Source organism: Panicum virgatum, chromosome 9K, assembly GCF_016808335.1.
Source record: "Panicum virgatum strain AP13 chromosome 9K, P.virgatum_v5, whole genome shotgun sequence".
NCBI lineage: Eukaryota > Viridiplantae > Streptophyta > Magnoliopsida > Poales > Poaceae > Panicum > Panicum virgatum.
This window is the reverse complement of record NC_053144.1, coordinates 66,965,813-67,233,323: the sequence shown is the minus strand read 5'-3', so window position 1 is coordinate 67,233,323 and position 267,511 is coordinate 66,965,813. Positions and strand designations below refer to the sequence as shown.

At 46.3% G+C, this 267,511-nt stretch overlaps 40 protein-coding genes, 3 long non-coding RNA genes and 1 other non-coding gene across 68 annotated transcripts; 22 read left to right on the top strand and 22 right to left on the bottom strand.

The window, feature by feature from the left end:
* Positions 1–1,206: 1,206 nt before the first annotated feature.
* On the bottom strand, positions 1,207–3,219 carry LOC120647287 (inorganic phosphate transporter 1-2). The gene is made up of 2 exons (XM_039924021.1): positions 3,191–3,219; positions 1,207–3,060 (listed from the first exon to the last, which is right to left on the bottom strand). Exon 2 carries the CDS (start codon positions 2,995–2,997, stop codon positions 1,414–1,416), a length of 1,584 nt encoding a protein of 527 aa, XP_039779955.1. The 5' UTR covers positions 2,998–3,060; positions 3,191–3,219; the 3' UTR covers positions 1,207–1,413.
* A 1,148-nt stretch (positions 3,220–4,367) lies between these two features.
* LOC120647284 (protein GDAP2 homolog) lies at positions 4,368–9,522 on the bottom strand. Of its 2 annotated transcripts, none has more exons than XR_005664733.1 (14): positions 8,997–9,522; positions 8,841–8,918; positions 8,689–8,744; positions 7,725–7,844; positions 7,514–7,584; positions 7,276–7,369; positions 6,984–7,196; positions 6,619–6,870; positions 6,364–6,472; positions 5,349–5,416; positions 5,189–5,258; positions 5,032–5,078; positions 4,851–4,942; positions 4,368–4,763 (listed from the first exon to the last, which is right to left on the bottom strand). XR_005664733.1 is itself a non-coding variant. In XM_039924019.1 (14 exons), exons 1-14 carry the CDS (start codon positions 9,351–9,353, stop codon positions 4,682–4,684), a joined length of 1,737 nt encoding a protein of 578 aa, XP_039779953.1. In that variant the 5' UTR covers positions 9,354–9,522; the 3' UTR covers positions 4,368–4,681. The 2 variants fall into 2 exon arrangements, 1 of the variants encoding a protein (XP_039779953.1); XM_039924019.1 differs by having other exon boundaries at positions 5,032–5,106.
* Positions 9,523–10,799: 1,277 nt separating this feature from the next.
* On the top strand, positions 10,800–20,302 carry LOC120647282 (lysine-specific demethylase SE14-like). Of its 2 annotated transcripts, none has more exons than XM_039924018.1 (7): positions 10,800–11,844; positions 11,931–12,009; positions 12,105–12,172; positions 12,889–13,039; positions 14,375–14,994; positions 15,572–16,012; positions 17,760–20,302. In XM_039924018.1, the coding sequence occupies exons 1-7, from the start codon at positions 10,944–10,946 to the stop codon at positions 19,970–19,972; spliced, it is 4,473 nt and encodes a 1,490-aa protein (XP_039779952.1). In that variant the 5' UTR covers positions 10,800–10,943; the 3' UTR covers positions 19,973–20,302. The 2 variants fall into 2 exon arrangements, with proteins under 2 accessions (XP_039779952.1, XP_039779951.1); XM_039924017.1 differs by having other exon boundaries at positions 10,806–11,844; positions 15,530–16,012.
* A 2,140-nt stretch (positions 20,303–22,442) lies between these two features.
* LOC120647281 (probable acetyltransferase NATA1-like) lies at positions 22,443–23,462 on the bottom strand. The gene has a single exon (XM_039924016.1). The coding sequence runs from the start codon at positions 23,366–23,368 to the stop codon at positions 22,685–22,687; it is 684 nt and encodes a 227-aa protein (XP_039779950.1). The 5' UTR covers positions 23,369–23,462; the 3' UTR covers positions 22,443–22,684.
* Positions 23,463–24,666: 1,204 nt separating this feature from the next.
* LOC120647280 (WD repeat-containing protein 3-like) lies at positions 24,667–30,284 on the top strand. Its single transcript, XM_039924015.1, has 12 exons — positions 24,667–24,974; positions 25,080–25,295; positions 25,376–26,464; positions 26,653–26,775; positions 27,320–27,501; positions 27,598–27,829; positions 27,979–28,191; positions 28,271–28,399; positions 28,799–28,867; positions 29,428–29,550; positions 29,627–29,677; positions 29,760–30,284. The coding sequence occupies exons 1-12, from the start codon at positions 24,735–24,737 to the stop codon at positions 29,907–29,909; spliced, it is 2,817 nt and encodes a 938-aa protein (XP_039779949.1). The 5' UTR covers positions 24,667–24,734; the 3' UTR covers positions 29,910–30,284.
* Positions 30,285–31,306: 1,022 nt separating this feature from the next.
* Positions 31,307–35,769, bottom strand: LOC120647279 (cell division control protein 48 homolog E-like). Its single transcript, XM_039924014.1, has 9 exons — positions 35,603–35,769; positions 35,310–35,472; positions 34,313–34,541; positions 33,163–33,929; positions 32,841–33,062; positions 32,687–32,758; positions 32,295–32,576; positions 31,850–32,209; positions 31,307–31,769 (listed from the first exon to the last, which is right to left on the bottom strand). Exons 1-9 carry the CDS (start codon positions 35,635–35,637, stop codon positions 31,476–31,478), a joined length of 2,424 nt encoding a protein of 807 aa, XP_039779948.1. The 5' UTR covers positions 35,638–35,769; the 3' UTR covers positions 31,307–31,475.
* A 1,519-nt stretch (positions 35,770–37,288) lies between these two features.
* LOC120647278 (ras-related protein RABF1-like) lies at positions 37,289–41,186 on the bottom strand. Its single transcript, XM_039924013.1, has 8 exons — positions 40,933–41,186; positions 40,422–40,498; positions 39,416–39,499; positions 39,221–39,315; positions 38,932–39,037; positions 38,548–38,637; positions 38,377–38,463; positions 37,289–37,660 (listed from the first exon to the last, which is right to left on the bottom strand). The coding sequence occupies exons 1-8, from the start codon at positions 40,955–40,957 to the stop codon at positions 37,622–37,624; spliced, it is 603 nt and encodes a 200-aa protein (XP_039779947.1). The 5' UTR covers positions 40,958–41,186; the 3' UTR covers positions 37,289–37,621.
* Positions 41,187–46,047: 4,861 nt separating this feature from the next.
* Positions 46,048–47,800, bottom strand: LOC120647277 (heavy metal-associated isoprenylated plant protein 6-like). The gene is made up of 4 exons (XM_039924012.1): positions 47,516–47,800; positions 47,123–47,385; positions 46,930–47,008; positions 46,048–46,818 (listed from the first exon to the last, which is right to left on the bottom strand). Exons 1-4 carry the CDS (start codon positions 47,646–47,648, stop codon positions 46,229–46,231), a joined length of 1,065 nt encoding a protein of 354 aa, XP_039779946.1. The 5' UTR covers positions 47,649–47,800; the 3' UTR covers positions 46,048–46,228.
* A 1,634-nt stretch (positions 47,801–49,434) lies between these two features.
* On the top strand, positions 49,435–54,131 carry LOC120647276 (transcription factor-like protein DPB). Its single transcript, XM_039924011.1, has 9 exons — positions 49,435–49,973; positions 50,812–50,888; positions 51,111–51,154; positions 51,548–51,625; positions 51,703–51,849; positions 51,933–52,001; positions 52,682–52,780; positions 52,908–52,978; positions 53,591–54,131. The coding sequence occupies exons 1-9, from the start codon at positions 49,648–49,650 to the stop codon at positions 53,826–53,828; spliced, it is 1,149 nt and encodes a 382-aa protein (XP_039779945.1). The 5' UTR covers positions 49,435–49,647; the 3' UTR covers positions 53,829–54,131.
* Positions 54,132–54,940: 809 nt separating this feature from the next.
* LOC120648898 (peroxidase 44-like) lies at positions 54,941–56,897 on the top strand. The gene is made up of 2 exons (XM_039925531.1): positions 54,941–55,230; positions 55,339–56,897. Exons 1-2 carry the CDS (start codon positions 55,018–55,020, stop codon positions 56,512–56,514), a joined length of 1,389 nt encoding a protein of 462 aa, XP_039781465.1. The 5' UTR covers positions 54,941–55,017; the 3' UTR covers positions 56,515–56,897.
* A 2,498-nt stretch (positions 56,898–59,395) lies between these two features.
* On the bottom strand, positions 59,396–68,963 carry LOC120647275 (4-coumarate--CoA ligase-like 1). Its single transcript, XM_039924009.1, has 6 exons — positions 67,837–68,963; positions 61,092–61,284; positions 60,719–60,861; positions 60,167–60,234; positions 59,958–60,060; positions 59,396–59,775 (listed from the first exon to the last, which is right to left on the bottom strand). The coding sequence occupies exons 1-6, from the start codon at positions 68,878–68,880 to the stop codon at positions 59,659–59,661; spliced, it is 1,668 nt and encodes a 555-aa protein (XP_039779943.1). The 5' UTR covers positions 68,881–68,963; the 3' UTR covers positions 59,396–59,658.
* Positions 68,964–71,197: 2,234 nt separating this feature from the next.
* LOC120647273 lies at positions 71,198–72,857 on the bottom strand. The gene is made up of 3 exons (XR_005664732.1): positions 72,249–72,857; positions 72,045–72,147; positions 71,198–71,684 (listed from the first exon to the last, which is right to left on the bottom strand). It is a non-coding gene; the product is annotated as an uncharacterized LOC120647273 (long non-coding RNA).
* A 21,123-nt stretch (positions 72,858–93,980) lies between these two features.
* Positions 93,981–95,910, bottom strand: LOC120648265 (4-coumarate--CoA ligase-like 1). Its single transcript, XM_039924992.1, has 3 exons — positions 94,873–95,910; positions 94,607–94,799; positions 93,981–94,124 (listed from the first exon to the last, which is right to left on the bottom strand). The coding sequence occupies exons 1-3, from the start codon at positions 95,908–95,910 to the stop codon at positions 94,054–94,056; spliced, it is 1,302 nt and encodes a 433-aa protein (XP_039780926.1). The 3' UTR covers positions 93,981–94,053.
* Positions 95,911–98,265: 2,355 nt separating this feature from the next.
* Positions 98,266–99,574, bottom strand: LOC120647272. Its single transcript, XR_005664731.1, has 2 exons — positions 99,276–99,574; positions 98,266–99,185 (listed from the first exon to the last, which is right to left on the bottom strand). It is a non-coding gene; the product is annotated as an uncharacterized LOC120647272 (long non-coding RNA).
* Positions 99,575–100,710: 1,136 nt separating this feature from the next.
* LOC120647271 lies at positions 100,711–103,223 on the bottom strand. Of its 2 annotated transcripts, none has more exons than XM_039924008.1 (5): positions 102,757–103,223; positions 102,367–102,467; positions 101,433–101,546; positions 101,259–101,360; positions 100,711–101,035 (listed from the first exon to the last, which is right to left on the bottom strand). In XM_039924008.1, the coding sequence occupies exons 1-5, from the start codon at positions 102,983–102,985 to the stop codon at positions 100,865–100,867; spliced, it is 717 nt and encodes a 238-aa protein (XP_039779942.1). In that variant the 5' UTR covers positions 102,986–103,223; the 3' UTR covers positions 100,711–100,864. The 2 variants fall into 2 exon arrangements, with proteins under 2 accessions (XP_039779942.1, XP_039779941.1); XM_039924007.1 differs by having other exon boundaries at positions 101,433–101,549; positions 102,757–103,212.
* A 3,474-nt stretch (positions 103,224–106,697) lies between these two features.
* Positions 106,698–112,047, top strand: LOC120647270 (putative ribosomal large subunit pseudouridine synthase SVR1, chloroplastic). Of its 2 annotated transcripts, XM_039924005.1 has the most exons (11): positions 106,700–106,766; positions 107,207–107,762; positions 108,285–108,364; positions 108,609–108,709; positions 108,836–108,905; positions 109,066–109,159; positions 109,249–109,297; positions 109,585–109,732; positions 110,552–110,608; positions 111,048–111,103; positions 111,455–112,047. In XM_039924005.1, exons 2-11 carry the CDS (start codon positions 107,243–107,245, stop codon positions 111,513–111,515), a joined length of 1,236 nt encoding a protein of 411 aa, XP_039779939.1. In that variant the 5' UTR covers positions 106,700–106,766; positions 107,207–107,242; the 3' UTR covers positions 111,516–112,047. The 2 variants fall into 2 exon arrangements, with proteins under 2 accessions (XP_039779940.1, XP_039779939.1); XM_039924006.1 differs by lacking the exon at positions 111,455–112,047 and having other exon boundaries at positions 106,698–106,766; positions 111,048–111,107.
* A 2,946-nt stretch (positions 112,048–114,993) lies between these two features.
* Positions 114,994–128,303, top strand: LOC120647269 (kinesin-like protein KIN-UA). Of its 7 annotated transcripts, none has more exons than XM_039923999.1 (20): positions 114,994–115,397; positions 115,808–115,908; positions 116,020–116,142; positions 116,604–116,789; positions 119,957–120,178; positions 120,282–120,432; positions 120,537–120,686; positions 121,460–121,548; positions 122,046–122,258; positions 122,506–122,640; positions 122,788–122,970; positions 123,480–123,593; positions 123,714–123,839; positions 123,911–124,035; positions 124,162–124,256; positions 125,383–125,508; positions 126,615–126,740; positions 127,007–127,150; positions 127,403–127,531; positions 127,651–128,303. In XM_039923999.1, exons 1-20 carry the CDS (start codon positions 115,238–115,240, stop codon positions 127,791–127,793), a joined length of 2,841 nt encoding a protein of 946 aa, XP_039779933.1. In that variant the 5' UTR covers positions 114,994–115,237; the 3' UTR covers positions 127,794–128,303. The 7 variants fall into 7 exon arrangements, with proteins under 7 accessions (XP_039779933.1, XP_039779934.1, XP_039779931.1 ...); XM_039924000.1 differs by having other exon boundaries at positions 114,998–115,397; positions 123,486–123,593; positions 123,911–124,040; positions 124,164–124,256; XM_039923997.1 differs by having other exon boundaries at positions 114,998–115,397; positions 123,911–124,040; positions 124,164–124,256.
* Positions 128,304–128,610: 307 nt separating this feature from the next.
* Positions 128,611–134,678, bottom strand: LOC120647266 (RNA-binding protein 39-like). The gene is made up of 13 exons (XM_039923991.1): positions 134,206–134,678; positions 133,784–133,856; positions 133,649–133,705; positions 133,277–133,332; positions 131,874–132,087; positions 131,698–131,784; positions 131,549–131,623; positions 131,382–131,465; positions 130,620–130,684; positions 129,649–129,871; positions 129,477–129,565; positions 128,952–129,066; positions 128,611–128,834 (listed from the first exon to the last, which is right to left on the bottom strand). Exons 1-13 carry the CDS (start codon positions 134,676–134,678, stop codon positions 128,799–128,801), a joined length of 1,647 nt encoding a protein of 548 aa, XP_039779925.1. The 3' UTR covers positions 128,611–128,798.
* A 795-nt stretch (positions 134,679–135,473) lies between these two features.
* LOC120647267 (monooxygenase 2-like) lies at positions 135,474–137,765 on the top strand. Of its 3 annotated transcripts, XM_039923994.1 has the most exons (6): positions 135,474–135,807; positions 135,935–136,081; positions 136,159–136,230; positions 136,316–136,484; positions 136,584–136,812; positions 136,976–137,765. In XM_039923994.1, exons 1-6 carry the CDS (start codon positions 135,725–135,727, stop codon positions 137,512–137,514), a joined length of 1,239 nt encoding a protein of 412 aa, XP_039779928.1. In that variant the 5' UTR covers positions 135,474–135,724; the 3' UTR covers positions 137,515–137,765. The 3 variants fall into 3 exon arrangements, with proteins under 3 accessions (XP_039779928.1, XP_039779927.1, XP_039779926.1); XM_039923993.1 differs by having other exon boundaries at positions 135,478–136,081; XM_039923992.1 differs by having other exon boundaries at positions 135,485–136,230.
* Positions 137,766–138,499: 734 nt separating this feature from the next.
* Positions 138,500–140,767, top strand: LOC120647268 (monooxygenase 2-like). The gene is made up of 6 exons (XM_039923996.1): positions 138,500–138,979; positions 139,088–139,234; positions 139,330–139,398; positions 139,510–139,675; positions 139,773–140,001; positions 140,081–140,767. Exons 1-6 carry the CDS (start codon positions 138,897–138,899, stop codon positions 140,617–140,619), a joined length of 1,233 nt encoding a protein of 410 aa, XP_039779930.1. The 5' UTR covers positions 138,500–138,896; the 3' UTR covers positions 140,620–140,767.
* A 3,428-nt stretch (positions 140,768–144,195) lies between these two features.
* Positions 144,196–147,749, bottom strand: LOC120648264. The gene is made up of 3 exons (XM_039924991.1): positions 147,612–147,749; positions 146,664–146,807; positions 144,196–145,431 (listed from the first exon to the last, which is right to left on the bottom strand). Exons 1-3 carry the CDS (start codon positions 147,747–147,749, stop codon positions 144,196–144,198), a joined length of 1,518 nt encoding a protein of 505 aa, XP_039780925.1.
* A 1,717-nt stretch (positions 147,750–149,466) lies between these two features.
* On the top strand, positions 149,467–153,965 carry LOC120647265. Of its 4 annotated transcripts, none has more exons than XM_039923988.1 (5): positions 149,467–149,820; positions 152,548–152,719; positions 152,924–153,056; positions 153,152–153,246; positions 153,775–153,965. In XM_039923988.1, the coding sequence occupies exons 2-5, from the start codon at positions 152,706–152,708 to the stop codon at positions 153,854–153,856; spliced, it is 324 nt and encodes a 107-aa protein (XP_039779922.1). In that variant the 5' UTR covers positions 149,467–149,820; positions 152,548–152,705; the 3' UTR covers positions 153,857–153,965. The 4 variants fall into 4 exon arrangements, 2 of the variants coding, with proteins under 2 accessions (XP_039779922.1, XP_039779923.1); XR_005664728.1 differs by having other exon boundaries at positions 149,472–149,820; positions 153,138–153,246; XR_005664729.1 differs by having other exon boundaries at positions 149,476–149,820; positions 153,185–153,246.
* Positions 153,966–154,126: 161 nt separating this feature from the next.
* On the top strand, positions 154,127–159,464 carry LOC120647264 (monooxygenase 2-like). 2 transcript variants are annotated; one of them, XM_039923986.1, is made up of 6 exons: positions 154,127–155,317; positions 155,476–155,622; positions 157,798–157,866; positions 157,992–158,157; positions 158,279–158,507; positions 158,601–159,464. In XM_039923986.1, the coding sequence occupies exons 1-6, from the start codon at positions 155,244–155,246 to the stop codon at positions 159,116–159,118; spliced, it is 1,203 nt and encodes a 400-aa protein (XP_039779920.1). In that variant the 5' UTR covers positions 154,127–155,243; the 3' UTR covers positions 159,119–159,464. The 2 variants fall into 2 exon arrangements, with proteins under 2 accessions (XP_039779920.1, XP_039779921.1); XM_039923987.1 differs by lacking the exons at positions 154,127–155,317; positions 155,476–155,622 and adding an exon at positions 155,639–157,098.
* A 1,935-nt stretch (positions 159,465–161,399) lies between these two features.
* Positions 161,400–162,777, top strand: LOC120647263 (expansin-A12-like). Its single transcript, XM_039923985.1, has 3 exons — positions 161,400–161,620; positions 161,730–162,048; positions 162,153–162,777. Exons 1-3 carry the CDS (start codon positions 161,479–161,481, stop codon positions 162,460–162,462), a joined length of 771 nt encoding a protein of 256 aa, XP_039779919.1. The 5' UTR covers positions 161,400–161,478; the 3' UTR covers positions 162,463–162,777.
* Positions 162,778–164,243: 1,466 nt separating this feature from the next.
* Positions 164,244–167,617, top strand: LOC120647262. The gene is made up of 3 exons (XR_005664727.1): positions 164,244–166,013; positions 166,077–166,148; positions 167,169–167,617. It is a non-coding gene; the product is annotated as an uncharacterized LOC120647262 (long non-coding RNA).
* Positions 167,618–169,106: 1,489 nt separating this feature from the next.
* LOC120648263 lies at positions 169,107–170,231 on the bottom strand. Its single transcript, XM_039924990.1, has one exon. It carries the CDS (start codon positions 170,178–170,180, stop codon positions 169,107–169,109), a length of 1,074 nt encoding a protein of 357 aa, XP_039780924.1. The 5' UTR covers positions 170,181–170,231.
* Positions 170,232–174,833: 4,602 nt separating this feature from the next.
* On the top strand, positions 174,834–176,276 carry LOC120647261 (expansin-A15-like). The gene is made up of 2 exons (XM_039923984.1): positions 174,834–175,418; positions 175,551–176,276. Exons 1-2 carry the CDS (start codon positions 174,955–174,957, stop codon positions 175,861–175,863), a joined length of 777 nt encoding a protein of 258 aa, XP_039779918.1. The 5' UTR covers positions 174,834–174,954; the 3' UTR covers positions 175,864–176,276.
* Positions 176,277–178,626: 2,350 nt separating this feature from the next.
* Positions 178,627–179,842, top strand: LOC120648897 (expansin-A25-like). Its single transcript, XM_039925530.1, has 3 exons — positions 178,627–178,842; positions 178,969–179,287; positions 179,388–179,842. The coding sequence occupies exons 1-3, from the start codon at positions 178,722–178,724 to the stop codon at positions 179,698–179,700; spliced, it is 753 nt and encodes a 250-aa protein (XP_039781464.1). The 5' UTR covers positions 178,627–178,721; the 3' UTR covers positions 179,701–179,842.
* Positions 179,843–181,429: 1,587 nt separating this feature from the next.
* Positions 181,430–183,504, bottom strand: LOC120647260 (thioredoxin-like 1-2, chloroplastic). Its single transcript, XM_039923982.1, has 4 exons — positions 183,195–183,504; positions 182,796–182,972; positions 182,533–182,697; positions 181,430–181,979 (listed from the first exon to the last, which is right to left on the bottom strand). The coding sequence occupies exons 1-4, from the start codon at positions 183,393–183,395 to the stop codon at positions 181,722–181,724; spliced, it is 801 nt and encodes a 266-aa protein (XP_039779916.1). The 5' UTR covers positions 183,396–183,504; the 3' UTR covers positions 181,430–181,721.
* Positions 183,505–188,910: 5,406 nt separating this feature from the next.
* LOC120647259 (la-related protein 1B-like) lies at positions 188,911–194,163 on the top strand. 2 transcript variants are annotated; one of them, XM_039923981.1, is made up of 6 exons: positions 188,911–189,467; positions 189,583–190,093; positions 190,181–190,331; positions 190,422–190,512; positions 192,423–192,494; positions 193,406–194,163. In XM_039923981.1, the coding sequence occupies exons 1-6, from the start codon at positions 189,210–189,212 to the stop codon at positions 193,727–193,729; spliced, it is 1,407 nt and encodes a 468-aa protein (XP_039779915.1). In that variant the 5' UTR covers positions 188,911–189,209; the 3' UTR covers positions 193,730–194,163. The 2 variants fall into 2 exon arrangements, with proteins under 2 accessions (XP_039779915.1, XP_039779914.1); XM_039923980.1 differs by having other exon boundaries at positions 188,955–189,467; positions 190,178–190,331.
* A 310-nt stretch (positions 194,164–194,473) lies between these two features.
* On the bottom strand, positions 194,474–196,392 carry LOC120647258 (heavy metal-associated isoprenylated plant protein 27-like). The gene is made up of 3 exons (XM_039923979.1): positions 195,334–196,392; positions 195,121–195,196; positions 194,474–194,996 (listed from the first exon to the last, which is right to left on the bottom strand). The coding sequence occupies exons 1-3, from the start codon at positions 195,418–195,420 to the stop codon at positions 194,686–194,688; spliced, it is 474 nt and encodes a 157-aa protein (XP_039779913.1). The 5' UTR covers positions 195,421–196,392; the 3' UTR covers positions 194,474–194,685.
* Positions 196,362–198,988, bottom strand: LOC120648262. The gene is made up of 2 exons (XM_039924989.1): positions 198,606–198,988; positions 196,362–197,012 (listed from the first exon to the last, which is right to left on the bottom strand). The coding sequence occupies exons 1-2, from the start codon at positions 198,888–198,890 to the stop codon at positions 196,362–196,364; spliced, it is 936 nt and encodes a 311-aa protein (XP_039780923.1). The 5' UTR covers positions 198,891–198,988.
* Positions 198,989–207,137: 8,149 nt separating this feature from the next.
* Positions 207,138–211,097, top strand: LOC120647254 (cell number regulator 13-like). Its single transcript, XM_039923973.1, has 8 exons — positions 207,138–207,440; positions 207,534–208,183; positions 208,730–209,151; positions 209,514–209,620; positions 209,807–209,878; positions 210,060–210,166; positions 210,428–210,521; positions 210,785–211,097. The coding sequence occupies exons 2-8, from the start codon at positions 207,776–207,778 to the stop codon at positions 210,832–210,834; spliced, it is 1,260 nt and encodes a 419-aa protein (XP_039779907.1). The 5' UTR covers positions 207,138–207,440; positions 207,534–207,775; the 3' UTR covers positions 210,835–211,097.
* Positions 211,098–211,154: 57 nt separating this feature from the next.
* On the bottom strand, positions 211,155–219,837 carry LOC120647250 (ABC transporter G family member 22-like). Of its 3 annotated transcripts, none has more exons than XM_039923968.1 (10): positions 219,377–219,837; positions 219,148–219,221; positions 217,843–218,066; positions 214,102–214,257; positions 213,844–214,027; positions 213,442–213,759; positions 213,068–213,355; positions 212,776–212,967; positions 212,079–212,186; positions 211,155–211,945 (listed from the first exon to the last, which is right to left on the bottom strand). In XM_039923968.1, exons 1-10 carry the CDS (start codon positions 219,417–219,419, stop codon positions 211,724–211,726), a joined length of 1,809 nt encoding a protein of 602 aa, XP_039779902.1. In that variant the 5' UTR covers positions 219,420–219,837; the 3' UTR covers positions 211,155–211,723. The 3 variants fall into 3 exon arrangements, 2 of the variants coding, with proteins under 2 accessions (XP_039779902.1, XP_039779903.1); XM_039923969.1 differs by having other exon boundaries at positions 211,464–211,945; positions 213,517–213,759; XR_005664726.1 differs by having other exon boundaries at positions 211,709–211,945; positions 212,495–212,967; positions 219,377–219,818.
* Positions 219,838–222,669: 2,832 nt separating this feature from the next.
* On the top strand, positions 222,670–226,638 carry LOC120647256 (FH protein interacting protein FIP2-like). Of its 2 annotated transcripts, none has more exons than XM_039923977.1 (11): positions 222,670–222,831; positions 222,917–223,026; positions 223,109–223,243; positions 223,337–223,489; positions 223,584–223,667; positions 223,893–223,936; positions 224,078–224,151; positions 224,319–224,377; positions 224,917–224,976; positions 225,894–225,974; positions 226,129–226,638. In XM_039923977.1, exons 1-11 carry the CDS (start codon positions 222,786–222,788, stop codon positions 226,180–226,182), a joined length of 900 nt encoding a protein of 299 aa, XP_039779911.1. In that variant the 5' UTR covers positions 222,670–222,785; the 3' UTR covers positions 226,183–226,638. The 2 variants fall into 2 exon arrangements, with proteins under 2 accessions (XP_039779911.1, XP_039779910.1); XM_039923976.1 differs by having other exon boundaries at positions 223,890–223,936.
* A 796-nt stretch (positions 226,639–227,434) lies between these two features.
* LOC120647257 lies at positions 227,435–228,507 on the bottom strand. The gene is made up of 2 exons (XM_039923978.1): positions 228,297–228,507; positions 227,435–228,190 (listed from the first exon to the last, which is right to left on the bottom strand). Exons 1-2 carry the CDS (start codon positions 228,400–228,402, stop codon positions 227,583–227,585), a joined length of 714 nt encoding a protein of 237 aa, XP_039779912.1. The 5' UTR covers positions 228,403–228,507; the 3' UTR covers positions 227,435–227,582.
* Positions 228,508–229,360: 853 nt separating this feature from the next.
* On the top strand, positions 229,361–232,698 carry LOC120648261. The gene is made up of 10 exons (XM_039924988.1): positions 229,361–229,506; positions 229,920–230,154; positions 230,233–230,340; positions 230,416–230,585; positions 230,677–230,810; positions 230,955–231,129; positions 231,220–231,772; positions 231,860–231,972; positions 232,081–232,324; positions 232,480–232,698. The coding sequence occupies exons 1-10, from the start codon at positions 229,361–229,363 to the stop codon at positions 232,696–232,698; spliced, it is 2,097 nt and encodes a 698-aa protein (XP_039780922.1).
* Positions 232,699–237,055: 4,357 nt separating this feature from the next.
* LOC120647248 (protein RRP6-like 1) lies at positions 237,056–242,967 on the top strand. The gene is made up of 14 exons (XM_039923963.1): positions 237,056–237,895; positions 238,213–238,368; positions 239,096–239,254; positions 239,332–239,415; positions 239,547–239,626; positions 239,713–239,763; positions 239,900–239,999; positions 240,322–240,404; positions 240,502–240,547; positions 240,883–240,970; positions 241,059–241,228; positions 241,355–241,645; positions 241,719–241,814; positions 242,188–242,967. The coding sequence occupies exons 1-14, from the start codon at positions 237,539–237,541 to the stop codon at positions 242,611–242,613; spliced, it is 2,187 nt and encodes a 728-aa protein (XP_039779897.1). The 5' UTR covers positions 237,056–237,538; the 3' UTR covers positions 242,614–242,967.
* A 201-nt stretch (positions 242,968–243,168) lies between these two features.
* Positions 243,169–245,427, top strand: LOC120647251 (phosphoserine aminotransferase 2, chloroplastic-like). The gene has a single exon (XM_039923970.1). It carries the CDS (start codon positions 243,484–243,486, stop codon positions 245,089–245,091), a length of 1,608 nt encoding a protein of 535 aa, XP_039779904.1. The 5' UTR covers positions 243,169–243,483; the 3' UTR covers positions 245,092–245,427.
* Positions 245,428–246,870: 1,443 nt separating this feature from the next.
* Positions 246,871–251,171, top strand: LOC120647252 (DEAD-box ATP-dependent RNA helicase 38-like). Of its 2 annotated transcripts, XM_039923972.1 has the most exons (9): positions 246,871–247,279; positions 247,391–247,684; positions 247,792–248,019; positions 248,721–248,786; positions 249,491–249,892; positions 249,969–250,080; positions 250,551–250,636; positions 250,708–250,808; positions 250,862–251,095. In XM_039923972.1, exons 1-8 carry the CDS (start codon positions 247,034–247,036, stop codon positions 250,768–250,770), a joined length of 1,497 nt encoding a protein of 498 aa, XP_039779906.1. In that variant the 5' UTR covers positions 246,871–247,033; the 3' UTR covers positions 250,771–250,808; positions 250,862–251,095. The 2 variants fall into 2 exon arrangements, with proteins under 2 accessions (XP_039779906.1, XP_039779905.1); XM_039923971.1 differs by having other exon boundaries at positions 250,708–251,171.
* A 186-nt stretch (positions 251,172–251,357) lies between these two features.
* LOC120647255 (photosynthetic NDH subunit of subcomplex B 2, chloroplastic) lies at positions 251,358–253,115 on the bottom strand. The gene is made up of 3 exons (XM_039923974.1): positions 252,585–253,115; positions 251,872–252,309; positions 251,358–251,730 (listed from the first exon to the last, which is right to left on the bottom strand). Exons 1-3 carry the CDS (start codon positions 253,038–253,040, stop codon positions 251,536–251,538), a joined length of 1,089 nt encoding a protein of 362 aa, XP_039779908.1. The 5' UTR covers positions 253,041–253,115; the 3' UTR covers positions 251,358–251,535.
* Positions 253,116–255,814: 2,699 nt separating this feature from the next.
* On the bottom strand, positions 255,815–257,186 carry LOC120648260 (clumping factor A-like). Its single transcript, XM_039924987.1, has 2 exons — positions 256,952–257,186; positions 255,815–256,293 (listed from the first exon to the last, which is right to left on the bottom strand). The coding sequence occupies exons 1-2, from the start codon at positions 257,184–257,186 to the stop codon at positions 255,815–255,817; spliced, it is 714 nt and encodes a 237-aa protein (XP_039780921.1).
* A 1,809-nt stretch (positions 257,187–258,995) lies between these two features.
* On the top strand, positions 258,996–259,079 carry TRNAL-CAA. The gene has a single exon. It is a non-coding gene; the product is annotated as a tRNA-Leu (tRNA).
* Positions 259,080–259,834: 755 nt separating this feature from the next.
* Positions 259,835–264,365, bottom strand: LOC120647249 (YTH domain-containing protein ECT4-like). Of its 4 annotated transcripts, none has more exons than XM_039923967.1 (9): positions 263,883–264,365; positions 263,426–263,508; positions 263,196–263,313; positions 263,029–263,102; positions 262,083–262,628; positions 261,116–261,703; positions 260,814–261,026; positions 260,590–260,736; positions 259,835–260,476 (listed from the first exon to the last, which is right to left on the bottom strand). In XM_039923967.1, exons 1-9 carry the CDS (start codon positions 263,992–263,994, stop codon positions 260,258–260,260), a joined length of 2,100 nt encoding a protein of 699 aa, XP_039779901.1. In that variant the 5' UTR covers positions 263,995–264,365; the 3' UTR covers positions 259,835–260,257. The 4 variants fall into 4 exon arrangements, with proteins under 4 accessions (XP_039779901.1, XP_039779898.1, XP_039779899.1 ...); XM_039923964.1 differs by having other exon boundaries at positions 261,116–261,706; positions 263,196–263,316; positions 263,883–264,245; XM_039923965.1 differs by having other exon boundaries at positions 263,196–263,316; positions 263,883–264,245.
* Positions 264,366–267,511: the final 3,146 nt, after the last annotated feature.

Here is a 267,511-nt window from a genome sequence, read left to right as displayed (position 1 = left end):
TCCAACTTTATGTTATTCTAAAAGCTCTAGACCATGCACAATTTCGTCTGACCCCTCTATTCGGCTTCTCTTCTTTCAGCTTATTGTCCAACAACAATTTTGTAGCAACTTTTAAAACATATAGAATGATGAAGAGTTGTAGAACGACAATTCTACAACCAATATTAGGAGTTTGAGTTTTTCTTTATTTATGTAATCTCAAATCTTTGAGGGGAACGTATAAGAGAAACCAATCTCTTCGTGCAAACTATGGTGCTCCCGCAATCCTACAACTCTTAAATATGCTTCTCCTTCTTAAATGACATATGGTGCTCCCGCAATCCTTTCAAAAAAAAAATCAATATTAGGGCCAGGACTAGGAATAAATAGCGGGAAGGGGGCCATGGTCTCCTCTCATGCTCCAAATACACTCTAACTCTTGTATTATACATATACTTTTCTATGTTAAATTGGTTTGAAGGTCACTATTATCTTTATGTTACAAAATTGTTACTAACTGACCTTCACTCTTCCTACGATGCATTGCATAATTCGTTCGTGGGGTACAATCAGTATGATATGTGTCTGCACTGTGAATCTAATTATCTAATCTGTCAGTGTCAAGTACTAGTTCTTTCATATATGTAAATATGTGTGCTTATAAAATGCAATATGACATGCAACTTGTGTAGCGCTAGGAATGGTAGACGATATGAAACAAAATGCACTTCAATTCTCTCGTAGCCCTAATTGCCGGAGTAAGAGGCTAGGTGTCGTGGAGCCAACCAAATCAGATGGTTCATCGTTTTATTTTCAGATGATCTATTGCAACTTTGCAATCGTACACGGGCAACATTTTCCACGCTAATATGCTATATATACGCCTTGTGCTGTTGTGCATAGTAAAATTGTAATGGCACGGATCTAATTAACTCTAGTAAAATTGATCACGGGTGTGGCTTATAGTTCATTGTTTTGAAAAAGAGACTAGTCCATTTTCTCCATCTATAAATGCAACGGGACACCGAGCGGCGGCCGGGCCGGGGCACTGTCGAGTCAGAGGCACTAGGAAGATTTGCATTGCAGCAGCCCACACCAAGAACATGGAGAGGCAAAGTCTGTCCAACATTCAGATGGGAATGCTGAACTCAAACACAGCCTGCTTCTCTTTATAATCAGACGAACAGCAATTACAAATTATTTATTGAGAATATTGGTCAACCAACAGACACAAACAAATGACATTCTCATTTGAGAAATTACCCTAAAAAAATAGTTTCAAATTACACTCAGATTAAACCGCAGTAAAATCGCTAGGTAATAATAGTATAATGTAAATCACACAAGGACAGAGGAAAACATATAAACAATAGGGAATACCATCCGTGTATCACGCACGACGCATTCCTGCAGAAACTGCAGGTCTGTAGGCAGCTAGACTCTGGCAGGAGCCTCGGTGGCGTCGTCGCTGACGTTCTCCTTGGCGATCTCCTCGAGCGACATGCCCTTGGACTCCGGCACGAACAGCGACATGATCATGCCCAGGAAGTTGGTGCCGGCGAGCAGGAAGAGTGTGTTGCGGATGCCGATGCCGGGCGCGTACCCGTGGTCGGGCTTCTTGGGGTCCTGCGCCGCGTACAGGAACCCGAACGCGCCGACGATGGCCCCCGCCTTGCCGGCGGCGGCGGAGATGCCGTGGCACGTGGACCGGAGCCTCGCCGGGAAGATCTCCGCCGGCACGACGAAGGTGGTGCTGTTGGGCCCGAAGTTGGCGAAGAAGAAGGTGAGCCCGTAGAGCACCACGAAGCCGGTGTGGTGCGCCGGCTGCGTCCAGTGCTCGTACGGCACCGCCAGCGCGACCATGAACACGGTCATCATGAGGAAGCCCATGAGCTGGATCCAGAACCGGCCCACGACGTCGATGAGCGCGACGGTGAACCAGTAGCCCGGGATGGTGCCGCACAGCGCGATGAGCGCCTGCGCGCGCGAGATGCGGAACAGCTCCTCGATGGCGTTCATGGTCCTCGCCGGCGGGATCCACCCGACCTTGCTGAAGATGTCCTTCTGGAACAGGTTCTGGCTGTAGAAGGCGATGTCAAGGAGGAACCACGTGCTGGTGGTGGCCAGGAGGTGGAGCCCGTGGCGCCGCACGAACTGCGGCGAGAAGAGGCCCCAGGTGTCGCCGGCGACCACCTGGCGCTGCACCTCCTCGTCCTCGTCCTGGATCTCTTTGTGCAGCACCTTGGTCATGTCGGCCGCGGCCTGCTTGGTGTTCCGGGCGATGAGCGCCGTGTAGCGCGCCGTCTCGGGCATCTTCATGCGCCAGTAGTAGGTGAGGGCGGCGGGGACGGTGCCGAATATGAGGATGATGCGCCACACGTAGTCGGCCTGCGGCACCAGGGACGCCGCGGCGTTCTCGGCGTACGACGGCGCCGGGTACGCGTTCCGGAACGCCGCCGAGACGACGATCGCCACGATGGTGCCGAAGAGGATGCCGAAGCCCTGCATGGCGAACACGGCGGCGATGAAGGCGCCGCGGGTCTTCTTGTTGGCGTACTCGGACATGATGGTGGCGCTCAGCGGGTAGTCGCCGCCGATGCCGAAGCCGAGCCAGAAGCGGAAGAAGCAGAGCGTGCCGATGACGCCCTTGGCCGTGTGCCCGAACGAGAGGGACGACGCGACGGAGCAGAGCACCATGAGGATGAGGGTGAAGCCGTAGACGCTCTTGCGGCCGAGCTTGTCGCCGAGCCACCCGAAGAAGAGCTGCCCCGCGAGCGTGCCGCAGAGCGCGACCCCGGTGACGGCGGCCGACACGCTGGGCGGGAGGGTTCCGGGGTCCTTGGAGCCGGGCTCCGTGTAGTAGATGCGCCCGAGGAGCTTGGTGACAAGCGCGATGCAGAACAAGTCGTAGGCGTCGGTGAAGAAGCCCATGCCGGCGATGACGATCGCCATGAAATGGTACCATTGCGTCTTGGCCTGGTCGAGGGTGGCCAAGACGTTGAGCTGACCTCCCGCCATTATTGTTCCAACAACAAGCTCTCGATCGCTTCTCGTCTACTCGCGATCGTCCTGGTGCTGCAGCTACAGGATTTATTAGATGCTTTCTTCAGCAGGCATAATTAAGGCAGAGGGAGAACGTGGGTGCAACTGTGCAAGGTAGATTTTTTTTTGTTTTTTTGAAAGGAAACTGTGCAAGGTAGATGTAGCTCACCTCGATCGAGCTGGGAGAGGAAGACTGGCACTTGGGTGCTTGGTTACTTTCCCGATCGGCGAGGCATATATATAGCCAAGGAGACCGACAGGGTGCAGACAACGAGCGTGTATGCCAATGTCACCCTGGACAGTTGCACGTATAAAATATCTTTGTATTGCATGGCTTCCCTCCGTACAATACCGGCCGAAATTGGATCATCTACAGGTTGACACATGTTTTGTGACTAAAAGATTGGTGTATTTCGAAAGTCAAATGTTTTGCTTGGAGAGGAACAGCTAGCTTTGTGTGCGTCTCTTTTAGAACTACTAGTTTAATTGTTGAATGTTTAGAAGGTTTGACTTTCGAAACACTACTAGACTGCTAGGACCTTTGAATAATGGAACCGGTGGCAAGCATGGCAGGTCGGCAGCAGAACGCATTGTGGATGCAGCAGTGTTGCAAGTGGTTTTTGCAAAGTGGGCGGAATGTTTTATCCTTGCAATGCTGGAAATTCGATAAATGTACTAGATGATTAATGGAAGTTATGCTGGAGATCAATTAGATCTCTTGGCGTCCCGTACGTCTCCTTCCTCTGTCTCTGTGCGCATGCTCTGTTTTCTGCCCGACGCCGGCCGCCAGGACAGCATCGCGTCCTCGCCGCCGCCGCCGGGAGCCCAGTCCCCGGCCTCCCGTCCACCACAGCTACGCCCTACGACAGCTACGCCCTACGCCGCTCACAAGGTCCATCTATGGTGCATTATTGACGATGCAAGAAGAACAACCACTGTAATATATATACTGTTAGAATCCGAAAGCATCAACAGTTCAAAAAAAAAAACCGAAAGCATCTGTCCACGGTATGAATTACTGTCACTTCGTACAAAAAAAATACTGTCACTTCGTAAATAAAAGAAAATAAAAGAACTATGGCTTCGTCAGTCTATCAGGCATCATGTTAGAAGGGGTTGACATTGTATATAAGCTGATTTTTGTGGATTAGTTGTCAACCATATTGATTCTAAATGTGTTGACATTTTTAGTTTATCAGCAGTTGACTTGTGCATTATCCGAGCTCAGAAATTTGCCTCACTACCTCATGCAGTATGCAAAATAGATCAGGCTTTATTTTTCCCCATCCAGACTTGTTCTTACTATTGCTTGCAAGGGCAAACAAATTAGTCTTCAGGCCTACCAAAACATTCAAACGTGCCGATTAATTTCTCTGAGACAGAACAAACTGCCATATTATTCTGACCTGTCAAAATTTTACAGTACCCAAAGAGCACGCCGAGCTCTACATAACTTAAGAGATAAGATACAGCCTTTATTTGTTTATACATAATATAATTAAGATACATAATTACGCCTCCCTAAAGGAAAATGAATAGCCCAGAACAAATGTCAACTCAACTAGATACAAAATGCACAGATCAAGAAGGGAAATCTTCTACAATGGACAGATGGGTTGTACAGAGCGATACGTGAAGCGCTCACTTGCAAGTTGACAGATCAACCAGATGGTCTCTGATAGACATGCTTTGTTCTTGGGTCTACGATTATGCCTTTTCCACCATTCACTTCGAGATCATGCCTGTAAGATTGATTATTTGACTATTTGAGACGAACTCTGATTTAACCAGCAGACCTCTTAAAGAGCTAATGAGTATAGATTGCTTACTGAAAGACAAAATCAGGGATCGTTAGTTGTTCACGTGGTACGTATCTGAACAGCTGCACAAGTCTGTCGACATATACAACTTTCTTCCAGACCTAATTGAAACAGAAAACAGAGTTATGGAAACAAGAAACATGCAAAATAATCGAACAGGAGATTAGCTGCACCACAATTCTGCAAGTACCTCTCCGTCAACAAAAAGCTGCATCGCCAGAATAGCTGTTCTCAATCCTAGAGTTGGGTGAAGTACATATATAGCCTGTCAAGATTGTGCTATCAAGAATTCATATACTACAAATAGGAAATTAGAACAGTACGATGAGGTCAAATAAGATACTGACATGGAGATTTTTTTGATGCTTCCGGCCTAGTATCTGCTGTAACCGCTTCATGAATCCTAAATCAGGCTGTCTGTAAATTCAATTGAAAAAGTTAGTTCCGTGTACCAAGGTTAAGACTAAGTATGTAATTTCTATCTCAGCATATTCATCCAACACTTACGGTTGTAAGGATGCTGCAGAGTGGAAATAGACAATCGAGTAAGGTTTTTGAATCAAAGGTTCAAACTCCTACAAAAATGGGGCACAATGAAGCTGTCAGAACTAACTGCTCAAATGAGATGAACTGGTGTGAAGAATTGCAGAATTCTATTCAGCAAGGAATCACAGATAGTAGATAACAGGGGTTTGATGAGAAATTAGCGGAATTATTCAAGTGCGTGATAAGGATTATGCAATATGATGCTTGAACAACTTTTGTTTCACTAGAGCCTTGGTTTGACTTTCTTTTTCTAGGCCCATCCCACTTGGTTAAATTGCAGACATGGATAAATATATTATCTTGTTGATCTTTTATAACTTACTGAAAAATATGACACCTTAAGAAACCTACCAAAGTACCAATCAAAATCAATAACGGTATTACATATCAGTTCCTGAAGATGGACGGAGTGTACAAAATATTTTTCTGCACAGCAGCCAGCATATCCTTAACCCTTAAACTACAGGCAACTCATGGACAAAGCAGTTTTAATACACGTACATCAAAAGTTCAAGTTTAACTTCTGGATATCAGAATTTTTAACAAATAAAAATCAATATATCTAGTTTACCTTATGGATATCAGCAATTTTAATACAGAAACATCAAAATTTCTTGGGCGGTGCTGTCCCGTTACAAATAATTGAGGAATGTACTATTCAACTAGAACCAACAGAGCTCAGTGATGAATTGTTTAAAATTTAAAATCTTTGCATGATTCACTATTATAAAACAAATTCTACACGTAAATTGCATAAAATCTTTTGTATGGCTCATGAAAGAACATAAATGGTTGGGCAAGCTGTACAACCCATAAATGTTGGAATACCATAATTGAGAAATGCGAAGTCAGAAAGTTGCAGACGATGACTAAGGATATTTCCCAAGTTACTTACAATGGTGGAAAGAAATACAATTGATACTCTTTTAAGGCACTTCAATTCTCAAGTGTTCAATTAGAGTTAAGAATAAATCACCTTTGCTACATATAGAACGAACCGTTCAAGATCCAAGCAGCGAAGAAGAAAGTGAGCACCAACAACCACCATAACTGCCCGACCTTCACTATCAACTCCTCCACGGTAACTATAATTGATAGAAAGGATCACAATTGAGGCAACAATGATAATAGAAACGATGATGGATAGAGATCTATTAGTGCCACAAAGGTAAAGCAATGCAAACTAAAGAGAATCCACAAAAGGACACAAAAACTGGATAAGTTTGCATACATTATTTTCATTTCCGCAATATCTGAAAGATTCATTGAATTTGCTTTAGCAAGGTATCGTGAATGAAGGGAGTATTCTTCAGCAGCAGATAATGGTGGACTGCCAAGATCACCGAACCCAAGCAAGTTAGCCAAGTTAAGTCCCTTGTGAGCCTGAGCAGATTTTTCCCACTGCTCCTTGCGCCGGAGATCAGGATCTTTAATTATAGACATAAAAGCTGGATCCAAATATGAGTCCAGCTTGAAAGAATTCCTGTCAAGATAAATAAATCAGATAAAATCAGGAAATTCCAATGAACAACCATTCTTTTAAGGTAATTTCTGTCAATCATTGGAACCAAGAAAAACATATATTTGTAACCCCACCTTCGACGTGTCAATCCAGAATCCGGGAGAGGGATATCTGCAAGTGCAGGAATTGGCGTCTTGCTATTTGCTGCCCCAGCGGGTAAGGGTTTTATTCTTATTTTCCTTTCATCTATTACTGTCTCACCATTCTCATCCCCAACATCAGCAGGAAGTTTCAATGCAGCTATCTCTTCTTCGGGCTTGTCCCGAGGGAAATATAGTGGAAGCAATCTGAGGAATGGAACATTGTCAACCAATGAAGGAAAATTGTCAAAACAAGCTACTTTTAGTGGACTTCAGGTCTGAGAACCTCTTATATATCTCTGTGTCAGGTGATGATGTTGTACAAAAGACAATAGCAGTTATTTTGTCTTTTTGCTTCTCCAGAAAACGTCTCACAGTTCCTGATCAATCTCAACATAAAAAAGATGGGAGTTAGAACAAGAAAAACTAACATGGAGCAGTTAAATCATTGTACTAAATAACTCATGTTCCCAGTTCCATCCGTCATAAAAGGAGCAAAAACAAATATCAATCAGTGAACTCACTTATTGCCACATGAGCAGCTGGTTCACGAGGATAATTCTTGGCTTCCGTGTATATGCAACCAGTTGCAATGCTAACCACATGAAAAGTTAGAATAAATTACTTTACAAAAGATGCAGAACATTCAATGTGAAATCTAGCATTAGAAAATGGAACCTAAACAAAATTCTGTAGACATTTAAACTTTACAATAGGATTTTCTTTTACAGATACCTTTCAAGGCCATTCTCTATGAGTAGTTCCAAACAAGACCTGTAGCAGTGGCTAAGCGCATTCTCTGCAGCAGTGTGATACTTTACAGCATATTTAGGGCCCACAGTGTGGATGACCTTCCTACATAACCAGATAATGAACTTGCTCAAAAAAAAACAGATAATGAACTTTTGAGCATTGCAAAAGAGCACCAAAAGTTATAAAAATATCAGGTAAGTTTTGCTCTGATATGTTTAAACTAGTCGACCATAGTAACCTGCTATAAAGGAATGCACTCGGGCATATACCACAAAGAATAGCATAGCTTTTGTGTATGCAGGTCAATAAAATTCATCTAATCGGAGTGGCTCCTATTGATTCACATCCTACCTTCCTCGAGCAATTTAATAATTACAAAAATAATAGTTACTGTTATCTCACCTAAGTTATAGCGCTAATACCGCTCATTTGACTCCTAATAATCACCAAGACACCTGATAGAATATGTGCATTTCATGTGCACGGTTTTTTCCCTGACAATGATACTGACCCAACTTGAGAAAAAAATTGATGGAAAAATTTCCCTCACTCTATCAGTGACAGGTGTGCCATTTGTGTGTCTTCAAAAAGAGTAGATATCGCCTTAGCAAATAAGATGTTTATCGTTAAGCTGTAACTCATTACATAAAAAAAAGGGCGTACCCAGTGTCGTAGGCTTCCCGCACTGTGCGGGGTCTGGGGAAGGGTTAAGCTGTAACTCATTACATGAGGGACATAATTCATACTCTTCCAAATGAGGTGCTTGTGGGAGGGGGGCTACTCCAGTAACACCTAAATGAACTTCTATTAAGCATGACAAACAACATTTCAAGAGGCTTCCTGGTCTTACTAGCAATATTCCATATTTCAATTAGTCAAGTTATTGGCGAGTGCTACTAATATTAATCTGCTGCAAATTCTTAAGCAGCAGTCCCCAATCACATACCTGGCAGGAAGATCATAAGCATTGGTCATCTTAGCCATCCCGGTGCGGCAGCCACCCTGCAGACCATTCACAAACGACAACCCACCTTACAGTCTATTTTACCTTGCAAGTTGCGAGTACAAAGCAAAAGGCATCCCAATATCTAACACTACCAAGGTGGCGCACTCCTCGGCGAGCCCTGGTCCTGCAGCAGCATGAAGCCCAGGGCTACTATGAGCTTCGTCCAAGTTCTACACAACCACTGTCAATCAGCATCCCCAATTGCAGCATTCAGAGCTAGAGAGACGAGCCGCGGAGAGAATTCCGACCTCGTTGGTGGAGTTGACGACGGCATCGACCTCTAGGTTCCACGGGTGGCCCCGCCAGAGGTAGATCTTCGAGTTGATCTCGTGATCGACGGGGAACCGCGACGCGCCGCGGCCCCCCGGCCCCGCGGCCGCGTCGTCGCCGGTGAGCGGGTCGGAGAAGGAGAGGAAGGACGAGCTCTGGGTCTCGGATCCGGCGGCGGTGGGGGACAGCGAGGAGATGCGCTGGTCGGGGTCGCTCCAGCGCGGGACCTGGTCGAGCGTGACGGCCGGCTCCACCCCGCCGACGCCCGGCGCCATGGCCGCCGCTGCCGTCGGGGAGGCGGAGGCCGACGCCGCCGACGGCGAGCGGTTCTGCATGGCGGTGGCCGGATCAGAAACGCGAGGCCATGGGGATTAGTTAGAGAGGGAGATGCGTTCGCGCGCGAAGCCGGGGGAGGCGGAGGTTTGTTGGTGGTGTTGGAGAAGCTTGGGGGAGGATCGAATCGACGAGGCGAAGCAGGAGAGAGAATGGAGATTAAGGGATTAATTAAATGTCCCAATAATTGCTGCTGCCTGTAGAAATTATGTAGACCAAGAATGTACGCAATAGAAGTAGAGAGGTGTGACCGATTTGTGGGCCTACCGTATGCCCATCGTGGAACAGGACATCAGCGTATGTATGGTATGGGAATGGGGGTACGTTTTTTTGTACATCTGATTTTTTTTCTTAAGCCTACTAGTACTCTTCTGTTTTTATTTAGATGTCATATTAGGTTTGTTATAAATTAAATTTAGCAAATTTTGATCAAAGTTTAAAAAAATAATATTTATAACAACAAATTTATTTTATGGAATCCACCGTGAAGTGTATGTTGATAGTATATACATTGGATAATATAGTTGTTGATATATTTTTTTATAAATTTGGTCAAAATTGATCACATTTGACTTAAGTTAAACCTAATATAACACGTAAATAAACCCGGTGCTAGCTACTAGAATAGGAGGGATGGTTTCTTAAAAAAAAAGATTAGGAGGGATGTTTTTTTTAGCAAAAAGACTTGGAGGGATGGGTGGGTTCTGCGGAAACCGACCTGTTACCGGCCCACTTATTTGGGGGAGCGCAGGCCCAAGCGTGCCCGTGCTCAAAGAAGCAAGCAAAGCTTCAAAAAAAATAAAGGAAACAAGCAAGCTGCAAAGCCCACTCTCTCAAACAAGCAAATGTATTGTGATGCTAATGCTATGACGGCAGCATGTCGGCATGTGACTGTGGTTCAATCCGGTGTCATGCCTGCACATGCTAAAAGGGATGGGTCTTGGATATCGCCTCTGGGGCCCTCTTCTTTACACAGTTTAGCAGATTGTCAGTCTTGTTGCGAGTTGTGACATGATAACGTGGCTCTTGAAAAGTTTTTTCCCTCCTAACGGCAGGTGGTGACAGTTTTGACTGCGTCGATTACATCAGAATCAAATTTGGCGATCCTCGTGAAACAATACTAGAGAAGCAGGCAAAATTGTTGAACCTATATAGAGAGAAAAAATGTATTTGCCTTGGAAGTTAGTACTGTGCAAGTTTACTTTAGGAGGAAATTTGGAACGGACCGGCGCGGCCTTCTCGTCGCGAGGGAATCAGAATCAGCTGTTTCTTTGTCATCCCGGCAATCAGCAACGAACCGAGCAACCGCCTCTCACTCCCAGTCGGGGGCAAAAAGGCTACAGAGCACGCGTTCGCCGCTGGGGCGCGCGCCCACGTGCCGGCGCCCGCGCCTCCGTGCCGGGTAACCGCCCACAAACTCGAGTCCACACCGCCCGCATCGTCTCGTTCCCCCACACAATTCCCACGCCCACACCCCACCGTCTCCGCAGGCCATCCCCTCCCCTTCCTCCCTCAAACCCCCACCAAATGCTCCACCCCTCCGCTCCCCGTCGCCGGCCCGCAAAACCCTAGCACCGCCCGCGCCCTCGCCGATGTCGCCGCCGGCGTGGCTCCGCGGCCTCCCGCGCGCCCCGGAATACCGCCCCACGGAGTCGGAGTTCGCCGACCCCATCGCCTTCCTCTCCCGCGTGGAGCGCGAGGCGGCCGCCTACGGCATCTGCAAGGTCATCCCGCCCTACCGGCGCCCCTCCCGCCGCTTCGTCTTCGCTCACCTCAACCGCTACCTCACCTCCTCCTTCGACGCCGCCAATCCAGCCGTCCCCGGCTCCTCCTCCAGCACTGCTCCCTCGCGGCCGGAATCCGCGGCTGTGTTCACTACCCGCCACCAGGAGCTCGGCACCCCGCGGCGTGGGCGCCCGCCGCCACAGGTGCTGAAGCAGGTGTGGCAGAGCGGCGAGCAGTACACGCTCGAACAGTTTGAAGCCAAGTCCCGCGCCTTCTCCAAGGTCCACCTCGCCGGACTTCGCGAGCCAACTCCACTGGAGGTGGAATCCCTCTTTTGGAAGGCGTCAGCGGACCGTCCTATCTACATCGAGTATGCGAATGACGTTCCAGGGTCTGGCTTTGCCGCCCCACCGCAGTCCAGGCGGAGGAAGAAGCGGAGACGAGACGGTGATCAGGTGGAAGAGGGGGAGAAAGGTTCTGGGTGGCGGCTGTCAGGGAGCCCATGGAACCTCCAAGCAATTGCACGGGCTCCTGGGTCACTCACACGATTCATGCCGGATGATGTTCCTGGGGTTACCTCACCAATGGTGTACATTGGGATGCTTTTTAGTTGGTTTGCATGGCATGTCGAAGATCATGAGTTGCACAGTCTCAACTTCCTCCACACTGGGGCACCCAAGACGTGGTATGCAGTCCCTGGCGACCGGGCCTCAGAGCTAGAGGAAGTTATTCGTGTGCATGGATATGGAGGAAACCCTGACCGCCTTGGTATGTGTTGTTTCACATGGTTGTAGTCTGTATGTTACTGTTATGTTCTAGCATGTGCCATAATTTCTGTTTGTTAATCCATGCAGCATCGCTGGCAGTGCTCGGGGAGAAAACAACATTGATGTCCCCAGATGTTCTTGTAGCTCGTGGTGTGCCGTGCTGTAGGTACAAGCTCTGAAATGACCAATTTGTTTTATCAAATTTGTATGATGTTACACCAGATTCTTATGAATTTGTGTGCTTGACATGTACTATTTCAGATTAGTACAGTATCCTGGAGAGTTTGTCGTGACCTTCCCCAGGGCCTACCACATTGGATTTAGCCATGGTTAGTTATGATATTGAACTCATCATGAATTTGTGGAGTCAATTTACTGAACTGATAACATTGTGTTATTTTCCTAACTATGTCTGTTCGAGCTTTGCTGTTATTTCACATTCATAGTACGGGAAGCATACACAAACTATTTAGAAAACACAATGCTTGTAGCTTCATTGGGTGTAGACTATTGCTGTAGTTACCATTGCGAACGCGAAGGTTGCCAGAACAGATCAGTGCTCCCCTCATAATGTACATCATAAAAACATATCAATTTGGTGATACTGGAACTTTTCTTCACTGAAATTAGGTCACGGTCTTTCAAAAAAGAAATTAGGTCATGTTTATTGGCCTGTTTTCCAGTTAACAGAATATTTCCCATGCACAATTAAGGACTCAAGCCTGTAAGGCTGCTTTAATGTTTCAATGATGATTAAGGCTGACTCTATCATTGCTACTTGATATTGCATTCATGGTTTCTCCTAATAATTTATATCCTTTCTACTTTAGGGCTTCAATCAGATATAAGATTAAACAATCTATGTAGAGAAATAATTTATTTTGGTCTACTGGATGAAAGGTGATCCATTGCCCCTTGGAAATGCTTAGAAACTGACTATCTACATGTTTGCAGCAGCATCTTCTGGTGTTCAGATATGCCTTAATTTCTTTCCTTTCTGTTTCTTATTGAATTAGGCTGTTAATATCTGGCCCATACAATGTAGGATTTAATTGTGGTGAGGCTGCGAACTTTGCAACTCCCCAATGGTTAAAATTTGCAAAAGAGGCTGCTGTTCGAAGGGCTGTAATGAATTATCTCCCAATGCTCTCTCATCAACAGCTCCTGTACTTGTTAGCAGCATCTTTTATAATCAAGTAAGTTTTATTTGAGCTCATTCTTTTTTTTTATGGCAATATTGCTTTTGTTAGTTCTACCAACAGTTTAGTATAACATAATAGTAGCTTTATTGACATGGTTACTGGTGCAGCTAGTTTCTGGGAGTATGGGATTAGATGTATTTGTTATGTCTGGCCTATATGCTTTATTTTATGCATGTCGAAGGCACAGGGTTCTTGAATGCAGCTTACAATCAGAACTTCAGAAGCCATCTAGTTCATTGCATCAAGAGCCACTAGTTGTTTTATATTATTCAGTTTAAGGTATTGATTAGTTTCAAAAAAAAAACTATGAATGTAGTGCCTTACGATGGCCTGTGTAATTGTGTATTGAACAAGATTACTTCTTATATTTGCTTTGGTTCACAAGGAATTACTGAAGATTTTATGTAGCAGGAGAAAATTTGACAATTAGGAAACAGTTAAGCAACCGAACTTGTTAGCTTCCTTGATATTTGAGCACACTCTGAAGTTAGTATTGTTAGAATCCCTAGATATCTGGCATTGATGCTTCTACATGTTTTCATAGAAATTAAAAGATTAGATTTTGATTTGAGTTATCAACTGTTGTTCCTACAAAAATTTCTGGATTCAAGTTTTGATTCTGGCAATAGTCGAAAACTCGAAATATCAGATAGCACGTTTTTAGTGCCGTTTGGAATTTTGGATAGTATTGTGCGTGAAAGTTGAAACAGTGTGGTTGAAGATCTCAGTTCTATTATGTAATGAGTAGTTCTGTAATTAAAAAATTCTTATATATATGAACAGATGATACCTTGTGATATCATCAACTACAAATGCCATGCATTTGCTTGAATTCTTATATATATATGAGCACATGATTAAGCATGAAAAGAAAAGTAACTCATGCTGCAATAGTACTATAGTAGAAAGAATCTTCAGAAAAATAGAGCCTGATAATTTTGTATCGGTATATATTCAAGGGAAAATGTCTGGAAAGCAGCTCATGGTTTCTGGATGTTTAGTTTTATTACTCTACCATTTCTTTAAATCAGAGTAGTTATTTCGGATGAAAATAGGATTGGACCACAAATGCACCTGGTCATTCAATTAGGTTTGTTGCCTTTATCCAGCATTTATGGTTGCTTTCACAACATACTTTCCATCAGAATATGTAGTACAAGTAAGAAACTCCCATTATCTGTCTGCTACAAAATCTAACTTGACAACTTGATTTTCAATCGTGAATTTAATTATGCTTACCTAAGTTTTTGGTGGTCGTATTACAACCATATGGCACCAAATGCTTACTATTTTCTGCACTTTGAATCTAGTGGTTCATTTTAATTTCAGAACGCCGAACGTATTGTCTGGAATTCGAACTTCTCGGTTGAGAGATCGAAGAAAAGAAGAAAGAGAACTGTTGGTCAAACAGGAATTCTTGCAGGACATGATTAATGAAAACAAGCTTTTGTGTTCTTTCTTGAAAAAGAAATCAATTGAAAATGTTGTGCTCTGGGAGCCTGACTTGTTACCATCTTCCACTGTTCTAAATTCCTGCTCTTTTGGCTCAAAAGCTTCTGAGAAGAAGTCAGAGGATGGTTGCAGATTTGAATCTAGCCAATGCAACCACAAAGATAATAGCCCATCTGATGGCAGTGCGCTCATGACTGGGACACAGACTAAATGCATGTCTGCGAGTAACAAATCATCTGATGCTGCATCTGCTTCTGTGGAAAAGTCTGATGCTGACACAGATGACGAGGATGACCTGCCTTTCGATTTGAGCATTGATTCTGGCTCATTAACCTGTGTTGCTTGTGGAATTCTTGGCTATCCATTCATGGCAATTCTGCAACCTTCCAGAGAAGCATTGGAAGGGATTTCCCCTGTTAATATGGAAAGATGCAAGCTGAGTTCTGAAAAAGAGAAATCTGCCAATGTACTTCCATGCTGTCCTGATAGCAATTTCGGTATGCCTTTCTTCCAAACTTTTGTAAGTTTTCTTGTTTATATAATGGAGCTATAAAGTGGAAAATCTCTTTGATGCATGTGATTTTTTTAATCATGAATCATCTACTGTAGTGGAAACCTCATTGATGCATGCAATTTCTTTTATCATATATCATAGATTTTTCTTGAGGGTTTATGTTTAATTGTGGCAAATTAGAGTTAGAGCTAGAAAAATTGTTTCGGGAGATCTGTTTATTTTTGTTAACAACCCCAATCTAGGTAGAGTGTTTCGGACTGCAATAAACGTATAAGGAAGGTTGATATTATCCGCAGGCATAGTTTGGGAACAAGAATGTCTTTTCGGTAATGGTTTGTATCCTTTATTTTCTGAAGCTCATTGACAATGGCATTTCTTGCCTTACCATATGCACTATAACCTGATAAGAATCCGAGCTTTTCTAATCTGATGATGGCATCCTGTCCAGCTGAGTTTTTTTTAATTCATAGTTTACTACTATCTTACATTTATATGTGTATTGTTTCTTGTTTATGAAGATTCTTATGGAATGGTGAAAAATGCTTCTGCATATGTATCAGGGTCGTCTTTTGTTCCAGATAGACCTTCCTGCTCTGTGGAACAACCATGCCTGGCTACTCCTGCGAAGCAAGCTAACATCAACCATCGGAATGCAAAGTCATATGAAGATGTTTGTTTACCGGAGAATGAACATGCTGGACCTGTGCAACAACACAGTGATAGTTCATATTATTGCAGAAGTGAAAATACTCTTCATTCATGCAGTAACAGGGAAAAATCTGATAATACTATACCTAAGGACAGCCTTGGCCCAAAAGTTAAACAAACAGGCAGATGTGACATTAACATACAAGCTGTAGAAAGTTGTGATGGCACTATTAACTGGAATACAAGTTCTATCTTTGCACGGCCCAGAATCTTTTGCTTGCAGCATGCCCTTGAGATTGAAGAGTTGTTTGAGGGCAAAGGTGGTGTCCATGCCCTCATTATTTGCCATTCAGGTAGGGATAACTTTTGGTTTCATACTCTGTTTGACTGCTGATGGATGCTGTTGTGATATTCATACTTTATGCGAGATCATTTGTTCTTAGTTTCTTACTCTAACATGTTGGTCTTATTTATCTGCAAATATTTTGCTTTTGGATATACAAGCCAATTCCAATTGATGTTTACTTCCTCATTGGAACCTAAGTTTTGGTACCAATAAAATTCAGGATTACATTTTAATGAAATATGACATATTCTGCATGAAAATGGAATGTTGAAACTAATGTGGCCTTTTGGCATTGTGGCTTATAACTTTTTTTAAAAAAATGAAAGCAGCAAAATCCAAACATAGGAAATTCATGAAAGATGGAACGCACATGGAATTATTGATAGGCACCATCTGATTACTGAACTCTTTAAGTTGACTCAGTGTGGCTGAAGCTAAGCAGCTGAGCACTATTGACTATATTGCATCCTTCTGCATGTAATATATAAGTGGCAGATTATCTATGTTATTGTATCTAATAATTATCTTCCACCTTACTTTTGTTGTCTCAAAAGAACTATTTTACCTGCTAGTAATAACTAAATTACACGATCATATACTCATGGAAAACTGAAGTGTGTTACCTTGTATTTTATAATTGCATGAGAGCAATAAGATAACCTCAGTTAATGACTTGTTTAGATAAATGAGCCAACGAACATGAAATGTATTTGAAGACTTGGAAACAATGTTCTTAAGGCGTCGCCTAGGCGACGCCAAGGCGTCAAGGCGCTCAGGGAGGCCAAGGCGTCGCCGACGCCCAGCTAGAAGAGAGGAAGAGCAAGGGGAAGGAGCGACCGGGAGATGAAAGGAGGAGCAAGAAGGTTACCAGAACTAGCAGGCGACGACCTCCGTCTTCCTCATCCTCGACGGCACCGGCACCGGCGAGATCTGGCCCCCAAGAAACTGGGGAGGTGCGAGGACTTGAAGGGGGAGCGGCTGCGGTGCTCCATTTGAGCAACTGGAGGGGATGCCGGGGTTCATTGCTGCACGGGTCTGCTACGGCTGCAGTCGATGTGCAGGGGAGCGCCGGTGGAAGGGAGGAGAGGCATGCGGGGCGGAAGGGAGGAGCGGCGGCACTGCTGCGAGGGAGGAAGAGAGGAGCGGCGCTGCTGCGAGGGAGAAGCGGCGGCAGTTTTGGATGTAGGGTTACAGGGAGGATGGGTAAACACAGATAAGGTGGTCATGGGCTTGTTAGTGGGCTGGGCCTTACCTTCTCCTTGCCCTTTTCTCCCTTTCCTTTTTCTTTTCTCATTTGTTTTCCCTGACTATGGCGTCGCCTAGGCGAGGTGAGGCGTCGCCTAGGCGTTGTGGCGGGGGTAGAGCGCCACAGCTCGCCTCAAAGCCTTAAGAACATTGCTTGGAAATTCCATATAATGGCACGGTTTCTTCTGCAGACATAATTTGAGAACTGCCTTTATGGACGTTGTTTTGAAGATATCATATTTCTCCTTGAGATACCCCCCCTTCCCTCCCTCTTCTCCCTGCGGTGCCATTCTGAAATGAGGTGCTCATTTGCTCTGTACATATTGCAAGCAAAATGCATCTTTTACAGATGCACATCGACAATCCCTAGTTGGGCCTACACTCCTGAAAATGGCAGTTGAACTCACTGTTCTAAATCATGATTTGAAGCAAATATACTCATCTTTCTTTGCTTTTCATATCGAGGTTTTCACTGATCAAAAGTTTTTTTTTGTCCTTCACTTCTGCAGATTATACCAAATTAAAAGCACTTGCAATATCAATAGCTGAGGAAATTGAGTTTCAGTTTGACTGTACAGACGTTCCTCTTGCAGATGCATCCAAGTCTGATTTACATCTAATCAACATTTCAATTGATGATGAGGGGCATGAGGAAGATGGAAGGGACTGGACATCGCAGATGGGTCTAAACCTGAAATATTGTGCCAAGCTTAGGAAAGAAACATCAGGGATTCAGGACCAATCTCCTTTGTCAGTTTGGGGACTGTTTTCCAACCCTTCACCTGTTTCGGTTGTTCCTAACCTCAAGTGGCTCTGCAGAAAAGCGCGGACACCGTACAGAGTTATTGGTATTATTTCCAGCTCTAGCACGTCTGCAATTGCTGGGGAGGTTAAGCCTGAAGTGAAGCAAGAAATAGGCACTACTGGAAATGTTTGTGAGGATGACAATAGCCAACATATTTTCCAACAAAATGGCCTCTTGCAACCAAGTAGGCTACACAATTCTAATGATAGAGACAACAGGCCCTCATGTTCTAAGGAGATTGACCATGACGGACATTCTCTTATTGATATCCCTATTGCTGTTGCCGAATATCCTTTGAAGCACCAAGTTTGTGAGGGTCCAATTAGTGTTAGCACGCGCAATGACACTATTTGTTCATCAGATTCCCAGGATTCATCTCCACTTGCCACATCACCAGTTGATGTTACGAGATATCAAGGATGTACACAATCAACTGAGTTGAGTAGTTCATCAACCTTTTATATTCAACAGTTCCTTAATGATGAAAGTACCTCTGTGGAAGGAAGCATGAACTGTATAAGCAATCATGAGTACTTAGAACCTCAGGATGTTACTTTGCAGTGCAGAGATGAATGTTTGCAAGTTCAACAAGATCAGGAGGAGATGGGACTTTGCAATAATCCTCATAGGACATCAGCTGATCCAGGTCTTAAGGAAGATTTGGCTATTTCAGAAGAAAAGCACGGGGGCACTGTGTCTTCAGCCCTTGAAAATGACGAGGGTTCTGTTAAGACATCTAATTGTTCTGATAAAACTAAGGAATCTGCAACAGCCAATCAATTGCAGAATCATGATGTGGGTGCTGTTCCAGTGAAACAAAAGTCAAGCTTTGATGAGATGACCTGTAGTGCTGATGTACAATGTATTACCTTCGGCTGTGTTGTCTCTGCTGATGTTCCTGTTTTGACTCAACCCCCATCGGTTCTGCATGATTTGATGAGTGATGAGCTGCAGGTTGATAGCCACCATTGTGTTGTCAAGGCCATTGAGCCTGAGAGCAATAATTCTGCTAAGCATGGATCTCTGCAGATAGATAACCTTATTTTAGAGGACACTCACGCTACTTCGACTACTGGGATCCCTGTACATGATGGAGAATCTCTCCACGCTGGATCAAATTCCTTTGATATTTTACTTGGAGCTCTGGCTGAAGAGTCCAAGGGAACAGATGCTCCTGGGAAAGATGAGGTTGGGAAAGCTTCATTGACATTAATGACACTGGCTAGCAATGACCACTTTGCAGATGAAATTGCAGAAGGAAAAATTGTAGAGGTGGTGGAAACAGACACAACTTTCAGAGCAACAAAAGATAATCAACAAGTTGATCGGCCGCATGACTTTTGTTTATCAGATCTGGTGTCTAGAAGCATCGGAAACTCAAATAGAACTGATATCATTTGCTATGTCAGACGCAAACGCAAAAGAAAGAAGGATTCTCAGTCAAATACTGATAGTTCACCAAGTCTTGGGAGTTTCGTCCGGTCCCCGTGTGAGAGCTTGAGGCGAAGGACTAAACCTTCAGTAGTTGAAACTGTGGAAGTTTCTGCTGGTAAAAAGGGCAAGAGGGCAAAAGTGGGATCATTTCAGTGTGACATTGATCTTTGTGACATGGCATTTGAGACTAGAGCTGAACTTAATGCCCACAAGCGCAATATTTGCACTGACGAGTCATGTGGCAAGCGTTTCCGTTCCCACAAGTACTTGAAGCGTCATCAGTGCGTCCACAGTGAGATAAGGCCTTTGAAGTGTCCCTGGGATGGTTGCAAAATGACTTTCAAGTGGCTGTGGGCTCAGACCGAACATGTCAGGGTGCACACAGGAGAGCGGCCATATAAGTGTTCTGCACCTAGCTGTGGGCAGACTTTTAGATATGTCTCAGATTACAGTCGCCACAGAAAGAAGTTTAATCATTATTGATGGATTCAGTTTTATTAAACTGGTCGTAGCTGGGGGCAAATCTTCAGCTGCTTGTGTTGGTCCTATGTTTGTTGTAGCACTTAACATATTTAACCACGTGACAGCTAGTAGGGCTAGTGTATGTTCCGTTGTTAACAATGTGCTAATAATTTTAGTGTAGGAGTTAGAAATTGCTGGGGGTGAAGAGACACCCCACCTGTTGATGTAGATTTGCATACGCTGATGTAGACACTGACACGTGGCCATTCATTATTTGTTCATCTGATAAGTGCTAATCCATGATAAACTTTATGAACATTGTGAAATCATATGATGGATTTCAAATGATCACGGATTGGTTACATCTATTGTGTCTGAATCTGTACATACGGCCGTCGGCAGGGGTTAAAGGATAGTATCTGTGTCGACTGTCGTCTGTAGATGGACAAGATGCTATTGCTGACTGCCTGATGTTCCTCAGCTACCTCTCCCCGGTCTTGCCTTGACATCATTGGCTGCCAGGCCAGCGATGTCTGAAGTTGTCATTCTGTTACAACAGATTACTGAAATATCCCTACATGAATCTTAGAAAAACTTGGAATTTTAAAATATCTCAATCTACATCGGTACGTTTTGCTCAGGTTCTGCGGCAGATGAACCCTGTAAGGCAATTAGGGTTTTGTGACAAAACCGTCGTGAATCATAGAAGCAATGTTATGAAATCTTCTCGTGAGGGTCCGCATGGAATCGAAGATAATCCAGTTATACCAATCCAATCAGCCAGGGTAATATGAAATGGCGGCACAAGGATCACAGCATCAGGCACATCGCACATCAGAGGGAAAAAACTCTTTAATCTTTCACGGAAAATTAAATTCTGTTCTAATAAAAAGTAAACCATGACCATTGCACGACCACGACCATCTAACTCACCTAATATGAAATTCGCAAATCTTTTGCTGCTTCTCATGGATCAAGCTAAAAACTCCTAGTGGGAGTGGGACTCCTCGTTTGCGGCGGTCGCCTTGACCAATGGCCCGAGCCTGGGCTCCCCGAACATGGTGATGCCCTGGCGGGTCCTGAGGACGGCGTACTCGCCGGCAGCGCGGGCCTTGCTCTTGATGCTCGCCCACTGCGTCCACGCCAGCGCCGTCGTCCTCCAGCCCCGCTGCTGCTCCGTGGACGCGACCGCCTCATCCATGATCAACTGCTCCATGGGCCTGACCGCCTCCTCCACGTGCATCGACGGCGCCGGAGCGACGGCCGGCGGCGCCACCACGCTCAGCTGCTTGCCCTCTATCACGATCCACGAAGGAGCGCTCCCGAGGGACGAGAAGAGATGATCAGGCTAACGAGGAAGGAGAAGATGTTGCTGTTTGCTTTGTTGCTGCTACGTTGCCGAGGAGGGGCTGGTGGACGCGTCTTAACTTATAGGGAAATCTTTTCTTGAGAAGAAAGACGCTCGAGCGACGGGCGCGGAGGGAAAGACAAGGCCATGTTTAAGCTTGGACTAGTAGGGAAGAAGAAGGAGAAGCGGAAACATTTACTTGGACCGTGGAGCAAGAAAGGAGATTGTTTGGGGAAAAAAAAAGAAATGCCGTCCGCTGCAAGAAAGGTTCGAACAATCGAGCCTGATCTGTTGGCGGCCTCTATTTCACGACGGCATTGCTCCCTGGATTTGGATCGTATCAATTCCCAACCCTGCCCACTGACACGGGTAGCCAAAAAACTGCTCGATGGAATTAAGCTTGTCACCCCTAATCCCAAGCCTGCCCGACAGTGATCAAACTGGCTCTCAACCTCAGCGTACACAAGACGAACAACACACCAACTTCAACCAGCCGTGGCACAATCATCCTGCCAGAGCCACAACCATCCTGTTAAACCTTTCATCTGTTTCTTGAAATTCAGTGTTATAGAGCTAGCTCAATGCATGTAGGAGTTTCCTGTAAAACCTTTTTTTTTGTGACAAATCCTTTGTGTGTTTCTACTTCTGCTATTTTGCCATTAAAGCCAATTTTTGGTCTTTCTACTCGTGTCATTTGATATTTCTTTACAAACTCTCTACTGAATGTGAGAGAACATGAGCTGAACAAGCCATCATACAAATAAATCTACAGCTCTTGCTGGAACACAAACAGCCCTCTGTTCTTCAGGTTTTAGATGTGGTTAGGGAGCTTTATCATTGCAGTTTAACTAACATGTATCGAACGAAATCGAATAAATGGTTGACAACTAATACCAATAACTAGATTACACATAATCTTGTGTCCTTCATGGTCTTTTTCTGGATACCACGAGTATTTTGCATATGCATAGTGAAAAACTGGCATGGGCTTATGAAATGTGCGAGCACCATGAGCAGGAACATTCCAAGTTGTTTTATCTAGTTGGGATATTCAAATAGATCATGGAATTTCCCTGGCCAAACATCATATAGTGAGGAATTCATCCCAACCAGCTCAAAGACTCCGATCACAATGAACAAACATGCTCAGCCGAAAAGTGGCTAATGATAAAGACATACTTGCATCTAATTCAAAGATAATTTTGCATAATGCATCAGAGTTTACCACAAGAACAAGTCCCAATTGCTCAGCAGACAACCTGAATCCATCGTCACTAATGAGCTGATGATCAAATACTCCGAATCACCTTACCGCGAGCTAAGCAGCAGAAGCAAATCCACCACCTTTATTATTTGGCACTCAAGAACCAATTTTTCTGGTCCTCCTATGCGGCAGCTTTCCCGTCAGCGGCCTCCTCCTGGTTGCCCTTGTACTTATCCAGCGCCGCGCCGGTGAGCCGGCAGATGCGCCACTGCGGGAGCACATCGGCGCCCATCCCCTCGTAGAAGTCGATGGCGTTCTTGTTCCAGTCTAGGACGCACCACTCCACCCGCCCCATCCCGATCTCCGCCGCCCTGCCGGCGACGGCGGAGAGCATCATTCGGCCGAGCCCGCGGCGCCGCCAGGGGGCGCGCACGAAGATGTCCTCCACGTACAGCCCGGGTTTGGAGAGGAAGGTGGAGTAGTTGGGGAAGCAGATCACGAACCCCGCCGTGACGCGACCGCCGCCGCGCGGCGAGGCGAAGGCGGCCGCCTCCGGGTCCGCGAGCGGGGACGCGGAGAGGTCGAAGCGGCGAGAGGCGATAGTGGAAGTCGAGTCCGGGACTACGGGGGACGGAGAGAGATCGAGGATGAGGGCCGTGAAGGAGGTGAAGGGAGGCGGCGTCGGCGAGGGGAAGAGTGTGGAGGTGAGGAGCTCCTCGGTGGCGGCGAAAAGGTCGGTGAGGAGCTCGAACTCGGCCATCTGGTGGATGAGGCTGTGGATGTGGGGCACGTCGCGGGCGTCCGCCAGGCGGAGCTCCGCCCACACGTCGCCGGGGAAGGTGGTGGAGTTGGCCGGCGCCGCCATCTTGGTCAGGAAGTGGGGTTCGCGGAGAAACGGGGAGCCGGGGAGATAGGAATGACTGGCGGATTGTGGGTGTTGTTGGGTCTGTCCTCTTCTTTTCTGATGGGCCACCTGTGACACTTCTATTTTTGAAAGTATATTTTGTAATGAAATTTACCCATTTAAATATGCCGCAAGTACAAAATCTGAATATACAGGCAAAACCCATGGAACCAATTAACATTAACTAAACATACTTTTAGCTCTCTTTTTATTAAAATTTTCGGTTCTCGTATAAAAAAACTTCAACTCGGTAATCATCACGAGCTCATCATCTCGACTTACAGCTCACACTCTGTTCGTCTGGCTATGACTGGTGGCTGCTGGGGACACCACCTTCGGTCTGGAGGTCGAAAGTACGCGAAGACCAAGCGGCACGTGCGTTGAAGTAAAGGAGAGCGAAGAATATGATGGTCCTCGGTTGACCCTCGGATTGGACGCTGAAGGTACGCGAAGGCCAAGCGGCACGTGCATTGAAGCGAAGGACGAGCGAAAAATATGATGATCTTCGGTCGTTTGGCCGAAGATTCCATGAGGATGCACCGACGAGATGCCTGTGCTGTCCAGAGAAGGACGGAAGGTCTTCAGAGAGTACGACGAGGTTGATTGTCGCGGAGAAGGCTGTCTGAGACAGCGGAGCCCATCTGAGTTGTAATCCACTCGCGGCTGTAATAGGGAAATTACATGTACGTCTAGGAATATTTCGGAATATGACCGTTATAGAGGTTTAGAGTAGTATTTACATTTAAAAGGCGAAACGATGCCTATAAATACCCCTGTAGTCCACATTGATGGGACACGTTGAATATAAAGAGAGAAAGTTTCCCACTTGGTTTTGTGTGTATTTCTTTACTGTTGTGGTGTTCGTCCGGTCCGGAGACACTCTCCACCAATAGTGATTAATGCTGATTTGCTATGAGAGAAAAATACTGATGACGGGTGGCTAGTACTAATTTAGTGTGAGAGAAAATCACTGTTGCTGCCTACAGAACAGAGTGTTATATGTCATTTTGTTAACTGACGAGCTAAAATCTATTTAGATGTTCGATAATTCTGTAGCATACAAACTTACTGGAGGGTTTTATAATGACTAACTCGAAAGTAAAGATTCCAAATCAAATTAGCTCAAAGTTTTTCTGTCCAACATGTCCTGGACATTAGGCATGGGAGCGGATAGTTTTTCATAATAATAACTAAATGAAAGCAATTTCGTTTGAACTGCAAGTTAAATAAAAACCCCAGCCTCCTACTCCTACCCGCCGCCATAAACCCTAACGCCCGGAGCTGCGCGCCCACCCCACCCCTCCCACGCCGCCGGCGGCCGCTCGCCATGGTGAAGGCCTACCTACGCTACGAGCCGGCCCTCACCTTCGGGGTGATTGCCTCGCCGGAGTCTAACGTCTGCTACGACCCCTCCGGCCGCCTACTCCTCGCCGCCGCCCTCGACCGCCTCGCCGCCTGGGACCTCAAGCGCGGTCTCCCCTCTGTCTCCTTCGCACCCTCGTCCTCGTCCCCCTCGCTCGCCGTCTCCTGCATCGCCTCCTCCCCCTCCGCCGCCGTCTCCTCCTTGGTACCCCTCTTTCTGCGTCCACTCCAGTTCCCTTTGAATTTGGCTGGCTGATTCCCGCGTTTGAATTTGGCTTAATTTCGTGCGTTGGTGCTTCATTTGGTATAGATTGCGAGCGGGCACGCGGATGGGAGCATCAGGCTGTGGGACGCGGAAACAGGCGCCTGCGAGGCAACCCTCCACGGCCACCGTTCAGCTGCCTCCGCCCTCCGCTTTGCGCCCTCTGGTGCTGTTCTCGCCTCGGGCAGCAAAGACTGCGATGTCATCCTCTGGGACGTCGTTGCTCAGGATGGGCTCTTCCGCTTGCGTGGCCACCGTGATCAGGTAAAGCAATTTCATGCGCTTCTGTCCCCATTGGGTAAGCCTAGCTTAGTAGTGCTAATTGATCGGATTACTGTCTGTAGGTCACCGATTTGGTGTTCCTGGATTCTGGTAAGAAGCTGGTGAGCTGCTCCAAGGACAAGTTTATCAGGGTTTGGGACCTTGAAACACAGCACTGTCTCCAAATTGTTGGTGGTCACCGCAGTGAGATTTGGTCTATGGATGTGGATCCTAGCGAGAGATTTTTAGTGTCTGGGTCTGCTGATCCAGAGATGCGGGTGTTTAGAATCCGGCAATCAGTGCAGGAGGGTGAGGATTGGAGCAAGTGGGATGTGTTGAAGCTGTTTGGGGAGATTCTGAGGCAGAGCAAGGAACGAGTGGCAACCGTTAGGTTCAATAGGAATGGTAGTCTTGTGGCATGCCAGGTGGCTGGGAAGACAGCAGATATTTATAGGGTTCTTGATGAAAGTGAAGCTATACGGAAGGCCAAAAGGCGGATGCATAGGAAGAAGGAAAAAGCATCGGCGAAATCCATGATTGCTAAAGGGAATGGCACTGTCATTGATCCTTTACCAGCTTCAGACTTGCAAAATCCTGCTGTTATTGTCACTGATGTATTTAAGCTCCTACAAGTTTTGCGGGCTAGCAAGAAAATATGTTCGATTTCATTTTCTCCAGGCAGTCCACCAAGAGGCTGCCTTGCCACCTTGTCTCTATCTCTCAACAATAACACGCTCGAGACATATTCGGTGGATAGTGAGAAGGTCTCAAAGATGTACTCAATTGAGATGCACGGACACCGTTCTGACATTAGGAGTGTCTCCCTTAATTCAGAGGACAACCTCCTGATGTCGACTAGCCACAATGCTGTCAAGATCTGGAATCCTAGTACAGGGGACTGCCTTCGGACCATTGAATCTGGGTATGGGCTATGCAGTGCTTTTGTCGGAAATCGGTTTGCTCTTGTTGGTACAAAAAGTGGTACTTTGGAGATTATTGATATTGCTAGTGGGAGCTTAACTGAGGTCATAGAAGCACATGCTGGTTCCATACGATCAATTGTACCAATTCCAGATGAAGATGGCACTGCCGGTGCACGGGGATTTGTCACTGGGAGTGCCGATCATGATGTCAAGTTCTGGGAATACCAACAGGTGCAGAAGTCTGATAATGTGAGTGTTAGAATGCCTCAAGTAATTTTGTGTATCGGTGTCTGCTTTCCTACTTTTCCACAGATCAGCCTCCAATAAAAGCATCATCTTGATATTTGATGATTCTTTTTTTACTACCTTCTGCATTATTATTTTTTATTTGCACCAAGCAGCTTATTGATTTCTTTGGTTTATTAACATTGTTACAGGACTCTAAGCAGTTGACTGTAACTAACATGAGGACCTTGAAAATGACCGAAGACGTCCTTGCTGTCTCAATCAGTCCACTAGGAAAGCATATTGCTGTTGCTCTCTTGGATTGCAATGTCAAGGTATGCTTTTTTTTTATGTAACTAGAAATTTGAAATTGTATTATCATTTAGAATCTTTATAGTTGGAGAGTTGGCATGGAATCAGTGTACCCGAACCTCAATCATAATCCATGATTTGATTGTTTATCTAATCTAGATACTGCTTTTGTAGCAACAGGAAAAATCACATTATTAGTATGTTTTGATGTCATTCTATTTATTATTCCAGCAGCGCCATTTGCTGTTTGCACCTGGTACTATTTGCTTCAAAACATAAATTGTCAATATAAAGTTTGTGCACTTGTTAAATCAATAGTTTCAAGATCACCAGTGACTGAACTGCTCGTTGGCACATGAAAACTGTCATTTATCTTTTCCTAATTCTCCTGAAGCTGTAAAATAGTGGTTGTTGCTTAGGAAATTCCCTGTATTAGTGGCATTTTTTTTATCAAAGCTGTGATTCATAAGGACCTTAACTGCAGCACTTTTACATAGGAACCTGCCCGACTGCCCTGAATTTCTTATTGTTTTTACTTTCCTCTAATATTGATATATGTTTATACAGGTATACCACATGGACACACTGAAACATTTTCTGAACCTTTATGGGCACAAACTTCCAGTTCTGTGTATGGACATATCATCTGATGGGGCTTTGATAGTTACTGGCTCCGCAGACAAAAATTTGAAGATTTGGGGTATGGATTTTGGGGACTGCCACAGGTCCATATTTGCTCATTCAGACAGGTATATTGTTTGACTTTCAGTTTTTTTTCGTTTTTGTTTTGTTTCAATTATAGAGAGAACATTTATATATACCTTTTGGATGTATTCACTTTGCAGCGTGATGGATGTTAAGTTCGTGTACAGAACTCATTATATCTTCAGTGTGGGGAAAGATCGCACTGTGAAGTACTGGGATGCTGATAAATTTGAGTTGTTGTTGACACTTGAAGGACATCATGCTGAAGTTTGGTGTCTCACAATCAGCAGTCGTGGTGACTTTATTGTAACAGGTTCCCATGATCGCTCTATCCGGCGTTGGGACCGTACTGAAGAACAACTGTTCATTGAGGTATTTATAATTATATAGGCGTGGTCCGCGTGGATGAAATTTCTTGTTAAGTAGCCTTGTACTGCATTTTTAAGTATATGATTCTAGTAGTTTCTTTAACCTTCCTAGAGATTGCCCTTTTCGCCCTCTAAATCTCCAATATACTGCAGGAAGAGAAGGAGAAAAGATTGGAAGAAACCTTCGAGGCTGATTTAGACAATGATAATGAGTATAGATATGGGCAGAAAGATGATGCTCCTGAAGAAGGTTCCGTTGGCGTTCCTGGTAGGAAAACAAAAGAGACAGTTACTTCTGCTGATGCAATTATGGATGCACTTGACACTGCTGAGGAAGAACTAAAACGCCTTAATCAGCATAAACAGGTACACTCATATATTACACCTGGTTCCACATATTAATAATAGAACATTTGCTTGATCTTCATGTTCCTTGGTTTTTCAGGAAGAGCAAAATAATGGGACGGCAGCTAAATTTCAACCTAATGTTATAATGCAAGGGCAATCACCCTCAGATTATGTTCTAAATGTAGTTTCAAGTATCCGCCCAAATGATCTGGAACAGGCCCTCCTGGTACGTTTTTTTATGGACTTCTTAACTGTTTCATTCCCCTTGCCCAAACATGTGAGGTTATGTTAAAAACAGTGATCATATCTGGTACTTAATGTAGCAAAACGTGGTTCCTGGTAAAATACAATTAATGTAGCAAAATGTGGTTTCCGGTGAACTACAAATCTACAATCTTGTCGTCACCTCTTTCCATCCTGTATGTATAATTGAAGTTAATGTCACATGGTTAGATTTGCTAATAGAAGGTGTTTATTTTAATGGCCTTTTGAATTTCAGTGGGTTCAAATTGGAGATCATATTATATTAGTAACAATGCTTCTTATTATCTTTGGTTAATCATCAAATTTATTTCTATGATAATTCTCATTTGCTGACATATTTATGTTTCTATCTTTGGAATAGGCATTACCATTCTCAGATGCACTAAAGCTCATGTCTTACTTGAAGGAGTGGTCTATGGTTCCTTCAAAGGTAAAAGAATGCTTTGATATAACCTTTTGCTATTATGCCAATCATCATTACAGTAATGTCCATAACATTATGTCATTACATGCCAGCTTTCTTAATTTTTGCTCACATCGAATACTTCAGGCTGGCTTTTTCATTTTAGATTGTGATGTTACGTCTCCTGTTTATGTTAGTAGTGTGGGGTCTGCAAAATGTTTTTCTTGTCTTTTGAAGCTCCACTTTCCCAGTTTGTACCACATTATTTTGTATATTCCTTCTGTCCTTAATGAGGTTTGATTGGTTGTTTCTATAATTCTATTTTGCATACATGCTATTGTGTGAGTTTTTGTAATATTCGATGGTTGTATCTGCAGAAGTAGTTAGTTATGAAGTCTTGTTGCTCTATTTGTACCTTCTAGAATAAGCAAATATGGATGTTATACGCTCATGTACAGTACAATTTTATATGCTTTGGAAAACTTATGTTGATCAGTTGTGTTTCATAGACTTCACTGTGCCGCAAGTCACAACACTCAAAACATTCCGATTCCCTATTTTTCCTAATTTCAGCTATAACCTTGCAGGTTGAGCTTGTCTGTAGGGTTTGCTTAGTGCTCCTTCAGACACATCATAACCAATTGACTACTACACCAGCTGCAAGATCCGTATTGACAGAGCTGAAGGATATTCTGTACTCAAGAGTAAAGGTAAGTTTTGATCTCTTTGCAGCAATCTACAGGCAACTTTGCAGCAATCTGATGATTATTATACCTCTATCCTCAGGAATGCAAGGATACTATAGGCTTCAACCTTGCCGCAATGGATCATATAAAAGTATGGTGCCCCTTCTTCCTGCCTGCAATTTTTTGCTACTATTTATCTTTAAGTGATATAATCTCGTGCACTCATCTTTTAGGAATTGTTGGCAATGAGATCAGATGCACCTTTCCGTGACGCGAAAACAAAACTCATGGAGATCAGGCAGGAGCTGTCGAAACGGTCAGATAGGCCTGACGGGAATGAGAAAAGTAAAAAGAAGAAAAAGAAATCATCAGGAGAAAGTTGAGCCTTGGGCAAGGGCAAAGCAGGACAAGAATGTGGTTTTGTTGACCTCTTGTGTAGTTGTGTTGAACGTGCTCGTTTCCTTGGTTAACGAGGGCACAGAATTTTTGATAGATGAGTGTGATCAGAAAAATGCGTTTACATCAAGTTCGTTTTTTTTAAGCAATCAGTCTGGTCATTCTTGTTCAATTTAGTCCTACCTTACAAAAGGTAAGGTCCATCTTATCTCGGCCATCGATCTAAAAGCCGTGGCTATGTGTAAGATACTTCTAGATATGTATTCGTCGAGTCCGTTCCTGAGTGCCGCGCGGCGGGAAGGTGGGCTTGTAATGGTTTGGATGATAGAAGATGAGAATGATGCTAAAAGGCCGTTCTGTTCTCTCACTGCCACCAGACCTTGTGCCGTCATCCGCTCTGTTCTGCTAGCAAACAGCAGTAGTGTTTTTCTCACATCAAATCAGCACCCGTCATCAGCTATTTTTCTTGTACAGTAAATCAGCCACAGCCAGCCGAACATAGCGATTGTCATCCATCCCTAGGCCTTGACCTCGTTGCCATATGATGTGGCCTCCATATCACTTCCGATCGCTCGAGCCATGGGTCTAGGATGAGAATGGAGCTGAATTGAACGGCTAGGTGATATCATGATCGAGCATGCGACAACGATACTGATTTAAGAGTCGTTCACTGCTGCTATTCAAAAAAATGAAAAAAAATATAGTTAATGGTTCTAATTTCTTCTGAATTTTGCAGCCTTTGGCTGGAAATTCACTTTTTCTCCTTTGTCATTTCAATATAATAGAAAGAAAAAGGGTTTTAGTAAAAAAAAATATGAATGCATATTTATTCTTTTCTCGATTTAGATCGAATTTTTTGGCGGCATGGCAAGTGGTAAGGCAGGGTACTGCAAATCTTTTACCCCTAGTTCAAATTTGGGTGCCATCTGATCAATAAAATACTTAGGATTATAGTACTGATCAAACACTACAAATTCCTACCTAAGTTGGGGCACAAGAGTATCTAGATCAGACGATACTGAAATTTTAGAATCCATACCGTAGTTCTGTCACCATCGAGGCGCGCGTGGCACCATGCCCTCACGCTGCTCTACTGTGCTCAGCCATGTCTCTTCTGTCATCGTCGTGAGTGCTCACGCCGCGCAGACGGTCTGGGAAGGAAAAAACCGGCGAAACAGGTTTGGAGAGAAGAAAGAGAGAGCAGCTGAGGCGGATGGAAAATAATGCAGCAAGAATGACATGGAAAAGCTTATGTTACGCATCCAAAGGAATACTATGTGCTGGTCGGCTGGGAGGAGCGTCCGAGAGTAATTCTATCGGACGTCAGGCTCCAAGTATTTCCGTTTCTATATACTCCCCGCATTCGAGGTTGTCAAGGCTGCCATTAAGACAAACACACCACAGCACCAGCATGCATGTAGATGACACGACTTGAAGTATCTAACAAAATATATATAACTTAAAAATAAATAAACATCGTCTCCACGAGCCTTACATACAATAAGTCTACCATACCATAAGTATATAAGCTACGTAACCGCAGAACTGCTAATTTAACTGTATAAGTCATCATCGTCCACTGCGGATGCGAAGGGATCGGCCGCGCCAGCGGGGCCTGCCGCTGCCGCTGGTTGGTCAGCGAACCGGAACTCGGTGCCGAACCCGCGAGCCTGCTGGAGCGTCTGGGCGAAGGCTTGGTACTTGCGGATGTCAGCGTCGCTCACGCTCCGGCGCGCATACTTCATCGACTCCTCGAAGTGAGCAGCCTTGATCTCAGCAATTTCGTCCACCTCGTCTTCCTCCATGGCCTCAGGGCTGTCCTTCCTACGCCTCTCCCTCTCGATGTCCTGAAATCAGATGTTTCAGTTAGCAAGCGGGCAAATAACCCTGCGTGTTACTTCAAGACCAAGAGCAAAAGGGGTTTTACCTTCTCAATGTTCTCCCTGATGGCATACTTGCACGCGCGCTGGCAGATCTCAGTGATATCTGCACCACTGAATCCCTGGGTGTACTTGGCAAGAGCGTTCAAGTCAACATCCTTAGCCACAGGAGACTTCCTGAGGCAGGCTTTGAAGATCTGGAGCCTGGATTGGTCATCGGGCAGGGGGATGTAGATAAGCTGATCAAGACGCCCTGGCCTGAGCAAAGCAGGGTCAATGATATCTGGCCTGTTGGTGGCACCGATGATGAAAACAGTCTTCTTGGCGTTCATGCCATCCATCTCAGTCAGCAACTGGTTCAACACTCTGTCAGCAGCACCTCCAGCATCACCAACGCTGCTTCCCCTCTGAAATACACACACAAAATATCAGTCATAACTAAGTTACAGGGAGCGACCATGTATGCACAAGAGCATAACCAAGAGACGATACCTGAGTAGCAATGGAGTCAAGCTCATCAAAGAAGAGAACACATGGAGCAGACTGCCTGGCCTTGTCAAAAATCTCACGGACATTGGCCTCACTCTCACCAAACCACATGGTAAGCAGCTCAGGTCCCTTCACACTGATGAAGTTAGCCTGGCATTCATTAGCAATTGCCTTGGCCAACAAAGTCTTTCCACAGCCAGGAGGGCCGTAAAACAGAACACCCTTTGAAGGAGACATTCCAAACTTCTCAAATTTCTCTGGATGCTCCACTGGATATTGAACAGTCTACAAGAATTTGAAGTTGTCAAAAAATGGCAACTAAGGTTTAGCAATTTAATAGCCAAACCAATGTGTGGGATGTTATTAAAAAAAAACAATGTATGGGACAAAAATACCTCCTGGAGCTCCCTCTTGACGTTCTCCAGGCCACCAATATCATCCCAAGAGACATTTGGAACTTCAACAACCTGAACAAATAAGTTAAATGTTAGCCTCTGGGAAAAGTAAACTTTATCACAAAGAAACGATGTTACTCCTGGAGATACTCACAGTTTCACGCAGAGCAGACGGGTTGCTTGTCCCAAGTGCAGTCTTGAAATGATCATTTGAGACAGCCATAGAGTTGAGTATCTCGGCATCTATTGTTTCATCCTCAAGATCTATAATATCCATCTTCTCACGAATGCACTGAAGAGCAGCCTCAGTACAAAGGGCAGCAAGATCAGCACCGACATAACCATGGGTATCCTTTGCAATGTGCTCCAAGTCAACCTGAAACAGAATGGTTTTGCAATTGAGATTGGTTTCAAAACTGGAGAAATTATATAGAAAAACAAATCACAACATAAGTATATCTGACAAGGCCACTTACATCTTCAGCAAGCTTCATGTTTTTGGTGTGAATACGAAGAACCTCAAGGCGCCCAACTTCATCCGGAACACCAATATCAATCTCACGGTCAAACCTACCAAACCTTCTAAGAGCAGGATCAATACTGTTCGGACGGTTTGTGGCACCCATAACAATGACATGTGCACGAGACTTCAGGCCATCCATAAGAGTCAAAAGTTGTGAAACAATACGCCTCTCAACTTCTCCATGGGTCTTCTCTCTCTTAGGTGCTATGGAATCTATCTCATCAATGAAAATGATGGAAGGTGCATTCTTCTCAGCTTCTTCAAAAGCCTTTCTGAGATTGCTCTCGCTTTCTCCTGCTAGCTTTGACATGATTTCCGGTCCATTGATCAGAAAGAAGAAAGCACCTGTCTCATTAGCTACAGCTCTAGCAATAAGGGTCTTGCCAGAACCAGGAGGCCCATACAGCAATATGCCCTTTGGTGGCTTCACACCAATGGACTTGAAAAGCTGGGGATGACGCAGTGGAAGTTCAACCAGTTCTCTGATTTGGGCCATTTGCTTCCTAACTCCTCCGACATCGTCATAGCCAACCTCATCGAGCCTTTCCTCATCCTCCCTCTTAATAGGCTCACCTTCACAAAATATCTCTGTATCTGGTGCAACGATACAATACTCTGCAGGGTCAGTCTCTATACTTTTGAATTCTACACTTCTCATACCACCCCTGACAAGGAAAAGGTCTCCTTTTCTCAAAGGACGATAGGCTTCAAGGAAGTATGCTGAAAGATCAAAGATAAAGGTAATGTTAGAAAAAGAGAACACATTAAACGAGACAAGAAAGTTGCAAAAGAATTTCAGCATGCCCGGTGGTGTCTCTCTATCATCTAGAAATCAGGCAGACATATATCAAGGTATTCTACATGCCTTTTTCAAACAATCCAATTAGTATTAACCTACTAAAAGATGCTAGTTGAAACATGCAACCAAATAATAGAAACTAACACAAACACCCAGATAACGCAGAACTGAACTTGTTTATAGTACCATAAAATTTACATAAAGTAACATAAACTCATCTATCAAAATTGATCAAATTGCCTTAAGAAATGTGTGTCCAAAAGAACTGTGCAAGAGGCTACGAGCACTAATAAAGAAATCTTACGTTTCAGGAAGGCATCAAATAAGTTGCCAGTAATGCCTTCAACCGTGTCATCAATTGGAAGTATGTGTACACGCTTCCCATACTTGACATCTGGGCATTGATGGACAGAAACCACATCACCAAGTCGTACCCTCAAGTTCTTCCTGACAACCTTGTTCATCCTGATTTTTGGCTCCTCGCAAGTGTCATCTGCAAGCACGATGCAGATAGTGTCCTTTCTCTTCTTGCCCTGTCATGATGTGATCCAGAATGTTAGCAGACAAAAATCAAGTGGCAATGACCTCATTTTATAGGGCAAATACAGAATAAAATTCTGCTGGTAAAAGAGCTTGCATATGGAAATTAAAGAGTACTATCCATAATGTGCAAGTAACAACATGCAGAATTTGGAAACATGTAGAGCTCGGTGACTACATTATGAAGGGAAATTTTAAGTTAGTGATGCCCAACTCCCAGAAAATTAACTTAAGAAAATGTTATGCACAAAGTTTGAACTATCTATTTGCAAACTTCAATTGATCTCAGCATCATTAAAAAAAACTCCAGCAGCAATCACAGTTAATATGGTGAACAGAATCAAAATAATTTATATTACAGGTTTCCAAAAGTTTCATAGTTAGGGAAAAAGGAAAAATAACAAACAAAGTCTTGTTTTAAATATTCCTTAGGAGAAAAAGCAGTAATCTTTGCAGTAACTATCACATGGGTACAGAGCCTTACAGGTCGGGAACCCTACACTTTTAATTTCTAGCAACAGCGATGAACGCATAACGACCAACACTAGAAGGAAGACCACCACAAGGTCGAAATTTCAAAACCTAACCAGCTAAAATTTGTTCACCCACCGAGCAGTAAGTTTAGCTGTCTAAGCTTACAACTAACAAGTGGAAATTTTCACAGGGATTTGTAATCTAAACAGATGAACCACCAGAATCCAAGACCGCGTAATAATACAATCCAGACATAAGAGTCGACGAGGCAAAGGGCTCATCCGTACCTTAAGCAGGACAGTGTCACCGCGGAAGAGCTGGAGGCGCTCCATGGTGTCCGGGTGCAGTGCGACAACGGAGTTGTCGTCATTAGTGGCCTCGTCGACCACCAGCCGGTTCGGCGACTTCTTCCTCTCGAGGATCGCCGTCGAGTAGTCCTTCTTCCCCTTCCTGCTCCAAACCCGACCAGAGTGTCAAAAAAAATATCGCCGGAAAAAACTCCCCCCAAAACCCTCTTCCGCACCAACAGCAACAGATCGAAGCCCAGGGCGCGGGCGGCCAGATCGGGGCGGGTACTCACGGATCGGAGGAAGAAGGCTCGCCTTCGCTCGCCATGGCTGTCGAATTCGACGATGCGGTTGGTGCTGTTAGCGAGAGAGACGCGAGACGGCGACAGATATTTGCGGGTGCTTTGGGCCCAAGGTGAGGAGGAAGGCGAGGGGATTAGCTCCGCCTTTATACTTCTTTCTTGGAGCAGGGGCTCGTCCGCTCGGGACTTCCCTACGTATCGGGCTCGGCTCGTGGGCCGCGTGGAGTCAATGACTTGCGGGCCCAAGGGCTTCGTGGTCCCACTTGAGAGTAGAGTTCGGGGCAGGAGAGAGGGTCGGGCACCAGCCAACCGAACGGGGAATATGGAAGTTTCTGGCGCCGTTTTTTAGAACGAAAATATATTCATCTTAACGCATTACACCCTTTTCACAAACAAAATTCTAAAAAAAGAAAAATTACAAAGAAGTCCAAAGCTCTGTTCATCTTCCTCGAAGCCTTCAGAGATCCGTTCGTCACCGCCGCCGAAGCCACTTCCCAATCATCGTCGGGCACCAGAGCCAATTTCCACAAGGTGGAGGCCGCAGAGGAGGGCTTACTTCTAGACGAATCAGCCGAGTACACTGCCTCCCAAGCGCATCGGCCAACTCCCGTACCCACGACGCATCCTTCGATTCCACCGCCAGCAACCCGAGCAAAGCTCAGATTTTCACCAAAGATCATCTTCCTCGAGATTAACAGGGTCAACAACATCATCACCTGAAGAAGACGACGATGCGCCGGCCCTCGACTCCTGGACAGTTCTCCCGAGCCTCTCCGTTGACGTCGGAGTAGATCGCCATCGGAGAACGGAAGAGACTGGGAGAAATTATTCCGCTGCGCCGCCGTCGCTTCCGCATCGCCGGCGTCGCCAGGAAAAGCAAGCCGCAGAGGAGCCACACTCCTCCGGCAAAACCTAACTCCACCGCTGAACATCGACGGCGAGCAAACCCTAAACCTAAGTGGACTCGACTAAGACCCTACGAAAACAGGCGATCTGTTGACGAGACGGACCCCCGCTCCTTGTCACCACCGGCAGCGAGACCGGAGGCGAGGGATAGGGGCCGCAAACGGTGGCGGCGGCGGCGTCGCCCCTCGGCTCCTTTCTTTCGCTAGAGGAAAAGTGTAGTTTCTGGCGCCGTTGGTAAGTTTGGTATCTTGTTTGATCCTACTCCTACTTTTTTTAATCTTACTTCTAATCATAGGAAAGCCTGTGATGGAAGGAATCCACGTCTCCCTAATATAGTACTCCCTCGTTCCAAATTATAAGACATTCCAACAATCTTGAAAAGTCAAAATTTTTAATGTTCGACCAAATTTATATAATAGAATAATGACATTTATTATATAAACTAAGTACCATTAGATTTTTTATTAGTTATATTTTTATAGTTCATTAATTTGATATCATAAATTTTTATATTTTTCTCTATAATTTTGATCAAACTGGAGATTGATTTGACTCTACAAAATTTTTAGGATGTCTTATAATTTGGAACGGAGGGAGTACTGCAGTAAGATACCCCGCGCAATTCAGCAAAATTCGTTACCACGATGCAACTGTTTTGGGATATTCGTGAAAATTATTATTGTGCCAAGTTCATGGGGTCCTCCTAACAGGTTAGATTGAGCACCAACACACAAATTACGGATTAGTACACTCAACAACACTTAGTGCAGCTCGATTCTTCCATTGCCCAGGAAGTATGTAAAGCTTGCCGATCGAGGCAGTTTACAAGGAAATTATCTCCTAACATGACAAATTTGCACAACCACTTCGTAATTCAATTGCCCTTAAAAAAAGGAAAAGGAAAACACAAGAAACAATCAGATTACCAGTTGTTGCAACATCAGACAATAGATATTCAATACCAAAGAGTCTCCACAATTAACAGAATGGAATAAGCTTTACATGAACGTCAGTCTTCCACACAGTACCCATACATATGGGCGGACATGCAGTACATGGTACAAACTTGTATTTGTGTAGCTCTTCAATACACATGGGTTTTTGTCAGGACGTCGTTGGCCTAGGCAACCTCTTAGCAATTTCCTGTCCCAGGACATGGTCATGTTAGAAGAATTTTCACCACAGATGCATACTGGTAATGATATAGCTACAGAGTAAGATTTGAAACTGAAATAAATATATGAGAATAATATTTGACTGGTAAAACAGAAGTGGTGCACTATTTTTGGGAATCACAAATGAATCTGCATATCATAACGATAAAGCCAAGCAGTGCATTTTCCCTGGCCATGTGATGCTTAAGCGAAGTTTTGAAGTGCATGCGAACAAAAGGTCAAGAAATGAGGGATTCAAGGCACCAAAGCTTTGTTGTTATTAAGGTCTCAAAAAAAAAAAGCTTTGTTCGGCTGAGATGGTTTGGACATGTCCAACGAAGGCCTCCTGAAGCGCCGGTGCGTAATGGGGTTCTTGAGCGGGTCGATAATGTAAAGAGGGGTAGAGGTAGACCTAAACTGACGTGGGATGAGTCGGTTAAGAGAGACCTTAAGGATTGGAATATCTCTAAAGAGATAGCTTTGGATAGGAGCGCTTGGAGACTAGCTATCAATGTGCTCGAACTTTGAACTTATTTCTTTCGGGTTTCATCTCTAGGCTACACCAACTTGCTTGGGAAAAAAAAACTATGTTGTTGTTGTTGTTATTAACAATTGCACTGTTGCAGCTAGGTTTTATCTTCAGCTAGGTTTGCTTCCCCTCTAGGCCTATTTCAAAACAAATAGCTTTCTGTACTCAAAGCATACCTCAAACAGTTGGTTTATATTATCAGCTGTCTTTGCTGACGTCTCAATAAAAAACATATTGTTCTTCTCTGTGTACTCCTGTGCATCCTGCAACAAGTACACAATATTGTCAACAACACATAGTAGCCAAACTACAACATCTCTCAGGTGGCAACGAGCGTATATTCTTACCTGTGAAGATACACTTCGATTCTCATGTAGGTCAGCCTTATTGCCAACCAAAACCATTACAATACCAGGACTACCATGCTTCTGAAGTTCCTGCAGCATGAGAAAGAAAAACATAAAGTTAAATTTAACCTCAAACCGAGAACAGTGTACAGACCATAATCATATTGCAGACCACTGAGATGAATACAATCACCAAGCCAGTTTCTCCGTTAAAATAATATATTCAAGGTGTACACTCATCTGAATTCTAATGTTGCTCAGGTATAATCAGTTAAATAACAGACAATAGTATCCAAGTCAATCCATTTATGATCCATACCAGTAGTGTTATAATAGAAACCAAGCACAAGAACTCAGAAGAGAAGAGAGTAGCTGATAGTTTACCTTTACCCAGTACTGTGCTTTGTTAAATGATTCTGGACTAGTTATATCATAAACAACAATTGCAGCAGCAGCTCCTCTGTAGTAAAGTGGTGCCAAGGCAGCATACCTGAAATTCACCAGTTTACAGTTTCTTGATTGAGGCGGAAAAAAATGCATGTGCTCGCAAAGAAGATGGATCACATGTGCGTAGTATACTATCAGAAATCTTCTGACTACACTCCTAGAACTGTGCTGTGAAGTCAATGACATATTAGTTATACCAAACATGTTTACAGTACCAAATATGTACCTCTCTTGGCCAGCAGTATCCCAAATTTCAAATTTCACTATTGTTGAGTCTTCCAATGCCAATGTTTGTGACAAAAAGGATGCACCAACAGTTACCTACAATAATCTGAGAAGGTAAGTTGGAGAACGGAAATTCTAGAGGCAGAAGTAATGTGTCTTTCATTCATGACTTAATCTAATCAAAATAATAAATCACCTTGGAAGTAGGATCGAACTGACCACGAACAAAGCGAAGAACAATGCAGCTTTTGCCAACACCTGAGTCTCCCAGCAATACCAACTATGACATGAAAAGGATGAAAACAAAAAACGTGAATTAGGTTTTTACTAGATAGATCACAATTTGGTGATGTGCTTGGTACTTGGCAGGGACACTAATGCAATGAATGCAATAACTTTCTTAACCAAGAGTGTGCAATGATCCATGGACACACATATGCCCCTACTGCTACTATCTAGGCTACAAACAATGCATACTAACAAACAAAATGATCACAATCTCAAAATATAGCACTCAGTAATAACAACATCACTGCAATGTATTTTATTTTATGCGAGAAAAATGCTGCAAATAGTTTGATTCTTTTGAAATTGTTATAAACAAATACAATACATCACATCCGGCAACGTTTATGGCATACATCTCTGAAGAACATACAAAACAGGCTAAATGTGGCACAATGCTTGTGCACCCTACCTTGTGCAAAACATTTCCCCATGAAAAACAAGCTGAGTATGTACATTCAACGCTTGTGGTAGTTAAAATGATGCCCTAAGATAGTAAGTATACTAAACTACATCACGCTAATCAATAATGATCAGCCACAGAAAGCTGAAACTTCTTGAGTGTATTAGCTATTGCAATATGAAAATTCACTCGGTCCCCAAAAACCCTCGACTGAGATGCACTGGTAAGCAAGTCTGCAAGTGCAAAACTTACAGCTAGTATCCAAACCTTAAGAGTAGGTAGACAATTTTCAGTACATATAGAATGTCCCTATGTGCTTTTGAGTAATTAAATATTTTCCTTCAGTGACTATTATCAAACACCTTGGCTCTAGAATCTTGAAAAGGTGGGCCTAAATAAACAGCTGCCATGCTGATACCACAAGCAATACAAAACCAAGAGAAATGAAAAAAAAATTAAAGAAGAAATCAACCACTATAATTACAGAAGGTAAAGAGGCCGGAGCTTGACTAACCTTAGCACGCAAGTCCTTTGAATCAGTGGCAGAAGAGGTATCGTTGTTGACAGTGTTCAGCCCTCCTGTACTTCTAGCTGAATGAGGAAATAACAAATGTGTTATATGCTTATACATTAATTAACAGCTTGGACTATCTTCTGTTCCAGCTGCAAATTGTGCCCCACCGCATATTCTATCACACTTTTTTTGTAAACCTTGTTGTCGCATTAAATCCCCAAATTAACTAAACAGAGTAATTAAATACCCCCTCCACCGTCCACACTTAGCGGGGCTTCCACAATTAAATTACCACGTCGTTCCAAAGAAATCCAAATGATCCACTAAACACAGCTCAAAACCCTACAAATACTCTACGAATTGAGCAGATTCGTTGCCTAAACCACTGCGGATCAAACCCCCACGGGAATCAGCGATGATCAGTCCCCTTCGCTCACTAATCGAAGAACCAAAGTTACAATTCCACACTGCAACCTGCGAAACTTTAATACTCGAGGTAGGAGGTGCGAACCTGGCACGGAGGAGGAGCAACCCATATCTCACGCTGCCCGCCGGCGTCGACGGGGCTACCGCGCCCGGGGACGAGGGCGGCGACCGGCGGGGAGAGGGGAGGATCGGGCCCTGGCCTGCTTCCGGGTCGGTCCGCCGCAGTTTGTCCGTTCTCGTCGTCGTCGCCGGGCTCGGGACCAGATGGTCGGTGTGATGTGATGCACGCGCGACGCGTGCTCGGGGAAAGCAAGGCAGGCCGGTCGTGGGGCAATCGGACGGGTTGGGTCGCTTGTCAGTGAAACACCGCGGGACACGAGTTTATCCACAACGTTGGGCCGGGCTGGCTTGCCAGAATGGACCACCTCAGGCTTTCAGTGGTCCTGTGATAATTGGGCTTCAATGCTTTGCTTACAAGCCTGTTTCTTTTTGCTACCCTTTCGACTAAGCCCAATTATAAAAGAAAAACTTGCTGCATGCGACGGAATGGGCTCGACCCATAATATGGGCCGAAATTTCTCTTCTCTGCAAAACGCACTGCAAAAAATCTGGCGCTCCCCCCTCAAAAAAAAAAAAAATCTGGCGCTCTGCAACTGAGCGACACTCTACCTTCCTTTTTCCTTTTGCTCTTTGCTACACCTACAGTACACAGTTCCTGTGCGAAACTGCCTGCAAACATGATGAAGCTTCACTGGCCACGCGAGACTTCTACGTTTCCATTTGGATGGACCCCATAAGCCATAGGCCCCAAGTCTGCGTGCCCCGACCGCTGTCCTCGTGTAACTGAACAAAAGCAGGAGCAGCCTTGCAGCCAACTAAACGTGCATGCGCGCAAAGCAAACGGGGTGGTCGATTCAATTGCAAAGTTGACCTGCAGCAGCGGCCCTCCGGCTGTAAAGGCAAAGCGGCTGCAGCGTCCGTAGTGTGCTCGTGCAGGAATGTTTCTCCCCTTTCGCTTTCCTTCCAGTGAAGCCTCATCCGCCTCAGTGGTCTGCATCCGGCATGCCTGATGCGTCTCAAGGAATAGAGGACAAGCAAAAGCGGCTCTGAAATTGACATGCCAAGAGCCCAAGAGAGTGGTGGTCCACGCCGTGCAGCGGACTTTCCCTTTTGCCTTTCTTAAAGGGGCTCTAATTTTACTTTGCTGCAGGAAAAGGGGCAGATTAATTTTTGTAGGAAGACTTCTTTTCTCAAACCTGAACTGGTGGATTCTGAAAACGAGGACTAGAGTCCAACTGATCATCATGCTTGGTGCTGTACCCCGCAGCTATAGAGTGAAATCAGTAAGGCCGGGTTAAAAACATAACTGTGAAGAAGTCAAAGCTACTTGTCCATTATCCCCAAAGATCAGCATTTTAAGTGTTCATCGAAGAGAAGCTGTGAGTTGCTTGAAAGATTTGTCTGTTCTACACTTATTTTTCAACATATAGTGATCGCCAAAGAAAAATGGTTGGAAATCTAGACAGATATGGCTCTGAACAAGCAAATATCAATTCAGCCTTGCTTGGACATTTCTTTCTGCAACTGTTTGTCAACACCTTGTGCAAGACTTCAGCTCATCCTTGAAACAGGATGCTGAACTCGGCGGTATTTGTTGACGCTCTGAATCTATCTTGGTTTCTTGTAGCAGGTCAGAAATGTACTGTTTCATACCTGATAGCAACTGATTAGAATTGAATGGAATGCAATTCAGCTGGAGGTTTCATACATGTGGTCAGATAAAGGAAGCCATACATTGCGATTCAGTTGGACATTTCATACAAGTCGCTAGACAAACCAAGCTATAAGATGCGACTGCAAAAACTAAGCACACAAAGCAACTGCAACTACTGCCATCTGGTAACGCACCAAACTGAACTTTTTACCAAACTAGTAGCTGTTATAATATTTGGTGGAAAGAAGCTGATGTCAGGTAATTGTAACCCTTGCAAGTTACCAGCTCACCTAAAAGGTACTAGTTGAAGTCACTTGAACCAATATCTAGCATGTGGTGTGGCCACTCCACACACCGGTCCCTGCACCGGAATGGAAGGAACGGCGACAGAGCAGAGTGCCAGAGCAGCTAGCCTGCATATGAACAAATTTGTCCATAGCTACGGCCGTCAGGAAAATGGCCACTGGAAAGAGGACAGATGTGAGGCGGCAAAGATGGAATTAAAGGACCCCAAGCATGTGGTTAAGGGCCCCCCTCAAAGGCGGGAAACAGTCTTGTTTGTTTGCTTCATGTCTTTTGATAGATTCCCTTGTGATCCCATGTTCTCTCTACAGGTAAATTAAAAGGATAACATAAAGAGAGAAAAAGAGTAAAGCAGAAAGGCGAAAGAAAAATAAGACGAGAAGTTCAAAATAAAGACGAAAAAGGGTAAAAGGTCGTCATAAAGCTTTTGGCTTTTCGTTTAGGCGGGAGTTTACACGGACCAAGTCTTGTTGTAATGCAGACATCATAGCATATTAGCATCAGAGACCTAGGCCTCCAAGCGTCCAATCTAATTAATCAGCATTGCCACTAGTTTAATCAGCATTGTTAGCTAAAACTATATAGTAAGTCGGTCGAATCATAATCCATGCGAAATAAGATCGGCTGGCCCGGTCGGTGCTTTCATTTCCTCTCAAGATTATCCAGCATTATCTTTTGGAACAGTACAAGTCCACATTTTCAGACCCATAAAAAATACAATTCCAAATTCTTATTAAACATCATACATGTTTGTGAAAAGAAGAATCAGTCTGTCGAATTATTGCATGAGATCGGTCGGCCGGTCGGTTGCTACTTTGATTTTATCCAAAACCTGACTCGGACAGACGCTCCGACCTACCAGCACGCATGCTAATCTGAATATTCTGTTTCGCATGCATGACCATGAGGCTGCAGCCTGGAGCACACAAGATCCGGATGAGATGGCGAGGCTCAGCGCGTACTCAACTAATCTTAGCAACACTGCCCCCACAATTACCATTTCTGCATATTTTCAAAAGCAGTTCAGAACCCAACGACCGGCCACGCAGGCTGCAAATTCAGTCAAATGATTTACGGACTAGTTCTTCGCAGTTTCCTAAACCACGAGACCGTTGAAAAAACAACTACTCTAATTTTGGATGACATGTGCTAAGCCAAACTTGGAACACATGCTCAGTTAGTACTAGTTAACAGCTCCAGCTCCAGCCCAACAGTATTTTCCTCTCACACCACTCCAGCCAGCCAACAGTATTTTTCTCTCGCACCACTCCAGTCACCAGCTCCAGCCCAGCGAACGGAGGGAAGGGAGGCTAATCACACCGACAAAAGATCCTTGGCCTGTTGTTGCATGAACAGGATTAGGTTAATCAGGCACACTTCCAGAAGCATCCCTGGGACTTAAAACGTACTACTGAATACTGATTGAATATTGTCTTGAAGTCTAAAAAGTCCATATTGCTGACATGCTGCTTATGCAAACACTATACTAGTTTATCCAGCCATTGGGAGAATATCCCTGGTCAAACGCACGATGCCTGAGGACAAAAATTAGCAGGCGACGAAAGAATTCTGAACGCATGGTGCGTGTTTCTTTCCTGCATTTGGCACCGTTCCAATGATGCAGCAGCAGCCAGCAGGTGATCATAAAAAAAATGCATTGGCTATTATTGAATGATTGTGGCCGGACATTTATAAGTGGATAGGGCGCGTGGTTTACATGCCGGATCAGCTCAATTAGCTTACGCCAAAAACTTGTACTAGTTGAAAATGCTTGGTGAAGTTCTGCAAGCTTACGCTAACCCTAGTTTTTAGCAAGGGCTAATGCTAGTAGCTTGTTAAAATAATCAGAGTTGAGCTCTAGTAGCTCTATCCAAGCAATTGGCGGGAATGGAACTCTCTGCTCACACGTCAGAAAAAAAAAGGTCAAAGATGAGACCCTATTTTTCAGACAATAAAACAAAGGACAACGACGATCTTATCATTTTGCACACGAGATTAGAGCAGGACACGGAAATCTGAGCACAGATAAGCACAAGCTAACCATGGCGAAAAGTTGAAAAGCTACAAAACAGCAAGAACCACTGAACCAGGGAATTTGCCCCAAGGAGAAAGACCTGAACCTGACCCTCCCGGCCTCTTCGCCCTGCACTGACGTCACGTCGTGCCCTGCACAGTCTAATCCTCGGATCATTCAACGTCAACGCTTGGCGCCATGGTCGCAGTCCACGTAACCGCAGGCTACTGAACAATCCACGTAGTACTAATCTTTATTCCCAATCAATCGTCGCATTCTTCAGACAAAGGGCGAATACCTAAGACCGAGACCCTGCCGTGGTTGCTGGTTTGGTGGTGTGAAAAAGGCATGCAAAATGCGTGCGAGAATGGCGGCTCTGTTTCCCGTCCGGATAACGCCTCCGGACGCACTGAAGACGTCAGGAAAGTGGTCGAGTCCTCCAAGCGACCAACACGATTCGTCTGTTCCTGGGTTCACGAACCAGAGAGCACTTCTAGTCGCCAGTCTCACGCAGCTACCAAACCGCGGTTGCTTGGAGATGGTGGTGGACTCACTTCAAAAGTTCAGATGAAACGAACATCTCGTCACGAGATGAAAAAAAAGGGCCTTGGATTCACCGCGTTGTAAAAGATCTCCCGGTCCCCAAATGTCAAAAGAGGCTGGGAACCTGAACCGAAAGTAAAACGACGGCACACGGCCAGGCTCCGGTGTGTCCTGTCCTTATCGCCGGCCTGGCTGTGATCTTTCGCAAGATGCAGCCCACAGAAGAAGAAAAAACTCAGAACAGAAATATTCAGGGATCGAGACGGGTACAAGGAAGAATTAGTAAATTGCCTGTCCTCCTCGGCTCCACGTCGGATCCGAGAGAAGAAGATCAAATTTGCCGCCACGATTCATCGACTTGGCAGGTCGACGTTAAAATAGTCGCCTTTCGAGAAATCTCTGGTTACCCAAGAACCGCACATAGGAGTACTAAATGGGAGCTTAACTGGATTAGTTGTCAGATTAATTGCTAGCAAATCGCACCACCACGTCTTTGACTGGAGTAACGGCGACGAAGACAAACCAGTCTACGATTCAGCATCGCTGACCACGCACCACCGAGAAACGCTTTTCGACCGGTTCATCCCGTCCGTTAAAAAAATGTTACTGCCACCAATTAACCAGTAGAGTAGAACGAGCGTTGGATGAGAATGGGAAGGATTAAACAAATGAAGCAAAATTTGATTAGAAATGCTTCTCTAGAGATCTAAACTAAATGCAGCTAAATCCTCATTGGAAATATGTACATGTGGAGATTTTTCCCGGCTAAAAAAAAACTAATGCTGACGACGGATCAGTGAGCTCTGCTCACATGACGGAACAGGAGTTGGGGTTCTCGTCGCTGAAGAGCTGCGGCGCCGGCGCCATGTCGAAGTGGTAGGGGTACGGCGGGTACGTCTGGTGCTGGCTGGCCTCGGGCTGGTGGTAGTAGGTGGCGGCGGCGCTGGGGTTGGCGTGACCCATGCCATCGGCATTGCCGTAGTAGGGGTACGGCGGCGGGTAGTAGCCGTAGCCGGCGGGTGGCGGCGGGCCCTGCTGGTACGCCACGTAGCCCTGCGGCGGCGCCACGTGGTACGTGCTCGGCCCCGCCGGCGCCGCCATTAACGCCGCGGCGGCCGCCGTGGACGGACCCGCCGCCGCCACCTCGATGCCCTTGCCCTTGCCCTTCTTGTCGTCGCCGCTCGGGGCCGCGGCCGCGCCCTTGTTCTTGTCGCCGTCGCCGCCTTTGTCCTTCTTGTCGTTCTTGCCCTCGCCGCCGTCCTTCTTGGCGGGCGCCACGGCCTCGACGTCGCGGTTGAGCTTCTCCTTGAGGTAGGAGAGCATTGCGGGGATGTCCATCGTGCCCCTGACCTTCACCTCGTCCTTCGCGTTGCTGTCGAGCACCACATCCTTCACCCCTAGAAAACAAAGTCAAAAGCCTCAATTTTTAAGCTGCCGAACAAAATTAACAGCAAATTCAGGGTAAAATCAACTAAATCAGGGGAGGACACTGAAACAAAAGCCCTCACCTTTGATCTTATAGATGCGTCGTCTGATGCGGTCGGCGCAGCCGTCGCAGTGGAGGCGGATCTTGAGCAGCACCGTCTCCTGCGGGGAACCAAAAGCAGAGGCGTTTTTTAGTTGCAAGGTCAGAAGAGTAGTTGAGAGCAGGGGAGGGGAGAGAGCCGATTGCGTGGGCGGCATTGCCTGTTGTGTACCGACCTCTTTGGGTTTCTTCTCCTCCGGCGGTTGCTTCTTCTCCTTCTCCTCCTTGGGGCTCGCGTCCTTGTCCGCCTTCTTCTCCCCGGCGCCGGCGTCCTTGGGCTCCGCGGCGGGGGCGGGCCTCTTGGCGCCGCTGCCGGCGGAGATGATCTCCACGGCCTTCTTGGTCTTGGCCTCGAGCCGCGCCTTGAGCGCCGCCGCGTCGGCCGTCCCCGACACGACGACCCTGTTCGCCGCCGCGTCCGCTATGATCGACTCCACACCTGCGACAAGAACCGGCCGGCGACGCCGAGTCAGCACAAGAACGAACCGAACGGAGCTAGAATCCCCCAAACCGGGCAAGACCCCGTGAGTGGAAAGCAAAGAAAGGATCGCCCTTTGGCGAGCGCGTACCAGGCACGCGCTTGATGGCCTTCTTGACCTTGTGCGCGCAGCCGGCGCAATGCAGCTCCATCTTCAGCACGACGGGCTCCGGCGCCGCTGCGGCCTCCTCGGCGCCGCCATCTCCTCCGTTGCCGGCACCCATGGACTCGAGTACAGGACTGGACTCTGGATTGTTCCTCGGATGGGCGCGTGTGCTTTTTGAGTAGGGTTTTCGCCTTGTTTGCGCAGGATTTGACGAAGAGAGGAAATTGCCGAAGGGGTGGGCGGAAATAAATAGGGGGAGCGGATGGGGGGAGGAGACAGAAGGAAGGTCACCTCCTCCGCGGCTCCTCGTGCGGCAGGAGTGGGGCCAGGCTGTCAGGCTAGTGCTGATCCGTATCCGCGTCGGACAAAGCGACCCCCCGCCTGCCTGCGGGCTGCGGCCTGCGGCCTGCCGCCTGCCTTGCAGTTGCAGTCTTGCCGCAGCTCGTGTGTCTGGTGGCGGCTGGTGGACTCCCACCTCCTGCTGTGGTGTTGGCTGCTGCTTGTGCTTCTGCTTTTGCTGCTGGATTGGATGAGTGCCCGTTACGGTCAGCTGTGGCGTCAGCGCGCAGATCTCCCTGGCTCCGGAGTCTGGAGTACTACCAGTACTGTGCTAGTGCTGTACTACTCCTTCTAGTACCTTCTGGATTCCTGCTGCCTGCTGGTAGCATGGTGTACTGCAGCACCATTTCCTCCAATCGTTTTTTTCAGATGTTGAATTTCATATTTTCATTTTCAATTTTTTGAGATTTTTTTGGTGTGGGCGACACATTGCAGACTTGGATACGGTGGCGCGTGGTACAAGAATGGTTGTTTGAAGGCTTCCAGCCATACCTCCGTGCACGCATGCAAAGGCCAAGTGAAATGCGCACAGCGGCTCAAGATCACGGAAACAATGTCCTTTCTTACATGGTTGATGGTTCGCCGGAGCGGCACTACATGTACGAATACCCACTACATGCGCGGGAGGGAGTACAGCTTCTCATGTGCAAATCATGTAACGTTGCTTGCCCCGGAAGAGAAAGCTTACAGTACACTTTTGTGATGTGAAAAGGTAACCGCACGACCGCGAAGATTAATGTCCACTTCAGTTACAGCTGTGTGCCCTAAAAAAAGTTTAAGCTGTGATTTTTTTTAACTCGGTACCTCACTGCTCTCCTCGTCTATCATTTTATTGCACGGCAGTCAGTTCCATGAGGTGCGATGTGACCACGAGCTTACGTACTACAGCCTACAGGTACTCGGTTTACAAAAAGAAGAAGAAGAAGAAGAAGAGCAAGTCGATGCAAAAAGGGATCGGACTAGCTGCAATTTCTTGCTACGTACTGCTACCTCCGCTGCCGTTTTGTTTTTGGCTTTCGTTTTTCTCTGTTCCATGCGCGTGGACATGGCGGTGCCTGTCGCCCGCGTGATGCCGATGGCGATGCCGACGACACTTGTCTTGTCTGGACGAGGTTGGGGCACGGAATGGAATCCCAACGACGCTTCCCTGCTCCCAACCCGGCGGCTTCCTCCTCCAATCTCCATCCTCGAGCCGGTCTCGAATCTAGCTAGGCCCAACAACGCGGACCTCAGCGTGGGCTTCACGCTTCCAGATGGCGCCTTCACTTCTCCTCCTCTCCTGTCTCCTCTCTCTCTCTCTCTCTCTCTCTCTCTCTCTCTCTCCGCGTATCAAGGAAAGTTCCATCTTTTATGTGGACCATACTGTTGAGGACTTTTGGGCCATCCAAGTTCATAGATTATGTGGGCTGGGCTAGTCTGGGCCGTCCTTGCGTTCTGGGCCGATACCCGTTCCCGTCGCGCAGATGACAATCCACCGGAATTCTAATCCTCCCGCGACGCCACCGTCGTCACGAACGCGAAACCGAATCCACCAGCTGCTAGTGCTAAAAGGGTAGAGACGCGAAAACAACCGGCGGCGCAAACCGAAAGAAAATCAGAAAAATTTCGGGGTCCCGTGTCTGCCCGCTCTCCCGACGATCTCCATCTCTCCCTCCATTTTGCCCCCTCCTCCACCTCCTCCTTGTCGCTTTAGGGTTTCTCCAGCTCGGCGCCCCGGCTCGCTCCCTCCCTCCCTCCCCAATTCCGCGTCCCTGATTCGGCGCGGCTGCCGCGTCGCCATGGTCTCCGGCGTCGCGGACAACCCGGACGGGGACGGCGGCGCCCAGCGCCCGCCGCCGCCTGTGGGGGCCGGGGCCGCCCTTGGCACGCCGCCTGTCTCCGCTGGCGCCGCGCACTCCGCGTCTACTAGCGGGGGGAGCGCCGGTTCCCCGTCCAGCCGCAGCGAGCAGCACGCCCCCGATGGCGCTGGCAAGGGTGCCGCCCCCGGCGCTGCGGCGGCGGCGTCGGCGTCGGCGTCCACGCCGGCCAGCGAGAGCACGTTCCTCCGCCTGAATAATCTCGACATCAACGGCGACGACGCGCCGTCGTCGCTGGCTCCTACGAGGTTGCCTTCTCCGATTTGCTTATCAGTGTCGACGTCCAGCTACTGCTGTGTGTGACAGTTTTCCATTCGAAACTTGTGGAGATTGGGTATGGTCACGTGAAGTGCCAATGCTAGTTCGTGGGGCCATATTTCCCCGCTATTAGAATTATGTTGTGGTCTGGTTCCTGTGTGGTTAATTGGTTATTTTGGAGACAGGCCTTGATACAGTGTGTTGGCCACGAAAAAGGATGTCCTAAAGATACATGAACAACAATACTGTGGGAAACTACCCGTTCCGTGTAGTAATGTGTGTGTGTGAGCAAGAAAAAAGCACTTCCCAGAGATTGTAGACTGGCTAGACCCAGTTGTTTAATTAACATATACTACAATCCAATATGTGCCTGTCACCTTCTGTTTCATTAAAAAGAATATGTGTGGCAGGACGAATTATAACCTGTTGTTATTTTGACATGAATGGTTCATGTGCAACCATGGTTTACTCCGAAGCATATATACCAGATTATGCCTAGGTTTTCCATCTTAAGTGTCTATATGATGTATATGCACCTATGTTAACCAGTAAAAACATTGTCCATATAGCCTGCATTATTCTAGAGTCATATACTACAGAAATTGAACCTAGCAGTTACCTATATATGTATGTTTTGCTACTACTCATGAGGGTTGTATATGATGTCGCTGCCTGTAGATAGGCTACACAGACTTCCATGTATACAGATTTACTTATAATGATAAAAGGTTGAAAGTTCATTTTGCAGAAGTTTCTACTCTCAGTACTCTCTTTTGTATCCTTTCTTTTAGTTACTTATCTAAGTTTTGATGCATTGTAAAACTGCAGCAAGAAGAAAAAGAGAGGCGCACGGGCAGTCGGTCCTGATAAAGGTAACCGGGGACTGCGCCAGTTTAGTATGAAAGGTGAGACTACTTTTTTTTTTCTTCCATGTTAATACTACTAACTGAAAGTAATCTGTGTAAAGTTAAGTTACATTAATGCAGTTATCTAGTATGCATTCTCTGTTTCCATCATATTACTGCATTCATTTTGTGATACATTCAATGGCTCTGTTTATAGCAAATGCTCCAGTAAAATGGTGGATGCAAAATATCTTAGATGTGTGTTTCATTTGTTCCTTGCAGTTTGTGAGAAAGTTGAAAGTAAAGGGAGAACAACATATAATGAGGCCAGTACCTTTTCATTCTATTATCCAGTTTTTTCTTCTTGGTATTCGAATCATGCATTCTAGATCAGTTATGTTTACTTTTCTGATAAAAAACCTGCCAATTTGCATATGCAAGCTCATGAATCATTTACATGTAGCATTTCTACCTTTTAAGATTCGATCCACTTTTTGAAAAGGGAAGTAAGATTGGATACACTCTAAAACCCAAATGGTATTATCTGTACCAGGATGATCTGTCCACTTGGTCATTGTTTGTATGTGACCACTACCGTACATTATATCTAGATAGTTTTTGGGCTTCCTTTTGATCATTGAAAATTCTGTTGTGCAGCTCTGTTTGTAGTGAATAGTGATACTAAATTTTATTCATATGTATCTTCTTCGTTTTCACAGGTGGCGGATGAACTTGTAGCTGAGTTTACAGACCCCAATAATAATATTGAGGCACCAGATCCTGATAATCCTAATGCAGTAAGAAATGTGCCTTATACTTGGTGTATTTATTTGATCTGATATGTGATCAGTCCTCACTTTACGTTAAAATGCAGCAACAATATGATGAGAAAAATATAAGACGAAGAGTTTACGATGCTTTAAATGTTCTGATGGCTATGGACATTATATCTAAAGATAAAAAGGAAATCCAGTGGAAGGGCTTGCCCCGGACTAGTATAAGTGATATTGAAGAATTGAAGGTTCTTTTCTCTCTTAAAACAATGTATTTTGACATTTGATGTACTTTTGCTTGTTTTATTCATTGCTTTAACCCTTTTTACAGACGGAGCTTGTGGGACTAAAAGGTAGGATTGAGAAGAAAAGTTCTTATTTACAGGAGCTACAAGATCAAGTAAGGATATGACACCAGTTTCCTCTTCCCACGTCTGGTTGATGCAGTTGGATTTTATATCATTCCTATATTGTATGGCACAACCCTAGTGAAAGAGCTTATGATGCTGTGGGCTTTGCTTGATGGTGGCATGCTTTATCTTCATCTGTACTGATTGATCAAATGTTTTGTTTATTGTTATAAGGATTCTTAGTTGTCTCTTAGGCTGCATATTTAGTGCAACTAGCTGTCTTTACTGGCATATGCTGTTCAGACCATCAAATCAAGGTCCACCATTCTGGCTTCTGCATATGTATTTCGCTTTTGATGTTTGTGATGATTCATGCTTCATTAAAAAAAAACTACACTTTGCTACTGTTCTTGCATGTTCTGGTTTAGATTTGTAGAACACATCTGTAAACTGTCATGTACAGTTGTCACATTCAACAAGCTGTAGCAGGTAGGCTCCATGACCAGCTTGCTTTCATGAAACCAATGGCCCTTGCTCTGATTTTACTGAAAAGCTGGCTTGCCAATGCCATCAGCATTGTTAACCTTGTTTGCCACAGTGGGTTCACAGAAACTGTTAGCAGTAATTGTTACTTTATATTCTGTGTTACACTGTTACTATTTCTTACTTCTAGTAGTTCTTACCACCTACCAAACTTGTCATACCATGGACTTTTTTTTGGCATATCAAGTATGTAGGTCTGCAAAATCTGATTCAACGAAATGAGCAATTATATGGTTCGGGAAACACACCTTCTGGTGGAGTGGCTTTGCCATTTATCCTAGTTCAGGTGAATATGTTTTGAAGTTTATGGTTTTTTTCTCTTTTGTACACAATAGACTGAGTAAATGAATTTCACATCCTTTTGCACATGATTTAGAGCTAAATGTCAGGGATATTTGTTCTTTTGCTTCCAGACCCGGCCTCATGCAACCGTGGAAGTCGAGATATCAGAAGATATGCAGTTGGTGCATTTTGATTTCAATAGGTCAGACATGAATGATCCTTTTCCTGCCTTATTGAAACCGGTTATTATTTATGACTGCTCTTTAGTTTGACTGGTGCGAATGCTTCATATTCAAATCTCATTTAAATGCTTACTGTCAAGGTTGTTTGCAAATTGATTTGTGCAATACTGAAACATCATGTCCATTGTTTTTGAACGTGAAAATTATGTAGTTGCTTTATGGTGTTGGCTATGTTTTAAGCCTTAGAATAATTTTAGTGACACACAGAATAGCACTAATTTTAACCAGTAGATTCTGCTAAACTAATTTTCAAGTTTGGAGTTGATGTAAATGTTGTCAAAGTATCAATGCAAAGAGCAATTGGTTCTCAGCATATTGTTGTCGCTACTTGCCCTTTTGTGGTAGTATATACTATGTAGTGCAAGTTTGCAACTATTCTAAATTGGACAGATGAGAAACACCCCTGGATTCTGAATTCCATATAGAAAAGATAAGAAAAATAAGAACCTTATGCAATGAGTTCTGTGAATCAAATGTGTCCAATACTCTAGGTAGAATTGTGCATGTATGCTTCTTAGATCAACTCAAGTTTTCAGTCTTAATGTTTTCTAATTTTTGTTCTGAAACTGCAGCACCCCATTTGAGTTGCATGATGACTCATATGTCCTAAAAGAAATGCTGTTCTGTGGAAGAGAACAACATGACAGCACTCAAGAGCCAATCTCAAATGGAGGTGAGAGCTCAAGCATGTCAAATATTTACTGGGAACAGGTACAGCATGCAGGGCGGCCAAATAATGGCACAGTTAGGTTACCAGGCTCACCGCCTATTCCAGGAATATTGAAAGGGCGTGTGAAGCACGAGCACTAGCAGTAGGTTGTTCGTTCACTGGCCTTTTTATCTGAGCTGTTTGTTTTTATTACATTTCTTCTTTATGTAAAGGGCCTGTAAATTATTGGAAGGGGAAGGTAGCTTGATCTAATTTAGTTCTGCACCAGATTGGTAGAACGACAGGTGCGCTGAGTAATTCTAACCGTCTGTCTTTATATGGGATCCTTTTGTATGGTTGAGAAAAGCATTGACGTGTTGTAATTTTGTAGAGCATTGTAAAATAGGTGACGTTGATTTCGGTGAAATGTCAGCAGCTTGAGTGCTTTATTCTGGGCACAAGAATCTTTGTTTGTTTCCGAAGTTTCTTCTACTTCTCATCATGTGATAATCAGACAAGTCCCGATACCACAAAGCACATAGCTATGTGATGATGCTCGCCTTCAGATAATGAAAATGGTTTGAGATTACACCCTTTAATTCAATGTGAGTCACTAGGATTTCCCCTAGCCTGCAGGGGTGTTTTGTCATTTTCTCACTTGTCATTGGTTCCCCTTGGCCCAAGGTTTAAACAAGAACATTCTTGTTAAAGTTTACAGAAGCGCTCCCATTTGTTCAGTCTCTAAGTGACCTATCTCCATAACTCAAATGTACTTGGATAATATGACACTACAAAATCGTGGAATAAAATTCTGCACTGGGAATAGCTTAAGTGACCCTCTGTTTGGTTACACGAGAAAGTCCAACTGCTGCTCTTGTGTCTTGTCAATGGTATAGGCCCTACATATTACTACTATGGGGACAACAACAAAGGATGTATTCGTAGGGGATAGAGTTGTGTGCGTGTATTTATAGGGGTGAGTCTATGTGCGTTTGCCTATGTACTGTGTTTCGTAGAAAAAATATGTACTCCTTCGTGGCACGACTTTCCATGAACAAAGCCAGCGAATTTCATGCCCATCCTCCTGCTGGCTAGAACGCGGGCGTCGCTGCGAGGCCACGGCCTTGTCGTGAAGAGAAGGGCTCGTGGTGGCATGGCGCGAGACGGGAGGCCTTTGTTTCTATTATTACCCTGCGAGCGAGACAGCCGCTCGTCCCGTCCCCGCCGTGTCCACCGGCCCGGCCCTCCCGGAGGCTCCCCTGGTTGACCGCCTCCGCCTGCTCGCGGTATAAGCGTGGCCCGGACGAGTCCTGGCATCGCACGGACCCCCTGTCTCTCTCGCTCCGCACCATGGACGCCCGCCTGGCCATCCTCCTCGTCCTCTTCCTCGCGGCCGCGGCGTCCTCGCCGCTGGCCTCCGCGCAGCTCGACAGAGAGTTCTACAAGACGTCGTGCCCGGACGCCGAGAAGGTCATCTTCGACATCGTCCAGAAGCGGTTCAAGGCGGACCCCGGCACCGCCGCCGGCCTCCTCCGCCTCGTCTTCCACGACTGCTTCGCAAACGTACTCTCATTTTATATATATATATTTATATGTATATCTATACATATAAATATATATGTATATATACATGACGTGCGTCCTGCTGTCTTGGCTCGATCATCGATGCAGGGCTGCGACGCGTCCATCCTGATCGACCCGCTGTCGAACCAGGCCTCCGAGAAGGAGGCGGGCCCGAACGTCTCGGTGAGGGGCTACGACGTGATCGAAGAGATCAAGACGGAGCTGGAGAAGAAGTGCCCGAACGTGGTGTCCTGCGCGGACATCGTCACGGCCAGCGCCCGGGACGCGGTGCGCCTGACGGGCGGCCCCGCCTACGAGGTGCCCATGGGCCGGCGCGACTCGCTCACGTCCAACCGCGAGGACGCCGACAACCTGCCGGGCCCCGACATCGCGGTGCCCAAGCTCATCGACGAGTTCTCCAAGCAGGGCTTCAGCCTCGAGGAGATGGTCGTCATGCTCGCCGGCGGCCACTCCATCGGCATCTGCAGGTGCTTCTTCATCGAGACCGACGCCGCGCCCATCGACCCGGATTTCAAGAAGAACATCACCTCGGCTTGCGACGGCAAGGACTCGGGCAACGTCCCCATGGACTTCGTCTCGCCCAACACCTTCGACTCGAGCTACTTCGAACTAGCTCTGGCCAAGAAGATGCCGCTCACCATCGACCGGCTGTTGGGGATGGACGCCAAGACGGAGCCCGTGCTCAAGTCCATGGAGGCAAAGCCTACCGACTTCGTCCCCTTGTTCGCCAAGGCCATGGAGAAGCTCGGCGCTCTCAAAGTTCTCACAGGGAAGGAGGGCGAGATCAGGAAGACGTGCTCCGAGTTCAACACCGCTGCGCCCAGCGGCGGCGCGTCGGTGATACGGGTCAGCTCCTTGAACCCCGAGGACCAGCTGCTGGGGGGGCTCCCGCAGCCAGGGGGCAGGAAGGCGGGCGGTCCCCTGGACCCGGCGCCCCTGTCCCCCAGCGAGCTAGAAGACAAGAAGCTCAAGAATGAAGGCAAGATCGCCAATACCAACGCCGATGAGGCGGCCGCCAAGGTGTTGGGCGGAGTCGTCGTCAGCGACCGCGGCGTAATCCAGCCGCCCAAAGTTGTGCCACTAATCGGCGAGGAGCCCAAGAAGGACGCCGGTCAGGTGCCGGAGATCGGCAAGCCCGTGGGCGTCGAGGAGAGCAAGATAGCGGCTCCTGGCAACAAGATCCTGGGCGACGAGCCGGGCAGCAAGTTGCCGGGGCCCGAGGAAGTTATGCCGGGACCCAAACTCCGCGGAGGCGCGCTGTAGATGGCCGGGGTAGCCGCTGGATCACCTGCCAGGGCGCACGCGCGCCCTTCTGGCAGTACGTATACCACACGCAGACGCAGTGAGCATTGTGTTTCCCACCCAGATTTTCTCACCCTCTATATCTATTATTGTTTGTAGAAGGGACCGGACGAGCAACGTACCGCAGCTGATTGCTATATATAGGTCTAATCACGCAACCGTTGTGTCGATTTTGTTTTGGACAGCGACCAAAGCCCCTGATCGTTTTTCTTTCTACTTCATTCATTCAAGTCCTGGAGACAAAGTTGTATGTTGTTTTGGCAGCTTAGGGTGCCGACGAAGTGAAATTGTACCAATCTCTGCTATCTGCAGAATGATATATAGTGTATGTTTTTCTTCTTCTTCTTCTTTTTGCGAGTACAGTATGTAAGTTTTTCGTGTTGCAAGCAACGGCATCATGTTTCGGTGCCAAATTATTGAACAAGTTTTGGCGCCAGATCATGCCCTGATTTACATGCTGCTGTATGAAATCCTGGGCTGATTACATGCTGTATGAATCCAGATTTGCTGATATGCAAAAAAAGAAGAAGTATTTAAGCAAATTTGGATTTGGAGCGAGATCATGCCCAGATTACATGCTGCTGTATATATATGCTGCAATCTTCATAAGCTCTAGCACTCTTCTTAATTTGGATTTGGCGCGAGATCATGCCCAGATTGCAGGAGGTCAGCACTCGTCTTAATTTTCAAGCTATTGCAATAGCTTGGAAAAACTAAGAAATTTGCTTGTGAAAAAAATTGGAGTTCTTTACCTGGAAACCTTTGTACTTAATCAGCTCTTTAAGTCTGTCAACTACAAAAGGCTGACCTCCTGCATTGGTGAGTCCATTATCATGAAGCATGACTTTATCTGTTATTTGTAGTGTTGAGGATCGCCCCCTTGTGAAGGTTGCAAGAACCGAAGGTATGATCCGAAAACGGTGGATCATCACTAATGAATTAAACATTCCCATTCTTCGTAAGTACACAGGGCTGGAAGAAATAAGGAACCTTCGGGAGGCAAAATCACCGAAGGTTGGGAAAGCCAGGGAGTTAGGAAGGACCGTCGTAGCGTGAAGCTACCGAAGGTTGGGGTGATTATTTCAACTCGCGCCCCTGAGGACAGTAGAGCGAACCTTCGGACGACAGCTTGAAGGTTCAAGACTGGGACCTCCGATAAAAAGCTCCGGGACGCAAGCCGAAGGCCACCACCGAAGGTCGAGGCCGAAGGTTACTTAGCATCATGTAACATGTGACCTGAGCAGAGGTGTACAAATCGGACTGTCCAACCAGTAGAAATTATCAAACACTCCTGTTGCAACCTCTTGATCTTCGGGAAAACCAGAGGGGCATCTTGGAAATATTGAAATAAGGTTGGGTGTATAAATAGTCCCCTACCTGGACATTGTACAGGGTTGGACATTTGAGAATTATAGTGCAATTGCGAGTGTGCATTCAATATTTCTTGATCCTACGTTGTTTTACCTTCGTTTCCATTCATCTGTCTGGTGGATCGAACGCTAGATCCCAACATGTAGTTCAGTCAATCAATCTGTGTCCATAATATGTTACTACCTGTCAATAGATAATAGATGTAGTCGTTCCCATCTAATATTCTAAATCTAATTCACTAATTCAGTAATTTTTTATTCTTAACTAGGCTGATGTTTGAGTCTGACCATGTCTGGTGCTCAGAAGCGCAAGAGGCAAAAAAAAAAAGACGAACTATTTGCTCATACCATAGTCACCGCGGAATGTGGAACACGGGAGCACCATTCCTATACGGGAACAGGGGAACATTTTCGTTCCCGTAGTGTAAAATTGCATCGAAAGTGTCGTTTCCCATTCCGCGTTCCTCGATCCGTCATCTCGGGAACTTCGGTGACTATGGCTCAGACTCAAAGAGTGCTCTTGAATTGTTGATTTGCTGTTAGAGAACACTAGAAGAATGATGCTTTTAACAGAAAATAAAGAAGATTTTGTTATGGAAGTTTCATTTTTTTTATTCTCTTAGCATTAAATCTTATGGTACCGTGGAGTCTAAATACCTTTTAGTTATTTATATTTTCTAAATGTAGACCCCATTTTGTATTTCACACCAGGACCTCAAAAAACTTAGGTAGGGACCTGTCTTTCTCTTTTATTATTTCCCAAAATGCAGAGTCTCATTCTGTTTTTTTTCAAGTATCACGTTATCTGAGAAGTCAGATAAAAAATAGAGGACGCCAACCTGCCATCTATGAAGTCAGAACAAAAATCTTAAGCCTAAACCTAGAGCTTGAGAGTTTGAGACAGCGGCAAGGGAGGCGGGAGGTGGAGGCACCGGACAAGGAAAGTGGAGCGCCAACGAAAAGCCAGGCGGCCGCCGCGGGTTCGGAGTGATGACCGACGGCGGCGAGACTGGAGACATACAGTAGTTTTTTATTTTTCTCCAGATTTACTCCTTTTAAGGTGACTTAAAATTTGTATTTGCGTAAGTCACCAGTATTGATCGTCCGATGTCTTTTTTTTTTCTAAAAGAAAATAGCAAGAGATGTGTCTTAAAAAAAATAACTCGCCCGGACGGGGAAAGACCGCCCCCGCAGCATTCTATTAAGAAGAGGCCAGGTTGACTCCGACCGAGAAACCCCCCGAACCCCGGCTCTTTCCGGGCTTGGGCCTGGCGGCACCAGTTCCGGCCGCCGTTCCACCGGCCGGAACTGGCGCCCCAGCGTCGGACCAGCCCCCAGGCGGCACCGTTCAACTGGGTCGGAATCCACAGCCCAGTGTCAGACCAGCCAGCCCAAGCACACGGGAGCACATCAAGGGTTTTTTTTCCCCAAGTGGAGTAAATTAATCCCCGACGGGGCTCGAACCCTCCACCTAGGGGTGCCATCGGGCTAGGCTAGCCACTTGGCCGCCGAACCTTAGGCAGAGATGTGTCTTTCAATTAAGTTGGGAAAAAAAGAATTTTTTTTACAAAGCAACGGCTCGCTGGCTCCTATGCCGCGAACCCCATGACGCAGCCTAGTAAATGTCATGTTTCATAAGCTCCACTCAATACAATCATTCCACAAGTTTCGAATTTAGTATAGCTAAGAGGCAAAGCAGTCTTCTGACTTCTGAGACAGATTAGAAGTGGTTTTGCTATAGCTTCGACGATCTGACTTGAGCGATGAGCTCCCTTCTCAAAATCTTTCCTGAAGCAGATTTTGGTACGCTGTCCACAAAGGTAACCCTCCTCAATCTTTTGTAGTATGCGACCTAGAACGTAGTTCACCAACAAAACAACTAATGTATTAGCAGGCTTGTATCATTCGCCGAGAAAATACAGATACACTTTAATTCTCCCAGGAGTTTCAAATATTCCATACTAGAAAGACAGGAACTGAAAGGGATAAAGTAACGATGGTCATGATTAAGCCGATGTTCCTACAAGGGCTCACCTGCTTCTCGATGAATTTCTGGACATCAACTTCAGTCAAAGAACTAACAGGGGACCGTACTACATAGGCAATAGGAACTTCCCCAGCTTCGGCATCAGGAAACCTTGGAAACAAGTAGAGCTCTCCATTAAGATATAACAAAACAACAGATTGGAAAAGGCATGTCCATAAGCAGCTATGAACCCGCAGAATTATGTGGCTCAACTTACGGAATAACAACAGCATCCAGAATTTCCGGATGAGATAGAAGTAATCCTTCAAGCTCAGCAGGTGCAATCTGCCATTAAAGCAAAGAAAATATTTAAATTCCACTAAAAGGGAAAATACATGATATGCTCGAAAATACAGCAATCCAAGTGCACAAAGGGGGGTTCCTTTTATGATAGATTGAATAGTAAAGAGATACACTGATTCAGAAAACTAGGGAAACTCCCATTCTTCCGAATAGATATTGCATAGGACATCTAGATGGTGGCCACAACACACTGCCCTTTCTAATTATATCTGAAAAGTGATTGTAAAAGTTTTACTGTATCAAGTACTCTCAATGAAAATCTAACAATGTCCTAAATCTGAATAATAATTTGTCTGAATCCAAATGCTTAGTAGAACTACGAACATTAGCAGCAGAAAGGCCCCAAATGAGGCAATCTGCTTCGAGTAAGGACGGTCCAGTTACTAATTTCCAGCCCACATGTTTATAAGCAAAAGCTCGCAAAAAACAAACAAAATGTGTTTGTGAAACAATCGGGGTTCTTTACCTGGAAACCTTTGTACTTAATAAGCTCTTTAAGCCTGTCAATTACAAAAAGCTGGCCTCCTTCATCAAAGTACCCAATATCACCAGTATGCAACCACCCTTGCTTGATTGTAAATTCAGTAGCTTGCACATTGTTGAAATACCCTAAAAATAATATATTCAATAAGTAGGAAAATGTTTTGGCCACAATATCCCTCCAGGACAGAATACTATGGAGAACTTTTGGATCTATTGTCAGTGTGCACCTAAAAACAATGCTACCAATTACTAAAGGCCAGTATAATATTTTTGACTGGGCTTGGTAATGTTTAATAGTTGATGATATGGAGAAAGAATGAAAACACAATATAAACAGTCAATGATCAAAATTTTACCTTGCATTATGTTTGGTCCTCGAACACAAATTTCTCCTAGTTGATTTGGTGGCAGACATTTCAATGTTTCTATATCTACAATCTTTGCTTCAACTCCTGAGACAAGTGATCCAGTTGACCCAAATTGATGAGCTTGTCCTTTTTCTGGGTACTCTAAAGATATGATCCCACAAGTTTCAGTCATTCCATAGCCCTGCACGAGGAGCGCCATACACCATGAAACTTAGGCATGACAAAGTCGTTCTGTTTACAGCTGACATGACTCATGGATGAAAGGAATGCCAAAAAGGAGTGCAAATTTTCAACAGTTTCAGCAACATAGTGAGTACATGTATAATCTGATCAAATGCATTCACAATGCTACATGTTCCCGTAAGGATCTTTTAGATAGTTACTTCATCAAACCACTATGTTATTACTAAGACATTTCTTAGAGCAAAATATAACTAATTATAAGTCAATTCGGCTGTCTAAAATGTCAATCGGAGGGTACTAAGGTGCTCAGTAGGGATAGGAGTACCGCAGCTATGTTATGAAAATGAAGAAACTTTGGGAAATATCTAGAGGTCTCATTACGTGTTGCTTGCCAAAGGTTATACATATATACAACAAATGGGCTGGGCCTAGTGACATATATAAATATAAACATGGCCCAACACTCCCCCTCAAGATGGATGATAGATATCTATCATTCCCATCTTGCTGCACGCTATATTACACTCTTTCACACCTAAGCCTTTAGTTAAACAATCTGCTATTTGACCTCCTGAGTTTACATGACTCAATTGTAAGATACCATTATCTATCTTCTCTTTAATAAAGAAGCGATCTATCTCCACATGTTTTGTTCGGTCATGCTGAACTAGATTATTAGCTATGTTAATAGCTGACTTGTTATCACACCAAAGCTTTAGAGGACCTTTTCTTAACACATTTAACTCTGACAGGAGGCTTCATACCCATAACATCTCACTCACTGTAAGTGACATTGCTCTATACTCCGCTTCAGCGGTTGAACGAGATATAACTGATTGTTTTTTGCTCCTCCATGGTATCAAGTTTCCTCCGACAAAAACACAATAGCCTGAAGTCGATCTCCTATCGTCAAGACAGCTTGCCCAATCGGCATCACAGTAACCTTCCACGTTTAGATGGCCAAAGCTCTTAAACATGAGTCCCTTTCCAGGACTGCTCTTCAAATATCGTAGTATTCGGTAAACTACATCTAAATGTCCGCTCCTGGGATCATGCATATATCTGCTTACAACGCTCACTGCATAAGAAATATCAGGTCTCGTATGACATAAGTATATGAGTCTTCCCACAAGTCTCTGGTATCTGTCTTTATTCACCGGATCACCAGATTCAGCACATAACTTGTGATTTGGATCAATAGGGTATGATGCTGGCCGACATCCAAGCATTCCGGTCTCGTTGAGCAAATCTAATACATACTTTCTTTGCGTGAGAAGTATACCTTTTGAGATCGAGCAACCTCAATGCCAAGAAAATACCTGAGTTGACCAAGGTCCTTCACCTCAAACTCTTTGCTCAGATTTTCTTTCAGACGTTTAACTTCTACTTCATCGTCACCTATGATGATAATATCATCCACATAAACAGCCAAGATAGCGATTCGCCTTCCTGAGTGGCGATAGAATACTGTGTGATCTCCATTACACTGCTTATAACCCATACCACATAATGCACGTCTAAATCTATCAAACCACGCTCGTGGAGACTGCTTGAGGCCATACAAAGATTTTTTTCAACCTGCACACCTTTTCTGCAATACCGTCTTTAGAAAAACCAGGTGGAATCTCCATGTACACCTCCTCTTGGAGATCACCATGCAAAAATGCATTTTTGACATCCAATTGATGCAAGGGCCAACCAAAGTTTGCTGCACAAGAGATTAATGTTCTTACTGTACCCATCTTTGCCACAGGTGCAAATGTTTCGTCATAGTCAATACCATATGTTTGACTATACCCCCGTGCAACAAGTCTGGCTTTATACCTTTCCACCTTACCTTCAGGATTTTGCTTAATGGTAAAAACCCATTTGCAACTAATGGCCTTCTTTCCCGCAGGTAGTTTCACAAGTTCCCAAGTTTTATTCTTCTCAAGAGCTCTTAGCTCTTCCAGCATAGCCTCATGCCATTTAGGATCCTGCTTTGCTTGTTTCCAATCTCTAGGTATTGTCACAGATTGTAGTGATGCAACAAATGCTCTATATGCAGGAGACAAGGAACCATAAGATACATAGTTGCTAATATCATGCTCAAATCCATACCTTGTTGGAGGCACACCAGCATTGTCTCGGGCTCCCTTTCGTAATGCAATAGGCATATCATTTAGAGCAGAGTCATCATTCTCAATCTCAGAAGTAGATGACACATCAACAATATCTAACGGAGCTGGTAAAGAATTTTCAGTAGTAGTTGCTGGATCCTCTTCCTGAGATCTAGGCTTCCTTCTCACATATACTTTCAAGGAGCCTTTATAGCGTGGATCAACTACAGGACTATCCCCATGACCAGGATTTGGATTCAAGTCATTAGTTACTGCCTTCACTCTTACTGGAGGATTAGAGCCACTAATCACTGCTTCCATTTTCTTTAGATTTTGCTCAACTGGATCACTTAACCTAACATCGTTCTCCCTCTCTCGACTAACCTCATTTGATTTGGTCGGGCCAAATTCAAACATAAAATTCAAATCAGTCTTGTTTCCATAGAAGGGCACAGATTCCCTAAATGTTACATCCATGCTTACAAATAAACGCCTTTCATTTGGACTCCAACACTTATAGCCCTTCTGTGCCGAAAAATACCCCACAAAAATGCATTTGATAGCACGTGGATCTAACTTTCCCACCGATGGCCTATGATCCCTCACAAAGCATGTGCAGCCAAAGACTTTAGGTGGAACCACAAACTTATTTTCACCCAGCAACACCTCACAAGGATTTTTCATCCCAAGAACTCTTGATGGAGTACGATTGATGAGATATGTGGCTGTCAACACAGCTTCACTCCATAGAAACTTGGGTACATTCATAGTAAACATTAATGAGCGAGCGACTTCCAAAATATGACGATTTTTCCTTTCAGGCACACCATTTTGTGGAGGTGTATCTAGACATGTAGTCTGATGCAATATACCATTTGTCGATAGGAAATTACTGAATTCCTTGTTCACATACTCAATCCCATTATCCGTTCTTAACACTTTAACCTGAGCATGGAATTGAGTCTTCACAAGAGCACAAAAATCTTGAAAGCATTTCAACACCTCGTCCTTGTGCTTCATAAGATATACCCATGTCATCCGAGAAAAGCAATCGATAAAGGTAACAAAATATTTCATCCCACTAATGGAAACCACAGGACATGTCCAAACATCTGAATGAACTAGCACAAAAGGGGACACACTCTTCATGCCCTTACTCGCATAAGATGTCCTTGTGTGTTTTGCAAACTCACATGCATCACAAAATAATTTGTCCTTATCTGCCCCACACGTTACATCAGGAAAGACTTTGAACATTTTATCAAAAGAAAGATGCCCCATTCTACAATGCAAAAGCATCACCCTAGATTCTCTCTCCCACTGTCGCTGCTAGAACAGTACACGGAGCATCATTTGTTTCTTCGCGATCCATGTACCACAACCCACTACGCCTGGTTGCGCTCCCAAGATGCCTCCCTGTTCGTCTTTCCTGAATTAAACAATTTTCCCGGTCAAGGATAACTCGACAATCCAATTGATCAACTAAAGCACTCAATGATACAAGGTTAACAGGAAAGGCTGGCACATGCAGAACTGATGATAATTTAATTGAGGGAGTGCATTGTACAATGCCAACACCTCGAATGGGTTGTGATGTACCATCGGCAGTTTGTATGGTCTCTTTACGTGTGGGGGGATATTGTATATATGAGACAAACTCACTTGATGTGCCTGTGACATGCTTTGATGCCCCTGAGTCTAGGATCCAATTCAGTTTTGATATTTTTGTTAGTATGGATGCATGGGCATAATTACCTTCATCTGTGTAGGCAAAGTTGATAAAATCACCACTATATGCCTCTCTATCTTGATCTTCAGAGCTTTCCCATTTCCCTTTCATATGCCTTGGTTCTTCTGGTTCCACTAATGAAGCATCATTTGCTTTAGGAAACTCATCTTGTGTTCCTACTACATTAGCCCTGTAGCCACCTCTACCTCCACGGCCTCTGCCACCCCTTAAAGCACCTCTATTAATCACTCTTCCTCTTCCTCTGTTGGGCCTGAATGGCTTAGGACAATCACGAATCAAGTGCCCAATATCACCACAATTGAAACACTCCCTGTCATCTTTAACTCTTGTTATTGCAAAAATAGGACGAGATGGAGACAAATCAATTCCTCCCCTCATCACCTTTAATCTGGACTCCTCTTGTGATATGGCAGCTATGGCCTCCTCTAGTCTAGGGAGAGTGGACTGATGAAAAATAGCAGAACGTCTTGTTTCAAATTCTGGGTTTAAACCCCTTAAAAATTGAATAACTCTCTTTTCTTCCATCCACTTCTTCACCCAAGCTACACACTCTGAGTGTGGCAACTCAATAGGTTTATAGTGATCTGCATCAGCCCACAAACTCTTTAGCTCAGCAATATAGTCCATCACAGACCGCTCCCCCTGTTTTAGATCATGGAGACGGTCTTCTACTTCAACCATCAACATCACATTTCCAGTCCCTGAATACATCTTTTCCAGTGCCTTCCATATATCAGCTGCACTTCCAAGTGTGTCAACAGTGCTAGCAATTGCTGGAGTAACAGAACTCAACAACCATGCAGCTACCAAATTGTTTGTAGCATCCCATGTACTCCATTCAGGACTTGACTTGTCCACCGGCTCCGATGACTCTCCATTGATAAATCCTTCAAGCTTCTTTGCCTTCAGCAACCGAAGAGCCCTTCTAGACCAAACCAAGTAATTCTTTATACCCTCCAATTTGACATCATTTGGCATCAATTCAATCTTCTGGACTGGTTCAGTGTGGACCACAATTTCCCTGCTTACAGATGCAGCCTCATCCTTCTTTGCAGTAAGTAGTTCCACTAATTTTCCAAGAACCTGCTCTATCCCTTGATTTCCCCCCATCTTGTTAGAGCTTCACTCCTCTCTCAACAAGCAACAACAAACAAGCTGCCTTTTCGTCCCCCTTCAGTCAGCACAACAGAAGAATAATTCCTTTGCTATCTCACACCAACCAGGCAACCAGCTTCCCAACAAGCGATAAGCACAAGCTCCAATACGAGTGCACTGATATGGACTTCACCAACCTTCCCGTAAAGCAATCACAAGCACCAGAGGCAACACCCGTACCTTCAATTGCAGATTTGCTTGCTTCTATTCCACCGTCAACAGCTGCTGCACACAGCTGCCCCCAATCTCAATCGGTCACTCTCCGCTGCAGTACCTCCTTGCTTCCGCTGCGCCTCCCGCAGCCGCCTTCTCCTGCAGCGCCTTGGCGTCCTGCTCCCGCCGCTGCTCCGGCGTGAGCCCGTCGTCACGCCCCTTGGCCACCGGCCGCCGCGCCTGCGCCCTCTGCTGGTCCCACACAGCAGCAACGCCTCCTCTCCAACGCCCCCGTGGAGCCACCCCTCCAGTGTCAAGCTTCACCGCCGGCGGCCGCCAGCAGATCAGGGAGCCGTGGCCATCGCCGTCGCCCAAGCTCTGACACCATGAAGAAACTTTGGGAAATATCTAGAGGTCTCATTATGTGTTGCTTGCCAAAGATTATACATATATACAACAAATGGGCTGGGCCTAGTGACATATATAAATATAAAACCTCAGCTCATCAGCTGTCAAAATTTTGCTGTGATTTCAAGACAAACCACCAACGCTTTTATAATAATTTATTTATCACAGCAGGGATTTCCCCTGCTGTATTTTCCTAAAATATATAAATCCATTCCTGCAGACCAGGCATCTTATGTTTACAGGTTGACACATTGTTCAGTTCATTGATGCTATTTTATTTTGAGCATGTAGATTGCACGTCTATCATCTGATAAATCACGCAATTTAATATATCAAAGTGACCCATAGAATAAATAAATAAAATACAGAACATATAACTGATAACCTATATGATTGCAACATTAACATACATAATCAGATGACAAGCAACACAACAAGCAGTTGAGTATTGTGCTTCCATGTATAGTGAAGTTTGGAGCAGCACAGCAATATTGGAATATGATGACTCTCCAAGTTATATGCACAACCAGAACTGGTCATCGTGTGCCTTAATTAAGTTATATGCCCAAGGATATAACGTTTGAATATCCAAGTAATATAGTATGCGGCATCAGAATGCTACTTTCCCTATAGTTGAAAAACGAGGGACAGTCGCTTTCTCCGTTCCAAACTGCAAAATCAGGTCCAAGGGCCTTTCATTTGGTATTTCCATCATCACTATTAGGTCCTTGTTGGAGCAGTATCAAAGTACAAAGATTCGAATTTTGTCGTCTAATCCAACTTTTAAGCTAAAGACGCTAGAAAGATCCTTGGTGAAGCAGTATCAAAGTACTGCTGGAAAAGGCTGAAAAGATGGCGGTCCTTTCAAACCCGGAAAGATCCCATAATCCTCATCGTTTATACAAAACACAGTACTACAAATCTACAATTTATCAACACATTACGATCAAATTGAAGAACTGCGAGGTAGTTCACGGTCAATTACCTGGGCGATGATGGCATCCGGAAAGTTCCTGGCCACGACCTCCATCACGTCCTTGCCGAGCGGCGCTGCGCCGGAGCCGATGAACCTGAGCGAGCTGAGGTCGTATTTCCCGGACCTACCAATCTTGGCGAGGGCGATCATGACCGGCGGCACGCAGAAGAGGTATGTGACACGGTGCCGCTCCACGGCGGCCATCACAAGGTCCATGTCGAACCGCGGCATGGACATGGCGACGACGGCGTTGCCGCGCTGCATCTGCGCGAACGTGATGACGGACACGCCGAAGATGTGGAACATGGGCAGGAAGCATAGGAAGACGTTGGGCCCCTCTCCGTGCGTGTCTTGATCCGCTGTCACCATGGGCGCCGCCGAGATGAAGTTGCGGTGCGTCAGGATGACGCCCTTGCTCGCCCCCGTCGTGCCCGACGAGTACAGCAGCGCGGCCGTGTCGCTCTGCTTTATCGGCGGGCGGCGGTACTCCGTCTCCTGCGCCCCGGCAATGAGGTCAGAGTAGAGCGTGACGCTGGCGCCTGGAGGCATGGAAGCGGTGGCGCTGGCTGCATCGCCGTCGAGCAGTATGTTTGGGAGGCGGAGCTCCTCGATTTTGGGGAGCAGCTCAGACACTGTGATGGCGAGCTTGGCGCGGGAGTCGGTGACCTGCTTGGCGATTTCCCTTGGGGTATAGAGGGGGTTGGCCGTGGTGGCGACGGCGCCGAGGGCGGTGACGGCGAAGAAGCAGACGGGGTAAAGGACGCAGTTGGGGGCGAGGAGGAGGACGACGTCGCCCGGTCGGACGCCCGCGCGCGAGGCGAGTGCGACGGCCGTGGTGAGGATGGCGGAGCGGAGGGCGGAGAAGGTGAGGGCTTGGCCGGTGGCGGCGTCGGCCAGCGCGAGCGCGGAGGGGCACGCCTCGGCGCGGCGGAAGAGGAGGTCGGTGAGGGAGAGCCCCGGGTCGGACTCGATGCGCACGGCCGGGCGCGGGGAGTGGTACACGCCGTCCGCGCCGTAGCCCGCGGCCGGCGCTGGCGCCGCCGTGCCGGCCATTGTCTCTTGCTCGGTCGCGTTGCGCTGCTTGCGCCCGAGTTGTTCGTGTAAAAATTTGCTGACGAAAGAGAGCGCAGAGCGGCGTGTAGGTGTGCCCCCGCTTTCTCTCGCCTTCCACTTCCGATGAGCCAGAGATATTAAAAAAAAATCTACCCGGGGACGAAAGCCTCGCGGCGATCACAGCGAGGGTTTTTTTTATCCCAATAGCCAGAAATTCGCTTCTGAGGAAAATCGAACTCAGGACCTATTGGGGCGCGACGCTACCAGACCGGGCTAGCCAACTGGCCGCCCGGCCTTTCGCGAGCCAGAGATATCTACACACGATGAATCGATGATGGAGCAGGGACTCGGTGACACATAAAATTGTTTTTTAACGGAACACATGAAATTGTCATCGAAATTTCGCTTATTTTCATTTGAATTTGGAAAACTAGATCTATGTTAACAATCACGTTGTATTGAAATTCTAAGTTGAGTAGTGTAGCTAAGAGGTTGAGATATAACAAAAGGATGATCCAATCATCCAACCGAGTTGTTTCCTTTCCTCCATTCATTTATAGGCTGAACATGCAGTTTAAACTTAAAATTTTCTCAAGGTAACTTTAGCATGGAGTCATATTGCCGAAGAATAATCTAGTAAAAAATAACCGGAGCGGAAGTCAAAGGTATTTTTCCGCAATATATTTTCATATTATATCATAACGAGAGCTGCATTCTTTTTTCCGCGCGCGCTTTGACTTTGAGCACCCATAGCTTTATTTTTTTTATCTTTGCCCTCCCCGCCCCCGCGTAAGCACGCAGCATCACGGCATCGCCAAATGGGAAACTTCAGACTTCCCCTGCTAGTATTCCATTTTTTTTATGAATGAGCACTGCTCCCGCTAGTCTTTCAAACAAAGGTTGTGTTTAGTTGGTGAAAAAGTTTGAGTTTTGATACTGTAGTACGTTTTGTTGTTACTTGATAAATAATATCCAATCATAAACTAATTAGACTTAGAAGATTCATCTCGTGGTAATCAGTTAGATTGTTTAATTAGTTATATTTTTAAATCTATTTAATGATCCATACATGTGTTTAAAAATTTGATGTAACAGATACTGTAGAAATTTTTTTGGAAACTAAAGAAAAACTATTCCGTTTTTTCTTTCTTTTTGTGACTTTGCAATGCGCTTGAAGTCGTGAACATCTTTGTGACATGCTATCGTTTTCTGTTGTATAGTGGCCTCTGATCTCTAGCAGCGTGGTGTGCAGTTGTGCACGATGCACAAGCAACCAGCTCGCGAATCAACCTCTGGGCTCTGGCTAAATCTGTTCTCAGAAGTCAGAAGAGAACCTCCAGGCGCATCGACCTCTTTTGGATGCGTCGCCGCATCTGGCGCTGGTCCCGGTCCCACGCCGGCACCCCGCGGGCCTCACTCACCCGACTTGGAGCTGAGCTGACAACGCGCCACCAGGCAGGCACACGCCGGCCTCCGCGACGCGCGAGCTGCGGCGCACGCGCTGCCACGCGCCACTCCATAGGGCGGCGGCGGCGCGCCCACACCACGTCGCCGTCCGCGGCGCCGGCGGGCGAGGGAGGCGTTTGACCTTGGCTGGGTAGTCCTGTTTAGTTGACGAAAAATTGTTGATTTTGATACTACAGTATATTTTGTTGTTACTTGATAAATAATATTTAATTATGAACTAATTAGACTTAAAAGATTCATCTCGTGCTGATCAGTTAGATTGTGTAATTAATTATTTTTTCAACTATATTTAATATTTCATACATATGTCCGAATATTTAATGTGATGGATATTGTAGAATTTTTTTTGAAGGCCGGGTTGGGTGGCTGCCTGGCGCCCTCTCTGGCTCCAGCATGGCTTTCATGCCGTGCTGACGGACGGACGGACGGACCACGCAATCGGCCAGGGCCAATGCAGGAGTTCCGCGAGGATAACCATGCGTGTTGTTTAGATCCCCGAAAACCCCCTACAAAATCCAAATTTTCCATTACATTAAAATCACATCAAAATATTAAATATAGTAAATGACACATGCATAGAGTACTAAATGTAGGTAAATAAAAAAACTAATTGCATAATTTTGATGTAAGTTGCGAAACGAATTTTTTGAGCCTAGTTAGGTCATGGTAGGACAATATTTACCGTAAACAAACGAAAAGTGCTATAGTGTGCTACAGTGTCCGATGTGACTTTTTCTCCCACCTTCTCCGGAGATCTAACACACAGCTCATGTGCTGCTCCAGCCCCAGGCCCCACAGCCCATTGCTGACTACACAGCCCATGTGCTGCTCCTGCCCCAGGCCCCACAGCCCATTGCTGACTCTTTCCGCTGGATCTGTCGATGCAGTGCTCTTGATTCTAGAGGCTGGCTGGTTGGTGATTGGATCAGGACGAGTACCTTTTATTTTACCCCTTTCTTTACATAATACTGTATATTAATACAACAAGTGATGTGGATGCTAAAGAGTGCGTCCAACTTGTCAGTAAAGTTTTGGGAGTGACAACTGACAACAGACCAAGCACCCAGGCGTTTAAAACATCTTCTTGCGAAATATTTCAAAAAAACATCTTCTTGCGATCATCCCATCCGAGTGCAGGATGCGATTGTTTCCATCGGTCCGTCGCCTAGATTGCTTCGCAGTTTTCACACATCACCCTGCGTCCGGAGATGCAAGCAGCCCGAGCACTACTGTCTCACTTGTTGGCGGATCAGCTCTCTTCTCAGAATCTTTCCTGAGGGAGATTTTGGCACACTGTCCACAAAGGTAACCCTCCCCAATCTTTTGTAGTACGCGACCTGCAACGCAATTCTTTAGCAACAAAACCACGATGCGTATTTCCGTGCCAGTAACAATCGTATTAAAGAAAAATTTACTACAACTACAAATTGGAAAAAGAAAAATGACTACAATTCCATGTGTGCTAGTGTACTACTGCACTAGTCCGTTTTTTCATAGGAAATCATATGTAGCAGTAGTAAAAAAAATCTCCTGGGAAAGTGTCTAAGGTGAAAATGGCGCGACCATGACTACTGAAAATTCATATAAAATCACATGGAGTAGCTGTAAAAAATCTAAGAAATAATAAGTATTTCATTTTCAGCTCTATGCATGCCCACAAAATTACGATGAGTTAAATCAAGTCATGAAAGCATCACCTGCTTTTCTATAAAATTCTGGACATCAGCTTCACTCAAGGAACTTTTTGGTGATCGCACAACATAGGCAACAGGAACTTCCCCAGCTTCAGTGTCAGGGAACCTTACAAACAAGTTAAATTCTCCGTTAAGTGATAAAAGTCAACAACTTTTGACAAACTATAAGCGGCTAAGAAATCCTTAAATTCAGGTGGCTGAGCTTACGGGATAACAACAGCATCATGAATTTCTGGATGAGACAGAAGAAGCCCTTCAAGCTCAGCCGGTGCGATCTGTAAGCACAATATTCCCATCAGATAAATATTCTATGGCCACAAAATGAAACTCTCATGCATATGTTATCGAAAATTTGGGTGCAAACAATCCAAATTTGCACAATAGTTGTGGAAGAGGGAGTATTAATTTCTGCAAATGTGTAATCAGAACAGATTGAAAACTAAAATATACCCATTGAAATAGGCCAAGTAACGGTATGCCCAAGATAAAATGCTAAGAAATCTACTGGATAATGTTACAAAACCAAGAAGACTGCTGTTGTCATGCATCGATCCAAATCCTTGTGCTGGATTTTGCGATTTGCGTAGGTCCTTTATGCATATGCATAGTCGCAGATAGGTCGTACAACAAGCATACAGAGCAAGGGGCTAACTGAGACTGGCAATCTGGCATATTTAAAGTAAAAAACTTTTTTTCTTAAGCAGTGTCTGATTACTTTCTTTTCTCGAAGAACAAAATGATACTTTTACCTGGAATCCTTTGTACTTAATCAGCTCTTTGATTCTATCGACAAAGAGCTGACCTCTGTAACGAACATGGCACCTTTTATGTCATTTCGAGTGATTTTGGTGATCATATGACAACGCAATCAATGAGACTAATGGTTTTGTTAAGTGAACATTTCTAGATCCCAGGGATGAAGTAAAAAGGCCATACAAAGCAAAACACGAAGAAAAAACTCAAAGAAACGCTGAATTGGACGATTTCTAGTGAAATCAGTAGCACCGGAAGAACCGATGCCCATAGCATCGGTGCATCCGATGGTTGTCAGAAGATCCGACGGCCCTGCTTTGGTGCAAAACTGAGCGTCTCTGGAGATCAAGTGAAGAAAGAAGTGAAGCACCGGTTGAACCGACGGTGTCAAGTAAAGCATCGGTGAAATCAACGTACTATGTTCCAGAGACGTTGTCAAGCGTGCAGCAGCCAAGCTTTCAGCACCGGATGAACCGATGCTCAATCGGAGCAAGCATCGGTGCAATGACGTCAGCAAGGTGCAACGGCTATCTGCGGATTAAGTGTCACCGGAAGAACCGATACCTAAGCATCGGCTCAACCGATGGTTCCTGAAGTTGCTGCGGCCGTGTCAGAGAAGTCAACGGCTAGTTCAGAGCACAGAGTGACTGGAAGAACCGATGCCTCTGCACCGGAAGTTCCGATGCCTGCGCAGATATCTGCCAATGGCTACAAACGGCTAGTTCGACTTGGAGGCATATATATATGAGCTCCCCCGGCCATTTGAAGTTTGCTGGAGTTGCTGAACATCCCACACACACCCAAGAATATCTCCAAGCCATCCAAGAGTATACAGATAAAATCCTTAGTCCTTAGCACAAGCTTTGTGAGTGTTAGTGTAAGGTTAGCTCTTAAGTGAGTGATCAAGTAAGGTTTAGATCCTTGTCCTGTGGTTCTAGAGGGAACCATCCTTGTATCTTGGTGCGCCGGCCATCCTTGGAGCTTTGGTGGCTCGCCGGCAAGTCAACGACCCTTCGGCTTGGTGTGGAGCGGCGTCGACGACTTTGTGCGGGGGACGGAGACCCCTCCTTTGTGGGCAATCTCCCTTAGTGAAGATCGGGATCAAGGTGACCGTGATTGTGTTCACGGAAGAGACTTGATTGCCGGGAAGCGATACTCTTAGTGAGTGCTTCAACAACGTGGACGTAGGGGCGCCTTTGTGGCAAACCGAACCACGGGATAAATCCTCGTGTCGAGAGTTCGCTTTCTCTCATCCCTTCTTTTAACCTTCCGCATTTCATATTGCAATATGTGTGCCTTTACTTTCTTAGTATAGTATCTTGCTAGAATTGGCTATAGGTTGCAAAACTCTTTTGGGATGAGGGTTTCACACTAAGGTGAACCGTAGTTGCACATCTAGATAGTTTGTTATAGTTTAAATTTTGTGCAAACTAGTTGGAGCCATAGGTTAAGGTTTTAATAGTGACTAATTCACCCCCTCCCCCTCTTAGGCTAGAGCACCCGATCTCTTTCAAGTGGTATCAAAGCCGGGACTCACTTCTCTCACAAAGAAAGCCAATTACATTGGCAAATTTGTGTTTACCGGCTCATTACATCGGTAGGCTTCACCGCCTAGTGAGTTAGCTCTTAGGGGGAAAGGATGGATCCTTTTAGACCCGCTCCACGGTTCGACGGCACGGGCTTCCAACGATGGAAGGTGTTAATGCAAGCCCATCTCCAAGCGACGGGACTAAACGTTTGGAGAGTTGTGAGTGAGGGCATAAAAAATAATGGTCAACAAGAGAAGCAATATGATGTCACCGCTAAATGCATAATCTTGTCTTCTATTTGTGATAATGTGTTCAATCGTGTTTATTCTTGTGAAAATGCTCAAAAGTTATGGAAGACTATCATTGAGAACTATGAGGGCACGTAGGATGTTGCCAACGAAAGATATCATGTTCTCCTTGATAAGCTTAATAGTTTTAAACAACTTGATGATGAGAATGCCGAATCAATGTACTCACGCTTGAACACTCTTGTGAATGAGATTAATTCCTTAGGTGTGAAGCAAATTGAAGACTTGGAACTCATTCGCAAGATCCTTCACTCACTCTGAAGGCCGGACTATGATTTGGTGACCACAATTCTATATGAGAAAGAGCTCGACACAATGACATCAAACCAAGTCCTCAACAAGGTGATCGCCCATGAGCTACGCAATGACATCAAGACAAAATCGTCATCTTCTTCACCAACACATAATGCACTTGCATGCAAGCAACTCAAGAAGTTGAAGAAGATGACCATCAAAGGTAGCTCAAGTGATGAGAAAGAAGAGGATGCAAGAAGCTCCTCAAATGATGATAAAGAGCCAATGCACCCCAACCTCTACGAGCAAGTAAAGAAGATGAACAAATGCTTGAAGGAAATCAACTCAATGGGGTATATGGTCTTCCTCAAATATGGACCTCACTATCAACTTATGAAGATTGAGAAGAAGTTCAAGAAGAATAAACAAAAGAAGGAGAAGAAATCATTTGCCATATTTGGTGAATGGGTTAGCGGTGGTGAAGAATCAAGTGCAAGTTCAAGTGATGAATCAAACAAGAAATTCACCACCCGCATGGGATCATCATCCAACACTTGCTTTATGGCCAAAGGTATGGATAGCGATGTAAGTGATGATGACTCCGACTCTCCTTCAATTGATGAACTTTTTGACCTTGTTCATGAGCACCAAAAAGTCATTAAGAAGCAATCAAAAGAAATTAAAAACATTAATGCTCTCAATGATCTAAATGCTTCTCTTGCCACAAATTTTAAAGATTTAATGTGCAAATTCAAATTGCTTAGCAAGGAGCATGAAGAGCTCAAGTTAAAATTTGAGAACATTAATGATACAAATGACTCTCTGGAAATGAAGCAAGCTATCCCTTGTGCAATTCCTATCTCTAGGGTAGATGCTTCAACTTCTTGCATTGATTTAATTGATTAATCTTGGTCTAACCATTGCAATGAGAAATGCAATGAGAATGTTGTTGTAGAATCATGTGATGATCTCATTGCCAAGGAGAATGATGAGCTCAAGCAAGAAGTGGAAAGGCTCATGAAGGACTTGTATAGATTGAAGGGCAAAGGCATAGAGAGCAATGTCCAACCTTCTCAAGATAACCGTGAAGACATGGTGAAGAAGCTTGAGAAGGGGTCTACCGTGACTTGCTCAAAGTGCCACAAAGAAGGCCACAAGTCCAATAACTGTCCTCAACCAAGAAAGAAGCTTCCGGATGAGAAGAACAAGAAGAAGCTCACAATCAAGAGTTCTCTCATCTACTCGAAGCCCAACAGGAGGAACAAAAGCAATAGCACCTCCTATGTGATAAAAAAGAAGGCCAATGGCAAGGTGGTTGCTCACAAGGTTGGGAAGAAGGAAAGGAGTTGGAACCACTCCATTTGGGTGCCCAAGGATATCATCACCAATATGAAGAGGCCTCAAATGGTGTGGGTTCCAAAGGAGACTTAAAGCCAAAGACGGCTTCGGGGGGATTTGGAGGCTTAGCTTACAAGGTGAAGTGAAGGTTCAAGCCAAAGAAGCTAAGCTCAATACTTGGTCATTTGTTGCCCAAGTCCCCCATAATAGGGTAATGGTAGCTATATTTCAATTCAAGCATCATGTAGCTCTATTGCTTTTGCTAGGATGTTTGCATGCATTGCATCTCCTAGTGTTATATATGGTGGGTTGCTTGTGCCATGATTCTAATCCATGAGCAACCTACATGGTTTGATAAGTGTGTAGAAAACTACACAAGGTTACCCTTCATGATACATGGACTTCATGAGGTATGTATTTCATATGTGTACCATGAACACAAGCTATAGGGTAAACTTTCCAATTATGTCAAAATCAATGTGCATACATTTGCTTGGTGATTCAAACACTAAATACACACATTTAGGGGGAGTTCATCCTATGGCTTATGATTTTGAGACTAACATGTTTATAAGTTTATCTTTTGTAGTCTCACGTGGAGTTAATGTAACACCCCTGTGTTAATCAAGGTGCTAATCGCGGGTTAACTCGCTAATTACGGACTTAAGTTCATCATTAGCGTTCCTCGAGATCGCGCGGTAAGAATTGATATAGCCGTGTTCGACGATGTTTTTCTTGTTGATCCGAGCTCCAAATCAATTTTCGCCCAAAAGCAAAGTTGTAGACCTTCTATCCCTCTACAACTTTTATTTTGGCCAAATTTCATATTCCCATATGAAATTTGGAGTTTTGGGCAGTCAAACTTTGATCAAAATCATTCAAACGAGTTCAACTTTGGTACTGTGCATCCCCGGTTAGTCAGTGCACCGCCGGCCATCGACGTTGGCGTCGCCACGCGTCGTGCCGACGAACCTCGCCCATCGTGCTCCCGCACCGTCCTTATCCGCACGGAGTCGTGCCCGTTTTCGCCTCCCCGTTCCCCATTCCTCACCCCTGTGGAGCACGCAGCCGTGCCCTAACACGAGCAGAGCTCGTCGCCGTTCGTCGCTCCGACCACCCTCGCCGCTCCGCTTCGATTGCTCGCACACCAAGCCGATTTACCTCGCCCCAAAGCTCTACCACCCCTTCTCGAGCTCGATTGAGCCGCTCCCCGGCCAAATCGGCGCCCAGAACACCGCGGCCGCCATTGTTGCCGCCCGAAGCTTCGCCCCTCCCGTCGAACTCCCTCTCCCGGCCCTCCTCAGCTCGATTCGAGCGCGCGGTGAGAATCCTCGCGACCTCCTCCTCCTCACTGACCTTTTCCCCCTCGGATTCCGCGGCCGCCACCTCTGGAACGACGCCGCGCCGCCGTGGCCGCGCCAACCTCCGCTGCTCGCCGTCGTGGAGCGCCCCTGCGCGAGCTCGGGCGCCCCCGCCGCGCGCCTTGGGGCCGCGGAGCTCCCCTGGCCACCGTGCTGCCCTGCCCCGCAGCCGCCTTGGCCCATAGCCAGCAAACCAAGCACGCCACGCCGCCGGCAATGGCCCTGGTGGCCATGGCGTGACTGTGTTGCTCGTTTGCTACTGTAGTTCTGTCGTGTGAATTTTGTTTCATTTCATGTGAAGCTTGCAAAATACATAAAAAAATAAGGAAAAATGCTAAAAATGCAAACTAAGTTTTGTTAGTTTACTTAAATCAAGATCTTCAGAGGAAAAAATACCCATGCATGTTAAATGTCAGTTTTGCCCCTGTTAGATTTTGTTTTGTGCTTAAGCTTGTTTAATTTATTTCCTGCTGTTTTGTTGCCCTAAAAATTGTGAAACTTTGGCAGTAGCTTACTCTTTGAACGGGTAGTCCACTGAAAAATTTCCATGTGTAGAAGCTTTGTGTAGGTTGCAAATCTTTTATGCTCGATTTATTATGGCTAGGGGTAAAATAAATGTTTTCTTTTTCGCAATGTACCTTTTTAAAGTGGTTTGGTTCCAGCTTAGCCCATGTATTCTTGCATTAGGATCAAAATAGGTTGCACTTGAGAAATATTTGGTTCTATTTGCTTGTTCGTAATTAAATCTCTAATAAATCGTTGCCAAATTATTTCTTTCGTTTAATTGCCGTATTGCATTCTGAGTGCCCTGCATCATTTCATTGCACCATTTTAAGTCTTGCATGGCATCTTTCCTTACGTGTAGACTTCGCGAGTGAAGCCGTCTACGAGTTGATCGCTGAGCCGCTCCAGGAGCCGCAAGCAGGGGAACCACAAGCCGAAGCAGCCGTCGAGCCAGATCCAGAAGTCGCTAACCCCGCTGGCTGGCAAGGCAAGCCCCGGTGCATGACCCTTAATTTCAGTATTCAATAATCGTTATATAATTATTGTGCATTTAAGTTTCTAGGAGTTGATTGGAACCTTAGATGCATGATCCCTAGGTTTCCTCAGTCACTCTACTAGTATACAGGTCGTTAGTACTGCAATGCTTAATTAGGATTCGGTAGAAGACGAGTGATTCCTGTCACTCGCGAGATATAGGTTTGGTTACTTATGAGAAAGTTGCTGCAGAATGAATCTTTGAGAAAAAGAAAGGAAAAATGGAGACCGGGCGGAGATGGATTGGTTATGGATATGGAAGTTATGGAAAGTAAGCCTCCGCCTGTGTCGATTGAGGACCGTACCGTTGTTGGCACTACTGATCGAGGATTGAACAGTACTAACCGCATGCCGGGAGTAGGAGGTAGTCGAAACCGGTAAGCTCAGTACCATATGTGCACCGGTAGGCGGACTTGATACTGTCTTCACCAGTGGAGCTAGTATCCAAACTCATGGCTGACCCTTCGTTGGTATCGGTGGGGCTAGCAGTCCCGGGTCGCAGGGCAGTTCGCCTATTCGGTGTGCATATGTGAAGGGTTGGTGTGTATAGCCCGACGGGGCATATACGTGCCGTGTTGGTTAGGTCCACCTTGCAAGGTTAAATCGAATCGATTCGCCGTGACTCGCGGATATGAGAACCTTGATCTCTCTGTCACATCGTAGTAAAGAAGTGGAATGAGTCTGAACTGAGAATGTTGGTTGTGGTAAGCTGAAAAGATAATGTGATCAACCATGTATGCTCTAGAGTACTAGGCAAACCTAAGTTATAGGGGTCAACTCAATTGGCGCTAAAATATTGAAAGTAAGGATTCAGTGCTAGCTGCTTTTTAGCAAAATAACTCCAGAGCCAAAAAGCCTTTCATGTCTAGTTAATGGGCTAAGTATACCCATGGTCGGGTAAGTCTTGCTGAGTATTAGAATACTCAGGCTTGTTGTTGCCATATCTTTTGAGCAGGTTGTATTCCGGAAGTCTTCGAGGAAATTAGTGTGTCCTGGAGTGGTCAGCCTCTTCCTCCAGGTTGGACGGTCGAGTGGGTCCCGTCTTCTCCGTGAATTGAAGGCAGGTGAGCCTCACATCAGTGGGCAAGATGTGAAGTTCGTCTTCTGTCGTCGACGTTATCTATCGTATTGTTTTAAAGCTTGTTTTCAACTCTAAATTGTTTTCCGCTGCGTTTGAACTCTGAGTTTTGAATTGTAAAACTGACTTGTAAACACTTGTTGTAGTTTAAGTTGGTGCTTCTGTTAAACTCGGTTTGTAAATGTCTTTAAACTGCTTTTATTGCTGGTAATCATCTGTGCTCGTCTTTTGGCGAGAGTTCCTGTGCAACCGATCCTGGTTACAGCAGGCGGTCTGAGTGTACTGGTTGAGTGCAGTAATTCTGGTCTGAGTTAAGTGTTAATTAGTGCACTTGATCGGTATTATTAGGACTGTCCTGTGACAGCTGGCATCAGAGCTAATTGCACTGGGGGGTGATTACTGGTGTACTTAACTATGTTAAGTAAACTTTGTTTGCAAAAATTTCGGGTTTTCGAAAAGTTGACGCTTGATGCGCTAAGGAATAGAGTAGATAGTTCGTATGCCCTAATTATGTTCTATAAGTTAGGTGGCATCTAAGTATCTATTTTTATTCCAGCACTTCCAGCAGTTACTTCTCGTTAAACCTTACTTTTATGCACAACTACTATTCTGTAACGACGCACCTACGCTGAGGTAAGCAAGGTGAGTATTCTGATAGTCCTTAGAATAGCCCACGTGTTTCATACGTGCGCGGGTCCCGTATGTTGAGCATACGAGGAGGTGATAAGGCTCAATTCAAACGAGCCTGTCGCTATCTGCCGCCTGATATGGAGTGCGGATTTCTTACCGTGTGATTGTGATCACGGCCATCTCGTAAGGCAATGTTACGAGGCGAAGACTCGTTATGCAGTTGGTCATAACCGTGTACCTTGGGACACGTGTACCCTTGGGTGTCCCGTAAGGCGATTTGTACGGGAAGTGAATACGTTGCTTCGGTAATGTATGCAGCGCTGCCCATTCAGCGTCAAACGTTTGGGTGCCATCTCTATAGTGGATGGTAATGTATGTGTGAATATGTGGGAAACTGCATATGCGTTACCCGTGTGGCGTAGGACACATGGGGGCCGTTCGTGTGTGCTGGCACGAAGGGTCCAGAAATGGATATTTATATCTATCTCTTGTTGTCTTGGTTTGTTTGCAGGAACACTAACTACGTAAGCACGTTATGAATCCTTGATCGTAGGAACGACTAGTATATATAGGGAGAGTACGTAATTGTGCCACTAGTCGTCTTCGTATACCATAATTGGTAATTGTTTGGGTGAGAACGATAGAACATGCATGCATCTTGCATTCTCGAGTTGGTTGGTCGCTTCGTAGTTAATAGTTGTGCAACGTTATAGCTAGCCGAGTTACCAACCTGCTGTTCAACCCGATTAGATGCGGTTTCAACTGAAGCAAACCATTTTGTTCTCTTGGTGAACCATATCGCGAAGGGAACGATTCATGCTGTGTGTTCATATTAATTATGCACATTCTTTATTTGCATGGATTAGTCCCGATAGCGGAATGGCTAACCAAGGGATGGTGCTTTTGCAGATGGGCAATAACAACACTGCTAACCGTGGAAATGAGGGTCAAGGAGCACAGCCACCACCGTCTCCCTCCTTGACTCAGGCTATTGCGGCTCTTATTGCCGACCGCAATGAGCAGACCGAATTGTTGAGGCAACTGGTGCAAAGCAATGCCGGCAGAGGTCGACAAGCACCACCAGCAGAAACTGACTACATCGGTTTTCTTGCCACCCAACCACCTCTGTTCCACAAGGCCGAAGATCCTCTTGAGGCAGATGCTTGGATTCGCACCATGGAGGACAAGTTTGGTATTCTTAATTGCACAGAAGTGGACAAGACTGTCTTTGCAGCGCAACAGCTGAGAGGCCTGGCAAAGATATGGTGGGCTAGTCATTTAGCTATGCAACCAACAGAGAGACAGATTCCCTGGTCAGAATTTAGAGAGATTTTTAGGGCACATTATATTCCAGAAGGTTTCATAAAAGTGAAAGTGGAGGAGTTTCTAAATCTGAAACAAGACAACAAATCAGTGATGGAATATGCCAACATTTTCAATCATCTTGCACAATATGCTGCACATCATGTAGATACCGATGAAAAGAAGCAAGATTGTTTCCAGAAAGGGTTAAATACTGAGTTACTCATGCGTTTAGCAGCGAGAACATTTACCAGCTACAGTGACTTGGTCAGTAAAGCTATTCTCCAAGAAGATGCGATGCTGAAGCATGAAAAGGCGAAAAAGAGGAAGAAATCACCTATTGGGTCTCCTGGGAATGTGGTGAAATGCCTACGCCTGGGATCCACTAGCTTTTCCCAAACTCAACATCAACTACGACAGGGGATTCCTGAACTTGTGGCTCCTCCACAGTTGGAGCAAAAGAAGCCCGTATTGCAGCATGTTTTTCACTCCCACCCTGACCCGTGCAAGCATCACCTAGCCGAGGGTTGCCATCACTCAGAGAATATCTGTTGTACTCCACCCAATCCAAGAAAAGGCTCTAGCAATACAAATAAGAAAAAGAAGATGTCGTATATTAAGGATGGGTGTGTGAGTTACACCACTTTTGAGGACGTGCCAGAAGGGGAACACGTGATGGAAGATATATTTTCCCTCAATGATCATCCAATTAGGGTTCTATTCGACTCTGGTGCTTCGCATACATTTCTTAGTAAGGCTTGTGCAGATAGGCACGGAGTGAAAGTTGATTGCATGAACACTTCATATAAAATTCAATCCCCAGGTGGTCAAATTATCACAAACCAAATGGCAAGAATGGTACCAATCAACTTGGCTGGGAGAATCTTTCCGACCAATTTTATCATTCTCCCACATCAAGGGATTGATATCATATTGGGTATGAATTGGATGAAGGCGCATGGAGTGGTGTTACATACTCAGGCGCATGCTGTTTATATCAATTCACGTGCACATGGTTCTACAGTGTTACTTTTGACCAAGTACAAGACACACAATGCAACCATGAATAAATTGGAGGGTAAAAGCTTAGAGGAGATGCCTGTAGTGTGCGATTATTCAGATGTCTTTCCAGAGGATTTACCTGGACTGCCACCTGATCGGGACGTTGAGTTTGTTATTGAACTCCAACCAGGTACAGCACCTATCTCTAGAAGGCCATATCGGATGCCACCGAATGAATTGGCAGAATTGAAGGTACAATTGCAAGACCTACTAAATAAGGGTTTCATTCGTCCAAGCTCATCACCGTGGGGATGCCCAGCTTTATTTGTGAAAAAGAAAGACCAAAGTTTGAGGTTATGTGTTGATTACCGGCCTCTAAATGCGGTTACCATCAAGAATAAATACCCATTGCCTCGCATTGACATTCTCTTTGATCAGTTAGCCGGAGCTAAGGTATTCTCTAAGATAGATCTTCGATCCGGTTATCATCAAATAAAGATCAGACCTCAGGACATTCCAAAGACTGCTTTCTCCACTCGCTATGGTTTATTTGAGTATCTAGTCATGTCTTTTGGATTGACTAATGCCCCGGCATACTTCATGTATCTTATGAATTCGGTCTTCATGCCTGAGTTGGACAAGTTTATTGTGGTATTCATTGATGACATCTTGATCTACTCCAAGAATGAAGAAGAGCACGCCAAGCACCTTCACATTGTTCTTCAACGTCTACGAGAGCACAAGTTGTATGCAAAATTCAGCAAATGTGAGTTTTGGCTTAAAGAAGTTCCTTTCTTAGGCCATGTCATATCTGCAGAGGGTATTTCAGTTGATCCAGGAAAAGTTCAAGATGTGTTGGATTGGGAGGCTCCCACATCAGTTAAAGAAATTCGCAGCTTTCTAGGATTAGCTGGGTATTATCGTCGATTCATCCCAGAGTTTTCAAAAATCGCTAAGCCTATGACCGAGCTACTCAAGAAAGGTGTCAAGTTTCATTGGAGTGACAAATGTGAAGAGGCTTTCCATACTCTGAAAAAGCTTTTAACTTCTGCACCTATCCTGGCTCAACCTGATACATCAAAACCATTTGACATATACTGTGATGCATCTGGTATTGGTATTGGTTGTGTCTTGATGCAGGAGAACCGAGTGATTGCATATGCGTCTAGGTCACTCAAACGCCACGAGGAAAATTACCCAACTCATGATTTGGAATTAGCTGCTGTAGTTCATGCTCTGAAGATATGGAGGCATTATCTCTTGGGTAGTCCTTGTCGCATCTACACTGACCACAAGAGCCTTAAGTATCTTTTTACTCAACCTGATCTGAATATGCGCCAAAGGCGATGGTTGGAACTGATCAAGGATTATGAACTTGAAGTGCATTATCATCCTGGTAAAGCGAATGTAGTTGCAGATGCGCTAAGTCGCAAAGCTCATTGTCATTGCATCTCAGCTATACCATTAAGCGAGTCTCTTTGCTTTGAAATGGAAAAGCTGAACTTGAGCATTGTACCACATGGCACGCTGGCCCATCTAGAACTCACTCCTACTCTTCGTGATCTAATCATCACAGCACAAAAGAAAGATAAAGGAATAAAGGAAATTCAGAGGAGATTATCAGAAGGAGATTCGAAAGTAAGTTGTTTTCACCAAGATAGTGAGAATGTGTTATGGTTTAAGAACCGATTAGTGGTGCCTAAGGATTTTGCACTCAGAAAGCAAATTCTTGATGAAGCTCATACCTCTCGACTATCAATTCATCATGGTAGCAACAAGATGTATCAAGACCTCAAACAACAGTTTTGGTGGACTCGGATGAAAAGAGAGATTGCCAAGTATGTGTCAGAATGTGACATCTGTCGTAGGGTCAAAGCTAGTCATCTCAGACCAGCTGGAATGTTGCAACCTTTGAGTATTCCTGAATGGAAATGGGAAGACATCAGCATGGACTTTATTGTCGGTTTACCCCGAACTCAAAAGGGTTATGATTCGATCTGGGTCATTGTAGACCGCCTGACCAAATCCGCACATTTTCTCCCAGTTAGAACAATCTATCGAGCAAAGAAGTATGCCGAGTTGTATATGGATCGCATCCTATGTTTACATGGAGTGCCAAAGACTATCATATCAGATCGAGGGACTCAGTTTGTTGCTCGCTTCTGGGAACAATTGCATACTTGTTTAGGAACTCGACTGATCCGCAGCTCAGCCTATCACCCTCAAACAGATGGCCAAACAGAGAGAATTAATCAGATTTTAGAAGATATGCTCCGCGCATGTGTTTTAGCCTACCCGCAGAAATGGGATGAATGCTTGGCATTAGCTGAATTTTCTTATAACAATAGCTATCAAGAAAGCATTAAAATGGCACCATTTGAAGCTTTATACGGTCGTCGATGCCGTACTCCACTGAATTGGTCCGAAGTTGGAGGGAGGACTATTTTTGGACCTGACATGGTTAAAGAAGCCGAAGAACAAGTTCATCTGATTCAAGAAAACTTGAAGATTGCGCAGTCCCGTTACAAGAGTTATGCGGATAAACGGCGTGACCCACTTGTTTTTGAAGTCGGTGACCATGTCTATTTAAAAGTATCACCTTGGAAAGGCGTGCAAAGATTTGGGATAAAAGGAAAGCTAGCTCCTCGCTACATTGGCCCATACCCAATTGTAGAAAGATGTGGTCCTGTGGCTTACCGATTGAATCTTCCAGAAAAATTTTCGGCAATTCATAACATCTTCCATGTATCGCAACTCAAGAAATGTCTGAGGGTTCCAACTGAAGCTATTGACAGTGACACCATTCAGTTAGAATCTGATCTTACTTATCCTGAGCATCCAATCAAGATACTTGATCGCAAGGACCGTATGACTCGTCGCACTACTATCAGGTTCTATAAGGTTCAATGGAGCAACCACTTGGAAGATGAGGCCACTTGGGAGCAAGAGGAATTTCTTAAGGCCAAATACCCTGATTTCTTAAGCACGCATCAAGGTACTTCACACTTGAACCTTCTTGTCTTATATTTTTCCGTTATGCTTGAATCTCGGGATGAGATTCCTTTAAGGGGGGAAGGCTGTAACACCCCTGTGTTAATCAAGGTGCTAATCGCGGGTTAACTCGCTAATTACGGACTTAAGTTCATCATTAGCGTTCCTCGAGATCGCGCGGTAAGAATTGATATAGCCGTGTTCGACGATGTTTTTCTTGTTGATCCGAGCTCCAAATCAATTTTCGCCCAAAAGCAAAGTTGTAGACCTTCTATCCCTCTACAACTTTTATTTTGGCCAAATTTCATATTACCATATGAAATTTGGAGTTTTGGGCAGTCAAACTTTGATCAAAATCATTCAAACGAGTTCAACTTTGGTACTGTGCATCCCCGGTTAGTCAGTGCACCGCCGGCCATCGACGTTGGCGTCGCCACGCGTCGTGCCGACGAACCTCGCCCATCGTGCTCCCGCACCGTCCTTATCCGCACGGAGTCGTGCCCGTTTTCGCCTCCCCGTTCCCCATTCCTCACCCCTGTGGAGCACGCAGCCGCGCCCTAACACGAGCAGAGCTCGTCGCCGTTCGTCGCTCCGACCACCCTCGCCGCTCCGCTTCGATTGCTCGCACACCAAGCCGATTTACCTCGCCCCAAAGCTCTACCACCCCTTCTCGAGCTCGATTGAGCCGCTCCCCGGCCAAATCGGCGCCCAGAACACCGCGGCCGCCATTGTTGCCGCCCGAAGCTTCGCCCCTCCCGTCGAACTCCCTCTCCCGGCCCTCCTCAGCTCGATTCGAGCGCGCGGTGAGAATCCTCGCGACCTCCTCCTCCTCACTGACCTTTTCCCCCTCGGATTCCGCGGCCGCCACCTCTGGAACGACGCCGCGCCGCCGTGGCCGCGCCAACCTCCGCTGCTCGCCGTCGCGGAGCGCCCCTGCGCGAGCTCGGGCGCCCCCGCCGCGCGCCTTGGGGCCGCGGAGCTCCCCTGGCCACCGTGCTGCCCTGCCCCGCAGCCGCCTTGGCCCATAGCCAGCAAACCAAGCACGCCACGCCGCCGGCAATGGCCCTGGTGGCCATGGCGTGACTGTGTTGCTCGTTTGCTACTGTAGTTCTGTCGTGTGAATTTTGTTTCATTTCATGTGAAGCTTGCAAAATACATAAAAAAATAAGGAAAAATGCTAAAAATGCAAACTAAGTTTTGTTAGTTTACTTAAATCAAGATCTTCAGAGGAAAAAATACCCATGCATGTTAAATGTCAGTTTTGCCCCTGTTAGATTTTGTTTTGTGCTTAAGCTTGTTTAATTTATTTCCTGCTGTTTTGTTGCCCTAAAAATTGTGAAACTTTGGCAGTAGCTTACTCTTTGAACGGGTAGTCCACTGAAAAATTTCCATGTGTAGAAGCTTTGTGTAGGTTGCAAATCTTTTATGCTCGATTTATTATGGCTAGGGGTAAAATAAATGTTTTCTTTTTCGCAATGTACCTTTTTAAAGTGGTTTGGTTCCAGCTTAGCCCATGTATTCTTGCATTAGGATCAAAATAGGTTGCACTTGAGAAATATTTGGTTCTATTTGCTTGTTCGTAATTAAATCTCTAATAAATCGTTGCCAAATTATTTCTTTCGTTTAATTGCCGTATTGCATTCTGAGTGCCCTGCATCATTTCATTGCACCATTTTAAGTCTTGCATGGCATCTTTCCTTACGTGTAGACTTCGCGAGTGAAGCCGTCTACGAGTTGATCGCTGAGCCGCTCCAGGAGCCGCAAGCAGGGGAACCACAAGCCGAAGCAGCCGTCGAGCCAGATCCAGAAGTCGCTAACCCCGCTGGCTGGCAAGGCAAGCCCCGGTGCATGACCCTTAATTTCAGTATTCAATAATCGTTATATAATTATTGTGCATTTAAGTTTCTAGGAGTTGATTGGAACCTTAGATGCATGATCCCTAGGTTTCCTCAGTCACTCTACTAGTATACAGGTCGTTAGTACTGCAATGCTTAATTAGGATTCGGTAGAAGACGAGTGATTCCTGTCACTCGCGAGATATAGGTTTGGTTACTTATGAGAAAGTTGCTGCAGAATGAATCTTTGAGAAAAAGAAAGGAAAAATGGAGACCGGGCGGAGATGGATTGGTTATGGATATGGAAGTTATGGAAAGTAAGCCTCCGCCTGTGTCGATTGAGGACCGTACCGTTGTTGGCACTACTGATCGAGGATTGAACAGTACTAACCGCATGCCGGGAGTAGGAGGTAGTCGAAACCGGTAAGCTCAGTACCATATGTGCACCGGTAGGCGGACTTGATACTGTCTTCACCAGTGGAGCTAGTATCCAAACTCATGGCTGACCCTTCGTTGGTATCGGTGGGGCTAGCAGTCCCGGGTCGCAGGGCAGTTCGCCTATTCGGTGTGCATATGTGAAGGGTTGGTGTGTATAGCCCGACGGGGCATATACGTGCCGTGTTGGTTAGGTCCACCTTGCAAGGTTAAATCGAATCGATTCGCCGTGACTCGCGGATATGAGAACCTTGATCTCTCTGTCACATCGTAGTAAAGAAGTGGAATGAGTCTGAACTGAGAATGTTGGTTGTGGTAAGCTGAAAAGATAATGTGATCAACCATGTATGCTCTAGAGTACTAGGCAAACCTAAGTTATAGGGGTCAACTCAATTGGCGCTAAAATATTGAAAGTAAGGATTCAGTGCTAGCTGCTTTTTAGCAAAATAACTCCAGAGCCAAAAAGCCTTTCATGTCTAGTTAATGGGCTAAGTATACCCATGGTCGGGTAAGTCTTGCTGAGTATTAGAATACTCAGGCTTGTTGTTGCCATATCTTTTGAGCAGGTTGTATTCCGGAAGTCTTCGAGGAAATTAGTGTGTCCTGGAGTGGTCAGCCTCTTCCTCCAGGTTGGACGGTCGAGTGGGTCCCGTCTTCTCCGTGAATTGAAGGCAGGTGAGCCTCACATCAGTGGGCAAGATGTGAAGTTCGTCTTCTGTCGTCGACGTTATCTATCGTATTGTTTTAAAGCTTGTTTTCAACTCTAAATTGTTTTCCGCTGCGTTTGAACTCTGAGTTTTGAATTGTAAAACCGACTTGTAAACACTTGTTGTAGTTTAAGTTGGTGCTTCTGTTAAACTCGGTTTGTAAATGTCTTTAAACTGCTTTTATTGCTGGTAATCATCTGTGCTCGTCTTTTGGCGAGAGTTCCTGTGCAACTGATCCTGGTTACAGCAGGCGGTCTGAGTGTACTGGTTGAGTGCAGTAATTCTGGTCTGAGTTAAGTGTTAATTAGTGCACTTGATCGGTATTATTAGGACTGTCCTGTGACAGCTAACACTCTAAGAGAATGTTTCTCACGATCAATGTGAACAAACAACTCTATAAGAGTGATTAGATAAATTGTGATTTCATGCATATTGAGTCATGCTCTATTGAACTTAAATGCTCATATGTAAGTTCATAGGCTATGTGCTCATACATTTGCTTAACCTTGGTGTACCAAGTGCTCTTTATTTAAAGACTTTCAATTGGTACATGCAAGGTAAATAAAGTGTCCCCCGGAGGTATGCAATGTTCTAAACTCATTCAATTGGTATAATTGTCAATCTCTTATCATTTTTAGAGCTACCTCCGTGCATGATATGGCCTAAGCTTTCTAGTTAAAACCTCTAGCTGTGTACTTGATTTTCACATTATCATTTTGTGCACATACTTATGGAAAGCTTAGCTCATGTCATGCTAGTTTCATGATTTTGTGATCCACCATAGTGAAATTTTCAATTGGTATCTTCATTGATATCATACAATTGGATCATGAGTCATGGAACTAACTCCCTAGGCTACTAATTTTCTCTTGAGCTATATTGTTTTGCAAGACCTTTTAGGTGCAAGACCTTTTAGGTGATTTGATTTCAAAGGAGGAGGAATGTGGATCAAAGCAAGGCATTGTAACATCCCGAAAACTCACTAAATTAAATCGTGTGCTAAAACCGTTTTTCGTCGTTGAGCTCGACCCCTCCTTAAACCCCGAACCCTAATTCCCAGGATTTCTCCTGAACAACCCGACACCTGAATTCAATTCACGTCCCGTCTTTTTCCAATCCAGCGCGACGCGTCGCGTCCGGCCGCCGCGAATCTCGCCCCCTCTTTTTCCCTCTCTCCTTTTTCCTCCCTCCCCTCCTGGCCGCGTGCCCCATCTCCCGTGGCCCGCACACGCGTGACGACGCCACGCGTGGCCGACCGCGGCCGCGGTCGCCGCTGGCGCGCACCGCCCCCTCCTTTTTCCTTTCCCTCTATCCCTTTTTCCCATTTTCTTTTTCTTCATTTCTTTTTCCTATTTTTCCTTTTTCCTTCACCCTTTTCTTTTTTTCCCCTTTTCTTTCTTTTCCTTTCTTCCTTCTCCTCTCTTCCTTCTTCCCCGTCGCGCGCCTGAGCCGATCCCCACCCCGGCCGTGCACCCCGCTCGCGCACACCGCCCGGCTCAGCCCCGACCTCACCACGCTGCAGAGCCGCGTACACGCACGTGCCGCCGGCCCCAAACGCCGCTCGGCCGCCGCCCGCCCGCGAGCACACCCCGACCCGCCGCCGCCCGCGCTTGCGCCCGGACACGCGCACCACGGCGCACCAAGCAGTGCGCGCGCCCACGCCACGCCACGGCCTCGCTCGCACGAGCACCCGGCGCGCCGAACCGAGCCACGCGCCGCACGCCTTGCCGCTCGCCGCTGCCACGCCCCTGTGCCCGCGCTGCCCGCCGGTCCGTGCCAGCGCTACTCCCCTGAGCCGCTCGCCGTCTCGGCGCACGCACACCCGCGTGGCCACACCGCTCGCTGGCCGCCCCGGTCCCGCTCGCCGCTGAGCCACGTGCTCGCCTGACCACGGCGCGTCGCCCGCCGCTGCCCCGCTCCGAGCGGCACTGCTCGCCGCCTCGCCGCCTACGCCACCGCCCTGTGCTCGCCGCTGCCGCTCGAGTCCCGTCACCCCTGCACCGCCTCGCCGCCCGTGCGCCACTCCACGACACGCAAGACCGGCCGGGCGCCATTAATGGTCGCCGCGGACCTCGCGAAGCCGGCCACCTACCTCCACCATCCCACCGACCTATTTGGGCTATAAAAGGCCCCCACCTGCGCCGCTCCTCCACACCCAAGCCTCCCCGGCCACCACCGCCTCCCCTCCCCAGTGCCAGCGCCGCCGCCGCACTCTGTTAGCACCGCCGCCGCCGGCCCGCATTGCCTCGCTCCCTCGCAGCACCCCGAGCCGAGGTGAGCTGGGGAATCGATCTCCCGCACCCCCGAGCCCCTTTCCCCCTCCTCTCCGCCCCTCCCCGAGGCCCAGGGCCGCCGGAATCGGCACCGCCGACGCCCTAGGCCGCCTCCCCTGCTCTGCGGGATGGAGGAAGGGGAAGGAAAGGGCATTTAGCCCAAAAGCCCCTCCCCTTTCCTCTATTCTATAAAGAACCCCTCCACCTTTGTGTTTCTTTCAAATAAAACCCCCTCTTTTATTATTATTTTTCCAAACAACTCCTCCACCGTATACAAACACTTTTAAATAAAACCCTGCCCTTTTATAAAATAACCCAAATACTTCTAATATTCCCAAACATGCCCTTTTTCCTATTTACCAACAAGTCCTTGGGCTCTCGTTGGGCCCTGAACACCCATTAACCTATCATTTCATGCGCCAAAACAACTTCAATCAACCCCAAACGTTACAATACCATTTCTAATATAATTTTGGACGTACCTTTAGCAAACCACTCAAAGATGTTACTTCTATCTCCATATTTTATGTGTCCCCGATTCGAGCTCAACGATAAACTTTTATTTCTGTGTCTTGATTGTGTGCTTGATTGTTTGCGTCGTAGATCACGGTGTGAACGAAGGAGAGCCCGCTAGCGAGCAGTACTGTGAGCAAGGGAACGAGGACCAGTTTCGCGACCCCGAGCCCGAAGGACAGGACCTCCCCGAAGGCTACGAAGACGGCAAGTTCAATCCCATCCTTTAATGCATGTTTCTGTCCTAGTTTTTATAAACTCAACCCAATGGCCTGCTTTATAAAATTGCATATGTTTTGCTTGCATGAAAACACGGTTGGATAGCCACCCCTTGATTTGTGATAACCATTCCTTGACCACCTAGATTAATGTCTGATTTTGCTTGGACGTTAATCGATATTAGAACGCTTAGGACTTTACTCATAATACGATTTACTTTATAAAGAAAATGTGTGCATGTGGGATGGGATAAATGTGGTGTTTTTGAAAAGAAAGTTTAGACGGGATGGATGGCATTTCTACGGATTTGCCATTTGGTGTACTCGTGCCAATGTGGCAGGGCAAAGAAGGGAGATATCCATCTTGTCGTGTCTAAGGACCGAGTTGGTGTGTCATCTCACCTAACTCCTCTATCGTGCAAACCACTCGACCGTTGAATGGGCAACGGCGTAGCATGAATCCCACTAGTTGGTGTGATAGCCATCAGGAGGGTTGAGAGCAACGGGTGACCAAGGAGCAGGGAGATGCACAGTGTGACTTATACCCCGGTTATACCTCAGAGTTAGGTCGATGACCCCTTGGTGAATCCCGTGATGGCTAGTCAGGCTTAGCTAAGGTGGGTAATGGCTATGTTGGGATCTACACCGACACGACGGTGTTCGAGTTGTGGTATCCTACTTGTGGGTAAAGTTGCACACCTCTGCAGAGTTAAAAGCTATTCGAATAGCCGTGCCCACGGTATTGGGCGAGTTACGGTGTGGTCACATAACTAGTGTTTCTTGGGATGGGATGGTGTGAGTTGTTTTGGAATTTTGTCCGGCAGTTGTGACGTGTGCTACGACGGACGGGGAGTCCGGTAGCAGTTTAAAACTTAAACTCCGTGTTACTCAAAACAAAAACTGGTTTCTGAAATGTTTTCTGCTAAATAGACCCCTGCATAAAATTTAGCTTTCCGCAAATTAAACCGTAACCTTATCCTTGATATACCTATGCATATTATTCTGATATAACCCCCTCCGTGGGTGTGGTTGGACTTGCTTAGTACGTTTGTACTCACCCCATTCTTACTTTTTACAGAGGAAGACCCAGACTTCGTACCAAACGACGCTGAGTAGGGTTATCATTCTACACCCAACCTTGCCCGTGGAACCGGCCCTGTCCGAGATGTTTTCGCTGACGCAGTACTCTGAGCCCGAGCTAGACCCCATGTGGGTTGTTGTCTGGTGTTATGTCGTAGCTTGGTTACTTATTATTATTATATGTATCGAGTGTCCTCCAAGGTTTGTACGGTTTTGAACCATCTGATGTAATAAATGTGGCATCGGCCTCCTGGGACTGGTGTTTTGTATCACATTTAAGTTCTTTCTTATGAGCGTGCAACAGCCAAGCTTTCAGCACCGGATGAACCGATGCCCCATCGGAGCAAGCATCGGTGCAATGACGTCAGCAAGGTGCAACGGCTATCTGCGGATCAAGTGTCACCGGAAGAACCGACGCCTAAGCATCGGCTCAACCGATGATTCCTGAAGTTGCTGCGGCCGTGTCAGAGAAGTCAACGGCTAGTTCAGAGCACAGAGTGACCGGAAGAACCGATGCCTCTGCACCGGAAGTTCCGATGTCTGCGCAGAAATCTGCCAACGGCTACAAACGGCTAGTTCGACTTGGAGGCATATATATATATGAGCCCCCCGTCCATTTGAAGTTTGCTGGAGTTGCTAAACATCCCACACACACCCAAGAATATCTCCAAGCCATCCAAGAGCATAAAGATAAAATCATTAGTCCTCAGCACAAGCTTTGTGAGTGTTAGTGCAAGGTTAGCTCTTAAGTGAGTGATCAAGCAAGGTTTAGATCCTTGTGCTGTGGTTCTAGAGTGAACCATCCTTGTATCTTGGTGTGCCGGCCATCCTTGGAGCTTTGGTGGCTCGCCGGCAAGTCAACGACCCTTCGGCTTGGTGTGGAGCGGCATCGACGACTTTGTGCGGGGGACGGAGACCCCTCCTTCGTGGGCAATCTCCCTTAGTGAAGATCGGGATCAAGGTGACCGTGATTGTGTTCACGAAAGAGACTTGATTGCCGGGAAGCGATACTCTTAGTGAGTGCTTCAACAACGTGGACGTAGGGGCGCCTTTGTGGCAAACCGAACCACGGGATAAATCGTCGTGTCGAGAGTTCGCTTTCTCTCATCCCTCACTTTAAGCTTCCGTATTTCATATTGCAACTTGTGTGCCTTTACTTTTCTTAGTGTAGTATCTTATTAGGATTGGCTATAGGTTGCAAAACTCTTTTGGGATGAGGGTTTCACACTAAGGTGAACCGTAGTTGCACATCTAGATAGCTTGTTATAGTTTAAGTTTTGTGCAAACTAGTTGGAGCCATAGGTTAAGGTTTTAATAGTGATTAATTCACCCCCTCCCCCTCTTAGGCTAGAGCACCCGATCTCTTTCAACCTCCTTCATCAAAGTATCAAAGATCACTCGTATGCAACCACCCTTGCTTGATTGTAAATTCCGTGGCTTCCTCGTTTTTGAGATAACCTGAAAGCAATCCACAGCCAAATAAATGGAGAGAAGTTATGCCCTATTATATATACCTTCAGGATGATGTCCATACACACACATATACTCCATCCGTTCCAAATTACAAGACATTCCAACAATCTTGGAGAGTCAAAAAATTTTATATTTGATCAAATTTATATAATAGAATAATATCATTTATTACATAAACTAAGTACCATTAGATTTTTTATTAGTTATATTTTCATAGTATATCAATTTGATATCATAAATCTTTATATTTCTCTCTATAATCTTGGTCAAACTTGAGATTGTTTTGACTCTCCAAGATTCTTGGGATGTCTTATAATTTGGAACGGATGGAGTATACTTTATATGCAATGCTTAGCTCGGTATATTGTATCATACATAAATGAAAGGGATGTTAAAAAAAATAGGAGTCAGTAGTGCCCCCTTTTGAATAAATAGGGGAGGGAACAAAAATACAATGCCTGCCGTACCTTGCGTTACATTTGGTCCCCGGACACAAATTTCCCCTAGTTGAATCGGTGGCAGATGTTCCACTGTCTCTACATCAACGATCTTCGCTTCAACTTGTGTGACAAGTTTTCCAGACGATCCAAGTTGACGAGCTTTCCCCCTTTCTGGATTCTCTAGCGATATGACCCCACATGTCTCGGTCATACCGTATCCCTGCAAGATGAGGGGCATTGGACACGCTGCGCAGAGCAAACACAAACTACAGTGACAGATTGCCTGGGGTCACCTGGACAATGTCGGCGCCAGGGAAGTCCTTGGCCACGGCTTCCATGACATCCTTGCCGAGCGGCGCGGCGCCGGAGAGGATGATCTTGAGCGAGCTGAGGTCGTACCTCCCGGCCCACCTCCCGTGCCTGGCGAGCGCGACCATCACCGGCGGCACGCAGTAGAGGCACGTGACGCGGTGCCGCTGCATGGCGGCCATCGCGGAGTCGACGTCGAACCGCGGCATCACGACGACGGCGTTCCCGCGCTGCAGCTGCCCGAGCGTGACGATGGAGAGCCCGAAGAGGTGGAACATGGGCAGGAAGCAGAGGAGCACGTTGGGCCCCTCCCCGCGCGCGTCCTGGTCCGACGTCAACATGGCGTGCGCCGCGATGAAGTTGCCGTGCGTCAGGATGACGCCCTTGCTCGCCCCCGTCGTGCCCGACGAGTACAGCAGCGCCGCCGTGTCGCTCTGCTTGGTCGGCGGGCGGCGGTACTCCGTCTCCCGCACCCCGTCGACGAGGTCCCTGTAGAGGATAACGTTGGTGCTTGAAGGCACGGAGGCGGTGGCGCCGCCGCCGCCGCCGCCATCGAGGAAGACGGCTGGGAGGTGGAGCTCCGCAACCTTGGGCAGGAGGTCGGCGACTGTGATGACGAGCTTGGCGCCGGCGTCGGCGACCTGCGCGGCGATCTCTCTGGCGGTGTACAGCGGGTTCGCTGTGGTGGCGACGGCGCCTAGCGCGGTGACAGCCAAGAAGCAGACCGGGTAGAGGACACAGTTGGGCGCGAGGAGAAGGACGACGTCGCCGGGGCGGACGCCCGCGCTCGTCGAGAGCGCGGCAGCCGCCGTGAGAGCCGCGGAGCGGAGCTCGGCGAAGATGAGGGCGCTGCCGGTGGCGGCGTCGACCAGCGCGGGCGCGGCGGGGCACGCGTCGGCGCGGCGGAAGATGAGATCGTTCACAGAGAGGCCCGGGTCGGACGGGATGGGCACCGCCGGGCGCAGCGAGCGGTACACGCCGTCCTCGCCGTAGCCCGCGGCCGGCACCGCCTTGCTCGCCATTCCCCTCTTGGCTCTTGCTGGCCCGTGCTCTCGCTGCGTCGCACCCGCTCGTGGAAACCGCCTAGCCGGAGGAGGGCACCTTCGGTGCCGTTCTCAGTGCACGGTGCACTGATGTATGCATGAGCATGCTGACCAACTGCCCGGTCCGTACTAACGTCTTACAAGTTACAACCAAAACATTTCACGTGTCAGAGATGATAGCATGTGAATCATTCTCCAAGTCAAGAACCACGAGATTTGATTCTGCACAGTTTTGGGATCGGTGTCTCAGTGACACATGGGACCGATCTGTGTCACTGGTGGCAAATAAGGGAATAGGGAATTGCAATGGCATCAAAAGGATTTTACCTCCTAACAGAAGACTGAAATTTGTCGCAGATGCTCGAGAGTTTGCTTAAATACGAACACACCGATCAATGCTAAAATAATTCATCGAGGTAGCAAACCAGGGACACATTAAAAATGGAGTAAAGTCCATAAGCGGTCCCTAAACTTGTGTCATTCTGGTCCCTAAACTTGCAAATCGATTGTTTAGGTCCTCAAATTTGTTCATTTGGGCTATCTCGGTCCTCAAACTTGTTTGGTTGCATCATCTCGGTACATAAACTTAGAAATCACCCGTTTAGGTCCTCAAACTTATTCAGTTGTGTTATCCCGATCCCTAAACTTAATTTTGAGTCTCATCTAGGTTAAAATAATACGATCTAAAAACTCTATATTAAAAATAATTTATAACTTTTTCATATAAACTCGAATAAAGACAAATTTTATATCAAAATTGTAGCTCTCAACATGATCTATAACTTCGTAGTTGAAAAGTTTCTGAATTAAAATTGTTTGGGGTCCCAAAATATTGCTGTAAGTCTATAGATTTTGAAATTTAAAATTTGAAATTAAAATTTGGGACACTAAACGACTCCAAATAAAAAACTTTTGAACTATAAAGTTGTAGACCGTGTCGAGGGCTATAATTTTGACCTAAAATTTATCTTCATTCGAGTTCAAGATGGCAACGTGTAAAATCCACGCAGATAGTAACTTCACAAACCCGCACCCGCGTGCCCAAACCCGTGCCCGCACCCGCGCCCGCAACCCACCGCGGGTATAAAATGGTACCCGTACCCGCTATCTGCGGATATCCGCATACCCGCGGCCACGACCGTGTACCCGCAAATAAACAAATAGAATATTGCATCCTTTTTTTATTAGGAGCTGCAGCAACAGCTTCTTCCCCAGCTGGGCGCCGGTGTCGGGGTCGGGGGAGCGCCGCCCGGCGGGGAGCGGCGGCCGGCCAGGAAGCGCCGCCCGGCGGGGAGCAGCGGCCGGCCGAGAAGCGCCGCTAGACTGGGCCGCGGCGGCCGGCAGGGGCGCGGCCGAGCGGGAGGCTCGAGGTCGAGCAGTACGGCGCCGCCCGCTGGTGCTGCAGAGAGGCTCGAGGCCGAGGAGGGATGAAGGGGGCCCGCCAGCTTGGGACGGCGCAGAGGGTGGGGGGCCTCGCCGGCTCGGGAGGGCGCAGAGGGCGGCGGAGGGGGGCTCGCTAGCTCGGCTCGGGAGGGCGCAGGGGCAGCGGGGCGCAGGTCTCTGGTGGGGGTGGCAGCTGGGAGCGGGGGGATTGGGAATTGGGAGAGAGAGAGAGAAACGAGTGAAACTGAAACCCTATATGTTTTATATACAGAGGTGGTTGGGCCCACATGTCAGCGCGGGTTTGCGGGTTCGGATAGCAAATTTTTAAACCCGTTTCAAGATATCCGTTGGGTTTAGGATTGTACCTGTGCCCGTGCCCGCGGGTACAAATCCAGACCCGAATCCGCGCCCACCGGGTTTGGTATCCGCGGATTTGCGGTTTTTTTTGTACCCGTTGCCATCTTGAATTCGAGTTCATATGAAAAAGATATAAATTACTTTTCAATATATAGTTTTTAGATCACCCTGTTTTAACCCAGATGAAACTCAAAACCAAATTTAGAGACCGGGATGACACAACTGAACAAGTTTGAGGACCTAAACGAGTGATTTCTAAGTTTAGGGACCGAGATGGCACAACCGAATAAATTTGAGGACTTAAACGGTCGATTTGTAAGTTTAGGAACTGGAATGACACAGCCGAACAAGTTTAAGGACCGGTGATGGACTTTACTCTTAAAAATGATAATCGGGAAGTCATCATAGAGTTCGGTGTGTTTGGTTGGAGAGCGGAATGGAATGGAATGGCTCCATCCTATGTTTTTGGAGTGAAATGGCTCCAATAAGTGTTTGGTTAGAGGAACGGAGCCATTCCATTTTGTGTTTGATTTGAAGAACGGAGCCATTCTATTCTTTGTTTGGTTGGAGAACAAGAATGGGGACTTGTTTCTGGTCACCCACTTCTCTCTTCTGGTGAGTTTACCACCAGTGATCAACCATAACCCACATATAAACAATAGAATAATAGTATACATCACAATTACATATATATCACAGTTACATATATAATTAAGAGATCATGACATATGTAACTGAAAATGCAGATTTCACTAATTGTTGGCGTAGTGGCTTTGACGGTCTTCCTACATATGATTGGCAATTTGCTGCCTAAAATTAACCATCCATTCATGATCTCTTGCTTGCCCACTTGATGTTGAAGCATGAGTAAGGGGAATCCAATTGTTCTCTTCTATGATTAGTTCATCACCCCCATCTTGTATAACCCAATTGTGAATAATACAGCAAGCAACCACAATATCAACTTGAGATGGATAGGGAAAGAAGGGAGTGGAATCATCGAGAATTTTGAACCTCCTCTTGAGTGATCCAAATGCACGCTCTACTGTAACACGAAGAGATGAGTGCCTAAGGTTGAACAGCTCCTTTTCATTTTGTACAGGATTGTTCCCCCACTCATTCAAGTGGTACCTTACACCACGGAAAGGAGGCAAGAATTCTGGTTTTGCTCCATATCCGGCATCAACTAAATAGAATTTGCCTAGCATATGAAGGACAGTTTTGTGATATTTCTAATAACAATATATGCCATGTTGAACAAATTAAGCTACATGAATTATCTGTTTATCTTGTCGAACCTGAAGCCCATTTTCACGCTCTAAAGCATCCCGTAAAACTAATGCGTCATGGGCTGTCCCCTCCCAACCAGCCAAGACATATGTGAACCGAAGATTAAAATCAACGGCTGCCATTACATTTTGTGTAGCATGATTCTTCCTACCACGAAAGGAAGCCTCCATGTCCTTGGTAACTGAGGCTCTTACGTGTGTGCCATCAATGGCCCCAATGCAATCCTATTTTATTAGGAATACAAGGCAGCAAGATAAGTTCCATGTTCCTTTAAGACTATGGAAAAGAAATCGAGATAATGTTGAACCTCACACCTTAAAATATGGATCCCGCCTCGGGTTCCCAAAGATTTTAGTTGGGGTTGATGAAGATGGTGGCCTAATAAACTCATTCAGTAGCTCTCCAACAGCATGAAGCACTTTGTTGAAATAGCGGCTGACTGTTTCACCGGATCTACCAAAATTTGGCAACTAACCTATTTTTAAGGTTGTGTCCCACTGTGTTCAAAAACATGGCAACATGCTGCTCAACACACATATGTATAGTGTCTTGCAACAGCCCACGATCCCTAAATAGTTTACAAAAACGGAAAAAGATGCTTTACTAAGTCTAATCCACACAAGTTACATCATTTTTCCATATTTTATTTTCTAGATACTCAAGTCTGATCCTATCCCATTCATCTATTGGTCCATATCTAATTCTTTCTCGAGGAGCCTGTCTTTTTCTTTTTTTTGGAATGATGAATAACCATAGCCATAATTGAAAGCAACATATGTGCTGCAGCCATATAAGTTAAAAGCTTCTTTCTTTTGTCCATCTAAATAACAAAGCAAAAAATTTACATAATCAATTTGTAAGCAATCAACATAGTAGTAACACCCAATTTTTCACCTGCAGCATCTCCAATAAGCTTTACCCTAACCCTAGATGCATACATATTTTCAGATCAGATCAATTACCCCTCATGCTGCAGATCTTGGACAATGGAAAAGAGGGGATGCTGGAGGGGATGCTGCAGTTGTCGATCTGCTAGAAAAAAAGAGAGAAAAGTTTAGCATTATCAATGGAGCAGAAGATGGGACATTGGAGGAGTAAGCCACTGTGACCTGTTCCCCTCACCTGAACCTGTTGATTGCCTTGGGGGAAGAGCTAGGAGGGTGCAAGGGCGGCAGTGCTCTGCTTGCCGTGCGGTAATAGGAGTAGAAGGGGAGGGGCCGGTCCTCGATGGAATCTGGGAAATCTGAGAAGAGGACTGACGGACGGCGGCTTCAGTGTTGGGCGGGGTCGGGGAAAAAGGAGGAGAGGCAGCCGTGGCACTACCCGCCGGCGGCGCCGGGAGGACCGCCCTTTTCCCGCGCGGCAAGAGGACGGCGCGCACGGGAAGAGGATGGGATGGCGCGAAGAGGTGGGGCGGTGAGAACGAGCGAGAAAAGAGGTGACCAAAGAGATAAGGAGCCAAACGCACCGCGAGCGGCTGCGTTCGACCGAAATATTGGAACCGCGCGGTGCAGCATCTCCTGTGAATATTCCTCTTTTGGGATTGCTCCGTTCTAGGTGTTCACGAACCAAATGCTGTAAAAATTGGAATGGAGCGGCTCCATCCACCCCCATCCCACCAACCAAACACACCCTTAGGGCCCGTTCGGTTCCTAGAGAACCGTTGCTTGGAACGATTCGTAGCCGGATTGCTTGCCTAATTTATATAATCTTTGATTAAGTGGAACGATTTCTAGGTGGATTTCTAAGGAACCGAACGGGCCGCTATATATGCACAAGGGTGACCGGGTCTGTACAGGTAGAGATTAAGTTTACAGTTTCTGCACAATGCGTGCAGCGAATTAGAGCGAGAGTATATATATACAGCGTGAATCAATTTTGTTAACGTTTTGGCTCTGGACATCTAGAATAAGTCCCACTGCCAATAGATCTTGTCGACGATACCTCCACCGCTCCGCACCGCGACATGGAGGGTCTCTGATGCTGGAGGAACACCCCAAAGCAATGGTACCGCGACAGACATGGTTAGCTTCTCCTGGAGCCCGTCATTGCTCGCCTTCTCTGCAGCGACAACCTGCAAAAGTGACGCCCATTACAGACTATGTAATTTTTTTGAGGGAAAACTACTCTATGTTATGTCAATGCACCAATGATAAATATGGTTAGTTCTTTTTCCTAGAAAAACAAGGAAACAAACTGGACAACTTTTCCTTTATAATGGATAGATTAAGGCATGACAAAGCCCTATCAAGCAAATTTTTTTGCACATGTTTAGTTCAACATACAGCAGAACATACCTCACCGCCATGCTCCAATACTGTATCTTCCACCACATCACTTAGCATTTCAACGGAACGACAAAAGCCAAAGATGCATAATCTTCTGCCCATGTCCAGACCCTGAGATATCAAATGGTATTACTAAAAGGAAGTGTAAATATGATAAGCAAATAAGTAGTAACAAGTATTTACGTTTGTTGCTGCTATGTTAAATAGTGCTCCAAGACAAAGACTTTGATTTGGATCCATGTAAGAGCTCTCCTGAAACCTGCGCAATTTTTGTTTACTCTTCAATTTCTGTTGCCTCTTCTGGAAAAATGAACTCACATGAGAACTAAATCCATATAACATGGGAAACATTGACGAGGACAAAGTAAAGCTTTGGCAAATAGCAAGTATTATGAAAGCCATACTTTATTAATGATACAAGAATACAAGAAATACTCCTATAAAGTTCGTAACAGTTTATCAGTCTGACATTCTCTGACCTAGCACCATGGGGTACTGTTGTGTGGTACGAAGTGCAAAATCTTTCATGTTTATAAGGTACAGCTGGAGATGCATTTGACTAGGGACTAGCTGAAAGCATTCACATCAAAATGAATTGTGTACCTGCTATTGATTCTGTCAGTGCAGGCATTGGCAATTAATATGTATTTTTATGAAAGGGAATATAAATGAAAAAATTCTGCAATAATTTATGCAAGATGTGTAGTTATCTGAAATTTACTCTTCCGTCTTTGAGGTGAATCTTGGATGCTAATAGTCACCACTACATCCTTTACAGCTTTTGTAAATAAGGTACATTGCAATGCTATGGTGATGAGCTAGCTTCTTCTGAACAAAATTGAATATGATGTTGAATACGCAAAAATATATCTTTTAAAGTTTCATTATTCCTTTAATATCTGTCGCATCTAAAAAATACTGAAGCGCATATACAATTGTTACAGAACACTGGTATCATACAAATAAACCTAGAATCAATTTATTGCTGCTTAGTACGATGCACTGGGCTTTCTCTCCAACTGTAAAAAGATTTATATACATAGGGTAGTGTAAAAATTAAACGAGCTCAACATGAGATACTAGTTAATGTAATTGTTCCAACTTGAAGATTCAGTACCTCAGAAGAACTAACACGACGAGGAACCAGGGAACCCCCAATTTGGACCAGCCCATCCGAAGTGAAGAGTGTGACCCTGTCTTCCGGCACCCACTGAATGTCTGCTACGACACAAATTGAGCCCATTAGTTAGACGGCGTTGGAAATGTACATACAGAAAGCACTTACAAAAAGCAAACAGAAGCGTGCAAAATAACGAACCCACTAGCCATCTTATTAGCTTTCCACGCAATACAAGACAGCAATCGTGGCATCAATATGTATTAGTAGCCTTTAGTCTTGACACACAGCAGAACAACACAACATACTACATCCAGCGCAAGGTGAAATCAATGCCGCCCAAGCATTTGGGCGGCGATCGAGGTTTCGAGAGGTAGCCGGCGAGCTTACCGAACCCGGAGGTGAGATCGAGGGGCTGGTCCCAGGGGTAGGGCCCGTAGAGGTCCTCCGGTTCGTCCTTCCCCGCTCGAGCTCGCAGCCGGTGGAGCGGCCGCGATCCGGACCGGCCGCGGCGGAGGGGCCGGGACCTTGCGTGGAGAGGGGAGGAGAGGGGCCTCCTGGACGCCAGCGAGCGGGGGAGGGAGGAGGAGGCGGTGGACAACGCGGCGGAATCGGCCATGGGTAATGACGGAGGCGAGGAGAGAACACGCGGCACGGCGGTGGGGAATCGCCGATCGCGGATAAAAGCCGGGGGGATTTTATGCTAAGGTCGGCGCGCTCGTCTTTTTCCTGTGGTGGTCGTGGGTTCCCGCGGGAGATGGACTTGGCTCCGGGCAGAGCCTTTGCTTGCTCGGCGGTGGTGGCTTGGTGGGTGGTTCCCTTTCTTCTTCCGGGTGGCCACAAGGCGAAGGCGTGGGATCCCGGACTTTGGCTGGTTTCTTTTCCGCGCGATGGAGAGGCGTCAGATTCAGAGAACGAATCCGAGAATGAATAGTCCACGATGATCGGAAATGGATATGGGTGTGGAACCGCGACGACAGTTTTGTATCTGGTGATTTGTCTTTTGCATAGAGCTTGATGCTCGTGTTGCATCTCCAAAAAAAAAAACTACCAAATTGGAATGATGGATGTATGGGAGGGCAGGCACATCACTGCATTTGGTTCTGTTTAGTTCCCAGAATTTTAGTTTTAGAAGAAAATTTTGTATGCATAAAGTACTAAATTAAGTCTATTTGCAAAACTTTTTTTTATGATGGGTGTAATTTTGCGCGACGAATCAAATGAGCTAAATTAATTCATGTTTGGCTACAGTGATGCTACAATAACTATCCTCTAATCGTGTGGTCAAAAATCTTATTGGATTGGACTCATGAATTAGCACATGGTTCTCTTTTATTTAATATTTTTAATTAGCTGTCAAAGTAGTAAACAACTCTAGTGCCGGAAAAATTAAACAGTGCGATTCAGTGGACTTTCCCTGAATGAATAAACACTTGTCACTCTTCCAGCCACAGAGCTCGTTGGTTACCAGGATAGGGTTAGGTGTCGAGGGGGCATTGCATTCACAACCATCCATCCATGTCGGCGGTATCTTATGGCCATTTTATGTGCTCTATTGTTTTTACACAGCAATGAGGTCTATAACGAGATTGTCACCGGTCGGCTTCGTCGAGTGCAACCTCCTCACAGACGTCCCTGCTCCCTCCGTTCCAAATTATAAGACATTACAACAATTTTGGAGAGTCAATTTTTTTATATTTAACCAAATTTATATAATAGAATAATAACATTTATTATATAAACTAAGTACCATTAGATTCTTTATTAGTTATATTTTTATATTAAATCAATTTGATATCAAAAATTTTTATATTTTTCTCTATAATCTTAGTCAATTTTGATATTATTTTGACTCTTCAAGATTCTTGGGATGTCTTATAATTTAGAACGAGGGAGTATTTTATAAGATCATCATAGATCACAAAGTCAGACTCAAGTATTTTCGGCTGCGAAAAAGTGAGATTTCTTTTTGGCTGGCTAGCACATTTTTAGTAATAAAGGTATCTGACAATTTGACATAAAATATCCCTAGTGTTGTCCGGTAGCTTGTTCTTTTTTCTAGTATCATATATCAATCCTTATTTTTTATTACCTTCTGTTTGTTTGCTCTTACATCTGCAGTCGAAAAGAATTTCTCCCCAGGTCAGCAGGCCTGGACAGGTGGACGATCATCACACAAATAACCCATAAGCAGACCCCCAGCCCACAAGAACCGGTCGAAATAAGCCCGGAATGGAACGGGGTTTTCCTAGCCTGGCCCAGGATTTGATCGCACCTTTAACCTTTGCGTCTCGGTCGGCGGTCACGCGGCTCCCCTTCGCCACCGCCGGCGGCTGCTGCAGTCTTCCCCGCCACGCGCTCCCCTCCGCCGCACCTACTCCTGGGAATGGATCGTCGTCCAAAATTCAACTAGCAATATCCAACTAATATCCAATTAATGTGACTCTATCATCCAATCCAATCCTACTAGATAGTTTCCACCATCCAATTCTATCCAATCCAACCTCATATACATATTATCCATCCGATCAATCCAAATCAACCACAGGTGGCCTCCAGCCCAAACTAACATGCAAAATTTACCTGCACAGCAACAGCAAATGACAATTCTGCCCGTCCTACCTTTATCTTCTCCCTCCCACGGGCTCCTTTCCCCTCCAGCGGAGACATAGCAGAGGCCGCGACGCCGAATCTTCCCTGGCGGCCGGCCCCTCCCTGCAGCGGCCATGTCGGTGCACAGACAGCGGCGTTCACGTGTCCTCCAGCCTCATAGCTCCCTTCGTTTCAGCTCCGACCTGCTGTGTTGTGTTGCTACAAGAAAACCGCATCCCCCGCGATGCAGCTGCTGCCCACTCTGCCAGCTCCAATCAATTCCCCGGCCGGCCGGCCGGCGATCCCCAAGGGAGGGGCCTAGCTTTCCTCGGATTCTTGTGTGCCCTACATGTGGCTCCTTGGGAGGTGAGTACCTACGGAGGCATGGCATTGGAGGCCCTGGTGCCGTCCCAATCTCAACAACGAGGTAGCAGCCGTCACTTTGGGTGTGGCGTCATGGCAGGAGAGCCTTGGAAATGGCCTCTTTTGGGGAGCGGAGGGGGCGGTGGAGTTGAGTGGCACTGGCGTTGGCAGCTGGGCCGCGGCCGCGTGCTCGTCGTCGATGCTGCTGCGTGAGTTCCAGGAGCCGGCCGGTAACATCCCGATCCTGGGCGCCGCCGTGCCGCCAGTGAAGTCCGGGACAAAGTCGGTCAGGACTCCCCATGCGGCGGCGCCGAGGGCGAAGGCGCCGGTCGAGGTGCAGACGAGCACTGCGGGATCTCGGCGTCAGCGGCGAGGCGCAGGGATGCGCAGCCTCCTCCCCCACCCCCACCCCCACCCTACCCGTCGGCGGCGAGGCCGGACTGCTCCGCGCGGCGGCGGGGGAGAGACGCGCTGCGGCGTGCGACGGGGGACTCCGACCAAGAGGAGCGCTCCCCTCCTCAGTCTAATAGGATTCGGATCATTCTCTTTTTTTTTTTACCCAATAGAGCCTAATCCTAAATTATCTAAAGCAAATGGATATCCATATCCAACCTGATCCAAATTCAGTTAAATCCAAGGGCCAAAATCCAATTGGATTTGGATTTAGCCCAATCCATTTCCAGGAGTAGCCGCACCCATGATCTTCGCCGCCACGCCCACGAGTTTCGCTGTCACGTGGTGCGACGGCCGCGACAGCACCTTCGCGCACGGGCACTGCTTCGGTCTCGGTGCTGGACGCGGCTCTTCTTTCTTCTCCCTCGGCAACTGCTTGGTACGGTGACGGATATTTTCCCTGTTGGGTGTTACGTCTGCATTGGACGAAGGCTGCCAGCACCGACAGATCGTCGGCGGAGGAAAGAATCATCTTGCGCATTACCCGAGAAGAGGACTCATTTGTAAATTTTGGAGAAAGTTTCACAATATACCCTCTAATTTGGATGACGCTTAATATCGCGATCCAAAATAGAGGTATACATGTAAAATATTGATTTGTATTTTTTTAATATACTCCCTAAATCGGGTCGCCATCCAGAATAGAGGTGAATGCATAATTTGTAATCTCTCCGTTCTAAATTACAGATTGTTTGATTTTTTGGATCTCAAGTTGACTGCTCGTTTTATTGTAAACTTATACAAAATACCACTTTTTTTATTATGGTTTGCTTTATTAATACAAAGTTTATGAAGAATAATTTAAATTTAATTATATTTATATAAACTTTTTTATAAAATAAGCGGTTAAATTTAGAGTTAAAAAATCAGACTATAAAATAAATGGTTAAATTTAGAGTTAAAAAAGTCAAACGATGTGTAATTTAAGATCAGATGTCATTCCCACTCCTACCAGCTTCGACTTGGAGGCGCAAGCGCGGCGATATCCGATAAGGCTACCCCCAACGGTTCCCTGTATATGGCCCCCCACCCCACGTAGGGGGAGCTTTGGGGGGAAATCCGATCCAACGGTTCCCCCCAAAGCTCCCCCTATATAAGGGGGGAGTTGAAACTCCCTCTATATATAGGGTGAGTTTCAACTCCCCCTATATCTCTAATCACACCGTTTCTTCATGATATTAATCCCGTTTGAGCCCCGTAACATGATGATAATGCGTATTATGACAGTACAAATATTGTATGATTTTTTTTAAATTCAAAAACGATAAATAAATTGTTAGTTAATGAGTGATAGTATATAGAGGGAATAGATATGGGGGGAATGGTTGGAGAGAAGGAGTTATAGGGGGAGGAATCTTTTAGAGGGAGATAGTAAAATATAGTAAATAATATGTTTGGGGGGAGTTAGATGGGGGGAATGGTTGGAGATAGCAACCCCAAAACTCCTCCGCAAGCACCCACCCCGTTCATGGCCCTCGCCACTGCAACCACGGCCGCGGCCGTCTCCCTCCACCCTCTCCTCACCCGGCCCGCCTGCGTCCTCCGCTTCGGCCGCCGCCTGACTCCCCACCTCCTCCGCGCCACCTCCTCTGCCTCCAGCGCCCCGGATTTCAACATCACCTTCGCGGAGCCCGCTCCGGCAAAGAAGGCCTCGTCCCCCGCCCCGTCCGCGCAGCCTCTGGTCCCATGGATCGTCCGCGGGGAGGACAGGAAGCCACGCCTCAGCACCTCGCCGCCACCGGAGGTGCTCCAGGCCATTGCGCTCGCGGAGGCGGAGGCCAAGAAGGCGGCTAAGAAGGAAAGTCTCAAGGGCCAGAAGGGTGCGGTTGCTGCCGCCGCTGCTTCGAGTGCCGGCATCAAGACCAAGGAAAGGAAGGACGCCCCGGCCGCGCCGCCCAAGTTCTCAAAGGCGGCCAGGAGGTTCTACAATGAGAATATCAAGGAGCGCGAGCCGCAGCGGCTCGCCAAGGTCCTTGCCGCTGCAGGAGGTATTCCTTGCCCTTCTGTAATTTTGGACTTCAAGAGCTTGGCTTGCATTGATACAAGTAGTAATAGCTTAAGGAGTTGTGCAGATAAGTTAACGCCCCCCATTTCAGATCAGAAGTTAAGAGACGATGCTATTGGTAGTGAATTGTTGTTGATACTACTATACTAGTTATTCTAGTTTCTGGAGGTAACCATGCTTTATACTACAATTAGGATCTCCAGGGTTCCTAGCACCTAGCATTTTAGGCCAAATAAACTACGCTAGAAAACTCAGGTTGTTCTTCTTCCAAATCAGAAACTTTTTCCCAAAATTGGTTGCTTCTGTTTACACACATGGTTTGTGCGCTCCTGATAGTTCAACACCAGCAGTTTGGGTCGATTTTTTCATTTGTCATTTGTAATATTGGCTAAGTTGATTTTTCCTTTAATTGATGAGTAACTCTAGCACTATAACATTTCACTCTTCAACACTTTTGGAGTTTTTTTTTATTACCTTTTTCTTTATGCTTACTCGACAACCCCAGTGGCCTCAAGAAGGACGAGTGAGGAGCTCATTTTCCAAGGGAAAGTGACTGTCAATGGCGCAGTCTGCACTTCTCCTCAGGTATGACGAGGAGATACTAGTTTTGGTACTTTAGTTTCTTACATTCATAATATGTTTTAGCTGCATCCAAATTTGTTTGCTGTTGGTCTTACAAGAACATTTTTTCGTTCTGAGAAAACTTGAACTGTTTTGTATGACTTTTGGTTTTCGAATTTCGATCAATCCTTTTCTACTGCATTACTCTATGAAAAAAAAATCTTCACTTTGGTTAAATCAAAGGGTAAAATTAATTCATTTTATACAGACCAAAGTTGACATCTCGAAGGATTCTATCTATGTTAATGGGAACCGCATTTCCAAGAAGCTGCCCCCAAAGCTGTATTTTGCTGTGAACAAGCCAAAAGGGTTGGTCTCTTATTTTCCATGCTTTTCTTGTGTTCTGCATCGATGCCATGATTACCTTGCATTCCAGTGAAATATTTGTCAGAGAAAAGGAACCATCAATTTATGTGTTGTTTCCATTTGCTACAGGTATATCTGCTCATGTGGTGAAGAATCAAAGTCTGTTGTCTCCTTATTTAATGACTATTTGAAGGGTTGGGTATGTTCTATAGCTGGGCTTGGCATAACATCCATATTCTATCGATAATATTGAATTTTACAATAATTGATGAATTGCGGAACCTTTACCATATACATATTCTATTGAATTTCCCCCCGTATATTTTGCCAATCTCTAATATACCTTTACATATTTACAGAACAAGCTTCAACCAGGGCTGCCGAAACCACGCTTATTTACTGTGGGTCGTCTTGATGTTGCCACAGCTGGTTTGATAATAGTCACAAATGATGGTAACTTGATCATATTAGTAATATGTACGTGGAAATGGGCAGTTATTGGTCATCCAAGACCTAAACTTGATATTTGTGCTCCCTTTCAGGAGAGTTTGCTCAGAAACTTGCGCATCCTTCTTCAAATGTAACAAAGGAGTAAGTTTAACTTCTTCGTCGGTTTATATGTTTATTTGAGCACTGTAGTGTAAAAGTAACATTACTCAAACTACTGTAAACTATTCAAATTTTAATAGAACAAATATTCAATAATGTCTTCTTGGAACCACCTTCATGTATCTGTTATAATATGACAATTATGAAGGAAGACCACAAGAATAGCATGAAAGTATAACTTCGTCTTCTCCACACAAGGTTTTCCAATCATAAATCATCAGTAGGAAAATGAACATAAATTTGAATGACGTTTTTTCCCAATGTTGCAGATATGTAGTAACTATTGATGGTGTTGTGCACAAGAAACACCTCATAGCTATCAGTGAAGGCACAAAAATTGATGGGGTCATGTGCGTACCTGATTTAGTAGAGCCATTGGCTGAATCAGATACAAGAAAAACCCGTCTTAAGATAGTGGTAATTTTTATTTCAAGCTTGCTTTATTCTGTTCTATTCCTCATTGCCTACTTTGCTTATTCTCTTGAGCAATTTGGTGATTCTTTATCCACAAGAGTGTGAAAAAATTGGGTGATTTCCCACTTACCCTAAACCCTAAACTTAAGCCAAAAATATACCCTACTAACTTATCCTCTTGCTCTTTATTTACTGCTGTATACCCACATTGCCACATGAAAGTTATTTCTGAATAGTATCCTGTGGGAATGGTTCTAATTCATTTAGTACTTGGTAGGCTTGGTAAAGTGCCTGGCAAACATATGAAGTTCGTCACAATGTGTAGCCAGCAAGTAATTCCATCGATAATTTGTTTGGAACTGAAATAAAATTCCAATCTGTTCAAGTCATCTTTTGTAATGTTTGAAACTGTCCTGATCTGCAGAATTAGATCAGGCTGCTGGTATTAAAGAAACATTTTGTTTCAGTTTGTTCACAACTGGAAAAACATTAATACATATGATGAACTAATGTTGGAGCCTGGTCTTGCTTATTGATTCAAAGCTTGGTGGAATGGGTACATTGCCATGTTGATCTAATGTGAAAAGGGTGCAGGAAATGCTGTTGAGGAATCAAGCGTGTAGTTATTGCAATTCTCACTTTACCCTTGGTCCCTACTCTATTCCTTGTTAGTTTCCCATTTTTGTTGGACATACTGGCATTTAACATGCCAAGTTGTTTAATTACTGCAAATAGGCTTTGGCTGAAGCAATGTTCTAAACATGCTAAGCATTGGCGCATTGCATATTCTACTTGTCAGTTGATATTGTTGGCTTCTTGCAGGTTCATGAAGGACGAAATCATGAAGTTCGTGAACTTGTACAGAATGCAGGGCTAAAGGTTGGTTTGTATGATCAGTGTCCTTTTGTCAAGTTCTTTGTAGTTCATTCTTTATTCGTATCTTAACGTTTCTTTTGCATAATAAGTTATGTTATATTTATTTGGATCTAGGTTTGAGATGGTAGCATACTGTTGTTTTTGCCTTCTGTTTTTCACTGTCACTGTACTGTTGGAATGTAAGCTAAACACACCTGACAACCCATTGCTTCCATCACGGACATATCAGTAACACATGATGGCCTTATGGGCGCACACACTGCTATACACTCACCAATACACAGAAGCCACTGCTTTGTCATTCTTCACATAGTTTAGCTGGCATTGTGCTTGGACACAATAAAATGCAAATCTAAAAAAAAAAATATTTTGTTAGCCATATTTTGTTATATTGTTTTTTCCCTTGGAAAATATCTGATACTTAAATCCTTCTTGCTGATAGGTTTACGCATTGAAACGTGTTCGGATTGGCAGGTTCCGGCTTCCAGCAGATCTAGGGTAATGTACTTACTGTATCATTTTTGAAGATACTATTACGTTTGCATGGATTGATACCGTTATATTCAATTTGGCTGCTTTATAAAATGTTTTTAGGGCCTAACATTTTTCTGTCATTTTGGATTGTCAGATGGGGAATTTGAGTGTCAATAAAATCATGTGCCTGTAGAAACGGATATGGGAATACATGTAGAAACGGATATGTGAATACAAGTCCTGTTGTTGATTTTTTTTTTTGTCAGAGGCAGCTAGTGCATCATTATTTAGTATAGATGTGAAGTTAGACAAACAGTAGACAGGGTGCAAATCAAAAAGTGAGTATTAACCCTTTGTTTTATGTTAACTTTTCAGAATTGGGAAGTTTGTTGAGCTCAAACAGGCTGATATCAAGGCACTAGAAGGCAACAACTAGATATGACAGGCTGATATCAAGGCACTTGAAGGCACGAACTAGTGATGACATCTTTGCTCCTTCACTGATCAGTTTTGAATTAATGTGGATAAGTACATCTCCGTCAAAGGATGGCAACAATCCTTCTGACTCTCACAATTCAGGAGCTGCTACTCCACTTAGAAAACCTGTGAATCTCCTGGGTGTACATTGGTGGTGGTGGTGGTGGCTGATGAGCAAGTTCAACAAACATATTTTTGCCTGGAAGAACCTGTGAACTGCTTCGTTGAAGAACACCATGGTCCTAAAAAACAGCAGAACCTCCAATTCCGACGGTGGAGCAGCCTTTGGTGAAGGACATAAAACATTGTCAAAGAGCAGAACTCGTGAAAGCATGTACTCTGTATATCGGTGTTACGGTGTAAATCTACATGCTCTCATGCGAGCACATGAACCATTTTTCCAATGGTTAAACAGTAAAGGAACGTATCAGGTGTAAACCAACCTCGCCGTGCAAACTATGGAAATTTCAATCCGAATCATTGGATCAACATCCAAGGGGTATGAGGGATTGGGTAATTTTATAATCGGGACCTGCTCTTGGATTCTCTTGGATTGAGTAATTACACTTTTGCAAATTCCCTCTCCCACCTCCCTGCGCCCCTCCCCTTGGCCAAATTGCGTTGTAGCTTGTTTACTGCACACTGAATTAAGTGCCGAGTGGGAAATTATTCTCGTAACAACCGTGTTATTTGCTGCACTGCTGTGCCTGTGCAATTGTGTAATAATAAATAAATAAAACATCAAGTGTGATCATGACACCTGGGAGGCAAACAGGAGGGGAAAGACACCTGGTGGTGGAACGATGAGGTGCAAAGGACTATTAAGGAGAAGAATGAGTGTTTCAAGCGTCTCCACCTTGACAAGAGTGCAGCCAACATCGAGAGCTATAAATTAGCGAAGAGTGTTGCAAAGCGAACTGTGAGTGTAGCAAAGGGTAAGGCGTATGATGACCTATATCAGCGGCTAGGCACGAAAGAAGGGGAAAAGGACATTTATAGGTTGGCTAGGATCCGCGAGCAGAAGACAATGGACATCAACCAAATCAAATGCATTAAGGATGTGACAGATCGACTGCTAGTGAAGGATGAGGAGATCATGGATAGATGAAGAGAGTACTTCGACAAGTTATTTAATGGGGAGAGTGAGAGCCCTACCCTTGAGTTAGATGACTCTTTTGACGATACCAACAGACGTTTTGTGAGGAGAATTCAGGAGGTAGAGATCGGGGAGGCTTTGAAAAGGATGAAGGGAGGTAAAGCGATGGGCCCTGATGGTATTCCCATTGAGGTGTGGAGATGCCTAGAAGATAGAGCAATAGTATGGTTAACTAAATTTTTTTAATCTCATTTTTCGGTCAAACAAAATGCCAGAAGAATGGAGGAGAAGTATATTAGTACCTATCTTCAAAAATAAGGGCGATGTTCAAAGTTGTACTAACTACCGTGGGATTAAGCTGATGAGGCATACGATGAAGCTTTGGGAGAGGGTTATCGAGCATCGCCTAAAAAGAGTGACAAGTGTGACCAAAAACCAATTTGGGTTCATGCCTGGATGGTCAACCATGGAGGCGATTTTCTTAATACGACAATTGATGGAGAGATATAGGGAGCAGAAGAAGGATTTGCACATGGTCTTCATTGACCTTGAGAAGGCATATGACAAAGTACCGAGAAATGTCATGTGGTGGGCTTTGGAGAAGCACAAAGTCCCAACTAAGTACATTACCCTCATTAAGGATATGTACAAGGATGCGACGACGTTTGTCCGGACATGTGATGGCCACACCACTGACTTTTCTATTAACATAGGCCTACACCAGGTGTCAGCATTGAGCCCTTATTTATTTGCTTTAGTGATGGATGAGGTCACAAGGGATATACAAGGTGAGATCCCTTGGTGTATGCTCTTTTGCTAATGATGTGGTGCTAGTTGACGAGAGTAGGGCAGGGGGTTAATAGGAAGTTAGAGCTATGGAGACGCACGTTAGAGTCGAAAGGGTTCAGACTTAGTAGGACCAAGACCGAGTACATGATGTGCGATTTCAGCGCGACTAGGCATGAGGGGGGAGACGTTAGTCTAGATGGGCAAGTGGTGGTCCAGAAGTATACTTTTTGGTATTTAGGATCGGTGCTACAAAAGGATGGCGACATTAATGAAGATGTTAGGCATAGAATTTCAGCTGGCTGGTTGAAATGGCGGCAAGTTTCTGACATCCTTTGTGACAAGTGGGTACCACAAAAGTTAAAAGGCAAATCCTATAGGACAACAATTCGTCCGGCGATGTTATACGGTGCTGAATGTTGGCCTACAAAAAGGCGACATGTCCAACAACTGAGTGTAGCAGAGATGCGGATGTTGCGGTGGTTTTGCGGGCACACAAGGAGGGATAGAGTCCGGAACGAAGTTATTCGGGATAGGGTCGGGGTGGCACCAATTGAGGAGAAACTTACCCAGCATCGGCTGAGATGGTTTGGACATGTCCAACGAAGGCCTCCTGAGGCGCCGGTGCGTAATGAGGTTCTTGAGCGGGTCGATAATGTAAAGAGGTGTAGAGGTAGACCTAAACTGACGTGGGATGAGTCGGTTAAGAGAGACCTTAAGGATTGGAATATCTCTAAAGAGATAGCTTTGGATAGGAGCGCTTGGAGACTAGCTATCAATGTGCCTGAACCTTGAACTTATTTCTTTCGGATTTCATCTCTAGCCTATCCCAACTTGCTTGGGAAAAAAATGCTATGTTGTTGTTGTTGTAAGCGTGATCATGACAATATCTATTCGTTAGTCCTCACTGAACAAAGAATTATTGTTTCATGCAACCGTCTTTGGTGTGGTTGGTGACTAGTGCTAATTTGGTGTGAGAGAAAAGAGAATATATCAGATACAAACTAACCTCTCCGTGCAAATTTCAATTTGGGTCATTAGATTAACATCTGCTGCTGGCAACTAGCGAAACAGAGTGGGTAAAGTGGATGAATTGAACTGTTGCAATAACTGATTAATGGAAATTGGAACAGCTCTCTAGGCTCTTTCTTCCGTTTTTTTATTATAAAAAAGAACATGCAAAATTCAAAAATGAGAGACAACACACAACACAAGGGCCTGTTTGGTTCTCTGCGCTAGGGAGTGCTAGAAAACTTTGACCGCTAATTACGGTGTTAAACAAAGTCAGTTTACAAAACCAACTCCATAACCTCTGCGCTAGGAACCATGAAGAATCTAATAAGGTCTTTGACTGCATCACTGTAGCTAATCACCGATTAATTACCGTCGTTAGATTCGTCGCGAAAAGTTACATCCATCCCTAAAAAAAATTTATAAATAAACTTCATTTAGTGCTCCATACATGTGAGATTTTTTTTTTTTTGAGAAATGTGCATGCTAAGACGCTGGCGCGATCCAAACACGGAAGGCCAGCCACCGCAGTCCCCATCCCCCGTTTGGGAACCGGGAAGGCTCCTTCCCCAACAAGCCAGGCAGCCAGCTGAGCCACCCCACCCGCGTTCGGGCACCGTCGTCGTGCGCGCCTCAACTCAAAAACACAAACGGAAAACCAGAACCCCAGCACCACGCCCGACGCCGCCTCAATCAACCCTCGCCTCCCCCCATTTCTCTCCGCCTCCCGCTTTCCCGTCGCCGACGCCCAGAGACACCCACCCGCAATCTGGCCTACCGCGGCGGCGATGGCGACGGGCGGCGGGTGGGCGCCGGCACGGTCCGTCGAAAGGCATGGCGCGCCCCGGGGCGGCGGCACGAGGTCCAAGTCGGTCGCGCCAGGTCTACGCCGCCCCTCCCCGTCCCCTGCGAGGTCGCGGGCCGCCACCGACAACGGCGGCAGCGCAGGTATCTATCTCCCCTTGAATGATCGGTGAATGCATTTCTATTCCCCTCTTCCCGTCAGCAAATCGGAAGCGCGTGTTGGAGTTTCGCTGTTCATTTTGTCGGTTTCTTGTTGTACGGCATTGATTCGGGTTGAAATGAAACGGGGGGGGGGGGGGGGGGGGGGGGGGGGGGGGTTGCAACGGTAACGGAAATGCCGCTGGAGGGATAAGCTTTGCTGCATTGGCAGCTCGCTGATACTCCCGAGGATTGATAGCCCTTCCCTTCTGGTGAGCTTGTTCACGTCAAGCCCGCTCACTTGCACTAAATTTACTCCCTGATTGGTTGATGCTTGCACAGTACCACTGGCCTCTGCTATTTATTGTTGCACTATTGATTCCAAACTGATATAAAGGTGGCCTTCACAATCACAGATTCGTGCAGAGTGAGAGTTGCTGTAAGGCTCCGGCCGAACAATTCAGAGGATTTAGCTCATGGCTCTGACTTTGATAGTTGTGTTGAATTGCAGCCTGAGGTTAGCCTGTACATCCCATTTTACCTTTTGCATTTTGTTATAAGCAACGCATTGGATGTATAAAAGTAAATTTTCTGCAGCTAATTGTGTTGATGATCTTGTTTTCTGAAGTCCAAGAGGTTGAAACTGAAGAAAAATAACTGGAGTTGTGAATCCTACAAATTCGATGAGGTTTTCAGTGAAAACGCTTCACAGAAACGTGTGTACGAAGTTGTTGCAAAGCCAGTGGTTGAGGCAAGTCATGCATTCCTGGTTCCAGTAATTTATTACTTTATTTCGACGTTCAACATCGAACCAATCAAAAGAAATTTTGCTTTGCTAACGTTACAATGTTTAAGTCACTACAGTGCAAGCTTATGGTAGAATAGCAATAATAGTTAATTATATTTTCAGTAGAAAACCTGTGGACTATGCTTAGAATTTTCCTGGTAGGCAGTGCATTTCCTAGTTTAGTGACTTCAAAGAAATTTTTCTCACCCACCCCAACTTGATTATGATTAAGGCTTTGTTCTCCCTGTTCTTGAGTGTAGTAATACTAATACTTAACATTGGTTGGTCATTTTTTGCATTTTCATGATTTCCTTTTGCTGCTCAACAGTCTCTTCGACTAGTATTTCTTTTTCAGGGTGCAAGTAGTCGATGAGTTACATTTTGTATGAAATAAATATAAAATAAATGCTAACGTACCTTTGCAGAGTGTATTAGAAGGCTATAATGGGACAGTAATGGCCTATGGTCAAACAGGTACTGGCAAAACGTATACAGTTGGTCGACTTGGAAAAGATGACCCTTCTGAACGTGGTATAATGGTCAGAGCATTGGAGCACATACTTTCTAGTATGTCTTTTGAGACAGATCGTGTTGCAATATCATATCTACAGGTTCTATTCCCAACTACTATAAATTCTGTCATATAACTTTATTTTACCTTTTCTACTAGCACTGATCAATATTTGTAGAATTGCTTTAGCTTTCTCATTTCCATAATTGGTATTGTAAGAAACTAAGAATGGACATATTTATATGTTGATGGTCATGTAATTTAGCTGCATTGTTTATAAATGCTTTTTTAGCACAAAAATAATAATATTTATTTATTGTTATTGGTTATGCGTGTAAATATTCTATGCGTTCAGGAGACTAAATGGAAGGGTCAGAAGACGAAGGAGGTCGAGGATACTGGCTTCAAGCTTTGGTACACGGGGGCAACATCGGGTAGGAATGGTGTTGATATCTTGATCGATAGGAGCCTTAAGGATGGAGTCGTAGAGGTTAGAAGGCGAGGCGACCGGATTATCCTGGTCCGGATGGTAGTTGGAGATTCGGCTCTGAATGTGATCAGTGCCTATGCCCCTCGGTAGGTCTTAGTGAGAGCACCAAGAGGTAGTTCTGGAAAGACCTGGATAGTATGGTCAGTACCCTGCCTATCAGCGAGAAACTTTTCATAGGAGGAGATCTCAACGGCCATGTGGGTGCGACTAATGTAGGGTTCGAGCGAGTGCACGGGGGTTTTGGATATGGTAGCAGGAGTCAAGAGGGGGAGGAGGTTTTGAACTTCGTGTTGGCCTACGACTTGTTGATAGCGAATATCCTTTTTAGGAAGAGGGAATCCCATCTTGTGACCTTTTGTAGTGGACAACACTCGAGCCAGATCGACTATATCCTTGCTAGGAGGGAGGATAGACGGGATTGCTTAGATAGTAAGGTTTTTCCTGGAGAGTGTGTTGTCTCTCAACACAAACTTGTGGTGGCGGATTTTCGTTTTCGGGTACGTGTCCACCGGGACAAACGTGCCAAGATTGCGAGAACGAAGTGGTGGAAGCTTAGAGGGGAAGCGGCGCAAACGTTTAAGAAAAGGATGCTAGGTGAGGGGCCTTGGGAAGAAGGAGAAGATGTAGACGACATGTGGCTAAAGATGGCAACATGTGTTCGGAAGGTGGCCTCAGAGGTGTTTGGCGTGAGTAGGGGAGGCAAACAGGGAGGGAAAGACACCTGGTGGTGGAATGACGAGGTGCAAAGGGCTATTAAGGAGAAGAAGGAATGTTTCAAGCGCCTCCACCTTGACAAGAGTACAGCCAACATCGAGGGCTATAAATTAGCGAAGAGCGCTGCAAAGCGAACTGTGAATGTAGCAAAGGGTAAGGCGTATGATGACTTGTATCAACGGCTAGGCACGAAGGAAGGGGAGAAGGACATTTATAGGATGGCTAAGATCCGTGAGCGGAAGACAAGGGACGTCAATCAAATCAAATGCATCAAAGATGGGACAGATCGACTTCTAGTGAAGGATGAGGAGATCAAGGGCAGATGGCGAGAGTACTTCGAGTTCGACAAGTTGTTTAATGGGGAGAAGGAGGGGCCTACCCTTGAGTTAGATGACTCTTTTGACGATACCAACAGACGCTTTGTGAGGAGAATTTATGAAGCAGAGATCGGGGAGGCTTTGAAAAGGATGAAGGGAGGTAAAGCGATGGGCCCTGATGGTATCCCCATTGAGGTGTGGAGATGCCTAGGTGACAGAGCGATAGTATGGTTAACTAATCTTTTTAATCTCATTTTTCGGTCAAACAAGATGCCTGAGGAATGGAGGAGAAGTATATTAGTACCGATCTTAAAAAACAAGAGAGATGTTCAGAGTTGTACTAACTACCGTGGAATTAAGCTGATGAGCCATACGATGAAGCTATGGGAGAAGGTTATCGAGCACCGCCTAAGAAGAGTGACAAGTGTGACCCAAAATCAGTTTGGGTTCATGCCTGGTAGGTCGACCATGGAGGCGATTTTCTTAATATGACAATTGATGGAGAGTTATAGGGAGCAGAAGGACTTGCACATGGTCTTTATTGACCTCGAGAAGGCGTATGACAAAGTATCGAGAAATGTCATGTGGTGGGCCTTGGAGAAGTACAAAGTCCCAACTAAATACATTACCCTCATCAAGGATATGTACAAGGATGCGATGACATTTGTCCGGACATGTGATGGCGACACCACTGACTTTTCTATTAACATAGAACTACATCAGGGGTCAGCATGGAGCCCTTATTTGTTTTGGTGATGGATGAGGTCACAAGGGACATACAAGGTGATATCCCTTGGTGTATGCTCTTTGCTGATGATGTGGTGCTAGTTGACGAGAGTAGGGCAGGGGTTAATAGAAAGTTAGAGCTGTGGAGACGTACGTTAGAGTCGAAAGGATTCAGTCTTAGTAGGACCAAGACTGAGTACATGATGTGCGATTTCAGCGCGACTATGCATGAGGGTGGTGATGTTAGTCTCGATGGGCAAGTGGTGCTCTAGAAGGATACTTTTCGGTATTTAGGATCGATGATACAAAAGGATGGCGACATTGATGAAGATGTTAGGCATAGAATCTCAGCTGGCTGGTTGAAATGGCGTCAAACTTCTGGCATCCTCTGTGACAGGAGGGTGCCACAAAAGCTAAAAGGCAAGTTCTATAGGACATCGATTCGCCCGGCGATGTTATATGGTGCTGAATGTTGGCCCACAAAAAGGCGACATGTCCAGCAACTAAGTGTAGCAGAGATGCGGATGTTGCAGTGGTTTTGCGGGCACATAAGAAGGGATAGAGTCCGGAACGAAGTTATTCGGGAAAGGGTAGGGGTGGCACCAATTGAGGAGAAACTTACCCAACTTCGGTTGAGATGGTTTGGACATATCCAACGGAGGCCTCCTGAGGCGCCGGTGCGTAGTGGGGTTCTGAAGCGTGTCGATAAGGTAAAGAGGCGTAGAGGTAGACCTAAACTGACTTGGGACGAGTCGGTTAAGAGAGACCTTAAGGATTGGAATATCTCTGAAGATGTAGCTTTGGATAGGAGCGCTTTGAGACTAGCTATCAGCGTGCCTGAACCGTGACTTTTGTGTCTTTTGGGTTTCATCTCTAGCCTACCCCAACTCGGTTGGGACAAAAGGCTATGTTGTTGTTGTTGTTGTTGTTATTGGTTATGAGAATTGTATAGATATATAAAGGGTGACTTACGATTTGAGTTTGGTTTATCATACTAATTTGTATCCATTTGCTGTATAGTTGTACTTAGAATCTGTTCAAGATTTACTGGCTCCAGAGAAGACTAATATTCCAATTGTAGAGGATGCAAAAACCGGTGAAGTTTCCTTGCCAGGTGCTGCAATAGTTGAAATTAAAGACCTTGAACACGTTTTTCATCTTCTACAAATTGGTGAGGCAAATCGTCATGCTGCCAATACTAAGATGAATACAGAGTCATCTCGTAGCCATGCAATTTTAATTGTATGTTCCTACAGTACAACATCCAGTTCTGCGATGCACTCTCATTTTTAAGGTTCCATAAGTAAATGATATGGATATGAAAACTTAATGCCTTTTTTTCCAGATCCATTTGCAAAGGAGTTCAAGAATAAAAGAGGAAAAGAGCTCTTTATCTAATGATATGCATGACATTTTCCCTGATGATTTGCCACTTGTTCTCAAAAGTAAACTCTTGATTGTCGACCTTGCTGGATCAGAACGAATTGATAAATCAGGTAAGACTTCTCTCCATATTTTATCTTTTCAGTTGCAAATCAAGTTGGTTACTGAGTATTGCCACAAACATGTTCATATCTCTAAATTATTTCTTCTATCTCAGGAAGTGAAGGTCACATGATTGAAGAAGCCAAGTTCATCAATCTCTCATTAACTTCCTTAGGAAAGTGCATTAATGCACTAGCAGAAAACAGTCCGCATATACCAACAAGAGATTCAAAGCTTACAAGGATATTCCGTGATTCATTTGGAGGTGCTTATGACTTGCTCTTGTTGTCACTTGATTGCTAGCTTCTGTTTGCTGAAGTTCTCACACTGGTCCACACTTCAGAGAGTAATAAGCTATTGGGACCTTCTGAAACTATATCTTACATGACTTCAGTTCTTAATAGAAGGCAGTGGCTTTCTTGTGCAACTCCTAGAATAATACTTTCTCAGTCTAATACTTGGAATGTTGCCATGTTGTTGCTTTAGTTGCTGTTTATCATCTTTGACGTCCTGATGTTTGTACTGAAGTTCCATTTAATTATTAAAGAACAGATAGGGATGGAAAGAACTATTTAGTAATGACTGGCAGGAAGCGCTACGTAATGCTGGCTGAGTTACAGTTTGGTTAGGTAAAGTATTGGGATAATTTAGTCATTCTAGGTGTAAAGTCTTTTTATTTTAGGAGAGCTGCGCATCAATATATTAAGAATAAAAAGAAGGGGTAGAAACCCCCAGGTGATACAGTTAGGGGCCTGTATCATGCCCGGTGTAAGGTTGTAGGCTATCTGAAAACTTTGGAACATGCTCATTTGGAAGAAAAGCAAGTAGTCTGGCTTTTGAAGGCAAAGAAGCTAAGAGTTGGAAAGAAAAATGAGGGAAACGGTAGCATGCTGTAACTATATGCATTTTTCATGAATTTGGTCAGTTCATTTTGAATATCTAGTAATAGTAGGTTAATTCATTTTTGAATGATTTAATAGTTACCATTTTGCTATATCATCTGGTGGGTATGTCTTTGCTCAAATCTTTAATTGGCAGGGACCGCTAGGACTTCTCTTGTTGTGACAATAGGTCCATCTTCTAGACATTACTCAGAAACTTCAAGCACGATTATGTTTGGGCAGAGGGTAAGTTCAATTCGTCATTCCTTGCTCTTAATTAGTTAGTATTTATCTTTTGCATTACTATTGATTTCTGCAAAACCCAATAACATCAGATTATTGAACCTAGCAATTGAGATTAATCTTTCACTAGCTTTTGGTTTGTTAAGTGTTGCCTGAATTCAAATCAGTTCAAGACATTTATTTCACGGTGCAACCTGCCTTTACTTAATGCACTTTCACATATTACCGAGTTGATAATTTCATCTCAATTGCTTCAGTTATGGAAATTGCTATTGTGAAGCTAAGCAAACCCAACTTTGCAGTTTTGCACATAATGTGCAATGATAGACATTTCAGATTATGGTATAAAGTAATTTGTTGCTTGTTCTTAGCACTGTAACACCGTCAAAGACACTCGGGTATTCAGGAGTGTAACTGCATTTTTCTCAGATAAAGGGATTGCTTTCCTTGATTTTCTAAAAATTTATTTCTTGGGGTTTTACTTAGTTTGTGATTTGCAGGCGATGAAAGTAGTGAATACAATAAAGTTGAAGGAGGAGGTCGATTACAAAATTCTTTACAAGAAGATGGAGCGTGAGGTTGACCAACTCACATCAGAGATGGAGAGACAACAGAAGCTCATAAAAAGTGAGAAGATGCAATTGGATAAAAAGTTGAAAGAATCTGAGGGGTCCTTCCATGATTTAAGAATGACCTCCAATATACGAATCGAGGTATCTTTTATTGCATATGTATTATGCTTTTTGTTCCCTTTCTAAACTATGGCCAATCGCTTTATTTATGAGAAACTAATTTGCAGTTGTGTTCTACCCCATTGTATTCCCATAAATAGAAAAAATTGTACATTCATTTTGGTTTTTTCACAAAAATGTTCACTGTCTGCATTCATCAAGACCCTCTTCAGTATCATCATCATATTAAAAAAAGCCTTTGCTTATATTGGGTGTTTTATGAACCCAGAATCTGGAGAAGGAAAAATGTGAATTGGAATCTACAGTCAAAACTTTGATGCGGGACTTAGAGGAAGAGAGAGGCCAAAAGAATATGTTATCTGAACAGATCGCGGAGCTTGAAAAATTGCTCGACGAAAACAAGGTACCTTGGCATTACCATCTTATATACTTATCCCTGAATTACTCATATTTATTTTGATTTTATTCTAGTTTAACACAATACTGCTGCTGCATTGGAAAAAGCCATCACATGAAAATTTTGTTATCCTAATGCAAGATTTTTTTTTAGCAGCAGCAGCAGCTTGAGAACCTCTCAAGAACGAAAGTTCTTACTGATACCACCAAAGAGCATGAGAAGAAAATGGAGGAATTGCTGAGGCAACTTCAGGAAGAAAGGCATTGTTCATCAAGCTTGAAAGACCGTATGAGCATACTACAACAGGAACTGTGTGATGCTCAGAGTTCTACCCAGGTAAACTTTCAGATGCAGCCATTATTAAAGTTAGATAGTACTACTACTAGTATGTCACCAAATTGCGCCGTTCATTTGAGTTCTGGTTTCTTGATGCATACTACTTGATTACTATGTGTTTTGCCCTTGTTTTCCTTCCGTAACTGGTGCAGCTTAAGTTTTAAGTGGTAAAACACAATGTTGCATGACTAAGAGCTCCATAGCCTCAACTCTACTAGATTTAATATCTGTGCTTGATAGACTATTTCTCCATCTCCAAATTCGAAACTGATAAATCCATTTATGGGTTAGGTATTAGTTTCCATAATGTTTGGTTCTATTGACTACAAAGATTGAATCTACCTGAAAGTTTGTTCAACTTCCTGTACAACATATCTTGTGCCTTCAAATAGACACAAGAAAGCAATTCTACCTTCACATCTAACCTAATCCAATGCTAAATGTTGCTGCAAAATACGTCTTACAGATGTCTTCAGTTGACTATGAAGTGTGATAAAAGTGTATTCTAGTTGCAGGAAAGCATGGCCCGTGAATTGGAGAAGAAATTAACCGAAGTGACTGAAGAATTTACATGTCAAGTACAATCATTAAAAGAAAAAATCAGCGAACTCATTTCAGAGAAGGTATAACAAACAAGTTTTAGCTAATTTACCCGCCTGTGATTCCTATAAACACATGATTGTTTCCATTATTTTGAATTTGAAGTAATGCTCGACTACCTTCTTCTTTGGTAATTCTTGTAGGAAGTGATATATAAAGAGCTGAAGTCTACTCAAGAAAAGGTGCAGCAGGAAATGTGGCAGAGGCAAGGCCTTGAAGATCAAATCCTAAGGTTGAAACAGTCCACATCTGATAATTTTGCTGAAGAGGTACAATTCTGTTATCATAGACTTCGCCATTCTGATGTTAATTTTCTTATACTTAATTTTCTCTTTGACAGTCTAAAACATCAGATTGTATGGTTAGAACTGGATCTGGATTAGGCAATGCAACTTTTGTGTCCAAATCAGGAAAAATAAGAGAGGCTCTATCTGGTCAGAGGGGTACCATATCAAAGATATTTGAAGAAGGTAACTTTACTTTATGGAAGACAACCACAACCAGAGCAACTATGTTTATTTCTTGAGCCGCAATCCTGGTCATGTTTTGGCCCAATTGACACCCAGTTTTTTTTAATAATAACTGACACACAGTTGGTCTTCCAAACGTGCTTGCTCTGTTGAAGTCTGAGGATCTAGATGTGCAGATCCATGCTGTCAAGGTGGTTGCTAATCTTGCTGCTGAAGGTCCGAACTTTACCCCTCGTAACTGTGAATATATTCCATACTGCCTTGATCTCCATGAGTGTATTTGTATGAAAAACTTTTCTGCTAGGGCATCTGCAAAAAGAAATATTGAGATTTCGACATTAGCATTTGATAAATAAAAGTGATCACATACACTTGCTTACTTTGTTTAGTTTTCTTTCCACGAACACTTGGTAGGGCTGTATAGAAAAAGGGATCAATATACCTGCACACACAACCACATCCATCCACACATCAGCGGATTACATCACGTGCTGCCACAAACTTGAATGGTCGTACAACAAAATCCACTCAGTGAGTTAAGACAGCTCTGTTGCCTGACAGTTATATGTTATTATTCATATTAATTCAATATGGGCTGACCCAGGATCCAAATTTAACTGTTAGATCATTGTAGCTTCTAAAATTTTACAGCCTGCTGGTTGGGAGTATGAAACTGTAAATTCAGACGTTACGTAGATAACTACGTTTTTTCAATACAATATTTCTCTGGGGAAAAAGTAACTATGTTCTGTTTTTCGTTCTCTAGAAGAGATAGGTTATTAGTCTCTTTTTTAATGATGCTTTGCACAAGACAAGGTCACCAGTAACTTTTGCAATGATTGTTTCCATGGTGATATCTATCATTATTAATTAGTACAAAATTATTGTACCACAAAAGTGATTCACATAACAAACCTAATAATGCTATTTTCATGTGATGGATTTAAATAGTTTTGGCCATATTAACAGCTGAAGTAAAGTTTAACAACTTAAATTCCAAAATGTCTTACTCCCTCCGTTCCAAAATGTAAGATGTTTAAGTTCCTAAAGATTATGAAATTTTGACGAAGTTCATAAAAAAATGCACCAACACACACAGCATCAAAATAGTTTCATTAAATGCACCATGAAATGTGTCTTGATACTGCATTTTAATTGTTATTGTAGATTTCATAATGTCAACTTGGTCAAAGCTGGATAAGTTTGATTTAGGACAGACTAAAACATCTTATATTTTTCAAAGGAGTGTATGTCTAATGAAGGAAGTAGTTGGATTATGACCAGTATTTTGCACACTTGTCTTTTTTTGAAAGCTACTCACATGTCTTTTTTGGGACTGCAGATATTAATCAGGAAAAAATTGTTGAGGAAGGAGGACTCGATGCTCTTCTATCCCTTCTAGAAACATCAGAAAACACCACTATTTATCGAGTCACAGCTGGTGCTGTTGCTAACTTGGCAATGAATGGTAATGTATTCCAACAAAGCACTCTTCAGATTTCTCACATTTGGTCGAGATGTACCAATAATCATCTGCTGGCTCACTGCCAGAATTTTTAATTGTCATCATCACAATGTTTTACAGTCGTCCGACTAATCGCGATTAGTCGCGATTAGTCAGGCTTATCGTTCCCTTGGCACCGATAAGGAGCAACGACTAGGTATGAGCGGCTAGAATTCTAGTCGTCCGATTAGTCGTCGATTAGTCGTGATTAGTCGTTCGACTAGGTAGGAAAACGATCAGATTTGCAGTAATGGGCCGCGTCAACTGTGGTTGGGCTGCTGGGCTGGCATTAGGCCCATTAGGTTTTAGGTATATATGCACAAATGCATGTGCCTCAGACCCGCTGTCACCCAAATCTCACAAGTGAGTGACCAACTTACCATTATTGCGGTGTTCATGCTTGATATACACTATGTAATGTATAGTATACATATCATATCGGTCCTAGCATGATAGGATGACTATACAGACGACTAGGCTCGACTAGGCTCGACTAATCGGCCTGATCGACGACTAATCTCGACTAATCACCTTATCGGTGCCATGGCAACTAGGTTCGACTAGACGACTGTAAAACATTGCATCATCATCATGCATATTGGAAATGGCTGTCAACATGTGTCTTAATCTCTTTTTAGAATTTTAGAATTTTTTTCCATATTAATACCTATTGAAGTATAAGTGGATTGCCATCCTTCCCCCATCAGCTTAAGCTTTTGGATTGAATTGGTTGGTGCGTGCAACTCAATAATACCAAATGACCCAATTATTGCATTGATAAAGAAATATTGCAGAAGGCCACTTTCGTTTAGCTCCTTTCTATTATGTTCATTAAAATTTATTTATGAAGTATTCTATATGCATGAGTTTCTTAAGCACTGCATCTCCATCAAAATTCACGTTTTCTTGAACTATTTTGACGTTCTAACTGTATCTATTAAAGCTAAATATTAAAGTTTGCAACCCTTATGATTGGATCAATAGTACAGCTCAGAGAAAAAAATGAGTCAATAGTAAAACTTTTTACATCTCTAAGCTTTTTGTGTTCATGTTGATACTTGGTATTGCAGGATCAAACCAGGGTGTGATTATGAACAAAGGTGGAGCTCGATTATTAGCAAATGTTGCTTCCAAAACTGAGGATCCTCAAACTTTGCGAATGGTGGCTGGTGCGATTGCCAATTTGTGTGGGAATGGTACAGCTAGTTTGTCTTTATTAATATCAAGCTTTCAATGAAATTATGGTTATATGATTTACTATTGAGTTTAGAGTATCGGTTATGCATAAGCTTTAGTGTAATACTTCATTTACCATGAACTGTACACCTTACGGTGAGATCAAAGTTAATGCAGTGGTATCTTTTTTCTCAGAACCCACTGTTATTGTTTGACCATGTTGCTAGGAGTGTAACACTGATATTATGAGAATAATATTTGACCTATCAAAGGTGTACTTTTGCAGAAAAGTTGCACTTGATGTTGAAACAAGATGGTGGAATAAAAGCACTACTAGGAATGGTTCGCAGTGGACATGCTGATGTCATACCCCAGATAGCACGAGGAATAGCAAACTTTGCAAAATGTGAATCACGGGTGATAAGCCAAGGTCAGCTTAATTTTCCACTTGTTCCTCAAATGTTCCATAGTTGTTTTTTCTGGCGAGCTATTACAGCTGCAATTGGAAACCTTTAGTCGCATTGTGCTGTAAAGTGTTGAACACGTATGGCTTTGCCGCTGCTTTGGTAACTTGGGAATGCTGTTGTCATTGTTCCAGTACTTCCGTACATTGTGCTACTGAAGGTGAATATATTGAGTAACTAGTTCTTTAGATTCAGTAACAGCCTTTGCTACTCAATAGGTCACAGGAAAGGAAGGTCCCTTCTCATCGAAGACGGTGTCCTTACTTGGATGGTGGCCAATTCGACTAGGTTTTCTGCTTCCACAAGAAGACACATTGAGCTTGCCTTTTGCCATCTGGCTCAGAACGGTACGTAAAAGCAGAGGTTGCCCTTCACCGTTATGCCCTCTCTATAAGTTCATGCACTTGATGCAGAATCGTGGATGCTATTAAAATTTGATGCCAAATCTACCCACTCATCATTGCAGAAGACAACACCTGTGATATCATTGCTTCTGGGGGAATCAAGGAGCTGCTTCGCATATCAAGAGAGTCCCCGAGAGATGATGCACGTAATTTAGCTAAGAAGGCTTTAGATTCAAATCCAGCATTTCTAAGAGAGGTCCAATGAGTTTTCTCTTGGTATCATTATGATCAGGAAGTAAAGCTATCCTTGTGGAGTTGTTCATGAGAGTATGAATTCCTATGTTATGATGTTCTTTGCCATTGCCATTCTCACAAGTCCCCGTGCCCCTTCTCACCAGCACACATAACTAGGGGAAGAAAATTGTCCTTGTGGATGGCCAGATGTTGGGCTCATACAAGTTAGCCCTTCAGTTTCTCATATGTAAAAGGTTCGAGATGACTACACTGGGATGCGCAAGTACTGGCCTACGGAAGGTGCGGTGGTTCCTGTCAGATTACGCCCGTGCTACACCAAATACGACCGCGAGAAGTTCGTCAGCTACAGTGACCACTTCCATGACGACGACATAGCCGCACTGCTCCGCCACGCCTATCAGACTCATTGCATAGGCTATAGGTCCTCCAAAGCATGTGCGTACGATTGCTTCTTGAATTCGCCACCTGGACCGATCAACTTAGATTCCTGCTAATGTCTGTTCTGAATCGTATTATCCCTGATCTGATCGCCCTGCCTGCTATCCTGTTCCAATTCAACTCTGCCTGCGCAGCTTCAAATTGTCAATGCTTGCTGGTAGCAACCAACAACTTAACTGCATTTCCTATATCTCTGTAACATGAGAAGTCCTTCATGATTTTGCTACTTTGAAATAAATAATGATAACCTTACGTATCCATGAATAAAAAAAACAAGATAGCAATACCAAACCACAACTCTTTCATTTCGCCATTTCAAGAGACACTATCCCCCCCCCCCCACCCCCCCACCCCCCACCCCGCGCCCTCTTTTGGAGTACACGTTAGCATAAACAAAATTGCAGCACTAACGCTACACGATCCATGTTACTGCTTGATGACATAACGGTACACGACAAAGTCACTAAATCATTTTCCTCCACTAATAGTTAACATGGCTATGCTCGGATGCTAAAAGGTAGATATGTCCATACATGAGACCTAGCAACTATCTCCAGGTTAACCAAGCGTCTGACCACTAGCTCGGGAACTTCATCTCATACTGCTGGGGTGTCTGCCAAAACAAACCATTATTTGAGCAAGCTCGTCACAGCAATCCAAAAATGCGGGGGGGGGGGGGGGGGGGGGGGGGGGGGGGGACAGGAAAATAGGGTGGTAGCATTTAATATACCATAAAAGCTGCTGTAATCATCTTCCCCGCAAACCATCTTCCATGAAGTGCTTTCTGTGCACTCATAGCAGCTGTTATACTATCAAACCGAAGGTACACAAAACCCGCAGTATTTCTGCTCCGCAATTACAACAGAAATAGGTTAGAGAAAGATAACAGATCAGGATTGTATTATTGGATGAAAGTAATTTAAGGAAGATCTGTTGAAATATTGCAAAAGTATGCACTCATATTGTGCTAGAGACAGAACAGAAGACAACGTGAAGCAGAAAAGAAAAGGTCTCTAAGTGCAACCAAATCTACATCCTAAGGACACATTTTACCCCAAGTGTCATATTAAAGAATTGAAACAAGTGTTGCTGCACATTTTGTTTGAAACAGAAAAGTTACCGCAAACCAGCACTTCAGATTTATGTATATCTCAATGAAAATTAGCAAGCCAACATGCTGGACTACAGTAAAAAAAGGAACTTTAGGCGCCAAGCATGACAGGGTTTATTTAAATGAAACGTGCTACTGACTTACTTGTCTACAAAAATGTGTCTTAATTGGCCAAACTTGGAACACTCCTCTTGAACATCATCCCTAATATCCAAATCAAAATCAGGATCCGTCTGCAAAAAGTAGCATAGTAAATTATCTGTTAGCTTTGGGCAAAAAAAAAACACACAAGTGTGGTGGTAAAAAAGACCCTGACCTCCAAAGCTGGATCAAACATATTCTTGAGCAATAGGCATTCACTAGGTGGTGCCAATTCAATAGATGGGGTAGTAATGGGAAATGTTGCCCCAGGAATTGAACCAAAACCAGGCACTGTAGGGCGCAGAACAGGAGCTGCAGCTGGAGCAGCACCAAGGATGGATACAGCTGGTATTCCCACCGGAGTATTCAAACCAGTAGTGCCCATCCCACCAGTCAAACTGCAGATACACAAAAGATATGAAGCATGCATTAAGTAGAGATACAGAGAGAGAGAGAGAGAAGGATATATATGCGGTAAACTTCTAGTATATCTGCTTTGACAACTTGAAAAAGGAACAAAATTAAGCCATTAGGGCTTAAGCTTCTCATGGAAAGCTGGAAACAACTCAAGTTTGCATCAATTTTGGTTCATGAAGAATATTAAGGTACAGTAACAAGTTCCCCCTCATATCGTAAGTTACAAACATCATCAGTTCGCCCTTTTGAAAGTAGCACTAGATGCTAGAACTGCAGTAAACAGAATATTTCAACCAAACCACTTTACACCAAAGAACTGAAGGAGGTCCATGGAGAATGACCTTGACAAGCTAGATATATATGGAAACAGTGTTGCTGTAGTGGTGGATGAATCCTGACGATAATATAGTAAATGTCAATAATGAGAGAATCGGGTACAGATGATGGCACACATACATGCAAGAGAATGGACATTCTAAAACGAAATGAAGTCTATGCAGCCTCTGCAGCCCAAAGGCCACAAGATTAACCAAGCTATGGAAACATAGTCCATTCAGAACCTCAGCAAGCACAGCTCCCACCAGCGGACCAGCCCACCACCACTTAATTAATAAACCCAAATAAATAATATAATATAATTGAACTACACTAAAATAAGACAGTTAGGAACTTATTGAGATATCATACATGTCAGGATGATTATTACACAATCAGCATCCAAAAATGTACCTGGTTGTAATGCCACTACGGTCCAATTTCTGCATTAGAAGAGCTCTGGAACTAGCATTCAGTGCCTGCATACATCAGAGAACACACATCAAACATGATGCTTCAAAATTAAGACAGATACTACTGGCCACGCCTAGTAGTAGTTATTATGTAATCAGGGTATCATACAGCCATTATGGTGCTAGACTGCTGACTCGGTACAAGCACATATTCCTTGTATGATGCGTTGCAAGCTTCTTTTATACAGATCGAGCATGAAATAATTAGTGTAGAAGTAATAAACGTAACATTTAGCTAGTTTCCTGGTGTCATCATGGAAAAATGTACTGTCGTGTAAACAAAAACAAATAGGAAAATGTATACAGCTTTTGCTTATCAACTATCAATAAAACAAATATTGATGAGAAAGGAAAAAAAAAAGGTGACCTGTATAATAGATCCATTCAGCCTATTTACTATCTGCTTATGTGCAAAATAACTGCAAGAGCTCTTTAAAATTGGGAGTCAGTGCAGGAGCCCACCAATTATGGTAGACTAAATGCAGCTATAGCTAATTTAAGGAAGTAGATGCAAGCATAAATACTCACACTAAATGGAGAAAAAATTAAAAGGGAATTAAAAAATTTAAAAAGCCAATATTGATTCCTAGTGTAGACATACATCATACTTGGAAAAATAATAGTAATAAATCTAAAAGAGAACATATTTATGTCAAAATTTAGACTACTCAAATTATCTCGTAGAAATGAGAATGACACCCACCAAGCCTCCACCTTCATCATCGTCCAAATCTCCGGTAGTTGCTCCACTAACTTGCACACCCGCTTGGTCTGTCACAGCTGAAACCTGGCCAATGGTTACTACAACGTCAGACAGTCGGAACATTTATTTAAGACCAGCTCCAGTAACTATGAAACACGATGTTTTACCTTAATTACTCTTCCTGCAATGTCAAGTTGCCCATTTAAACTCTGAGCTGCTTTTGCGTCTTCAAGGCGTGCAAACTAAATTATGAAAATACAAGTGAGGAGAATTAAATGACAACAAAAACAAAATTGCTTTGTACAGAAATACTAACCTGAACAAAACCAAATCCTTTGCATAGCCCAGTGAGTGGATCTAGTGGCAGCTGGACAAGCTCCACTTGTCCGAATGGTTCGAAGACCTGGCAAAACGATTTAAATAATATGAATGATCAAGAGTCAACTTACTCCAAGCACATAAAAGCTAGAGAACAATATGTTTGACAAGGACCTGTCGCAATTGGTCCTCATTGATGTTGGAGTGAAGATTCCCAACATACAACTTCCTTGCTCCACCTGAAGCAGCTCCACTTGAAGAAGCAGTTGACTGAACTAAGTTCTTTTCAGCCTCTGAAGGCTTGACCATCACTGGCTGACCAAGAAGCAGCTGACCAGAAAGAGCTATCGCCATTGGAACAGACATAGCATCATAGAATTCAATGTACCTGCATAATGTGAATAGCATGACAAAAATCAGACTGGAGCCATCAACAAAGTAAAACTTATCCTAACAGTTAGTTATCTTCAAAAATATATAATTTTAACTAAATCTAGCATTTGATGTTTTGATCTCCAAATCAAGGTCAGTTTCATTTTTGCATTGAAATGGACTCCAGTAATGTGGAACTGTGGCACTCAGCACAGCTTACTGTTTACCAATATGATCTTGTATTCCATCTTACTCATATAAGTTGCTGATTATTCCAGCAGGCACAGCAAATTATAAATATTCCTGACGAGTATGAAAAATTGATGAATATACTTCCCATTTGAAAATTATGTATCTACAGCTAAAATGCAGATGTAATCATAATCCACAACTAGAGCAACACAGTACCAAAACTGGTTCCCATGGACAACCAAAATATTGAATAACGATTTAAGCAAACCACATTCTGTGGATAACGAAAACTTTCAACCTGTGCCCCCTTACAGCCACCTCCACAAGACATCCTACCAGTAGACTACATGGACTTGAAAAGTCCTTGCTGCTCTATCTCCATCTACTTAAAGCTCCGGCGCTCATGCCTCCTCAGCTGCCCAACAGAGAGCCCTAAATTCATTTATTAATCAATTTTTCCCCCTCTATAGCTGCCACCACAACATTAGCTTCATAAGACCACATCTATTTCAGTGCAGATATTTTAGAAAGCTGGAGTATCTCATTATAAACAAGATGAAAAATGTTGCCGAAGTAACTAGTTTACGCCAAAACAAACCATATCTTATATGAGGCCATCAAAGACAATGGCAATCCTTAATCTGGGCCTCTGGGGCTGTAAATCCATGGGCAGCAAAGAGCTAGAAAGTCAGGGAACCATGAGGACTCCAGAAGAACAATTATTCCTTACCAATTTTGGGTTATTCAATTTCCAAGAGCATACAGGCTGAAGTGCAACAGCAAGCCCTATGAATAACGGACACCAAAAGGGATAAGTTTTCAATAATATGACACCATGCCAGTTAATTGCAAGGCTTGTTCTAGCATAAAATTTCAGTTCAGCGTATCAAGAAGCAAAAGAAACAATGGAGAGGCCAAAATGCCACCCCCTCCATGTTAAAAACTGAAATGCAAGGATATGCACATTGAATACATGCATAAGTTGCTACTAGTAATAGTATACAAGTACTCACCCAACTCCTTTAGAACGTCGTGAGTTTCGATCCATAATGAGGCGAACATCGCGGACCTAGAGAAATATAAATTAAGTGTTCAAGCTCAAAAAACGATTCGATCCAACAAGAATAAGAAGCAAGAAATGACTTACAACAGAAAATATCTTATCACTACAAAACGTGGGTATTGGGTAAATAAATAATCCTATGAACTCCAACGTTTAGGCTTATCTACTAGCAATATTAACATCCTCTCAATCATATTATATATTTAACTAATGGAGAAGTCTAACAAACTAATATTATGTATACTGCATCCTTGTATATGAACATAACAATCACCAGCCAGACTAGTATAATAAAAGAAACTGCAATCAGAGGGATTCTCACCTTTCCAGCCCTAGAAAATAACTCATAAACGTCTCTTTCATCTGCTTTCAAAGATAACTGCAATTGTAATTCAAAAAGTAGATTCAGATTTGAGGTTACACGGACAATGATGTGAAATACTTGTTAAAAATCTACCTGGTAAGCAAACACAGTCCTCTGATCTCTTTCAGGATCAACTTCAGGTTCTGCAGCCTCCTCTTTCCTATGCCTGGGAATAGAGAATTATTTAAATAATTAGTAAAAGAAAGAAAGATTGGAAGCTCAAATTGTAATGGAATACCAAGTACACAAGACGATACATGATCAGTGCTAGTTTAAACCTAATGAGTATTCTAAAGTATGAAAAAGCATTCACGCCAACAGATTTGTGCTTGGTTGCTTGCAACGAGACAAATATTCTGGCATAACCTTGACTGTAAGTCAATCCGACCAAGCTATATTTGGCTTACCTCGCTCCTTCTAACTGAATTCTAAAAACTATAGTGAAGATGCCACACGAGACGATACACATGTTCTAGCGGTTTCAATAGAGCTCGGAGTTGGTCATGAACATGCACCTGACATCGCGGTCCCGGTAGCGATCCAGCTCTTCCACATCACGTCGCCGCTCCGACCGGCTCCGGCTCCTCCGCTGCCTCTCCCTCTCCCTCTCCCTCTCCCTCTCCCTCTCTTTCTCCTTCTCTCTTTCGCGGTCGCGGCTCCTCCTCTCCTTGTCCTTATCCCTCTCCCGCTCTTTCTCCTTGTCATCACGGTCCCGGTCCCGCCTCTCCCGGCTGCTGCGGTGCCGGCCGCGGTCGCGGTCCCGCTCCCGGTGCCGCTCCCTATCGCGGTCGCGGCCTTCCTCGGAGCGAGAACGCTTGGATCTGCGCTCGGCGTCGTCGCGCTCTTCGTCGCCGCCCGAAGAGCGGCGGTGGGAGCTGCGCTCCTTGTTCTTCTCCTTCTCCCCCGACTCGGGGGCCGCGGCGCCGTTGGCCGGCGCCCCGGACGCTTCCACCGTCTTCTCCAGGTACTCGTACTCGTCGAAGTCCATGGCGTCGCGCGGCGGAGGCGAGCCGACGGCGAGGCGGAGCAGATCCGGGCGGAACCCTAGCTGAGAAAAGAGAGCAGCGCGGCTAAACCCCGGCGATTTTGTTTGGCTTTTCTGTCGAAGAACGAAATCTGGCGTGTGGGACCCGCCGCTACGTCCGAGCAGGAGAACTCACGGGCCGGGCTAGGTTGGTCTGATGGGCCGTATTGTGGAGCTAGTCCATAACGGGCCCGACAAGAAGACCAGCAGCCCACATATGAAAATTCTATACATCTTCCGAAAAACTTTTTCTTCTCTACCTTTCGGTGTTTAAGATTCGTGCAAACTTTTTCGTCCGGTAGATCTCTTTAACTTTAACCTTCCTCCTCCTCCTGCCTTCTTCCTCACCATGCGCCGCCGCCGCCGCCCCGCCCGCCGTTGCTGCACGCTGCTGCTACGCCGCGCGCCGCCGGCGCCGGGAGAAAGATGGATTGAGAAAAAATGTTGATTAGATTTTGGTGTGTTGAATTTATTTTCTTGAGATGTTAAAATAGTGTGTAAAAAATGTTGAATCTATTTTCAAATGTTGAACTATTTTTTTAAATATTGAATCTAATGAGCTTTATAAATGCATATCTTATATATCTTTCAGAAGTTATATTGGAGCCCCAGTTAGTCTGGCTGGCATGGGCTGAGCTGGGTACGCAGATAGTAAAACGAACGCTGCAATAGAAGCGTGTCCAATTTCACTTGTGCATCGGGATAGCAGCCATACCCTACTCCATGCTAAACGTCACGCCACCATGGCACCATCGTGTCCATACGTTCATCTGCTTATCAGCAGTGACGTTTGGCCAAGGTAAGCCTCTTCTCTTCTCGCTTGGAACTCTTTGCACGCCGCTATGCGGGCAACCATTGGAGCCACTGATTTCTTCAACAACAAAAAAAATCTGTCGGAGCCACTTGATTTATTATGGTTTCAGAGAGATGAGAGTGCCGTTGAACACTGTCAGCTCGTCAATCTAGCTAGCTAGCTAGCGTCCTTTGGAATTTTGGCGTTCGTCGCAAACATGCATCGAGGGGAGGCCATCGAGGACGTTGTCATCGTGGGCGCCGGGCTCGCCGGCCTCGCGACAGCCCTCGGGCTCCACAGGTATGGTAACACACACATGTTCATCTGCTGGTATCCGCGCGCATGTCTTGTGGCGGCGCCGATCCGAACCTCGCTGGATCCACTGGAAAATCCGATCCCCGGGTTCGGGAACTCGTGCGCCGCGCAGGAAAGGGGTGAGGAGCCTGGTCCTGGAGTCGTCGCCGGCGCTGCGGACGGCGGGGTTCGCGTTCACGGCGTGGAGGAACGCCTTCCGGGCGCTGGACGCCCTCGGGGTGGGCGACAAGATCAGGGAGCAGCATCTGCAGGCGCAGGCGTACGTTCCTCCCCCGCCCTATCTCCAATCTCTCCTCCCGATCGATTCAGTCGTGCTCCCACCTCCCATTGCTGCAGGCTACGCGTCATGTCTTCGTCTACCGGGGAGGTCGCGCAGGAACTGGACCTGACGGCGGTGCAGAAGAACCGGTGAGATTGCAATCACCTCCCCAGATCACCCATTCTGCATTGGACAGTGGTGCAGACTGACCTGAGCACCGACGCTCTGATGCAGATCAGGACCCAATGAGATCCGCTGCGTCAGGCGGGACGCGCTGCTGCAGACCTTGGAGGAGGAGCTGCCACGAGGCACCATCCGCTACTCCTCCAGGATTGTGTCCATCGAGGACGGTGGCGGCGTCAGGATCCTGCGTCTAGCTGATGGCTCGACTCTGAGGGCAAAGGTGAAAATTGCTGCGCACGCAGAACCAACGATACCCTCGCAGGAGCTTCGAAACTGAATAATATACTGAACAGGACGCGCTCTGCTGCACCACCTGCAGGTGCTGATTGGGTGCGACGGGATCAACTCCGTGGTGGCGAAATGGCTGGGCCTCGCGGAGCCGTCCTACTCGGGGCGCATGGCGGCGAGAGGCCTCGCGCATTTCCCGGACGGCCACGGCTTGGAGCCCAAGTTCCTGCAGTTCATCGGCCGCGGCTTCCGCTCCGGCATGCGACCCTGCAACCAGACTGACGTCTACTGGTTCTTCACCTGGACTCCTTCCGAGAACGGTCAGTCATCGTGGAAATGTAGTTTACGGCGACTGATCAGCACTAGAGCTTGATCGAAATGCAGATCTTTCTTCCAATTCTTGTTACAACTGAATTGCAATTACCAGTGAAATTCAGAACTGTCCCCAATTTCTTAAGATGGACCTGGCATGTGTGATTGCAGATAAGGGCGTCATCGAGAGTGGCTCAAAGCTGAAGCAGTTCGTTCTGGCCAACCTCACGGCCCTGAAGGTGCCTCCAATGGCGCTGGCGGTGATCGAGAGGAGCGAGACGAGCGAGGTCTTCGCGGTGCCGCTGCGGTTCCGGCCGCCGCTCTCGCTTCTAACCGGAAGCATCAGCAAGGGCAGTGTCTGCGTGGCCGGCGACGCGCTGCACCCGATGACGCCGGACCTGGGCCAGGGCGGCTGCGCCGCGCTGGAGGACAGCGTCGTCTTGGCCAGGTGCCTGGGCAAGGCCGTTCTCGGCGACGGCGCGAGGAGCGGCACGGAGAGCCAGAGGATCGAGGAGGGATTGCGAGAGTACGCTGGGATCCGGCGATGGAGGAGCGTCGAGCTCGTTGCCACGGCCTATGTGGTCGGTTTCATTCAGCAGAGTAACAATGCCATCGGAGGCTTCCTGCGGGACAAGTTTTTGTCAGGGTTCCTCGCGAGACGGCTTCTGAAGATGGCAGAATATGACTGTGGCACGCTCTGGAGCTGTTAATTAGGCGACCCTAATGTATTTGGCAAAGCAGCGCATAGAGGTGGGGTCCACAGCAGGTCGTCCATAGTTATGGTAAATACCATGGTAAAAGTTATATTGGGTGCCACCGAAGGTTAAAAAAAATCCACACGGTTCTGCACTTTTCGTTGGCTAGTTTTGTTTGGCTACTCTATGATACTCCTTTCAATACAGTTATGATAGCTATATTTTCACTCGGTATAGTGACCAAAGGCACCAAATATGTTTATCAATTTATTAATCATGTTAACTATCATCTACTCGTTTCTTCAATTTCTTTTTGGCGAGACTCTTCATTTTCACCGATTATTAACTGATGTGGCACATCTCGAAAGCCAACACACCTAGTTTATCTCCTTCCCAAGGCACACAAGCTGGCGCCGGAGTTACTACGAGGATACCGAATAGACTACTTGCGGACTCTCAAGATAAAGGATTAATATAGCAATCAACTCTAAATTTTTTAATTTTGAAAATATAGCTATCATAACTGAATGTATGGAGTATTGTACAAATATAGTTTTTTAAATATCCTATGGACGGCCTATAGTGTTATAGGTAACCTTTTGCTAATTCCGTTTATAGACTGCTTGCATAATAGCGTCAGGTGGATGAATGGAATACAATATTCCCCGTCGACTACTTTTGCACCACATTGTGGTTGTTTTTTGTCTTTTAATTGTACACTTTAAAAATACGATTGTTGTCTACTCATACAAAATTGTCTAGAAAGATGGCAAAGATGCGGTGATCACGTATTCACGGTCTCGGTAATCCTCAGCTTGTCACTGTAGAAGACGTGGCAGTAGTTTCTAGGCGATAGGAGAAAAACACCAATCAAGAGTGAAAAAGTCCTCGGGCGAGCCCAGCCAGTTACTTCGCTGTGGCCCACAAGCCAGCGACCGAAATGCTGCAATGATAAGGCTGCCTGTTCCGTGGACTTCCCTGTAGCTCCCTCCTCCGAATCCAGCCAAGCTTCCCGGAGGCCGGAGAGAGCCTATCCATCTTCACTTCCGCACCAGAAATAGCAGCCCTTCCCTGGTGATGGTCTACACACTACACCGCACTACCTGCCGCTCGTCACACCATCAGCAGTGACGTCGGCAGTGACTCCTCAAGCTTACGCTTCACTCCCAACACCTGCGATCGATCGACATCGATCCTCTATATAACCAGCTACCAGGATCCCCTGATTTCCATCCCGTACGAAGAAAGGGTTCTTGATTCATCCAACACCTGACCTGTCACTCGGTCGCGCCATTAATCCGAGCTGGCAAGCTAGCATCGCCGCCCACTCCCTCTGCTTGCCAGATTCCCGCTGCACCTGGAAACTGAAGCCGCGCCCCGTCGCCGCCGTCGCAAGCATGCAGCCGAAGGACGCCGCCGAGGACATCGTCATCGCGGGCGCCGGACTGGCCGGACTCGCGGCGGCGCTCGGACTGCACAGGTATGCTGATGCCTTGGGCTGCGGCCTAGCTACCTGTCCAGTCCACACATGCCAACCGATCGCCCGCCGCAAACTTGACCTGCGCCGCCGCACCCGTAACTTGTGCAGGAAAGGGGTGAGGAGCCTGGTGCTGGAGTCGTCGCCATCGCTGCGGGCGTCGGGGTTCGCGTTCACGACGTGGAAGAACGCCTTCCGGGCGCTCGACGCCCTCGGGGTGGGCGACAAGATCAGGGAGCAGCATCTGCAGGCCCGGGCGTACGTTGTCTCCAACCCTGCTACTACATACTCCCCCGATCTGGCTGCTCTGACGACGCTGAATCAGTCCAGTGCTCCTGCTGAATGTTCTACAGGTTGCGCGTCGTGGCTTCCGCCACCAGAGAAATCGTGGGGGAGGCTGACTTCACGAAGCAGGGGAAACGGTGAGATCACAATTGGTCTCTAGTTTCTACTGAAACACTCCGTTCGGGCAGAGTCTGCCGGGGAGTTTGGTGCATAGATTCTGACATGAAGAATATTCCTGCCTGATGCAGAGGGCCCCTGGAAATCCGTTGCGTCAGGCGCGACCTGCTGCTGCAGGCCTTGGAGGAGGAGCTGCCAAAAGGCACCATCCGCTACTCCTCCAAGATTGTCTCCATCGAGGAGGATGGCAACATCAAGATCCTTCAACTAGCCGATGGCTCAGTTCTGAGAGCAAAGGTATTGACCCCTTTTTCCTTTTCCTGAGCATCGCATACTCCAAGCTATTTGTTACAGGAGATCGAAATGTTCATCAAGACGTTCTCTGTATCTGCAGGTACTGATCGGATGCGACGGCATAAACTCCGTGGTGGCGAAATGGCTGGGCCTCGCGAAGCCTTCCTACTCGGGGCGCTCGGCGGCGAGAGGCCTCGCGCATTACCCCGACGGCCACGGCTTCGATCCCAAGTTCCTGCAGTTCATCGGCAACGGCTTCCGCTCCGGCATGCTGCCCTGCAACGGGACTGACATCTACTGGTTCTTCACCTGGACTCCATCCGAACACGGTTAGTTAGTTATCCATGACGACGGTTGTCCACGACGACCAAAATTGCAGAACTAAATTGATGCGTCGTGCTCGTTCAGATAAGGGCGTCGACGAGAGCGCGGCGAAGATGAAGCAGTTCGTGCTGGACAAGCTCCGGGGCTCGAAGGTGCCAGAAGAGGCGCTGGCGGTGATCGACAGGAGCGAGATGAGCGACGTCCTCGCCGCGCCGCTGCGGTTCCGGCCGCCGCTCTCGCTGGTCACCGCGAGCATCAGCAAGGGCAACGTGTGCGTGGCCGGAGACGCGCTGCACCCGATGACGCCGGACCTCGGGCAGGGCGGTTGCTCGGCGCTGGAGGACGGCGTCGTCCTGGCCAGATGCCTCGGCGAGGCCCTGGCGGGCAAGGACGTCAAGGGTGGCAGCGCCGAGAACGAGCGGATCGAGGCCGGCCTGCGCGAGTACGCCCGGATCAGGCGGTGGAGGAGCGTCGAGCTCATCGCGACGGCCTACACGGTCGGCTTCATACAGCAGAGTGACAATGCGATCGTAAGATTCCTGCGGGACAAGTTCCTGTCGGGAGTGCTCGCAGGGAGGCTTCTGAAAATGGCGGACTATGACTGCGGCGCGCTCTCAAACTAGCTCGTGATCTTCTACTTCATGCGTGCCAGCGCGTGCGTTTCCGTGAAATGTGATCTTCTTATGTGGGTGTGGGGGTAAACTCGTGGATTCGTGTCGGAACTTGTATTTCCTTCGTTAAAAATGAAATCCTATTACCACTTTGTGCTAATATTGCAATCTGCATGTTTAAGAAAATTCCATGCCAGTTATTGGAATCCATGCGCATTTATAGAGTAAAAGGTGAAAATCAATTGAACATGATGAATATCCACAGACAAAAAAAAAACTCAACGGGTACAAGGGCCATGCCTTGCGGCGAGCACAGCGAGAAGAATATTTTACACCATGGACCGGAAATTCGTCCCAACGGGATTCGAACTCCGGCTGCGGGGGTGCCATCGGAAGCTGCCGACTAACTGGTCTAGCAACCTTAGCCAAATATCCACAGACAAAAAAGGTTTTCAAAACTTGAGAGAATCATGGCACCCCGGTTACATGGAATAAACCTAAAAAATAAACAAATTATATTGAAGAAACTTCTGGGCACTTTCCACTTTGTTCTCATCTCTAGTGATCTCTTCCCATTGCCTTTGATGAATGGGACAATGCAAAACGCCACAACCACACAACAATCCATTCCAGTAACCCCAAACTTATACACAAACTTAAGAGGTTGCCGTTGATTGGAGGACCTTTCATGATTGCAATTGCTGGTGGAAAAACTAGTGGCACAACCATTGGAGATGCACCGATCCAACCTTTGTCGTAGCACCTCTTATAATAAAGCAAAACTTAGAGATTTAATTTACACAATACTACTGCTACTAGAAGTAGAACAGATGAAGGCGGAAGAGCAGTCCCGCTCCTTCTTCATTGGCGAGGATGTCGGAGTGATCGAGTGGGGTGAAGTAGTGGCAACTGTTTCATGTGCATAAGTAGTGACATCTGAATATAAGTTTTTTTTAACATACGTCTTGTCAATATTTGTCACGTACTAGGGACGAAGGGTAAGATCCAGGAGAGGAATTCGGGAGGGATTTCAGGAAGGAAGAGAAGAACAAGGAAGAACTCGAGAGCGGGGATTCGGTTACGGAGTTCTTCAATTACGATTTGGGTTCCTTGTTCACAGCTGTTGCCTCTTTATACACCGTTACAAGCCTCGGACATAACTGGGCTAAAAGTAATCAGGCCTCATATGGGCCGAGATAACCAAAGCTAAGATAGAATGAAGACCAATTCACCCACGGGTCTTCAGTTTAAGCGCCAGCCTTTCCCACCGTCTCTGCTGTCTCTTCAGAGCCCGCTTGGTCATGACATTCCCCTCCCCTTGCAAGCCAGCTTGACCCCAAGCTGGGGCATGAGGAAATCGGCAACGAAGATCAGATTCATCTTCTTCATTAGTCAAGGCAAAATGATGTGTGCCCCACTTGACCTTGATCCTAGGAGCGCTGGCACCCGCTCGCCGAGACAGACGAGAGCCCAGAATACTGACTGGTTCCAAAATAGCATCGTCAACATTAGTAATAGAAGATAGGTCAGTCGATACCTCCTGTTGAGCTGGGATGTATTTCTTGAGCTGAGAAACATGCACCACTGGATGAATACGAGAACCAGATGGAAGTTCCAGTTTGTAGGCCACCTTCCCAACCTTCTGTAGAATCTTGAAGGGACCACAAAGCGATATGATAATTTGTGAGCCGAGCGAGTAGCTACCGATGACTGCACATACGGCTGTAGCTTGAGATAAACCATGTCCCCAACTTGAAATACTCTTTCAAAACGATGATGATCTGCTTGAGATTTCATTTGCTGTTGAGCCTGCAACAGCTGTTGTTGGATCAAATCAGTGAGAGAAGCTCGCTCTTTCAACCACTCGGCCAAATCTGGAACTGTACACTCTTGTGGATCCACAATGCCCAATTGGCGAGGTGGGTATCCATATAAGACTTCAAAAGGTGTTCTACCAATAGTTGATTGAAATGTGGTATTATACCAATATTCAGCTAGGGCCAACCACTTGCTCCACTTGTTGGGAAAGGAATGCACTGAGCACCTGAGAAATGCCTCCAAACATTGATTCAATCGTTCGGTTTGTCCATCCGTTTGAGAATGATAGAAAGAGCTCATTAGTAGCTTAGTATCAGACAGGGTGAATAATTCCTTCCATAATGTACTTGTGAAAACAGGATCTCTGTCTGAAATTAGAGCTTGTGGAAGACCATGCAGTTTGTAGATATTGTCGAAATACACCTGAGCCACCTGAAGGGCTGTATACGGATGAGACAAGGGTAGGAAGTGTGCATACTTGGAAAATTTGTCAACAACTACTAGTATCACATTAAATGCTCCAGATTTGGACAATCCCTTAATGAAGTCCAAACAAACAGTAGACCAAGCTTGCGACGGCATAGGAAGGGGTTGGAGAAGTCCAGGCAACTTCACATGCTCCACCTTTGCCTGTTGACATGTTTCACAAGACTGCACAAATGTTGTTACTGTCTGCTTCAACTGAGGCCAGGCAAACAACGATTTGACACGATGATAAGTTGCATGAATCCCTGAATGGCCCCCAATCGCACTGTTATGCAGAGCCTGAAGGATGTGATTTTGAGCCAACAAGTTATTACCAACCCACACTCTTCCTTTGAATCGAAGTATACCATCTTGCAGAATGAAGCCTTTGTCATTTTTGGGATGGACACTTAGTTCAGTCAGCAATTGTTGCGTCTGAGGATCATCCTCATATCCTTCTTGCAGCTTGTGTAACCAAGAAGGAACACTGACTGTCACGGCTGCTACAGATAGATGATCAGGGTGTCTAGATAGTGCATCAGCTGCAGTGTTGGAAGCACCCTTCTTGTACTGGATTTTAAATTTGAGGTCCATCAGCTTTAGTACAACTTTCTGCTAAAGTTTGGTTGTGGCTTTTTGCTCAGTCAAGTAAAGCAAGCTCCTATGATCAGTTCTAATTATAAACTATTGAGCAAGCGAATAAGGTCTCCACTTCTCTATGGCTAGAAGAATTGCCATACACTCTTTCTCATAAGTAGACAGTGCTTGGTTCCTGACACTCAATGGCTTACTTAAGTAAGAGATAGGATGACCATCTTGCATCAGCACTGCACCAATACCCATATCACAAGCATTAGTTTCCACCACAAATGATTTCTGAAAATTTGGAACAGCTAAGACTGGAGCCTGAATCAGTGAGGTTTTCAGCAAGTTGAAAGCATCCTGAGCAGCCTGTGTCCACTGAAAATGAACCCCTTTTTTCAACAAATTGGTTAATGGTTTGTTGATCATTGCATAATGCTGAATAAATCTCTTGTAATAACCTGTTAACCCCAGAAAACCTCTGAGATCTTTCACATTCTGAGGGACTGACCATTCAGAGACAGCTTTAACTTTAGAATTTTCAGTGGCTACACCAGCAGGAGAGATAGTATGGCCCAAGTACTCCAACTCTTGTTTAGCAAATTCACATTTGGATAGTTTTAAGAAGAACTGATGGTCCTGCAATAACTGAAACACTTGCTGTAACAAAGTGGTATGACTGTCAAGAGATGGAGTATATATAAGTATATCATCCATAAAGACCTAGACACCCTTCCTCATTAATGGGGCAAAAATCGAGTTCATGGCAGCTTGAAAGGTAGCTGGAGCATTGGTTAAACCAAAAGGCATGACCAAGAACTCATAAAGACCATGGTGAGTTTTGAATGTTGTCTTCTTCTCATCACCTGGTGTAAGTCTAATCTGATGATATCCTGGCCTGCAATCAAGCTTTGTGAACCACTGTGAGCCATGTAATTCATCTAGGAGCTCATCAACAACTGGCATAGGATGTTTGTCTTTGACTGTAATGGTGTTGAGTTGTCTGTAGTCCACACAAAACCTCCAAGAACCATATTTCTTTCTGACTAACAACACAGGGGAGGCAAAGGAACTCACGCTCTTTTGGATAAGACGTTTTGATAGCATGTCATCAACCTTTTTTTCAATCTCAGTTTTCTGATGAGGGGCATATTTGTATGGTCTGACATTTACAGGTTGTGCTTCAGGCATAAGTGAAATTGAATGGTCAAATTCTCTAGAGGGAGGCAGTGTTGATGGTTCCTGGAACAGATGAGAGTACTGTTGAATGACAGACTGAATACCAGATGGAATAGAAGCAGATAGAGACAGCTGCTCAGAAACAAGAGCAATGGGATCCATCAGAATAAGATCACTGCCAGTATCAGTCTCAAGTTCAGCCAGCTTCTTAATCTTCACACAATGAGTAACAGCCTGTCGTTTCAACAATCCTTTCAGCTTGTGGGGAGATACTTTGAAACATCTAGATGTGTCCTCTTGTAGGCCCTGTAACTGAATTCTGCGGCCTTGATGTGGAATTCTCATAATCTTTTTCTTCCAATGTAGCCACATTGGACTGTGGTCTTCCAACCAACCAGCACCCAATATCATATCAAACCCTTTTAATGGAAGAACTCTGGCATCATAAGTAAAAGAATGTCCCTGAATACACCAATGCAACTGAGGGATGAAAGTTGTTGACAGCATGGGGCTCCCATCAGCAGTAACAAACTGAAGGGGATCACAAGACTGTTCTGACTGCTGAATGGATGCAGCAGTCTCTGGGCTGATAAATGTGCCAGCACTGCTAGAGTCTAATAAGATCAGTATTTCAGTTTTGCCCACAAACCCTTTGAACCTCATAGTCTTCCTCTTCCTGCGTACTGCAGTAGGATTATCCTGTGGCTGAGACTGTTGTACAACCATGACGGGATGAGCCTCCTCTTCTTCACAAGATGAGTAGTCAGGGGAGTCATCTAACTGAAAGAGCTACAGTAACTCTTGAATCACACTGATAGAAACCCGATCAGGACACTTATGTTTCCTGTCCCATTTTTCACCACAAGTGAAACATAGCCCATTAGCTTTTCGGAACTCCTTCCTTGATTGCCACTTTTCCTCCAGAGAAGTGTTATCATTCCTTTTGAATTCATCTTTGTCGCGGGGTTTCTAGGGTACCCACAGCTGGGTGGCGGAGCGCACCCGCCTATTCCCAGAGAGGGAGTACTCGGGGATGAACTAGGCGATTGGGCTAGCTGGCTTTGAGTGGAGCACGCAAGAACACGATGATTTAGAGTGGTTCGGGCCGCCGGAGCGTAATACCCTACATCCACTGGGAGAGATATTGCTCTTGGTTGTGTATGAACCTATCCTCTGCCGGGCCTTTTCTTTCACCCAGCCTCAGGTCTTCTAGCGGCGCCCCCTCCTTTTATAGATCAAAGGGGGGAGCGGATACATTGGTCGTTGGGGCCCCGACAAGTGGGCCCAACGTGCTGTGCAGAGTACTTAAAAGACTACAGTGGTCTCGAATCTTTCCTCCGATATACGTACTGCTGCTCCTCTGACTCAGGGGGGTCTTCTCTTGTCCCGTCAGCTAGGTGCCCGTTGGAGTAGCGTAGCTTGCGGCGTGACCTGCTGAGGCTATTATGTAGCGTCATAATGGGCGAAGCCGAGCCGTCGTATCCGACTGTTACGGCAGACTGGCAGACGCGGCATGGGCGGCGGCAGCGGCTCCACTGCCTTGGTAATACGCGATCAATAGTGTCCCCTGGTCAATCAAACGCCTCAGCTTCCGCTATATCAATGCAAACGTCCACCTACCGCAATGAATGCAATGGTGGGTGAACGTCTGTATGGAAACCCAAACAGCCATATCTTGCCGACATGTGGCGTCTCCAGACCACCCGGATGTGGGGGTGTCGATTCCTTCCCTTAGTGAGGGGTCCGGTTACTATACAGGGGGTCCGGGACCCCATGAGGGGTCCGGGACCCTGCGGGGGTCCGGTCTCCTTGGGAGGTCCGGTAGCCCCGGCTGCTCGCGCACGAGTTACTGCCTCTTCCGGGACACGTGGTGTCTCCGGACCTTTCCCAACCGTGGGGCGGGTCCGGACCGTTGCTGGGAGAACAGGACTCCGGACCGCAGTGGTCCGGCTGCTTGGATGTAGTTAAAGATAACTACAAGACCCTTGCCTAGGCACAGCAAGTGGGGGTACCCCAGTCCTGGGGTACCGACAATCTTTCTTCAGAGAATGCTTCAGCATATCATTGGTAGTGAAAACCTTGCAACCAGGCTTCTGATTATCTTTAGAGTCGTGGCGATATGAACGCTTCAGTTTAACTTTCTCCAGCTCCTCTTCCTGCAACAACGCCAAAGCACTAGCAGTATCCACATTTGGAGGGCGATGTAAAGCAATGGGAGCACTAATTTCATCTTTGAGACCATGCAGGAAACGAGTAACAAAGAAGACATCATCATAGGAAGTGTTATAAAGCAAGATGCTATGCGATAGCTGCTCAAAGCAATGATAATACTCTGCTACCGAGCCAGTTTGCCTCAAGGCATCAAGCTGGCGCATATGAACCTGATACTGATCTCTATCAAATTGTTCGCACACAGCCTTGCACAGTTCCTCCCAGCTCTGCACTCTACCGCGCATCTCAAGCGTCTGCAACCAACTAGCCGCAGCGCCATTAAAATTCAGAGCAGCAAAACGAGTTTTCATGTTCTTACTAACCCCAAACACCTCGAAATACATCTCGCATCTATCCTTCCACAGGCGTGGGTTCTCACCGTCAAACTTAGGAAAATCCATCTTAGGCATAGGCACGGTTCAATGGATGCCAACACGAGAATCCTCTATGAGACCAGGGTCATGGGTAGGGGGATCAGGGGGCGTACCCGTGACCGGGTGCGGCGGATGGGAGCCAAGGATCCCACCGCCCGCATCCCGGTGAGTATTGGCGATGCGGTGCCCGCTGGGCCGCTCCGTGGTCGATGCAGGTGGGCGCATCTTCACATGTGGAGCCGAGTTCAAGTCGAACGGGTTCACCCACCGTGATGGTGGCTATGGCGGAGCGGTGGCCGGGCGCGTAGAGGACGGTCACGCCGAGGTCGATGGCGCCGACTCGATGTGGTCGATGCGGGCCGCTGTGCGTTCCACCTGGTTGAGCAGCTTGTCCATAGTAGCTCTTGATGACGACTTCCAAGCTTCGAGTGCGGTGAGCTTGTCGAGCACCCACGTCATGGCTGCGTCGAACCCGTCGAACTTCTTCATGAGCTCATCCACGACGGTCGTCATGGTCGCTTCAAACTTGGTAGGCTTCCGCAGCACCAGTTCGTGGGCGCCACGGAACAGGGCCGCGTTCCTCTTCTAACCTAGGCGGCACAACAAGGGATGGGCGACGACGCCGGACTGGCTAATCGTCGCTATGCGGTGGCCGCGGCTAACGAGCGTTAGCAGCAGGACGAGGACGCCGGAGTCAGAGGTGACCACGGCGGCGCGGATTGGAGCGGGGAATCGCTCTAGTTGAGGAAGCAGAAAATTTTTTGGGGGAAATCCACGGAATCGAGCTCTGGATACCAATTGTCACGTACTAGGGATGAAGGGTAAGATCCAGGAGAGTAATTCGGGAGGGATTTCATGAAGGAAGAGAAGAACAAGGAAGAACAGGAAGAACTCGAGAGCGGGGATTCGGTTACGGAGTTCTTCAATTACGACTTGGGTTCCTTGTTCACAGTTGTTGCCTCTTTATACACCGTTACAAGCCTCAGACATAACTGGGCTGAAAGTAATCGGGCCTCATATGGGCCGAGATAACCAAAGCTAAGATAGAATGAAGACCAATTCACCCACGGGTCTTCAGTTTAAGCGCCAGCCTTTCCCGCCGTCGCTGCTGTCTCTTCAGAGCCCGCTTGGTCATGACAATATTTTTTAAGAAAATACACATGTAATGTTCGGATTGACGTCCTTCAAGATTTTTTTTCTCGAACCAATTTAGACACTTTAACGTGATACATTAACTCAGAGGGTAGAAAATGTTTATTTTGATACCTATAAGTCCCTGCTTAAGATTTTAAGGTTTTCCTCAAAATTATGGACTATTTCAAATTTCATACAAAAGCTTATTAGACTAAATACCACTTTCAACATCAAAAGGTTGAGGTTTTGCTTGACAGAAATATTGGTGAATGGTGGATTGACGTGTTATTCGATGCTTTATTCTAAAATTCAGCTATACAGTTAAAGTGCCCTCTTGAGGACATTTTGAGATCCATGCAGGATTTTTACCAAGTGCAACGCCAGAGCCAGTCTCTTTGTGTTTTGCTACGTTATCATGGAAAAATTAGTGCGCTGAAGAGAGATGGTGACTGCCACGATAGCATGGTCCTAGTAGATTAGCCATTATTATAATTTACTAACACAAGCCGCCCCTGTGCCTTTTTAAATTTAGATTAATCAAAACTCCAAAGGGAGATTGAGACTCAGGAAATCACTTCGCCAGTTCTTTCTTCAGATGTCATCAATCATCTAGGTACGAAAAAGATGTTGGTAAACTTGCAGTATCGTACTTGCTTAGTCGCTACGCGCCACCATGTCACAAAAGAGTTCTCTGGGCCGCGTCAGGAACAATTTCCCAACCAGATATGGCCCAAAGCGTGGGTGCCAGCGCGCGTGGCGTCATGCACTGATGCTGCATGCACAATTTGACCCGTGACAGAATGAAGATCAGTGGCTGCTCTAAAAAAAAAATAAAAAATGAATGAATATCAGTTGCCTAACGGGATCAAAATGCAAATTTACCTCCCCGGTTTTTTTCAGTCCCCCCAAACACACAATCCAATGCAATCAGATCATCACATTACACACGCCATCCATCCGGCTCTTGGGTTTTACAGAGACAAGCGCAAGTTATTTTTTTCCATCTCAAAATTTAGGTTTGATGAGCTGTAGCCAAAAGTATGGGTAAACACGGTAACGTTGGAAAATAAGAACAGATTTACTCGGCGTCAGCCGATTGAAATCTGGTTATCCATCAATCGACGGTGCAGCATGTGCTAGTTTCATTTGGGGGGCCGCAACATTAATTATCGGGTCCAGCTTTTGTGTTAAGTGAGACCCGTTTGGTTTAACGTGACCCATTAATCCACCAGGGGGGATAATTGTGTCTGTGTGGTCATCTTTTTTTCCCACTCCTCTCGGCTTCTCCCCAGACCCCCACGCCACTTGAGCGTGTGAGAGAAGTTGAGCAGGCGTCCATGGCTTCTGGGCGGCGCCATCGCTGATTCCAGTGTCCAGATCGACGGTCCGCCGGAGCCACCCATCGGCGACACCAACTAGAGCGAGGGAGGAGGCGGCAGAGCTTTCGGCTGTAAGTTTTTTGTGACCTGCGGGGCGCACCCTCTGCGATTTTGTTAGGGTTTCCCCCTAGACCCCCCTTTGCTTGTGTAGCTTTTTGATTTTGTACACCATTTCATGTCATGTCTGTGGAAGGGATGTGGAGGAGCACGAATCGTTGAGTAACAAACTTGCGGAAGTTGCGGGGTGTCGCTGGTCAGGGGGCCGTGATTTGAGTGTGTGTCTGTACTCCATTTCATGGATGGAGGGGAGGGATTTGGAGGAGCACAAGGAACGCTGTGGGATGGATTTGGAATCCCTGAACTTTTTGGAATGTATTTTCATGTTTCTATTTTTGGGATTGGATGATGGACTCCATGGGAAGGGATTATGGCTGCGCGCACTGGGCAAGCGCCGATCTGAGCCTGAGTGGCCGGTGGCGAGAGCTCAGGGCGAGTAGGCTGCCGCAGGTCACACGAGGTTGGAGGTGATTGGAGCCAGTACTAGCCATGCAGGATGAAGGAGCAGCAAGCTGAGGATGGAGACAGCAACAAGCTACGAAGGGGATGTTGTTTTATGTGCGTGTGTGAAGGAGTGGGCTGGGATTTTTTTGCTTTTTCTGGTTGCGACACCAGGTTTTGGCTTAGGTTTACGGTCTACTGTGTGTGCTGATCTACTATCTAGGTGCAAGGTTTTTTAGTTCATTTTTTTTGCTCCTCGTTGCAAAAATCAGTTGCTTTCTACTATGGAAAAATTTACCTTTTTTACCATGTTTAGGTTGTTGAAATGGAATTTTTAGGCCACACACCTGAATTGGATTGGTGGTTTTGTTGGCTTTAGCTGGGGGACGGTAGTCTTTGTTTTTGCAACGTTTAAGCATGTTTTATATCTTGTGCTAGATTGATCAGAGAAATGATCATGAACCAATTTTGTTAGTTTAATAGTTTCTTATGAATCTATATTAATTATTAGAAGTACTCTCTTGTTTATTAGCAAGTTTGACTAATTGAAATTTACATGGGAAGTCTGACACCATCCTTTTTGTTAGTGAGAAGTAGTAGTAAGCCAGTAGAAGCATTGTTTGTTTCTCAATTTTGTTCTTGTCTTGTCTGTTCTTTTTTTCATAGAATTATAGCTGTGAAATGCTGCAGCATACTAATTGTACACTAAAGGCCTATAAGCTAAGGATCTATTAGAAACAAACTTAAAATAATGGTAGTAATGCTAAGTGCCAATGTAGAGTTAAGCAACACCTGGTAGCTCGTTGTTGTCTGCTGTCCATTGTAAGTAACCTGTAAATCACATTGGCTTCAACATGCATGGTTAGACTGTTACAACTTACAACATAATATCATTATATGCTAGTGTTATCTAACTTATAATTCAATATATGTTTTTATTCTTTAAGTTTCATTTATGTCCAAAGAGTTTTTTTTCATTTCTGTTTTTTCTAGTGTAATCTAGTTCAAACATGCTTAATTGTAAACTGAGTTTAAATTAAAATTCAAAAATAATTTGTATCAAAATTATACCAAGAATCTTGTAATTAAATTTTTTATTTTGTTATAATTTTCTATTTAAATTAAATATATGCTTAATGATTTATCTTTTTACTATTATACATGCTAATTGTATGACTCTTTCGTTTTGATAGGGGAAAAGTTCTTCTTTTGCTTCTTTTTCAGCTTTGAAAGCAGCATATGAGACACAGTAGTATACTAGTATTTTGATTTGCTTTACAATGGTGATGTAAGACTTTTTGTAGAACTGTTTATGTTCCTTTTCTTGTTTTTTTGTACAGGTAAACCATGATAGAATAAGTTTTTTATTTGTGCACTATGACCCTAGCGTTGCTGGTGTATGAGCATAGCAGGAACTAGCATGACCATCCTAGAGTTAATATGTTTGTTCTAAGGGGTGTTGAACCGTTGATTCTTGAAAATAATATCTTTGTATTTGATTTGATTGCCAAGACGCTTTTGTATATGATTTGTTTTCCAGGATTTCAGTTAGTACATTTTCCACCCAAGCATTACCGTTTTTCATTGTATATGATTAAAAATTAAAAATTACAGTCTCACAAAGTTGATATTATATGGCTCCAGATTGCTATAATTTGGTAAACTCTCTCTCTCTCTCTCTCTCTGTGTTTGTGAGTAGTGCTATTTTTTTCTAGATTAGTTAACTCTCCCTCCCTAGTTTTGTGTATGTGTCTTTATGGATCACCTAGACCGTAAATATAAATTTCACACAGTTAGGTGCATAGAATTAGTCAGTTAGAAGAACTAAATTTATACTACTCCAGGATGTGTCATATTATGTTTTGACATTCAAGCAAATTATTTTTTCATATAATGTGTGTTGTAGCAAAAAAAATTTATGACTATGCATGCATTTTGCATCATAATGGTTGAATCACAGTATGTTGATGTATGTGTCCCCAAACTGATATAGACTGGTGTATGTTGTACTACTTTATTTTTGCTGCTTGTTTTGCCACATGAGTCAACCTGCACATGGTAATTTCCATGATGATGTCCAAGATGACCATGAGTATTTAGACTCATCTGTAGAGATACTGATGATGAAAATTATGAGCAATGCACACAGTCATAGTTCTGGTTTTGGCCATTTGAGTTCACTCGAAGTTATCTTTTTTTTTAGATTAAAAAATGCTCTCTCTTTCATGATATCGGTTTTTTTGGTTCCTTGTTCTATATTGTAATTTCTTTCTCTTTTCTCTCTTTCTCTCCTGCATTAGGTGTGCACTTCATTGAGGCACTTCATTTCCGAAGCATCTGGTCCAAGTTTTTGAACTGGCCAGCAACAACTACCACCAACACTCCCACGTATTTCTGTTTAGAAGGGGGGACATGATCAAAGATATGTCCAAGTTTGATTGCGTACAAGGACACACATATGGAAAATGCAATGTATGTTATTTTTCCATCCTTTTTTCTTAATTTTCCTTGTATTTTTTTTAGTTACAATGTTATTTTCTCTTCAGTTTATATATTAGTACAGAGTTGGTGTTATTTTCTCTTCAGTTTATAGATTCGTACAAAGATGGTGTTATTTTCTGTTCAGTTTATAGATTCATACAGAGATGGTGTCTTAGTTTAATATTATTTGTGCAGGTATTACCTTTCAAGTCAACTTGTTGTTACAAACAAACTAGGAGTAGAACACCATCTCCAACTTGTGTTATTGATGGTGCCACTTTTCAAGAAGACACTCGTTGAAACTGTTCATGAGAATATGTCTTCTGAGGTATTTTTTTTACATTTTTTTAGTTCTGCTACAGTTCTTATATTTTTTTCATATCACGTTAAATTATGCTCACACATGAAGCTTTTTTTCCGCAGACGTTGAATGATGTCACTGAACTGGACACAAAGTATGCAACAGGGAATATTCAGCTCCACAAACTGCTCACAATATTATTACTGATGTCTTGCAGGTATAGATGTCAACCTCTCAACCCCACAGCCCGTGTCTTTCACCAATCCCTGCAACTGCATTTTTCTATGATTTAGTGATGTAGTCATACAAACTTCATGCAAAACAATTTTCAATCAGAGTTGTTTATTTTCTTCTTTTATTGTATCTTCATTACAATCAGATGCATACCTCACACCCAAATGGATAGCCACCCATTATAAGCTTGTTTGAGTTGTCCATAGAATTGCAGGACATCTCTACTGCCATGCTCTCAGTATGTTTCAATGCCCTATCACTAGCCTGCAGGCAAACAATTTTTTTCTTATTCAGCCAGCATCTAAACTTTAAGAATACATACATAGCAATTCAGTTATTTTTTGTTTTTAATTTACACTATGTCTTTTCAAAATTACACTATTTTTTTTCAAGAGTACTGTCTACAAGTTTTTTTTTCAGATCTACAAGGTTATTACTCTACGATTCTGATTGGATATTTCTATCATTCCTATCTGATTGGATCTCTTTTTTTGTTCTGTGTGTGATCTAGGAATGAATCTGCACATCAGAAACAAACAAAAAACCAGTGGATCGTAGGGGTGAACAAGGTTTTTTTACTTCCATCACTGTAGCATGAGGGTTCATACTATAGTTTTGTGCCCAGATGTGTTCAATCCTTTGCCTTCTTTTGCTTTTGGGAAAGGGATCCTCCATGCCCCACACGTGAGATCTGGAAGAGAGGGTTGGGGATGGGAGGAGGACGAACAGATCTGTTCTCTCTTTCTTTTTTTTCTCATATTCTGTTTCTTTTTTGGTAGGATAACGATCTGACTTGAGATGAGCAAACATGCTACAGTGTCTCCTTGTTTTTGGGCAAACCTTGTCAGTCATTGGGGAGCAAACATGCGAGCCCTTTTTTTGGGCGGGCTTTCATGAAAATATTTCCCGCCACAAGTGTCTCCTTGTTTTCCTATATTTTATCATGTGTTTTTAGTTGGGCCTCTTCTTTTTTGAAGTTGTTGGGCCTAAAAACTTTATATTTTTTTCATCTATCCAACAAACATAAGGCCGTAATTTTTACTTGTCTAGTATTAAATAAGACCCACAGCCAGCCGACACAAAAGACAAGGCCCACAGCCGGCCGGCGCAAAAGACAAGACCCACAGCCGGCACAGAAGATAAGGCACACAGCCAACATGCACAAAAGACAAGGCCCACAGAACATGGACAACAAGTGATTGACAGATATCTAAATATCAATTGTTTGACAAGGAGTCAGATCCAAATAAGAAACATGTGCATGTCGTTTCGTTTCAGACAAGAAGAAGAAGATACTACTAGGTTGGCCCTCCGTCTGAACATCAAGTAAAACCGACCGTGCCGGAGATAGTATTACTATTTCCTGACCACTAGCCTACTGCGCAGGGAGGAGTATGTTGCTAAAGAAAGAGAAAGCAACAATGTACTGATGGAGGGATGGTGACACCCACCAAAACACAAGTACAGTACCAGATGTGGATTAGACAATATAGTTTTGTTGACACAAGCCTCCCATGTGTCGAGCATATTAGAAGCAATTATTAAGCAAGCAATGATGCAAGAAAAAAAAAAGGTTGCGGCCGATGAAACCACTTGGTCAGTTCCTCATTCAGGTTCTATCATCTAGGTAGTATCTGCTGCTGCTTTTGTGCATGTGCAGTTTGACCAGCTTCGGAAGATCGGTCGCCTCGCTGGACCAAATTCCAACTTCTCCTCCCAGATTCCGGTCGTCTCCCCCGATCCGAGAAACTAACCCATGCATCGCGGCGTCATGCGAAGTTGCGAGCGACCATCCGGACATGCCACCCACCCTCTAGCACCTTGCTATAAACAGAGTTACAGAGACATCAGAGAAGGTCCTGGCCCATCAGAATTCAGAACCTAGCTGTCCGATCCAGTGAATCCTCTGAGCTGTTCTTCGTGCCCCCTGTCTGTTGCCTCTTCGTTTCTACTCCAAGGTAACAAGCGCAAGAGCAACCGATGGCGGTCGTCGAGGACATCGTCATCGCCGGCGCCGGGCTCGCCGGCCTCGCGACGGCACTCGGGTTGCACAGGCAAGCTACCACAGCTATTTTAATTTCCAGAACAAGAACAGTTCAGCATTCTGAATTTCCGATCGGCCTTAGCTTGTTTGCGGCCGTTGATGTATTGATCGAGATCGCGATCGAATTGGCTGACAAGGCTGGTGGATTGGTGGTGTCGTGCCGCGCAGGAAAGGGGTGAGGAGCCTGGTGCTGGAGTCGTCGCCGACGCTGCGCGCGTCGGGGTTCGCCTTCACGACATGGACGAACGCCTTCCGCGCCCTCGATGCCCTCGGCGTTGGGGACAAGATCCGGGAGCACCATTTGCTTTACGAGAGGTGAGCCACACCTAGTCAGGCATTCCTCTTGGAGTCTTGGTGGGTCCTTAGAGTCAGTCAGTGGTGAAGCCTGGTTGGCTGGCTAAATTACTTTAGCTTTTTTTGGGAGAAGTCAGGCTGGCGGTCCTTGAATTTTCATCAAATCTCTACCTAACGAAATCTGCCCCATCAGCTCGAGCGGGGGATTGGGCCACGTCGCCATTCTTTCTCCACCGTCGGATCTTTCATCTATGGCTAAAATCAAGCACACAGCCCATAGGAGCAGACTGCGTCTCGATTCTTCTCGAGTCTCAAACGGCCACACTCTCGTCCCTTCATGATTCCAGTCAAGCACTATCTCACATCATTCCCTCGTTGCTCATGTCCTCCCCATCTCATCTCCATCAGTGGAGAGGCTACAAGCAACAGGTGGATTCAATTTGATGGCTGAGCAAGATGGCGGCCTCTCTCACCGTCAAGCAGAAGCGCCAGCATAGTCTCAGCCTTGGGCTCTCGTACTCATCGGGTCTCTGACAAAGACGGTGCCTATCGAAGCTAGCAGAGTAGCTGTGGCAGAACCAGTTTAAATTATACCAGTTTTAGTGTACTAAATATCTAAAAGCACATCAACCGGTATAATCATTGGTTCTTCGAGTAACATCCCGATATAGAGCAGGGCTGCTGGACCACCACGCCGGAGTCCATTAGGAGTGCTGGTGCAGTAAGCTCACTGGATGGCAATGTGCTGGCCATCGACGAGTTGTTGCACAAGAATCACGGCAGCGCTCATCTCCTCCACTTCCATCAGCGGTGCCACGGCCGGCGGCCACTAGTAGCACATTGGATTCTCGATCAGCGACTCCCCCAATAAATCAAACAAAATCCATTTGATATTGCCATTTAGTACCTGACAAAGCAAGCAAGCATTAGACTTCGAACCCAAGGTGAGGTCACCCAAAACAATCCGCTGCGCCTGTTTTGCACTAATGAAGAAGCTTCTTTTTCATACTCCACTGTAAAACAAACAAAACGATTTGGATTATCTTACAATCCACGACCTATGGTTCTTCGGATCCACTTTACTGTCAATTTTTTTGACATATTTGCTTGATTAACCAAGTCTCGGAGCAGGAGGCAGACTACACGTTATGATATCAATATATTTAAACTCGTTTAAAAGGTTTGTCACCGAAATTCACTTTCGAAATTTTCACAGCTTCCAGGATTTTACTATATCTTTTATCCAAAGCCAAGATATATTATTCATGTTCCCTCAAAAATGGAAAACCTCCGTATACCAAGTCATTTTAGTTTTCAACCAGTTTCAGCCCATGTTTGCTATGAAACTCCTATCTTTCGACACAAGTGCATCATTGTTAATTTGTTACACGTCAATAAAACCTCACATTGATCACTTACGTATATATGTCGATGCTCACCCATGCACTGGCGCTATACGGTGGCCAACTCTAAACGGCGCGGCAACGTTATTATCTGGTATTAAACTACTGTGCTTAGTTATGTTAACCTTGTTATTATCTGAAAAAATGAAACATGAATTTTCTTTTTCCTAAAGCAATAACCTTTTCAAGCAAAAATACCATGCACTTAATACTTAATGTATTCTATGCATCTTCTCTTAATTTTGAGGTATAATAGATAATGGTCTTTTGCGAGGGGAGGTATAATAGATAATATGTAGGGCACAAAGTTTTTGTTATATGCAGCAATGCTCAGTAACTGTGTTTTTTTTTTGGCTTTTTGCACGTCACGGAGGCATAAAAGATTGATATATCATAGAAACAGTAAAAAAAACTGAGATATATTCTATCAGTTCCTGTTAAAAAAGTGAAAAACCTCACACTTATCACTTGCGTCCATGTCGATGCTCATCCACGCACTGGCGCTATATGCTGGCCAACTCTGAATGGTGCGGCAACGCACTCAGAGTTCTAGTCTTATACTACTCTTGCGTCGACGTGGTTGTAGCCCAGCATTGCTAGGAGTACCCAGCCCATTTATCAGCATAAGCCCATTATAATATGCAAGCCCACTTACTCCGCCGGCCCATTAACCAGCCCAGAGGCCGCAAATTCTAAAACTTCTGGAAATCAATTGAATCTTTTTTTAAGCGACAACTGAAATTTGTTTGCACCAGGAATCAATTGAGTTACGCCTCCTTTTACTTTTTCACAGGATGGTTACCTTCTCTGCTGCCACCGGAGAGGCTGCTGCAAAAGTAAGCCTAAAGATGCAGGGGAAAAGGTACTGAAACTCTGAAACCATGTTCAACTCCAATCTGTTTATTTTTCAGAAAACTCCAATCAGTCTCTGCATAATCTGACGAGCAAACATCCGAACACCCCTTGTCATTTTTGTTGTCACGTCAGCGGGCCACACGAAATCCGTTGCGTGAAGCGGGACTTCCTGCTGCAGACGCTCGAGAACGAGCTGCCCAAGGGCACCATCAGGTACTCGTCCAAGATCGTCGCCATCGAGGAAGAAGGCCACGTCACTGTCCTGCACTTGGCTGACGGTTCCACCATGAAAACCAAGGTGAGATAACGGTGTGCCGCGTCTTGATGATCCCTGCACTCGATCAGCTTCTCTTCTTCTTCGCAGTGATCTGTAGCTGACACGATCAATCAATTTTTTACTGTTGCTGCGCTCTAAAAAGGTTCTGATTGGGTGCGACGGCGTGAACTCCGTGGTGGCGAAATGGCTGGGGCTTCCCAAGCCGATCCTCTCGGGGCGCTCCGCCACCAGGGGCCTCGCCGAGTACCCCGCCGGCCACGGCCTCGGCCCCGAGATCCTGCAGTTCATCGGCCAGGGCTTCCGCTCCGGCGTGCTGCCCTGCTCCGACACCTCCGTCTACTGGAACTACACCTGGTACCCTTCCCCCGCCGGTACGAGCTAATACTCTCCTGTTCCATCCATCCCTAGTTGCAGCGGCACGTTCGTTCAGTTCGTCGGCTGATCCGGTGGCCTCGCGCTTGCAGACGGGGACGCCGAGGAGAGCGTTGCCAAGATGCGGAGCTTCGTGCTGGCCAAGCTGCGCGCCGCCAAGATCCCGGCCGCGGCGCTGGGCGTGATCGAGCGGAGCGAGATGAGCGAGGTGGTGTCGTCGCCGCTGCGGTTCCGGTCGCCGCTCGCGCTCGTCCGGGGCAGCATCAGCCGCGGCGGCGTCTGCGTGGCGGGCGACGCGCTCCACCCGATGACGCCCGAGCTCGGGCAGGGCGGGTGCGCGGCGCTCGAGGACGGCGTCGTCCTGGCCCGGTGCCTGGGCGACGCCTTCGCCGCCGGGGACGGCGGCCACGAGGGCGTCGCGGCGGCGCTGGGAAGGTACGCCGAGGCGAGGCGGTGGCGCAGCGTCCAGCTGATCACGGCCGCCTACGTCGTCGGCTTCATCCAACAGAGCAACAACGTGGTGGTCAAGTTCCTCAGGGACACCTTCCTGTCGCCGTTGCTGGCCAAGACGCTAGTCGCCATGGCTGACTACGACTGTGGACCCCTATAATTCTACTCTCCTTGACAAGGGAAAAATTGGGGCAAAAATTAATCAACACCGCCATTACCTCCCTGGAAAGAGCGGCCCAAGCTTTGCTGCAAGTTTTATTTAGCAGGAGAAAAAACAAAAGTAAAGTGGTGTAGCAGCCATTAGAGTAGGAGGCAAGCACACTATGTCATCAGATGGAACAGTTTTTTTCTGAAACTGTGATATCAAACAAATCAGGAGCATCAACAATTTGTGAAATACACCGTACACGATGTACTGCTACGTACAGGCACCACCATGCGTGGCAGCAGATGCACATGGCAACAAGTCGTTGCATTTTTTTAAAGAGGAATAAGGTTGATGTCAACAGTTGACTTGTGACCGAAAGGAGTCCGATCACGCTTGGAGCTGAGTTTTCGTGGTACAGCAACAGAAACTGCCATAGCCACGTGCTGGGGATTAATGAATGAAACGAACATATGGTGCAGATGGGCGGATTAACAAACGGGTTTGACCCAGTGGTGGTTTCATCCGCATCCGGGGATCTCAGTCACTATGGACCGCGATTCGAAGCAGTATCTGCCGTGCCAAGTGTGAAAGAGGCCCTGGGCCTTATCATTAGCCGACAAAGAGCATGCATGCATGCATTGCCTGCTCATCAGCATCTCTACTGCGACAGATGGATCCAATGGCTCTGATCCAGGGAAAGAGTTGCAAAAAAAAAAAAAGATTCGCATACGTCGTGTCATGATGGGTTTTGTGAGGATTATTACTGCCGCAGAACATTGTCAAATGTGTGAGTGATATAAATAGACGTTGCTTGGAACTTCCTAAGATCTGAATAGTAGTCGCTAATAAAGTGACAGGTCATTTACAGAAATCTGTTTGTTACTGAGAATTTCTATGCAACAACAAAATTTCAAGTGAATGCTAGTCCATTGTAAGAAAAAAAAAAGGTGAAAAAAAGGAGTAGTTCATTAAACGTTATATCCAGTACAAGTGCAAATTAAAAGGAACAGATAATGCATTATTGGTGGAGTACTCAACAGGGGCTCATGCACACTGCAGAAGAGTGCAAGTATAGTCCCAATATCCACCTGCCCGTTTCAGCTTATGCTTTATCTACATCCAAGTGTCACCGCCTTGAAGCCAAAATATACGAAGGGGGTAAAAAACTCCACAAAGTTGTCAGCTCCTGTTTTCACCATATTTTTCTTCATTCAAATCTAGAGGTTTGACCATAAATCTAGCAGGGCCACTACTCCTTGGCCAGCATATTAGATAAATAACGTCATAGCAGCTGATGAATTGAATCAAAATATAAAGTAGTACTGGTACAATTGAAAACAATCTGCCCTAATATGAAGTCCAATTGTGGCCTTAGCCAAGAGGTGGCAGTTGACTTGCGAGCAAGTTTCTTTTCGTCGACTCCAATCGACCTGACAAAGCAACAGGCCTTCTAGATAGCTCTATTCCGAAGCTAGACTCCCTGATGAAACTACAGTTACCTACCTAACCTACTCCTACACACAGCTAAATTCCCTAGCCTCGATCATCGGCCACTAAACTGAGTAACTGTCAAGCGAGGAATTCTCTTTCTTTTTTGTCAGGCTATTAGGTTAATCAGTAGATGGAGCGAGCGCGTCAACCGCCACGATCCAAGGGCTTTCATCGTGATTACGGGGGCCGGGCAGTGAGAGGCTCCTCGATCCGAGGACCCTCCGCTCATCGTCGGTAATCACGCAACCCCCTCGCCGTTAATCCCATGTGCTCCAGGCACTCAAGTCTCGTGAGCTCACGTGACGCTCCCGCCTGCCTCTCCGAGCAGCAGGCCGCAGCAACTGATCCTTCGTTTTGCCCTAAAAAAACTGATTCTTCTTTTTCTGCCCTAATCATTGTTTGTTTAGTCGAACGTACGTATCGTAATCGCACCGGCTTGAGCTTCCTGGATCCTAATCGTTTTATTGGCCGGATCGCGTGCGCAGGAAATGATCGGCTTCTCCGATCGGGTGGCAGAGGAGAAGCCATGGCCGCCATAGAAAAATATAATGGCGGGGTCGGCCGGCTGCAGAGCAGAGCAGAAGAATCTTTTCTCCTTCTTCGAAATGCCAATGGAACAGAGGAGGGCGAGACTTTTTGATGTGGAGGAATCGTGGCATTTAAGGCGGCACGGCGCAGCGTCTGGGTGCGGCATGCATCGGCATGTGAGTCCGCGCCGGGGTCCGCGCGCGCGAGCTCCGCCTCCCCCGTCGCCGCATTCCTATTTAAGCACCGCCGCGATCACCGCCATCTTCCTCACTCATCAGTCTCCCACATTGCCTCCCCAAGCGTGCCCACCCACACACTGGTCTGCGACTGCCGGAGGTAGAGTGCCAATCGACATGGCGCGCAAGGTCTCGTCGTGCCCCTCGCTGGTGGTTGCCGTCGTCGTCGCCGCCGCGAGCCTCGCCGCGACGGCCCGGGCGCAATGGATCAGGGGCTCGGCGACGTTCTACGGCGGGGCCGACGCCTCCGGCACGATGGGTGAGTGGCCAGGCTAGCTATAGGCTCGATTGCCGGTCGCAATGCACTTCCAATGGCTTCGACCCGTGCGCTGATCGAGATGGTTTGCTGCACGCAATTGATGATGCAGGTGGCGCGTGCGGGTACGGCAACCTGTACTCGACGGGGTACGGGACGAACACGGCGGCGCTGAGCTCGTCGCTGTTCAAGGACGGGGCGGCGTGCGGGGAGTGCTACCAGGTCATGTGCGACCAGCAGAACAGCCAGTGGTGCCGCCCGGGCGTGACGGTGACCGTCACGGCGACCAACCTGTGCCCGCCGGACTGGTCCAAGGCCAACAACAACGGCGGCTGGTGCAACCCGCCGCGGCAGCACTTCGACATGGCGCAGCCGGCCTGGGAGAAGATCGGCGTCTACCGCGGCGGATACGTCCCGGTCATGTACCAGAGGTACGCGTACACACCATGCCCACCCCTCGCCGCCGGCTGGCGCACGTACGCCGTCGACGATGACTGACCTGCGGCGGCGTTGTTGCGTTGCAAATGTACAACAGGGTGTCGTGCTCGCGGAGCGGCGGCGTGCGGTTCACCATCAACGGCAACAACTACTTCGAGCTGGTGCTCATCACCAACGTGGCCGGCCCGGGGTCCGTCAAGTCGGTGCAGATCAAGGGCTCCCGGACGGGGTGGGTCACCATGTCCCGGAACTGGGGCGCCAGCTGGCAGGCCAACAACTACCTCAACGGCCAGAGCATCTCCTTCCGGGTCACCGCCACCAACGGCCAGACGATCGAGTTCTGGGGCGTCGCGGGCTCCAACTGGCAGTTCGGCCAGACCTTCACCAACGGCCAGAATTTCTACTAGCGGCGGCGCGCCGGCGCGCCGCCACGCCGGCCACCGGCTCTCCTGTTTTCCCTTCAATTTTGCATCTGGAAACTTGCCAAAAGAAAAAACTGGCCTTAATTAGTAGCGTCATTGTGATGGAAATGTTAGTGACTGGATTAGCGGCTAGGTCGTATGCGTAATGCGGTTGGCATGGCAGAGGTGGGGTTCCTGGGTCTCCGTCCATCCGGCCGCCCGGACTGATCGAGTGCCCGCCATGCCTATACTGCTTTTAAGGATGATTATTGTTGCTGGATTAAAAAAACCAAAAAATGAGAAAACAAAAGGAGTTGATTCCTGGCGACTGCCTTTGTTTGGACACGAGGTCAAGAGCTTACAGGGGACTGATCGATGGATGTGCCAAGATGGCTTTAAGCTTGGAAGAAGCAAACCGCATGCGAGCGACTGTAGCAGATTGATGTTTTTTTTTCCTACTGAAATGGCCAAGCATTGGTTTTTGACTCGAGTGCCTGGGGTCATGGCCTGCAGTGCTGGGGTCAAATGGGGGAGAGAAATTGAAAGAAAATAACTGCACCAAACTCGGATTTGGGCCGAACCGCCTGTCCACGAACTGAACAGGTGTAGTACCGGTAACAATTTAATTTTCCTAATAATATTACCTAAATGAATTCTGACAATGTTAGTTATTCATGTAGCAGACATGAAAGACTGAACAACCTGTTTTTTAACCTTGCCGCTTAACACGTGGTTTCTTCGTCCTTGAATTTCTGAGAACGGGATGCAGCCCACTGCCCACATCAATGGCAAAAAACGAGAAAAAAAAACGATATCGATTCACCAATGCAGTGCTCCTGCTTTATTTCAAAAAAAAAATCACCGTGCATTCTCACTGTGATCCAGATACGGTAATGCACAGTTGGTTTTGGAACTGGCAGCGAGACCTGAGACGTTCTTCAAGAAAACGTTCTGACATTGCATTTTTCGTTAATCCATCATGTGCACATGAGCGGATGAAAATGTGCTGGAGTCAGGCCTTTTTCGGTAATATACAGCAGTATTGGAAGAATTGATTCCTAGCCTAGACCGCAAACGCGTCGAGATCCAGTGCTGGAGTCAGGCGTAGCTATCATCATGGCAAGATCTCCGAGAAACACACCTCAAGTCCTCAACTGTCTATCGAACCATAGATGCTAGTACATGGACAGCAAAACTCCCTATGAATTTCAATCGCATCAGTAGCCGTCAAGTCCGAGACAGCGAATAGAGTGAAAGTCACAAGTTCATCACAAGTCCACATTCTTGTAATTTCGTTGCCCGTGAGGTAGCTCGCCTTCGCCACTGTTGGGACCGGATCATCCTATGAATATGATTTGGATGTTTTCATTCAAAAAATATAGTTTGAATGAATCCCCTCCCTTGTTTTGTACTCCTTCCGTTCCAAAATATAAAACATTTTGATTTTTTTAGATTCATATATGAATCTAAAAAGTCAAAACGGCCTATATTTTGAAATAGAGGAGTAGTAAATAACAATTTGGCTCGTGATTCCACTAAGCCCGGTGCTATTTAAAAAAACGACAGGAAGTTTGAATAAAAAAACAAGTTCATCTGATAAAGCTCTAAATAAATTCATCAGATAAAGCTCTAAATACTAAATTAATTAAGAATTGAACTTTCGCTCGCGTCCAGCGGGCAGGCAGGTCAGCAGGTGGGGCAGCCGGCACTAGCACTCCACCGCGATCAGCGACAAAGGAGGCCCGGTCACTGACTCCCTGGCCCACCTCTCAGCCTCCCCATTCCCCACGCCGCACCCCGTTCCCCGCACCGCGAGATGGCGGCGCAACGCCGGCCGGCACCGGCGCTGATGGGCGAACTGGTGCTGGTGGAGGAGATCCTCCTCCTCTTCCCGCCGCGTGACCCCGCGAGCCGTGGTGCCGCATCGTCTCGGCGAGGGCTTCCGCCGCCGGTTCCGCGAGTTCCGGCGAACACTTGTACAGCAAGACTTGACATCCTCTGCTTGGTCCCCACCGCCTCCTTCCCCGCGGCCGTGCCTTCTGAAGCAGCGGTTGCGAAGACATCCTTCCAGAATCTTCTCCACGCCGCATCGACCTTGCCAGCTGCTGGTGGACCCCTCTGCCACAATGACGGCCATGTATACTCCTCTCCCCCGAGTCCACATCACCTGCCTCCCCTCCGACTCCGAGTTTCAAATTTGGAGCAGCGGCAGCGCAAGCGCACCGCCACCGACCTCCAGAGCTATGGCGGCGGAGAACCACGCGCCGCCGGCGCATGCGGAGGAGGCCCACCGCTCGTCGACGCCGTACATGTGCCTCGACGTCGTGCAGGAGATTCTGATCAGGCTCCCACCGGAAGAGCCCGAGAACTTGCTCCGCGCCGCGCTCGTGTGCAAGGCGTGGCTCCGAATCCTCTGCACCGAGGTCTTTCGCCGTGAGTATCGCGCGCACCACCGCTCGCCGCCCGTGATGGGCTTGGTGTTCAACGTGAGAGAGGAGACGGATTTGGCGCGGCTGGCGCCGACTACGCGCTTCCTACCATCCACCAGGGATCACGAGGACCTGGATGTTGTGGATGCCCGTCATGGACGTGTTCTTCTCCATTCATTCTTCTCTGATATGCTTGACCCTATGTTCAGTGGCGAATCTAGCCCGAAAATGTAGAGGGGGATCATGTCCACTCTCTTCTTCTTCCTCCTCTCTTCCTCTTCATTGTTTCATCCCAAAAATCAAGGGGGGGCTTAGGGGGGTATCCATGGGTATTAGGGAGGTAGGGGGGCTTAATCCCCCCTAGCCCCCCATGTGGATCCGCCCCTGCCTATGTTCGTCGTGTGGGATCCCATCAGGGACTCGCATTGGAACATGAAGGCCCCCGAAATCGTGGTCTGCTACTGTGCTCTGCTACTGTGCTCTGCGGGGATGCGAGGTGTGATCATCTGCGCTGTGAATGCAGTGGTTCCTTCCTGGTCGTCTTCATTGCAGTGGACACAGCAGCAGGCCTTACCTCTGCATTCTGCTACCGTCAGGATAGCAACACATGGACCAAAGCTGCCACCACTAACAGTGCCGTGGTCCTCAACATCAAGCCCACGGTACTGATCAGTGAGAGCCTGTTCTTCAGAACCTTGGACACCGAAGGGCGGATACTTCGATACAATGTGTTGGCTGATAGACTATCGTTCATCAATCCTGCAACAATGGACCAGGTTCCCTGTAGGGACTTCATCCTGCTGCCTGGTAATGATGGACGGCTGCTGCTGGCCAAGGTTCAACTGTCAACACTGCTATTGTGGGAGACGGAGGTTCCGCCCAACAGCACAGTCGTCACATAGTTGTCCATTCCCAGCTTCAGCCTATCAAGTCCCACTCGCCTTCTCCAGGATAGATCCCCAGGAACGTATGCTATTGGCTTCTCTGAAGTTCACCATCTGCTGTATTTCACCACTGGCAAGGGATTTCATTCTATCCATTTGAAGTCGGGAATGACATCTGGTAGGTTTTTCATCAGTGAAAGTATGGATAGCACACTTGTACCATTTGTTAGTTTCGTTACAGCAGGTATATTAATATTCACTGGCCTTGCTAATCTTCGAGTTGCTAAGCTTCTCTGAATGATTTCAGACCTTGTTCAGACAACACTTGCGCGGTACCTACCTGACGTATGATGACGATCGGAGGATCATAACATTTCAGGTATATTTGCCTTCGTGCCCATGTCTAATGTTTCTCTAAATCCATCTTCTCTTACTGATTTTGTGCAATTGTCTATTAACTAGTGATCTATGCATAGTAAGTGTACTGTTGTTTGGTTACTTGTTGGTCATTTTAGCTGGTGAAATGCGACTATATTTTTCAGTTTGTGCTTAACATGAGTAAGGTTGCCCAGCTAGTAGTTTCAAATTTCAATGTTGTTTTTATAGGAAACTAGATTGATTTCTTCACTAGTTATAGTTCTTTTTACCTTCTCTCTCTGTGGTCTGTTCCCCTGTTTGGGATTTCTGGCGAGTCTGGTTCTGCTGTGAGCCAGCCACCACGTTTTGGTCTGTCATGGCTTAAAACAGTGGGGGAAGTTTGATACCTTACCTGTGGTGCTGTAAAACTGCTAAACCTTTTTGCTTTGGTTCAATGAAACGGGGCTGGGCATGGTTGACTTTCCTTCAAAAAAAAAGTTTAACTTTAGTTTGTTTCTGAATCGTGAATACACTGAACAGCATCTTTGAACAAGAGTAGTTGCTACATGCTGGCATCGTGCAGAGTTATCATATCTCCTGATATTTCTATTTTGTAGCTTCAAAGTTGCCATCTCATTGCAATTATAACCTTTTCTAACTAGTATATTCGGTAGTGGCTCCTGCCGTGAGAACCAGGGGCACTGTGAGCAGCTAGTTGTTGCTGTAAATCCAAGACATGTTAGCAAATAAAGGCTCAGGATTATGATGATGTTGTGTAAATAGTTTTGACAATATGGAATGAGATTAAATGAAGTACTCCATGTGAGACAATACCGCTGTGCCCATTGACTTGTACATTCCATAACTATGATTTGTAAATATCACTTTAAGATTTTGTGCAAATGTTGGTTGATTGACCATTGTCTGCAACTTGTTGGTTCCTCCTATTTGTGTGCAACCAGTGTCTATTTATAGGGGCAATAAATCGATTCCTCAACTTGCTGATGTATATTTTATTTTCATATTTTCTATGTTTTTGCAGTGAAGAAATAGCATCTGAAGCTGCGGGAGGATGCTGCTCACAGTGTGTATGCGCCGAGGATGCTGGAGGCTGTCGTCAACGAGTCGACTGAGGATGAAGAGGAAGCGTGAAACCTCCAGCCGTAGTGCTGGGTTTCTTACTTTGCCCTTTTGTTAGCGCCAAGTTAAATTGCTAGTCTTGCTCCTCTCCCTAGAAACTCTGGGTTTAAACATGGCCCTTAAGTTGTGTGAAGTTCTGTATTTCCGTTATCTGTAATGGAAATGGGGTGCGCCTCGTCTGGAAAAAAAATCTGAAGTTGCGGGAGACTGACTGATGAGGGTTCCTGATGAGAGAGTGCTTCTAAGAAGTATCTGTCAATGTTACTTATGCATATTCACTTTCTTTCTGTTGGTGGTAAAGATGGGTCATTTGTAGTATATGAATGCCAATTCTGTAATATGTTTCCTTGATTTTAAGATCAAAATCATTGCGTTGGCTCTCATGACTCAAGACAGTGGAAATGCAACTTATATGATTTTAATAGTGCGATGGTTTGATTAGCGATCCTTTTCTGATGGGATTTGATTTGCGGTCTTGCCACATGATATTTTTCTTGTTTGAAGTTTAGCTTGTGATGTGCAAGTTAACTCTGAATTTGTGAACTGGGGGAGTACTATAATCATTAAATTGCTGAGAAGCTCATCAAGCGTACGTGACGAGTCGTGTGCGTGTATGTTGTACATGTATGTCTGGTGAGATGTGTGCGTGTATATTTTGGTTTATCTATCTCTGTTTCTTGGTTCCCTCCAATCATGGTTCACCGTGAGGTAGTAGGAGTAGCCCATCAGTTGCGGATTCTTCACCGCTTTGTTGTTGACCAAGGCTATTTTCTTACCTGTTTCTTATCGTGATGAGCATTCAGGAGTTGCGATACTGAGCTCTAGTAAGTGTAAGTGTACTGTTGTTTAGTCTCGACCATCTATATATTCTTTTATCGTCATCCGTGGGCATGAGGCTCATGTGGCTCTATGTGTAGGGGAAGACGAAGAACCAGAGATCAAACAAACTGCATGCTTTTGACGACAGCTGATGGCAGCGCGTAGATTGTGCGGAGAAAGGGCCACAACTGAGGCTGGGACTTGGGACCACTTGTCAGCATGGAGGGACTAATTTTCTACTAGCTCCATTCTAAAATTGTAGTTCGTTTGATTTTTTTACCTTAAGTTTGACCACTCATTTTATTCAAAAAAAATTATGCAAATATTGCTACATTTAAGTTATTTTTGAAGATCTTATATTGATAAAGCAACCCACAACAAAAAAGTGTTATTTTGCTCAATTTTTTAAATAAGATGAGTGGTCAAATTTGAAATAAAAAAGTCAAAAGACCTATAATTTGAAGGGAGTACTGCAACTTTAAAAATAAGCATGTATTTTTATACAATTCATAAAATAAACATAATAATTGGCCATGATGACCATGTGAGAGAAAATATTCCAATACATAATACTACCTCTGTTCCAAATTGTTGTTCTTTTAACTTTTTTGACCCTGAGTTTGACCACTTGTCCTTATTCAAAAAATTTGTACGAATATTACAAAATTTAAGTCATTTTTGAAGATTTTGTATTGATAAAGCAACCCACAATAAAGAAGTGATATTTCGTATAATTTTTTGAATAAAACGAGTGGTCAAACTTGAGTTAAAAAAGTCAAACGATCTATAATTTTAAACATAGGGTGTAATAATCAAGAAAGCAAACCACGGGTTGATGAAGAATGGAAGATGATCGGTTGATGGACCATTCCATTCTCATGGCGGTGACAGTCTGCCATTATTAGCCATATCTGAAAAAATGTACAAACCAAATCAGAAACGAACTCACCACAACATAGTAGTATATAGTAGCTAGTAAGAGAGAGCGCATGCATGTTAAAGAAAAGGATGCACGATGAGGTTAAGAGAAGTACCGGCCTGATGGGGTGTAGAAGCTCATGTAAGGTAATATGTTGCGGTAGTCCCCTCTTTCACCTACCTTCCTCACCTTCCTTGAGTTGAGGTCTAGTACAAAGACTCCTTCATGTCTGTTGATGAAAACTGCATTTGTGGCCTCTGCGAAGCCAATCACTTCACCTGATTGGGATCTGTAACGTCTGGGGAGCACTGTCTCGAGTTCGATAGTCCTGTGCTGCGCCCATCTAATAGTAGTGCCAACTTCCTGCTGCTGCTGCGTCCAGATGTAGATGCAACCGTTCAACACGGCGACGAAGCCCAGCCCTCCGTCTTCTGCCTCCATCATGACCATGCCCGCAAAATCTCCTGGCGTGCCGATCACCGACAGGCGATGCCTGCTCAGGTCGTACTTGAGGATGCTCCGGCCACCCTCGAGGGCGAAGTGGAGCGCGCCTCCGGCCAGAAGGCTGACTCTGTCCTCGAAGAAATTGTCGACATGAACAGAGGTCGTCGCCCCCCATGCACGGGTCTCCGACGAGTAGGCACTCGCTCTCACGACGTGGTCGGTGTCAACGTCCACGTAGACCACGACGAACGAACCGCCATGGCCGCAGTCGAGGTGGTCGCAGCCGCCGTTGCCGTGCTTGGCACAGAGAACTGCCCCGTTGTACATGTGGCCGCTCGGGTAGGCCGGCATGCTCAGGTGCTGCTGGTCACCGGTCAGAGGGTCCCACACGACGAGGTGGCCAGGATTGACGGTGTGGATCAACACGCGGCTGTGGCGGCAGTCGAGTGCCCACCAGAAGTCGCAGCCGAGTTCGGGTTGGGAGAAGGGGGAGGCGATGGATGTGCGGACGAACCGGGGGATCCGGCCAGTGGGGCGGGAGGAGAGGTTGTGGAGGTAGCCGAGCAGCGGCGGCGTACGGTGGAACGCGCGGTAGCGGCGGAGGAAGCCACGGTCGGAGAGGATGCGGCGCCAGTGCCTGCAGACGAGGGCGGCGCGGACCAAGTACGCCGGCTCGTCCGGCGGTACGCGGAGGAGGATCTCCTCGACGAGCTCCTCCGTCATCAGCTCCATGCCGGCCGCCGCTGGTTGTGGCAGGCCGCCGGCTCGGCCGCTGTTTCGGTCGGTTCCGTCTTGGAGTCGCGGACGATCGTACTCTTGCCGACAATGTTTTTGGTCTGACAAAAGTTGAATCTTTGAGTTAAATGTCCTTTATTATTTTAAGGCTCCACCAGGTTCTAAGGCGACTCGAAATCTATTTCTCTTTTCTAATACAACACGTGATACGAGTTCGTTGCGTTTTCTCTCTTAATGAAATATGCGTTAAGCCGCGTTCACTAAAAATGGAAAAAAAAGAGAACCGATCAAGTATATGAATTGCTCTTTTGGAAAGATAAATACTTTATTTAGTTTTTGAAAAAAATCCATTTAATAGGATAAGTCTTTGACCAATAATTACTTTATTAATATAAATTTTTATGGCATATAAACTCAACGTCATTAATTCATTCATATTAAAAAAAATATGACTTTAATTTTATATCGCATAATGAAATATGATAGAGCCACTCCTTGTCCTATGGAAATATATTTACATATAATATAAAAAAGAGGACGGAAACGATTGAAAGCAATTCTCACTTAAAATGACTACTCTCACCTCTCAAAAATTGGTCTCACATCGCAAATGCCAAAGAGATAGATAGGTGCTGGATAGAAGAAAAACTCCTTCCGGGGCCGTCTATTCCATCGATGAAACCTCGCGTACCAGCGCTCCTTCCGAGGCTGTCTATTTCTAGGGAGCGTGAAGTCGTGCGGAGCTGTCGCAGAAGACGTCCCTCTCGCAGCTCTCGCCGCCCGCCCACCAGGCCACCTCACCCGCCGCCGCCTTCTACTCGCTCCGTTCCAAATTATAAAACGTTTTAAAAATTTTGAAGAGCCAAAACAATTTCAAATTTGATTAAGATTATAGAGAGAAATATAAAAATATATGTTATTAAACTGATGTACTATAAAAATATAACTAATAAAAAAATCTAATGGTACTTAATTTATATAATAAATATCATTATTTTATTATACAAATTTGGTTAAACATAAAATTTTTGACTCTCCAAAATTGTTGAATGTCTTATAATTTGAAACGGAGGGAGTACCTCTTTATTCCTAACCTTTTCCTCACCCGTCACTAGCCCCCGCCTATCGGATGCCTTGCACCATCCGGCCAGCGGCGCTCCTGTGCCGCCTTGCCTCCACCGCTGGCCGAACTGTTGGGCCGCCGCCGACCTTCTACTCTAGTGGGTGTGGTGGACTGGTGGGATTGGTGACCGTTGGAGCCTCGAAAATTCAAAACCCTGATCTCAGCCGCCTCGATCACCACCCCAGCTGCCGGCGGCCGCTCCACCCTCTTCCTCCTCACCTACTACCTCATATCCAAATTATACTTTTTTATTTTTCTACTTTAAATTTGACCATTCATCTTATTTAAAAAAAAGTATGCAAACATTGCCAAATTTAAGTTACTCTTGATGATCTTGTATTGATAAAGCAACCCGCAAAAAAAAGTGATATTTTGCACAAATTTTTGAATAAGACGAGTAGTCAGACTTTGAATCAAAAAAAGTCAAACGACCTATAATTTAAAACGGAGGGAGTAATTAGCACTCCCCTCTGGCCCGCACACCCGAGTAGCAGCGCGAGACGGAGCGGCGGCGGCGACAGCCGCTCCACCTATCATGCGCAGCAATGGTTACGATGAATAGAAATTCCGCTCCTTCCTGGCCTACGCTCACTTAGAGCAGATTTACTAATTTCGCCAGCAGCTGGTTGCGACCAGGGTTCACAATTTCGTTTTTATTGTTCTGAATTTCGTTTTTTTACCAAAGTTTGACTTTCATATTCTTGAATTTGAAACCGAAATCACGCACTTTCCGGACCAAAATTCATTTCCCGGTGTAGTCCGAAAACGAAAAATTTCACCGAAATTCGGTGAAATCCCGGCCAAATTATGAACCCTGGTTGCGACACTAGTGAGGTGGCGCACATTTGTGCTGGGCCCCACTAAAATTTAATACACCACAACTTCTTCAGCCAATAACGACCACGCGAGCACGTCTGCGCCGGCGTCGAGCGTAGTGAGGTGGCGCACATTTGTGATGGGCCCCGCCAAAATTTAATGCACCACAACTTCTTCAACCAATAACGACCACGCGAGCACGTCTGCGCCGGCGTCGAGCGGGCCGTCGCGAGGCGTCCGCGCAGCTCTCTCTCTCCTTGTCGTTGAACACAGCCCCCGCTTACCGCCTATCATTAAACCTGCTCTTATTCACGCAGGTCCTTCCTCATTTGTCATCTCCCATGATTAGCCAGCTTCTTTTTTCTCGGCTGCGCACGGTTCAGGCTCAGCGCCAGTTCCTGCTCATGTTTGCATTGGCTTCATACCTGCTATGCTAGCTAGGTTGTTTTTTCTTTTAGTGGACGCTAGGTTTCTGGCCTGCGACTCTGCGAGTTGCTTTGCTTGGGGAGAAAATAATTGATCGTCTCCGAAGTGACAATGAGTTTGAAGGATCCAGGCGGGACGGGACGAGCATGGTAAACCGAGCGTGGAACGGCCAGAAATTATTCCAGTGCTATGTAAACTAGGTGATTCTCCGCGCGTTGCTGCGGGAGTTGAGCAAATTTTTTGATAAACTATGACTAAAATATATAAAAAATTAGATAAAACACAATGGAAAGCATGTAGTATTATATTGATCAAGAATTGTTGAAATATATGAAATGGTGTATTTTTGAATAACAAAAACTTGTCACTAATTGAACTCTGGAATCCTCTCTTCAAAAGGTGGTGAAACACGTTCTTTATTTTGGACGCTTTTATTTTCCGCGTCACACAAGCAAAAGAGTATTTTTTACACCTTTTGTTCAACTTACATGTTGTTACTTGAGTGCATCATCATTTCTAAGATGAACTCAAATACGATGCTGGTATGGTAATTTACCTACAAATTAGTGTGATTTTTGTTTCTTCTAGGAATTTACGGTAGGGCAGAAAGATAAGAAAAAAAAATTTGAGGGAAAAGATAAGAAAATTCGTGGGACTAAGATTAGCAAAGTCAAAGCAAATTAAATCTTGCATTGAGGGGGGGGGGGGGGAGCAGACCACCAGCAACATGGACCTCATCTTCCAACTTGCCTAGGCCAGCGACGTGGTGCTCAAGATCCTCCGCCAGCTTCTGGCCGATGGTCATGTCGCGTTCGCCGCCTACAACATGGCATCCGACAGCAGAAGCTACACACGCACCACGGAATGGAGATGGAGTCGACGCTGAAGCTCCGTGGCGCCCACAGCATAGACAAATGTATATGTATACATGTGCAAGCTTATGGGAGCTGTACAATCAGCCTCTTTAATATTGGTCGTATGGTGGAGACTAAGAAACTTAGTGCTTAGCGGTAGTGGACAATAAAGTGCCCCTTAATGCTCAGCGGTAGTGGACAGCAACGTGCCCCTTAATACTCAGCAGTAGTGCCCAACAAAGTGCCCCTGATGCATGACAAAGTAAATGTTTCATGTTCATCTATTAATGATGCATCTTTTGCATGAACGGTAGAGATTATGCTAGTTGCTGAGATTCAATGGACAATACTAATTGAGATGATGTGGCTAAACATGGTTGAAGAGAAATCAAAATAAATGACTCTTAGTGGAAACTAATTTTATAGGTTTTATAGATTAATGAAGAGACGCTCCGTCTTGGAATATCATTCCCACCTAACAGAATGGGGCCTAAGCGATGGGAACCCATGCCCATCTCGTACTGGCGTCTCCCCACTCGCAGCAATAGCGCGGGTCGTGGACGACACGCGTGTTGTTTTGCCAGTTGACTTATTTCGTGGTCCAATTTCGTGGAAGACATATGGTCTGGGCTGAGTGACTCACACTTGGATACACATAACACATGTATCATGTATGGATCCAAAGCCTGAATTTCTCTAGGCAGCCCAAATATGAACTCTGAAGTCTGGGCTGAGTGACTCACACTCGGAATGTAACATATGATGGATCCGAGGCCGGGTATCGGATCCATCATATGAACTCTGAAGTCGATTTTTGTCGCTACTCGATTAAAACTGATTTGATTACAAAAATAAATAAATAAAGAGAATGAAACACAAAAACTGTTAATTTGGAAATCTGCCATCTTCTTCTATCCACGACTCGTGTGACAACGCATTGAGTGAGATTCTTCGCGGGCCCGGCCGCCCTCATGTGAGCTGCCGCCATGTTTGCCTGCTGACCAACAATCTCCAGATTCCTCTCACCATCAATGAGATGGCCGCCGACCCTCTAGCGCCCATGTCAACTCTGTCGAGTAGATGTAGATTGACAGTACGATGTCACCGTAAACAAGTCCAGCTGGTCATTCCCCTTGCTCGAGGTACAACGGAGATGCACATTTGCCACAGTGTCAGTGACCTCGGCTGGCACTGGTGATCTATTCTAATCAGGACGGAATAGAAACTAGAATGGGCGACGTCGTAGATCGATCTGATCTAGATTATCTAACATGTGTCGGTCCATGGCAGAAGCTAAGGGGAAAATGGCGATCGCGATCTGCACTTATAGCTGAGCGAGTACATGTGTATCTCACTCATACGTTCTGCTTGCCATGGCCTGAGCAGCAGAGTTCCAAGCTGACGCAAGCATGCGGTTGCCAGCCAGCTTCTCTCCTCCTATTTAAGATCCGTACGAGCAGATCAGCTCCATTTCACTACACAAGTGTAACTGCCAGTGTCCCTCATCGCTCTCTGTAGCTAGCTACTCCACTACTTGCCCAAGTCTACGGAGATGCACAGACCACCGAGCTTTCTTCTGTTCCTCGTCGCCGCCGCGGCGTCGCGGTTGGTGCCGGCGGCGGCGGGGGACGACAACGGCGACTGGTCGAAGGGCACGGCCACGTTCTACGGCGGCGGCGACGCCTCCGGCACGATGGGCGGCGCGTGCGGATACGGGAACCTGTACTGGTCCGGGTACGGGACGGACACGGCGGCGCTGAGCTCGCCGCTGTTCGACGACGGCGCGTCGTGCGGGCAGTGCTTCAAGGTCACGTGCGACGCCGACGCGTCGCAGTGGTGCCTCAAGGGCAGGTCGGTGACCGTCACCGCCACCAACCTGTGCCCGCCCAACTACGCCGTCTCCGGCGACGACGGCGGCTGGTGCAACCCGCCCCGCCGCCACTTCGACATGGCCCAGCCCGCCTGGCTCCAGATCGCCCAGTACAAGGGCGGCATCGTGCCGGTGCTCTACCAGAGGTACTCCGATCCAGTTTATCATTATATATATAATACTAATTAATCCTGGACGGCTTGACCTAGATAATTAAGTCAATTAGATCGTGGTTAAAAAGTTATTAATCTCGTGATGTGATGATGTGCTGCGCGTAGGACGCCGTGCGTGAAGCAGGGAGGGGTGCGGTTCACGATGGCCGGGTCCAACTACTTCGTGCTGGTGCTCATCAGCAACGTGGCCGGGACCGGGTCGGTGAAGGCGGTGTGGGTGAAGGGGAGCAGCACGGACAGGATGCCCATGAGCAGGAACTGGGGCGCCAACTGGCAGTCGCTCTCGGGGCTCGCCGGCCAGGCGCTCACCTTCGGGGTCACCAACACCGACGGCAAGACCATCGTCATCCCCGGCGTCGTGCCGGCGTGGTGGAAGTTCGGGCAGTCCTTCACCTCCGGCGTCCAGTTCTCCGACTGATCGGTGGACGACCAACCCATTGGAGATTTGGAGTTTCGAACGGCGGCTCCGGCTCCATTGGCCGGCCAGATGTCGATCTAGCTAGGCTTTCTGAGATTTCTGGTTGAAGAAGCACATGCCATCTTAATTACAAAGATTAATAATTGGACAGGGCCATATGGAGTACTGGGTGTATTTGCTGTGATATGTATAGTTCTAGCTAGCCTGCTCGGCCATGCCGTTGAGGACCCATTCATGATTCGTGGGAGGGGAAGACTGAAAGAGTGAAGTCTGGAGTTGAGTTCATGCCGGTGACGATTCCCGTATCAGTAGGCAGTAGCTTTTCCTTCTGTAGACTGTTAGTAATATTTCCAGTCTTGTTGTGGTAATATTGTACTGTTGCCCCACACTGGACAGTGCAAATAACTCCATTATGATCATGCAGTTCAGAAGTTGTTGCTTCATGCTTTGAGTCGCCCTTAGTTTGAATTTTCCCTTTGGGCTTAACAGGACACCGTCCCGCGTGTTGGTCGGGCACATCAATGGGCTTCAATTTGGTTGCACCCCGAATTAGGCTAAGCCCAAATTGCGGCAGGGTTGTACTACACTTACACTCTCCTTGGGGGCCTGGGGGTCAACCCATGTGATTTCAGCACCTTTTTCATTTTTATATTTTAAAAAAACAAAATTTCAAAAATATATGTCGAATATGGAATGGACAGGGTGCCTGTCGCCCATCCAGTGGGCGACAGGACCTAAATATAAAAAAAATTTACATTTAGATCCTGGCGCCCAAGGAGCATTAAACAGTGAACTTGTAAAATCGATATAAAATCGTAGAAAAATTAGAAAAATACAAACTCAACTGTTCTGGATTCTATGAAATAATATCTACAACTTTTGTTATATAAAGTTTTTCATTTGATCAATGTATCTAAATCAAGAAAAATGGTTCTTGTACCTAGAAAAATCTGAAATAATTCATTTGGTCTAGTTGTACTTATCTAAAATTTACCAAAATTTTTTTATAGCTCTTAGGAAATAAAATAATGGTACTATAAAAGTTATGGCTTCTAATACTCAGTATAGCAGCATGGATAAATAACTCATTTAAACTAGACATATTGCAAGATCTAATTTAAAAACTTATTCTATAAATGTTTTCTGGGCCTACTAATTTTGTACAAGCCTATGCTCACCATATGCAACACTCTGGCCAAAGATGACATGCATCCAAAGGATGGATCTTGAGATTTAAATAAAAGTGTATTAAACTGGTATTTAAAATAGAACAAGATAAATTGATCAAATGAAAACTTTATGTAACAAAAGTTGTAGATCTTGTTTCATAGAATCCAGAACAGTTGAGTTTGTATTTTTTTATTTTTCTTAGATTTTATATGGATTTTACAAGTTCACTGCTTAATGCGCCCTGGGCGCCAGAACCTAAATGTAAATTTTTTTTATATTTAGGTCCTATCGCCCACTGGATGGGCGACAGGCACCCTGTCGCCCATTAACCGGGCGACAGACACCCATTTTTGAAAATTTCCCTATTCAACATATATTTTTGAAATTTTGTTTTTTTTAATATAAAAATGAAAAAAGCGCTGTGATTTCAAGCCCAAGTTCCAAACTGAACGGAACCCATTTGATCGAAAAAACTGAACTGAACCGGAATTCAACAATCCTGCACTGCACTACTGACGAAAGCCACTGCCCAGTAGGTTCTTGTATGGAGCAGTGCCAAAACTTTGATGTTAAAAAAAAACCTAGAGAGAGGCAGGCAGGGAAGAACGCGGACGATTTGTTTGTGTTGGGACGCGAGTTTTTTCTTCTTCTTCTCAGACTCCATAAAACCCATTTGGAATGTGACAAGTTTTTCAGACTTCACCTACAACTGAATTGTTTTACGTGAAACGCCTGCAAGTGAAACCACTGCGTTACTAACAGAGGCCAATCCATTTTAAAGATCGCTTTACTACAGTGGATTGATGATGCTAGATTTTTAGTATGGGATAAATGGAACGCCGCAGCGCTGTGCAAGTTGGCAAACGATTCTGTGCTAAAGAAACGCGAAGAATCCGAAGGAGGTACGGCCGGTCGATAAACCGCTGACTCTTCTAGACCAGGTGGTATGATTAAGCATCTATTGTACGCGTTGAGTCCGTCACCTCGCACTTGTTTATCCACCTCCATGCGCCATAATCCATGTGCTGACACCGCTGGCCCTCATGGCCTCATGTGGCAGAATTCCCTCACAACGCTCACGTCCTTCTCCCGGAGACAAACGAGGACGGCAACACATTCCAAATCATAGTTTATACTCTAGTAAATTCGTTCCAAAATGTAGCCTGTGTCATCATAAACTAGTGCAGAGTTTGGTCACCAACTCAGCTCAACCCGGCAAGTACGGATAACTGAACATGCCGGGCGCCGGGAACGCAAATGATTTCGCGTGCCATGCTTATCAGGAGAAACGCTGGAGGAAATCTTTAGCCCAGGAGTCAACCGATCAGCTGGACGCGCAGGTCTTCTGCTCCATGCGTCCATTTGCTTGGCACGCATGTGAGCTTAGCTAGCAGCCCCCCCCCCCCCCCCCCCCCCCAGCAGGACTGGGATATCGATCATTTTTTTTGAAAGATCAGGGATATCGATCATTCGGTCGCATGTTCCCTGCAATTCCCCTCCTCGGCCCTGAGCATAATTCTCGTTGCCTCTCATCCTATATAAGCCATGCCACGATCACTGCAGATCCGTCAGAAGCTGTTAGGCATTCAGGAAGATAGCTCCTGGTTTACTGAAACCGACGAGTTCAGGTCTCCTACCTGTGGTACGGTGGTGGTGTCTACCTTACCGATCAGAGATTCACAGCAGGGATGGGCAGAGTCCTCATCACATTGTTCGTCGTCCTAGCGGCGACGTTCTTCGCGCCGGCGAAGGGCTGGAACTACGGGACGGCGACATTCTACGGCGGGCCCGACGGCTCCGGCACAATGGGTAAGTCAACAACTCCAAATCCACTGTATGTCGTCGTCCATGCATTTCCATGTCGATCAATCTTGCTGCAACCAGGCCAGTGCCGGTAATTTTCACGATGGACCGGAGCTAACACACACAATGCAGGTGGCGCGTGCGGGTACGGGAACCTGTACCAGGCGGGGTACGGGACGAACACGGCGGCGCTTAGCTCGGTGCTGTTCAACGACGGCGCGGCGTGCGGGCAGTGCTACCTGATCATGTGCGACAGCAACGCGTCGCCGTGGTGCAAGGGCGGCGCCGCGGTGACCATCACGGCCACCAACTTCTGCCCGCCCAACTGGGCGCAGCCCAGCAACCGCGGCGGCTGGTGCAACCCGCCGCGGCCGCACTTCGACATGGCGCAGCCGGCCTGGGAGCGCATCGGCGTCTACAAGGCCGGCATCATCCCCGTCCACTACCAGCAGTAAGTCATCTCGCCACGTCGACGACCACGCCGCGGCGTTTCCTTCGATTATTCTCCGGTGAGCCGGCGGTGATGATGAGCTGTTGGTGGTGTGTTGCAGGGTGACGTGCTGGAGGCAGGGAGGGATCCGGATCACCATCGGAGGGTCCACGTTCTTCCAGCTGGTGAACTTCGCGAACGTGGCCGGGAGCGGCTCGATCCGGTCCGTGTCGGTGAAGGGGACCAAGACGGGGTGGATCGCGCTAAACCGCAACTGGGGCGCCAACTGGCAGTGCAACTCGGCGCTCGTCGGCCAGGAGCTCTCCTTCACCGTCACCTCCACCGGCGGCCAGACGCTCTACCTCAACAACGTCGTGCCGGCGTGGTGGCAGTTCGGCATGGCCTTCGTCACCAACTACAACTTCTACTACTGATCCATAGCTAGCTCGAGTGTGGGGGTGCTTTTGGTAGTATGGAAGGCGTCAATTTGTTCGTTATTTTTTTTTCTTTGGGGGACTACTTTGTACATGTACATCTTGTCGTGAGAAAAGAAATACTACTATATATTGATCATTTCAGTAAACGGGCTAGAAAACATAAAAGCCCAACAGGCCGAGGCCCAACATCACCCCAACACACCGAGTTTTTTTATTTTTTATATTATTTTTTTCCCGATTTATCAAAAATATATGCCGATTTTTTTTTTTTTGCAAAAATGTCCTCCTGCCGCCAGTTCATCCGGCGGAACGTAGGTACCGCCGAATGAGCGGTAGGTGCACCATAGAATACCTACCGCCGGTTGAAACGGCGGTAAGGTTGCTGTAGCGAATTTCAACGCCACTGTAGCGGCCTACCGCCAAATCAACCGGCGGTACTGTAGTAATACACTGTAGCAAACTTTCAAAAAATTATAACAAATTCATATGGATTCGGATGGAGATAAAATTTATACGAAAATTATAGACCTCGACGAGATCTACAGCTTTGTAATTCAAACTTTTTTCATTTAGAATCATTCTGGTGTTTAAATAATCGACACAACATTTAGATCTAAAAAATCAGATCTAAATAAGTCGTGCTGCTCATCGGGAGTGCACCGGAAATCAGATCTAAACAACTTTGTAATTACAACAAGTATAGCGTTGTTTAGATGAAAAATTCCCGGTGCACTCCCAATGAGCAGCACGACTTGTTTAGATCTGATTTTTTAGATCTAAATGTTGTGTCGATTATTTAAACACCAGAATGATTCCAAATGAAAAAAGTTTGAATTACAAAGTTGTAGATCTCGTCGAGGTCTATAATTTTCGTATAAATTTTATCACCATCCGAATCCATATGAATTTGTTATATTTTTTTGAAAATATGCTACAGTGTATTGCTACAGTACCGCCGGTTGATTTGGCGGTAGGCCGCTACAGTGGCGTTGAAATTCGCTACAGCAACCTTACCGCCGTTTCAACCGGCGGTATGTATTCTACGGTGCACCTGCCGCCGGTTCATCCGGCGGTACCTACCTTCCGCCGGATGAACTGGCGGCAGGATGACATTTTTGCAAAAAAAAAGTTTCGGCATATATTTTTGATAAATAGGGGGAAAAATAATATAAAAATTAAAAAAACTCCAACACACCACGCTTCAAAGAGGATTGTTGTTTACATTCAGTGATGCACAACCATGTAAAACCACGTCAGCTTCCGTTCAGTAACTAGTTTTGCTTCTATCTTCTATCTGGTGCCCAAACATGCAGTGGCCAGCTGCAGATGCATACTGTAAGATTGGCTGTACAGGCATCGATAGCCTGTCAAGAACAGAACGACCTCATTTACATCACGGATCATGGAGCTCAAATTGGTATCTGAAATTGTCGGGCATGTACCAGTGTATTTCAATATTAACTGCATCTGCATGTCAGGGGTCAGACAGAGGTTCTCAGATAAATCATCTGGATGATATAATCAATGGTAGTGCTGTTTTATTATCAATCAGTAGATAAACAAAAAAAGAAGATGCATAGCGCAAACAGATGTCGATTTGTTGAAAAGGATCGTCCAAACTAAGATATGCGGTTTGGCCTTTTCCTTCTAATGGGCCTGATTCGAGTTTAATAGATGACGACATAAGTTTGTAAACTCAAACAACCATCATACCATTTTCTGAGAGGAACTCAAGCACAACTATTCATAAAATGTGTAACACTGCAAAGATCAAGTAGATGATTTTTTTTTACAATTAGATGAATTCATATAACCACCATGCAACTTCCTGAGGACAGAAGCTCCACAACACCTTTTGCTACCCATACTACATTTTTCACTACTTGTAGACAAAGTGGGCAGGCTTCATATTTAAAAAATCTTGAAGCCTGCACCCGCAACCATAAAAAGGAGCAACCTGTACACACAAAAACAATCAAGAACTGTACAGAACTGAAGCATGTGATTGTAATCACATATCATCTTCCCGTTGGGACCAAGGTCCTGTCGTCAGACCCTTGCCTGACCAACGGCTTTGTTGGTGTTGGACGCTCAGGAGTGATAAACTCCGCTGCATCTTCCATGCTTGGAGCCAGTTCTGGCTCCATGGTGTAGGTGAACTGCAGATCCTTGTTTGCAGCCAAGGCAAATAATTCCTGTTCTTCTAGCCCCTTAGTTGGTCCAATGCTACATCTATCGGGTTTGTGCTTCGCAAGCGCGTCCTTGAACTTCTTAATCTGCATACAAGAGTCCCCACTCCCATAAGCAAACATCAATTGCTAACAAATGATGTAAAATATTGACCATAATTTGTTCTGAAATGGCATAAAGTAGACAATCTAAATGCCAGTGGAAACCTGAACTGCAATCAGAAATAGGTACCAGATCCCTCATTATCATTCTTTTTAGTTATGTTCGCAAAAGTAATATTTCTAAGATCAAGAATGTTGCATGGATCCAAAGGAGAAAGTTTAGCTATCATTGGCTATAATATTTGAAAGTACTACAACGAGTGCACAATTGAGATAAATAAATATAACATTGGGTTGTATAAACACAAGCTCTGCAAATGACGACAAAATTCCCAATTCCTTTGTTTGGCACCGAAGACACTAGCAATAGTAATTATTCTATAATGCCAGATATATACTACTCCATATTGTTTTTAGTTCCTTGGCCGCGCATCCGAAAGAGCTGGAGCATGTCTTTCTTTCACATGATTTCAGTTTTCACAACAATTTGAACAAGGAACACAGATGACTGAAGCCAGAACAAACGATCAGATCTTACAGTTGCGTTGGTACAGCTGAAGCTGCAGAGCCGGCCCTCAGCTCCCCTGTAGAATCTGAAGAAAGGGAACACATGAACATGAAGGCTGTGGCACATAGATTTGTGCTCCTCGAAGTTCACCTGCAGGAACTGCACATCCGGGTTCCGCTCCGCTAACTGGCAAACCTGCGCAACGAAATATTATATACCTCTTAGAAAAGCACGATTGAATTCACATGACAAGCGGCATGCAACATTGAAGTATCCTGCTTCCTAATAATTACCTTGGGGTGGAGAGCATGGCAGCCGGCACAGCCAGGCGAGAAGAAGTCGACGATGACGAGCCTGTCGCCGGCGTTGGTCAAGGATTCAACGAGGTCTCGCGCGGTCTGGATCGCCCGCATGTTGGTCTGCAGTCCCTTCTCCCACCACTTCATGGTTTTCCGAAATGAAAGGTTCATCTGCTCCAGCGAACAAGCAACAATGTCAGAACAGCACATACAAAAGGAAAAAAAAAAGTTTTACAGGTTCCGGAAAAATTAGGGTAAGATCGAAACTAATCATGGTGAATGTGGAAATTTATCGCTGTCGGATTGGCAGCATTAGCAATTTCATACGATAAAACGATACTATCCCAAAATAAAAAAAAATCACATTGAAATCGATAGGGTAACTCGAGTAACCTGCACTGGCGACGCAACGAGATTCCTTGATCTCCTGGGTCCAACCGCCATCCTCCCGCCGAGGAACGGGCTCTTCCTCCAGGACCAGGACCAGGATCCTCCGAGCCGCACTGACACGGCGCCCCTCCGCCGGCCGAAGGAGCCCGCGCCCCGGTTGCCGCTCGAAGACCCCAAGCTCACCTTCGCCTGCGCCGCCGCCATGGCTACCGCCCTCACGGATCACCGAGCTCGAGAGAGCACAGCGTGAAAAGAGGAAGAGGAGAACACAAGGGGGATTCGAGAAAGCGGCGACGGGAAGTAATGCCACCTTTAAAAGAGAGAAATAAACGACGCCTTTTTAAAGCGTGATGAATTCGGATAAAAGCGAAGAAAGTAAAAACTGCCGGTCAGAACTACTTATAGCCGTCCGATGTGTTAGCTGCTTCGTCGATGCTTGCCACGTTGCTGACGGTAGGTATTTCCAAAATGGATAAGTTAAACCTGGATAAGCACAAAAAGGAATGGGGCTCGCAAGGCCGTCGTGGATGCGGCAGGAGCTATAGACTGCCACGTGCTTGAAGAGCGTGGGCCCCGGTTGACAGCGAAACTAGCAATCTGACAGGTGGGCCCAAACTCTGAAACCGGTGGTGGCTCATTAGACTTGTTAATGTTCTACTATGTCAGCTGTCAGCTTTTGAAATCATTTTTTTGAGGCTAACATGTGGATTGCGTAACACTTTTATGTTGCAACAAAGCAAAACGAAAAAGTAAGTACACTGCTCCAGCACGAACCATGGAAAAGTCTAAATATGCATATCAGTAGGTGGTGCAACGGTGCTCTCTCATTTTCAGCTCTAAACAATCTTCCTTCTTGGGCTCTGTGTTTTTTTATGATTTTAATTTTGATGAAAAACTTCTATGTTTAGAACTACGGTGCTATACATATGGCGTTTTTGTTTCCTTTTTTTCCCCATCAAGTTAACTAGGCCTCTAGTATCTATAGTAAATAAAATGGATAGAGCTGATATTCTGTGGTGAGTTTCAGCTCTTACTAAGTGAAACCCTATTATTAGTGACCAGTTTCTCGGATAAAATGGATCATATTTGTGGTGAACGATTGAATGCAGCCGCAGTCTAATGATCATACACTAGTAGCTCGTTATTGATAGCAACCAAGTCCAAGGCGGGGATGATATGAGTCGGCTATTTTAAGAGCTAACTGGCGTGCTATGATTATCAACTATTTTCTGCATGCAATTCCCTTTGCCTTCTCTTTCTTTGTTAATCGTGTCCGAGAAAAAACTTTTTTTTTACCTTGCTAGAGATGACGGGAAAAAACAAAATATGCTTGAGCTTATATGTTGGTCAAAATAAAGCACAAAATCATGCTTAATTAACCTTGATAATTCGAAAGTTTAGCATCTCAAAAAAATATGTATCGCTTCTGGTTAGATCAATAATATATTTTGCTACTGGTCTGAGTAGTACGTTTTTATCTAAAAAAAATGTGTATTGCTGGAGTCAGATAAAAACGAAATGCAATAACGGGCCTTGGAATGGAACAGCAGCAGCACATTCAGAAAAAATGGAGCATCAGTGGTGCCATATCTTTGCACCCGTTTAGAACAAATCAGTGCTTCAACTAGCTGGTTGATACAGTAAAATCTCAGCTTTCTTTTCGTCTGCTATTAACGCGATTGGTTTCCAATCCAAAGTTTTCAGAGCACGAGACAGGACCACTGCAAATGTGGCCTGTATCTGCATCATACGATGTCTGAATTTGGGAGTTGGTATCTTGTTCATTGCAAAGCCATTTGCTTTCCGTTATAGATTGCACAAACCAATTCGTTTGTTCGGCGGTTACAGAAAAATCTGGACCTGTATAGTGCCATGCTGGTACATTTGGATACTCAGCATCTGATGAGGAGTTCGAACTTGTAGCCGGTGCATGATTGGTGATCGTTATTAAACTAAGGAACAAGTCTGTTTTACCCCCTGAATTTGTCAAGGAGTCCGCATTACCCCTATCAACTACAATACCAGGAATAGAACCCTCCTCAACTCTCAAAACAGGACAAATCACACCCGGCTGTGTGGAGGCGGTTTTCCACGGTGGGCCCCACCTGTCAGCCTCGCATCTCTCTCACTTCCTCTCTCCCACCCCGCCGCTGCCAGCCATCCCCACCCTTCCCGGCCGCCAACCATTCCCACCCTACCGTGGTGGAGGAGGCCGACTGCGGCGGAGCTGGCCCGCGACGGCCGCGGCCGAGCTCCAGCTCGCGGCGACCGCACCGGAGCTTGGCTCCATGCGCCGGCCGCCGCGCGCCCTCCCTCCCTCACTCCTCGGCGGCCCTCCCTCCGTCCCCATGCCGGCGCGCCATCCTCCGCCGCCCTCCCTCCTCGGTCTCGGGCCGATGGCGGGCCTCGCGGCAGCGCCCCCCGCCCCTGCTCTCCCGGCGCAGGGCCATGGCTGTAGCGGAGCTCTCCTCCCCGCGCGTCCTCGGCGAAGCAGGGGTGGCCGACGAGCAGGTACGGCCCGCGGCGGCCGGTGGGCGCGAGATAGGGCCATGCGGCCCGTTGGAGGCGGCGGACGGGCTCTAGCGTGGGGCAGCACATGCGCCGGCGGAGCTCGTGCGCCCCCATCTCTTCCTCCGACGGCCTGTGCAGCGCGCGCCCCTCCTCCCTACTCCCTGCGGCGGGGCTACAGTGCCTGTCCATGCGCGCCGCGGTGGGGCCCTCATCGGCGGAGCAGGCGGCGCGGAGCATGCCATGGCCCCCGGCAAAGCTCGGCCAGCCTCGAGTTCGCCGCCGCGCGTTCCTCTTCATCCCTCATGGCGGCCACGGCGGCGGTGGCCGGATCACCGCAAGGCCTCTCTCTCTCTCCCCTTCCTCTGCTTCTTCTCCGTAGCAGCGGCCGACTCCAGTGCGTGCGAAGCTTGAGCGGTGGGGCGGAGCTCCAGACGTGGAGCTCAGGGGCGGCGGTGAGCTCGGGGGAGATTGAAAGAGAGAGATGAGAGGCTGACAGGTGGGGCCCACCGTGGAAAACCGCCTCCACACAATCTAGGGGGGTATTTGTCCGGTTTTGAGAGTTGAGGGGGGTTCTATTCCTGGTATTGTAGTTGAGGGGGGTAATGCGGACTTCTTGACAAGTTCAGGGAGGTAAAATAGACTTGTTCCTTAAACTAACCGTTACCCTGCTTCAGTTGAACTTGAAACCGGTACAAGCTGAGTACTGCTCCATGGTTATTATTAGCTTATGATTGAGGTTAGGCTATAGAATCCAGAATGACAAAACGGTTATAGCTAGAATCAAGGAAGCAACAACCAAGGACTTGGAAATTGTTGTCTTGTCAGTGTTATCCAGATTTCCTGTCAGTAGCAGATAATGCTATGTGGGGTGTGTTTAGATCCCCCAACTCCTCCAAACTTTCCATCACATCGAAACATTAAATATAGCAAGTGATCCATGCATGGAGTACTAAATATAGGTAAATTAAAAAACTAATTGCATAATTTTGATGTACGTTGCGAGACGAATTTTTTGAGTCTAGTTAGGTCATGGTAGAACAATATTTACCACTACAATGAGCCCAGACCTGTTTGCCTTCTTTCATGGATCTGCGTTACTCCAGAATACGGACAGCATCACATCGTAATTTGATTCGTTTGTGAAGTAAATCCTACCGTTTCTGATATATTTCTGTGGCAATACTGTTTCTGATTTGTAAATAGGCAGAACTCGCTGAAATTCAAAGTATAATTCGGGAATACAGAGCTAGAAGTGGTGAATCTTCAGTGCTCACCCCACAAAAAGGATAATAAGTGCAGCAGAAATGGTGTAGCTGTATGTAAACTAATAAATGAGAGGGTGCTCTACCCAAGTTTACACTAGCGCTCTAGACTGAGAACTAGTATGAGTGTGAGCAAATTTGCTAGCATGGTAAAATCATTTATGAGGAAAAAGATAGGGAATTTTCATCAGATGAGTGTGCCATCGCCGTGACAGCCATCCGACCCAATTATCAAATTTTCGAGTCTTTGATAATTGTTTGATGATAATTCCTACTGAAACTGGCCAAAATGGAATTGAATTCCCTGTACACGGATTCGTCCCTCGCTAGCGTCTCCTTCAATTCGAGACGCGCTCGTGTTTCGATGCTGCTCCACCGAGGCCTTTGTTTTTCCCTAGCATATCATATCACACAATTCCCAAAAAAAGAATCTTACATGCATTGAGCACTAAACGAAATTTATTTGTAAATTTTTTTTATGAATGGGTGTAACTTTTCACGACGAATCTAATGATAGTAATTAATCGATGATTGGCTACAGTTATGCTACAGTACCATCTTCTAATTGTGCGGTCAAAAGCATCATTAGGTTCGTCTCGCGAAGTCGTACGGGGCTGTGGAGTTAGTTTTGTAAATTATCTTTATTTAGTACTCTTAATTATTGGTCAAAATTTTTGTACTACTTGTGCTACTCTCATCCAAACAGGGCCCGATTTCCTCGCGATCAGAACAACGTGCGACGGGGGGAGAAAAAATAGCGGCCATGCGAAGAGCACGCGCGTACGACCCGAGCGCATGTGTGCTATAAATTCCGTATGAATCGTCTCAACGAAAATTAGACAGGAAAGCGACCCGACGGGGGTTTTCGGCACGGCGTGACAGCGTCACCTGGCGATGGCCGATGGCATTACAGCGACGGCTCGACTCTCGAGCAAGAAACGAGAGGCTCCGCCCGTCTCCTTGCTTCCGGGCGCGGCGATGACGAACGACGGGGGAGCCGGCGTCACCTCATCTGTCGAGATAACTTGGTTGCACGGCAAGGTGTGTTCCAACACGTGAAGGTCTTCCAAAACAAAAACAAAAGATAGCTGGGGATCACGAACACGAGCGGAGAGGAGGATCAGCAAATTCGTCGATGCTCTTTCGAGATCATGTCCAAATTCTTACAACCCGCTTTATCCCTGACGATCTTGACTGAATCCAAGGTCTAACGGGGGAGGCCAAAAAAATCGGGTAGATTCTCGGCGCATTCTCAGAACAAAGTAACATCTCGATCCTCTTTGTGTTTTCTTTTCGCGAAAGGCTCCTCCTTAGAAAAACCGAGCGGTTCAACAATCTCAACATAGTACTCGCGACGTGCAAAAAGCCAGAAAAAAAGCAGCGAACCAAGCCGTGATCCACGACGTTAGCCCATCTGGAGAAGGAGATAGACTGATAGAGAGGGGGAGAGAATCAGATAAGGCCGGTGAAAGAAAGAGTCGGGGAATCCAGAAGCAGTGGAGGGCGCTCTTGCAAAAGCGGGGGTGGGCGGTCGCCGACTCGCCGGTTCGTCCCAGGCGCCACCGCTTCCGCCGCTGGAATTGCGAGCCCCCAGGCGTCGCAATAATTCGCTTTCGCCGGACGCCGACCTTCCGCGGCGGCCCAACCGTCCGTCCCGCATCGTGCGGCTCCCCGCCGCTCCACTCGTCAACAACCCTCCAACGCCGCACCCGGCGCGCGCGGGGCCCGCGCGCCAGCCGTGGGGCGGTAGCCAAGCGGACGCCAGCGCGAGCCGCTTTAGAGCGGCGCGGGCTCGGGACGCGGCGCGGCCGTTCATCTGCGATCGGACGGAGGGGAGCAGCGGGGGCGGGCCCACGCGGGGGGCTGCGGGCTTTCCCTTTTGTGGCCCACCACGGCAGGGCAAGGAGAGAGGGATCCCGTCCGCGTCCATCCACCGCCCGTCGTGCCCCGTGGGAAGGGAAGAGCAGCGAGCGACGCAGGCAGGCAGGCATCGGCTCCGGCTCCGGCTCCGCTCGCCACCGCACCGCCCCCCCACCTCCCCCGATCCGATCGCCGATCGCCAACCCTCGCTTCGCCTCGCCGCGCGGCAATATTTGGAACCCTCGTCACCGATCGCCTCATGCCGTACCACTGACCGATCCCCCCACCCCTCACAACTCCGCCCTTCCACCTCCGCCGCCGCCGTTCGCGCAGTCGCCTCCACCCCATAGAACTCGCTATCTCCCGTGTGATTTCGGTGCGGACGATGGCTACCAGCGCCGACCCGCATGCTGCCGTTGCTGGGGCCGGGACGCCGCCCCCGTCCGATAGCCCGTTTGGGGCGAAGAAGGCTGGGGCGGCCGCGGCCGCCTGGAAGCGCCCCGGGGGCGCGACTGTGCCAGCCGCGGTGGCGGTTGAAAACCCCATCATGGACACGAACTCGTGGCCGGCGCTGCCGGGGCTGGCGTCTCCCCCGCCGCCGCCGGCCAAGGCGTCACCTAAGGCCACTTCTCCCGCTTCCACAGTGAGCTGATACCAGTGTTTTTTATGCCAGTGTTTGACATAATTACTCATGACGGAGCTTGAAATTTTTGTACCATTTGATGAGATTGGGTTTTACTCTGTCCGAATTGTGTCAGGGGGCGGTGATCTCGCCGGTCTCTTTGGGCATTTCCGGTGCTCCGGATGCTAACCCTGGCAATGAGACTCCTGTGCGCAATCCTGTGGCCCGGCGTGCCCTGGTGATGCCTGTGGCAGATGGGCTGGAGAAGAGTGCCCCTGCCACAGAACCGTCCCCTGTCTATGCGCCTAATGCCCGGAGCAACGGCGGAGATTTTCATCATCAGAATGGACGTTTTGGTTCCCATAACCATAGTCGAGGGGGTGGCTATGGTGGGGGAAACAGGAGGGGCAATGGTGGAGGTGGGGGACGACGTGGGAATGAGCACCATGGGGGCTTTGATGGGCCACGGCGAGGAGGTGGCCGCAGAGATGGCCATGGACCAGCTCACCAGCAGCGTGGCCACCAGCCAACATACATTAGGGCTCCTCCTGCTCTGGCTGTTGTAACAGGAGCACCTCCGCCGCCACCACCTTTCCTTAGCCCTACTACTCAGACACCACCTTATGGGGTACCTATGGGCTTCCCTGGTAATGTCGTGCTTGTGCATGTGGTTCATGAACTCTTGGATTTGTCCTTTTGTTATGTTGCATTGATTTGCTTGTTGTGAATAGCAGACATAGCACCGCATGTTTACTATTTTGCGTCGGCAGCCCCCACGGAAGGCATTCAAGGCCTGCCTTTTGTGCCTCATCCAGCAAGCCCCCAAGCTATTTTAGTTGATCCTCATCGGAAGGAGCTTCTGGAGCAAATTGATTATTATTTCAGGTAGGTGGTCATATACATTTTTTCAGAATCTCTTCTTTTATGTGTGAAAATGCTCTGACCAATGTGTTTATTCACTTGTGAATTTTGCAGTGATGACAATTTGTGCAAGGACCCATACTTGCGGCAACACATGGATGACCAAGGTTGGGTGCCATTATCCCTGATTGCTGGCTTCCGCAAAGTAAGTTTTCAGGTTTTATGAGTTGATTCTTTGTTAATTCCACACTGAATTCTTAGTCTGTCTCTCTGATAACCTGTTTAGTAAGTTTATGGACTCATTCTGTAGTTGTCACCAATAATGAGAATGTCTGCATATTGTGGCATGGATCCATTTAACTGATTTGCAATATAGCCCCTATACAATTAACAGGGAATCAGTTTATGTTACTGGTATAATCAGTACCTTGGATGGCACAGCTGCATTGCATTATTGGATTCCAATCTCTTTGATGTCTGCATTTCAGAAATTGTATACCATCACAATAGCTATATTGGCAAGTAGTAATGCCAGTGATACCAGTAATTCTTCCGTTGTTAATACAATTGCATCATTGCTACCTTCTAAATAATAGCACTAGTGCAATCAGGGGCAAACTGTCAGTGATGGATAGAGTCGGTGGTACTTTTGGAATGTTCACCATACGATTAGGAAAGTGGGATCTACTGGGAAACCAAAGCGTCTCTATTCTTTGACAACTTTTTACAGTGGTATTATGATAGTAGCTTAAACTGAATGCTAGTGTTAGTGAGGACACTCTTGGCCATGTTCTCTGATTTCTTTCAGCTGATTTGAGGGTCACTGTTAGCTCACAGGCACATTTTTGTTCAAGGCTTAGAGCGAGTTCAATCCATCCCTCTTAATAACTTGTGTACATCCAATAGGTATACGACTTCCGTATATTCTTAATGCACTCATTTACACATTTGTATGGTCTGTTGATGCACTTAATTACTTGTGCCTTGCTGCTGCCGCAGATTTGTATGTATCATAAGTTGAGGCACCACAGATTATTTGTATGGTCCAACTGCAGTGACCATATTCATGTTCATTCTACCTTCAGAGGATTTGATATGCATGTGTTGTTCCATGACACTTTTTTCTAATTAAAAGCCACCATGTGTTGGTTTGCTAAGGTATAGGCACAATCGATTTTCTTTAGGGCGGACCTGTCCAAAATTTGATGGGTTTTGTCTTGAAGTTTTTTTTATTATTATTGGGGGTGAGGTGGGGGATGTGATGTGTTGGAATACCGGCAATGAAACGGTAGCTATGGAAGGCTCATGGGTCATGAGTACGCTGCTTCCACATTTATAATGAATAGCAGTTATAATGGGACACATTTAGCTGAGGTCACTGCAGAAGATAGGATGCCAAAATTCAGTTTTCATAAGAAAGATGTTTCCCTCAAAATAGGAGGGTGGTTCACCAAAGTCTCCAATGGATATTTTTTTTAGGGTGGGGGGGGGGGGGGGGTCAATGTTTTTTTATTGGTACATGTGTTTTTTCTCCTCTGCCATAAAGCATGACAGATAAGTGGTAAAGATGGGGTCAGTCGATAGTTTAGGGCCCATAGGTTCTTGATCATATGCTTAGTGGATACCCTTCTGTTTTGATGATGTTTATCCAAACGAGTTATCCTTTCAATATTGTAGGAAATTGTCCATTTCTTTGGGCACCATTTTAGTCAAGGCAAAATATGCATCCTAGTAGTCTGACTATCTGGGAATTATTCATACAATTTTAGAGCAGACTGCTAATGAAAGTACCTTAGAATTGGAGCTAGAACATATTGGAATCGTGGAGAACTTATGGTTTATATCTCTGCTTCTGTTTATCTTTTTTGTTGTGTTTCCTTGTCAGTATGGGCAATACTTGGCCATTATTTACAGCTGGCATCATAATGCATTTGTAAATGCAAAAAAAAAGTTGTGAGACTGCGTCCATTAATGCGTGAAAGAGGATACTGATGATTGAATGAGTGTGGACTGTGGAGTGCGATAGTAGATCAGATATCCTTTTCCAGAATAATCAAATATATATTTTGTTCTTTTACAAAGAGATGGTGTCATTCATGTTAATATTTTTTCCAGGTCCAGAAGCTGACTGATAATATTCAGTTTATCTTAGAAACAGTCATGATGTCTACTGTTGTGGAAGTTCAGGTAATGTTTTCTTGGTCCAATTACCATTTGTAAATGTTCAAATTAAATTAGCTCTGGCTAGCAAGAATGCTAGTAACTATAACATGTGAATCTCCCCATAACATTGCACACTGATTCTAAAAAAAGGTCAAGAATATTTTCATTATCTTGTTTGTTAGCATAGTTTGTTAGGTCATGCATAGTTTGTTAAGCAAACATGATGTAGCTACTGGTTAGTCCATGTCCTAGACTTTAGCTTCTTCTTGTTGACCTGGGGTTTGTTTTATTTGACATGATGTCCGCAATACAACGACGTTTGTATCATTTGATTATTTTCTTAGGGCATGTTTTCCTAGTATGACCATGGAAATTTAAGTATGAAATTGATTCAACTAGGATTAACTTATCTCACAAAGTTAGAACAATCTATTTCTCAATAGCAGAATCCATTTAGCTCATCCCTGGGCTCGATGTTTATCCAACGTCCAGTATGGTGACTGAAATATAAGTTGTTTTCAGACACTTGAAAAATCCAGGTCTTCTGATTAATTCATGTAATGTAATAGTTTCTTAGTATGTCTTGCCATTAGCTATCATTACCGTCGTCCCAAATAAAGAAACAATCACCAAAATGGAAAACTGTGCTTTGCATCTGTAAGTAAAATTAGCAATAGGACAACAAAAATTTGAATCCTATCTTCAATGATCAAAAGGCCTTTGCAGAGACTACTACATTAGGCATTAGCAACTTATTGCTACTAATCTTTCTAACCACTGCAAAATCTTGTTCACTCTTCGCGCTGTTGCACATGTTAGATAATATTATGATTCTCATTTTGCCACATAGTAATTGCATTTCTTATTGTTAGTGACTGCTCTATTCTTCATTCCTCTTGCTTAAAGGCTTGGCTCTTTCTTTTGTGCTCGAACAGGGTGATAAACTACGAAGGCGTGGAACATGGGAGAATTGGCTGCTTCCAAAACCAAATTATTCTGCTGGAAGTTCTGGTCCGTTGACCCCTGTGACATCTAACACTGATTTGCTGGTATCTCAGTTTCATTCTGTTGGACTTGAGGGGGCAACTTACCATGCTAATATGCAAGGAATGCCTGGTGAAGCTCTTCTGACTAGATCAGTGACTTCAGTCAGTCTAGGTTATCATGCACCAACCTTGGGCGGGCTACACAACATTGGGAGTGGACCACGTTTTGGACCAAAGGCAGCAAGAAATTTACTCCGGAGCGATACCTTTTGAGGCTATATATTCAAGGAATATGAAGTACAATGGCAGGCCGAGTTTTCACAGTGACGGCATGCACACCTTACCTTGTATGAGGTGTAAAGATCAGTTGGTTTTAAAAAAAACGAAAAAAAGCATAATACAAAAAGTAGAGATAGAGAAATACAACAAGAGACTGAAAAAAGCCAAAAAAAAATGGAAAACAAAAAAAGCCAAAAAGGTAGTTAATGTGAGGTTCATGTTTCTTTCTGCTATGTGTTATTACCCTGTAGGTTATCGAATGTTAGCAGTTTGATGACACTTTTGGTGTGAACCGAGTTATTTTAAGTGTCAAGAGTCGAGAAACTGTTTCGTGTGGACCGGGCAAAACTATATAAAAGTAGATGACACTATTATTATTTCTGGTGTTCTTGTTCTCTTCAGTGATTGATGCGATTATGATTTTGCCAGCATTTCTGTTTTTGAGGTTGTATATTTTCAAATCATGTTCATTGTAAGCGGTCCTTCTCCACTCGCTAGTGGCGAGTTCATGATGAATTATTCTTTTAGCGGTGCCTGGCCGTGTGTCTCATGTAGGTATCTCTAATTACCCAGTTACGTATGAATGAAGATCGCCTGGTTCGGGCACATTTTTGGCAGTTCTTTTATATAAATATATTTGTGTCAACATTCCATACTCTGTTGCGTAGTGTGATGCTAATAAGAGTGTTTGTGTCCCAATTCCCAACAGTTTCTTTTGGGCTTCATCACCATCTTCCGGCTCGCCAAGCCAAATCATTCTTCCTCCTTTAACCCAAACAGCACAAGCTGTGTTCATCTCAACGTTCCACAAATGGTAAAATTAACATTGCCACAAAAATTTACATCTGCCGGAGTAAGCTAGAAAACATCATCCCAGAACTGTACAGGAAGAGATCGAGCTAACAGAGATGGAAAAGAAGCCTACTATGCTATGCTGGATCTGGGTCACATCACATGACGGCGCAGGAGTTGGGGTTTTCGTCGCTGAAGGCGGCGGTGTACCTCTCCTCCATGGAGCTTGCCCTGACGAGCGGCGCCTTGTCGGGATCGTCGAGCACGTTGCGCACGTACCCCGGCGGCGCCTTCTTGTCGTAGGCCCCCGGCGCGTAGGGGTGCGGCACCACCTCGTACGGCACGTAGGGCCACGGCTCCGCCTTCTTCCCCGCCCGCCGCCGCAGACGCTTCACCACCTCCGGCGCCTCCACCTCCCCCGACACCGTCACCTTGTTCTGCTTCGGGTCCACCTCCACGCTGCTCACGCCTGCGGGCACGCCGGCGAGCGGCCTACCGCTCCGTTAATAAGTTGCTCGGCCGTCGACGAGACGACGACTGATCGGGCGGACTGACAATGTGTGAACGACGACACGACACGACACGACACGCACCTTTCATGTCCTCCAGCGCCTTTCGTACCCTGCGCTCGCAGCCCTCGCAGTCCATCCGGACTAGCAAGTCCACCTTCTGAATTCACCAATGCCAAACAGAAAGAGTTCAGCCATCGACATCGATCAGTTATTCAGTTTCATGCAGTGCTTGTCCGTCACATTGCCCGCCGTACTGGCTGCCTTGTTTTTTTCCGCGAGAGCAGCATGCCGTACCTGGAATTCCTTGCGCTTCTTCTTGCCGACGATGACTTTGGCCGGCAGCTCGCAGAGATCGGCGATGAGGTCGTCCACGCGAATCATTCCGCCGTGCTGGGAGGGTACCTGCGCCTGGCCAACCAAGAGTGTTTTTACCTTTCCGAGACGGGGTATCTGAGATGCCAGCCTGATGCGGCCGTTGCGCCTCTGCCCCAGTACTTATGGCGATGGAGATGGCTGATGGCCTGGCTCGATCGTTGGGACGTCGAGCGACTTTGAGATGCTTCCCGCGCTTCCGTGGCTAGAGGGTATATATATTTGTCGTCAGGTCTGGTACTCGAATCATTCTGATCCTACTGATTGCAGGGGCAAAAGGTTTACGGGAACCCTTTTCCCAGTGAAGATCATCGCTTCTACCGCGACCCTTATTTCATCAGTTTTTTGGTGCCATCGGTTTGAAACCAAGCTCAAGCCCTTTTTTTATTTCGGCTGAAAACTTGTTACAAGAGTGATTTTAGGAACTTTCCAGATTGTAATCGGCTGCTGGAAACCGAGCAAGGATTTGGCTGGGAGCCTTGGATCTTCCGGACGCCGCAGGGGAAGTCATCACGTGAAAAAGAAAAGCACTCAGGATTGGACCCAGGGCCCTCTTCCTTTTTTCTTTTACACCTTTTTATAACATTTCAGAGAGGCCTCTGGATTCCTCCAAGCTCTTCTAACCACGATCAACGTGGCTAGTATATCTCCTGTCCTGGATTGGCAATTGGGGCCCTGATTAGATTAGTTCCTTTTTCCGGCCTCCCAGGGCGTGCATGTGAATCGGCATCTCGCGATTCTTCTACACTTTTTGCTTCTACCGGCCCCCGTCGACTAGGATTTGTCCCACTGAATCCGCCAACCTGAGTCCGTGATCCTTGGAGATGCTGCACATTACAGTCCGTGATCATTTGTGCGGTGTTCCTGCTCTGTATTGTAGGATTAACCATACCACCCTTCCATCCCCTCATATGTGCAGGAACACCGCACAAATGATACAGACCTTTGCATCAGACAAAACCAGCAAATGATACAGAGCAGGAAATCGCAAAGCGCGACGGAAGAGCCAACGCAGGCAAGACCATCAGCAGTGCATCCGGTTGGAGACCATGGACAACTCCAGTGGCGAAGGTTGCAAAACCAACTTTCTTCTTTCTGGGAGCTGATGGGACCTGCAAAGGTTCACTGCTGGTCATGCTGGCTTCAACACCCTCCAAAACTAGCTGCGTGGACTCTTGAATCTCTGAGGCTTCCCGGACACCCATGGCTCCTATGATCAGAAGGGTCAGGCCTACAACTCGTGTTCCCCATGCACGGAAAACCTCAATGTGCAATCGATCCTTGAGTAACAAGAAGAGCAGGCCAAAAATAACTTGTCCTGCGTCATGACCGCAGCCCCAAAGGGCCCCGACCAGACCACTTTCAAGCCTTGATCTCCCAATAGAAAGTGGTGCCAAGGCAACTAAATGGTCAGGTCCAGACAAGGTATGTAAGCACCCAGCTAAAAAACCAGCCCAACCACTGCTTAGTATCTCTGTCGTGAAGAGTCTTCCACCAGTATTGGCTACTGGTTGCATCGATGCATAGGCTGGATGAGGGATGCTTGAGTGCAGGGTGCCAGTAATAAGTGTCACCAATAGGAAAAGGGCAACAGTGGAAGCCTGCAATACAGAAGATTTGTAACACATCAGAACAAGACAGAGAAAGACCAGCAAGAAATCTTAAATTTTAGTGAACAAAATGACATAAGCTCCTTGTGCACATAATAAGCCACAAATCAATAAAATACAGACCTGTGAAAATCATTTAATTAGTTACGCAATATATAGCTTGATAGAATTATACAACGAAAGCTGCTTAGTACCGAAAATCTAATTTGAACCGGTAAACAGCACCAGAAATTTGGAGTACTTATTACCTTGATCCTCCCAAAAGATGCATGTTTTATATTCCCATTCTCATGTTTCTCTCCAATTTTATAACTAAATTATTAAGTGCATACATGCGTTTATACAATAAGTTTTTTTAGAAAGATCAATTTCCAATGCACCTAGCAAGAGGTCCTAAGCACATACGCACAAAATAAAAATGCAAGCACCAGAGTTATTGCCAGTTATGAAAAGCAATCTGTCCAAATGGTGGTTGCGTCCTGCCAATAAATCACCAAGACAATATCGGGAGTAGGGAAGAATACATGTGAACAGACAGACTAACATGATTATCAATGATCAAGAAATCTTAACACACCTGAAAGTTAGAATCACCGGCAGAATTTGCAATAGGAAATTTTGTGCTAAACCAATGCAACAACTAAATGCCTTCAACCATGGCACTTCTATCACTTTTTCGGGGAATGAGAATATTGATAATGCAGCTTGTTTTGACCATTACATGTTTACGAGAACAATTCAGGCCCGCTCCAGAGGAAACCTCAGTAAGGTATGACGAACAGAAGACAATTCACCAAACAAATCGTAGAAAGGAAGCTTAATAGCTGATCAAGATGCATTGACATCAACATTCTACACAAAAATATACTAGCCCAACTAAAAACTGGAATGGTTTAAACCAATTTCTAAACTCACTAGGTTACAGGACCAGTAGCCAAGACCCTCCCTACGACCACAACTCCACAAGCAGTTGGAGTCTTTGCATGGAATCTGGGCTTAATTTTTTAGAGAAATCACAAAAGAAAACTACTTCTCAAACCTAACTCGAAGCTGCCAGTCACCATACAGTTTCTTAATTTCCACAAGCATTATCCGAAGTCATAAGACTACTCGGTGTGCGATCAATTAAAACAATGCACTCCAGATGTATTTGTAGGCTTCACAGATGTTAATTAAGTTACTTTTCCTTGTACCACCGAGTGCATTTAGAATTACTCGCATTGGTCAGCATAGATTATCTAATAAGATTAAGCTATCTCTGTATATTAGCAATTACAGCAGCCGAATTGTACTTTTCCTTCCCTTTCTCATGTGCTAAAATTACCCTTGGATATCCTTGAGTATACTTTCCTATTCCTATTCGCACAGTTGACAGTAGGAAGCTTATGCTAAAACCAGGCAGGAGCGGCATGCTCCCTGATCCAGAAAACTAGCATGCCAACCATGAATTGCTTGCTTACACAGCACGATTAATTACACCAAACACCATCACTACCGTAACCTGGGTCCTGGCAGCGTTCCACTCTCTGAGCCAAATATTGCAACCTTAAACGGGAAGGGAGGGGGCAAAAACAATCCTCTCACCTTCGGGAGCAGACTCCCGAGCAGCTTCCACAGGGGCCCAACGGCCGCCGCCGGCTCGTCGCCCCGCGCCTCCTCCGGCGCTGCCGCCGAGAGGCCCTCGTGGCGCAGCGGCGACGCCAGCGCGATCGCCGCGGCGGGCCGCGCCGGCTGTATCCGCAGCCGGGGCCATGCCGCGGCGGGGAGGCGCCGGGAGGGGAGGAGAGGGGACCCGCTGGGCAGGCGGATCCGGGTCTGCGAGGGGGAAGGGGAGGGGGAGGCGGCGGGCGTGGAGATGAGCCGCTCCATGGGAGAAGATTAGAGGCAGAGACTCGAGAGTCCGGGAGTCCGGGGAGGATGGGTTGCAACAGCTTGGCTTTGGACACGGCGAGGATGCGGGTAGGCAGGCAAAGCGGGGGTGCGATTACGGGTGTGCTTAGTTAAATTTGCATTTTGCGTTTTTTCGTTTTTTAAGGGACCTTTGAATACTAAATGTAGACTAATCACAAAATTAATTACAGATCTCGTCTGTAAACTACGAGACGAATCTAATGAGACTAATTAATCCATCATTAAAGCAAGTTACTGTAGCATTACTGTAGCAATTTAGTGTCCAATCACGTCCGCTCATTAGATTCATCTCGCGATTTACAGTCTATTTGTATAATTCGATTTATTTTTCGACTACATTTAGTACACCATGCAAATGATTTACAAAAAATTTGCGTTTTGCCTTTACACATCTAAACACGGCCTACATATCGCTGGAGGTGATGTTTCATCAAACTATCGCCTTAAGCGCACCTCTGAATAGCAATTTGGGCCGCAATTAAGCCCAATAACACTACCCGTTATGCTTCCATCTAGAGAAAAGATTATGCCCACGCAACTGATGATGTCACCCACATACTTGCTAATTCGTAACTAAAAAAATCTACAATTATTAAACTGAGCATCAAAATAAAATTTGGATTGCACCATTATTTTTTTAAACAAGATCTTTAAAATAAGATCACACTTGCCTATGTTTGCATGTTAATTTTTTAAAAATATTTTTTAAATACTTAATAAAGAATTTTGGATACTGGGAACAAATATTTTAACCAAACGGACAACTGATTATTTTATACGAACAAAAAAGTTAAGCATAACGAACAAATAATAATACACAACGATCAAAATATTATACATCGCGAACATTTGATTGCATAGGATAATAATAAAAAATAAATATCGCGAACAAATTAGTCAACATCACGGAACAATTTAATCTACAAAGTGAACAAATATTATGGTTATGCGAACAAATTAGTAATACGATGATAAATAGTTTTATATGAGAATAAATGCATTTATATTGTAAAAATATTATTTTATAAGCATAATTTTTCATCATGAATATATAGTTTGTATAGTAGATAATCTAATTAAAGATATATTTAATAATATACAATCATGGAATGATGAAAGGATGTAGAAACAAGTTTAAATATAAAAAAGGAAAAGAAGTAAAACAAAAAGAGAAAGGAAAATATTTTGTATATGCATGCGGACAATAAAAAATATGAAAAGAAAAGAAAAAGAATGTAGAAAAAGAATAAAAGAATAAGAAAAGAAAAAAGAAGAAAAAACTACTCACATGACCCCAATCATCGTCTGCATGCATGCACATGCAAAAAGTAAAGAAAATAAAAAACAGTGTGTAAATTAGTAATAATAAAAAAGAAAAGCAAAGAAAAAAGAATAAAAATAAATGCTTCATAGTAAATTTGCATCGTGCATGCATGCGTCCATATATAAAAATTATAAGTCTGTAATGCATATGTGCATATATGTATGGATATAGACAGCAAATCTCTTTACTACATGCTACCAATGAAAGTGTTATTGGCCTGAAATCAATCTCGTCAACCCACTAACCAGCTTCTGATGATGGATCCTGAAATCATCACACGCGCGATATACAGTCATTCCGGGCAAAGGGTGGCGGCTCGGCGTCGGCGACTCGGAGGAGCGAGAGCGAGTCCCGTCCCGGGGTCATGGTTTACCAAACCGTCGGTAACCGGACCGGTTTGACCGGTAACCGGCCAAACCGGTCCGGACCGGTACCGGTTTGGTCCGGTTTAAAACCGGCCAAATTTTAAAATTTGAATTTGAATTAATAAAAATGAAAAATTCTCAAAAAATTCCTAAAAATATTTCAAGGTACGACGAATCTAATGGTGTAAAATTTTCCCAAATATTTGATCATTTAGTATGGTTTGCGGAATTTAGAAGTTAAATCAAAAAAGAAAAAGAAAAAAAACGACGGCCCATTAAGGCCCATCGCGCGGCACAGCGTATTTAACCTATCCCCAACCGTCCCGCAGCCTCACCAGCCACTCGTCCGCTCCTCTCGCCCCCTAGGAACCCCTGTCCGCCGCCCGCACCCGCCGTCCGCCGCCCTGACCCGGCCAGCCGGCTCCTAAGAGCGGCTAACCGGCCCCCGCACCGGTAAGCCGGGCCGCCACCAGATCAACCGGTTAGCCGCCCTTGGAGGCCGGTTTACCGGCCCGGCTAGGCGGTAAACCGCCACGAGCGGCGGTAAGCCGCCGGCAGGTGAGGTTTTTTTCCCTAGATGATTTTAGATGATTTTTTTAGGATTTAGGTGTATGACTTAGGTATATTTAGAATGTAGGTAAGATTTAGGATTTAGGATGTTTTAGGATTTAGAATGTTTTAGGATTTAGGTGTATTTAGATGATTTTTGACACTATGACTTAGGAGTTAGAATATTAGATGATATATTTTTGTTGTCCATGTATGCAGATAGACAATGGCAAGCAGAGATGTTGTATGGGAACACGGGGAAAATCTTTATCCCGGATGGCGATGCAACTATTGTCGTACGCAGAAAGGAGGAGGTGGTGCGACTAGATTGAAACAACATTTGGCTGGGCGCGGGGCGGAGGTGGTCCATTGCAGGAATGTGCCACCTGATGTGCGGGACTTCTTTCAGCGTGAGTTGGATAGGGCAAAGAAGGCAACTGCTGACCGGGCTCGAGAGAGGTTGAGACGGGAGAAGGCTGCAGCGGAGGGAAACTATCCCGGTGATGAAGAAGATGAGAAAGCTCAGGTGCAGCGTGCCATGGATCTATCAAGAGCGGAAGCAGAGTTCCGACGGGGGGTGGAACAGAGAGGAGGTGCATATGAGCGTGGAGGAGGTAGTGGTTCGACGAGGGGGAATGTTATGCAGAGGATGTTTCGAAGGTCCACTTCGCAGAGGGAAAGTCCTGTGGTGGAGGACTATAACTTGGCAGCTGGTGGGAGAAGAGGAATGATGCAACCAAGAATTGATACAGGCTCCTGGACGCAGAAGGGTAAGAACGCAAAGGAAGCTATTGGTAAAGCTTGGTCAAAGTTTTTCCATATTGCAGGAGTTCCTGGAAGACAGGCTGACAGTCCATACTTTATCAGTGCGGTCAGGGAGACACAAAAGTGGGGTAAGTTTTCTTTCATTGCAATGATACCTATGAGCGTACATCCTTGTATCTCATGATTTTCATATGGTTTGCAGGTGAAGGTATCGCATCACCCACTGGACGGGATATTGATGGCAAGTACCTTGATCAGAACGAGCAAGACTTGAAGACGAGGTACGTAAAGTTTCAGAAAGACTGGCCCTTATTTGGCGTCACGTTGATGTGTGATTCATGGACTGGTCCGACGAGGATGAGTGTCATCAACTTTTTGATATATTGCAATGGGGTCATGTGGTTCCATAAGTCTATTGATGCGACCGTATGAAATTGTTATTTTCTCTATTCGAAAATATTGCTTACATACTCGGTTGCACATGCAGCGTCCTGGTGGATGATGTTCGGATCAAGTACTCCAAAACTGCAGTACCTTGCCATGAGGCTTGTTTCACAATGTTGTTCGTCCAGTGGATGCGAGCGGAACTGGAGTACTTTTGCCTTGCTGCATACAAAGGTTCGCAATCGGTTGTCGCACAAGAAACTTAATAAGCTTGTTTATGTCAACTACAATCTTCGTCTCCGACTTGAGGAGGTCTCCGGGCCACTGATGCGTGAAGAAGGTGATTTCATTGACCAGCTAGCCCATCTTTCTTTCTATGATGAGAAAAATCCGGTGCGGGAATGGATGGAATATGGTAGATCTAACCGGGCTCCAGTTCTGGACGAGGATGATGATGACGGCGACATCCCTCTCTCGTCCCATATTGTCAGAGATCAAATAAACGAGTCAGATCTACGTGAGGCTACGGGGAATGATTCCATCAGCGATTGGGCACGTACAAATATAGGTGACACTCACCTAGGGAAGAGAAAGTTGCAGAAAGGACCTAAGAAGGGTGACCCGAAGCGTCGAAAAGGCAAAGGAACAGCAAAACCAGTGAGCAACGACACCGAGACTGATGATGGCAAAAGTGAGCGTAGTCCTCCATATCAGGAGTCCGAGGATAGCAACTCGGCCGATGATGGTGATGATGGTGATGATGGTGACGGTGCTGGGCCTGATGCTGGTGGTGGTGGTAGTGGTGCTGATGCTGCTGCTGGTGGTAGTGGTCGTGCTCGTAGTGTTCGTTTCACAGGTATACATTGCACATACAAATAGACACATATTTCTGACTATTGACTACTAATTATGAAATATGGTTGATTGCAGGGGAGACTCAGTTCACACATGCTACTCAGGACACCGACCATGGAGCACCGCAATCGCAGAGGAGAACAGGTGGACCAACGGACTATGATAGTCCACAGCACTCTTCTTCCTCCTACAGCGATTCGAGGCACTCTTTTCACTATCCCATTCCTGACATCAGCATGCAGCCACCGACTGAGATGGGGGAATGGGAAGACCCCTATTTTTACACTATGTTAGTTCAGGAATGGCAGACAACATCGGCGTGGACGGGCCAAACTTGGCAACACTACAAGGCTGAGCTGCTTAGAGTGCGAGGTATCGCTTTGATGTCCAACGCCGAATACCAAACCGCGTCCCAAATGGGGGTCTTCCCATTTCTACGTTGAACTTTCGTTTCATGTGTCTAGGTGTATGACTCTGTATTTGTATGCACGCTTATTACTATTGTATTTGTATGTATGATTATAACTTGTTGCTTTGGTATGGTCATTTACATTAAAATGTGCATAGCTCATGCCGAAATTTTCTTTTATTTTACACCGGGATCTATTTTTGAAGCGCCGGAAAACGAACCGGTATACCGGTCCAACCGGCCGGTTTACCGGTATAACCGTCCGGTATACCGGTATAACCGACCGGTTTACCGGTTCGGGCTGCCCCTCCCACATCACCGGTATACCGGTCAAACCGGTCGGTAAACCGGACCGTCCGGCCGGTATACCGGTCCGTACCGTTTGAACGCCGAGATTTGAATTCAAACAAATTCAAACTTCCTTTTGTTCGGTTCCGACCGGTATCCGGCCTAACCGGACCGGTAAACCGGTACCGGAGCCCGGCGGTTAGGCCGGTCCGGTCGGGAATGGAAACCCTGCCCGGGGTTGGTTTGGATAGACTGGCTCGGCACGGCGACGGCTTGAGTGCGGTGGTTGGGGGCTTGAGGCTGTGATGACTCGCGCGCAGTCAGAGCCGGGACAGGGAGGGTGGTGGCGGCGCGGCGCGCACGTTGCTCGTACTCAGTCGTGGCGTACAGCAGACTTTACTGTTCTGGCATCATGGATATTTTTTTTTCAAAGGCAGGATAGAGGATTTTTTTTCAAAGGCATGACGGAGAATGACTTGGCCAGCGGGAATAAGTGCTGACGTGGTTGTTATTTGCCTAGACTGCACATCCTGACCATGGGATTGCGATAAAAGAATGGATCCTATTCTGTTCGGCTCGCTGTGACTGGTGGCCGGTACTGATTTATTGTGAAAGAAGAATATTGCTGGTTGACTGATGGCTGGTGCTGTTTAGATGTTAGAGAATAACATTGTTGCTTGTTACTAGCAGAACAAGAGTGGGACAATTCGTCGTTGTCGTCACCGTCCGGTGGTCATGCTGTTTGTCCAGTTCGAAGCTTCAGCACGTACTTTTGGTTCAAGTGATAAGTCAAAACTTAAAATGCTTGACGTATGCATATCAGCATAAAACATTGGATAAGTGGTCCAGCAGCTATCTACGATGAGCACACTGGTATGAATTAGCCCTTTTTTTTACGGCTAAGAGGCATTTCATGTAAACATCAAGCATTAATCCTGTACCTGAAATTTATCGCTAGCTAAGTGCAGCAGGGTAATGTCTAGCCCTTGTTGTTGTTGAAACATTTTTTTTTTCAAAGGAAACCATGCTAGCACCTAAAAAAACAAATAGTGTGTGCCCAAGGTAAGGTTTCAGCCCACGGCAATAAGATAACAGGCCGGATCCGCCTCTCAAGCCACTGCCGTGGGCCTCCAACACATTAACGGGCGGGCTGCGGTGAGGGACGCGGGGCCCGTGGTGTGCGTCGGGGAGGGGCATCCTTCTTGGGCCTTTCGGAGCTGGAGTTTCGCGGGGAACCGAGCGAGCAGGCCGGCCGCGAAGAGCGGCGAGCCCAGCCGAAGATAGTGCAGGCAGTCTCGCCGTTTTGCCGTTGGGGCCTGGGGGGGCTGCCCGTGGGCGGCGACGGCAACCGAGCGAGCAGGCCGGCCGCGAAGAGCGGCGAGCCCAGCCGAAGATAGTGCAGGCAGTCTCGCCGTTTTGCCGTTGGGGCCTGGCTGGGGCTGCCCGTCGGCGACGGCGACGGACCGACGGGCGGGGCTTTCTGCTGCTGGTGTTTTTTAATTACACAGTGCAACGAGGAATCGAGGACTGAGCGCCGGTGAGCGAGCGGCCGGGCGCAGGTTCGAATCCGTAACTCCCGTAAGGACGCGATCTTCGTATCTGTGTGTAGTTGTAGGTCTGATTGTACACGTGTGGTGTGCAGTATCTTAAATAATCTCCATTGTCTCTCACGGTGGAGTTATAAAGGGACTGCGACGTGCCCGTCGCCTACAGAGCCTTGGAGGTTTCTGGTGATCTCTGTAAGGACGCGATCTTCGTATCTGTGTGTAGTTGTAGGTCTGATTGTACACGTGTGGTGTGAGTTTGGTGTGCGTGATCTCCGTTGCCTCTCACGCGTGGAGGTATAAAAGGACTGCGACGTGCCCGTCGCCTACAGAGTCTTGGAGGTTTCTGGTGATCTCTGAAAGGACGCGATCTTCGTATCTGTGTGTAGTTGTATGTCTGATTGTACATGTGTGGTGTGAGTTTGGTGTGCGTGATCTCCGTTGCCTGCCTCTCACGTGTGGAGCTATAAAAGGACTGCGACGCGCTCGTCGCCTACAGAGCTTTGGAGGTTTCTGATGATCTCTGAAAGGACACGATCTTCGTATCTGTGTGTAGTTGTAGGTCTAATTGTATACGTGTGTTGTGAGTTTGGTGTGTGTGTGTTGGATGGTGCGTGCGTGCGTATATAAACAGATGATACAGCTGTACCCAGATGAGAGGTGTAAAAAAAATACAAAGTGCAACTCGGACACTCACAACACACGTCCACTTACACTTCTACGCAATCTTACTCCTATAAGCATCTTTGAAGACTGAGCCGGCAAATTCTCGAGATTAACGAAGTCACCACAGATGCCTCGCTGTTGATGAAAACGTCGCCTACTACTGAATGCACAACGTCACTAAATTTCAGAATATTCCTTACCATGAGAAATCGAAATCAGCACCTCAAGTGCTACCGAGATTTGTATAACACTAGATTATATTATAGGCCCTTTCGCTTCTGCTGTTGCTGTTTGGCCGTATGTGAAACCAACGCGACAAAACCGGTGGGCGTCCTGACTCCTGAGGTGCATGAACCCAATATGCGGGAGGGCGGGGCATCGGCCATCGGCAACAGTGGCGACGCATGCCAACCACCTTCGGCGCATGCAAAGTGCGGCAGTGCGCAGTCTAGCTGGTGGCTGCGGTGGTGCCCCGGTGGTACCCGTGGCGCACGCCCACGTCCGTTTCCTCCACGGACAAAGTTGCCAGGGCAGCAGGGGCTTTTTCCGTAAATGCATTATAAACAAAATAAAAGCCATCCTGGCAGTACAGTAGTAGTCCTCCTACTCCTCGCAAAAAAAAAATAGTCCTCCTCCTACTACCACTGGTCCACCACCAAACAATTGTACCAACCTGACCGGGTCACGGGCGCTCGCAACCTTGAACTCGACCCGGGTCTTGTTTAATTCCAACGCAGAAGGGTGCTGAACCTGAACCCAAGTACAGTGGAAGTATTCAACTGACCGGCCTTGGAATCTGAACAGATGGCCAACCTGTCAGCCACAGGCGAAGGAGCAAAGCATACCATTTCCTGCTGAGACGCGCATGCTCCCAAAAGCTAACTATTCCTTTGTCGCTGATCGCGGTGGAGTGCTAGTGCCGCTGCCCCCACCTGCCTGCCCACGAGTGACGCGAGCGCTGGACGCGAGCGAGGCCCAGGCGGGGGGCGCCCGGCACGGCACCCGCGCGCAGCACAAGCACCCAAAACTGTGCGCGCGGCACGGACTCGGAGACACGGGGAACGCAACGCAACATGTGGCGAGGCGAGCGAGCTGAGGTGTTTTGGTCAGTGGAGCGAACCGGTGACCGCGAGTCCAGCACCAGCCACCAGGAGGCATTGCCTGCTCGTCGCCTCATCCGCTCCGCGCCCCCTCCCCTTCCCACTTCCAGGCATTGCCGGTTCTCCACTCCAGTTCCCCGCCGCGCCGCTCGAGGGAGGAGGGGGATAGAGAGAGGGAGTGGCGCAGCGCCGTCGCGCATCCCCAGTCCAGTCTTCCAGTCTCCGATTCTGTCACCGCCGGAGGAGGTGACAGCGAGAGGTAATTCAGTAGTATAGCTGGCGGGATTTCCAGCAGAATTGGTTCGCCGCAAGCACAAGGGTCTTTGATCTTGATTGATTTCTTTCCTCGCAGGCGATAAGAGGAATGCCGCTGCTGTGATCTTTCAGATCTGCCCGGCCGCGGTCGTTTTCCCTGCAATCAAGAGCCGAAAGCGAGGTTCTTGGAGCCATGGCCGGAGGGAGGACGCACCGTGGCGGGTAGGTTTGCCTGGGGTCTCCCCGATCTTCGCCTCGCGCGCGAATTAGCCGAGAGGCCGAGCGGCTCGTGTGTGGAGGAGGAGAGGGGGGGGGGGGGGTAAGAAATTCAAGATCGCAATGGCGTCGTGGGACAACGTTGGGGAGCTCTCCAACATCGCGCAGCTCACGGGGCTGGACGCCGTGAAGCTCATCTCCCTCATCGTCAAGGCGGCGTCCACGGCGCGGATGCACAAGAGCAACTGCCGCCGCTTCGCGCGGCACCTCAAGCTCATCGGCGGCCTGCTGGAGCAGCTCCGGGTCTCGGAGCTCAGGAAGTACCCGGAGACGCGCGAGCCGCTCGAGCAGCTCGAGGACGCGCTCCGGCGCGGCTACCTGCTCGTCAACTCGTGCCAGGACCGCTCCTACCTCTACCTCCTCGCCATGGGCTGGAACATCGTCTACCAGTTCCGCAAGGCGCAGAACGAGATCGACAACTACCTCCGCCTAGTCCCGCTCATCACCCTCGTCGACAATGCCCGCATTCGGGTTGGTAATCAGCTTTCTCTCGTGTTTTCTCTCACTGTCACTAGCGTATCCCAAAATTCAGTTGTTTATTCTTGCAGTAGAATGCTAGACTGGATGTGCTAGGTAGGCTTTCAGAAATGTTCGTTTGTTATATATTCCATTCTGCTCGGATATTCCTTCTGGTTTAGACTTTACAAGGAAGGTGATGTGTATCATTCTTTGGTTCTGAAGCATGGTGCGTCGAATCTCGGCTTTTGAGGTTCTAAAGTATCATTCTCTGATTGACTAGGGTCGTTTTCCTGCATGGCCTGATTGGTTTCTTGTTTTCTGCTAGCCATGAAGTAGGTAGGACCAATGATTCTAATGTTCTGAAATTCCAACTATTTTATGTGCCATCGCTTTCAGTGCTTCTATACAGCTGTGGAATCATATACAGACACAAGGAAGTTAAGCTGAATTTTGTACAGTATAGCTAGTTGTTTTTAGCTCTAATCAAGGTTCAAGGAGCATCTTTTGCTCTTCCTCTCAATTTTCTGTTTGGCTTACTCTTCTTTTTAACTGTTCTAGGATCGGATTGAGTACATTGAGAGAGACCAATGTGAATATTCTTTTGATGAGGAAGACAAGAAAGTGCAAGATGCTCTGTTAAATCCTGATCCTTGTACAAATCCTACAATAGTGCTAAAGAAGACTCTGTCATGTTCCTATCCAAACTTACCTTTCAATGAAGCCCTTAAGAAGGAGAGTGAGAAGCTCCAGGTGGAGCTTCAAAGGTCACAAAGCAACATGGATCTGGGCTCATGTGAGGTTATTCAGCACCTGCTTGGAGTAACGAAAACTGTGGCATGTACCATTCCAGAGGAAGGAACAAATGCGAAAATTTCTGAAAAAAAGGATTCAAATTACAATGAATCCAAAGGAGATGGTGCAAAATCATATGATGATGATGACTATCCAAAGAAGCCAAAAAATACCTCCAGCGCACCAGGGTTGGTGAATTTAGACATTTAGCTGTGTTATAGTTTTGGTAACTGTTTCTTTATTATATGATATTGACATATAAGATTGTTTAGGGAACCATTTTTCCTTGGGTTAACATTAACCTGCCGTTTGAGTCCATATGGGTTTGCAAGTGATATGAGAAGTGTCTAGATATCATCTACCATTGCCTTATTTAAAGATGTAATTCTGGTACACTAAATTTTGCATCCTAGAAGATTACAAACCATACTCCTGTGTGAATGTTGTTGTTTTTTAGATGGAAGGAAAAGTAGGTTATCTTCCACAACATGAAATCAGGTTATCTTCCAAATTAGTGTTTTTTAGTTCTGATCGTGTGTATCCTATGCAGATGTTCTTCACCAGTTTCATATGGACATGATCCTGTCTCAAGGAGAGTATCATACATTGATGAGTGGCATGCAGATTTACTTGGCTGCTGTTCAGAGCCAGCTTTGTGTATGCCTATTAACCTTATCTTTGAACAACAGATATTGATTGCCATAATTTTATTCACTTTATTCAGTATTTGGTTAAATAATTTCATTATGGTGTTTTACATGATATTTTAAGAATACCTGTCCAACCTTGTATCTAGCTTGCTCCTGAATTTCTTACGTGATTCTGTTATCTATGGTAACATAGGTTTCAAGACCTTGTTTTTCCCCTGTGGAACCTTCTCGAGAATTGCTTCAGTGGCCAAGGACAGACCGATGTGTAAGAATATTTCTTTGAAAAGTGAAAATATCTTCACCTTATTTTACATGCTGAGGTTTCCTTGCAGCAAAGAAGATACAACCATACATACTTTCAAGTAGAGTGCTTTCATATGGTTTCTGAGATTTTAGTTGTTTCTGTTAGCTAAAGCTTGCTTTATGTAATTCTATGCTGTTTTCAGCTTCTGGAGAGGCCTGCAATGATATTATGGCATACTCCCTGATATTATCCTGCTGCTGTTATACTTGCTGTGTAAGGAGAAAGCTTCGTCAAAAGTTGAACATTGCGGTAAATATTCCTGGACATGTTACTAGTTGATCTTGTATTTGTCCTTAAAATAGAAATGCTTATTTCTTAACCATACTATTGGATTGACCATTCACCAAAACCAGAATATCACGGGAAAACATTTGGTTAACAATTATCTTGATAAAGTTAACTTATACTCTGCTAATATATAGTGGAAGAAGTTCTGATGCTCTTATATATTAGCAAACTTGCTGGAGTCTTTGCAGTTTCAGAAGGTCTGATGCTCTTAGCTTCTGACAGGGAGGCTGCTGCGATGACTTCCTTTCACATCTGCTGTGTTGTTGCTGCGCCCTTGTTCAAGAATGGCGCGAAGTCGAGATTCGTGGAGCTTATGGTGAGTTTCCAACTCAAATGCTTCTAGCAACGTGAACCATAAACTGAATTAAGTTTGGGACAACAGGTATGCTGCCTACTTGGTAAAGAAATAGAAAAATTGTAGCAAAGTAATACAGTTTGAAGCCTTGCCTTTTATCGTTGGTAAATGATTCTGTTTGCACCATGGGATTCTATTTCGGTAATAGATCTGATGATCGCTGCATACGATAATTTCTGTGAAGATTTCTGATGATGGCACTGTGTTGCCTCTTATTCCTGCAGGTGAAAAGACGAAGACTACCCCACCGCCATGTCAGTTCATGGAGCACTGAGCAGCCATGACGGGAGACCTGGACTTCTGTAAAGATGTTGACAAAAAAAAATTCTAATATCGTACTGCCAGAGTAGTGATACGACAATATGTTCTGTGCTGTATTTATGCGTACTGTCCATTGTCCTCCTGGTGCTTCTATGATTCTATTATGAATTATACTTGTATATGTTGGGACATAGCCGCACAGTATGTACTTTGTAAACACACCAGTTACAGGCCTGTTAGAGCCTAACATGGGTTAACATCGTCAGTTCTTGCCAAGATCTGGAAGTCCAACTTTTGTTGTGTGTGCCTTTTTACCCTAACAACAGTAGCAAAAGAAGAAAAGAGCTCTCTATTCACAAGTTGGAAAGATGGATCCTACAAACTTCAGTGTTCTTTTCTGCATAGAACGACAGAAACAAACACTGCAGGGACTGTCAAGCCTGATGCGGATGAATGTCTGCCCCCTAAAGTGTAAAACATCAGACCTTCACCCTGTGGTTACGTGACTCCGTATCTCCGTCCATCGGTATGAGCATACTCCTAATGTTAGGCATGCTTGGGAGTATGAGTAGGGTTTGTCCTAAAACTACCTGTCCTAAGAATATGCCCTCAAATCTAAACTCACGCTTATTAACTTCCTGATCACTTAAAACAAGTAATCTTTGTGAAAGAAAAATTACAACACATCTTGTCTCTGATACTCGTTACAGATTCTTCTTGTTCAGTTCCCAAATTTGGCCTTCGGGGTCCTCTGAACTTTAGTTGAAAAAGACAGAAAAGTAAAAGAATTCCATCTTTTCACGGCGTAATATAAAAACTTCCCTACACACCCAAACCCTTGCAGTTTGCAGCCTCAAGGAGTTCAGGCTGCAGTCAGTCCACAAACGCGGTGATGCGATGTGCTAGCTGTTTGGGACCTTCACCCATCTCAGCGACAGGTACGCCAGCACCCGGTACCCGATGATCATGGCGACGAGAGCCGCGACCTCGGTGGCGCCGTTGTCAATGTGTTTCGTGGTGGTCAGGATGTCCGGCACGGGATGGTACAGCACCTTAAGCAGGAGCCTGTACGTGTGGTAGTTGAAGGACAGGTAGCGCAGCCAGGAGATGAATGGGGGGACCCTCTGCAGATCATCAGAGTAGAATTAGGACATAGCTATGCAGTGCTCCAAGCCAAGTGCCTGTTTTTGCGAGATCACACACTCATACATAATTCTGCAGTAACTACAACAGTGCTGCATCAGGTAATGCACTCACCTTTACAAAGAAGCCACCTGCTAGCATGAAAGTCATGACTGTAACTGAAGCTAGAGTTGTTGCCTTCTTGATATCCAGCAGGGTAGCTCCAATTGCCAATCCGAGTCCCTGCAATATCACTTTTGTTGAGACCACTAGTTCTGAAAAGAATCACTGTTAATATCCTTTTGCAGTATCCTCTAGTAACCTTAACCGATGGGTAGTAATATGGATTAATGGTCATGACAAGAGAACATCCTCGTGTTCACTATATGCCTCTCATTGACCCCAAGTGGTTTATTATTGGCTATCTATTGGGCACAAATTTGATGCTCGTCATGTTTTCTCCATTTATAACAGTCACTGTAAGTTTGTAACTACTAAGCCAGCAATAAAAACTTTTTGAAAATTAGCAAAACTAGCTCTGAACTTCATACCTGAGCAGCAATTATGCTGAGGAAGACAGTCAACATGCTAAGAAAGAAATGTGTGGCAGTTGCTTTGAGGCCTGGGTTCAAGCAGGTTTTAGGCATTTAGATATGGTGGCTAGTGCCTTAGGTCGGTCCCCAGGTCGCAACACGGTTATTTTGTAATCGTTCAGCGCTAAGTCCGGGGTTGGTTCCACTTCTCTGTAACCAGCCCTTTGTAAACTTTTTTCTTCCCTTCTTAATGAAAAATGTGCTCAGGCACAGTCGCGAAAAAAAAAGTAGACGATCACCATGAATATGACAGGGAGGAAAAGGTCAAGTGGTAGATCACTTGTTGTTCTGGCCAAGAAGTATGCACTGAGCTTGTACATGTCAACTGCACGCTCCTTGTTCAACATTGCCCTCTCTTGAGGGAATGTAAAGATTGCAGTAAAGACAAGAAAGAAACCCCAAAACACAGCAATGAAAAACAGTAGGCCAGCCTGCATGCACAAAATGGCATTGTCTTATGATGCTACGATGTATCAATTAGTTGTATGGGAAATAACTTAACCGAATCAAATAGTAGTCGTGTGTGTATACCTGATCTTCGAGACCTTTTAGTGTGCTGGGATCAGAGTGCCACCACAGTAAACCTAAGATAATTGATGTAGCTATGACCTGGGTTATTCTCATCCAGCTCAAATAATCATGCCGTCTTTCCTTGATCCCTCTACAAAAGAGGATGGAATATTGCTGCCACCAGCTTGTGCCCCACTCTCGCTTTGATGATGTTATAGTTACTTTCAGGTCATCACTGATTGGAAGTGGAGCTAGAAGCTTCTTCTTCTCTTTAAAAGCCACGCGAGTCTCATAAGCATCTACTAAATACTGCATAACATCATAAATACATTATTCAGTACAATTAAAATCCAATTCATATATCATAACACCAGCACATTGATTTCATGCTTCACCTCATGAACATCTTGTGCTGATGGCCTGTAGTCAGTCTTGGAATTATTCTCCAAAGTGTGATTTTCCATATGCACCTTATCATCTAATTCTGAAGGGACTGAAACATCGTTAGTGTTGCCATTGGCGAGATCCAGTAGAAACTCTGCTGGGTTCATCGCGATAAATGGGGTGCATCCAATGGACTGGAAGTAGGGCATGGCTTCAGATGCCTTCCCAAAGTATAGCAGACTTCCTTTGCCGAGGAGGATAAGCTTGTCAAACTTATGAAACAGCCTGCTAGATGGTTGGTGAATTGTGGTGATCACCGTCTTCCCATCCTGCAGAAATCAACTAAATTAAGGACGAACTGAACTGATGACAACCAACCTGCCATTAATCATTAGTAGTTGCTTCCACCTCACCTCAGCTATGTCATGAAGAAGTTGAATGATCCTTAGGGCTGTAGTTGAATCCAGCCCAGATGTTGGCTCATCAAGAAACAATAAAGATGGATTGATCAGAATCTCATTTCCAATGCAAACTCTTTTCCTTTCACCCCCTGATACCCCACGCACAAAAGATCCCCCAATCATTGTGTCCTGGCACCTTTGAATGCAAAAAATTAAGCAACCTTGTAAGAATAGTGAACAGGCAACAATGAAGAAATGCTTACAGTCTACCTTTCAAGGCCAAGCTCATATATGATGTCCATTGCTCGTTCTCTTTTTTGTTGCCTTGTCATTGTTCTTGGGAGACGAAGTAGTGCTGCGTAAGTCAATGTCTCCTTCACGGTAAGATGGGTAAAGAGAACATCATCTTGAGTCACAAATCCTATTCTGCAAGCAAATATGAGTCCAACTATATGTCAACATGTGTACTCACAAGTCATATCCTATGAAGCAACAGTTATTATACTGCAAGGCCATTGTTGGCAGAAGTCAGCACAAGTATAGCCACAAAGCTAAAAATTATAACATTACTAGCAGAGAGAAATTGTAAATGTACAGCCGTGATTCCCAGATTCATTTCTATGTGCTTTTGAACCTTCCCGAAAAGGAAACTCGACACATAAGTTTACTTTCTGTCGCAAGGCCTGAACCTCTGCACTCTACAGAATATTTAAAAGCCCCCCCCCCCCCCCCCCCCCCCCACACCCACACACACACACAAAAAGGCCATTGATCAATAGAACCCTCTGATGTAATGTCAATATTTTGTAAGATATATCGTGATACGCCCCAACCTATTTGACAGTCAAACCTATTTCTTGGTCTTATTTGTCAGTTGTCATCCTTCAGTGAATCATACATCTTGCATCATACATAGCACCTGATAACTACGAGATGTTATGTCTCTCATTCTAAATAACGAATCATGTGCTGATTTTATCTCAAGGCTTTTTCCAACCGGAAGTAGGGAAAGGAAGATTATAGTTAACAGTTAGTGGATCTATTACTAACAAAAAAAAGGTTAGTGGATATACTACACAGGTGTCCTTCCTTAGTGTCTCCCCAAGGACCCTACTACAGAGTAGTCAAACACAAGCCTCCATCAACAGCTACAACTAAAATGACTGGGCAGAAGCAGAGACGGAGGCAGCCCTTGCGACAATGACAGGCATGAGGGGCATCATCAATTCATCATTCACGGGATGGTGATCCGAGAATCCATTGACGTCTGAACACGGAAACTTCAGACTTGCACGTTCAACGCTTCTAACCATAACTGGCTGAGGAAATTGGCCGAACAGTCTGCAGAAATGAGGGATTGGCACACTGCTAGTAGATCAACTGATTATTTAGTGGCTCTTACTCATTGGATTGGCGAATGATCAACCCTGGATCTCGCCGCTGAATCGATGAGCACGAACCAGAGCCGTTAGGTAGGTTGGCCACCCACCCATCATGGATTCATAGGGATTGTAACGGCGACAAGCGAGTGGCAGCCGAAACATGAGACCAGGAGAGCGGGTTGTGGACTGACGCTAACATGTGGGAGCACCGCAGCATGAGGAGTCACCGGCCGACCCCACTATACTTGGAACAACTCATTCGGCCGAAGCCGCCGGCGACTCAGGAGGAGACGGGGGAGGGCGCGGGAACGGCGGGCGAGAGGCGCGCGCCGCCATGCCAGCGGGAAGCGAACGGAACGGAACGAACAGAGACCTAGCCCAAGAACAGCCAGGCCCGTAGAAGGGCTAAATTTACGAATTTTTTTATATTATTTTTTTTAGATTTATCAAAAATATATATCAATTTTTTTTTTGCAAAATTGTCACCCTGCCGCCGGTTCGTTTGGCGGTAATGAGATACCGCCGGATGAACCGGCAGTAAGGACTCTGGCCCACGGCCCATGAAGCATATCACCGGTTCATCCGACGGTAGCTACCTACCGCCGGATGAACTGGCGGTAGGTGCTACCGCCGGGCTACAGTGCCGCTATAGCCGGCTGTAGCCGGTCTGTAGACGGCCTGTGTCCTATCGCCGTTTGAAACGGCAGTATCGCCGTTTGAAACGGCGGTAGGTACTGCCACATTTTTTATTATTTTATATGCTCTCAGTGCTGTAATTAATTGTTTAATTATTTTATAGGCTGTCTGTAATGTAATTATTTTCTTTACGTTTAGATATATTTAAGAAAATAATAGAGGTAGCGGAGGTTAGGGAAATATTTTTTAAAAAATTAATACAAATTAGATTTAACTCTAATAGAATGTGAAAATATATTTTTATGAGATATTTATGAGTTTCAATTACGATTTCGATGTCATGTCACCTTACATCAGATTCTTCTGCACCCCATTATAATTAAAAATGTGGGAGGACCTACCGCCGTTTGAATCGGCGATAGACATGCGTGAACCATGCCTATAGACCAAATAACTCCATCTATAAATAGGACATCGCCCCATCTATACCCGGGCCAGTGTGTGTGGGACATGATAATCTTCGTCATCATCATCATCCGAGGAGTCATCATTCATTGCATTGTGCTATTTTTCACCCTCCCTCTGAAACTCTTAACTATCTCTGGAATGTTTTCCCCTTCATCAGCCTGACCAGTTGCTTGACGAGGTTCGTGTGCAGCATGTCTATCATCTTCTAAAATCTCGAGTTCACCACCTTCTTCATGAGGTTCATGCATCGTCTCGGTTTCTTCCGATACTATATCTCTCTGGCCTTCATGATCCCCGCCCGCTTCAGTTCTAAAACTAATCTTCTCGAATGCTTGAACAAACAACACAAGCGGTAAGTCTCGGCTATTACTTATATTGACATAGTTCCTCTAGTTTTGCGTCCTTTTCTACGGCAATAGCTCCCAAAATACTGGTTCCCTTCGACTAACCACTGCCATGACAGAGATCTCATGTTCATCTCGACTAAAACCGAAAGCTTTATATAGCCAATTGGATATTGAAATCCAAGTCCTCTCTCTAGCTCGGGGTACTTTTTTGTGATCGAGCTAAACTCTGACAAATCTACCCCTTCAGGACCATATCTAACTTCTCATGACCCGTAGAACACTTGAAAATACAAATCATCTGTCATGTCTGCCAATATTTACGACAATAATTACTCGTCCTTAGAATTTAATCAACGCTAATAAATAATTCTGCTATTTTTACATCTATCTTAATTGTTTCTCTACAATTTCTATTACTGACATATATTCATAGGTTTTCTACGTAATATAATATCAATTAATAATATTTTTATGAGACTAATATATTTTTGATAAATCGAAAAAATAATAATATAAAAATAAAAAAAAACTCTAAATTTACTCGCCCGAGACCCGTCTTTGGGCCAGGCCGTCTACTTTGCAATGGAGGAGAAAGTGACAAGGCCGCCGTCAGCCAGGTCGTTTCCCTTTCTTTTTCTGTTGCTCAAAAAAGAGGTCATTTTTTCCCCTAAAAGGCCTGTCAGGTCAATTCCCTCGGGCACAGACAGTACTGCACTGTGCAGACAATCCCTCACAACGAGAGTTGGATGAACAGTAGGCCGGAGAGCGAGAGGCCATGCGTCAACAGTTAACAAACTCGCAGGATAACCGTGAGCCACAGTTAGGCAGCTAGCTAAGCTGCATCTTTTCAGCATGCACTTACCAGCTACAGACAGGCACAGGTATTGCGTGCATGGACACCACCTGTAGCTACGAGCAACACCTCATCACCGGCCGATGGACCCACTTAACTTACCGAAAGCTACTGACCACACAACTAATTAATTAATTAAGCACCTAGCTCTAGCTGATAATGTATAAACTCTGCCCCAGAGAGTTCAATACCATTATTTTTTAATTAATTAGTTAAATGAATATTGAATTAGTATTAGTTAGATGCCCATGCCCTGCTAGTTAGTTAAAGCAGTGGTGCAATTAAGGCGCGCGTCGATGAGTCGACACGGTGGTGGGTAGGTTACCTGCGCTTGAGGGACTTGCCGTAGGGCTCGTCGTTGTAGGAGACGCAGCCCTCCACGGCGCCGCCGCCGGCCCTGCCGCCCAGGATGCTCAGCAGCGTCGTCTTGCCGCTGCCGGACGGGCCCATCAGCGCCAGCACCTCGCCGGGGGACGCCGACCCGGATATCCCGCCCAGGATCTCCCGCGACGAGCCCTTCGCCGCCACCCTGTACTTCACCTCCGTGAACTGCATGCATCCATCGTCACTTCGTCAGATCCTGCCCTGTACATGGTCCGGGTTCAACCCACCGAACCTGTAGAATCGGCCCGTATCAAACACATTCTACATGCTCCCTACGGGTTGGTTTAGTCCGGGTTCTACCGCTCAGCCCGGTAATATTGTCTTCAACCTCCGTTTCTCTACTATCTGTCGTCTTGCATCCCAGGAGTGCGTGATGTGTTGCGGGCTGCAGCTGCCTCTCACTAGCTCGCTCACGGCCATCTCCCCCCAAGCGGAGGCCGCGCAGTCCTAATCCTACCTTGCCTCACTAGCTGCGTCCACCTTCTCGGCACTCCACGGCGCCCTTCGCTCGCCGGCCCGGCCGCTCGCGATGAATCCGTTGAAACCCGTCTAATCCGTGGCGACCAGCAGCCGCCGGGCGAGGCGGCAGCCATGGTGGGTAAGCAGAAGCCGTGGAGTGCGCGTTCAGGATGAGCTGCTCGACCTCCTCGTTGGATTTAGGGGAGGGCCGCGGCAACACGCGCAGCGTCAAGTCCCACGCGGCGGGGCTCCTCCGGGAAGGCAGGAACATCCAGCCGTGCTCAGCCAGTTCACCGTACGTCTTTCTCAGCAGGGTCAAGCCCCACGTCCCCATCCCCGCGAAAGGCCTCACCGCGACGAGGCCGCGGCGGAGCAGCACACACGCCGGAGAGACAGGGGCAGCCCGTGCCGGTCCGTGGCTCCGTGCCGGCGGAGCAGGAGCCACTAGCCAGACGTGGTGGCCGGCGGCCACGCACAAGGCCACGGACAGGCTGCCCCTCAAGAGCGGAGCGGCCGGCGGCGGCAGCTGCAGCGTCAGCACACGAGCGAAGACCCCCGGCTCTGAGAGCGACAATCTGAATCCGTCGAAACCCGTCTAACCCGTGGGTTTCAACCCGTTCAACTCGACTCCACTGCGGGCTGGCCGGATTGGTTTAAAAAACCCGCTAAACCCGGACCATGAACAGATCGTGCGTGCGCCGCCGGCCGCCGCTGATGACGAGTAATACCAACGAAGCTTTTCGCTGCCACATGCATGGTGTTCTGGTAATTGTGTGCTGTGGTTTACCTTGAGGTATATCGGCAAGGTCGGCTCCGTCATCAGCTTCTTGCGCCGCCGCGCGCCGGCCTCGATGTCCATGGCTGCAGGGTGCAAGCAGTTTAGATAGATGGTCGCTCAGAGGTCAGAGCCGACGTCGTGCAACCGTCTTTAGAGCTAGCTAGCTAGGTAGCTTCGGACTTATATATATGTATATATGGCTAGTAGTTTATATATATATGGAATTGATCGTGCGTACGGCTGTCGTCGTCGCTGAAGGTCGCCGGGTCGGCGGAGTGCATGCCCTGCGGCGGCGGGGTGAAGCCGGTGAAGGTGAAGGAGAAGCCGAGGCTGGCGCTGGAGGCGCGGCTGAGCGCGGCGCTGCTGCTGACGAGGTCCTCCACGTCCAGCTTCAGCTGCGCGCTCCGCGACTTGCGGATGTGTCTGTTGCCGCCGCCGCCACCGCCGCCCGACGCCGTGCGCTGCTTCCGCCCGAAGCTGGACTTGCGGGATAGGCTCGTCGTGTCCGCGTTGCTCAGCACCGTCTCCGCCGACGTCGTCCGGCTCAGCGACTGCGACGGCGCCAGCTGGTCCGACCTGGCCCGCCCGATCCCCCCCTCCTCCGCCGCCGCCGGCCGCGGCTTCCACCGCCACCGCCTGCTGCTTCTCCATTATCGACTCCATCACAAGCTAGCTAGCTAGCTACATCTACAGCAGCTATAACTGTAGCTTTTGCACGGGCCGCCCAGATTTATACGCCTGCCCGTGCCGGACCGCGACGAAGCGCGCAGCTAGCAAGCGATCGACTAGCTTAGCTGGCCAAGCAGAGGCAGAGGCAGAGGCAGAGGCAGAGGCCCGGCGAGGCGGGCGGTGGCGAGAGCGACGGCGGGGTGGCAACGGAGGGGCAGGGGCTCGCCAGCGCGGCGCGGCGGGTGACCCCGCGCATTGATGGCGCGGGAACGCGCCCGGGCAGCCGCCTTGCCTTCCACACATGCCGGCCTCACGACGACGTATCGCCCAGGGCACCCGCCTGCACACCGCGCGCGGGTCCGATCCGATGGGGACGGGCGGAGGCCGGGGCGCCGCCGCGCGCGGCTCCGCGCCTCCCGGCCATCTGGCCGCTCCCTGGCTTCAAATTCAAATTAATCTCGTCGCAGCATTATTATTCAGGCGCCCTTAGCTTGCGACGGCTCGACCGCCGGCTGGCTGCTGGCTACCGGACAATGAAGCGAGGCGGCGAGCCCGCGTCGATGGAGATCGGCCGCGCGCCGCCCGGTCGGCGGCCTGACCCGCTGGATATTTGCAGACGCATTGGTTCCGTTTGGTTTGGTATATGGTATGCATGTCGTGGCGAATTTTGAACAGTTTATAATTTATATCGTGGGGTTCAGAAATGCAGGGACGAGTTAGGACGAATTTCGCCTAAACAGTTGGGTTTCATTTCCGGCCTCACATGCTCCAACCGGAGCATCATCATCATCTGTTTGTCAAAGCAACTTCCACGAGATTCAATTCCTCTGAGGAACTAGCACAATAATTGTTGCAGTTTATGTTCACGCCAGCTCTGATCGAGCTCCGTCCCGATGGCTCGCAACACCCGACAGAGGAGCGTAGAGACGACAGAGACACGTGACGGGCGCGGCTCGATCTCCCTCCGCTTTCCATATCCACACGGGCTAGATTAGCGATCGCCCGGCACAATAATGAGGATCACTCGAATCATCCATCAGAGTTCACAGCGGCAAGTTGCTGACAGGCGGGCGTGGACTGCGGCGACGACTCCCGGTCTTCCCCTCCCATGGAAGCAGTGCTCCCGGACACTGACGAAACGCGCGACCGGTTGCCCAATTGGGGAGATGGCGTCGACACGCCGTCAGAACCTGTCCTCCTGGCATCGCGATCGCGTCGCCAATTGCAACCTGTGGTGACTGGTGAGGGTGATCGCGCCATGGCCAGAGCCATGCACGGGAGGGAACAGTCCACCCCCGTGCGAGCCGAAAAAAAGGACTCGTCGTTCGGTCGTCAGCAGTAGAGTAACGGCCCCTCTATTTGCTGCAACTTGGATGAGTAATTGAGGATTCCTGTCTGGAAATGGTGGGCAGCTAACTGCAACGGGGCAGGGAAGGAAGGGCGGTGTTTACCTGAAGCATACGACACTGGTGGAGGTAGCAAAGCCTGTCCAGCGACTAGCGAGTAGCAGCAGTTTTTTATACAAATGGCGTTCATATGCTGTCACGCAGGGTTGGCTGTTCACTCCAGAAAATTGCCCTGTTTCATTGATGATACTATGCTAATTTGCGGATGATGGCCGGAGGGGTTAGTCATGGTATGCGTTGGGTATGGGAGTCCGTAAGCGGTAAGTAGAGCTGGGACTTGGGCCGTGACGTGCCGGCTGGGCCTGGTCCTCTCGTGCCTCATGTCATGTCGGGTCTAGATTTTTAGGCACGGTCGGCATATCATATCGTGCTGTGCTAGCACGAGAAGTCTATTATTAAGTCCAAGCACGGTCATGGCACGCCGGCACGCCTTCGTGCCGTGCCGGTCCAAGCACGACCCTCCAGATAGTTGCAATTGAATTTATATGCATCAATGCTGGAACGTTACTATTGCAATTAGGAAGCACATAAATTATTGATGATAGAAAAATTATGTGATTTTTTTGAATGAATAATATTTTCTTTCATGATTGCTGTTAATTAGAAATGAAGATTAACTGTTATAGTAGAACAACATGCTACTTACCGGCCGATGGGCCGTTTCCGTACCGTGCCGGCCCAAACACGACCCAAAATGTGGGCCGTGCCATACGGGAGCTAAGATCCTAGACACGGCACGGCCCTCGTGTTCGTGTCGTGTCAGCATGATCCAAAATATTTCGGACCTGCCGTGGTTTGGATCCTGCCGTACGATTGTGCCGCAGCCCACCCAAAAGTGAAGACACGGTCAAGTCTCAGCTCTAGCGGTAAGCCTACCTTTTCAGGTTACGCATTGCCTTCTTGAAAATGCATGGCGTTCATCTCGGGGAAATGCAGAGCGGGTCAAAGAGTGAGCCAACCTTTTAACTTTGGTGTGGCCTCATCAAGCTTAAAATAGTTTGATCATAGACCACTGATCTTAGGCCTACCATTTCTTTTTTAAAAAAAGTTACCATTTTTTTAAAACAGATGCTGAAAAAAGGCTATACATGTCACCTTGCAGCGAAAGAAGTTCAATATCCCAACTCATAATGTCGATGAGACCATCTTAATAAAAGTAAATAAAATACAAATTTTGTTTTTAGGTTTGCATGTTTTTTTAATTTGGTTTGCATGTGTTTGCAACACAAATGAGTCGTTTTAGCTTGCAAGACTGAACTTTGTACATCCATCAAAATTATAATGATTTAAAAGTAGATAGGTTGGAGACTTTTTTTTTAAAAAAAGTTGACGGTTCAAATGTCCTAGTGCTAGTGTAAATTACACGAACCTTGAAATTGAATTGTGGAATTGGGACCTTTTCTAAAGAAAATAAATAAAAGAAAAGAAAAGAAACGAGGAAAAGAAAAAGTAAAACCCAGAACGGCAGGTAGACGAAGGAACGCCCCAACCAGAATCTCCAGATCCCCCCCTCCCACAATCCGACGCCTTCCGCCTACCACGCCGCCGGTGCCCAAGCCGGCGACCGCGGCCATGCAGTCGCCGGAGCCCTCCTCCCCTCCTGTCCTCCTCAACATAGGTCTGACCCTTTGCCCTTCCCTGATCCGCTGCCCCCCTTGCCGTTCGGGCGCGAATCGCAGGCTTATTCGTTTACCGTGATGCAGGGGGCAAGAAGTACGCAACGACCGTGGAGACGCTGACGCAGCGGGAGCCCGACTCCATGCTCGCGGCCATGTTCAGCGGCCGGCACATGCTCCCGCACCACCCCACCACGGTACGGCCCGGAGCTCTTCGTCGCTGCTGGTTCTTTTGCGGCTTCAGAGGATCAGTCGAGTGATTTGTGTCATTGTGTGCAGGGGACGGTGTTCGTGGACAGGGACGGTAAGCATTTTCGACACGTGCTCAACTGGCTCAGGGACGGCGCCATCCCCGTGATGTCAGAGTCTGAGTACCAGCAGCTGCTGCGCGAGGCAGAGTACTACCAGTTGCTTGTAAAAGAAAAATGGCTCAATTCCGTCTCGTCTTCTTTAAAAGATTGTTATTTGATTCAACTGTTGTTCATAAGGTGATAGTTTCTGCTCTAGGGCTTAGCTGATTGCATAAATGAGAGGCTCGGTTGGAAGAAAGTTGACAGTTCAGAGGCTGAATTGACACGAAAGGACGTGATAAAATGCATCCAGGCTCAGAAAGTCAGGTTCCGTGGTGTCAATTTATCTGGTCTTGATCTGTCTAAGCTTGTAAGATCTTTGAGAGACTTGCTTCTTTTGTAATTTGTTACAACTTGCACTTGCACTTGCACTTACAAAATGTGGTTTCTTTTTTGCTCTACAGGACTTGTCAGAGGTGGACTTCAGTTATGCGTGTATTAAGAATACCGATTTTTCATTTGCTAATCTTTACAAAGCAAAGTTTGGGGTAAATCAATCACAGTAAAATCCTTTTATTGTTGTTTATCATCTGTTTAGCAGTAGCAAGCCGTAACAACTATGCTAATTTAGTTCATCTGTGACTGTATTAGATGTTTCAATTATGTCGAAATTTAAAATTATTTTTTAAGGTCTTATCTAAGATTACTGCTATAAAAATGAAACAGTTTACTGATAATACCTCTCCGCTATATTCTTTTATTCTTATCAGCAGGTGGAAGCTTCATCCTCATCTTTCCAAAATGCCAATTTGCGTGAGTAAGACACTCCAACAAACTACATGTAGTATTTTTAAATAGGTTCTAAGAGTAAATCCCCCCCCCCCCCTCTTTTTTTCTCATTCAGTTTCCTTTTTGTGCAATTTGGCATTCGTTCTGTTCACCTGCTTTGGAGTAACAGGTGTGAGTTTATTGGAGCAAATCTTCAAGAATCTATTCTGGATGGAGCAAACCTTCGAAGTGCGAACCTGCAAAGTAACGATGCTAACATTGATCTGTTCTTTCATTTCTTGGTTCATGCCTACTGTGGCATTGGTTTAGATCTTTTCCTGTACTTTGTACTATGTCTATACAATTGGGTATGCAACTTTATATTTTCGTATTCTTGATAAAAAATATTGTATGCTCTGATTACTTTGCAGATGCATGCTTAACACGTTGTAGTTTCATTGAGACGGATCTTCATTCTGCCCATTTACAGGTATGCAAACTATAGTGCAAGAACTCAACATATTGAGTTGCCATTCAAATACATTTTGTTCAATGTTACAAATCATTATGAACAGTAGAATAATCTCTGTATCTTCTCTTGTTGTCGTATGAAAGTGTTAGAGCTGCTGGTGTTTAGATATATGTCATTGATCCTCCCAGCTATATGTTGTAGCATCCAAAATGTTGTAGCAGAATTCAGTGCTTACCGAGTCACATTCAGGAGACATGCCTGTTTGTTTTCAAGGTTAAAAAAGGTGTTAGGCGATGTCTAGGTGTATGTGTAGTTGACTAACTATATATGAATTAAACACCAAGATGGCTGAATGCATACTTTAGTTTCATGCCTTGATTTTCCTAATACAGCCTGGTTCAATTGTTTTCCATTCATAGTAATATGCTATATTATTCCCCTGGATTGCTGCAAATATAAGATTTATATGGACTGGTTTTTAACAAGTCAGAAACCATAAAATCTTGGAAGCTGATTATTACGTGTGCATCTTATTATTAATTCAAATGGATTTTCAGACCGCTAATATTACAGCTGCCAACTTGAGAGGAGCTAACCTTGAAGCAGCCAATCTCAAGGTAAATTAAAAATCGCATCACATGATTTAACAGGGAATGTCTGTGTATTCTTGTTAGAAGTTACAACTGAAGTAAATTTTGACAGTGATTATTGTTAAGCCTCATGCTAAAGGCTTCAGCTTATCAGGCTCATATTCGAGCGTGGTATAAAATATCCATGTAGTTTAAACTACTTTTCCCTTTTTAGGTTACCTGTTTCACACCATATGAATAGATTCGAAGGAATATGCTCTCAGATAGGGATGCAAGTCCCACCTTTTTTGTGTCATTGGGTCGACCCAAAACTTGATAAAATGAACTAAAATGGCATGCTATGTAATTAGTTTGGGAGAGAAAATGAACTAAAATGAGAAACCCAAAAACTCCAATGGGTACCCACTTGTGTCCCTACTCAGACGCAAAATTACTTTTAGCAGAATCTGGCATGCTCTATAGGTAGTACATACCTATTTCTCATAAATACTCTTTCTAATTACATTTATTTATTTATTTGACTAATCCCAAGCTTGGAATGATGATAAGCGGATATGTTACCTTTTGCTGACATAGGATCAGTGTAGGATCATTTTCTTTTTTGGTCAAATGCTGATGAGTTCTTAAAACTTTAAACATCTTTTGCGTCTTGTTTCACAAATAGGGGTCTGCATAGAGGGCATGTATACTAGTCATATCAACTGATAGTAGTGCTGACGTAAACATATCTTTGCCCCCCATATCTAAGGTCTGTGACAATTTGCATAAGCGAAACTGTCTAATCCTTGTTAAGCTGTGATGCAATTTCCATTGATGCGCCACATATTCCTTTTGTTTTGGTTTATTAAAAATTTGCAAACAATTGAACATTAACACCACTCCTTATCGGGTGCCTAATTAATATCAATCAGAACTGTTTGTCGAGCTCATTCTGATTTGTGCAGGGTGCTAAGTTGTCTGGAACCAACTTGCAAGATGCAAATCTTCAGCGAGCTTACTTGCGAGAAGTTGACCTGCGTGACACTGTATGTTTCTACTACTCTACTCATTCAATTGTCTAGTTTTATTTCCCGTCTTACCTTAGTTACAAAGCATCCCATGGTAGGTGCTACACATCCCATGGTACCAGACAAACCAATGTCTAATCTTGAATTCTAACTATGTTTGCTTTATCAACAGCTATTAACTGGTGCTAAGCTTGGTGGTGCAAATCTGCTTGGAGCTATTAGGTGATGCAACAAGAGAAGACCATCTACAGCTCGACTGTGTATACTGTACAAATTTATGGGAGGTGGTAGCTTGCGTGCAACAGGATGGTGCCTTCTGTTCCGGTCTTTGCTGGTGGAAATTTAGGACACAAGTACATCAAAAGAAAACGATTGGCTTGATGTTGATGTGTTGTATCCTGTATTAGCTGTACACTGCCCTATGATTGGAGATCCGGCAAGCATTCAGGGCTAGTTTGGATATACCATTCCTCTTGTGGATTGGAGGGATTGATGAGGCCCCTCCAATCCACATGAGGAATGTGTGTATCAAACAAGTCCTGTGTGAAATGCAATGTTAGGCTAGGCGCAAGGCGGTTTCTAGGCGGTGACCCATCGCCTAGAGCCTAAGCGAGCCTAGGCGTTTCTAGGCGGTTTTCTAGGCGGTGTTGTACATGTATATATACCTTCCTATACACATCAATTATATCTCTAAAAGAAAAGAAAATCTGAAGACTAGTGGGGCAGTGGGCCTAAAGTTGGACAAAAGGCCCATCAAAGCAGCACAACCCAAGTCCCAACCCTAACTCTACCTTATCTCCATCCGATGCCTCCCCCACCTGACCACCTCTGCTTCCTCCTCCACCCGCCTCTTCCTCTGCTGCGCAGCCGCCGCCGGCGCCTGCCCGCTCCTGCCTCCTCCTTCGCTGCCCAGATTGCTGCCCCCACCCTCCCCTGCTTCCTCCTCCGCTGCCCTCGCCGGCGCGGATCGATGCCGAAGCCTCTCCCCCGACCCATCCTTACCTCCTCCTCCTCCGCCGCCACAAGCCGACCTCCCCCGCCGCCGCTGCAACCTCCTCCGAGTCTCTGCCGCCGTCCCAGCCCGACGTCCCTTCGCTGTCGACGTGGGGGCAGCGACTAATCCCGCCTAGGCGAGCGCGGAACGCCGCCTTGTTGAACATTGGTGAAATGTGGTGTTGTACTCGAAATTAGGCTGTCAGTGTAGAGGAAAATTGCTGTTTCTTATAAATCCAAAAGGCTATGTTGTTGTTGTATAAATCCAAAAGGCTGCATATTTCCTGGTTATTGTGGACAAAATTACCTGATTACGTGTTCTGCTGGGATCAAACTTCATTCTTGGTGTCGATTTACCATGTCATCTCGGAGAGCTTGCCTGCGTTAGCTTGCGCTTGGCTTATACAAGTATTTGTATGCACTGAAATGGCTTTCCCGTTTGTTTCAGATATTTGTTTGCACTGAACAATCCCTTTGCACCGGTGTTTCCACAGTTGAAAACTCTGTTTTTCTTTTCTTTTGTGTTACAACAGGCAGTCATATGTATGTACAGTGTACAGTAATCGAATGTATGTAAACTATCACGTTTGCATTTTATTCAGATGCACAAGGATGTTCACAGCTGCAGCACGATCAACTGTCGGAGAGACTGACGATGTGGTTGCCTGACGGCGCCGTCTCGGCCGATTGATCCATCGTCAACCTGTACCTCGCCAACAGGCCGGCGCCAACCAGAGCCAGCATCACGGCAAAGATCGCCAGTAGCATCCTCCTACTGTCCTTGGCGAACCCGTACGCCACCGGTCGGCGAGCTGCAGGTGCAGCCGCGGCGTTGTCGCTGCTTGGGTGCTGTTCGTCGTCTTGGCCTGGATGGTCCATGGCCGCCCCGGCGTCCTCCTCCTCCTGGCCTTTCTCTTCTTCAGCAGCAGTTCCCGCTTTCTGCGCGCTGGTGTGACCTGCAGGTTCGTGGTTCTGGCCAGCGGCGGCGTCACCACCCATGTCCGCACCCGGCGCTTTCAGATCCTCGGCCGCCGCCGCGGACAGCTTCGGCATGGTGATGAGGAGGATGCCGTCCTTGTCGAGCCTCGCGCGGATGGCGGCGGCGTCGCAGGTATCGGGGACCTGGAACTCCTTGTGGAAGCGCCTCCACCTTCTACCGTCGGCGCCGAGCGGCCGCTCGCCGGTTATCCGCAGCCTCCCGAATTTGTCGATCTGCACCCTGATCTGCTCCTTCCTGAACCCTGCATTCGTGCGTGGACGCAGCCAATCGCCAATGTAACATCCCGGATGATATAGATCATAGACAAGCTACTGAATGAGCATGCTCTAGCAGAGATGGGCGCATGCCTTCCGCGGAGAGGTCGACGCGGAGGGCCACCTTGTCGGGTTCCTCCTGCAGGCTGTTCGGCGGCACGAAGTCGACGTACGTGCGCGCCGTCGTGGCGGTGGCCATGGGCGATCTTGGTTTTGAGTTCTGACGCCGGCCCCTCGCTCTGCGGCAGCTAGAGGATTTCAAAGCAATTCAGACGGTGAACACGAGTTGGATTCTCGGGGACGCAGGAAGCCATTGTTCGTGTGCACCTATATACTGGGGTGGGAATGGGATCGGAAGAGTGCAGCACGGGAGGAGGAATTGCTTCAGCTTGCGTTTAGTTTGTATGGCCTACGCTACGCCTATGCGTGGTTCTTGCTGCCTTTGGAGTTTGGACGATCCATCGGCGATACCTTTTTCTTGCCTCTACGAGTGTATTCGTGTACCTTCCAGGCTTCCACAAAGGAAAGCTCGCAAGGTTTCCAGTTCGGTCTCCCACACTGGTTTTCTTCTTGGTCTGCACCCCTGAAGGAGGAGGATGATGTGTGCGACGTTGGGCAGGGGACAAGCAACTATTGGGTCTGATTCTCAAGAAAAATGGGATGAATTTCTCAAATTGTCAATGCTTAAGCAACAAGGTTGTATGTCCGCGAAACACACGCTATGATCATTCACAGTACGAAATGCATATAACATCTAATCATGCTATGGTAGTAGTAATACATTTTTTTTTTCCGAAAAGGGAATTATTATTGATTTCAAGCTATTTATGGCCCACTACAGCCCAGATCGACCCGCATGGCCCGCACAAACTAGTTGGGCCGGGCCGGGCCGGTGACTGCGGCTGCCGCTCTACTGCTTCGCTCCATGCCGTCGCCAGCCATGAGGACGACGACCGAGAGTGGTGGAACCGTGGAAGGGAGGACGTGGCCGGCGGGCGCAGGGGACGCGTGCGCCGGGAAACAGGGCGAGGTGGCGAGCTGCATGTGCTCATGCACTCCCAGCGTCCAACGAATAGGCGCACGCACGGTGCCCGATGGACCACCTCTTCCACGCAGACGTTTCCGACGCATCCAGCGCGCGCGCAGCCGCCTCAGCCATGGACACGGGTGTCGCGAACCAGCAGAAGCTGCCGGCGGACGCTGGAGGGGTTGCGCCGGCGGCGGGAAGCAAGGCGGGCGGCGGCGGTGGCGAGCGGAAGCACCTCTCCTCCATCGCCAACCACGTGCTCCGGCAATGTTCCCTGTGCGTGCGCCGTTCGTCGCCTCTTTTCCGTTTTGTTCATTTTGTACAGTTTTTGGTGCCTCCTGTAGTCCTGTATCCTTTAAAAGGTGTACCATATTCAGCAAGTGCACAAGTTCAGTATTAGATCATGTAGAACTATCGAAGCAGACCACGTCAATTACAAGTTCAGAGCTTTATTATCTTTTCCTGTTATGTGAAAGCAATCTCGTTTGTCTATGTGTTTTGTCTGAATGTCAAATTGGTCAGAACGGCTCAAACTTGTTTGATGGGGATCTGAACTTCCCAAGTCTATGATGTTATAAATGGGGAATCATTGTTCAGCTTGGGCCTTTTGCTGCTTTACTAAGGGGGAAAAAACTTAACATGCCTATTTCTTATAAGTTTTGGTACTAATGTATGATTCTGCGACACAGGACATTGGACAGGAGTGTTAATGATTTGGTTGCAGACTTCGAGTTGGGCTTAAAGACTGCTGCAGTTGACAACTACTCAAGGAAACTAGTTGAGTTTTGTAGCCTTCAGGCCCTGCAAATCATCACATCTCATGATATAGGAGAAAAGATAAGTGAGGGATCGCTTAGTCGATTCACTTTTGATATGATGCTAGCTTGGGAAACCCCCACTCCTTCGGATCAACAGACTACCATGGTTGGTAATTCAGCATATATATATGTGACACATGAAAATGCTTGAATCCTGAACTTATTGACGTGCTAAATGCTACAGGAGAGCATAGCGAAAGAAAGGGAAGACAGAAAGGAGCCACTGGGAGCAAATGAAGCTGTGATGGGTGATGAGACTTCACTGTTCTATTCAGATATCATGCCTCTTCTTGTAAGCATGTCAAAGGTATTACTGCTTACCATTATATCATGGTCAATTTGTTCTAAGCCATCAATTGGTTAACAGGTGAATGAAGAGCCAACTGTTGGAGAAGAAGCGTACGTGTGGTTTGGTTCTGTATTCCCTTTGGCTTGTGACGTGGTCAATGCTCGATTCACATTTGAGGCTCTCACTGCTACCACAGCTAATAGGCTGCATTATCCTGCTTATGACAGATTCCTGAAAGAGATGGATAAGTATGCCGCCTGTTCCGCGATTGGATCAAATAATATTTATGTACTAACATAATCCCAAACGTATAAAGCGTAACATTTTCGATCTTTTTAGATCCTTCAAGTTCTTGCAAAACTTGCCAATTCCAACTGGAATTGAATTTGCTGAAGACGAATTCATTTTGCACATGGAGGGGACAGCAGGAACACAAAGGGTAGTGAGGCACGTTGGAACCTCCAGTTGGCCAGGTAATCAATCTGACCACTTTGTTTCTTGATTCTGATTGCTTCCATTTTACATATTCTACTACATCTATTCACTGATTACCTTCATTAGTACATACTGTAAACCTTAGTTTATCTTTACAATGCTTGGTGTTTTGGGTTATCTAGGTCGAGTGACCCTGACAAACAAGGCACTATATTTTGAGGCTTCTGGAAAAATTACATACGAATCCGCTATCAAGGTTGATCTTTCACACACTGAAATTGAACACCAAATTAACACGGCTTCAACAGGCCCTTTTGGCGTGCCTTTGTTTGATAAAGCCATCGTCTTTGAGTCACTGTGAGTTTAATCTTACATAGATCTTTTTGGTGTTCATACATAGAGCTTATACTCATATACCAATTTGACCTGAACCGTTCATCTGTGCAGACCTGAGCCTCTGGTTTTGGAGTTTCCCGAGATGACAAGCTCAACAAGGCGGGATATGTGGCTTACTCTGATAAGAGAAGTACTCTTCATTCACCGTTTTATATCAATGTACAACATAGAATCACCCGTTCACAAATGGGAGGTACACTCTAGAATTATATTGGGAGTAATAAGGCTCCATGCGGCAAGAGAGATGCTAAGGATGGCGCCGCCGCCTCCATCCAGTTTTTTAGTGTTCTCACTGTATGATGACCTGCCTAAAGGTGATTTTGTACTTGAACAACTAGCGAGCAACCTGAAGCAGACCTCCACCATTACCCGATTGAGTGCATCCTATGTATTTAAGGGTTTAAGCAAATCTTATGTGATACCTTTGAGTGCGGAGATAGCAAAGGATCATGAGACAGACTCCAATGGCCATGAGCAGCCCCTGGCATCCCTAGAAAACAAGATTGATCAAGTGAAAGATGAGGCCAGGGAAGTCACCGCTGCCAATGCTGCCATTGAAGGGATGAGGGAGGAAGGCATCACTGATAGCCTTCTCGTACTGGTGGTACGATCAATTCCTTAATGTTTACTTGCTGTGTGTTGTTGCTCCTCTTGTGCTGACTTAAACCAACATCCTGTTACTTCTATGCAGGGATTGGTCAGTTCCATCAGCAAATTGCGCCCAGTGATCCAGCAGATAACCTCATGGGAAAGACCGCTTGTTACTGGCAGTATCCTTGCTGTAACATTGCTAACCATATACAAGTAAGACTACATATTCATTACTAAAGTTGATCTTGGCCATGTATCTGAAAGCATTTGAGGTCAGACAATGTAACAGGAAACGTGATGTCCTTCATTTTCCTCATGCAGTGAGTGGTTCGGTTATGTGTTAGCCGCATCCCTGATGCTGGCAGTTGGCATGATGGTTTGGGCTAGACAAAGAAAGATCGGCAAGATATGCTCGGAAGTGATCATCGATACTTCATCGGACAAGACAACAATGGAGAGCATAGTGGAAGCACAACAAAACCTGAAGAAAGCGCACGAGTACATCAAGACAGCAAACATCATCATCCTTAGGCTGTGGGCGATCGCGCTAGCGAGGTCGCCAAAGGTACCATTGCAGCTGATTCACAGCTGTGGCTGGTTGATCCCTCTGCCAGTTTGGTTGTTGGGCTACTGCGTTCTGTGCCTTCTCTTCTGTCATGAGACAAATGTGAAGCTCGTAAGTAACATTTCACCATGCTCTGTTCTGTTTGCACTTTGCAGCACACAGAGACGATGATATGGATGCTGACCGGGTCCGCAGTGGTGGTGGCCGTCATCCCGTTCAAGTACATCCTGATCGGGGCGGTGGCAGGCGGCCTCCTGGCGAACACGAGGATCGCGAAGGCCATGTCGAACCCGCAGGGTAGCCGGCGGTGGAGGGAGTGGTGGGAGTCCATCCCCGCCGTCCCGGTTCGAACAGTTGACAAGAACGAGCTGTGAAAAAAAAACTGAAAATAGCTTGACTAAACGGCAAAAGCTCTTCTGCCAAGTGTTTGCAATGCTCTACAGGCTACAACTTTGTGTATGCTTTGCCATGAGACGGTGTGCACTTCTGTATACTAATCTGTAAACAGGGGGCACTTGCAAAAGAAACTTGATAGAGGCTGTAGTTCTGGAATAAGCCATATCAAGATGTGAGATGAGAATAAGCCATTTCGGCAGTGGATATTACTACTGAGTAAACACTGTACTTTTTACAGATGTGTTCAATGGTGTTTTCCTTCCCCTTTATGACGGCTATCCATTCGATCAAAAAAAAAAAGATAAAAAAGACGGCTATCCATCATGCACGTGTGAAACTGGCTTTTGCACATTGCAGCGCCAGCTTTAGTCCAAAGCTTATGAGCTGATGTCTGCTTGTTTGTTTTTGTTGATGATGCCTTCTGAATCTACCTTTATGACCAAAGCTGTAACATCCCGTCTCCGGACCGGTCTGACTGGTTGGGCGTCTTCCAACTCAACATTATCTTCTCACGGTGTTTATTTTCTTTCACTCAACTCTCTTTCTTCCCCGTTGAGCCAGAGACGAGCAGAGCTCGTTCCACAACCGCCCCTTCCTTCGATCTCCTCCCTCCGGTCGCCTTGCTTCGATCCCTTGCGCATAGAAGTTCCCCACCACCTCCTCCACCTTCCCCAACCTCCAGCCTAGCCTCTCCTCGGTCGAATCGGCGAGAATCGAAGCTCCAAGCCTCCATGGACAGTAGCTCCACCCCTCACCGTCGATCCGCCTCTTCGGTCGTCCTCCGCCCAAACAAGTCCCTAAAATGGGTTCGTGGTGAGCCCCTCATCCTCCCCGACCCCTTCCTTCGTGGATTCCGACGCCGAGACACCCGGGACGCCGCCGGCCATGGCCCTGCACCATGGCTCGACTAGGACCGGTCTGACCGGTTATAATAACCGGTCTGACCAGTGAAGCCCTTTTATTCATTTGGCGAAAACTTACAGATTGTGTAACAAATCATGGAAAAATCCTAAAAATACAAAGTCAGTTTTGTTTGAATGTTTAGATTTAAATCTTCAGGGGAAAAATATTAAATCTCATGAAATGACCTTTTTGCCTTACTAGACTTTAATTGGTGCTTAGACTCGTTTAATTAGTTTCGGGAAATCTATTAGTCTAAAAATTATGGAACTTAGGTAGTAGTTTAATTTATGTATAGATAGCCCACTATAAAAGTTTTCGAACTAGAAAACATAGTTGGAGGTGTTGGTGGATTCTTCAGGTGTTAGTATAATTAAGATAAATCATGTTAAATTAAATTAGGAGGTTGTACCAGTGTTCTGTAACTTAGTTGGGGTTTAGTTCGGTAGGACTGGTCTGACCGGTCGAATGGACCGGTCTGACCGGTAGTGTGGCCAGGACAAGTCGGACCGGTCTGACCGGTCGTAGATATCGGTCGGGGTTCGGACAGTCCGGCCATTTGTCCGGATATTCCGGGACTTTTTCCGGAAACTCCGGGGTTAGTAGGTCCAGATACTCCGGGTATCTGTTCGGATACCCCGGATCTTTGGTCTCAAGTCAGAGCGGTGGTAAATGTAAAATTAGATTTATTAGCTTTATTTCTCCATGCTAAATGTTTACTATGTACTTTTAGTTGTGCTAGATAAAGTGATTTTTGTAGTTTATAATGCATAGTTGGAGTTAGGAGAATGCTAAAAATATAAAATCAGTTGGGTTAACTTTGTGTAGATTCATGTAAGGTTTAATTAACCTCCGTCGATGTAGTGTTTATAGTTAGGCAATATCGACCTTGTGCTTGTATTGCTTTACTTTTTACTGTATTATTCATGCATTCATGCATATGCATCGTTGCACCTCATTTAGGTACGCTAGGGGCACACGTGTGGACGGGAAGCACGCGGTGTGGAGTTGACCCATAAGACGGTGTTTGGCGGATATCTCCAGAAGATGGAAGGACTGCTGAAGCAACCGAAGACCCGGCCCAATGGTCGGAAGTGCCCAAGGCCGGAAATAATATTAGCACTGACTTAGTGTTACCCTCAGGCAAACCCCGGTGCATGTCCTATTAATTTAAATTATGATTCACTATGTATATGTTTTATCTATTACTTGTGCATTACGTATTAGGAATTGATTGGAACCATAGCTGCATGATCCCTAGGTTTCCTTGAGTTTTACTAGTATGTCTAGGTCGATAGCGGTGTCAGGCTAAATAAGACCGGTAGAAGTCGGGTGACTACGTGTCACTCGCGAGACACAGGAAACTTTAGAAGCCGAGTAATTGCCGGTTACTCGCGAGATACATTATTATCTTTATACTTCAGTATTTGAGAAATGGATTGAAATGATATGGAGATGTGAGACCGGGCGGGGAGGATGTGTAGGTATGGTAGCAGGACAGGGTTTCTGGGTGCCTTAGCCCCGTCTGAGTCGATTAAGGACCGGTTGTTGTGGCAGTGCTGATCGGGGATTGAACTGTACTAACCGCATGCCGGGAGTAGGAGGTAGTCGAAACCGGTAAACCGAGTACTGCTTTGCTTCGAAAGTACAGGAATCCGCACCCAACTCCTGGGGCGAGTCGAGTAGTCGCGGAGAATCGGGATGCATATGTTTACTTTTGGTGGTCTCACGTTGAGCTCGGCTGACCATATGTCGTTGGGCTGGTTCCTGTAGTTCGAGGCGGGGAGGGGAAATGTCGGTGCGTGGGGTCCGACGGGGCTTTTGCGTGCCGTGTTGGTTAGGTCCGCCTTGCAAGGTTAAATCGGATCGATTCGCCGTGTCTCGCGGTCATGAGGGTCTTGATCTCTTTGCTGCATCGTAGCAAAATGTTAGAATGTGAGTTATGTATATTTATGTAAAATATTGAGCACATGGAATAAATTTTTGCTTGCATCACCATGATTGCTATAGTGGGTCTATGCAAATATTAGATGAGAGTTAATTTATATAGAACCTGAAGCTAAAATAGTGAAAGTAATGAATTACTTTAGTCGCTCTTTCTGCAAAACAAACCACTAGCCAAAGGCCATGCATGTCTAGATATGTGGGCTAAGTATACCCAATAGTCGGGTAAGTCTTGCTGAGTATTAGTTGCTCAGGGTTTGTTGTTTACCCTATTTCAGGTATAGGAGCTAACTAGGCTTCACATCGGTGGGCTCGATGTGGCGCCTTGTCTTCACGTCTCGGTAGTTCTCGATTTATTTAGTTCGTTTTATTTATCCTCTAGTAAAAAGGTTCTGTAAGTTAGATTCTCTTCCGTTGTTATCTTTTCTTTTGTAAATTTTAAATTTAAGCTGCTTTGTAAAAGTCTTAATATTATTTACTATTTTGTAAGATTTTATCATGTTGATACCCTCTGCGCTCGCCTTTGTGCGGGACTTCTGGTGTGTTTCGATCGGCCTGTGGGTTGGAAACAGCCTGTCAAGTTACACCTAATTAAACTAATACGCCGAATGATGGCGGTTATGTTTAATTAAGCATTTTAACTCGGCGGGTCTATCACAAAAGCTTTGGACTATTGCCTCCTTTTGATCATCAGAAACATGCTTCTATTCCTGGTACTTATGGCCAAACGCGCACTCCTGATTCTGGCTAAAATTTTATGTTCTTTTTTACTCCGACAAACGTTGAGGTACCATGCTAGATCAAGAGGCATTCCAATTGGTTGGACTGGGGCACCGAGTTCAGTACTGCACCTGATGGACATTTTCAGCTTTGTTTGTCCCTTAACCAACAACTCCTTCTGGGATCAGGCATTTGCGCATCCAGATCGAGGAATCGACTCGACAAACAAGGGAAATTTTCTCGGCGAAAATTTTCCGAGAAAACAAAAAATCTTGTTTCTAGTTAGGGTCCGGTTTTTTTTCTTATCGTCCGAAATTTTCGGCCCTTTTGAATCCCCGCCCAAACCAAATTGGTGCAGGCTAATATTAGACCACCCCGCTGCCTTCTAACATTAAACTTTGTCCATATTCCATTCCCCATCTCCTTCGGTCCCTCCACGACTCCACAGGAAGTCATGACGGCGGCGGCAGTCATGTTGAACAGACTCTCAGTTGCTGCAATATTTCTCATTTATATGCATTGTTGTATCTTGTTTTTGCTGTTAGATTGTTTGAAAATAATCTAGGTTATTTCCTACACAAAGTGAGGATTTTTTTTTCTAAATTTCGTTCGAAAGCAAAACGGGCGAATCGAATTTTTTTTCTAAAAATCCGATAAATGCATTTTTCGCTGACCTCCGATTTTTTTAAGGGAAACCTGCTCGACATCACGGGGTCCTCTCTGATTCTCTATCAATAAATGAGAAAGATATTTGCTGAACACTTGAGCTGTCGCCGTCCCGATCCATATCCCGAGGCTTCGGTCCGCCGACGCATGAGCAAGCGATGAACACGGCCACTCCACTCAACGCGGCATCACGAGTAGCGGCGTCTCCCCGTCCCTGAGCAGGCTGCGGAGGCGGCCATCATCACGCCGACTCGCCGAGGTCTCCTTGCCGTCGGCGCCAATAAAAGCGAGAGGAGCCCTCCCGCTCTGGAAACCGCCAGCCAGCCCGTTCCCACCCGTTTCCCCAGCTCGCCCCCCACCTCAATTCCACCCCCGCGGCGAGGTCCGTCGCCGCGGGGCGCGCCCAACCCAAAACCCTAGCTCCGCCGACGATCCCGAGTCCTCGTCGCCGCGCGCTGCCCGGCCTCCCGCCCGCCCGCGGCTCCTTCGCCGCTTGTCTCGGGGGGTAGGGGGCGGCACGTCCTCGCGGATGCGCGCGGCCTGCTCGTGGACCACGACGACATCCCGCTCGCGCGCCGCGGGTCCTCCATGGACGGGCCCGAAGGCGTGAGGGGGAAGGAGGAGGCGGCGCCGGGCCGCGAGGCTGGCGACGCCGAGGAGGCGGGGGACGGGTTCCAGCTCGTGACGCATGGCAAGAAGAAGAAGAGGGCCAGTGGTCAGGAGGGTGGGGGCGCTGGCTCCGGCGCCGTCCTCGGTGCCGGGTCGGTGGGGGCGTTGACCAAGGACAAGGGAGCCGCGCCGGGGACGAAGCCGAAGGTGCCCTTCCACGATCCAAGCATTCCCCGGCCGCAGGATGTGTACAAAATCAGAGTGGATAACTACAAACCGTTCGAGCATGTCTGGCTGGAGCGCAGCGAGGATGGCACCCGACCTGTTCACCCGCTGGTCAGTGCTCTATTTCGTCCGTTAGTCACTAGTGAGCCATTGTGTTGCCACTTTTCTATGGTCTGGCGTGTTCAATCAGAGTGGATGAGCTATGAAATCCTTGATCAATATGTGAGACATGACTTGAGTAAAATTGTTTTACATTGCTTTGTTCGTTTAGTTGAGTCTTGGCTCTTGACCACCAAACACCTGTTTTCTTTTTAGAAGATTATTACAGAATTGCTTTATGTGTGCTGTTGATCTTATGTACTTATGCTGGGAAAATGTTGCTTGCACACATGTCCGAGTACCATAAGTGTTAAGTTATTTTCTTGCAGGAAAAACTGCCTGTTGAACACTTCGTCGACAGAAATGTCCCTGAATGTGAACCAGTGAAGCCAGCTGATATAGAGGATACACCATTTACGCTGGTTGAAGATCACAAAGGCTTGATGGAATTAGCTAAAAAGCTGAAGAGTGTAACTGAATTTGCTGTAAGCATTTGTAATAGACTTTTGTTGTTTATAAATTCCAAATGAATCTATGCCATGCTTACCCGCCACTTACGTTGTACTGAATACTGCGTATTTGTTCTGCTTTGCATGCATCTTTATTCATTAAACTGTTAGCATGCTTTCCTGAACATTTGTCCTTGCAAAGTTTATTTCGCGCACTTAATTCATTATAGTAGTTCTCAGTGAACTATTTTAAGTTAATTGCGGCCCTTGTTGTTGCTATATATGTGGTTGTGAAATGTACGTTGAGCTTGACGGTCTTATACTAGAACCTTTGGGAAAATTCTTAAAACTAGATTGCTTTTGTAACAATTTGACAAAAGTGCCTATCACATGGATCATATAAGGGTCAAATATGAGAACTTATATTGTAGCATTCTATTTTGAAATTCAAATGAAACCGATATTTTATACTTCTTGTTCCCTCATGATTTTTTGGTTGGAGGTTTCTTGTGTATGATAGATTGTTGCTTGTACTTTTTTTTTTTACTTCTTCCTTGTTGGACACGCTAATCTGGCTTCCTGGTTCCTGCCATGAATTACATGCTGTAACCTTGGTGGATATGTGAACAAGCTAAATGTTCCATGTTTTCTTTCTTCTTATTATACGCCCTATTATGTTCTAGACCAGCTGGAATGAAACAGAACAACTTCTTAGGTCTTCATGATGTTAACAACTTATTACCTGATTTTGTTTCATTTTCAGGTAGATTTGGAGCACAATCAATATAGGTCATTTCAGGGTTTGACCTGCTTGATGCAGATTTCAACCAGAAGAGAAGACTTCATTGTGGACACTCTTAAGCTTCGCATATACATCGGTCTCTACTTGCAAGAACCTTTTAAAGATCCAACCAAGAGAAAGGTTTTGAAGAACTTATCAGTAGTGTCTGTCTATGCGCACTCAGATTTCTTGTTGCTAATTCATTCTTGGTCAAATAGGTAATGCATGGTGTGGATCGTGATATAATGTGGCTCCAACGGGATTTCCACATCTATGTATGCAATCTTTTTGACACAGGACAGGTAATTTTCAAATGAAGACCAATAGTACCATGATAAGGCCTTCCACTTTGCTTGTTTCTGTATTATCCTCGAAACACTCATTTTGATGTTTAATAGACTGAATCTTGATTTTTCCTTCCAACCCCAATCAGGCTTCTAGGGTCTTACAGATGGAGAGAAACAGCCTAGAGCACCTATTGCTTCACTTTTGTGGAGTGACAGCAAAGAAGGAGTATGACTCTACCCAATAAATTTATAAAGACACACTCTGACCTCCCTTGTATCTTTAATGAAATTTGTTCGGGTACCTTCTTGTAGATATCAAAATGCAGACTGGAGGTCGAGGCCACTTCCTGAAGAAATGATCAAGTATTGTGCATATAAACTCGATCATGGGTTTCTACTCTCTTTTCTGTTGTGTTTTGTGCTGATTACTTTGGTCTACTCATTTTTACTATTGCTAACTTGTCGTCAATTATATTCAACTGATGTTACTGCTATCCAGGTATGCTAGAGAAGATACACACTATCTGCTGTACATATATGACTTAATGAAACAGAGACTACAAAGGGAGTCGACACCTGAAAATGATCTTCTTCTAGAGGTAAAACTCCTTGTTTTTGTTTGGATTCCCATCTTATATGTTGATGTCATAAGAGAGGGCACAGTTTGGAATTGTCCACCTCCTTGACTGAACCTTAAGTGTAGCACTGCGGATTCCTAAAAGTAAATTTCTCTTTCATTAGATTTGGAACTGTGTGGCAGATAAAAATGCTGATCCTTCTTCTATTCTATTAAAAATTTGCTAGCTCTTTGTTTCCCATGATCCCTGAATTGAATTAATTTTTATTTGGACTGAAACGTATCAAATTGCATGTCCTGATGTGTAGTTTTTAGATTTTTTATGAGAGTTTTGGTTACTGCAGGTTCATAAGCGCAGTAATGAAATTTGCTTACAGTTCTATGAAAAGGAGCTGCTGACAGATACATCCTATCTCCATATATATGGGTTTGAATGCTGCTTCCCTCGGTTCCTTCACTCGTTCAATAGTGCGCAGAAGTATATTTTGTGTACCTATCTGGTTAACCGAATTATATAATTACAGGTTGCAGGAACATGAGTTGAATGCAAAACAGCTGGCTGTTGTTGCTGTAAGAAGATACTTTATACATTCTCGCATGAATATTCTGCCTTGAATAGGTCTAGGGATTTGTGACTGTTAGATACCAAATCTTGCTATGGACTGCTGATGATTTTGTTTAGAAAAATGTTTGCTAGACTTCATAACCTTTGGATGTTTTGATTTTCGTGAAGTCATAATTAAGACATCATTTTTGTAAATACAAAGTTATTAATGCATTTGCTCCACTGACCCAAAATTTTCCATTTTGTTTATGTACATAAGATCATATTTTATCCAGTTTCTTCTATCAAGGTATTGCCTACATAATTGAACAGCCTCTATTTATTCCTCCCCCTGTCTCAGGCTCTACATGGGTGGAGAGATCGTATAGCTCGTCAAGAAGATGAGAGCACTGGTTATGTATTACCAAATAAGGCTTTAATTGAGATAGGTATTGCTGTTTGTTTAGATTGTTATGGTGCAAAACTAGATCTGTAACTTTGCTAACTCTTCCATTGCTTCCACTTTTGGCTTCAAAGCAAAGCAGATGCCTACAGATAATGGGCATTTAAAAAGAATAGTAAAATCAAAATATCCATTTGTTGAGAGCAGTCTCGATGAAATCATATACACCATTTGGAATGCGCTTGAATATTCTTACGCATTTGAAGGAATAGCTGAGCAACTAAAGAAGGAACGGTTGGAACAGGTTTGTTGGGCTCAACTTCTGTGGATTCAACTTTTCGTTCATTTGCTCTAAATGCTTTTTAAGACTGCTAATTTTTAGCACTGGTGCTTAAGGATTTCTTCTGAAAACATTTCTTATCTTGTGCAGTTGGCATTGAAGAGTGTTCCGGCCAGTGATGAAACAACTATTTTGGATGCTGAGAGTGATAGGAGTAATATTGATCCAGCCTGTCAGTCTTCTGTGGCTCCTTCATCAACTGCAAATGTCAATGTTGCTTCTGACGGTGGGGCTGGTTTTATGAACGAAACAGCTTTGATCAGCAGCATCCACCTAGAGGACAATACTCAGACCATATCATCAACTAAGATCTTCGAGACCTTGCCAGGGCTGACCAGACCAATTAATAAGGATGCCCTGAGCAATAATAGATATCAGCAGGTAAGAAACATATCAAACAGCTGTGTGAATTTTATTATCACATTTATATTGCTGCATTTTGTATGAAGCTCAGGCTACTGAAGAACTTAAGAGACCCACTTTAGGAGCTTTGGGAAATTCAGCACCTGGAAGACAGACAGAGAATTTTGGAGGGTTTTCAAAGGAGAAGGTACAGGCAAACTATTCCTTTGAACAATGAAAATATTACAACAGTCATTCTTAATACATGATTCTGTGTATCAATCTACTATTTTTTTTTGTTGAAATGTTGAAGAGTTGCATACAATTATACTTGGTTTGGTTTGTCAACTAGTAATGTTATTGTTCTTTTCCCCCTTTATTGTTCATGTTTTGAGTTTTGAAAGAAAGACTCTGCTATAGGTTAGCTTGAGTATTCTTACAATCTGTTTTTGCTGTTGGGTTTGCAATTTTGTTTACACTACTAAATTCTTGGTATGTTCATTTTTGGCCTCGTCAGTTTGTTTATTGATTTTTCTTACCTATATCATGTTTTATGTTTAGATTTGTGTCTTGCTGTTCAGTTTCAGGGTGGGAGCAATGTGGACAACTTTAGATCTTCTGTGCTTCCTTACCAGCAGTTCTCTGGTGGGATGAAACATTCAGCTGCTATTGGCCCCACAGAATCATTTTATCCAAATACTGGAATACAGAGTGACAATGCTTGGATTCAATCAACTCAGATGAATGAAGCGATGCAGCTGGGCAATGCGACTTACTACACACAGTTTCCGGGGTATAGCACTGAAGTTGTAGGGAGCCAATATGAACCTGAGGGCATGCAGATGTCCAGCTACCTGTCTGGTTTTGAGCCTGCCTTTCAATCAGTAAGCCAAAGTCCGGGAACAGGAGTACCTCCTGGTAGAAATAAGGAAGGAAGTTTCCAGAATCCGATGAGACGACAATCTTACCCGCCTTCTGGTAACAGATATGATAGACCATACCAGTAACCGCTCTGATGTATAGCAGAAGTAAAGGAAAGATGGTCACGCCACATTGATCCTTCCTGTGCAGAAATTGTCTGTGTAGAGAACAAAAACTTGGGCTGTTTTAGTTGCCCTCTGAATGCCTCCCTGGATTTTCGGCATCCCACTAACTCAAAGGTGAGAAACCAAACATTGACAGTAGATGCAGGGTATGGGAATTGCCATCACATTGGCTCATGTAACAGGACTAACAAACATGTGTTGTGGTTCACTGGTGAATATCGGCTTTGCACAAAGTGGTATACTGTAATACTGGTAAAGTGTAGCTCCTGAATACAGAAGACCTTGAACACAAACAGCTTTGTTCTGTCATTTTTCCTTGTGCTATGTCTTTCGTTTTGTGCTGTCATATTTTTCTGTTGATTTTTTTAACGCAATTCACGATCCATCAGTATTCTGCAAGTACTTCGGTACTCGTGTCTAAGATCTCGAGTTCAACCAAACGGGTAGCCCTGTGTATCAAGGCTATCGATCTTAGCCGTTTTGTTTGGCGTGTGGTTTGTTTGCAGGTCCGTAATTGAATCGACAACCAGCAGGAGCAGTGTGCTGCGTTTTCTGCAAACGGCAACGCCTGTTCCAACAAGGCGTCCTAGAACATATTTGGTGGAAGATTTAGCAGCTAGCAAGGCAGATGACTTGGGTCCGCGCAAGACACCAGAAGCTGATGGGAGACGGCAACAAGAACTCTTGTACTGCACTGCAGCCTCCCCCACCAAAAAAGATGGATGATTAGCTCACTCGTACCCCGGACTGCTGCATCCACTAGGATATTCAGTCCGGCGGCTTCAGCACACAGAACTTGCGACCAAATCGCCCTTCGGAGTTGAACCATTTATGGAATTGAGCTACCCAGATCCAACAGGTTGCCAACACAAACTTGGAGAAACCAGCAGAGGTCTGCTTAAGGTTTGCAACCTGAGCGCAGTCACGTTGCTGAGCTCAAGTTGGTTGCAATTTGCCGGCAAGCTCAACGCTACCGCTCCCACTACAACCCAGCGGGCCACCAACCCTTTTGGCATCGGCTTCGCTTCATCGCCCATCGCTAGGCGGCGCGCCAACCCCCGGATTCTGACACCTCCTCTCCCCGCTCGCTCCTATAGATCCCGTCCCCTTTCCCATTCCGCACCGAGCAACTCAAAACCCTCCTCTCCTCTCCTCTCCCACCCACCCACGATGGCCGCCGCCGCCACATCCACTGCTCACTCACTCCTCCTCCAGCGCCCCACCGCGCCGAGGGCTCCCGCCGCCGCCGCTTCCTCCCTGCGCCTCCCGGCGCGCGCCGCCAAGATCTCCTGCGCGGCGGTGGCGGCGCCGTCCGCGTCCTCCCCCCTCACCGGCGCCGGGGACCGGGGCGTCTACAACTTCGCGGCGGGCCCGGCGACGCTCCCGCTCAGCGTCCTCAAGCGGGCGCAGGCGGAGCTCGTCGACTACCACGGCTCCGGGATGAGCATCATGGAGATGAGCCACCGCGGGAAGGAGTTCGACGCCGCCATCAAGAAGGCCGAGGCCGACCTGCGCGCGCTCCTCGCGGTGCCCGACACCCACGCCGTGCTCTTCCTCCAGGGCGGCGCCACCACGCAGTTCGCCGCCGTGCCGCTCAACCTCTGCGCCGGCCCCTCCGACCCCGCCGACTTCGTCGTCTCGGGGTCCTGGAGCGACAAGGCCTTCAAGGAGGCCAAGAAATTCTCCGCCGCCTCCGCCGCCTGGTCCGGCAAGGACGCCAAGTACACCGCCCTCCCGCCCTTCGACGACATCAAGCAGAACCCGGAGGCCAGGTTCCTCCACATCTGCTCCAACGAGACTATCCACGGCGTCGAGTTCAAGGACTACCCGGAGCCCCGCAACAAGTCCGGCATCCTCGTCGCCGACATGTCCTCCAACTTCTGCTCCAAGCCCGTCGACGTCTCCCGCTTCGGCGTCATCTACGCCGGCGCGCAGAAGAACGTCGGCCCCTCGGGGGTCACCATCGCCATCGTGCGCAAGGACCTCATCGGCAACGCGCAGCCCATCACCCCAGTCATGCTTGACTACAAGACGCACGCCGACAACGCCTCGCTCTACAACACCCCGCCCTGCTTCGCCATCTACATCTGTGGCCTCGTCTTCGAGGACCTGCTCGCGCAGGGCGGCCTTGCGGAGGTCGAGAAGAAGAACGCCTACAAGGCTGGCATCCTCTACGACACCATTGACGCCAGCAGCGGGTACTACATCTGCCCCTTGGAGAAGTCAGTGCGGTCGCTGATGAACGTGCCCTTCACTCTGGCCAAGGGGCCGGACTTTGAGAAGCAATTCATCGCCGAGGCGGCCAAGGAGGGCATGGTGCAGCTCAAGGGGCACAGGTCAGTCGGCGGAGTGCGCGCATCCATCTACAATGCCATGCCGCTGGCTGGCGTGGAGAAGCTTGTCGCGTTCATGAAGGATTTCCAAGCTAGGAACCCTTGATTGGCTTGTGCTTATGATCATTTGGTATTGCTACTATTTAGCAGGATGTTTTGTTCTTCATAACATAAGTGAGCTTTGTGCAAGAGCTGCTTTGCCAATTTGTGATCCATCCGTAGTATTAGTGCTGTAGTAACTATTTTGCAATATTTCTTTTCACTTTTTGGTGTTCATGTGATTCCATTCCATGGCCACCATTGTTGTTGGTATGAGTTTTGCTGGGAATAAGGAATTAGATGGTCAGTTGTCTCGAGAGCAGGTGATGCTGCTGTATAATTCAGACTTCTCAGAGCTTATAAAACACTAATATCAAAGTTTGGTTGGTTTTTGCCTCTCGAATGAAGGAAATTTTGCTGGTTTCTTTTCTGATCATCTTCAGAGACAGACTTGCTGATGCTTTATATCATCTCTACTTTACTAAGATTCTGGTGGTAAATCTTTAGATCGGGCGTATATATCCATTGCTGTTGCTTTCGGAGGTTGGTCTATTTTGATGACTAAGCACAGACTACCCAGTGAGCACTGATATTACCTGTATTTATTTGAGAAAAGAATCTATTTAAGGTTGGTAACCACTAACCGGAGTTTGGTGATGAATTATCTTTACTGGTTCCTGTGTCGTTGTCTTACTGATTCATTCACTAAGCTGATAGCCTGATACAAAAACAGACGTGTAGTGTGGCACAATTTCAAACTGCTTGTTTGGTAAACATTGCTCGCTATAGGGAAAGGCAAAAGTGTAAGCTGTTGGTAATTCCAAATGACAAGATTAACCTTTTATCAGTTTAAATTTAAATTGGATCAGCCGCATGCCTGTCTTACTATCTTAGACCCTGCCAAGTCTGTTACAGTTCTCCAACCGATGCTCGATTCTACTTCGAGTTTCTACAGTCAGGTTTGGTTGTTAATCATGTCACGTGGTTATTTTTTTTAACTAGTGGTCAGGATATATTTACCAATCCCCCGTTGATGACTTGTTTATTCTGAGAGAGAGACGTGAAGAATCTGAAGGCCAAAGTACAGTGCTTACTTTTCTGATTCCCTGGGTGGAGGTCCATTACGAGCCTGAAGAGTATTATATTACGGACAAAACCACTTGGATGCCATTATGTCATCCATGATTCATGTCCCTGGAGTCTTCCTTTGGCTATGCTCTGCGTTTTCCTGGTGCTAGGTGTGTCTGCACCTGCCGGTTCTGGTGAATGCGAGTTTGGTCTGTAAAGGGCAACGGGTTCGGAAGATGACCATTTTCTAGTGCTGAAATTGCTAGTGAGTCTGTTTGCTAGCAAAAGCATTGCTATTTTTCTCCGAAAAGACTAGCAAAAGCATTGTGCCTCTGCAGTTCCTTTTTATGCTTGTAGTAGGGAATTGGAATTTGTTTAATCTAAGACGACATGTTTGCCTGGGAAACCTACTGCATTTTATGATTTTTTAACTATATAAATCATAGAACCGCTTAACAAGTCAACGTGTGAGGAGAACGTGCACTGCACAGCACTGCTGTACAGTTGGTTTTCTTGGGTTTTCCTAGAGCCTTCTTCCTCCTCTGGAGGAGGACTGGATCGCCACCCACGAGTGTGCCTTGTTTATGGGTCGTCGTAATACAATTGGGCCCACTAGCCCATTATCATCGTCATCACGCGGAAGACAAAAATCAGCCCAACATCTCCATTGCCCGTCCATGCCAGGCCTGCTGTAGCCCGACGAAAACACGGATTAACCGCTGCCCGCTGCGTAAATCGCAAGCAGAGCGTCCGCTTGAAAGCTAAGCTAAACAAATCGCTCGCTCGCAGCGGCCAGCGGCAGTCTAAACCCTTCCCAAATCAACAGGGGAGAGGGAAAAAAACCACGCGAACCGACTAGCCTAGCCCTCTGCTTCCTCTGTTTCCCCTCCCCCTCCTCCCCTCCTCCCCCGATTGCTCTCGATCTTCCAGCGCGCGACACCATGGCCGACAAGGCGTCTCCGGAGAAGAAGTCGTGGGCCGACGTCGAGGAGGAGGAGGAGGCCAAGGCCAAGGCGGCGGCGGAGGCGGCGGCGGCGGCGGCCTCGTCCTCCTCCACCTCCGAGTCGGCGGTGGAGGCGCAGGTCAAGCAGATCGAATCGCTCTCCCTCGCCCCGCCGGAGGACGACGCCGCCGGCGAGGAGGCCCCGCCTCTCCTCGATGACTCCGACGACGCGCAAATCCAAGCTGTACGCCCCCCGTGCCCGTCCCGTACTCTCCCGCCGGCGCTAGCCCTAGCCAGTCTCGTTTGCTTCGGGTTGCTGATCGATTGGTGTGCTTCTCATTTCGCTGCCCTGCAGGTGACTTCGGGCGGCACGGTGTACGAGTCGGCCACCACGTTTGAGGATCTGAAGCTGTCGCCGGAGCTGCTCAAGGGGCTGCACGACGAGATGGGCTTCAGCCGCCCGAGCAAGATCCAGGCGATCACCCTCCCCATGATCCTCACGCCGCCCTACAAGGACCTCGTCGCGCAGGCGCACAACGGCTCCGGCAAGACCACCTGCTTTGTCCTCGGCATGCTCAGCCGAGTCGATCCCAATCGCAGGATCCCCCAGGCCATCTGCATTTGCCCCACTAGGGAGCTCGCGCAGCAGGTATTTTAGCTCTCTGCACTTCACATATTTAGTGTGGTCCCTGAGGGTTGTAATCGAATGGAACTATGTAGTTTCTAATACTGAATCTGTTTGATTGAGCTGTGCAGAATAAGGCAGTTCTGATGAGGATGGGCAAGTTTATTGGCATTACATGTGCCTGTGCGATCCCACCAGCTCAAAAGGATTATGTGCCGGTCTCTAAAATGCCGCCAATTAATGACCAGATTGTGATCGGCACATCTGGCACACTCATCAAGTGGATTACCAATAAGAAGGTGGCCACAAGGGAGATCAAGATACTTGTGTTTGATGAGGCGGATCATATGCTTGCTGAGGTATGTTTGATTTCCTTTGTGATTTGGTGGTCACGGCAACTCGTATGATAGTTCCTAGGGTTTGTCGGTATCTAATAGCTGTTAGTTAGCGGCTCTAGGGTTGTCAGTATTAAAAAGGGCACACTGCTTTTAGTTCTTAGGGTCTCAGGGAGGTAAAACGTTTTGACTGATCTGGTATGATTCATTGTAATCTGAGTGATGCATCAAGAAGCATACCTAATTAACCTTCTTAAAACTGGCAGCTACATTATGCCAATATCAAGTAATCATCACAGTACAGGAAAGAATGACTTGTTTACCATGATTGGTGGTTGCTGCAATGTTGTGCTGTTTTTCAATATATAATTATTTGTTTATGCACCCTCAACATGCGGAGCAGGTTATTTTATCCTGTCCTGATACAAACCATAATTCTAGCCTTTACAATTACAAGAGTGTAATTCTGGCATAATGAATTTTGGCCTTTACAAGAGTGTTTTATGTTCAGAAACCCTGTTCATGTCTATTAGTTTAGTTTATCGTGTGGCACTTTCTTTCAATAATTGAGGCTGTGTTCACAAGTTGGTCAGTTGCTCATAACATCGTCTTCTTATGTACATGATTTTTAGTCCATGACCATGTGATATAGTTATCTTGTATATTGGCAGTCTTTACAAATTTAAGTAGTCCAGTTTGTCATAGTGTCGAATGCTTTCTTGCAGGATGGCTTTAGGAGTGATTCTGAGAGGATGATGAGGGATATACAAAGAAGCGCTGGTGGTTGTCAGGTAATTCTTTCCAGTCTCTTTAACTTTTTTTCTTCTCACATGAAACAGCTTGTGTGTGACTTTAGATGCTTTGATCAAAATCATGTGTATGTCGTAAGATGACACCAATACCCTTGGAAGGTCTCAAGGGAAACAATCCTACCTAGGGAAACCTTTCCCTATACTTCTGCATGGGTTTATATAGTTTCTTATGGGAAGATCTTATATATTATAGCTATTAGCCAATGCTGTAGGCAAGGCTTATTATTGGAAAGTGCCATCCATGAATGCAGTTTTTTTCCGCTTTAGAGGACATCAAGGAGGTATTAGAGGGAACAACCTTTTCTTATGCTTCATAGTTTCTTAGGATCTTATAAATTGCTAATGGTAAAAACATGGCATTTCCTTCACAGTTTGCAGTTGGCATTTCCATCAATTTTTAATGTGGGCATGCATCATTTTTTATGTTGCTAGAATTAAATCTTGTTTCTCTCTACTTTGGGATATTCTTATATAATTTATTATTAGAGAATTTTTACATGTTGCTAAATTATGCCATTTACTTTAGTTTTTCACTAGCCAGTAATGTCTTTTATAGGTCCTATATATGGAGTTTCCTGTAACTATTGCCATTGATTAGACTCTGCCTACCTATCTATTGTTGGTAGATGTGTTTGTTTATCCGATTATGGAGCTATTTTTAAAATTTATTCTGTTTCTTTCAGGTGCTTCTCTTTTCTGCAACCTTCAATGAGAGGGTGAAAGATTTTGTAACAAAGGTAATTAAGGATGGGAATCAAATATTCGTTAAGAAGGAAGATCTTACTTTGGAAAAAGTAAAGCAATACAAAGTTCAAATTCCTGACGAGGCTGCCAAAATAGAGGTCATAAGGGACAAGATCTTTGAGTTTGGACAAAAAGTTGGCCAGGTTATCATCTTTGTTAGAACAAAGCAAAGTACTAAGAATGTTCACAATGCTTTGACGAGAGAGGACTACGTCTGCTCCTCAATTCAAGGATCCCTTGATCAAGCAGAGAGGGAAAAGATTATACAAGAATTCAAGGATGGGTACACCAAGGTTCTTATATCAACTGATGTTCTTGCTCGTGGTTTTGACCAAGCACAGGTACATATGTGTGGTACTTTTCTTTATACTGCAGCAAGTAAAATTTTATCACCAGCTAACTTTGTTCCTTTGAAAGGTTAACCTGGTCATCAACTATGACATGCCAATCAAATTTGGTACAAGAGATGAACCTGATTATGAGGTGTACCTGCACAGAATTGGCAGAGCTGGACGCTTTGGCCGAAAAGGTAATTTTGTATCTGTTCTTCATTCTAAAATTGTAGTACATACTTGGTCAGTTTTAGATTGAATGAATGTCAGTCACAGGCAGCAACTAAGTATGGTGATTCACATTGTAGCAGATAATTGTGGTGTCATTACAAATGGAATAAAATAAGGATCATGCTAATTGGACTAAATCTGCTGCCTTTTGTCAAGCCATGTCTGATTGTTTTAGCTTGTACTTGAATTTACACCCGAAAATCATATGTTTTTATGTTGATAATATGGATTAGCCATTAGCAGCTTTTGTCGACAATTAAGATCATTTTCTCTAGAGATTTTAGCTTCCATTGATTGTATCTTTGGCATATGATAAGAAGCCCTTTAAAATAGGTTAATCATGATGGAAAATAAAAGTAACAGAACCTTTCTAATTAACACAGTGCATATTGTATATAGTTCAATATTGCTAACTGTGAATCATTGCTGGTGACAGGTGCTGTGTTCAACTTGCTGTGTGGTGAAACAGATAATGTTGTGATGAAAAAGATTGAGAACTACTTCCAGCACCAAGTACCTGAGGTATGTTACTGATATCTTGTGTATGCTTCGTGTATCTTGTATGCTTACTTACCGTAACTTGTTAATTTTAGGTGCGAAATTGGAAAAATGAGGAAGGTTTTGAGACTGCTCTCAAGGATGCAGGTTTACTATGAGTAACCTCAGAAACATGGCTAGCTGTTGCGCTCTCCCAATCAGGACAATTCGCTGGTGATTGTTTGCCGAGCCGGCTGCCTGCTCCTCATCATCATGGTTTTAGCTTTGTTTAGGCGGCCAAAAGTTGTGTATGGACTATGGAGTTTTGTGGATTATGTTAAAAGACTTGCTTATACACAGCAGAGTTTTTCTTTGCCGATCTACTGTTTGGTGGAGTAGCGCCAGCTATCGGTTTTACCATTTGAAACTGTAAATCTAGTTAAACAGTAAACTGTTTTTGTCGTTGATGATATGCGCCAATTCTCAGGTTGTTGAACACATGTACATCTCTTGTCAGTGCCCCTCGATGTATCGTCAGTGTATACTTTTTTAACAAAAACTATCGTCAGTGTACACATCAGATCAGTATTTGATCCGAGTTTGCTGATGTTAAACCACTGTTGATACCGAATACATCCAGCGCGGCTCTCTGCGTTCTGCATTCAAGCCTCCCCAACTAATCAGCACGGCTTGATGGCAGAAACGGCTGCGGATCAGAGACGTGAGCGACTGCAGCCTGTCTTTTTTTTTTTTTGAAGCACCCTGCTTGTTCTCACGGGAAGTTCTCACGGGAAGAACTATCCTGTATAAATTTATCTCTGGCTGACTGGCACCAGGGCAATTACAGTAGTCCGAAACCCAACAGTATGTATCAGAGAATGTACACGACGACGAGCCACTCGATTCTGCAAATTCTTTTGACCAAAGAACAAACAAATGGAGAGTTACAAGTTGTCGTGCTCGATGACCTGCGCCGCCTTCCACTCCTCGCCGGGGTTGACGACGACGGGCACCAGCATGGACGCCGGCCCCGTGCACAGGAAGTAGTCCGAGCCGAACTTGTCGTACATGCCCCCCGGGCTGCTCAGGTACATGTCCTCGAACCCCATCCTCACCAACCTGAACCCCAGCCCGCTATACTGCAAGATGCAATCAAACGCACGTATAAGAAATTTATTTGCTTCAGCATCGAGAGCAATTCATGATCGAGAACAATGTGATAATCTGCTCTACATGAAGATGATGGGGGACAGAAGGTGTGTTTTTGGTTGGAAACTTGCCTGATCGATGGTGGTGAACTTGGAGGGCGCGGTGCTGTAGATGCGCTTCTTCCTCTCCTCCGGCGGCGCGGCGTACACCCGGCTCACCTTCTTCTTGAGAATGGTGTATTGGTCCTCCTCGACGATCCAGACCCCCTGCCGGGGCTCCTCGCCGCCGCCGAAGAACCAGCCGGGGTCCTCCCGCTTCATGGCCTCGGCCGGGGAGAGGAGGCTGAAGCTGGCGGCCGGCGGCGGGTGGGAGCAGTAGGGGCAGCCCCGGAGGCCCTCCACAGCCGTGCCGCCCCGCTTGTCGAACTTGATGTGGCTCAGCATCGCGCTCGTCAGCTCCACCGGCTTGGTGCCCGTGTTCCGGACGATCACCGCCGTCGCCATGCTCAGAGGGTACAGCGTCACCACGTACGAGATGTCCAGCTTCCCCTTGGTGCACCCCAGCTCAACCTGCAACCACAAGATAGATGATGTGTCACTGAAAAAAAAAACACTCGATGAGATGTCTAAAACTCAGGGGAATTGTCGTAAAATTTATACATGTCGGACACAAATCATTACAGTTTTGGATAATTTCTTCTCTTTGCAATCTTAAGTTTTATATTGAGCAAATACTTCTTGTAAAATCGTATTACTCCAAAATCAAATCGACAAGTAAAATTGCAGTCTCCAGTTGTGCACATCCATCATCACCTAAATAAAAGAAGAAGAAAAATGAAGGTAACCTGCACTGCATCGTAGGAGTCAGAATCCACATCCTTGATGGCCCAGGCGGAGCCGTCGATCAGCGACTGGGCGCCGCCCGACGAGGACACATCGTTGAGCACGAGCCCGACGCCGCCCTTCGCCTTGGCGGGGTCACCGCTGGGGTCTGCCACGGTGTGCAGCACCTCCCTGCACCCGTCGTCCTTCCAGTACACCTTGGGCCTGTACGACGTGACGAGGCCGTCGCCGAGCCGGAGGAGCAGGGAGCTTCCGTTCCGCACGCTCAGCACCGCCGTGGAGGCCCCGCCGGCCGGGTCGGCGACGAACTTGAGGCCCTTCCGCCCGTACGACTCCTCCAGGGACTGCGCGGTCGTGGTCGCCACCGCGGCAGCGGCAGCGGCGGCGGCGGCGCGCACGGTGGTGCCCTGGCGCGCGCAGGACGGGAGGCGGAGCGGGAGGATGGAGGAGGTGGCCATTGGAGCGGGAGTGGAATGGAATGGAGTGAGAGGGATGGGAGAGGAGGAGCGGAAAGCCCTCGAAATGCGAGGAGGCGTTCACTGCAGCCTCATATCTAGGATAGATTATCGGTTTCTCCTTGTCGTGTTCTTCCTCTCGCTCTTTTCGTACACTTGGCCCAGCCACCAGGCGTATAGTATTTCTCTCTCACATAATTCTAGCACTAGCCTCCAGCCACCAGCTATGTAACAATATTTTTCTCTCACACCATTCCAACTCCAGCCTTCAGTTCCAGCCTGCCGAACGCTTGAATTACAAGCGACGCGCTGCGCCGCTCTCATATAGTTAACGCGTGAAAAGAATAAATAAAACTTCTTCAAAAAAAATGAACATAGATATTGGGATATTTTGCATCTATATAGAGATAAAAACAAAATAGAGATAGTGGTTTGTAATTTTTGCCCAACTTCATCCTTTTTTATTATGAAGTATGATTTAATTTGAAAGATAGGAATGAACATTTTCTCATTATTTTATTAGAAGAGTAATAATTAAAATACAAGAAAAAAAGTAAGCAATAATGTTTATGAATGCTGCCATATTTCTGCCTCGCAATCTCTGTTGGGTTGAATGCCAAACAGAACTCAAAAACAGTTCCTGAAGCTGTTTGTAGCCGGAGCTGTTTTGTACAGTTCTTGAAGGAGCCGGGTGGTCACGCAGCCGTGCCAAAGACCTCTTCACTTCTGCGTCCCAGCATGGCTAACCAGGCCAGCATGACGAGCCACGATGGCAAAACAGCTCTAGAATTTTCGATGGAAGAGGTTGCTAACCCGTGCACCGGTGTCCCTTTGGGCTTTGGCTAGGGGCAGACTGCGGTTCAGGAGGGGATGGAGCCCCGCGGGATTGGATTTGGAATTCGGCTCCCGAGTCCCAGCCGAATTAGACTCTTGTTGGGTTTCCCAAATCTTAGTGTAAAAACTTGGGCCAATAAAAAATATCTTATTAAACTAATTAAAAAATTATGAATTATCATATTTTTATCAAAGGTTTAGCTAACCCAAAAATTCAAGAAATTTTGAATTCTACCCATTTTTAAAATTTATAATTCAAATTTCATTATGTCTAATATATCACATCTAGCCAAAATAAATTCCTTATCTTTTGATCTACCTCCCAAAAAAATATTATGATTTTAGACAATATTAACTATGCTTTCTTTATTATTTAATTGAGAGAGGTGTGAAATTCCAGAAATTCGAAAAATTTACTGTAGCAAAACCGACTTTGGCTGAGCCAGGGTTATTTTTCAAACGGTTTCGTTAGTTGGAGGTGTAGGATGTCCGGTTTCGTAGTTAAAGGGCCAAAATCAAACTATCGTGATAATTCAGAGTTGAAAATTGGACTTTACCCTTATTAATAACTATGTATGCTGTGCTCCAGGTGGACTGATTGCTTCACGGACCAAATATATCCACCTTCTACGATGGAGGTTGTCTTCAACTGTCACTTGGAGAAACACTGCAAATGAAGAACCTATACATGACCTTCTCAGGCGCAGTTAATTTTGCTCGTGTTGAACTTCCGTCCAGCATGCTAAACCTTAAAATTGCTGATATACGTTCGAGTGGAGAGGTATACTTGACTTATCACCATACTACTACAGCAGTCATACCTTGGAGTATAACTGACCTGACATCTTTATGCAGATGGCCAATACACCAATGCTGCATAGCAAATTTCTCCACCTCAAGAAGCTAACTATCGAACTTAGCGCAGTAACCTTTTCTTTGGCCTATGATTATTTTTCTCTGGTTTCCTTTCTTCACGCTTGTCCCTCCTTGGAGAATTTGATCTTGGATATAAGATTCTGTTCGTATCTCTGTGATTTTAGTAGCTATCACAGCGGAACCATGACTATACTTTTCCTTTTCATATTAGGTATCACAGAGAGAGATGAAGCATGTCTCCATTTTCACGGATCCCTCAGACCATAGGAAGATGCAAGGACACCAGCATCACAAGATGAAGAGAGTGAAGATCCTAGGATTCACGTCTGCAAGGAGTCTGATTGAGCTAACATGCCATGTTGTTGAGAGTATAGCATCACATGAACGCCTTACATTGCAGGCCCATCAGAGTTCATTTAGGTGTTCTGTGCCTTTTCACAAAACTAGCAAATGCTCTTCATTGCCCATTGATATTCTCATGGAAGCTCAACGATCATTCCTGGCTATCAGGACATACATTGAGCCTAAAGTTCCCTCCATGGTGAAGCTACGTGTTGTGGAGCCTTGTCGCCGATGCCATGCTCTTAAAATTTAGATGGCAGGTTTAGCATTAATTCTGTTATCGTAAGTGTCCATTGTGTATTCACTCAAAAAAATAGTGTCCATTGTGCAGTGTACTTGAGCGCCTGCTGCTGTCTCTGGTTTACTGTGTTGCTGCGTGCTTGGCTCTATCACATGAATTTTGACATGGAGTTGGGTTACTGGGATATGCTCAAGTTATGTACTCACGTTGTCAAAATAGTGGAACTTTGCAATGCTATTTTAAAATTGTAAAGCTGCCCATTGTGCATATCTTCGAGCTATCACAGATTCAAAGGAATTGCATTTTATTTGGATAGACCTAGACACAAAGCAATCCAAATGCCTGAACAACCTCTATCTACCCATCTTCACAGAACTATACTCACAGGTAATCCAGAAACCGATGCAAATGCTTGAACAACCTCTATCTACCCCCATCTTCACAAAAGTACTCACAGGCTTGTCTTTATCTTCACAAGAAGTAATTACATCTTCACAGGGCACACCTCATGCAAATAATTGACGTACTCGATCAGGTTGTTGAGGCGGGTAGCGACCCACTTGCCTTGCTTCTTGTCTTGCGCGGCGTGGAGGCCTCGCCTCCGGCCATGCCGGTCTTCCTCTGCTTGGCGCGCTTCACGACCACCTCGACCGCCTTTCGTTTCTGCCCTTGCTCCTCTTGGTGCGCTCGTCGAGCCGTCGAAATCCTTCTCCCCCACGTTGTCGGCCTTCTCGCCCTCCTCCTCGTCGTCGATGGTGGGGCCGACCTCCTTGTCGTCAGTGGCGGAGTCGTGATCGGCGTCGGCGTCGGAGTCCGCGGCGTCGGAATCCTTCTCCCGCTCGTTGTCGGCCTTCTCGCCCTCCTCCTCGTTGTCGATGGTGGGGTTGTACTCCTCGTCGTCAGTGGCGGAGTCGTGCTCGGCGTCGGCGTCGGAGTCCGCGACGTCGGAATCCTTCTCCCGCTCTGTTGGAAACCGAGGTGGCCCTGATACCCACTAAGCTGAGGACCTACACCTAAAACACATACCAACGCACTCTAGAGTTGGTTAGCTTTTTCAATTTCTAGCTACTTGGTGTATAAGGTCCTTTCGACGGCAGAGCCGCCTTCTCACTTTCGGGTGGCAGAGCTTACCAACAGATGAAGTTGGCTTCTGAGAGGCAGAGCCTTCCTACGATGAAGTCCAGATCCTTTGTGATCCCGGGTGGCAGAGCCAACCTACGATAGATCACAACTTATACACTAAGTACTTAAAAACTGGGAGACTAACACTTACAAAACACTTACTTTATTACAATACAATAGTATTACACAAGACACTCTTTAATGGCTACGTAGCACTCACCCTCTCATGCTCTCATCTAGTTATCTACCATGCTCTCATCTACCATATTTTTGGATGAATGGCATGACAACGGAGGGGGTCTCTATTTATAGGGTTATAAGACCATTGGATTATTGACATGTGGCAAAATCATAACCCTTGATTTAAAATCTACACTCTTTCATGAAAATATCTAGTCCTAGAAATATCTTTGATTTATTTTATTTAGATATTCTAGAGAACTCCATGAAAAATATCTTATCCTTGAATTGTGGAGAAGAGTGTAGAAGTTTAACTTGCTTCCTTCAACACACTTGTTGTCGACCTTCTCGCCCTCCTCCTCGTCAGCGGCGGAGTCCTCCTCGAGCACATCCTTCTCCACGCCACGGTTGTGCTTATCCTTCAGCAGTGCTGCCATTGCGGCGGCAGCGCGCACCGACTCCGCGCCAACAATGTCGACGCGACTGGGTACATTGAGACTGACGATCCTCTGCACGTCCTTTAGAACGAGCACCTGGACTATGGGGAGGGCCATGTTGGCCGCCGAGGGGATGGATTGGAGGACAATGGAGGCAGAGGCGGAGGGGAGAGGAGGGATTGGAGGGGAGATGTCGGGTATCACAATTAGGGACACCCTAATCGGGGTACTAAGATCGCTCTAAACACGCAAAACACCTGTTAAAATAACTAGGCCCGCGGCCTGCTTCCCATTCGGAAGAAAGGAAGGGACTCAAAGAAGCCCAGCGTGCGGCCCACTCGCGTCCCCCTCGAACCCGCGGAACGATCTCCGCCTCGCTCGAGGGTCCCTCTTGGGTCTGCTGGACAATCTCCGCCTCGCTCGAGGGTAGCGGATCTACCCTCGAGCGGATGACTCATCTCCACATCGCTCGAGGGTCCCCGTCGGGATCCCTCGACTGCACTCCGCATCTCCGCCTCGCTCGAGGCCACCCCTCGACACAAGGGACAAACAACCTCGCCGCCCAACTGCTCACCGTACGAAGGCATTAAAAGCCAGCCACTCCGCCACGGCTCAAAGGACGGGCGGCGTCAGGCCGCCATTCCCACAGTGGACGTGACCGGGGTCCCATCCGCTGACTTCGGTCACCATTCCGCCACCCCGGACGCTGTAGCAATGCCTTGGGACCTGCACGCGGAACAAGATGGGCTCGGCACTGCTCCCATTATTGTTCTGCCGACACCGACCATCCGGACTCGCCTCCCACTGGGGAAGGGGTCCGGGACTTCCACGCGTCCCCCGGACCTTCTAGTGTGCACGCCCGCACTCCCACAGGGGGATCCGGGGCCGTCGCGCGCCATTACTACCGCTAGTCCACAGGGCCCACTACACACCACCACCACGCCGCCTGCGGAGACACTATCGGACGACCGGCGTCATCTTTGCTGTACCAAGGACGTAATCTGAACGACAGCGACGCACGCCGTCTTCCCACAGTGTACTGTTCTGCCGACGCCGACCATCACGGACGCTGTAGCAATGCCCCCACTCATGTACCCCGCCCCTCCTTGTGACTATAAAGGAGGGAGCAGGCTTCCTTTAGCGGGGGCTGCTGCTGGACTCTGGCTACTGCTGGCTGTTTAGTCTCTATCTGGACTCTAGTCTGCTTGGTCTCTCTGGTTTCTCTCTTTAAGAGGACGTTCAGGGATTACTGATCACTCATCTCAACCGACTCCACTCCTAGCTAAGACTTGGGAGCTTCTCTCCCTCTCTCGCCTTACTTGTACCCCCTACTACAAGCACTCCGGGTGCAAGATAATACAGTGCCCTCGCACACCCCCTTTGCTGGACGTACGGCCCCGCGGCCGGAACCAGGATAAACCGTGTGTTACTGTGATTGCCTCTTGCATCATCATCTGGGACGAGTAAACACGCAGCATTTACTAGTTGGGATCCGAGCCCCCCGGGTCGGGACACCGACAGGAGAGGGTGGAAGGCAATGGAGGCGGTGGTGGTGGTCTAGTGGAGGGGGAGGGGAACTGGGGGAGGCGAGGCGGTCCGGTTTATAGAGGCAGTTTCAAAATTTCGCCAGGCTGGATCCGCACTGGCTAATCGGTGGGTTTCCTGGGCTTAGGCGCGACGAATTCGTGGCTAATGGGCTGGTCCTCCTGGGCTTAGATATGCGGCATTCAAGAGCAGAATAAAGCGCTGCCTGATGTGCACGAATTTTTTCTACAAGTGCAGAAGGGTTTTAGTTGAGAGACCGAATGGATCTGAATGTGTGCGTTCTTACAGGATACGGGTCTTCAGCTGATATGCATATGATGAAATTCTGGTGCGTATAAATTAATAGATACTATATGACTTGCAATAAACATATCGTACAACGTCAGGATGGCCGAGTGGTCTAAGGCGCCAGACTCAAGTTCTGGTCCTCTAACGAGGGCGTGGGTTCAAATCCCACTTCTGACATTATTTTTTTCCCTTTTTGTCTCCTGGAAACTTTTGTTACTTTGGAGTTTAGATTAGACTCGCCACCCTTTTTTAATGTTCATTACTTTATTGCATGCCATTTTGCAAATTCTTTTTTTCATGATCGTGCCTGAGTACGTTTTTCATTAAGAGAAAAATAGTTATAGACACAAACTTATGCTTTCGCAAATCCTTTGAATGATAGAATTTGTGAACAGGTGGAGGCCCCTGACTTCTCTCGTGTAAGGGTAGGCGCCAGTGCCGCCGCACCGTGTGCACCTCCGCCCTGATCTCCTGTGCTGCCAGAGGCGATGGCTTTGGCCCTACACTACAGGCGTTTCCACTCCCCACCATACAGCTCAAACATTCAGTGTGAGATCGTCTCTGACCGGGTGAAGCAACCAGGCCCAACCCTTCCATCGCACAGGAACAGAGAGCTCTGAGCCTCTGATCATCAGTAGCCTCCCGGACGCAGGGAAAATCTGTTAAGACTGACACGATTTCCACGATGCCAACCACATGCACCAGTACCGACCGCGAAGTTCTGTAATCGACCTCATGGACTCGGGACTGAAGTAACATCAAACCACCAAAGTGAAGCAAGGCGAGCAAAGCATGCTACGGCAAAGCTGGTCGCTTTGCTTCATCATCTTGGCAACAACTCCCCTCCCACAAGCGGTAGTGGAGCACCAAACCGAATTCAGCACCATCATCAGACGATGGACCGGAAAAGCAACGCTTATTATGCCATAATCAAGCCATCAAAGGAAAGCTACTCCAATCTAACCCACTTTCATTCAGATCCACTCAATATAACGACGACACTGACGACAGGGTATACTCGAGACCCAATGACGCAACACGCACCCCAATGACGCAACACGCACCCAGCCAGATAGATGGCCTCTGCAATTCACTTTGTCCGGCCTCAGAAGTCTCTGGCTTTCTTCTGATGGTACTATTAATAAGTCTTGGAGCTAAGCAAACTGAAACGAGAAATACAGCAAAAGAGAAACTAGAAAAACTAACTGCTAGCCAACAGCTCTCCAGTGGCGCGGCCATGCGTCCAGTTCCACAGGTAGCCCTTCTAGATCACCAGTTCCCTGGGACCTCACACTTCGGTTGAGTTCTTCTACCATCTTTACGGCTAGCTATGGAACACCGGTTATGAAATCAAGCTAGCCAGTCTTGGTAACTCCATTAGCGAGAGCGGGCTTCTCCGTTGCTGTTTGGGCCACCTTTGCGGCATAGGAAACAGCCGGAGCAGCACCATTCTCCATGGGAGCCTTCACCTCTCCATTGACGCCATTTGGTACAGATGGTTTTGGTTTCCCATTAGCAACTTCCTGCTGTTGCTCACCGGTTGTGACAGAAATGGGAGCCCTGCTGTCCCAGACCTGAGTGATTGACAGAAAACCCACAAGTACTTTATAAAATCAGGATAAGGAAGTAGGCACGGTGCTGAAGCCTACAACTGATGAATAAGTATATATTTTTAGATTGAATATACCTGCTTTTGGATCTGCTGTTGTTTCACCCTCTTATCCTGCATCAACTTCTGGCGGCTCTCATAGAAGGCAAAGTCATCCAGAATGGAAGTCTTGCTGACATGCTCCTTGAATATCTTGAGCATCTGAAGGCCTTGTTCAAGATGTATCTGAATAAATGACAAAAAAAGAATTAAGAATAAGATACCACCATTTTTGCAAGCCATTGAATCTGGACGATGCTTACCTCTTGTGTGTCACGGCTATTCGTGACAGGCTTGTTTTCATTGTTCTCTAGGATGATGTGCTTGAGAATATTGTTGGGCACATCCTTGACAATGTGCCACTTGACAGAGAAGGAACCATTCCACTTGTCCTGCTGCCAGTACTCAAGTGTTTTCTCAAAATCAACAGCACCAGTCATTTCAGCAACACCAACAAACTGGCCACTTGTATTCACCTGAAGTTTCATCATGAAGGGTATATCAGGCAAAGAAAACTAACTCAAACGTTCATGATGAAATACTGAATGGTAAAAAGCATCCATACCGAGAAAAACAAGAATATCGGGCACGCAGAGCCCTTTGACTGAGAATCTTGATAAGCAGCGTCAAGCTTCTTGTTTCCATTGGTAGTGCTTGCCCACACATTGTACTTTATACTCTTGTGGATATCATCCTCGCTGTACGATTTAATGACAAAGAACTTTGCAGCATCATATTGAACAGGGAAGTCATCTCTGTTGAACTGTGCTCTATCAGGTACAGCACTATCATCCTTGCTTTCACCAGGAGGAAGGCTCTGCCCTTTCACAGCAATAGTAACTGTATGACCATATAATTTCTGGTTCTTGAAACGTCCAGATCTAGGACCTCTGTTCAACTCAATTGTTCCATCCTGGCTCTCACTGCCATAACCATAGTACCCATTAGCACGGCCCCTAGGCCTGTACCTGTTATCCATACCAAGACCCCATCGACCATATATCCTGGAGTCATAACCGTTACTACCATAAGGAAGACCAGTTTTTATTGAATTCCCATACTGGGTGTAAGGTCGGGAGCTAGGATACATCCTATTTGGATATGTAGGCGTCACCGATCCTGTTGTAGTTGTAGGTCTTCGATTCTGCATACCCTGCTTGAGGACAACAAAAAGGAAACGAAATGAGTCAGCCTGTCAATGAATGTTCAAAGATAGATCATGGATCGTCATAATTAACTCAAGTAAGAAGGCCAAGGGTAAAAATCAGGAAGCACATATTTCTTATGTTTGACAAGCACAGTACACCCTTGGTTCATTAAAAGCAAACGGAATTCTACAGAGGATTTCCTTCCCATCAGATTAGACTAACAAGTGTAATAAAATATAAAATGATATTTATCCTATTGTAGCTATGAAACAGTGGAGTAATTAGCCTAGCAGGAAACATATGGATAGGCAGAAGAAAAGGCACATAAATGACACAGCTTTGTAATAGTGACAATATTATCACTATATTTTTTTCTGAACTCACCATCTGCTGAGTCGTGGAGCTCTTGGTCTGATTTCTTGCTGAGGAACCATTACCATTGAAAGTCGAGGATGGCATATGATTAGTTGTAGTTGTCCTTTGCTGTCCATTTGCATAAGCAGAGCCATCATACCATGCAAAGTGTGCTCCTGTGCTGTCATACCCATATGTTGTGTCCAGGTAACCAGCAGAAGGAACTCCACCTAGCAAGGGTGCCCTATAAGTTCCATCAGGCGTCAGTGATGAATTTTGGTGGCTTGACGCAAGGGGTACAGTTCCGCTGTTACTGTGAGCAGTACCATTGGGAACACCATTAGCAGTAGGCTTGGCAGTGTCAGCTTTAGCTGCTGGTTTTTCTGGATTGACAGAAGACTGGAGGTCGCCTTGAGTGGAAGAAGGAACTGGTGTAGGAGGCTGAAAATACGCAGTTGGATACTGATAATGCTGCGCACCAAACATTTGGCCATCAACTGTTGGAACTGGGGAACTGGCAGGAGAGTATGCACCATAAGGAGCATACCCATACCCATAAATATCGCCATATACTGCCTGTGAAATTCCAATGAGCCATTGAAATGGTTATTCACGATGCTTCCAATAGTAGCACAAATACGAGAATAGCATAGAAATACAGGATGCAAAATTTTGCTGACAAGATGTTAGTGGCAGACATGAAAAACAACCTTTCCATCATGAGGTAACAGTGCAGGGAGCACAAGGAAAAGAGAAAACCAGCCAAAGCACAAACCATACCCAAAAAAGAGGGTGAATAGCTTTCCACTTACTACATGTCCAACAATAGAGTCGACAGTACAGCTACCACCTATCAGTAGACAATAATAGCAAGCAATTGGACCATTTCTACATTAAGAATATGCCGCAGGATGCAAATAATCATGGGAAGCATCAGATGACAAGTTAAAGGATAAGATCTTATAGGATTACTTACTGGGGCAATCTCCACTCCATCTGGATTTAGATATCTAGGGTAGTCATCCCACTCGCTCATGGAACCGTCATAGCCTGTAGGACATAAGACAGCACAATTCAATCAGCAAATTAATTACAAAACTCTCAAACCAACATAGAAGAATTCTTACACGGTGCCTCACTCACCTCCATAGTAATACGCTGGCAGATAGAACAGGTTGGGATCCATAAAGTCTTGAAGCACCGGTGTAATGGACCGCTCCGGCGGGATCGACACGCTCAGTGGCTGGCTAGCTGCAGCACCCTGCTGAATTGAACAGCGCAGACAAACAGGGTGATCAGAATCACAGATCACCTGAAGGAAACCATGAACAGACACAAGATGGAAAATCCACGAGCTCCTGTTTCATCTCTACCTTCTTGGTACCGGCAGGCTCTGTTGCATCCGCCGCCTTGGGCTGCGAATCCAGCGACAACTTTTGCAGCAGATCCGTGGTTTCTTCGCACAGCAAATCGACGAATTAAGGCGTCACAACAGCGTATTCAGATCCCAGAGCTTTGCAAACTACTAAATCCCAGCGAGCAGTAGCAATAAACCAATCACAAAACCACGAAACAAGCCTATATATTTTGCTCCTGTAGCTTGCACCAAAAGGTCAAAGGATAAGGACAGTAAAAACACATCGATCTGTACAAGCCAAGCGAACGAGCCGGCAAGGACAGACAAGGGCACCGGACACGGTGTCGGCCGGCCGGGCGGCGCCGGCGCAGCCGCCACAGCAAAAGGCACGCACGACCCAACCAAGCATCCAAACCCTCCCCACGGCAAACCTTTCACGCAAGCAACAAAAAAAAACAGCACGAGAAGGATACGATCCGCGACAGGGACGGCGGCAGGAGCCGGGGCCGGAGCGGCGGCGGCGGCTGCGGCAGTCGGCGCCGGCGCGGCGGGCGCGGGTGCCGGGGGCGGCGCGACGGCTGCCATGGTGCGAGCACGGGCGAGATCCCAACCAACGGGGAGGCAGCGACGAGATCCGAGAGCCCCCGACCGACCGGCCCTTCTCCCCTCTCTCTCCCTTGGATAGGTAGCTCCGAGCTAGCTCGGGGTAGGGAGGGAGGAGGAGACGGCGGCGGCGGGCGGGGTGGGGAGGGAGGCGAGCCGCCACCAGAGCAGCAGCGCGGCGGCTAGCGGTAGCGGGCGGTGGTACTACTGGTACAGGGGGTGTGAAGGGGAAAAGGGGGAGGTTTTGGGTGGGGTGTGGGGGTCATATAGCACCAGGCCGCCGCAGCCGGGGGATAGGGGAGTTCGGGAGGAGCACGGCTTCTCTCTCGCTCTCGCGCCCCGGCTGCTTTGGATTCCCCTCCGCGCCGCTCCGTTTCCTTCCTAAACTATTTTTTATTTTATCGTGCTCCTGCAATTGTTTTTTAAGTAACTCTCCTGCTTTTTTTTCTTTCTGGTTTTGTTTGGGCGAGTGATGGCCGGACTAGTAGTAGTTTAGTAGCACTAGTAATCGGGATCTATTGCTGGCGTTCGGCTCAGATCCCTTTCTTAGCTCGGTGGGTTTGGAGCCGATTACTTGGAGGATAACTATGTTCAGAGAGTGTGACTCATCACTCGCCCACTCCCTTTTTGGTGGTGGCAGCAACGGGAATGCACACACCGTAGGGGTTTGGAAGAAATACGGAGCCAGAGTCGTCGCTTCGGCGGCGTCATATTTGCGCCTAATTATGGCGTTCGGCTTCAGGCTTGCTTTCCTGATTTTCTTAACAAAAATTCCCGTTTAGTGTTACGTGTTCGTAGCTAGTTTTGGTGATACCTGTCATCATCACGCGATGGGTTTGGGTAACAGCCAAGCGTGACGGCTAGCAGTGAGTTGTCCGCACACTGTTACGGCTACGGCTCCCAATAATCGCGTGGCTCCAAACCGGCTCGCCACCAGCCAGCCGACTGCCTACCTCTGGCATTTCCGGCCAGTCCAGTCCAGTCCAGTCCAGTCCAGATACACACACAGTTCCCCGGCGGACGGTATAAAAAGGTGAACAGAAAGGAAGCCACGCGAACGAGCAAAAAACCAAACAAACAACAGGGAACTGGACGGCTCCGGAGTCCCGGTGCATCCATCCAGGCGTGCCGCGCGCAGGAGGCCACGCGCCCACGAGCACGCCACGGCAGGAGAGCCAGTCAAGCTCCAGCGCCCCCCCACGGACAGACCACCACTGCCTTTTTTTTCCTTTCCCTGGAGGCGGCATCAGCCCGGCTCCCCATTTTTGCGTTTCCTTCTTTTCTCTCTCTCTCTCTCTTTTTTTGATGGTCCTTCTTCTTTTCTCTTCGTGTGTGCACGCAGGCAAGGTGATGTGGAATAATAAAAGAAGAAACCCAAGTGAAGATAAGGTCCTCGCACGTGCCGCGCTTGGCGACTTGCCCTCCGCCCGGGATCGTATCGGACCCAACCCAACCCAACCCAACCCAACCCAGGTTGCGTTGCGCGTCCCTGAATGTGGTTGGATCTGGCGACTGGCGTGCTCCGCTGCCGCGATTTTTCCTTTCCCGGTTTCGCCCGTGCAACCGTGCGAGTGGGATAGGATTCGGGCGCCACGGATCGACACGTCGCCACGCCCCGCGGGCGGTGGGTACGGCCTCGCCCTCGCCCTCGCCTTCGCCCCCGTGATCCGTCCGAGCGGCGGGGCGCGCGTCGCCGCCGCGCACCGCTCGGAATCCGCAGCCCTGTTTGGGCCGGGGGCACGGGAGAGGCTCGGAGATGCGGCGGCGGCATGGACTGGACGGGGGCTGTACCACAGGTTGATTTCTCTCGGGAGGATGGGGCACGAATGCGATGCCGATGGGAAGCTTAGGGGGTGGTCCTTCCTATACGGGACCATAGGAACCCACGTGGATCTCGCGAGGGCAAGAAATTTTGGAAGAGGAGCACTCTTTTCAGAAGAAAGAGGAGCACTCTTAGTACACTCTCGTGTTGCAAACGATCCTGATGAAGTGGTGGTGAACTGGTGATCGTGATAGCTTTGGGTAGCGCTTGCTACGAAGTGTACGAGTTGGCGTTCTCCAGCTCGAGTGTCCTTTAGCTGCCTTTTGAGTGGGTGTGTTCTTATCTGACAAAAGCTGCTCCCGGTGTATCGGTATCTTGCAGCTCGGGTACCCACTCCTACTGTGCCAAAACTCGCGTAGTTATCCGCAACTACGCTCTAAGGAGCTGGGCAGCCGTACCCCTGGGGTCTGACTCCATCTCACCGGACCAACAGTCCCGGACCCGCTTCCCGCTCGGGGGCGGGTCCGGTGTCACCACGTGTCCTAGAGGTGGAAAATGCTCAGCACCTGTGGGCGCGGACCTGGACCCCCGCGGGTGGGTCCGGGACCTCCACGTGCCTATCCGGACCTCCCGTGAGCTCTCGGCTCAGCTAGCTGCTCGGGAGGGGTCCGGAGCCGCCACGTGTCACGCGGGCGCGGGCGCAAGCCTTCCGTTGGAAGCTCCCTCACCCACCCGCATTAAGTGCGAGCGGTTGAGGCGTGCTCTGCTGCCGCTGGGCATGGGGCAGCTTTTGTCAGTCCACACTGTGGATCGCCAGTTACCGAGGCGGCTCGTCTGTTACCGAGGCGCGCAGCAGTGTCTCAGCGCCGCGCGCGTGGGCGACGAGTCATGATGACCCGCTACTAACTGGAGCAACAGTGCACGCTGCTACAACGGACTGAGTCAGTAGTTCGGCGCTTCATCATGACCTCGACGCGCGGCTCCAGAGGCTAGACTCTACTCTGACATGACAACTCAAGACCATCACTGGTCAGAAGCTACGCACGGAAGCCGACGACAAGATCTCCGGATCTGAGGCATTGAATGCCAAAGTGTAATTTATAATACATCGCCGGGTCCACATGTCGGGCCCCCGCTCAGTGTACGTGCTCCCCTTGGACATATAAAAGGGAGATCACGCCCGCTAGAACACTGACACTCCAAGACTCTCACAACACAAGCTCGGTTTTCACTCCGAACAACCCTGCTCTCAACCTCTTGAGAGCGCAAGCAATACAACACACAGTGGACGTAGGGTATTACGCTCCGGCGGCCCGAAACACTCTAAACCTGTTGTGTCCATCGCGTTCTACCACCGAGATTGGGCTAATACTAGCTAACCCTCGAGTACTCACCCTCTGGATTTAGGCGGATGCACTACACCACCCGGCTATGGGTTTGTCACCACGACACGGTGTACTACGTAAACATGGCGCTGCCGCCTTCTTTCCTTCTGACGACGACGGGATCTGCCGACAGGACGAACAGATCCGATCACCACACGGCTACGGCTGTGCTTAGTTCCCATGAAAAAATACTGTAGCGCTGAAAGTGTAGCACTTTTCGTTTGTTTGTGGTAAATATTGTCCTACCATGACCTAACTAGGCTCAAAAATTTGTCTCGCAACGTACATCAAAACTATGCAATTAGTTTTTTTATTTACCTACACATTAATACTCCATGTATGAGTCGTTTGT

What these genes read in the sequence shown, in the direction of transcription:
- LOC120647256 (XM_039923976.1), top strand. Translation starts at nt 222,786, where the DNA reads ATGCAGTCGCCGGAGCCCTCCTCCCCTCCTGTCCTCCTCAACATAG. An exon ending in TCCTGTCCTCCTCAACATAG is followed by an intron (nt 222,832 to 222,916) that starts GTCTGACCCTTT and finishes ACCGTGATGCAG; the next exon opens with GGGGCAAGAAGTACGCAACG. An exon ending in AAGTTGACCTGCGTGACACT is followed by an intron (nt 225,975 to 226,128) that starts GTATGTTTCTAC and finishes CTTTATCAACAG; the next exon opens with CTATTAACTGGTGCTAAGCT.
- LOC120647264 (XM_039923986.1), top strand. Translation starts at nt 155,244, where the DNA reads ATGGCGGTCGTCGAGGACATCGTCATCGCCGGCGCCGGGCTCGCCGGC. An exon ending in CACCATTTGCTTTACGAGAG is followed by an intron (nt 155,623 to 157,797) that starts GTGAGCCACACC and finishes ACTTTTTCACAG; the next exon opens with GATGGTTACCTTCTCTGCTG. An exon ending in GTTCCACCATGAAAACCAAG is followed by an intron (nt 158,158 to 158,278) that starts GTGAGATAACGG and finishes CGCTCTAAAAAG; the next exon opens with GTTCTGATTGGGTGCGACGG.
- LOC120647284 (XM_039924019.1), bottom strand. Translation starts at nt 9,353, where the DNA reads ATGCAGAACCGCTCGCCGTCGGCGGCGTCGGCCTCCGCCTCCCCGACG. An exon ending in AGCTGCTCATGTGGCAATAA is followed by an intron (nt 7,370 to 7,513) that starts GTGAGTTCACTG and finishes GAGATTGATCAG; the next exon opens with GAACTGTGAGACGTTTTCTG. An exon ending in GACACAGAGATATATAAGAG is followed by an intron (nt 7,197 to 7,275) that starts GTTCTCAGACCT and finishes TCCATTCCTCAG; the next exon opens with ATTGCTTCCACTATATTTCC.
- LOC120647252 (XM_039923971.1), top strand. Translation starts at nt 247,034, where the DNA reads ATGGCCGACAAGGCGTCTCCGGAGAAGAAGTCGTGGGCCGACGTCGAG. An exon ending in CGGATCATATGCTTGCTGAG is followed by an intron (nt 248,020 to 248,720) that starts GTATGTTTGATT and finishes GCTTTCTTGCAG; the next exon opens with GATGGCTTTAGGAGTGATTC. An exon ending in GTGGTTTTGACCAAGCACAG is followed by an intron (nt 249,893 to 249,968) that starts GTACATATGTGT and finishes TTCCTTTGAAAG; the next exon opens with GTTAACCTGGTCATCAACTA.
- LOC120647257 (XM_039923978.1), bottom strand. Translation starts at nt 228,402, where the DNA reads ATGGCCACCGCCACGACGGCGCGCACGTACGTCGACTTCGTGCCGCCG. An exon ending in CGTCGACCTCTCCGCGGAAG is followed by an intron (nt 228,191 to 228,296) that starts GCATGCGCCCAT and finishes GCACGAATGCAG; the next exon opens with GGTTCAGGAAGGAGCAGATC.
- LOC120647279 (XM_039924014.1), bottom strand. Translation starts at nt 35,637, where the DNA reads ATGGCGAGCGAAGGCGAGCCTTCTTCCTCCGATCC. An exon ending in GTGACACTGTCCTGCTTAAG is followed by an intron (nt 34,542 to 35,309) that starts GTACGGATGAGC and finishes ACATCATGACAG; the next exon opens with GGCAAGAAGAGAAAGGACAC. An exon ending in ATTTGATGCCTTCCTGAAAC is followed by an intron (nt 33,930 to 34,312) that starts GTAAGATTTCTT and finishes TTGATCTTTCAG; the next exon opens with CATACTTCCTTGAAGCCTAT.
- LOC120647267 (XM_039923992.1), top strand. Translation starts at nt 135,725, where the DNA reads ATGCATCGAGGGGAGGCCATCGAGGACGTTGTCATCGTGGGCGCCGGG. An exon ending in GCTCGACTCTGAGGGCAAAG is followed by an intron (nt 136,485 to 136,583) that starts GTGAAAATTGCT and finishes CACCACCTGCAG; the next exon opens with GTGCTGATTGGGTGCGACGG. An exon ending in CTGGACTCCTTCCGAGAACG is followed by an intron (nt 136,813 to 136,975) that starts GTCAGTCATCGT and finishes GTGTGATTGCAG; the next exon opens with ATAAGGGCGTCATCGAGAGT.
- LOC120648260 (XM_039924987.1), bottom strand. Translation starts at nt 257,186, where the DNA reads ATGGCCCTCCCCATAGTCCAGGTGCTCGTTCTAAAGGACGTGCAGAGG. An exon ending in CAACAAGTGTGTTGAAGGAA is followed by an intron (nt 256,294 to 256,951) that starts GCAAGTTAAACT and finishes GGTTTCCAACAG; the next exon opens with AGCGGGAGAAGGATTCCGAC.
- LOC120648261 (XM_039924988.1), top strand. Translation starts at nt 229,361, where the DNA reads ATGGACACGGGTGTCGCGAACCAGCAGAAGCTGCCGGCGGACGCTGGA. An exon ending in TGGAACCTCCAGTTGGCCAG is followed by an intron (nt 230,811 to 230,954) that starts GTAATCAATCTG and finishes TGGGTTATCTAG; the next exon opens with GTCGAGTGACCCTGACAAAC. An exon ending in CGCTAGCGAGGTCGCCAAAG is followed by an intron (nt 232,325 to 232,479) that starts GTACCATTGCAG and finishes TGCACTTTGCAG; the next exon opens with CACACAGAGACGATGATATG.
- LOC120647276 (XM_039924011.1), top strand. Translation starts at nt 49,648, where the DNA reads ATGGTCTCCGGCGTCGCGGACAACCCGGACGGGGACGGCGGCGCCCAG. An exon ending in TCGTCGCTGGCTCCTACGAG is followed by an intron (nt 49,974 to 50,811) that starts GTTGCCTTCTCC and finishes GTAAAACTGCAG; the next exon opens with CAAGAAGAAAAAGAGAGGCG. An exon ending in GTGATATTGAAGAATTGAAG is followed by an intron (nt 51,850 to 51,932) that starts GTTCTTTTCTCT and finishes CCCTTTTTACAG; the next exon opens with ACGGAGCTTGTGGGACTAAA.
- LOC120647251 (XM_039923970.1), top strand. Translation starts at nt 243,484, where the DNA reads ATGGAATTGAGCTACCCAGATCCAACAGGTTGCCAACACAAACTTGGA.
- LOC120647269 (XM_039923997.1), top strand. Translation starts at nt 115,238, where the DNA reads ATGGCGACGGGCGGCGGGTGGGCGCCGGCACGGTCCGTCGAAAGGCAT. An exon ending in TTGCAATATCATATCTACAG is followed by an intron (nt 116,790 to 119,956) that starts GTTCTATTCCCA and finishes TTTGCTGTATAG; the next exon opens with TTGTACTTAGAATCTGTTCA. An exon ending in CGATTATGTTTGGGCAGAGG is followed by an intron (nt 121,549 to 122,045) that starts GTAAGTTCAATT and finishes TGTGATTTGCAG; the next exon opens with GCGATGAAAGTAGTGAATAC.
- LOC120647249 (XM_039923964.1), bottom strand. Translation starts at nt 263,994, where the DNA reads ATGGCAGCCGTCGCGCCGCCCCCGGCACCCGCGCCCGCCGCGCCGGCG. An exon ending in AGCCTGCCGGTACCAAGAAG is followed by an intron (nt 263,317 to 263,425) that starts GTAGAGATGAAA and finishes TGTTCAATTCAG; the next exon opens with CAGGGTGCTGCAGCTAGCCA. An exon ending in CGATATTCTTGTTTTTCTCG is followed by an intron (nt 261,027 to 261,115) that starts GTATGGATGCTT and finishes ATGAAACTTCAG; the next exon opens with GTGAATACAAGTGGCCAGTT.
- LOC120647255 (XM_039923974.1), bottom strand. Translation starts at nt 253,040, where the DNA reads ATGGCCACCTCCTCCATCCTCCCGCTCCGCCTCCCGTCCTGCGCGCGC. An exon ending in ACTCCTACGATGCAGTGCAG is followed by an intron (nt 252,310 to 252,584) that starts GTTACCTTCATT and finishes TTGTGGTTGCAG; the next exon opens with GTTGAGCTGGGGTGCACCAA. An exon ending in AGTTCACCACCATCGATCAG is followed by an intron (nt 251,731 to 251,871) that starts GCAAGTTTCCAA and finishes TGCATCTTGCAG; the next exon opens with TATAGCGGGCTGGGGTTCAG.
- LOC120647278 (XM_039924013.1), bottom strand. Translation starts at nt 40,957, where the DNA reads ATGGGTTGCTCCTCCTCCGTGCCAG. An exon ending in TTGCTCCTCCTCCGTGCCAG is followed by an intron (nt 40,499 to 40,932) that starts GTTCGCACCTCC and finishes TTCCTCATTCAG; the next exon opens with CTAGAAGTACAGGAGGGCTG. An exon ending in GATACTGCTGGCCAAGAGAG is followed by an intron (nt 39,038 to 39,220) that starts GTACATATTTGG and finishes GGTGAATTTCAG; the next exon opens with GTATGCTGCCTTGGCACCAC.
- LOC120647275 (XM_039924009.1), bottom strand. Translation starts at nt 68,880, where the DNA reads ATGGCCGGCACGGCGGCGCCAGCGCCGGCCGCGGGCTACGGCGCGGAC. An exon ending in AGGACCAAACATAATGCAAG is followed by an intron (nt 60,862 to 61,091) that starts GTAAAATTTTGA and finishes TATTATTTTTAG; the next exon opens with GGTATTTCAACAATGTGCAA. An exon ending in TTAAGTACAAAGGTTTCCAG is followed by an intron (nt 60,235 to 60,718) that starts GTAAAGAACCCC and finishes CTTTAATGGCAG; the next exon opens with ATTGCACCTGCTGAGCTTGA.
- LOC120647260 (XM_039923982.1), bottom strand. Translation starts at nt 183,395, where the DNA reads ATGGCGGCGGCGCAGGCGAAGGTGAGCTTGGGGTCTTCGAGCGGCAAC. An exon ending in TCGTTGCGTCGCCAGTGCAG is followed by an intron (nt 182,973 to 183,194) that starts GTTACTCGAGTT and finishes TCGCTGGAGCAG; the next exon opens with ATGAACCTTTCATTTCGGAA. An exon ending in TCAGCTGTACCAACGCAACT is followed by an intron (nt 181,980 to 182,532) that starts GTAAGATCTGAT and finishes TCTTGTATGCAG; the next exon opens with ATTAAGAAGTTCAAGGACGC.
- LOC120647261 (XM_039923984.1), top strand. Translation starts at nt 174,955, where the DNA reads ATGCACAGACCACCGAGCTTTCTTCTGTTCCTCGTCGCCGCCGCGGCG. An exon ending in GTGCCGGTGCTCTACCAGAG is followed by an intron (nt 175,419 to 175,550) that starts GTACTCCGATCC and finishes TGCTGCGCGTAG; the next exon opens with GACGCCGTGCGTGAAGCAGG.
- LOC120648897 (XM_039925530.1), top strand. Translation starts at nt 178,722, where the DNA reads ATGGGCAGAGTCCTCATCACATTGTTCGTCGTCCTAGCGGCGACGTTC. An exon ending in CGACGGCTCCGGCACAATGG is followed by an intron (nt 178,843 to 178,968) that starts GTAAGTCAACAA and finishes CACACAATGCAG; the next exon opens with GTGGCGCGTGCGGGTACGGG. An exon ending in ATCCCCGTCCACTACCAGCA is followed by an intron (nt 179,288 to 179,387) that starts GTAAGTCATCTC and finishes GGTGTGTTGCAG; the next exon opens with GGTGACGTGCTGGAGGCAGG.
- LOC120648898 (XM_039925531.1), top strand. Translation starts at nt 55,018, where the DNA reads ATGGACGCCCGCCTGGCCATCCTCCTCGTCCTCTTCCTCGCGGCCGCG. An exon ending in TCCACGACTGCTTCGCAAAC is followed by an intron (nt 55,231 to 55,338) that starts GTACTCTCATTT and finishes TCATCGATGCAG; the next exon opens with GGCTGCGACGCGTCCATCCT.
- LOC120647271 (XM_039924007.1), bottom strand. Translation starts at nt 102,985, where the DNA reads ATGGCCGATTCCGCCGCGTTGTCCACCGCCTCCTCCTCCCTCCCCCGC. An exon ending in GTCGTGTTAGTTCTTCTGAG is followed by an intron (nt 101,550 to 102,366) that starts GTACTGAATCTT and finishes TCATTTTTCCAG; the next exon opens with AAGAGGCAACAGAAATTGAA. An exon ending in TATTGGAGCATGGCGGTGAG is followed by an intron (nt 101,036 to 101,258) that starts GTATGTTCTGCT and finishes TCACTTTTGCAG; the next exon opens with GTTGTCGCTGCAGAGAAGGC.
- LOC120648265 (XM_039924992.1), bottom strand. Translation starts at nt 95,910, where the DNA reads ATGGCGAGCAAGGCGGTGCCGGCCGCGGGCTACGGCGAGGACGGCGTG. An exon ending in CTGGCGCCGACATTGTCCAG is followed by an intron (nt 94,800 to 94,872) that starts GTGACCCCAGGC and finishes CTCATCTTGCAG; the next exon opens with GGATACGGTATGACCGAGAC. An exon ending in GGGACCAAATGTAACGCAAG is followed by an intron (nt 94,125 to 94,606) that starts GTACGGCAGGCA and finishes GATTGCTTTCAG; the next exon opens with GTTATCTCAAAAACGAGGAA.
- LOC120647248 (XM_039923963.1), top strand. Translation starts at nt 237,539, where the DNA reads ATGGACGGGCCCGAAGGCGTGAGGGGGAAGGAGGAGGCGGCGCCGGGC. An exon ending in AACAGCTGGCTGTTGTTGCT is followed by an intron (nt 240,548 to 240,882) that starts GTAAGAAGATAC and finishes CCCCTGTCTCAG; the next exon opens with GCTCTACATGGGTGGAGAGA. An exon ending in TAAGGCTTTAATTGAGATAG is followed by an intron (nt 240,971 to 241,058) that starts GTATTGCTGTTT and finishes TTGGCTTCAAAG; the next exon opens with CAAAGCAGATGCCTACAGAT.
- LOC120647263 (XM_039923985.1), top strand. Translation starts at nt 161,479, where the DNA reads ATGGCGCGCAAGGTCTCGTCGTGCCCCTCGCTGGTGGTTGCCGTCGTC. An exon ending in CGACGCCTCCGGCACGATGG is followed by an intron (nt 161,621 to 161,729) that starts GTGAGTGGCCAG and finishes TTGATGATGCAG; the next exon opens with GTGGCGCGTGCGGGTACGGC. An exon ending in GTCCCGGTCATGTACCAGAG is followed by an intron (nt 162,049 to 162,152) that starts GTACGCGTACAC and finishes AATGTACAACAG; the next exon opens with GGTGTCGTGCTCGCGGAGCG.
- LOC120647282 (XM_039924017.1), top strand. Translation starts at nt 10,944, where the DNA reads ATGTCGCCGCCGGCGTGGCTCCGCGGCCTCCCGCGCGCCCCGGAATAC. An exon ending in CGTGGTGTGCCGTGCTGTAG is followed by an intron (nt 12,010 to 12,104) that starts GTACAAGCTCTG and finishes GTACTATTTCAG; the next exon opens with ATTAGTACAGTATCCTGGAG. An exon ending in CCACATTGGATTTAGCCATG is followed by an intron (nt 12,173 to 12,888) that starts GTTAGTTATGAT and finishes CATACAATGTAG; the next exon opens with GATTTAATTGTGGTGAGGCT.
- LOC120647270 (XM_039924005.1), top strand. Translation starts at nt 107,243, where the DNA reads ATGGCCCTCGCCACTGCAACCACGGCCGCGGCCGTCTCCCTCCACCCT. An exon ending in GATAATAGTCACAAATGATG is followed by an intron (nt 109,160 to 109,248) that starts GTAACTTGATCA and finishes GCTCCCTTTCAG; the next exon opens with GAGAGTTTGCTCAGAAACTT. An exon ending in TCTTCAAATGTAACAAAGGA is followed by an intron (nt 109,298 to 109,584) that starts GTAAGTTTAACT and finishes CCAATGTTGCAG; the next exon opens with ATATGTAGTAACTATTGATG.
- LOC120647281 (XM_039924016.1), bottom strand. Translation starts at nt 23,368, where the DNA reads ATGGCGGCGCCGGCCAACTCCACCACCTTCCCCGGCGACGTGTGGGCG.
- LOC120648262 (XM_039924989.1), bottom strand. Translation starts at nt 198,890, where the DNA reads ATGGAGCGGCTCATCTCCACGCCCGCCGCCTCCCCCTCCCCTTCCCCC. An exon ending in TCGGGAGTCTGCTCCCGAAG is followed by an intron (nt 197,013 to 198,605) that starts GTGAGAGGATTG and finishes TCTGTATTGCAG; the next exon opens with GCTTCCACTGTTGCCCTTTT.
- LOC120647259 (XM_039923980.1), top strand. Translation starts at nt 189,210, where the DNA reads ATGGCTACCAGCGCCGACCCGCATGCTGCCGTTGCTGGGGCCGGGACG. An exon ending in GGTACCTATGGGCTTCCCTG is followed by an intron (nt 190,094 to 190,177) that starts GTAATGTCGTGC and finishes TGTTGTGAATAG; the next exon opens with CAGACATAGCACCGCATGTT. An exon ending in CTACTGTTGTGGAAGTTCAG is followed by an intron (nt 192,495 to 193,405) that starts GTAATGTTTTCT and finishes GTGCTCGAACAG; the next exon opens with GGTGATAAACTACGAAGGCG.
- LOC120647277 (XM_039924012.1), bottom strand. Translation starts at nt 47,648, where the DNA reads ATGGGTGCCGGCAACGGAGGAGATGGCGGCGCCGAGGAGGCCGCAGCG. An exon ending in GGCCATCAAGCGCGTGCCTG is followed by an intron (nt 47,386 to 47,515) that starts GTACGCGCTCGC and finishes TTCTTGTCGCAG; the next exon opens with GTGTGGAGTCGATCATAGCG. An exon ending in AGGAGAAGAAACCCAAAGAG is followed by an intron (nt 47,009 to 47,122) that starts GTCGGTACACAA and finishes GGTTCCCCGCAG; the next exon opens with GAGACGGTGCTGCTCAAGAT.
- LOC120647250 (XM_039923968.1), bottom strand. Translation starts at nt 219,419, where the DNA reads ATGCACTCCGCCGACCCGGCGACCTTCAGCGACGACGACAGCC. An exon ending in CTTCAGCGACGACGACAGCC is followed by an intron (nt 219,222 to 219,376) that starts GTACGCACGATC and finishes TGCACCCTGCAG; the next exon opens with CCATGGACATCGAGGCCGGC. An exon ending in CAGGTGGCTTCTTTGTAAAG is followed by an intron (nt 211,946 to 212,078) that starts GTGAGTGCATTA and finishes GATGATCTGCAG; the next exon opens with AGGGTCCCCCCATTCATCTC.
- LOC120647266 (XM_039923991.1), bottom strand. Translation starts at nt 134,678, where the DNA reads ATGGACTTCGACGAGTACGAGTACCTGGAGAAGACGGTGGAAGCGTCC. An exon ending in CGACGTTCTAAAGGAGTTGG is followed by an intron (nt 132,088 to 133,276) that starts GTGAGTACTTGT and finishes CACATTATGCAG; the next exon opens with GTACATTGAATTCTATGATG. An exon ending in TGATTACAGCAGCTTTTATG is followed by an intron (nt 128,835 to 128,951) that starts GTATATTAAATG and finishes TTGTTTTGGCAG; the next exon opens with ACACCCCAGCAGTATGAGAT.
- LOC120647287 (XM_039924021.1), bottom strand. Translation starts at nt 2,997, where the DNA reads ATGGCGGGAGGTCAGCTCAACGTCTTGGCCACCCTCGACCAGGCCAAG.
- LOC120648263 (XM_039924990.1), bottom strand. Translation starts at nt 170,180, where the DNA reads ATGGAGCTGATGACGGAGGAGCTCGTCGAGGAGATCCTCCTCCGCGTA.
- LOC120647265 (XM_039923988.1), top strand. An exon ending in ATGAGAATATGTCTTCTGAG is followed by an intron (nt 153,057 to 153,151) that starts GTATTTTTTTTA and finishes TTTTTTCCGCAG; the next exon opens with ACGTTGAATGATGTCACTGA. An exon ending in TTATTACTGATGTCTTGCAG is followed by an intron (nt 153,247 to 153,774) that starts GTATAGATGTCA and finishes TGTGTGATCTAG; the next exon opens with GAATGAATCTGCACATCAGA.
- LOC120647268 (XM_039923996.1), top strand. Translation starts at nt 138,897, where the DNA reads ATGCAGCCGAAGGACGCCGCCGAGGACATCGTCATCGCGGGCGCCGGA. An exon ending in GCTCAGTTCTGAGAGCAAAG is followed by an intron (nt 139,676 to 139,772) that starts GTATTGACCCCT and finishes CTGTATCTGCAG; the next exon opens with GTACTGATCGGATGCGACGG. An exon ending in CTGGACTCCATCCGAACACG is followed by an intron (nt 140,002 to 140,080) that starts GTTAGTTAGTTA and finishes GTGCTCGTTCAG; the next exon opens with ATAAGGGCGTCGACGAGAGC.
- LOC120647254 (XM_039923973.1), top strand. Translation starts at nt 207,776, where the DNA reads ATGGCGTCGTGGGACAACGTTGGGGAGCTCTCCAACATCGCGCAGCTC. An exon ending in GGCCAAGGACAGACCGATGT is followed by an intron (nt 209,879 to 210,059) that starts GTAAGAATATTT and finishes TGCTGTTTTCAG; the next exon opens with CTTCTGGAGAGGCCTGCAAT. An exon ending in GTCAAAAGTTGAACATTGCG is followed by an intron (nt 210,167 to 210,427) that starts GTAAATATTCCT and finishes AGCTTCTGACAG; the next exon opens with GGAGGCTGCTGCGATGACTT.
- LOC120647280 (XM_039924015.1), top strand. Translation starts at nt 24,735, where the DNA reads ATGGTGAAGGCCTACCTACGCTACGAGCCGGCCCTCACCTTCGGGGTG. An exon ending in AGGTGCAGAAGTCTGATAAT is followed by an intron (nt 26,465 to 26,652) that starts GTGAGTGTTAGA and finishes ACATTGTTACAG; the next exon opens with GACTCTAAGCAGTTGACTGT. An exon ending in ATCTGGAACAGGCCCTCCTG is followed by an intron (nt 28,400 to 28,798) that starts GTACGTTTTTTT and finishes TCTTTGGAATAG; the next exon opens with GCATTACCATTCTCAGATGC.
- LOC120647258 (XM_039923979.1), bottom strand. Translation starts at nt 195,420, where the DNA reads ATGATTCGCGTGGACGACCTCATCGCCGATCTCTGCGAGCTGCCGGCC. An exon ending in AGAAGCGCAAGGAATTCCAG is followed by an intron (nt 195,197 to 195,333) that starts GTACGGCATGCT and finishes TGGTGAATTCAG; the next exon opens with AAGGTGGACTTGCTAGTCCG. An exon ending in GGCGCTGGAGGACATGAAAG is followed by an intron (nt 194,997 to 195,120) that starts GTGCGTGTCGTG and finishes GCGTGCCCGCAG; the next exon opens with GCGTGAGCAGCGTGGAGGTG.
- LOC120648264 (XM_039924991.1), bottom strand. Translation starts at nt 147,749, where the DNA reads ATGACGACCGTCGTGGATGAGCTCATGAAGAAGTTCGACGGGTTCGAC. An exon ending in TGGACAAGCTGCTCAACCAG is followed by an intron (nt 146,808 to 147,611) that starts GTGGAACGCACA and finishes GCGTTGTTGCAG; the next exon opens with GAAGAGGAGCTGGAGAAAGT. An exon ending in GTCGGTACCCCAGGACTGGG is followed by an intron (nt 145,432 to 146,663) that starts GTACCCCCACTT and finishes TAGCTCTTTCAG; the next exon opens with TTAGATGACTCCCCTGACTA.